At 35.5% G+C, this 288,358-nt stretch overlaps 11 protein-coding genes across 22 annotated transcripts; 7 read left to right on the top strand and 4 right to left on the bottom strand.

The window, feature by feature from the left end:
• The first annotated feature begins 29,136 nt into the window (after nt 1-29,136).
• On the top strand, nt 29,137-32,132 carry LOC128230707 (uncharacterized). The gene is made up of 2 exons (XM_052943152.1): nt 29,137-29,698; nt 29,800-32,132. The coding sequence occupies exons 1-2, from the start codon at nt 29,137-29,139 to the stop codon at nt 32,130-32,132; spliced, it is 2,895 nt and encodes a 964-aa protein (XP_052799112.1).
• An 11,163-nt stretch (nt 32,133-43,295) lies between these two features.
• LOC128230517 (uncharacterized) lies at nt 43,296-46,932 on the bottom strand. 2 transcript variants are annotated; one of them, XM_052942844.1, is made up of 5 exons: nt 46,809-46,932; nt 45,759-45,815; nt 45,343-45,555; nt 44,820-45,047; nt 43,296-43,433 (listed from the first exon to the last, which is right to left on the bottom strand). In XM_052942844.1, exons 1-5 carry the CDS (start codon nt 46,812-46,814, stop codon nt 43,323-43,325), a joined length of 615 nt encoding a protein of 204 aa, XP_052798804.1. In that variant the 5' UTR covers nt 46,815-46,932; the 3' UTR covers nt 43,296-43,322. The 2 variants fall into 2 exon arrangements, with proteins under 2 accessions (XP_052798804.1, XP_052798805.1); XM_052942845.1 differs by lacking the exon at nt 46,809-46,932 and adding an exon at nt 46,342-46,399.
• Nucleotides 46,933-55,023: 8,091 nt separating this feature from the next.
• Nucleotides 55,024-98,480, bottom strand: LOC128230575 (uncharacterized). Of its 3 annotated transcripts, none has more exons than XM_052942982.1 (14): nt 98,358-98,480; nt 93,758-94,728; nt 92,822-93,020; nt 91,916-92,122; nt 88,199-88,365; nt 86,585-86,666; nt 82,764-82,910; nt 79,139-79,372; nt 78,581-78,680; nt 77,645-77,768; nt 73,792-73,918; nt 68,788-68,970; nt 66,704-66,870; nt 55,024-62,773 (listed from the first exon to the last, which is right to left on the bottom strand). In XM_052942982.1, exons 2-14 carry the CDS (start codon nt 94,643-94,645, stop codon nt 62,609-62,611), a joined length of 2,790 nt encoding a protein of 929 aa, XP_052798942.1. In that variant the 5' UTR covers nt 94,646-94,728; nt 98,358-98,480; the 3' UTR covers nt 55,024-62,608. The 3 variants fall into 3 exon arrangements, with proteins under 3 accessions (XP_052798942.1, XP_052798941.1, XP_052798943.1); XM_052942981.1 differs by having other exon boundaries at nt 98,362-98,480; XM_052942983.1 differs by lacking the exon at nt 82,764-82,910 and having other exon boundaries at nt 98,362-98,480.
• A 3,732-nt stretch (nt 98,481-102,212) lies between these two features.
• On the top strand, nt 102,213-120,866 carry LOC128232002 (uncharacterized). Its single transcript, XM_052945326.1, has 15 exons — nt 102,213-102,303; nt 104,545-104,599; nt 104,884-105,000; nt 105,963-106,060; nt 106,702-106,903; nt 107,905-108,057; nt 108,896-109,038; nt 109,667-109,892; nt 112,885-113,022; nt 113,717-113,869; nt 115,177-115,283; nt 115,658-115,850; nt 116,671-116,790; nt 117,174-117,389; nt 118,267-120,866. Exons 1-15 carry the CDS (start codon nt 102,238-102,240, stop codon nt 118,539-118,541), a joined length of 2,262 nt encoding a protein of 753 aa, XP_052801286.1. The 5' UTR covers nt 102,213-102,237; the 3' UTR covers nt 118,542-120,866.
• A 4,414-nt stretch (nt 120,867-125,280) lies between these two features.
• LOC128232747 (GTPase IMAP family member 9-like) lies at nt 125,281-129,866 on the top strand. Its single transcript, XM_052946468.1, has 3 exons — nt 125,281-125,416; nt 126,132-126,277; nt 128,532-129,866. The coding sequence occupies exons 1-3, from the start codon at nt 125,386-125,388 to the stop codon at nt 129,426-129,428; spliced, it is 1,074 nt and encodes a 357-aa protein (XP_052802428.1). The 5' UTR covers nt 125,281-125,385; the 3' UTR covers nt 129,429-129,866.
• An 8,857-nt stretch (nt 129,867-138,723) lies between these two features.
• Nucleotides 138,724-143,289, top strand: LOC128230459 (GTPase IMAP family member 9-like). Its single transcript, XM_052942732.1, has 3 exons — nt 138,724-138,838; nt 139,683-139,828; nt 140,892-143,289. Exons 1-3 carry the CDS (start codon nt 138,808-138,810, stop codon nt 141,807-141,809), a joined length of 1,095 nt encoding a protein of 364 aa, XP_052798692.1. The 5' UTR covers nt 138,724-138,807; the 3' UTR covers nt 141,810-143,289.
• Nucleotides 143,290-150,829: 7,540 nt separating this feature from the next.
• Nucleotides 150,830-197,384, top strand: LOC128232978 (uncharacterized). Its single transcript, XM_052946805.1, has 4 exons — nt 150,830-151,283; nt 195,605-196,115; nt 196,273-196,568; nt 196,725-197,384. Coding segments are annotated over exons 2-4 (399 nt in total). The 5' UTR covers nt 150,830-151,283; nt 195,605-196,013; the 3' UTR covers nt 196,726-197,384.
• Nucleotides 183,927-194,430, top strand: LOC128230706 (uncharacterized). Its single transcript, XM_052943150.1, has 7 exons — nt 183,927-183,998; nt 185,251-185,396; nt 189,069-189,948; nt 190,141-190,160; nt 191,859-192,447; nt 192,580-192,722; nt 192,911-194,430. The coding sequence occupies exons 1-7, from the start codon at nt 183,968-183,970 to the stop codon at nt 193,823-193,825; spliced, it is 2,724 nt and encodes a 907-aa protein (XP_052799110.1). The 5' UTR covers nt 183,927-183,967; the 3' UTR covers nt 193,826-194,430.
• A 284-nt stretch (nt 197,385-197,668) lies between the features above and the next one.
• Nucleotides 197,669-219,466, bottom strand: LOC128232950 (uncharacterized). Of its 2 annotated transcripts, XM_052946760.1 has the most exons (15): nt 219,326-219,466; nt 217,834-218,003; nt 217,525-217,581; nt 216,504-216,586; nt 215,809-215,960; nt 213,711-213,833; nt 213,097-213,256; nt 211,632-211,816; nt 210,957-211,272; nt 209,252-209,358; nt 207,179-207,297; nt 205,966-206,039; nt 204,721-204,882; nt 204,159-204,354; nt 197,669-198,027 (listed from the first exon to the last, which is right to left on the bottom strand). In XM_052946760.1, exons 2-14 carry the CDS (start codon nt 217,999-218,001, stop codon nt 204,177-204,179), a joined length of 1,884 nt encoding a protein of 627 aa, XP_052802720.1. In that variant the 5' UTR covers nt 218,002-218,003; nt 219,326-219,466; the 3' UTR covers nt 197,669-198,027; nt 204,159-204,176. The 2 variants fall into 2 exon arrangements, with proteins under 2 accessions (XP_052802720.1, XP_052802719.1); XM_052946759.1 differs by lacking the exon at nt 197,669-198,027 and having other exon boundaries at nt 200,231-204,354.
• Nucleotides 219,467-219,504: 38 nt separating this feature from the next.
• On the top strand, nt 219,505-248,062 carry LOC128232045 (zinc finger CCCH domain-containing protein 13-like). The gene is made up of 21 exons (XM_052945385.1): nt 219,505-219,599; nt 222,600-224,213; nt 224,535-224,613; nt 225,207-225,296; nt 226,054-226,297; nt 226,635-226,846; nt 227,609-227,691; nt 228,040-228,408; nt 229,489-229,631; nt 230,422-230,624; nt 230,941-231,174; nt 232,061-232,109; nt 233,589-233,804; nt 234,864-234,976; nt 235,356-235,439; nt 237,417-237,821; nt 238,364-238,650; nt 239,203-239,742; nt 240,482-240,621; nt 241,082-241,228; nt 241,972-248,062. Exons 2-21 carry the CDS (start codon nt 222,602-222,604, stop codon nt 242,065-242,067), a joined length of 5,346 nt encoding a protein of 1,781 aa, XP_052801345.1. The 5' UTR covers nt 219,505-219,599; nt 222,600-222,601; the 3' UTR covers nt 242,068-248,062.
• An 830-nt stretch (nt 248,063-248,892) lies between these two features.
• LOC128230205 (uncharacterized) lies at nt 248,893-286,297 on the bottom strand. Of its 8 annotated transcripts, none has more exons than XM_052942276.1 (5): nt 286,279-286,297; nt 256,424-256,491; nt 253,359-253,590; nt 252,524-252,688; nt 248,893-250,466 (listed from the first exon to the last, which is right to left on the bottom strand). In XM_052942276.1, the coding sequence occupies exons 2-5, from the start codon at nt 256,453-256,455 to the stop codon at nt 249,210-249,212; spliced, it is 1,686 nt and encodes a 561-aa protein (XP_052798236.1). In that variant the 5' UTR covers nt 256,456-256,491; nt 286,279-286,297; the 3' UTR covers nt 248,893-249,209. The 8 variants fall into 8 exon arrangements, with proteins under 8 accessions (XP_052798236.1, XP_052798239.1, XP_052798235.1 ...); XM_052942279.1 differs by lacking the exon at nt 286,279-286,297 and adding an exon at nt 285,704-285,722; XM_052942275.1 differs by lacking the exon at nt 286,279-286,297 and adding an exon at nt 271,591-271,714.
• Nucleotides 286,298-288,358: the final 2,061 nt, after the last annotated feature.

The following is a 288,358-nucleotide window of genomic DNA, read 5'->3' as shown; positions in this document are numbered from 1 at the left end:
ACATGAATGTCAGTGGTTTCTTAAACTTTGTAGGCAGGTTGGTCAGGACCTGCAGATGATGCATTTTGATTTTGAGAACAGCTGGTCAAAGGTCAATGTCCTTGCAACCTTAAGATAACCTTCAGCAGAAAATCGGTTTCAAATCAATACATGAAGAATTTTTTAACCTAATTGATCTTAGACTTTCAGGGTGGGAAGGTTATGACCATATTATGACCTCTATTGATTTTAAGGTCAGTGGGTCAAAGATCAAGGTCGTCGCTACCTTTCGTTACAAATCAGATTATATTCTATAACTGAAGCACGCTTTGACTTAGTGATCTCAATCTTGGTAGTATGATTGGTTATGACCAACAAATGAACCATATACAAATGACGTAAATGGATTAAAGGTCAAGGTGGTGGTGACCTTAGGCTAAAATTAGGTTTCCGATCACTATAAGAAAAAATACTATAGCCCAAGGACCTCAAACTTTGTAGGAAAGATTGGCCATGACTAGCAGATGAACCCTATTGCTTCTGAGGTCAGTGAGTCATAGGTCAATGTGCGACCGTAAGCTGAAAATAGGCATTTCCGTATCAATACTTGAAAAATACTCTATCCAGTTTCTGAGAAGCTGGTGAGCTGTATCTGCTTGTACCATTTTACACCATATTTATTTATATTTCACTTAAAAATACGATTATAAGTATAAATTGAAAACAAAATGTAAAAATCGGTTGTTATTTTGTATAATCCGATAATATTATTCGATAATATCCGGTATTAAGTAATCTCCATTTTGTCATGTGGTTAATCCTTTATAGTTTGGAAACGTCCGTATTTTTCGGAATGTTAACTAAATATTGTGAACATATATTAAAATTCAATAAACACATTCAGCGTTGCATCAACTTTCACAGGCGTAATTCAATAATCTATTTTACAAATCACGATTTTGAAGGTTATAAATACATAGTTTCAAGTCGGCAAACTCGCCGGACAATATACGGGCCTTTAAGATGCTGGAAAAAGTTGCTGTTTATCAGTACGCTTATTTATACAATATGTGATATTTTCATTAAAAAAGATATTTCATTAGATACTAAGATTTAATTGTATTCGATTTAAATTTTATCAAACAGAAAATGCGATGACTAATTACAGTGATGAAGAAAGTATGCTCTTTTAGTACTTTATGTATAAGTATTTGGCATATAGCGTATATATGTGATCTTAGCGGCTCATGCAGAAAGGCACCTGAGTGCTTACTATGGGAGGTGATTATTGAAAATAAAACAGAATCGCCTTATGATAACGTTCCTTTCTGTTAGCACCATCTTTCCCGATACTACGTCATTCATTGTCACCAACGGCAATATACGAATGTTTTACATACTGCGTTCTCATTTTGTGACTGAACCGTACTGGTTAATGCTTCTTTAATGATTTTGTAATTCATAAACGTTTTCGTTTTGATTGTCTCGGATGGGATTTATAAAGGAATTCGAGGACTGATATTTTGGTATGTTAAAAATAAGCGGTACAAACATGGTTGACTATTATTTTTACTTTTATTACTTATATTATCAATATTGTCTATAATATATATATTATCCGCATTATTACAAGAATATTGTTTTATCATAGGTTAGTTAATTGTTAATTATTTATCAATTTCAACGTGGTCAAGCCCAGCGCAGCACATTTACAAACATTTTACTGCTTAGTATTCAAAATTAGGTTTTGTCTTTAAGCATTCATCGGTTTGAATCAGCCAATCCAGCCCAACAGTAGCGGCTGGTAGCTAATTCACGGCCTCTAAACGCCAGCTCCACCACTTTACGGTGGTGCAAAGAAAAAGAGCTGTGGTGGAGCTGTGCCCTATGTTTATATGAACAAACATGAGTATGGTTTATATTTTATTTGATAATTTCATTTAACGGACATATATCAAAAATCGGAGAATGTGGTATCATAAGCACGTATCTGAAGTCATCAATTGACTACTGCAAGCGAGTGTCCGTTTGGATTTTGTAAAGAGTGCCATCCTACTTTTGTCTTGACCATGCTTATTATTTTTATGTTTTCTCTCTTATACCTACTGAACAGGAATGATCGTTTTGCGTCATCCAATGTTTGTCAAAACATGTATTCTTCCAAATTAATTAATGAATTTTAAATGTCGGCCACCTGACATCGGTTATCAGCTTGAGTGTTGGCTTAATTTCAAACTTAGTGGAGGGCTTGTTGTTGTTGTTTTACAGACGTTTTGTCGTCAGCTTATGCACTCATTAAGGTTAACGGAGTAATGGAAACAATTGACATGAAACTAATCCGCTTTTCCTGATAAAGCAAATCATTTGCCATCAAGCAACACAATTAATGTCAAAGATTGAAAAAACAAGATAAATCAAATGGAAATCCCTCAAGTAACTTTGCAAAGCTATAAATGATTCATTTGATCATTAGTAGGGATTTACTATGTTCGGTGCTTTTTCCCGATAATTTCTGTCATACCGATGTCACTTGAACCTGCTGTATATCAATGCCGATTCAAACTGATTTCTTTTTTCAGGGGATGCTGTTTGTGATGAAAGTTAAGTGCGCGGCACCATAGTATTTTATAGTACGCCCAACAAAAGGCTTCGAAGAAGAACTGCCAAATGAAAGCACTTTTTGATAACGCGTCTTACGCTCTGGCATTAGATGCACCAAATGAGACAGTCGAAGAGAACGACATTGATGCATTGCATGGGACAATAGATCAAATAGAAACAATTGTGTGTCCAATATTGTTTCTCGTCGGCGTTTCGGGAAACATCTGCATTCTGGCAACTGTGCTACGGGTGCGTTTCCGCAAAATGACCTCAAGATATATTCTATGTGCGCTTGCCATATCGGATACCATGCTTTTGACGACGAATCCATTCAATCAAAATTTCATGGTTTCATTTTGGGGACGCGATTTAAGAGCGCTGAGCAGAATTACATGTAAATTGTTTTTCATCGTGTATCGTGTTGGGAAAATATCGGCGTCATGGTTTATAGTGATGGTCGCCATTGAACGATTTATTGCGGTAATGTATCCATTAAAAGTGAGGTCAATTCTACGAAAACGAAACATCTACATCATCATTGCAATTATTTACGTGATAGTAATTATCTTTACCGGATTATGGTCATTCTCAACAGACATCTCACCCGAAGAAATATGTCGACCAGATTTTGTTACAACGGATACAAAGCGTGCTCACAAAGTCTTTGTTATCATGGGGGCTTGCCTTTTTTCGCTGATTCCATTTACAGTTCTTCTTTTTCTTACTCCACCCACAGTTATCGTAATAATCTACAAGCATCGCATCAGAAAGCGTATTCAACAATTACATTCAAGTCAAAAAAAGTGTACGGGAGTGACATCCAGAATTTCGTTGATGCTCATTGGTGTTGTGATTTCATACGTCATTCTTGTGACACCTATAACTCTTGTCCTCGTAATTACGGTTTGGACAGGTCAGCCGATATTTGGGTCAATGGACAGTAGAATGGTTATATTACAGGCAGTAGGACTTTCACTGGAACAACTGAACAACGCGTGTAATTTCATCATCTACAATCTTTGTTCAACTCAATTTAGGCAGCAGTTTTTTCAGACAATGCGCTGTAAAAAGAGCAGCAGTCAATATGTCGTACAGTTCAGAAATATCCCATCTTCAGATTTGAACGCACCTAGTGCAGTACAAGTATCATCGACTCTGTTGTGATTCCTCGAAGACATTCCTTACATTCATACGTCTTTGCCGTAGCAGCTTCCGACACTTGACGTTAAAAGAGATTCGCCAATCAACACCATAACAGTCCATGTAACTTCTCAAGGATGTGAACGCAGCTAGGAAAATATTAACAAACCCTGCTTTAAATATTTGTATAACACAACAGCGTGTTTTAACAAAAGACGATGGACTGTATTTGGGTCAGAAAAACACCCTCTCAGTTGCAATTAAACCAGTATATCGTACTTCAAATACTCATTTTGCCAAAACAATCGTGTTTGATCTAGTATTCGTGCAAAACGACAGACCATTTAAAAGATATTCTTTTCCTTACACTGGATAAGTTTAATTTATTCAAGTAGCTCCCAAAAGTTACATTATTTTGTTAAAGGGACTGGCTTATGTTTTAAATTAATTAAATTAAGTTTTCCCGGTAATGTATCTGAATTTATTATTTTACGCTTTGATATCGAAATATCAGAAAAAGATAAAAGTGTGGTACTGAAAGTTATTTTAGTAGTAGAGTGGTAAGAACACATCGGTAAAGTTAAGAAAAAAACGTCGACTTCAATACTAGGCCACCAGGACTTAAGCAAAAGTGATATTTATTTAGACCTATTGACAACACATTGATAACACCACTTGATAATGTCAATCAACCAGTCTTGCAACAGCTTAAAATATTTGCGGTCTTTAAAGATGATATTTGAGCAAATATCAACATTTGCTGAAAGGTTCAAGCTGTTGGTATCTTAGTTTTAAGACTACTTATGATTTGCCACAGTTTTGTTATGTTCGTACAAAGGTGTAATTTACAAAAACATATGCTAGTCCCTTTGAGACATCTGCTGCACGTATATTTGTCCCATAAGCGTTATACTGTCTTTAATATCTTAAGATGCCTGGTGAACTTTGAAATCATTTGAAAGCGTATAGATTGCTGATTACGTATATGTTAAAAAATGAATGGAAAAAAATAAATATCGTTATACATATTGGCATTGCAGTTTTTTTTTTCTTCTTTATTCCAACTGAAACTAGACGTGAACCTATTTTCAATCTTACGAAGTCACAGCGGTATACCTTTTAAACATGCTTTCACCAGGCATCGGATATTAATATTAGTGTATAGCATACTTTTAAATATTTAGGTCTCACTAAATTGGCCTTGAACTGACTGTTCATTGTCCTCATGTGTTAAATCTTTCTTTTGTGGTGTGTATTTTCGTATAAGTTTATATGGTTGAAAATGAGTTTTTTGTCGTAATTATATATTCTATTTTTACTATCTTTCATCTTGCGAATGTATTGTGTCTTATATATTTTTGTATAAACGCTCTCATTTTAAAAAGAAAATTATATCAAGTAAATATATGTGTAGGCGTAAACATGTATTTAAATGTTTGTTAGATGATATACACATTCATGAAATCATGGTCTACAAAATCCCGGGGGGGGGGGTGCAAAACCCTTTTCCTCTCATACTCTAAAATACATTTTTAAACGAATCATTGTTATTCTAGAATGTTGGAATGTTGGACGGTCGGATGGTCTGGTGGGTAACCAGGCAGTCGGTTTGATTGCTGGTGGAGCGAACTACTTTCATATCAATATAACCGTAGTTCTAGAGGAATGGTTCTGACACTTGGAACACATCATTAGTACCAAAATGAGTAAAGTGTTTTATAACACACCTAAGTTAGCAATGGCCAACGTGTTACAGATTGACTAGCCCTTGAATTGTTATTCAAAATATATTTGAATTAATGGCTTTTAATTTAATTGTGTAAGACAAATACTTCTTGATGTTCTGATACATATCACACACTTTCACTACAAAAACACCGTAATAATTTCTGATATCATTTTTGAATCACAAATAAATCGTTTCGTGAATACTTGCTTTAAAATATTTTTTACATTATTAGAATCTGTGCTAAGGACTTCGTTAACAGTCGGATGAACATCGAAAAATCTTATCGACACACATGCCCTTTTGCGCGACGTACATTTTTAGCCACGCCTACCTCCTTCCCTAATTATTATCTTTTAAAAATCATTATTGATATAATTCATATTAAATGACAATAATGTGTATCAAATCTGCATGCTCGATTTTTTATTACTGCGTTTTACTTATTTAAATTTTATATACATGCATTAATTTAATAAAATCAGCACTCATTCGTTATCGATTTTAACCAGATGAAGCTCTAGATATAAACAGTTGCTGCCCAGTTAGCGGGAAGCTTACACAAACCTACAAAAAATAACGCAAGTATTCAATACAGTTGATTAATTTGCCTTAATCAAGTTGATTTTTATACATACATACTGATGAAACAAGAAGCTATCATTATACAATACAAAGAGATGTCCGATCTTTATCAATAACACATGAGCCTTTTTAATGGCTTACGAACGCGATACAAGGTTCGGCGTTTCCTTCCCTTTGTCATACAGTAATCACTGGCACTACGTATTCCATGTGACGATGATAAAAAAAACTCATTCGATCAAAAGATCCTAAAATGTGTTTGTATATTTCTTTCTTTCTTTCTTTCTTTCTTTCTTTCTTTCTTTCTTTCTTTCTTTCTTTCTTTCTTTCTTTCTTTGTATAGATGAAATAGAGCTATTTTAAAACGCAGTGGCAGAGATCTTTTCTGAAAGATCATTAATTATACAATCGGCAGACACACCCTTAATAAATATATGAAAAGATCATATTCAACATTATAACAAAATATTTATTTTAACGGAATAACTCGGTGGCGCACCAGGCGTCAAAACTTGGGTCCGCACCTCAACTCAGAATTGCTGTTACGGCTTCGATATTTCTGAAATAAGGTGTAAAAGAGGAGTATTGTTCCATATTTCCACTACACCATATGAAAAAGATTCAGTACCATACTTAATAAGTTATTGTCCTCACATTAGAAATATCCATATGGGTGATGAAGCGCAATGTATATGAATCGGTGTTTGCCAAGTGTAAACCATTTCGTGAGTTAGTTGGCGTGTGCTCCTTTTCATCACAGCGTTTTTTTGCAGAAAAGCTATTTTGGAAATTCTAGACTTACTGCATTGATTCCATATTGTACAACAGTAATGTATTGCTGTTTATATAATTTATATGATTTCAAATATATTTGTTATAATGAGATTATTGTTGACATGATTAAGTTGGTAATGGTGATTAAATTGTGATCAATGCGATTGCCTAGGACTTGCAAACTTCGACTTGACCAACGTGTGTAGTGAATATTATTTTAAGTCCAGTTTATTTCAGTTCTTTACTTTATTTGAAGAGCCGATTAACATGTATTTTGACATTGTTTGGTGATGGAGCAGGTTGTTTGCCTCACATCATTCAACCATGGTGTCAACAAAGTTTTGTAATTTTGATTGTAGACATCTTATGCTGCTACCTGCTTCATACAAAGTCAATTTACAATTCAATAGAAGTATAATGAAGACAAGAACCTATTCGTTTTTGTATATAAGAACACCAAAACAGACAAAATATGGAACCCTGTGGAGCACTTAAGTTAACATATTGGAACAAGGACTAGCTATTTCCCTATTTTACTCATTGACTCCTCTTTGATACGTAAGATTTCATACATATACATCCGCAGTCTGATCGATAGCAAATGTGAAAGAAGAAGATAATCGTGATCAACAAACCATAGGCCTCTCTACGATCTGAAAATACAGAGGCAATAATTACCCCCAGATTTAATGTCTTTTGACCAAGAATTCATCAACCTTAGCAGCACAGTGAGACATGAATAATGGTGCAGAAATCAAGATTAATGAGCTTGAAGATGTTTCTGCTCTAAACATTCCCTTAAACATTAGCAACATGTCTATCAAAATCTTAGTTACGGTCCAAAAAAGACATGTACGAGTCATCTCTATCAGAGTCTTTATAGACTTTTAGGGAATTTTCTTCTTCATATGCTATTATTTATTAGTGAAGAACGACATAAGCTATAATTGTATGTTCCACACAGAGCTTAAGTACTTTTGACAATGGTGTGTTGCAATCACCCTTGCTGACAATGGAGTGTTGCAATCACCCTTGCTGACAATGGAGTGTTGCAATCACCCTGGCTGACAATGGAGTGTTGCAATCACCCTTGCTGACAATGGAGTGTTGCAATCACCCTTGCTGAAAATGGATTGTTGCAATCACCCTGGCTGACAATGGAGTGTTGCAATCACCCTGGCTGACAATGGAGTGTTGCAATCACCCTTGCTGACAATGGAGTGTGGCACTTACCCTGGCTGACAATGGAGTGTTGCACTTACCCTGGCTGACAATGGAGTGTTGCAATCACCCTTGCTGACAATGGAGTGTGGCACTTACCCTGGCTGACAATGGAGTGTTGCAATCACCCTGGCTGACAATGGAGTGTTGCAATCACCCTTGCTGACAATGGAGTGTGGCACTTACCCTTGCTGACAATAGAGTGTTGCAATCACTCTGGCTGACAATGGAGTGTTGCAATCACCCTGGCTAACAATGGAGTTTGGCACTTACCGTGGCTAACAATGGAGTGTGGCACTTACCCTGGCTGACAATGGAGTGTTGCAATCACCCTTGCTGACAATGGAGTGTTGCAATCACCCTGACTGACAATGGAGTGTGGCACTTACTCAGGCTTACAATGGAGTGTGGCACTTACCCTGGCTTACAATGGAGTGTGGCACTTACCGTGGCTAACAATGGAGTGTGGCACTTACCGTGGCTAACAATGGAGTGTTGCAATCACTTTGGCTTACAAAGGATTGTTTGCAATGCAGTAAGCCACAAATCCTTTGGGCATCAGTCTAAAATGAGTAGAATCCTGTCTGTGTTCTTAATAAACTTCTTATAGATCAGATAAATGTGTTGACCGTCTAGATTGCGGTGGATACTGCTTGAATTTACCCTTTTTTGTTATTCACAATATCATGCATTTGGAGTTTTGGAATTAAACTAATTGATCTTTGCATATCATTATCATTACTTTTGGCAAGCAAATGTTAGATCTGGTAATGACTTTGGTTTAGGGGTATTATACATATTGGCGTCAATGGTTCGACCTTTATTGGCAATTTATTGTAAATTTACCAGTTTTTTTATATTGCACATAATTGCACTGTTTTTCAATCTAATGAATGGTCTGACCATGCACCTATTGTGTTCGGCATTTCCATGCGAATACTTATTCATGATGTTAATACTGAATATGTTGAAAGAATGAAAAAGGTAATTGATTAATGTCAAACATTTCACAATAAATATCCATCAGTGGTCTATATATTTTATTTATATAGATATTCAGAACTCATAACTTGGATAAGTATCAAACATTTATATTTCTTGAATTGTTATTTGACATTATTATATAAAATATCGTATCTATTTAAGAAATATTATACACCACTAGGGGTCATATGACATTATTAGGACCGGCCAGTCTGCCACCGAAGGTGTATATGGACCGAGGTCCATTCACCTTCGGGGGCTGACTGAACGGTCCTTATGCCCCGAAGTGGTGTATAAATATTTCTTATATTATACCGAACATTTTATATTACTATTCAATATGTTTTAGGCGCTTTAGATGTGTCTTATTGAACAAAGCTAATAATGTTTACTTGCGACTATTTTTCGCCGTTGTGAAAATAGCAAGCCGCACTTACCAGAAGTATGACGTCACCGGTCCATATTACATTTGTGGCCAGGTCCGGACCGGCCAAAAATATGATATGGACCGCTGACGTCATAAAACTGGATTTTTATTTGAATACAGTGTTATACGGACCGAGCGACTTTATATATACAAAGAAGGGACACATTTATGTAAGGTATAATATTTAGAACAATACGACTCAATTTAGCGGATTTGACATTTAAAAACAATTTTCACTTTTTAAGGTCAAACAATTGAACAGCATGCTTAAATGAAAAACGTCTTTTAAATTTCAGATACATATAAATAATATTCGTCTCCGATTTACCCGGATTGGCACACTTTTCAACGTCTTTCATGTCCGTCTACAAGGTAAAGTTATTGCGAAACCGTGTGAACATGTAAGAAAATGTGATGGTTTATCCACACTTAAATACGTTTTATATTTAAATAACGTTTTTCGCTTTACTTAATGAAATCGCGCCAAGGTTTCATACATAACGTCTGCATAACGCAATGCTTATAAGGATGATAGCTGATATTTAAAGATGACGTGTCGTCAGTTTAGTGCTACCAACTTGCAAGATACATTTTGTTATCAACTGTGAACGAGGTGTTTTTCGTATGTATCTTGCTACGCCGAGCTATTATTTATTAATTGAGAATCATTGACATTAGTTAAAATGGCATTTCATTACATTGAATACTGAATGCCTTTGATAACTATCCTCAGTCTTGTTTATTTTATACATTTCTGCGTATTCAAGCTACTTATTAGGGGCGTCTCCAGGAAGTGACGTTGAAGGGGTGTTGATTAGGACAAAAGCTTTTGACGTGCGAATCCGCTAGCTCTTATGAGTGTGAACAACGATCTATAAATTTTAATTCCGAGTTTCCATTTTTTTTTATATAATGGTTTAAAACTTTTCCTAAAACAATATTGGGTGACCTAATAGTGACTCTTTTAATTGGAACTATTGATTTCGAGATGTATATTATGGTGGCATATAACTTCCGTAAGATAACCTGTTAACGTTCGCGAATAGTTTCGTGTTAACCGCTTAATTTGCGCGATAAATATCTACCTATCTATTTAATATTCGCGAAACTTTTTCAGTAAGATAATTATCATAAGACTAAAAACTGGCTTAATAGTGCCCAGAACTGCCACCTGTTACTTTTTTAGCTGTACAACAAGTAAAATACTAACTGGTTAACTTGGTACGATTCATTTTACCACTTACTAAGTGAAATTCGCAAATCATAAATAGACAACCAGTTATATAAAAGTATTTCAAGATAAGTGGAAACACGAATCTTATCAAGTTAACCAGTCAGTTATTATGGTACTTATAACGTATTGTAAATGTGTTCTTCGCCAGGGCATTTCATTTGATTGATCTTTGGAACTCTGCATTAACCTTATTAGCGAGCGACAACATAAAAACACATGTAATTGCGTCCCATCTACTTCGATGTAAACATTACGGTTGTAAAGTTGGGTGAAAATCGAACAGAGAACTTATTGTTATCAGATGAATCATATAAAACTTAGAAAACAATGGCATGAACAAAACCCAAACTTAAGAGAAACTAACAATAATCTACAACTGAAAAAAGCATTTAAATATAAATGCAAGCTCAATTAATATATACCACTACAACTGATATTAAGTTGGGTGTGGCACTAACAACCACTTGACCTGTACTTTGTCAATTGTTAATTGTTAAGATATGTTTATCTAGTCCATTGGCGGTCTGGCTACAATTATGTCATTATTCGTGGAAACCGAAAACCGCTTTAGCTGGTCCCAGTGAGTGCTCGAAATATTTGTTTATCTTATCATTACTGAAAATGAACGATTATAAACAGAGTTTACTATATTATCATACTTGGAGTGTGTTTCATCGAAAAAATTCGAAAGTCTATTTATCAGGGGAAAATGTTATATACTATGAAAACCACATCTCTGATTTCCCCCGGTAAGAAATTCAAATAATAAATACATTGATGTGTTTTCGTGATAATCAAGATTACGAGAGAAAAACAAAACGGGGGTCTATTTACTTTTTTTATCTTTTTATACAATTAATGTTCTTTTCATGTACGGTTTTATAAAATACCTAAACTGTTAGGACCTAAATAAGTCTAAGTTATTATTGAAAGCATTTCGTTGAAGTCAAGCAGAAGCAATTATTTCTCCAACAGACAGACAGACAGACAGACACTCACCCGTGCGTCCCTCCCTTAGAACCGCAAAGTATATAACATTCAATGTTAGCATTGGGGTTTTGGGTTAATCCCCCAAATTGAGCATATTTTTCTCTCTGTTATTGACATTAAATATACACTTGAACGATTTTCTTCTCTTTTTATGAGGAGGGGGAAGAGGGGGCTTATAAGTGTGAACAACGATTTAGGAATATCAATTTTAAAATTGCTTTATATAATGTTTTAAGACTTTACTTAATACAATATTGGATGAGCTAAAAGTGCCTCTACTTACTGGAACAAAAAAAAATCCAGATGTTAACGACCTTGAATGTTTTATGATTTAACAATATTTGATCCCAGAGTCGCCATTAAATCAATAAAAAGACATGGGTGATCCGGTCGGATAGCTTAATTTTCATTTGTATTATTTTTATGAATGCCATAATCAGATGAGCAACTCATGTTTCCGGCAACAGCAACGAATGTCAAATTCTTATAAACGTTTTGGTAGTACAAAAAACGTACTGTTAATGTGTGCTTCGTCAGAGCATTTCATTCGATTAAGCAAACTATCTTAATATCTTGAAAAAAATTCTCCGCGGCTCATACTAAGACACATTATGATACAATAACCTTATTAGCGAGCGAGAACATAAAAGTACATGTAATTGCGTCCCATCTACTACGATGTAAACATAACGGTTGTAAACCTTTGGGGGTGAAATGGAACAGAGAACTAATTGCTATCAGATGAATCGCATAAAAGACAGAAAACAATGGCAAGAACAAAAGCCACACTTAAAAGAAACTGACAAGCCGAATATTACCCAGTAAAACATTAGTGCAAACTCAATTAATATACAATGTACACCACTACAACTGATATTAAGTGATTTGTGGCTTTACCAAACACATGACTTGTACTTTGCCAACTGTAAATTGACGAGATATCTGTTAATTGTTTAGATATATTTGTCGAGTCCATTGGCGGTCTGGCTACAATTATGTCATTATTTATGGAAACCAATGACCGCTTTAGCTGGTGCCAGTGATTGCTCGAAATATTTGTTTCTCTAATCATTTCTGTAAATGAACGGTTATAAACAGAGTTTACTATATTGTCATACTTGGAAATGTTTCATCGAAAATCTTCGAAAGTCTATTTATCAGGCACAATAATGTTATTTACTATGAAACCGACGTCTCTGATTTCTCCGGTAAAAAAAAATCAAACAATAAATATATTGATGTGTTTTTGTGATAATAAAGATTACGGTTTGGGTTAAATCCCCCAAATTGCGCATATTTATTTCTCTCCGATATTGACATGAAATATAAACTTGGACGACTCTTTTTTGCGGGGAGGGAGTGGGGGGTGGGGTGCTGATTGCTTATGAGTGTGAACAGCGATTTATGAATATCAATACCGAATTTCATAGTTGTTTTTCTAATGATTTAAGATTATTTTTTTCTAAATACAATATTGGATGAGCTAATAGTGACTCTTCTTACTGGAATAAATTATTTCCAGATGTGTACGACCTTGAATGTTTTATGTATTACAATATTTGATTCCAAAGTCGCCATTAAATCAATAAAAAGACATGGGTGATCCGGTCGAATAGCTAAATTTCCATTTGCATTATTTTAATGAACAAAATAATCAAAGTGCAACCAATGTTTCGGGCAACAGCAACAAATGTCAAGTTCTTATTGACGTTTTGGTAGTAGTACAAAAAACGTACTGTAAATGTGTGTTTCGTCTGAGCATTTCATTCGATTAAGCAACCTTTCTTAATATCATGGAAAGCCTTACCCCGCGGCTTATACTAAGACACATTATGATACAAAAACCTTATTAGCGAGCGAGAGCATAAAAGCACATGTAATTGGGTCTCATCTACTACGATGTAAACATTACGGTTGTAAACATTTTGGGATAAAATGGAACAGAGAACTAATTGTTATCAGATGAATCGCATAAAAGACAGAAAACAATGGCAAGAACAAAACCCACACCAAAATGAAACTGACAAAAAAAAACAAGCCGAATATTACCCAGTAAAACATTAGTGCAAACTCAATTAATATACAATATATACCACTACAACTGATATAAAGTGATGACTTGTACTTTGCCAACTGTAAATTGATGAGATATCTGTTAATTGTTTAGATATATTTGTCGAGTCCATTGGCGGTCTGGCTACAATTATGTCATTATTTATGGAAACCGAAAACCGCTTTAACTGGTGCCAGTGAGTGCTCGAAATATTTGTTTCTCTTATCATTACTGAAAATGAACGATTATAAACAGAGTTTACTATACTGTCATACTTGGAGTGTGTTTCATCGAAAAAATTCGAAAGTCTATTTATCAGGGGAAAATGTTTTATACTATGAAAACCACATCTCTGATTTCCCCCGGTAAGAAATTCAAATAATAAATACATTGATGTGTTTTCGTGATAATCAAGATTACGAGAGAAAAACAAAACGGGGGTCTATTTACTTTTTTTTCTTTTTATACAATTAATGATATTTTCATGTACGGTTTTATAAAATACCTAAACGGTTAGGACCTCAATAAGTCTAAGTTATTATTAAAAGCATTTCGTTGAAGTCAAGCAGAAGCAATTATTTCTCCAACAGACAGACAGACAGACAGACAGACACTCACCCGTGCGTCCCTCCCTTAGAACCGCAAAGTATATAACATTCAATGTTAGCATTGGGGTTTTGGGTTAATCCCCCAAATTGAGCATATTTTTCTCTCTGTTATTGACATCAAATATACACTTGAACGATTTTCTTCTCTTTTTATGAGGAGGGGGAAGAGGGGGCTTATAAGTGTGAACAACGATTTAGGAATATCAATTTTAAAATTGCTTTATATAATGTTTTAAGACTTTACTTAATACAATATTGGATGAGCTAAAAGTGCCTCTACTTACTGGAACAAAAAAAATCCAGATGTTAACGACCTTGAATGTTTTATTATTTAACAATATTTGATCCCAGAGTCGCCATTAAATCAATAAAAAGACATGGGTGATCCGGTCGGATAGCTTAATTTTCATTTGTATTATTTTTATGAATGCCATAATCAGATGAGCAACTCATGTTTCGGGCAACAGCAACGAATGTCAAGTTCTTATAAACGTTTTGGTAGTACAAAAAACGTACTGTTAATGTGTGCTTCGTCAGAGCATTTCATTCGATTAAGCAAACTATCTTAATATCATGGAAAAAAATTCTCCGCGGCTCATACTAAGACACATTATGATACAATAACCTTATTAGCGAGCGAGAACATAAAAGTACATGTAATTGCGTCCCATCTACTACGATGTAAACATAACGGTTGTAAACCTTTGGGGATGAAATGGAACAGAGAACTAATTGCTATCAGATGAATCGCATAAAAGACAGAAAACAATGGCAAGAACAAAAGCCACACTTAAAAGAAACTGACAAGCCGAATATTACCCAGTAAAACATTAGTGCAAACTCAATTAATATACAATGTATACCACTACAACTGATATTAAGTTATTTGTGGCTTTACCAAACACATGACTTGTACTTTGCCAACTGTAAATTGACGAGATATCTGTTAATTGTTTAGATATATTTGTCGAGTCCATTGGCGGTCTGGCTACAATTATGTCATTATTTATGGAAACCAATGACCGCTTTAGCTGGTGCCAGTGATTGCTCGAAATATTTGTTTCTCTAATAATTTCTGTAAATGAACGGTTATAAACAGAGTTTACTATATTGTCATACTTGGAAATGTTTCATCGAAAATCTTCGAAAGTCTATTTATCAGGCACAATAATGTTATTTACTATGAAACCGACGTCTCTGATTTCTCCGGTAAAAAAAAAATCAAACAATAAATATATTGATGTGTTTTTGTGATAATAAAGATTACGTGAAAAATAAAGCGGGGATCTATTTAACTTTTTTTCTTTTTATACAATTAATGTTATTTTCATGTACGGTTTTATAAAATACCTAAACGGTAAGGACCTCAATTAGATTAAGTTATTGTTAAAAGCATTTCTCTGAAATCAAGCAGCAACAATTATTTCTCCAACAGACATACAGACAGATAGACAGACAGACAGACAGACAGACAGACAGCCAGCCAACCATTTGACCTGGACGTGCGTCTCTCCATTAGAACCGTAAAGTATATAACATAAAATGTTTGCATTGCGGTTTGGGTTAATCCCCAAATTGCACATATTTATTTCTCTCCGATATTGACATCAAATATAAACTTGGACGACTCTTTTTTGCGGGGAGGGAGTGGGGGGGGGTGCTGATTGCTTATGAGTGTGAACAGCGATTTATGAATATCAATACCGAATTTCATAGTTGTTTTTCTAATGATTTAAGATTTTTTTTTCTAAATACAATATTGGATGAGCTAATAGTGACTCTTCTTACTGGAATAAATTATTTCCAGATGTGTACGACCTTGAATGTTTTATGTATAACAATATTTGATTCCAAAGTCGCCATTAAATCAATAAAAAGACATGGGTGATCCGGTCGAATAGCTAAATTTCCATTTGCATTATTTTAATGAACAACATAATCAAATGTGCAACCAATGTTTCGGGCAACAGCAACAAATGTCAAGTTCTTATTGACGTTTTGGTAGTACAAAAAACGTACTGTAAATGTGTGCTTCGTCTGAGCATTTCATTCGATTAAGCAACCTTTCTTAATATCATGGAAAGCCTTACCCCGCGGCTTATACTAAGACACATTATGATACAAAAACCTTATTAGCGAGCGAGAGCATAAAAGCACGTAATTGGGTCTCATCTACTACGATGTAAACATTACGGTTGTAAACATTTTGGGATAAAATGGAACAGAGAACTAATTGTTATCAGATGAATCGCATAAAAGACAGAAAACAATGGCAAGAGCAAAACCCACACCAAAATGAAACTGACAAAAAAACAAGCCGAATATTACCCAGTAAAACATTAGTGCAAACTCAATTAATATACAATATATACCACTACAACTGATATAAAGTGATGACTTGTACTTTGCCAACTGTAAATTGATGAGATATCTGTTAATTGTTTAGATATATTTGTCGAGTCCATTGGCGGTCTGGCTACAATTATGTCATTATTTATGGAAACCGAAAACCGCTTTAGCTGGTCCCAGTGAGTGCTCGAAATATTTGTTTCTCTTATCATTTCTGTAAATGAACGATTATAAACAGAGTTTACTATATTGTCATACTTGGAGTGTGTTTCATCGAAAAAATTCGAAAGTCTATTTATCAGGCACAATAATGTTATTTACTATGAAACCGACGTCTCTGATTTCTACGGTAAAAAAAATCAAACAATAAATATATTGATGTGTTTTTGTGATAATAAAGATGACGTGAAAAATAAAGCGGGGATCTATTTAACTTTTTTTTCTTTTTATACAATTAATGTTATTTTCATGTACGGTTTTATAAAATACCTAAACGGTAAGGACCTCAATTAGATTAAGTTATTGTTAAAAGCATTTCTATGAAATCAAGCAGCAACAATTATTTCTCCAACAGACATACAGACAGATAGACAGACAGACAGACAGACAGACAGACAGACAGACAGACAGCCAACCATTTGACCTGGACGTGCGTCTCTCCATTAGAACCGTAAAGTATATAGCATAAAATGTTTGCATTGCGGTTTGGGGTTAATCCCCAAATTGCACATATTTATTTCTCTCCGATATTGACATGAAATATAAACTTGGACGACTCTTTTTTGCGGGGAGGGAGTGGGGGGTGGGGTGCTGATTGCTTATGAGTGTGAACAGCGATTTATGAATATCAATACCGAATTTCATAGTTGTTTTTCTAATGATTTAAGTTTTTTTTTTCTAAATACAATATTGGATGAGCTAATAGTGACTCTTCTTACTGGAATAAATTATTTCCAGATGTGTACGACCTTGAATGTTTTATGTATTACAATATTTGATTCCAAAGTCGCCATTAAATCAATAAAAAGACATGGGTGATCCGGTCGAATAGCTAAATTTCCATTTGCATTATTTTAATGAACAAAATAATCAAATGTGCAACCAATGTTTCGGGCAACAGCAACAAATGTCAAGTTCTTATTGACGTTTTGGTAGTAGTACAAAAAACGTACTGTAAATGTGTGCTTCGTCTGAGCATTTCATTCGATTAAGCAACCTTTCTTAATATCATGGAAAGCCTTACCCCGCGGCTTATACTAAGACACATTATGATACAAAAACCTTATTAGCGAGCGAGAGCATAAAAGCACGTCATTGGGTCTCATCTACTACGATGTAAACATTACGGTTGTAAACATTTTGGGATAAAATGGAACAGAGAACTAATTGTTATCAGATGAATCGCATAAAAGACAGAAAACAATGGCAAGAACAAAACCCACACCAAAATGAAACTGACAAAAAAAAAACAAGCCGAATATTACCCAGTAAAACATTAGTGCAAACTCAATTAATATACAATATATACCACTACAACTGATATAAAGTGATGACTTGTACTTTGCCAACTGTAAATTGATGAGATATCTGTTAATTGTTTAGATATATTTGTCTAGTCCATTGGCGGTCTGGCTACAATTATGTCATTATTTATGGAAACCGAAAACCGCTTTAGCTGGTCCCAGTGAGTGCTCGAAATATTTGTTTCTCTTATCATTACTGAAAATGAACGATTATAAACAGAGTTTACTATATTGTCGTACTTGGAGTGTGTTTCATCGAAAATCTTCGAAAATCTATTTATCAGGCAAAAAAATGTTTTTCACTATGAAATCGACGTCTCTGATTTCTAAGGTAACAATAAATATATTGATGTGTTTTTGTGATAATAAAGATTACGTGAAAAATAAAGCGGGGATCTATTTACCTTTTTTCTTTTTATACAATTAATGTTATTTTCGTGTACGGTTTTATAAAATACCTAATCTGTAAGGACCTCAATTAGTTTAAGTTAGTGTTAAAATCATTTCGTTGAAGTCAAGCAGAAACAACTATTTCTCCAACAGACAGACAGACAGACAAACAGACAGCTACCCATTTGACCTGACCGTGCGTCCCTCCCTTAGAACCGAAAAGTATATAACATAAAATGTTTGCATTGCGGTTTGGGGTTAATCCCCCTAATTGAGCATATTTATTTCTCTCCGATATTGACATCAGATATAAACTAGGACGACTGTTTTTTGCGGGGAGGGAGTGTGGGGGGGGGGGGGGTGCTGAGTGCTTATGAGTGTGAACAACGATTTATGAAAATCAATACTGAATTTCAAAGTTGCTTTTTCTAATGATTTAAGATTTTTTTAAATACAATATTGGATGAGCTAATACTTCTTCCTGGAATAAATAATTTCCAGATGTTAACGACCTTGAATGTTTTATGAATTATATTATTTGATTCCAAAGTCGCCATTAAGTCAATTAAAAGACATGGTTGATTCGGTCGGATAGCTTAATTTCCATTTGCATTATTCTTATGAACAACATTATCAAATGTGCAACCAATGTTTCGGGCAACACCAACAAATGTCAAGTTCTTATCATTTTTTTACATTTTAGTACCACAAAACAAGTACTGTAAATGTGTGCTTTGCCCGAGCTTTTCATTCGATTAAGCAAACTATCTTAATATCATGGAAAGCCTTACCCCGCGGCTTATACTAAGACACATTATGATACAATGACCTTATTAGCGAGCGAGAGCATAAAAGCACATGTTATTGCGTCCCATCTACTACAATGTAAACATTACGGTTGTAAACATTTTGTGGGGAATGGAACAGAGAATTTATTGTTAGCAGATGAATCGCATAAAAAGACAGAAAACAATGGCAATAGAAAAAGCCACACTTAAAAGAAACTAACAGAAGAACACAGCTGAATATTTTTCTGTAAAACATTAATGCAAACTCAATTAATATACAATGTTTACCACTACAACTGATATAAAGTGATGACTTGTACTTTGCCAACTGTAAATTGATGAGATATCTGTTAATTGTTCAGATATATTTATCGAGTCCATTGGCGGTCCTGCTACAATTATATCATCGTCCATGGAAACAGAAACCCGCCTTATCTGATGCCAATGAGTGCTTGAAATATTTGTTTCTCTATCATATCTGTCAATAAGCGGTCATAATCTGAATCTTCTTTATTGTCATACTTGGAATGTGTTTCATCAATAGTCTTACAAAGTCTATTTATCAGGAAAAGAAATGTAATACATTATGAATACCACTTCTCTGATTTCTCCGGGAGGAAATTCAAACATAACATATGTTTATGTGTTTTGTTACAATCAAGATTATGTGAAAAACATAACGGGGATTTATTCACTTTCTCTTTTTTATACATTTAATGTCCTTTCCAAATACGGTTTCAGAAAAACAAAAACCGCCTAAACTAGTACTGGTAGGACCTCAATTAGTTTAAGTTATTATAAAAAGCAGTGCGTTGTAGTCAAGCAGAAACAATTATTTCTTAAACATGGATAAAACAGACAGACATACAGAGCATTTAATATCAATGTTATTTATTCTCATTTGAACAATCATCACATTTGTTTACAATATATTACGCCGACATGTATACGCACAGTAACAAACAAAAACATCCAAACGAGTATATATACAAAAAATACACTTCCATGCTATTCATCAAAGTTGATATAATTACTTTTAAAACCTATGTTTACATCAATGCATGAACAAAATAAACAACATGACATTCAGGCATCAATAATGAAAAATTCTTTAAGAAATTCCCAAACAGGCACGTAAAACAATTTCTTTATATATTTCTTTCTTAAATTGTGAAAAGAAGGACAAACACAAACATAGTGAAATTTAGCTTCCACATAAATAGTTTTTTAACAAAGACAATAACTTTCGTTCCTAGCAATATTCTACCAGTATGAATACAAAGTGGGTATACATAAAGTCGTAATCCACAAAAGTAAAATCTTATTTATTTTACAAGATATATAAATAGGTTTCTTATTCTACATTGGTGCTCAAATTTAAACATACATCTAACACTGTGTTATTTCCTAAGGTGTCATTCCTGTTATTGTCTGAAAGAATCATGGTTTCTTCATTTGAATATTTCTATGAATGTCTGAACATCAGTATTGGCAACCTTATCGAAGACATAACTAAAACCGAAATCGTCTAAAATTCTTTTAACATTATACACCCAATTACGCCAACCTTTATAACAGTCATACGCAGTGTGTATACATATTGTTTTGATAATAACATGGTCAGAGGTGAACCACCTTGGATCATCTTTTTATAATAATCCCGTAGCTATGTATAAATACAATGTGTATCTGCCTCTCTTTTTTATATACTCAGGCACTACAAGTTCACTCTTTTACAAACAAATTAATTAATTCGTGCTTACTCTTGTGTGTTGATATACCATCAAACCCCTGCTACATAGTACAAAGCAGAGCTAAGGATGTCATTAAATAACTGACACATACTTTTGGGTTAAAGTCAATATTCTGGCATTTAAAAAACAACAACATTCATTTCCTTAAGAGCGTTACCTATCAAGTGTTCCTGGTTTAGGCTTAACTTACCAGTATAATTAAATAAAACAACCAAATAGTTAAACTCATTTACAACTTGTGTGTCATAGCCATTATAAGAAATAACAAAACATCCAGGATTGCAATGTAATGAATGGTACATGTTGTTATGAACTAAATTGTTTTAAATGAAAAATGCTTTATAGCGCTGTTGCTTTGGAAGAAAGATGTAAAACCAAAAACTTCAATAAAGGGACTCTTTCACAGATCTTATTTAGGCAACGAACAAATACCTAACAGTAATGGGCAGAAATACATTTGATTATTCATTTTTCAATACTCCCTTAAGCTATTTGTTAGTGCAACTGATATCGGATTTCACTGACTGACATCCAAGAACCGGATGTTGTCAAGAAGTTATGTTTATATAATCCTCGAAAGGCAAGAAAAACATCGATTTGTTTATACTTGACATTTGAAAGATATGGTAACCTTAAATAAGTAGGCCGAAGATTTCACATTTGTTTAGTAAATGATGTCAACTTATAATACTTATGTCATCGAATCGCAACAGTAACTATTTACTTCATGCACAATTTATTGAGATGTATACAGATTACATTATGTTATCTTGTTTGTAATTTGTTTGTTTGTAGCAGGTTTTGATCATTGAACCACTCAGGCAAAAGAGTTTCAAGCTGCAAAATATTATTATTATTTTTTTTCATAAAGAAAACAAAACTTATAGAAGGTACCTGAGCAAATTTATATAAAAAACAACAACTGCTGTACCTTTTGTTGTTATAATACTTCAAAAATAAATAATAATAATAATAATAATAATAATAATAATAATAATAATAATAATAATAATAATTGAAGTTTGTTACTCTAGTAGCAGTGTTGTTCCTCTATATAACGTCATAGGCTTTCCACTTCAGTTTCTATTATCTACTTAATGGAGATCAAATTATGTTGGTGTCAACCTCTCACCCAAGAGGTTGTGGGTTCGATTCACTCCATTGCCTCTTAAAATGGACTACAGTACAGGTGAATGAACGGACTTATATATATTTTAAAAGCAACAAATTTTCGTCGCAATCGCGCTCAAAGAAATAAGTATACAATAAATATCGACTACTGAAATTATAATTGTATGTATAACATGGAAATTTACTTACATAGTTTTTAAATAAACATTGTTTGTTTTGTTTTTCAACCTATATCAAAACAGGTGTTTAATATATATTTCACTGTTCTTCAAACAGAGCGTTGTACATCTGCTATTTCCATATTTGTCTAACGGCTACATGACATTATGCAATTAAACTAGGCATATGCATGATATTTCTTCCAGGCTTTCACACCAGAACTTTGCTCGCAGGAATTTTCAATTAGATAGGTTGCTGGCGACGCTTGAATCTGCCTATTTAATTATTACAAGCGTTTGTAAGATAACTTGTTTTAATCATCAATGATCCCTTGATTTGTTTCAAGATACTTCGCTATCTGGTTGCATTAGTCGGGACATTTTCTAATGTTAATGATACTACTTTACAGCTTCGTGTAGTAATGAGTGAACAGTGATTTCATTCTACAGTACAACATCCTTGAGGCTGTTAACTCCCACATCCCAACCCCCGTAAAACCATCACACACAAGCCAGTCCCTGTTTGTGGCATGTCGGGCTTGTTAATCCTTAGCTGACCAGCCCCTGTTAATGGAATGTTTGGAATGTCAATCCCTAGCTGGCCAGCCCCTGTTAATGGACTAATGGAATTTCTGGCATGTCGATCCCTAGCTGGCCAGCCCCTGTTAATGGAATGTTTGGAATGTCAATCCCTAGCTGGCCAGCCCCTGTTAATGGAATTTCTGGCATGTCGATCCCTAGCTGGCCAGCCCCTGTTAATGGAATGTTTGGAATGTCAATCCCTAGCTGGCCAGCCCCTGTTAATGGAATTTCTGGCATGTCGATCCCTAGCTGGCCAGCCCCTGTAAATGGAATGTCTGGCACGTCAATCCCTAGCTGGCCAGCCCCTGTAAATGGAAGGGCTGGCATGTCGATCCCTAGCTGGCCAGCCCCTGTAAATGGAATGTCTGGCATGTCAATCCCGAGCTGGCCAGCCCCTGCTTGTGGAATGTCTGCCAGCCAGCCCCTGCTTGTGAAATGTCTGGCATAATAACTTATAGCTGGCCAGCCCCTGCTTGTGGAATGTCTGGCATGTTAACTTCCAGCTTGCCAGCCCCTGTTTATGGAATGTCTGGCATTTTAATCCCTAGCTAGCCAGCCCATGCTTGTGGAATGTCTGGCATGTACATCCCTAGCTAGCCAGCCCCTGCTTGTGGAATGTCTAGCATGTACATCCCTAGCTAGCCAGCCCCTGCTTGTGGAATGTCTAGCATGTACATCCCTAGCTAGCCAGCCCCTGCTTGTGGACTGTCTTGCATGTACATATCTAGCTAGCCAGCCCCTGCTTGTTGAATGTCTAGCATGTACATCCCTAGCTAGCCAGCCCTTGCTTGTGGAATGTCTAGCATGTACATCCCTAGCTAGCCAGCCACTGCTTGTTGAATGTCTAGCATGTACATCCCTAGCTAGCCAGCCCCTGCTTGTTGAATGTCTAGCATGTACATCCCTAGCTAGCCAGCCCTTGCTTGTGGAATGTCTAGCATGTACATCCCTAGCTAGCCAGCCATTGCTTGTGGAATGTCTAGCATGTACATCCCTAGCTAGTCAGCCCCTGCTTGTGGAATGTCTAGCATGTACATCCCTAGCTAGCCAGCCCCTGCTTGTGGAATGTCCTGCATGTACATCCCTAGCTAGCCAGCCCCTGCTTGTGGACTGTCTAGCATGTACATCCCTAGCTAGCCAGCTCCTGCTTGTGGAATGTCTAGCATGTACATCCCTAGCTAGCCAGCCCTTGCTTGTGGAATGTCTTGCATGTACATCCCTAGCTAGCCAGCCCTTGCTTGTGGAATGTCTAGCATGTACATCCCTAGCTAGCCAGCCCTTGCTTGTGGAATGTCTAGCATGTACATCCCTAGCTAGCCAGCCCCTGCTTGTGGACTGTCTAGCATGTACATGCCTAGCTAGCCAGCCCCTGCTTGTTGAATGTCTAGCATGTACATCCCTAGCTAGCCAGCCCCTGCTTGTGGAATGTCTAGCATGTACATCCCTAGCTAGCCAGCCCCTGCTTGTGGAATGTCTAGCATGTACATCCCTAGCTAGCCAGCCCCTGCTTGTGGAATGTCTAGCATGTACATCCCTAGCTGGCCAGCCATTGCTTGTGGAATGTCTAGCATGTACATCCCTAGCTGGCCAGCCCCTGCTTGTGGAGTGTCTAGCATGTACATATCTAGCTAGCCAGCCCCTGGTTGTGGAGTGTCTAGCATGTACATATCTAGCAAGCCAGTCCCTGCTTGTGGAATGTCTAGCATGTACATCCCTAGCTAGCCAGCCCCTGCTTGTGGAGTGTCTAGCATGTACATATCTAGCTAGCCAGCCCCTGCTTGTGGAGTGTCTAGCATGTACATCCCTAGCTGGCCAGCCCCTGCTTGTGGAGTGTCTAGCATGTACATATCTAGCTGGCCAGCCCCTGCTTGAGAAGTGTCTGACATGTACATCCCTAGCTGGCCAGCCCCTGCTTGTGGAATGTCTGGCATGTTAACTTCCAGCTTGCCAGCCCCTGTTTATGGAATGTCTGGCATTTTAATCCCTAGCTAGCCAGCCCATGCTTGTGGAATGTCTAGCATGTACATATCTAGCTAGCCAGCCCCTGCTTGTGGAATGTCTAGCATGTACATCCCTAGCTAACCAGCCCCTGCTTGTGGAATGTCTAGCATGTACATCCCTAGCTAGACAGCCCCTGCTTGTGGAATGTCTAGCAAGTACATCCCTAGCTAGCCAGCCCCTGCTTGTGGAATGTCTAGCATGTACATCCCTAGCTAGCCAGCCCCTGCTTGTGGAATGTCTAGCATGTACATCCCTAGCTAGCCAGCCCCTGCTTGTGGAATGTCTAGCATGTACATCCCTAGCAAGCCAGCCCCTGCTTGTGGAATGTCTAGCATGTACATCCCTAGCTAACCAGCCCCTGCTTGTGGAATGTCTAGCATGTACATCCCTAGCTAGCCAGCCCCTGCTTGTGGAATGTCTAGCATGTACATCCCTAGCTAACCAGCCCCTGCTTGTGGAATGTGTAGCATGTACATCCCTAGCTAACCAGCCCCTGCTTGTGGAATGTCTAGCATGTACATCCCTAGCTAACCAGCCCCTGCTTGTGGAATGTCTAGCATGTACATCCCCAGCAAGCCAGCCCCTGCTTGTGGAATGTCTGGCATTTTAATCCCTAGCTAACCAGCCCCTGCTTGTGGAATGTGTAGCATGTACATCCCTAGCTAACCAGCCCCTGCTTGTGGAATGTCTAGCATGTACATCCCTAGCTAACCAGCCCCTGCTTGTGGAATGTCTAGCATGTACATCCCCAGCAAGCCAGCCCCTGCTTGTGGAATGTCTAGCACGTACATCCCCAGCTAGCCAGCCCCTGCTTGTGGAATGTCTAGCACGTACATCCCTAGCTAGCCAGCCCCTGGTTGTGGAGTGTCTAGCAAGTACATCCCCAGCAAGCCAGCCCCTGCTTGTGGAGTGTCTAGCATGTACGTCCCTAGCTAGCCAGCCCCTGCTTGTGGAATGTCTTGCATGTACATCCCTAGCTAGCCAGCCCCTGCTTGTTGAGTGTCTAGCATGTACATCCCTAGCTAGCCAGCCCCTGATTGTGGAGTGTCTAGCATGTACGTCCCTAGCTAGCCAGCCCCTGCTTGTGGAATGTCTTGCATGTACATATCTAGCTAGCCAGCCCCTGCTTGTGGAGTGTCTAGCATGTACATCCCTAGCTAGCCAGCCCCTGCTTGTGGAATGTCTAGCATGTACATCCCTAGCTAGCCAGCCCCTGCTTGTGGAATGTCTAGCATGTACGTCCCTAGCTAGCCAGCCCCTGCTTGTGGAATGTCTTGCATGTACATATCTAGCTAGCCAGCCCCTGCTTGTGGAATGTCTAGCATGTACATCCCTAGCTAGCCAGCCCCTGCTTGTGGAATGTCTAGCATGTACATCCCTAGCTAGCCAGCCCCTGCTTGTGGAATGTCTAGCATGTACATCCCTAGCTAGCCGGCTCCTGCTTGTGGAATGTCTAGCATGTACATCCCTAGCTAGCCGGCTCCTGCTTGTGGAGTGTCTAGCATGTACATCCCTAGCTAGCCAGCCCCTGCTTGTGGAGTGTCTAGCATGTACATCCCTAGCTAGCCAGCCCCTGCTTGTGGAGTGTCTAGCATGTACATCCCTAGCTAGCTAGCCCCTGCTTGTGGAATGTCTAGCACGTACATCCCTAGCTAGCCAGCCCCTGCTTGTGGAATGTCTAGCATGTACATCCCTAGCTAGCCAGCCCCTGCTTGTGGAATGTCTAGCATGTACATCCCTAGCTAGCCAGCCCCTGCTTGTGGAATGTCTAGCATGTACATCCCTAGCTAGCCAGCCCCTGCTTGTGGAATGTCTAGCATGTACATCCCTAGCTAGCCAGCCCCTGCTTGTGGAATGTCTAGCATGTACATCCCTAGCTAACCAGCCCCTGCTTGTGGAATGTCTAGCATGTACATCCCTAGCTAGCCAGCCCCTGCTTGTGGAATGTCTAGCATGTAAATCCCTAGCTAGCCAGCCCTTGCTTGTGGAATGTCTAGCATGTACATCCCTAGCTAGCCAGTCCCTGCTTGTTGAATGTCTAGCAAGTACATCCCCAGCAAGCCAGCCCCTGCTTGTGGAGTGTCTAGCATGAACATCCCTAGCTAGCCAGCCCTTGCTTGTGGAATGTCTAGCATGTACATCCCTAGCTAGCCAGTCCCTGCTTGTTGAATGTCTAGCAAGTACATCCCCAGCAAGCCAGCCCCTGCTTGTGGAGTGTCTAGCATGTACATCCCTAGCTAGCCAGCCCCTGCTTGTGGAATGTCTAGCATGTACATCCCTAGCTAGCCAGCCCTTGCTTGTGGAGTGTCTAGCATGTACATCCCTAGCTAGCCAGCCCCTGCTTGTGGAATGTCTAGCATGTACATCCCTAGCTAGCCAGCCCCTGCTTGTGGAATGTCTAGCATGTACATCCCTAGCTAGCCAGCCCCTGCTTGTGGAATGTCTAGCATGTACATCCCTAGCTGGCCAGCCCCTGCTTGTGGAATGTCTAGCATGTACATCCCTAGCTAGCTAGCCCCTGCTTGTGGACTGTCTAGCATGTACATCCCTAGCTGGCCAGCCCCTGCTTGTTGAATGTCTAGCATGTACATCCCTAGCTAGCCAGCCCCTGCTTGTTGAATGTCTAGCATGTACATCCCTAGCTAGCCAGCTCCTGCTTGTGGACTGTCTAGCATGTACATCCCTAGCTGGCCAGCCCCTGCTTGTTGAATGTCTTGCATGTACATCCCTAGCTAGCCAGCCCCTGCTTGTTGAATGTCTAGCATGTACATCCCTAGCTAGCCAGCCCTTGCTTGTGGAATGTCTAGCATGTACATCCCTAGCTAGCCAGCCCCTGCTTGTGGAATGTCTAGCATGTACATCCCTAGCTAGCCAGCCCCTGCTTGTGGAATGTCTAGCATGTACATCCCTAGCTAGCCAGCCCCTGCTTGTGGAATGTCTAGCATGTACATCCCTAGCTGGCCAGCCCCTGCTTGTGGAATGTCTAGCATGTACATCCCTAGCTAGCCAGCCCCTGCTTGTGGAATGTCTAGCATGTACATCCCTAGCTAGCCAGCCCCTGCTTGTGGAATGTCTAGCATGTACATCCCTAGCTAGCCAGCCCCTGCTTGTGGAATGTCTAGCATGTACATCCCTAGCTAGCCAGCCCCTGCTTGTGGAGTGTCTAGCATGTACATCCCTAGCTAGCCAGCCCCTGCTTGTGGAATGTCTAGCATGTACATCCCTAGCTAGCCAGCCCCTGCTTGTGGAATGTCTAGCATGTACATCCCTAGCTAGCCAGCCCCTGCTTGTGGAATGTCTAGCATGTACATCCCTAGCTGGCCAGCCCCTGCTTGTGGAATGTCTAGCATGTACATCCCTAGCTAGCCAGCCCTTGCTTGTGGAATGTCTAGCATGTACATCCCTAGCTAGCCAGCCCTTGCTTGTGGAATGTCTAGCATGTACATCCCTAGCTAGCCAGCCCTTGCTTGTGGAATGTCTAGCAAGTACATCCCCAGCAAGCCAGCCCCTGCTTGTGGAGTGTCTAGCATGTACATCCCTAGCTAGCCAGCCATTGCTTGTGGAATGTCTTGCATGTACATCCCTAGCTAGCCAGCCCCTGCTTGTTGAATGTCTTGCATGTACATCCCTAGCTAGCCAGCCCCTGCTTGTTGAATGTCTTGCATGTACATCCCTAGCTAGCCAGCCCCTGCTTGTTGAATGTCTTGCATGTACATCCCTAGCTAGCCAGCCCCTGCTTGTGGAATGTCTAGCATGTACATCCCTAGCTAGCCAGCCCCTGCTTGTGGAGTGTCTTGCATGTACATCCCTAGCTAGCCAGCCCCTGCTTGTTGAATGTCTAGCATGTACATCCCTAGCTAGCCAGCCCTTGCTTGTGGAATGTCTAGCATGTACATCCCTAGCTAGCCAGCCCCTGCTTGTGGAATGTCTAGCATGTACATCCCTAGCTAGCCAGCCCCTGCTTGTGGAATGTCTAGCATGTACATCCCTAGCTAGCCAGCCCCTGCTTGAGAAGTGTCTGACATGTACATCCCCAGCTGGCCAGCCCCTGCTTGAGGAATGTCTGGCATGTTAACTTCCAGCTTGCCAGCCCCTGTTTATGGAATGTCTGGCATTTTAATCCCTAGCTAGCCAGCCCATGCTTGTGGAATGTCTAGCATGTACATCCCCAGCTAGCCAGCCCCTGCTTGTGGAATGTCTAGCAAGTACATCCCCAGCAAGCCAGCCCCTGCTTGTGGAATGTCTAGCATGTACATCCCTAGCTAGCCAGCCCCTGCTTGTGGAGTGTCTAGCACGTACATCCCTAGCTAGCCAGCCCCTGCTTGTGGACTGTCTAGCATGTACATCCCTAGCTAGCCAGCCCCTGCTTGTGGAATGTCTAGCATGTACATCCCTAGCTAGCCAGCCCCTGCTTGTGGAATGTCTAGCATGTACATCCCTAGCTAGCCAGCCCCTGCTTGTGGAATGTCTAGCATGTACATCCCTAGCTAGCCAGCCCCTGCTTGTGGAATGTCTTGCATGTACATCCCTAGCTAGCCAGCCCCTGCTTGTGGAATGTCTAGCATGTACATCCCTAGCTAGCCAGCCCCTGCTTGTGGAATGTCTAGCATGTACATCCCTAGCTTTCCAGCACCTGCTTGTGGAGTGTCTAGCATGTACATCCCTAGCTTTCCAGCACCTGCTTGTGGAGTGTCTAGCATGTACATCCCTAGCTAGCCAGCCCCTGCTTGTGGAATGTCTAGCATGTACATCCCTAGCTAGCCAGCTCCTGCTTGTGGACTTCTAGCATGTACATCCCTAGCTAGCCAGCTCCTGCTTGTGGAGTGTCTAGCATGTACATCCCTAGCTAGCCAGCCCCTGCTTGTGGAATGTCTAGCATGTACATCCCTAGCTAGCCAGCCCCTGCTTGTGGACTGTCTAGCATGTACATCCCTAGCTAGCCAGCCCCTGCTTGTGGAGTGTCTAGCATGTACATCCCTAGCTAGCCAGCCCCTGCTTGTGGAGTGTCTAGCATGTACATCCCTAGCTAGCCAGCCCCTGCTTGTTGAATGTCTAGCATGTACATCCCTAGCTAGCCAGCCATTACTTGTGGAATGTCTAGCATGTACATCCCTAGCTGGCCAGCCCCTGCTTGTGGAATGTCTAGCATGTACATCCCTAGCTAGCCAGCCCCTGCTTGTGGAATGTCTAGCATGTACATCCCTAGCTAGCCAGCCCCTGCTTGTGGAATGTCTAGCATGTACATCCCTAGCTAGCCAGCCCCTGCTTGTGGAATGTCTAGCATGTACATCCCTAGCTAGCCAGCCCCTGCTTGTGGAATGTCTAGCATGTACATCCCTAGCTAGCCGGCTCCTACTTGTGGAGTGTCTAGCATGTACATCCCTAGCTAGCCAGCCCCTGCTTGTGGAATGTCTAGCATGTACATCCCTAGCTAGCCAGCCCCTGCTTGTGGAATGTCTAGCATGTACATCCCTAGCTAGCCAGCCCCTGCTTGTGGAATGTCTAGCATGTACATCCCTAGCTAGCCAGCCCCTGCTTGTGGAATGTCTAGCATGTACATCCCCAGCTAGCCAGCCCCTGGTTGTGGAATGTCTAGCATGTACATCCCTAGCTAGCCAGCCCCTGGTTGTGGACTGTCTAGCATGTACATCCCTAGCTAGCCAGCCCCTGCTTGTGGAATGTCTAGCATGTACATCCCTAGCTAGCCAGCCCCTGCTTGTGGAATGTCTAGCATGTACATCCCTAGCTAGCCAGCCATTGCTTGTGGAATGTCTAGCATGTACATCCCTAGCTAGCCAGCCCCTGCTTGTGGAATGTCTAGCATGTACATCCCTAGCTAGCCAGCCATTGCTTGTGGAATGTCTAGCATGTACATCCCTAGCTAGCCGGCTCCTACTTGTGGAGTGTCTAGCATGTACATCCCTAGCTAGCCAGCCCCTGCTTGTGGAATGTCTAGCATGTACATCCCTAGCTAGCCGGCTCCTACTTGTGGAGTGTCTAGCATGTACATCCCTAGCTAGCCAGCCCCTGCTTGTGGAGTGTCTAGCATGTACATCCCTAGCTAGCCAGCCCCTGGTTGTGGAGTGTCTAGCATGTACGTCCCTAGCTAGCCAGCCCTTGGTTGTGGAATGTCTAGCATGTACATCCCTAGCTAGCCGGCTCCTACTTGTAGAGTGTCTAGCATGTACGTCCCTAGCTAGCCAGCCCCTGGTTGTGGAATGTCTAGCATGTACATCCCTAGCTAGCCGGCTCCTACTTGTGGAGTGTCTAGCATGTACATCCCTAGCTAGCCAGCCCCTGCTTGTGGAGTGTCTGACATGTACATCCCCAGCTGGCCAGCCCCTGCTTGTGGAGTGTCTAGCATGTACATCCCCAGCAAGCCAGCCCCTGCTTGTGGAATGTCTAGCATGTACATCCCTAGCTAGCCAGCCCCTGGTTGTGGAATGTCTAGCATGTACGTCCCTAGCTAGCCAGCCCCTGGTTGTGGAATGTCTAGCATGTACATCCCTAGCTTTCCAGCCCCTGGTTGTGGAATGTCTAGCATGTACATCCCTAGCTAGCCAGCCCCTGGTTGTGGAGTGTCTAGCATGTACATCCCCAGCAAGCCAGCCCCTGCTTGTGGAATGTCTAGCATGTACATCCCTAGCTAGCCAGCCCCTGCTTGTGGAATGTCTAGCATGTACATCCCTAGCTAGCCAGCCCCTGCTTGTGGAATGTCTAGCATGTACATCCCTAGCTAGCCAGCCCCTGGTTGTGGAATGTCTAGCATGTACATCCCTAGCTAGCCAGCCCCTGGTTGTGGAATGTCTAGCATGTACATCCCTAGCTAGCCAGCCCCTGCTTGTGGAATGTCTAGCATGTACATCCCTAGCTAGCCAGCCCCTGCTTGTGGAATGTCTAGCATGTACATCCCTAGCTAGCCAGCCCCTGCTTGTGGAATGTCTAGCATGTACATCCCTAGCTAGCCAGCCCCTGCTTGTGGAATGTCTAGCATGTACGTCCCTAGCTGGCCAGCCCCTGCTTGTGGAATGTCTAGCATGTACGTCCCTAGCTGGCCAGCCCCTGTTTGAGGAGTGTCTAGCATGTACGTCCCTAGCTGGCCAGCCCCTGTTTGAGGAGTGTCTGACATTGTAATATTAGTTTTATTGTCCTTTGTGAGGGCAGTACGCGTTAGGTCGAAACTAAATTTTGGCAATATCCGGTTCAATGGTCCTTTAACAAATATACATATAATTTGAAACGTTGATTCCGGTGGAACATGAAGTTTTGGCTACCTAAGAGAAAATGGGTTACACCCTCAGCCTTACGATGATTTAATTGTGACGTCCAAATGCTTGGAATTAAAGGTTTTAAAACGTAGTTTACAATTTGCATTTTTTTTTTCATATTAATAGATGTTGATAGATGTATTTATTTTTCTCGAGAAATTTTCCATATATGATTAATTTCTAATTGGAACGTGATATTCAAAGATAAAAAATTCCGAGAAGCGTCACTAGTGCTATCAGAAAGTTATACTTTTACTCGCACTTCTCATTGATTGTTATCACCTTAGTCGTAAAAACTATCAACTCTTTGTCATTATTATAGAAACAAAACAACAGTACAGCCGGGTTTTTTTTGTTTCACTACATCGATTTGAACTTAGTTTGACTTTGGAATTCCCGTATGAGACTACTTTAAAATACCATTTAAAAGGTCTCGAATACGTTTATATGGGTCCAACATCTTAACAATTAAGGATTATTATGATGATAAAACTTATGTTCTATTTTAGTGTTTCAGTATTTAAAACATGTCAGAAAATGTTCTACCTTGCCGCAAATCGTTAGTAACGCTGTTTCAATTGAATAATTTCTGGCAGTTACTGTTTGGCATTTATTCATCAAAGTAAGGTGTTTTGTTTTTTATTCATATGAAATCAACAGCCATTTTAATAAAAACATGGTACATCATACATAGAGGAAAAACTTTAATATATTTTCAAATATAATAATTAATAATATAAGCCTCTTTCAAAAACTACGTGATGTCCGTACTCAAACATTCCAAAACTAAACGTGATCTCCTAACAAATTCCAGATCTGAAATAGTTGCCATTTCTTACATTACACTTCACATTAATGACTCTAATAGTAGGTTTGAGTTGCTATCAATTCTAATCATACCAGTAGTATTGTTTTCTGGATTTTTCCATAAGGACAAGGCGTCACGCTAGCAAATTAGTTTTAAAAATGCATCCATAGCATAGTATGAGCAATACTAGTAGAAGGTCGATTGAGACATTAACAGGAGAAGATATAAGCACAAAAAGGTCCACGTCCCTGACATAGACACTGTGACATTAATTTCAGCGTCTTTTGAATCCTAATTATGTTATTGATTATACTTCTAAGACATATCAAACTCCTTTTTTAGGATCATTATGTGAAATTGTATTCGAAGCGAAAATATTAAGCATATATGATTGCATCTTTGTTATACAATACGCCTGTGAAGTTCTGGAAAATAAAATGTACTGTACGCTTATTCCGTAAGTTAAAACTACACTATAAGTGTCAAAAGAGGCTCTTCTTTATTTGTATATAGAAACAAAGACATGTTCAAAACAAATGTTTAGATTTAATGTTTGAAAGTGATAACTAAAGTAAATATTTGCTGAACAATATTCATGACTTTTTTTTTAAATTGAAAGTTGAATATTCAATTTATTTCAAAGTTAAATATAACAGTTTACAGCTTATACCTATTTTAAATCATATGGGTTGACATTTTACAATAATCAAGATCAATAATCCTTACATACTTACCAGCGGCTTAAACGAAAGGGCTTCAGGCACGATCATGATTATATACAGAAACACATTTTAGACACTGACAATATGTCATTAAGCGAGTTCTGTGACATTCTTTTATTTGATTCAGACTTTTCGTTGTGCAACCCCTATCAAACAAGTGATGTAAGGAGGGTTTTTCAAGAACCATTATGGCACAATAATTTTATTTGAATGATCATAAAAAAGACTGACTCATTTTTCCTGGACAAATGTTTCCTGTCATTTGATCAGTGCTTAAAAACACATGAAAACGTCCCAATGAACTGAAGGTATTTAAATGCAATTTTAATGTTATTTAAAGCCATAATCAACTAAATTATTATTCGAACAAAATTGAAGATACAGAAATATCCTTACTAATTTGCAAGTATATGACGTCAAGTATGGTTTCCAATTAATGTGCATCTTGACAACAACGACGCGCGAATGTTAAGGTGAACAGGGTCTAAACACAAACTTAACAAGATTTAAAAGTAAAAAGCGTTCATTTTCTCATCTGTAACTGAAACACATGCAAGATGCTGATAATGCATAATGCACTTGAGTACACGCAATAAATAAATAAATATGCAAATTTCAATATGAGAGTACAGTTGTTGGTTTTTAAGGATTTTTTATCCAGAGCAGTATAGTTAAAATTATATGTTATCTGATAAAAGCATATATTTTTAGTCATACCAATTCGGTGATTCTTTGCTTAAAATATAAACCATTAAAAACGGTTCATTCGCTGTGAAATGAAACACATCACTTCATAAACAACTTTTGATTAGTCAAATATCTAGGTCAAAATCAATCGTATATAGCAATGTCGGGATATACAAAGAGTCGTACATTTCTAGTTCTACGAAACGAGTTTGTAATGACTAAAGCATGTTTTATTAGATACATTTTCGATGACCTTATGGTGACTCCTCTACTAGAAACAAAACTGGACAAGATCATAATCGCGATCTTTAATGTGATATTATCTAGGGTACTTGGTCCCGAGGGGACCGTTAGACATGAAAAAGCACCTTGGTGTCATGCTTAAAGTCCAACGGGAACAGACATACGAGCCTAATCATTTTTAGTTTTCAAAATAATGGAAGAAGGATGCGAGAGAATGGTATTTTATTGTGCTTAACATCTTCTGAAAACGAGTTAATGTTACATTTATTTCTTTAGAATATAATTTATGTCTCCATTAAAATATGCCATATGAACATGTATTATATATTGTCAATAATCAGGGGATATTTTGACTTATTTCCTTGTTTATAGTAATGTTGAATGTTTGCACTGAAATAATTCATGTTCTGTTCCACTTTATTTCGTGTCATTAGAGCTTAACAAGTTTTTTACAAGTTTTTATTGGCAAATCGGCATCTTGCCCTTGGCCATTTACACATTTCATAAATATCGATATGGCCAAGACACAAACGTACATGAACAAGAAGCAGCCAGAATTTTTCCTCCCGAAATTTCATTGTATTGGAAATAAATCTAGCAACATTGTAAATAACCTTAACATTTTGACAGGATAATGAATTCTTAAATTTAAGTAAGCTAGGCCAGTGTGATTTTATTCCATGATTTCTTCGTATATCACTTTAAGCGGAACAACATAGTAGAAAGTGAAATTCTGACTCAACAGTATTCTGTGCACATAGTTTACATTTACGTTCTGCCCTAATAACATTATTAAATCTACCTCTTTCAATTTCCAAATTATGTGGAGATAATCGAAATTGTGACAACTTTTGTCTAAGTGTAGTATTGTAAACACAATCTTAGTATTTTTCGTATTTTAATTCGCATTTAAATGTTTTATAGTATTCGATTTTGGGTTGATTAGACAATATATCACTCCATTGTTGTACGTATTGATCTCTCAGTCCTTGCACCAAATTTGGTATATAATTGATATCAGCATTAAATTCAAAGAAAATATTACCATGACCGAGATTATCTAACACCAGTTTGACTGATAAACGCCATAGGTTTATAATTAAGTTATTAGCGATACTTCTATTAAAACCATTATATAAATTACATTGTTCAGTAAAAACGTTAAACATAAGTGAATCTGGTTTATTCATAACCTTAGCCCAGTCAGTAGCTTAAAGCTCTTGTTTGCATATGACAGACAATGAGTAACAAAGGTACTGTTCGGAGGTAGGCCTGGCATAAAAGTTCTAAGTATATAAGGAGCGTGACTGATTAGTGATATTTGAGATTAAATTAATCATAGGTGAAACGTCCCTGTACTCAGTTTACAAGGCTGCAAACGATCGGTTACATTTTACAGGTATTCCGTGCCAATATTTGCAAAGCCAGCAGCTAAAAATAGTAAAATAAATATATATCAGCATTAAACATTTCAAATACCTTCCATTATTAAAACATGTTTTCTCTTCTTACTGCTTGGGCTATATTTTGGCATTTTTCTTACTCGAGTTGTAAAACATATGTTGGTGTCACGATTCGATTGTCTTATTTACATTTGCATTATTTCTAGAACTGACATAATCAAATGAGCCGAATATCCTCTGGGAAACGGTAACAAAAGTAAGGCAAATCTTAAACACCTCATTGTTAAGGTGTACTTTGTCAAGAAACAACCGAGTTTAATATACAGACGTCCAAGTCACAATACAATAAAAATAATATTGAACTTCTTCGGAGCGAGAAAACATTAAACGACAAGTTATTGCTTCCAGCGAACTGGAATAAAGACATAACGGATGTTAACATCCGGGAAAATGAAAGCCGAAGCGGAAATAAATCATAGGAAAAACACTCACAGAAAAAACACACACTATAAAACCTTTCACTACAGTTGACGTTGAGTGTTATATGACTTCTTAATTTATATCGTTATAGTTTTTAAGAATAAATTACTTAACAAAGTGATTCCTGAAAATAGAATACCACTTACACCTCTGTTTGTAGGTGTTCATGGCGTTAATTTTTTCCACTTGTGGTTTGACTTTATATGCTACAACAGCATACTCTGCTTAATTTACACACCGGCCTGACTTGTGTTATGTAAAACGTTTACTCGACAACGTGCGCCAAATGCTCGGCATGTATCAAGCGATATAACGGTATTCAACCAGATTCACTCTTTTGCAGGAATCCAACATGTTTGACCGACTTACGCCGGTGTACGCTTTATGTATAAAAAAACAAATTATGTCAATAAAGTCATTATCAAACAAAAACTGCTATTTTATGTGTGTACTTTTTCGTGCCTCTCTATTTTTCGCGATTTTTTAGCTCTAACATTAGTTATTGACAAAGAAGAAAAAAGATTCTCAGACAAGATAATCAGATAAAAAAATCAAATTCATCATTGTGTTTGACTATTTATTTTCATACCTGAAGTTATATTGCAAAATCAATTACTGGCATTCCGAACAAAGTTATAACGTGATGGGTACATATCAACACATTTACACAAAAACAAACACCACAGACAGATGACACACGCATCAAAATAGTTTTAACGTAATACGTGTTGTTGTTTTTTTTTTTAATTTACCATAAGTATTTGTTTCTCGGAAAGAAGGAACACACTGACCATTTCATTTGTACTTTTATAGATAGCTGGGAAGTGGGTCAAACAATTTCACAGTTATCCAGGTATTGCTCTCATCTTCCAACGTACCTTTTATATATAATGAACGAGGTGTGTTTTATTGGTAATACTTTTTACACGGCTAGGCATATGTATTGTAATTGACGTAAGGATCTTTAAAAAAAACTATTCTATAATTCCATTATATTAGATAATAACTTACAATATATGTCTGATAATTATTTTGTCTTCGATCTTCGATCAAGTTTACTTATTTACCAATAAAATAGCAGGTAGTTAGTACAAAGCATTGGACATGTCTAAGATTTATGAACTTTCGGTGAACTTAGCTTGCTGTATACACTTTCGACGACCAAATGGTGACTATTTTAATGAGATCAAATAGCACACATGAGGTTAACGCCCTCAAAACATAAAAAACCATCTTACTGTCATGCTAAGACATTTTAAGGAACATATTAACAGCCTAATCGTATTAGGATTTCAGGGTGACGATGCTAGGACTCAAGAAGAGGTAGAAGTTTGTTCTATATAGTGGTATTTTTAGGAAACAAGTTCTGACATTAGAAAACTTATGACTGAAAAACTTTTAAAACAAGGTTTCAGATATTATAAATTAAGGAAAACTTTCTCAAAATGTGTTAATGGTCATTATAATCTTATATCAAAGTAAAATAGTAGTCTTAAATCGCTGATTGCTAATAGTATTGCTCATCCCAATTTTTAAGGTGATGTTTTATAGAAAATTCGTAAAATTAAAATGTTTCCATCAGCTAGTTGGGCAGATAGACTCAATGAAATACTTTGATTTTATTTAAACCGTGGATATAAAGGCGATACTTTGAAGAGTACTTGCCTTCTAGTTTTAGAAGATGATTTCCTGAAACAAAATACAGGGTTGAATATAGCATCTTTACATAACTAAGCTTTCAGTTCTTTCATTTTATGAACATTTTGCAAATTCATGTTATCTTTAAAACCTTGTTTGGCTGACTCGGAGTGTTTTGGTTGGCATGTGACGTCATTTTCTTCAAATATTTTACATAGGTAATCATTTGGAAGAAAAGATTAGCTAATATATGTCGCTTTTATTTTTAATAATGTTTTCTTTATTTGTTCCCAGTTTAAGTACAATGATGCTTTTTATTATGAAACTCTACGATCACACAGTTTTAAACCTTTTATTTTATAAGGCAGACTGTGTGTGATGCTCATAGTTTCAAACAATGACTGCATCGTATCTTTGAAAAGTTTTTGCATTAGGTGCTCTGAATTGATTTCCTCCGTCTGCAGATGGAGCTGGGATCTCTAATCATAGAAGTACTTGGAGTTTACCTATAAGTTTATTATTATTTGTTTTATTATTAAGTTTCCTCAAGTTAATGCATACTTTGATAAGATTTACGTTTTTTCCTTTATTTAGGATTGTTGGGATAAGAGTGAGGTTTGTGCACTTAAACTGGTTTAAACCCCCAGTAAATCTACATTTTACTGACCGTTCCAAGGCGGTACCTAACAATCCTTAATAAACATACCTAGTTTATATATATATATATATATATATATATATATATATATATATATAGAATGTATGCACTGTGCTGTTTGTGGATTTTTGTGCTGTTCTTCCATGTTTCTTGTTTGTGATTTTGTTTTGTTTTTGTGTTCTATGTCTTTGGCGTTTACCCAGTGCCATTAAACCGGGTTTATGTTTAAACTTTTTGCTACTGAGCTTGTTTCTTAAGTTTTTCACATAAGTATTGTTCTATAATAGACCAGTATTCAGTTTTTGTTTCACGTATCTTTACACTTTCTGAAGCTTACGAGGCAAACTGGTTATCTGATGAAAACATTTATGTGATATAACATGCGTTTGTCAATTCCAAATACCCTGACAACTACAATGGTATGCTATGTAGCATATAGCTTTATTATCTGTGTTCATTAGAAACGACACATCAAATAGATTAAATGGTTTCCACGTTTCGTCGAAGAGGTTATGAGCTCGAAACCCACTTTGACCTGTTCTCATGTCATCTTAAAATGTGGCTTCGACCCATATTACGCTGAGGGTTTTTATAAAGCCATTATCGATAGCCATAGTCGATTTGAATTTGTTTTGGTTTGTCTGTGTGCCTCTTCCTGCAATGAATCCATACTCGACTAACAGGTCGGAATAGAATACTTCAATACATAAGTTGACTGTGGACTTGGCAGATCAAAGACACCGTTCATATCGCTAACTTTGCTTTGCTGCATATAAACTTAAGTGTGTAAACTATTAAATTTTGTTCATAAATTGTTTTTTTAGAATTGGAAAATTGTTTATACTTAGAACTTGAGTTCCGATTCTGTCTTTCGCATATATAATTTTACCCATTTCTTTGGTATTAACATGTATGATAAAGAAAGAAGCTGAAGTTGCTATTGTTTTGAATATGACACAATATCATATATTTCAGAACATACTGTTCTTATTTGGCGCATAAACAGCTTTCGACAAGTCGATCTACACATAGGAAATTTGTACAAATGATCCCGGTACAAGCTGTATTTATCACTTATTAAAAAAAGCATTAGCATTATTTATTAAGTGACATTAAAAAATAAACAACGACTCTTCTGGAATGCAACACAAATAGCCAAGTATGATACGAATCCATTAAGTCGTGGATTGAACCCCCTTCAGTTCCTTGTTATCATGGCTCTCTAAAAGCATAACGGCACTGGTGCATTCTTGTGCGAGGTTCATATCCGCTCTCACTGTCGAGCTTGGAAAATCAGTATAAAACAAACCTAACTGTTTCACTCTTAAAACGCGGAATATTCCTATGACTTTTCGGCGAAATTCTTTTCTCAGAACTTATTCTTGTAATCTTACTTGACATGAAAATGTCATTTCCTTCACATTGACCATTTCAAGAACGAAATATCTGGTTATGAGAATGCCAAAAATGTGTCATTATTTATTAAATGTAATCCGCAAAAAATAGGGGAAGAAGGTTAATTTTTGCTTGCACATTTTCAGAAAAAAAATGTTTAAACAGAAACAGTGTTTAAATACGCTTTAAAAAAGAGATAATGTTTGTCATCATAATCAGTTTTAGAGCAATTCAATACCTTACTAATAAAAAATATGTTTTGCCAACACAAAGAAATTAGAACTGAAAATGTGCTCCTGTACCTTTGAATTAAAAAGAACCTGGCGCGTAAAAAAGTATTGCAAAGTGACATTAATCTTAAAATGTCAAGGTAATCCATTGGCAAAGCTCCAAAGTGACATTAATCTTAAAATGTCAAGGTAATCCATTGGCAAAGCTCCAAAAATGAAATTTTAAATGCTAGTACATTAAAATATGGCTGTTAGATAATTCATGTAAACTATGTGATTTTGTCTAGATATATTATATTTAAGGGAAGGCAGGAAAACTCCTTAAGCATTCAAATGTAGACATTAGTTCAATGTAACAACATATTTTTATTTATTTAAGAGGTAAGTTAGGATGATTTTAATCAGTTTGTTTTTATTTCTTCCACTATGGGGCAAAGGACATGTCACTATATTTATTGAAGTAATAAACTGAAAGGTATCTGGTCTGGGTCTCTTGTTTGGCGTTGTAGGTTTTTGTTTAGATATAAACAGGCGTCTAGGAAAATTCCTACCAGGGAATACTCACTTTCTAGTCTGACCTTAGGTTATTATCTGTAAGTGGAAATTAAAAATAATTTGAATTTATAAGAAAAAAATTCTTATTTCACGACTTAAATGAAATAAATCATTTTGTGAATCTTTGGTATCTTATCAAAATCCCATAAAGCCATATGATTTACAGATATAAAGCCCGCTTGGAATTCGTTACTATCTTTTATGCCCATCATAATATTGTCCTACAATAAGCTTATAGCCAATTGTGTGACTATTTAACGAAGATTATTTCGATCTTTATGTATAACCGATGTGGTACAGAACAAGAGTCAAGTCTTTTGAAAAGTCATGTTTAACTTCTGCATATAAAGCTCATCGTTATGAACACTTAACACTAATGTTACATGCAAGAAAGAAAAATGTTTATTTTCGCAACATGTTATTTACAAACATGGTATACAATAAAAGGAAAACTAAAGAGTAAATGTAGAAGCAGTTCCTTTTATAACCCACAGTTTTCTCACCGTGCTCTCGTGTCCCAATTTATATTAACAACGTTTTATCTGTGGTTCTTGATCAAACCGACTTATCTAGGCGTCTTGTTCAATGTTTGTTTTGCATTCGAACTAGGTCTAGGCTGCTGGGCTTGTCCTTGTTTTTTTATTGCTTTATTGATATTATTTGATTGGATCTTTCACAATACACTGTTTTTTACTTCAGCCTATTTTAATGACATAGCGTTAAAGTGTGTCTTAGAAAAAAACACCTTTTTGAAATTCGATGTATGATTTAATTAGAGGCATAGCTTCGTTATCACCATGTATTTTCCGAGGCTGCTAGAACAAATTCTTTCTTTACAATCTGGGGAAAATATCAACTTGATCCCTCAGGGCGATTCAGATAAAGAGTTAAATAGTTTGTCTGTTTGAATGTTACGTTATTGGATTGTGAGAATAATTCACATATCGGTAATTTTTAGTCAAAACCAAGGTCACACATAATTTAAATTTTTGTTTGTTGGCTTTCCGACTTTTTCAGCGAATGTAAAAAGGTAACTGTTTGGTTTATATACACCCGTTTCATAAAAATGGGCGTAGTATGGTTTCTATTGCAGTGGCGGACAGGCGGATGGCCGGTGTATACTTAATTGTCCATTCTCAAACTCGAAAAGCTTTTGTCCGATCATCCCCAAACTTTGAAAATATGCGTTTTGGAAAAATATCTCCAACAAGTTTGACGACCAGCCATATTGCCATATTTCCCTAAAAGCGTGGCCCTTGAAACACTCAAATAACGCAGACTATGTTACCCACACTGTAACTCGAGGAGCTTTTGTCCGATCATTACCGAATTTAGACAAAATGTATATTTTGGCCAAGTTCGGTAAGCAGATATGTCAACCCGGTTACTTTAGAGTTATGGATAGCCCTTTGATTAATTTAATTGCATAAACTATATCTGTTCTATTCTCGAGGAACGTCTGTCCGATCATCACCAAACGTGGACAATATGTGAATAAAAAGATTATAGCTACCAAGTTCAAAAACCAGCCATGTATCCCTTGTCAGTTCAAAGTTATTGCATTTTTGTTTTATTTATCAGCGAAAGTTTCGAAAACAAAATTTCAGTCTGCAAATCACTAAACCCGTGACAAAAACGTGTTCTTGTAAAGAAATTTGCATTAAATAACAAATATCTGTCTACTTCAGGATGACAGCAGTTTGGCTTGCGTTTGTCACGTTTTAACCTTAATGAATAAAGAAACAAATCGGCCAAAATCCATCGAACGAAAACAATTCATTGGTGTAATATGTATTCCTTTTATATATTTGGCTGAGAATACGAATATACATCATCAACCACGGGAACGTTTTGACACACCTTGAGAGGATGAAATACGTGTTCCGATGCACGTTCCATGATATCCCAAGCCTAAAACACGTTTCTATATCAATTGTAGTGTGAAAAAGAGAATTTGCTTCAAAGACTTTTTGCAATTTTGATACAATATTATCGACTATTGATAAAAAAAACACAAAGATGTTTCACATTTGGCTGTATTTATTTTAAAGAAGAAGAAGAAGAAGAAGAAGAAGAAGAAGAAGAAGAAGAAGAAGAAGAAGAAGAAGAAGAAAAAGAAGAAGAAGAAGAAGAAGAAGAAGAAGAAAAACATGCTTAGAGAGAAATATATAATTTTTATTAAAAGAGTTCATCGGTTAAAAAACAACACAGCAAACAAAAATGTCTCTGACGCTCCCCTACAGATCCGCAGTGGCGTTGTCGTCTGCGTCTTCATGGAAAAGCTGATCGGCTTTCTCACAAGCCTCGTCTATCTGATCTACGATTTCCACAAACTCCACTGACCGACCCTATTGTAGCAAAGGAGCAATCAAATTTATTATCGACAGGGCACAATTATATCTAAATAAAAAACAGTATTTGATCTTCATGCATTGTAATAGATGAAAAATAGATTATGGAGGGGTTTTATAAGTTATCTTCGTCATGCCAAATTCTATATTTTGTATTGATGTATTGTGTATACTTCTTTTACTTTGAATGTTCATTCTGAAATCAAATCCACGTTTAAACCGAACAAACTGGATAACAAAATAATGCAATTGATTCAAACGCTTGCAAAATCCACAAAAGATGTAAAATGTTCATTTATTCACCATAAAATGCATATTTTATGCTCTAATAAAATAACATGCAAGGATTACTTTATATTTATCACAGTAACAATAATATTACGATAACGCTTTCGAGAATTTCGTTGCTCGACAATTTTGACGTCCGCAATGAAATATCTATCTAAGTCAGAATGAAGTACCATGTCTGAGTTTTGCTAACCCTTAGAATCTTACCTTTGTAATACCTTTGTAATAGAGTACAAGGAATATGTCGACCAATATTGCTAACTAACACGAGATTTTAAATGTCAAAAGCAGCCCAATCGACCAATTCCAAAGATAAAAGTGCTTATACCATTTAATTGCAACACTGTGTCTCTTAAGGCTTTTTAACCTTATGCGACACAGTGTTCCCAAGTTACACAAAATCTCTTTTAACATCGTAAAGATTTAAATATTTGTTTGTGATAAGCACTTACAAATGTGTGTTAAAGAACTGAAATCAATGAAAATGGTTGAACAAATCTATAGAACATCATTTGGAAAAGCGAGGACATAGCGCTGATTATGTTTTTCAATGGCATATTATACAATATTTTGAAACCCTGAGAGATTTTCTTATAATTATGTTTGAGTCATACTAATATGCTCCACATTAAAAGAACTATTCTGCTTTATTTCTTTCATTCCATAAACTCGATATGTAATAGATTGTCAGACAACTATAACACATATTTCAATTCAGTATAAATATCTTCAAAATTGACCCGATTTCTTCAACAATCATAAAGGGACTACATAGCAGATGGTCCAAAAATCAGCAAATACAGTATTTCCTCAAATCAAGCATAAAATTGTCAATGCGAGCTAGAAGGCCGATAACTACATAATTTTATATTTATGCATATTTTCACCACTAGGGTCTGTCCCTGTAGTTTTTATCGTAGCATGTATATTTATGTTTTCATAGTTTCAGCTTTATATTTATGAAAAAAGAAATTTTGTTAAATAACTAATGTTTGAAAACATAAAAAAATGAAATCGAAAAACAATGTGGTTCCCGTTTTCCTTTGTCTAGATGCGTATGTCTCTTTAAGTAATTAACAACTTGTAAATGCAAACCTCAAGCGCAGGGTTCAAGTGGTCGCAAATGAACAGCAGTTGTTCGATCGCCGATTTAGCCATGGGAAGGCCAATGGGCCGCCTGCCCTGAACCCTGAAGCCGTCGCGCCAAGCAAACGGGCGCCTGTTCGACCGCCTCTTCCTGTCTCTCTCACCATGCACTGGTTTTGGTTGGTCAATTGGCTCATCGTCATCAAAGGTTTCTGGCTGAACTTGCGGTCCGTCTCCCTAGGGATATTGTATGCGACAATGCAATTATTTAAACAGTTGCAATTATTCATAAATTAACTGTTATAATTATTCTACATTTCAGTTTCGTAGAGGAAAATTTAGAAACAATTGAGGGATAATACATTGTTCTTAAAAGAAACATACATTACTCCAATAATGTTATTAATAGTCATTTATTATTGTTATTATTTATAGTTATTAATATTGCTTATAACTATTAAACTAACATTTAACAGTAGTATCGTTTCATATATTTGTTTGAATATTTCTATCAGATATAATTATCTGGTACCGCTTGTGCCATGCCTTGTCTGTTTGCATAAACTTTCGTCCAGAATTCCTGTAGTTTCTCACATGATGACGTTATTTCCACGAAAACGTCGTTGTATTTGTCGTCATCGTTTTTAACCGTTTTGCTGATGATCGCCTTACAGAATCCGTCCAACAACACTATTCCATTATGATGGTTTGGCTGCGCTGCGTCCATCATTGGCCTGGCCTTTTGCTGATAAATGGTTGGATTTTATGGTGTCATATTGTTAAAAAAAAGGTGACCAGAGAGTTTTGGTTAGTTCTGCAAACGATATTGCTATAATATTATATATAATATCACTTAAAATCTTTTAAGGAAAGTAGGTCCTACTCGTCAATCGGCATTGCACAATAAAGTCGTTTAGGTGATGTATTGCCTTAATAATATATACTTACCATGACAGCTCCGTCAGCCAGAGCACAGCAGAGAGCGAGTATCGAGCACACCAGCAACTGCGTAGAAGGTACATTCATGTGAACAGAAATAGAGGATAGCAGTTAACAAGACAACATAAGTCTGCGCTATTTTCGTTTTTCATTAACAAACATACTAATTAGTATCAGTATGTGTATACCACGTGATAAATTACGTAATAAATGCTACATCGGAAGGCAACATTTTGCTTAAAATGAAGACTTAAAAGAAAGATAACTTTTTCTTTACTACACCATTTTAAATGAAACAAAGGGTGGTCTCTGCCGCTTAAGGAGCCCCGCCTTCATTTCATTAACGGAGTTTGATAATATGATTAGTTTCATCAAACACTTCGACAAAACTGTTTCAAAATAATGTTTTGACAGAGCTCCGTCAGACGGCCGGTTTGTGAACAGGTTTGTCGAAGTGTTTTCAAAAACTAAACTCTCAATCAAACTCTGGTAAAAGTCCGAAGGCGGGGCTCTGAAAGCGACATAGACTGCGCTATGTTTCATTTAAAATGGTGAAGAAATAATGAAGTTATCTTTGTTTAAAGTCTTTTACCTGGTAAACGAACACTGAGTATTCATACGCAGTATATCTAACTCACTTTAGGATTGAGCTGAAAAACCGCAGTTAACTACAGAACATTGAATGATTGATGATTCACGAGGGGGATATAGCGAATTTTGTAAATTAATTACTTTAAAATTGTCTACAGTACATTATCTGTGAAAATCTTCGTGCGTATATTTTTTTTCTTCTCAGGGTTTAATAGTTTAAGGAAGATTATGAGTTGATGTAATTGTTTCAGTACTAGATCTAAATATCATGTCATACAGTATTAGCAAAGCTGAGATACTTGCCTTGGCATCACATCAAAATGAGAAAAGAAACGTTATAAAAGAGAAGGTAAGATAGTTCTTTAGAAAGAGTCCAGTCGGATTATGTATTAAAATAAAAAAGCAAATTAGTTCTTATGATGCATAAGATATGTCTATATAACAGTGCTAAGTAACGCAAGGTCTTACCTTCATTATCCTGATCTCGAAGTGCTTTGAACAGAACCTTATAATATAGGGCTAATACGATCATCCAGTTAAATACTTAATTACATGTCCTTTCACAGAATCGATTGAAACGAATAACTCGAAGTTTCTATTTAATTAATAAACTTGAAAACTGTAAAACCGTATATTGTAAACAAGCCAAGAACTCGTTTAATTAAAACCGATATTAGTATCATTCATATCCATTTTGGATTAAAATTTGAATTGAAAATCTTATTTGCATTATGTTATGGAACTGTAGGAAACCATTGATTGTCCAAGTTCGTTTTAATACCATTATTGGCAAGACATAAATTATGTAAAAGTTTTCTTCTTGGTTCTTTAAATATAATAATAAAAAGAAAATTGTTAATATTGTATACAAATTGTCATTCGATTAATTTCGTTTTGTATTCATGTCAAGATGTCTTCAATGGAAGTATTTAGATCTTTTAGTGTAAAAAAATGAGCTTCACGATATGACATGAACTGACCAAAATATTTTGATAAGCAAGGACACCGCAATATAACATTGCCCCCGTTTAAATTCACTCAACTTGTCACAACACAAATCAATGCACGTTTATTTGTATTATGATTCTATCGCCGGTGATTAAAGATCTGACGACGATCCGGTGGCCTTTTGGCCCTTGAATACAACGTCCGTGTTTGAAGGACGGGTCTGACGGCGATTATGTGCTCCTCGAATGCAACGCCCGTGTTTGATGGACGGGTCTGACGGCGATCATGTGCTCCTCGAATGCAACGCCCGTGTTTGAAGGACGGATCTGACGGCGATCATGTGCTCCTCGAATGCAACGCCCGTGTTTGAAGGACGGATCTGACGGCGGTCCTGTGCTCCTCGAATGCAACGCCCGTGTTTGAAGGACGGATCTGACGGCGATCATGTGCTCCTCGAATGCAACGCCCGTGTTTGAAGGACGGATCTGACGGCGATCACGTGCTCCTCGAATGCAACGCCCGTGTTTGAAGGACGGATCTGACGGCGGTTCTTTGGCCCTTGAATACAACGTCCGTGTTTGAAGGACGGGTCTGACGGCGATCCGGTGGTCCTTGAATACAACGCCGGTGTTTGAAGGACGGGTCTGACGACGATCCGGTGGTCCTTGAATACAACGCCCATGTTTGGTGGACAGATCTGACGGCGGTCCTTTGGCACTTGAATACAACGCCGGTGTTTGAAGTACGGATCGGACGACGATTCGGTGGTCCTTGAATACAACGCCGGTGTTTGAAGGACGGGTCTGACGACGATCCGGTGGTCCTTGAATACAACGCCCATGTTTGGTGGACAGATCTGACGGCGGTCCTTTGGCACTTGAATACAACGCCGGTGTTTGAAGTACGGATCGGACGACGATTCGGTGGTCCTTGAATACAATATCGGTGTTTGGTGGACAGATCTGACGGCGGTCCTTTGGCCCTTGAATACAACACCGGTGTTTGGTGGACAGGTCTGACAACGATTCGGTGGTCCTTGAATACAACACCGGTGTTTGGTGTACAGGTCTGACAGCGGTCCTTTGGCCCTTGAATACAACACCGGTGTTTGGTGTACGAGTCTGACGGCGGTCCTTTGGCCCTTGAATACAACACCGGTGTTTGGTGTACGAGTCTGACGGCGGTCCTTTGGCCCTTGAATACAACACCGGTGTTTGGTGGACGAGTCTGACGGCGGTCCTTTGGCCCTTGAATACAACACCGGTGTTTGGTGGACGATCCGGTGGTCCTTGAATACAACACCGGTGTTTGAAGGACGGGTCTGGCGACGATGTGGTGTGTTTTTTTCTAGAATTTTCAGAAAGTATTGATTTGTTTACTTGATCAAGAGATTCGTCCACAAAACTTTCTGACCGGTTACAGGTAACACAGAAGAATAAACAGGTTGAAGTTTCAAATTAATTTTTAAATTTAAAGTTCTTGCTCGGATAAGACTAAGATGCATTGCTTTATTTGCTTGGTTTAAAACATGTTGCCGGGCATGTGCGTAGCCACCGTTGCTGGAGACAAAATTTAAATGAAAAAGTGTCTATCTTTCTTGCTCCATGCACTGTTAGTTTGGGTTTGGGTTACTTTTCGCTACTTTAAAGTTTTCAATTTTTACAATACCCTTCAATATCCTTCAAGTTTCTTGAAAAGTGTTGGCATCATTTGAAAATTATTGCGCGTCAGCTTGCGGTAAGTGTTATAGGTTTGTAAATTGTCCATTAATGAGGTCTTTAATACCGTTCAAGTCGTTAAGATATATAATGAACAGCAGAGGGCTTAGTCACCTTTGTCTTACTCCAAACTCACTTAAAAGGGGGACTAAATATGGATAATTTTTGATAATTAAGTGCACAGAACGAACCTTTTTCTTTTATTTGGTGTTTTAGTTATTAAAGCTTTAAGTTTTTTGTACCAAATGGAAAGCTGACGAAAAATCTAGAAAGGCTAAAAATATCAATCTTTCATAGTTAAATGTGTGCACAAAGAAAGTTTAAAACGTACTTATGGTCGATGGAGTATTTAGCTCTAAATTCAGCGTGATTTTATCACTTATTTTAATAGTTCAACTATTTAGTAAGTCTTTCATTTAATACTAATGAAAAGAGTTTGCCTAAATACTCTTATATGCATATTGGTCTATAATTAGCGGGTTCATCATTTAAATCTTTATTTTTGTTAACATGTTTGATAAACCTTTCTTGACACGATCTTGGAATCACTCGATATGCAAAAACACAACCTAAAAGACGTAAATACAAGAGAAGTGTTATTCTTTTTACTTTTATTGTATTCATTTTGAAAATTAACTTCTGTATATGCTTTACCAATTCTGCAGGTCGCAATTCCTGCCTCTTTTCCATCCTTTTCAATGTCATGTTATGGTTTAAAATAGGGTCAAGGGGCGGGAGGTTAAATGATTGTGTTGAAATGTTAAATTTTATAGAAATAGCTTTAAATTATTGATATGTTTTCGATCTTGAATTTTGGATCCAGGTGTTTAATAATTTGTTTTCCTGTAATCTTTCGGATTCCTCGGTTTTTAATTCCCTGAACATTTGTTCACTTTAATGTTTCAGTTTCAATATAAATCTATTCAAAACATCTTTGTAGTTTTTGCTAATTTTTTTAAACATTTAATTTTTGTTTTCTCGTTTTCTGTACTCTATACTGCCTCTTAGCATTATGATATATTATTTAATATGAAAATATTGTTTTATAGTTAAGTTATATCGAAGTGACTTACAATAGGTAACATGTGAAATATTGATATAAACTAATCAATTACTGACGTGTCTCGGAAGGTGATTTTACCTATATATCGATCCTTTCCGAGACGCACAATACAAAATGGTTGCTTTTACAAAAATAGAAGATTTTTTGACAGCTCAGCATCATAAGAGTAACATATTTAGGAAGTATTGCTGATATAAGCAAACTTTTGTGAAAAGACATCTATACAATCCATACACATCATCAGGGCTGGTATTCAATATTGGTCTAAATTGGATCTAAGAACGATGTAGCTAATCGGATTGCTTGTTATCAATAACTGACCAATATAGTTAATGAAGTCATTGATGCATGGCCATAAGATTAACTTAAGATGCAAATTGAATACCACCCCTGGCTTCAACATCAGATAACTATCAAATGAAATGTTGAATTTAATACAAATGGGGTATCTTCGACAGCACGTGTATTGGTCGACCAATATGTCTTGGGTTACGAAATATCACAAGCAATGGCTTGATGGTAATCTGGTAGATGATATTAGGGTCCAACGTAAATTATTTTTACGGAATTTTATGAGAGAGAAATGTCTAGTGCGAAAAAAAGGCGGGTTTTGGGGTATTCTTTGTATTTTCAAACAATATTTTGACCTAGAAAGTAGGTTCACATCAATGTTATCGTATAATAAACACGCCTTCCCGGTGGCCAGACGTTTTAGTTCCTCTCGCTGTTTTAACCTATGTTTACAGAGGCCTTAAAAAGCGTTTGAGTGTATAAGCTGAAATAAAAAGATACTAGGTGAAATAGAAAATTCGTGACTTAAAACTATGTTTTAGTCAAAATATACCGTTCTTGTACATATTTTAGCTAAATTATTATATAGTTGTTGCATATATTTCTTTACGACGGCACGTGCAATAAAAATGGGTAATAAATTGTTTATTTTGAAACAGCCTTAATGTTTGCCGTGGAGATTTTAAGCTTTTTTGTCATCATTTATGGCTAAGACATCGTTATCGTGGCAGATTCGGCGCAAGATAATTTGATCAAATTTAAAATAGGGAAACATTGTATGTAACGTTAAAGCAAAATTCACACGTGAATGTAATATAAATAACAGAAAAATAGTGTAAATGTTTGGATCAGTGATTTAAACAACAAAATAGACAAGCACAACCATACCAGTAGTTTTCAGTAAACAGGAATGTGTGTATCACTGGGCTACAGTTTCGCAATCTACTATCTAGAATGCACGCAAAGACAATACTAACAAACTGTAATTAAGGTATGCCTGTTGAATTAAGGAATTATATACATATTCTCAATAAATGTAGCAGAATTACTTGAACATAAGCAGTCAGTCAACGCTAAAACGGACTTAGGTAACCAATGCCGTTTTGGCGAATGCAAATTTTATAATTTCGAGCATACATCGCTTCATCTCTCTCTCTCTCTCTCTCTCTCCTTCAAAATGGTAATTAATATTTGTTTCGTTCGCTCAAACCAAATGATCCGCCTACGTGTGTTTCTACATTGCCAAATATAATATGCCAAAACTCATCCTTAAGTCGACGGGAGCTCTTAGATGTACACTACAGTGTCCCATTATTTTCCACATGTTTTTTCAAAGCTGCATCGGCTATGGAAAGCACATCATTACAGAGAAAGGAAATCTCGATTCAGAGACTACATTGTGGCGAGACAATAAAAGGAGAAACAGATGAAATAACAGTCACCGTAGTATACATTTCCTCGCGGAAAAATACTTCACCTTTAATTGTCTTAGAAACATTTACATGTATTCAGTGCGATCATATTTCGATCATATGAAATTAAGTCTTCGGGGAAGACAAAACTATGAAATCAGGTACAGTTCTTGGAAAATGTTGAAGACATAATATTTTTTAACATTTATGAGGTGCATCGACATATAATATTCGTCTCGTTTTTGTTTAATATAGTTTCGAATATTGTTTTGTTGTGATAGTACACTTGTAAATTGCAGTTTTTCAGGGAAAAAAATCAATTTTCCAAATCGAGAACGTCAAACCATTGACGTGTTAAAACTCATTGGCTGCTTGTTTAAATATTGCCTTAAAAGTCACCGCGTATATTCCGCAGGAAAGCAGAAGTTTATGGAAATGTATGAAATGCGCAAATTAGAATTATTTTTTCTTTACATTTCTCATAGAAGACCTGCATTTCAATATACATTTCCCCATATTTCTGCAATAAAAAGCTTGATTGGGTAAAATGAAATGAATGGTAAACCAACTAAATTATTTAAACGTTTCAATTGAATTATCCGCTGTGTTATATAAAAACTCATAAATGTATGGAAGGTACTAAATCTATGTATAAAAGCCAGACAACTTTATAAGTATCAGTGTGGAGTTTTGTGCTGTTATTCCATGTTTCTGGTTTGTGATTGTTTGTTTTTGTGTTCCATGTCTTTGGCGTTTACCCTGTGCCGTTAAACGGGGTTTATGTTTAAACTTTCGACTACTGGTCCCATTTTCTCGAAACTTCTTAAGCTTAACAGGTTTAAGTAGGTTATTTCAATAAGCCAAAATATAATACTCATATTGGAGTATGATTGATAAAAATGGTTGATTGGAATTATCATAAAGATAATTCCTTGCTAAAGTGAAAAAAAAAATCTTAAAAAAGTAAATATTACGCAAATTATCTTAGGACAAAAATAGTGAGCTTAGCTTTATCCTGTTATAAAGGACTTAAGAAGTTTCGAGAAAATGGGAACTGCACTTGTTTCTGTTGTTGTTCATCTAAATATCATGATTATTATAATTATTTGAATTAAATTCCACTTAATACAATATTTATGGACAAAGTCCACGATCGTCTCAAACAGTCGTATATAACGACGTTTATTTACAACGCCATTCAGGTGAAGGAAACTGGTAATGGCTTCAACTACATGTTATAATATATTCTAATGAATAGTGTATAACAGAAACGGAGACAGAATGGTAGCAATTATGGAAGAATATCTGAATATATCTTGATAACAATGGACGAGGAAAGATAACGAGACGCTGTCTGTAATGACGGTGGCTTTCTTTGATTTCCTCAACCCATCAATTTGTCTGATTCGAGTTTCTTTGACAATGTATGGCTGATGCAGATAAAATATACTGCAAACAATTATTTTACTTTCACAATTGTCATAATGATATTGTAAGGTATGTCTCAAATGTTGTAGACGCATAAAACATTATTTTTTTGCGAATATTGTACTACACACAGGTGATAGTTTTTCACCTAAGTATTGCCAGTTAGAGGTCGTAAACACATGCTAAGAAGAACTCCAATAGACTTTAAGCACATGCCAGTAAATCTGCGACTTTCAAGTAATAACACGAAATAAAAAGGAATTCGTACCATTACTTTCCTCAAAACATGGACACACAAACACTGTCGCATAAAAGTGTTTACACAAATTGAACTGTTTACGATAAATTCAGCTTTGCACATGTTTATCATTTTTCATTTATATGTTAAAAGCGGCTCATCTGAGGAATAAAACCATAGTAAACTGCATTAAACAGCATCAAACACATATAAGTTACCCTCTTACCTATGACACCATAGCAAAATCCATTATGTAACATCAGACACATGTAAGTCACCAACTTACCTATGACACCATAGTAAACTGCATTATATAGCATCAGACACATATAAGTCACCAACTTACCTATGACACCATAGTAAACTGCATTATATAGCATCAGACACATATAAGTCACCAACTTACCTATGACACCATAGTAAACTGCATTATATAGCATCAGACACATATTAGTCACCAACTTACCTATGACACCATAGTAAAATGCTTTATCTATAGCATCAGACACATATTAGTCACCAACTTACCTATGACACCATAGTAAAATGCTTTATCTATAGCATCAGACACATATAAGTCACCAAAGAAATGTGTTTGCAATATTTGTACTAGGTCGGTATATGATACATACTAGCGCGCAAAGAGCATCTTTGGTGTGCCATTGCAGAAATGGACGTAAAAAATACAGTGTGAACATAATGTGTTGCAGTATTACAATGATAATTAAACTGAGTTGTTGTTTGTATGTGTAAAAACATGCAAAATTGTTTAGTCATTAAATGTAAACCATAACTTAAGTTATTCATTTTTTTTTATATTAAGTAACAGTCACCTTGACCTTGACCCCATGACCCTATGCATACTCCCATGAAAGTTCTCCATAACTCTTCCTTAATAACAAGTTTAGTCAAGATATGTCAATCCTAACTAAAGATTTTCGGTTTCAATCGTTTTCCAATTTAAAGTAACAGTGACATTGACCGTGAACTAAGGGCCCCAATCTCATGAACAGTTTCCATATTTTTCATTAATACCAAGTCTAATAGAGATATATCAATCATTACTCAAGATATTAAGTTTCCACGATTTGTCTTTTTTTAGTAACAATGACCTTTACCTTTGCCCTAGGGGCACCAAACGCTAACAAATGAAAGATAGTCATTAGGTCTTCCTATATATGAAGTTTGGTCAAAATACGTCAACTCTAACTATATTAATTCAGTTTCAGTTTCATATGTCAGCCCTAACTTTAACCATTCAATTTCAACCGTTTTCTATTTTAAGTAACAGTGACAATGACCTTGACCCTAGGGGCCCCTAACGCAATACCATGAAAGGTGTTTTATCTCTTCCTAGATTTGGTCAAGGTATGTCAACCCCAACTTAAGTTATTCATTTCGGAGGTGAGTTTGACGCTGCAAGCCTGACCGCCCAGGGTTATGGCATTCTTATTACCAGGTTCACTAGGTGAAAACCTGGTTAATAAACAGGGGTAGGTCATTATTCTCCCAGGTTTAATAAAACAAAGATTATCTAACAGACACACACAGAAACCACTCAAACAAGACAAAACTAATATTCTTTCTAAATATTTATTTTTTAAGATTTTTAATACAGCAAAGTTAAAACCCCCTCTGACAACCTAATTTATTAGTTTATATATCTATATATATATATGCAACAAAAAAGACTTACAAAAACACAAACATCTGGAATAATTACATAGGTCACTAAGGTGATTGAAATCTCACCACCTTTCTATTTAAATAAGAATCGCACAGAAACAAAGTTAATAAATGTACCAGATTATACAATGTCAAAATAGCAAAATAAATATCAATTTAACAATTCGCTTTGGAAAAAAGCACATATGATTTTGAGTCATTATAACCAGCCAAAACAAAACAGGACAACAAATATAACATACTTAAATATAGAAAGAGAAAATACTTTGTCACCAATATTTCTTAGTAAATTTCAAAATTGAAATTCTGCAACCTCAATTTGATCTTAATTTGATTTAGCTTATTAGTGACAAAGACTGTAGTTTATATTATCACCTAAATTCATTTGAGAAGTAGATACCATTACTGGATTCCGTTTTGAGAGGCCATGAGAATGTGCCATGGTTAAGCTCACACCGACAACCACTCTATCCCTCATGATTCACAAGAGGTCTGGTAATTGTCAATAGGACATTGGTAAAGTTAACAACATCTTTAACTACACTATTGTTAACTTTAAAAATAAATTTACTCTTAATTTCTCATGGAACAATTTATTCTGCAGTATTCTAACAAGGTTCCATATGTCTGTTTCAGCTGTGTTTGATTGAAAAACATATGAGCAGATCACAAATAGTTCACCTTTTAATGTTAACAATGAAGCTATTGACAATGTTGTTAACTTTACTGAAGCTCTGAACAATCAGTTCATTGAATTTCAAATCTCTCAAATTGTTTATCTTTAATATCAGACAATAGGCTGATTCTTCAGAACTTGTTAAAGCCAATGACGTGATTGACGACATCAATGTTAACTTTATAACATGAACTATTTGATGATGTGCAAATACATTTAAATTTAAACATACATTGTTCTAAATGCAGCGGATTACACGTGTATCCATTAAACTTCGAGAGCATTAAAGATATGAAAGTTAACAATGATGATGTCAACATTGTTATTAATTTTGGATTATTTTTTTAACAATACGCCCTTTTTTCTCTCAAGTAAAGGAACTCTCTTCTCTTTTAACATTTGTTTTAGTAATGCATTATTAAATATGCAAGCAAACAGCTATCATACTTTTCATCTATAACTCAGATAACGCTGGAAATTCTAGAATCTTGAGCATTATTACTAAATGTATTATGCAGCATACATTTAAAGTAGTCAAGAGATTATTATGCACATTAAAAATTCAATAGGAGAATATTTAATTGCATAAAATGAATTACCATTGCCGCCATTAGTAAATATAATTATAATTATTTATAAAGTATTTGGTATTGACAAATATCCCATAGCAAATATATTTCCTTAAGAAATAATATTGACATTTTAATTCAGACATCTATTTCTTTCAAGGTTGATACAAACAATCCATAACAAGCAGTAATAGATCTTGTTCGCAAACAATACAATATCATAGTTTTTTGCTACTAATACTACAACTGCGGCACCCAGTTTGTGATGGGTATGAAAGGTCATGGTTACTTTTTTAAAGCTATTTTACATTATTTTTTTAAACATATTTATCATACCTTAATGAAAGTACCCTTGACCTCTAAAATACCCATCACCAACTGGAAAACACAATTCTGTTCAAGGAGTAAGAACATACCACCTCACAATGTCATTTTTATTTTAAGACACCTTTTTGCTTGACACAACAATATCACCATTTACAACATATTTGATAAGGTCACATTGATTTTAACTCACAGCTTGGACAGAAATAGTTGTTTTCAGAGAGAAAAAAACTTTCCAAAAGGTGTTTTTTTAAATGTTTGAATCAAAAGTTATTTTATGGATTGGTTGGGTCAAGCCATTAATTCAATCATTGTTAGCGAGTTACAAGCATTTATATTACCAGTAATAATTAAACTCTTTGAAATCTGATATGGCATTTATGGAATGTAGATAGAACGTAGACAGTGGCAGTAACACAGTTTATGAGCATTTTCATATTACTATAAGAATATTATCATTAAAAACATGAGGAACAATGTTTCATTCTAGTACACTTTTGATTATATATGAAATAAATAAGCCACTGTGATAATTATAAGAAGACATCTTAATGAACAGGCTGTATATAATGGATCAACATACATCCAAGGTTGTTCTCGATGGAAAATTAGCCGAGGAATCAACTGCACATTTATATCTTGTGGAAAAGGATAAAAGTCTGCACTCAGTCAAAAACTGTATGTAATTATACAAATGTCAGATAAACTATGGAAACAAAATCTGAAAATGGAATATTATTGCTTGTATAAATGATGGGCTTAACTTTCATTTAGAAGTCTGTGAAATTAATTCTGCCTCATTAGATAGCCTAAGATCACAGGGCTTTTTGCTAATGTGAAAATTGCTTTTAATTCCTAACTAAAAGGTTGTAATTGACAAAGGATTTAAATTAATGAAAGATGACTTAATCTCCTTTATATTGCGTGATCCTCCAGCATTAAGGACATACGGACAACAACCCTATCAGCAAGAATAAATAGTAAACCACAGAATTTCTGTAATTATTGCAATGCCTAGAAAGGATGAAATCCATTCTCTTTTAAGCTATATGTACATTTATCCTTTTCTCATGATGTTAAAGACATAACTCAATAATTATTGAAGCCTGGGTAATGACCCTTCATACACATGTGCCAAGTAAAAAAGGGCATAACTCAATAATTATTGAAGCCTGGGTAATGACCCTTCATACACATGTGCCAAGTAAAAAATGGGCATAACTCAATAATTATTGAAGCCTGGGTAATGACCCTTCATACACATGTGCCAAGTAAAAAATGGGCATAACTCAATAATTATTGAAGCCTGGGTAATGACCCATCATACACATGTGCCAAGTAAAAAATGGGCATAACTCAATAATTATTGAAGCCTGGGTAATGACCCTTCATACACATGTGCCAAGTAAAAAATGGGCATAACTCAATAATTATTGAAGCCTGGGTAATGACCCTTCATACACATGTGCCAAGTAAAAAAGGGCATAACTCAATAATTATTGAAGCCCCAGTTATGGGACTTCATGCATAAAAAAGCAAAATAACTCAACATTTTTTGAAGCCAGAGTTACAACCATTCCTTCAAAAAAAGGGCATAACCAAACAATTATTGAAGCCAGAGTTATGGCCTTCCTACATATGTACTCAGTTAAAAAAGGGGCATAACCCAACAAATATTGAAGCCAGAGTTATGGCCTTCCTACATATGTACTCAGTCAAAAAGGGGCATAACCCAACAAATATTGAAGCCAGAGTTATGGCCTTCCTACATATGTACTCAGTCAAAAAATGGGCATAACCCAACAAATATTGAAGCCAGAGTTATGGCCTTCCTACATATGTACTCAGTCAAAAAGGGGCATAACCCAACAAATATTGAAGCCAGAGTTATGGCCTTCCTACATATGTACTCAGTCAAAAAGGGGCATAACCCAACAAATATTGAAGCCAGAGTTATGGCCTTCCTACATATGTACTCAGTCAAAAAGGGGCATACTCAATAAATTCTAAAGCGTTCCTTTTAAACACAAAACAGTCTATGTTTTACTTGTAGCCTTATAGAGAGAATATGTGATTACAGAAGGAAACTCGAGAATACCTTTAAATAGACAGTTATGATTTACAGCATTATAATTCCATGAATGTGGTTCTACATGTACAGAAGAATAGCATCAATAAAACAAAACAAGTGAAGCATTAACATAGATTTAACAATAACAATATCATCACAACAAAGAACTGTCAGTAACAACATACATGTACACTTATGGACCATACGTATTTCCACAAACACAAACTTCCCATAGCCTTGCATGTATTTTTAGTTTACACAATTTACCATAGACTTGCACATATTTTAAGTTTTACCGAATTAACCATTAGACTGCATGCATTTTTAGGTTTTACCAAATTTCTGATAAGACTTGCATGTAATTTTAGTTTTACCAAATTTCTGATAGACTTGCATGAATTTAAGTTTGAACAAATTTCAATTAAAAGTGCATTCTATATTTAATTTACAGAATTTACCTTAGACTTGCATGTATTTTTATTTTTTTCCAAATTTCCATTACATTTCCATCTATTTTAATTTTACTAAATTTCACTTATAATTGGCAAACTTATAAAGAGTATTGTGTGTTTATGAAACTTAATTCATTTAGAAACAGTAGCAGATCCTCAAAATGTTGAAATACATTAGAAGCAATGGGAAAATTCATTTTGTGGATATAAACATATGGTGCACAGTGGTACTTGTGCCTCCAAGTATAATGGTTATACATACAAAAATATGCTTAATTTATGAGTACATGTTCATAATATAGATCACATAGTGATCAAAAGAGATATGAAACACAGAAAGTGTCAAGTTGGAGTGAGATCATATAATACATCACATATGAGTTATACACAGATTTAACATCGGCAGCAACCACAGTTCTTAATTCCGTTTAACTTCATTAGTACCGTTGGACAAATGACTGAAAAAATCTCTTTTTAATGAACATGCATGAGGCAGGGTAGACAACTCTCCTTCCAGTGAACTTGCATGTTACAGCTCAATATTCTTCAATAACCTTGAAATGTCATTAGCCTCCAAGGCCAAGTAGTCTGGCTGCTAAAGAAATTCATTGTCTAAAAAAAGAGGCAATTCCAATTTTCCCTAGAATATTTTTCTATGGGAAAACATCTGTTATCTTGCAGAACCACTGAAACTGCTTAATATATTATTTCATTTATTATTCATGCTTACGAGATTTTCCTTGACAAATTGCCCAAGATACATAACGAAGCAAAGCATAGTAGTGTATCGTTGGTATCCGACAATGCAGATTTACATGAAGCACATTTTTAGGAAATAGAGCCAGAATAAAAGACAAATAAATCTATTAATCAGGGGCTGTATTTATAAAATTTCTTCCTGAAAATTTTCAACTTAACAACAAATATTTTAAGGTCCTTCTACTTTTTATCAAATTTATTTGTATGCCTTACCTATTTGGATATTTTCCTAAATTATTTTCATAATTTGGTGTTAGAACATTGTTAGTTTTCATTAAATTCAACTTTTTTCATTATGTCAAAATATTTCACTAAGAAGCTAAAAATATGCATACAACCTGAATGTTCTACATTGCATTAATTTTAGAAAATAAAAATCATAATCTATTTTAACTGATGCACTATTTTTCGTAGACATGGCTAAATTGCTTTTCGGAACTGTTAATATGTGAGCCAATTATAGTTTGAAAAAATATAAAAATAATAAAATAAAATTGGCAGGTTAGTAAAATATAATATATTTGTTAATACAGTCCAATATTTTAATCATTATGCACCAATAATATTCAATAACTTTGTCCATTAAATTAAATTTTATAAAAATATAGATTTGTTCGAAAACAAAACAAATTATAACATCTTTTACACTTTTACACATTTTGTTAGAATATTAAAAATATCACACAAAGCACAAAATACTACAATGAAATACAAAAAACAAAATCAAACAAAAGTAGAATGCGTCAGATTTAAATGCAGTAACATACAAAGTCAACCCATTATCATACAAGTAATCAATAAAATAATAAAACACAGTATTGGTTATCTCACTAATTTTGCTACTATTAAATGAAATAAGTCATACCTCAAAACTGTATGATACCATTTCTTAAGATTTGCACAACTTTCGAATTTGTTCTCAATTAGTGAATATGTAGAATGACAACGTATATAAAAAGCATGTACACTGTTTGCAGGTAAGTGCAGCTACATTCTTTTTTGTTTCAATTGATCTACAATAAGATAAATTATTTAAACAGTAAAAATCAGTATCTTTAAACCTTTGAACAAATTTATCTAAGGCTCAGTTCAATTGCCCACAAAGCCATAAAACATGAAAAATATGCATAATTAAATTCCAGTTATATCCATAACAAATTCATGAAATGGAAATACGCAAATACAAACGCATGTACATGTACCCTCAAGTATCCCCCTAAATCTGCCATATCTATATAATCAGGGATGTGAATGCTTGGTGACAAAATCTGCTGAAAACGGTGTCACCCATTTAAAAAAACAAAAGTTAATCAATTTTGAACATTTCAGACCAGCTCCAAGACGTTTTGAAATCATTTTTTGCACAAACAGCTGAAATGAGCTGATCCACTGAAGATTCTTATGCCTGTATAATATAGCAGTTCCAACTGATTTGTACTCAGAGCTAGTACTGTTAAGAATATATTACGATTTTCTACCTCATAACCATTCTTTGACTGATGAGACATGAAATACTTATATTAAATCACTTGAACTGTTTATAACTTTTTAAAAACCATGTTCATATGTAGAGCATACAATAAAACCCCATTGGCTCAAACTCTTTGAAAATACTTTGAGCCTTAGAAAATTTGAGCCAAGAGGGAATGCTTACATTCAGTTTAACAAAAATCGTTCCTTTATATCCAGTTTGAGCCAACAAGAACTTCAACAACAACACCAGGACTATCTCAATACATCAAATTTTCATCTTCAAATAGAGATAGGCTAAAAATTCCATGTTATCCCCAGAATTCCAGTGTACATGTACATATATGCAAAGCTCATAACCTGTCAATTTCAAAGAATGACACTGAATAGAGATTCTTAACCATGCATTTAAAATTATTAAATCTTCTGTTCAACAGAAGTATAGCAATGGAAGTGGTCAACCTATGAATGATAGCACCTCCATACAAACAGATTTGTTTTGTTAGATCATTTTTCCTGAAGCTCACCAAATTTTCTAAAAAGTACTTAAGCTTAACAGGCTTAAGTAGCGTATTTCAATAAGCCAAATTAAGAACTTAAATTTGATTTTGATAAATGCAAAACAGTTCATTATGATGATCATAAAGAGCATTCATAATTAAACCTAAAACTTCTTAAAGAAGTAAATATTATGCAAATCATAGAAAAACATAAAAGATATTGAGCCTGGCTTACCGGTAATCCTGTTATACTTTAAGGGACTAAGATATTACCAGAAATTGGGGCCAAATTCTGATTAAACAATGGCCTTATAATTCCCACAAACAATGGCGAATAAACAATATCAAATGCCTCAGATTCTAGAACAATTCAATTGTAGTGTTATGTATACAATCTTGCTCAAGCATGTGGCTTATCAGCAGAAAATACAATTTTGCTTATTCTAAGCAATTGATATTAGGCTAAATCAGATTACGACTGCCGTCAATAATCATCTACTTTGTTGACAAATATATAATTTAATCCATTCACATGTGTGGTTTGTCCAGGGTTATCATGAAACAATCGAATATCTCCAATTGTTTAACAGATTTATATCTGGGCAGTTCGGCGTTGTGAATTATTTTTCGTTGAAACTTACAACATCTAAGTACCATGACCATTCAGTATATGACTTCTTCGCGTGAGAAAGACCTTATGCAATGTTCAACAACATGAAGCACAGAAGATGCAGAGTTATCTATCATATTGGCAAGGTCACGTGCACTAAGGCTGCCGACCATGACCTCTGAGTCAGTGAAGCCAGCGTTCTTTATTCTTTGTACGACCTGCAATAGTGCAAATGTTTTGAATAATCAATTTAGTACTTCTCCGAAAAGATGTCAAAATTTGTACATAAAAACTTAAACCATCAAACTCATACATTGCATAGATTTCATTACAACAGCAACTTAAAGTAAAGTAAACAACCACCATTTATAACTATAATTAAGTAAGCCTAAAAAAAGGGCTTGTTTCTGGTTACATGCCCAAAAAGATAAGATAGGTAAGTTTTTTTATAAAAAAAATTTAATATTAAAGGCAAGTTAGAATACTGGCAAAAGGGCATTTTTCATTGATTATATGGAACAAAACACGGATGCCCCCACTTCGGTTTTTTGTCACAGAAAATAAGCCATAATGATTTTTGAAGTATTTTTGGCAAAAAAGGGCCGTAACTCCTAAATGACTAAAACGATTTCCATGACTATCGAACTTGATCAAGATATTATGGTCACAAACATGTGTTTAAAGTTTGGTGAGGATTGGACAAACAGTTTTCAAGAATTAGATCGGAAACAATCTTCGGGACGTATTTTTCAAGTCTTTTTTTGCAAATAAAGGGCCGTAACTCCTAAATGACAAAAGCGATTTCCATGGCTAAGGAACTTGATCAAGATATTATGGTCACAAACATGTGTTTAAAGTTTGGTGAGGATTGGACAAACGGTTTTCAAGAATTAGATCGGAAACAATCTTCGGGACGTACGTACGTACAGACAGACAGACGTACGTACGGACAAGGGCAACCCTATATGCCGCCACTTTGTGGGGGCATAAAAAGAAATGCACCATTTGGTGCTGACTTTTTTTTATCAGATTAGCAAATCATGATAAACATGAGATGTTTGTCAAACATTATGCCCCCCCTGAGCGCCATGTTGTCAGGATTACTGTGAAATCATTAATGTTCGTGGGGCATTAATGTTCGTGGTTTTCGTGGGTTGGGTGATCCACGAATTCAAGATCCCACGAAATATAAACCCTTTATTCACTTTTTCAATTGCCTTGTTACGTACATACTCTAGTATATTTTTTACAGAGGTCGCAGTATACAGTGTTAAAACCTGTCTCACTGTATAACTTACGATCATTATTCTGTTAATATATTATAACTGCCTTTAACAAATAATGAACCAAATCAATTAAATGTGTTTTATGCAGCAAATGACAGTTAAAAGTACGTGGTTAAACGTGTGCTGTTAATGAAAATCTCCAAGTTTACAAGATGTGCGTGATGAGTGTCCATACTCGATTTTTTTATTTAATGAAATAATTAATCGATTACTAGTACATTGAAGGTTACTAAGCACCGAACGTGACAATATACGCACCTTTTCGGTGTTTTCACAGTTTGCAAAATTCTTAATTGGCATTCAATGGCTTCCCCTATCTGTATTTATGATCAGGGTACATCTTCTTTTATTACCTTTATTCCCAATTAAATCGATAAGTGACATGGGTATATGCACAAATTGGCATGTCGTACCACATTAGCGAGTGTCATAAACCGAGTGACGTAGAAGACGGAAATCACGGGCCAGCGCGTGGATATTATGCAGACGATCTAGGACGATCGCATCTTCGATTTTTTTTTTTCAAAATGAAAATCCACGAATTCAAGTACCCACGAAATTGTTTTTTTTTGGCAAACCACGAAATTTCATGCCCACAAACAATAATGATTTCACAGTATATGGACAATTGAATGAAATAGGCATAGATCAAAATGACAGCTGATATGTCGCTGACATTGGATGCCGTTAAGGCAGTTTGAAGATTATGCCCATTCAAAGTGTGAAAATAGAGTGTGTTATGACCATGACCTTTAACCTCAAAATCCAGGAGTCATCAGCTGGTCACCAAAAATCTAAATGTCAAGTTTGAGGGCCATGGGTGCAGGCATCACACAGACAAGCTTTTTTCATTCAAAGTCACTGTGACCTTGACCTTTGACCCGATGACCCCTAAAATCATAAGGGGTCATCTACAGGTCAGACGCAACTCCAAGTTTGAGAGCCATGGGTGCAGGCATTGTCGAGTTATCACTCGAAATATTTTCGCACTCAAGGTCACTGTGAACTTGACCTTTGACCCGATGACTCCTAAAATCAATAAGGGTCATCTTCTGGTCAGGCCCAGCCTTCATGTCAAGTTTGATGACCATAAGTCCAGGAATTGTAAAGTTTGCTTTGTGACCTTGACCTTTGACCCATAAAATCAATAAGGGTCATCTACTGGTCAGGCCCGACCTCCAAGTCAAGTTTGAGGGCCATGGGTGTAGGCATTGTTGAGTTATCACTCGGATAACCTTTAATCATTCAAGGTCACTGTGACCTTGACCTTTGGCCAAATGACCCCTAAAACCTCCAAGTTAAGTTTGAGGGCCATGGGTGCAGGCATTGTAGAGTTATCACTGGGACACCCTTTTACCATTCAAGGTCATTGTGACCTTGACCTTTGGCCCGATGACCCCCCCAAAAACTATAGGGGTCATCTAATGGTCAGGCCCAACCTCCAAGTCAAGTCAGGGATTGTTGAGTTATCACTCGGACAAGCTTTGCCTGTGCAAAGCAATATACCCCTCGTCTTCGAAGGGGGCATAAAAAATGTATGCAATATTTTCGGATGGAAAATTTTTGATACATTTTTTAAATTTAAAGTTTAAATATTTATTATTTTATTTTTGGCAATATTTTTTTGAGTTGTTGGCAAATCAAACAAGAGCTGTCGTAAGACAGCGCGCTCGACTAAGCCGCTTTGACTTAGAAGTGAATACAATAATGATGTAATATTACCAAGTTTGGTCTCTTTATGTCAAACTTAACTTAAATTATTTGATACATAAGGTCACTTTGATGCTGCCCTCCCACCAGCCCACCCAAACAATGACGCAAGTCATTCTAATAACTTGTTTTCCCTTGGTAAAAAACTGGTTAAGAATATAAAAATGTGCCTGTCAAAAGAAATTAAAAAATAAAAAAAAAATATATATATATATTCAAGGGACATAATTTGTATTTAGAATTAAAATGGAGTAATGTTTCTTGTTGTAAGATGGTCTTAAATAATTTTGAATTTTATTAAGTGCATTGAATGAAAGGTATAGAAGTTTTTTTATTAAAATCCCAACTTGCCCTGAACTTTTACTTGCCTAAAACTGTAACCTAATTTAATCAGGGGCCATAACCTGTATTAAGGATATAGAGGTATGTAACCTCATTGGGTGATGGTCCTGAACAATTGTGTGAAGTATTAAGTCATTTGAATGAAGGGTATAGAAGTTATTAATAAATATCCCAACCTGCCCTAAAACTTTAACCTAAGTTCCATAGTCAATCAGGGGCCATAATTTGTATAAAAGATAATCTGGCGTTATCTAACCTCATTATGTGATGGCTCTAAACAACTGTGTGAAGTATTTAGTCAATTGAATGAATGGTATTGGAGTTTTAAGTGAAAATCCCAACTTGCCCTAAAACTTTAACCTGCCCTAAAATTTTAACCTAAGTCAATCAGGGGCCATAACTTGTGTATAGAATAATATGGAGTTATCTAACCTCATCATGTGATGGCCCTGAACAACTGTGTGAAGTATTGAGTCAATTGAATGAAGGGTATTGGACTTATAAGTGAAAATCCCAACTTGCCCTAAAACTTTAACCGGACGCCGACGCTGGGGCGAGTAGTATAGCCTACCTATTCTTCGAATAGTCGAGCTAAAAAGGGTCGGTCAGGTAACCCGAAAACATTTTATCTTTTTCTTTTTTCTCATTAGTTAGGCCACAAAAATTGTCATAATTTCTTTGTGCATTTCATCATGGATCAAGTTTTAAGTTCAAGGGGTAAGGGATCAAAAACACACACTTACCCACCCACACCTACCGTAAAACAGTGGTAGAGAAACAAACAAACTATTTTTAAAATAACGGCCTAACCTCTGCTCCAAGACCACAGATCTTGGCCATTTTCTTGTCCTCAGAGCATCTGTAGCAGTTTAGGGTCTTGTAAACAGTGTTTGGAAATTGACAGTTGTAGAAATAGTCCATGGGCAGCTTCTTACTGTTTGTGAAGGCCAGGTCAGCTTCAAAATGGATCAAATGGCCTGAAAAATGCCGAACAAATTGAGTGAAGATAGAACAAGAAGAGTAAGGCAAACAGAAGCTCATGCTCATATGTTTTTGTGATTTGATCAACTGTCTAAATTGAAAGAGTAATGGACATGCTTTACATGAACTTGTCATTACTGTAAAATTGTACATCAAGTTAACTGTAAGTGTTTTTTTTCAAGATATGGGCACATTAATATTAACATGGCGCAATGGCTAATGCAGTGGTCTTGGCTGATAATGTGTAAATACACATAGAAAAATTACCATTTATGCATTCTTTTTAGTTTCAGATAGCATCAAAACTTTTCAATAAAAAATCATTACTTCTCCTTCATAATGTCTATACATATCCTGACTTTTCATAATAATTAAGGATAAATACTTGATAAATACCAGATAATACTGTTCACAGGATTTGACTATACAAGATGACATTTAATGATTATACAAGATGACATTTAATGATTATACAAGATGACATTTAATTATGTCTTTATTTTGCAATTTTCTTACATTATAGAAACTAAGTTGACAGGCAGAAAAAAAAGTCACTTAGTAGCTTATATTCTGTTAGTCATCTTAAAGGATAATAGGGGTCGTATTACTTCTGTACGGTATGAACTTTAATATACATTTTCAGCATAACGATGAACATCCTCAACCACCCTGGCTAATGTATGTTTAATTATATTGTTGCAACCTCACCTTCCACCGAAGTCAAAATATGAAGTTTTATGGACAGATTTGAAAAAAAAAGACATTTCATGAGACTAGACATTATTAAGGTAAAAAGAATTCTTGCTGGCTCCAGCTTTATGTAAAAAGCTATGGCTTCATAAAGTTTTCAGGATGCTACAGGCGTTACCCAGTGTGTTGTATAACAGAACATGAAATCAGATACATGTATGATGAAATCCGAGATTTTTTCAACGTTTTGTTTGTCACGAATCCCCTTTGGAATCAATGATAATAATGAAATAATTATAAAGAATAAGATATGAAACTTTTTTTGAAACAGAAGTTTTCAATTCTTATCTGATGGTAATTATACTCTGCAGTCGCTTTGATTTGTTTTTCGAATAGTTGGACTAAAAATGGTTTTGTCATCATGTTTGTTTAGTAGAATTGGAATCAGAATTTGATTTATACTCTTTCATGCAGAATTTCATTTTAAAGTATAACAGTTATTTTACAAATTCATTAAACCCTTTAGTTCTCCTTGAGAAATTTGCAAAGACACACTTATATAAAAGCATTTATACTGCATGAAGGAGTAAAATACGAATCAATCCTTATAATTATTTACATTTTTCTCTGCTTGTTTTCATTATTTAAATTAAATATAAGATATAAAATATGTCAGATAAATGTAAGAGAAATATCTGTTTCTAGTGATGTTTGATATTTATGAAACGGAATTGTGGATATATGAAGCCTTGTTTACTATTGGTCAAATGGTATTGTGCTAATGCCCAATCAGAGTGCAGTCTGAAATATTAACGACCTCAAAACACCAACCATTTTAATAATTCTCTATAAATGACAAGGCAAAAGTAATTATCATTTATATGTCATAATATATAGCAATATACATAAATATTAGCTTTGTACTTTCTTACATTGGCATTCAAAGTCTGTCATTAGGCTATACCAGTAGTAGACATTGCAGTAACTAAATACATGAATATATATCAAAATTACTGAACACATCTGTGTAATAAGTTTCTCTTTTAGTTGTATATATTCATTTTTGCCATATTTTTATGATTTATTTTGAAATAAAATAATAATAATAATATGTACAGATAGTTAGTTGGTGCAGCCATCTTGGATGTGGTTACTCAAGCTGTTTCATAATCATTTCAAATCCAAAAATACTTTATTCAAATATTTTTAGAACAGATCCCTACCTTTATAGCCATAATAGCCCTTTGTTGGTTGACCCATCTTGGACATGGTGGCCAATAGTAGATACTCGAGCTGAAGTTTCTGTGTACGAGAAAATTCGGGAATATCACTGGGTAATGTCTCGAGACGGGGAACGGTTAACTTCTCCAACTTCATTACGGGAGGAATGGCAGCAGTCAACACTCCTGAAATAAAATTTAAAAAAACCCACTAAAACAATTTTGTTTCTGTATACTGGAAAATTCAGAAACAGCACTCAAGCACGGCACGGAGACATATGGAACAGTTAACCCTACAACCTTCATAGCGGGAGGAATGGCAGCAGTCAACACTACTGAAATAAAACAAAAAAAAACACACACTTAAATAATGGCCAATAGAAAAAAATGAAGTTTCTGTGTACTGGAAAAGTCAGGACCAACACTCAAGCAGGACCTGAAAACACATTAAACAGTTAACTCTTCAACCTTCATAATAGGAGGAATGGCAGCAATCAACACGACTGAAATAAAATAATTTCACAATAAAACACTGGCCAATATAAAATACTGAAGTTCCTGTTCTGGAAAAGTCAGAAACAGCACTTGGCAGGGCCCATGAGAGAGAGAACGGTTAACCCTTCAACCTTCATAATGGGAGGACCATCCAGCAGACAACACTCATGGATTACAGAAACTTTTATCAAACAACAACAAAACCTGCTTTTATATCACAATGACTTATATGAAGTATAATAAACAGATAATATAAAATTAATTAACCATCAGCAATTACTGATTAGAAAACAACCTATATATTCAGCCAAGGCAATAGCAGAAAGGCAGTCATTAAGTTCTAGGCTTAATAATTAAGAATTTCACATTTCCCGGATGTTTGAAGGTCCCCCTACTGCCACTCATCCTATACACACTATACCTGTATCAGAGTTTGTGTTGACAATGTGTATGACAATGAGGTTATATTCCAAGCCAATTATATGACCTGACGTAATTTTTTAATGATTAAGAAGGGCTTGTTTGCTACACTCACTCCGCTCATTCTTATTCATTAAAATATTACTTCATGTCATCTACTTATTACTTAAATTAGTTAGGAAAGTCTGAGAACCAGCTCGATGTAAAATTAAATGGATAAAATGAACAAGCACTTATTCTTTGAAATATGTATGTAATTTCCAAATATAAATGTATTAATTTTGAAATAAAGAAATACATTTCTTTTGATCAAAAATAGTGCAAAGAAGGCAAATAATGAATTTACAGTTTATATGGCAATATTGTCATATTGCGTTAAGAACTTAAGCAGACTTAAATTAAACAAAATCTACATCACACTTCCAGCTGTTAATCATATCAATATGGTTTTATACAGTTCATGGCAATTACAAAGGGCACCAAACGGTCAGTCACAAGTTTTAATTGAAAAGTTGCTGACACTGGTGTATAACAATAACCTTAAGAAAAAAAATGTACTTCAGCAAAAAAAAAAAAAAAACACACCTTAAAAATGAAGAAATAAATGTTTCGTTCAGGTTTGTAAGATTTCTATGGATAAAGAAAACACAAAATAATTGCACGGTATCAAAGCTCCTTAAAAATGAACTTTTATTTTCAAACCATTATTTTTATTTATGTATCAAACAGTTCTAGTAAAAGCTTTAATAATTCCTATCCTGTCCTTATTACTTTTAATGTAATCTTTTGAAAATAATGGCATTGAGTTTCTAAAATAAAATATTTTATTTTGCAGAATTGCTGGCCATTTTGAACATTTGCAGTGGTCGCCAAAAAAACAGGCCTGCAAGCTCTCCATGCTGACTACCATGACATTGACCTATATATAACAGAAGTTACTTATGCTCTCCATGCTGACTACCTTGACATTGACCTATATATAACAGAAGTTTCTTATACCTTGACATTGACCTATATATAACAGAAGATACTTACGCTATCCATGCTGACTACCTTGACATTGATCTATATAACAGAAGTTACTTATGCTCTCCATGCTGACTACCTTGACATTGACCTATATATAACAGAAAATACTTATGCTCTCCATGCTGACTACCTTGACATTGACCTATATATAACAGAAGTTACTTATGCTCTCCATGCTGACTACCTTGACATTGACCTATATATAACAGAAGTTACTTATGCTCTCCATGCTGACTACCTTGACATTGATCTATATAACAGAAAATACTCATAGTGTCCATGCTGACTACCTTGACATTGTCCTATAAATAACAGAAAATACTTATGCTCTCCATGCTGACTACCTTGACATTGTCCTATAAATAACAGAAAATACTTATGCTGTCCATTCTGACTACCTTGACATTGACCTATATATAATAGAAGTTACTTATGCTCTTCATGCTGGCTACCTTGACATTGACATATATATAACTGAAAATACTTATGCAGTCCATGCTGACTACCTTGACATTGACCTATATATAACAGAAGTTACTTATGGTCCCCATGCTGACTACCTTGACATTGACCTATATACATGGGTGAAAGTTGCAAATTTTCAAAATACTGAAAAATTAAGCTGGGGGCCAGGGGGCCGCAGGGCAAATCCCTGGCCAGGGGTCCAGGGGGCCGGAGGCCCCCGGAAGCTCCAGAAATTTAGCATTTTAAAACACATTTCAAAGCCTTTCCTGTCTTTTAATCAATCAAATCTATGTTGTATATTTATAATATTTCTGGCAGCTTTTGTCAACATACATGTACATAAGGCCCCTGACAGAAATATCCCTCAATACTTCAATTCTTGCTAATTAATCAAGAATTCATTTAACTCTGTAACTCATTCAATAAAAGTTAAAAAATGAAAAGCAGAATACATTTAAAGATTTATATTGAATGGTAAAACACCAATCGGACCATTTCACCCCCTTCGAATCGACTTTTGACAGCCATTGCCACATCCATTTGTTTTTCGCAGGCTGTTTAAGCTCTTTAGTATTATACCCTGGGGGTACAAACTTCATTGTTCGATTTTGACAGCAGTATTTCGATTTATTTAATTGTTTATTTTTGCCTCCAATTTGCGGTGAGTCGTAAAAGTCGTAAAGGATACTGACCATAAATATTCGGCGAAAACCGGCTTTTTCCGCCATCCAAGTTTTTGTTGGCGCGGAAACTGCCGAGGTTATTCGGAGAACATTGGAATGACTATGCTTTTTTACAAAAAGAAACGACTATTTTCGGAAACGTTCGGCTGATATCGCCGACAGTATTTTACCACTTATGACAACGCTATTTATAGACCAAAATTGGGAAGCCAGAAAATTTAACTTTGTTTTATCTTCGATTTTGAGTAGATCGCCATGATTATGATGGGGTTTGGGGTACCCCCTCCACCCCCCTGAAAAACTCCACGGATTTACACGATTTAGAAAAATGACCCCTGAGAAGACCGAAAATACGCAATTCCGTATTAATACGGAAAACTTTCACCCATGTATATATAACAGAAGTTACTTATGCTCTCCATGCTGACTACCTTGACATTGACCTATATATAACAGAAGTTACTTATGCTCTCCATGCTGACTACCTTGACACTGGCCTATATATAACAGACATTATTTATATTATACCAGATCCATCTACCTTCCTCCCACCTAACATTTGCTAGTTTTTCCATGTAGTCCCTATCCCCTGTGATGTCTGATGTCTGATAACTCTGACCTTGCCCATACCTAAGAAGTAACTCATCATACCAGAACAAACCCTGTTGCCATCTTTCTTCCTTAAAACTAACACCAGCCAGTTTCTTCATAAACATCTACCTTCCTTTGAGCTAATATTTGTTAGTTTTTTCCCATGTGGTCCATGTGTCCAGTGATGTCTATAAACTCTGACCTTGACCTCTATACCACAGAAGTAACTCATATTATACCAAAACAAACAATTAGCAATGTAACCATCTGCCTTCCTTTGGGCTATCAATTGCTAGTTTTCCCTGTGGTCCCTGTGTCCAATTATGTCTGTATTATCTGACACTGAACTATAAAAGTAACTTATTACTTAATATCAAAACACAACATGTAGCAGTCTTCACTCCTTGAAACTTACATTAGCCAGTTTTTCCATGTGATTTCTATGTACAGTGATGTTTGTGTACTCTGACCTTGACCTTCATACAACAGAAGTAACTTATAAAATTATCATACCAGAACAAACCATGTAGCCATATTCCTTCCTTAAAGCTAGCATCAGCCAGTATTACAATGTGATCTCTATGTCCTGTGATGTCTGCTTACTCTGATCTTGACCTTTATACCACATAAGTAACTTATACCAGAACAAACCCAGTAACCATCTACCTTCCTTTGGGCTTACATTTGCTTGTTTTTCATGTGGTCCCTATGTCCAGTGATGTTAAATTATACCTTGACCTTGACCTGTATATCATAAAAGTTACTTAAAGCATATCAAAACATACTCTTTAACAATATCTGCCTTTCCTTCAGCTAACATTTGCTAGTTTTTTCATGCGGTCCCTATTTTCAGTGATGTCTGTATACTCTGACCTTGGCCTCGACCTATATACCACAAAATTAACCTAATTTGAAACATACTCTGTAACCATCTACCTTTCTTTGTGCTTAAATCAGCTAGTTTTTCCATGTGTTCCCTGTGTTCAGTACTGTCTGTGTACTCTGACATTGACCTTGACCTATATACCACAAAATTAACCTAATTTGAAACATACTCTGTAACCATCTACCTTTCTTTGTGCTTAAATCAGCTAGTTTTTCCATGTGTTCCCTGTGTTCAGTACTGTCTGTGTACTCTGACATTGACCTTGACCTATATACCACAAAAGTAACCTAAATTAAAACATGCACTGTAACCATATACTTTTCTTTGTTCTAAAATTAGCTAGTTTTTCCATATCGTCCCTGCCTTCAATGACGTCTGTATACTCTGACCTTGACCATGACCTATAAACCACAAAAAGTAACTTAAATCAAAACATACCCTGTAACCATCTGCCTTCCTTTGTGCTAAAATTGGCTAGTTTTTCCATGTGGTCCCGGTGTCCAGTAATGTCTGTATACTCTGCCTTTGACATGGCCCTTGCTATTGCTGGTGGAACATGATACAGCTGAAATAGAAGAAAAATATGTTGAACTTGATGTGTCATAGGGAGAAGGTCTAGTGGTTTTTGTGTGCACCTCCCAAGTTGTTGGGGGCTCAAGTGAACATCAGACATCTGGAAAACTCGTGTCTCTTCTGCCTTGACCAGGAATTTTTTCGAGGGAAAATTAGTGTAAAGAATGTTTTTAATAAAAAAATTAACATACTCAATGGATAATATCATGTTAATGGACACAATCAGTTCACAACTTTAAATCAATTTCATTTTTTTACTTATTATAAGTGTCAGTGTGTTAACTGTCTTGTACTTGAAATGCTTTGGATTTAAGTATATTCAAAAATGATAATAGTTGTGACATTACTCTATCAAATAATAACTCCCATCCTATTCCCACCAAATCAGTTCACTCTTTTTTCAACCTTAATCTTACCAATACAACCAATGCAATCACTATCAAATACACATACTCTAAGTATCATGTCCAGCTGGTAGACAGCCATGGGCCTTAGTCTTAATCCTTACACTGCTAAAGAGTGCTCGGGGTCAAAATAAAGTTACGAGCAGAATTTATGAGATAAATGTCCTTACAATATTTTTATTAGAACGCAGTACAAGTAAAAAACAGGGTTACATTTATGATTTTAAAGCCTTACACCCTTTTTTGAAACAGGACCCAGGTTACTGATGTGGTATCATGTTGTGGTGTCCACCATATAACAGTCTTAACTCTCTTCCCTTCCGCCTCCCACTGCCCCAAAAACATTTATTTTTCAACAATAATCCAACCAATACTCTTACATACATTCCCTTAACACTCAAAACATAGTTAAACCAACACATTCCCTAAGTATCCTGTCCTGGAGGCACAGTGCCAGGCAGCTGGCGTGGTAGTGGTGATGAAAAAAACAACAAGAGCTGTCACAGTATGTGACGAATGCCCCTGAATGTGACATTGACCTACGAACAAGGTCAGTACATGAAAAGTTGATCTTTCCTTTACGTGTCAAATACATATGGCAAGTTATTTTAAATTGCCTCTGAACATAAAAAATACCACCCATATTTGACAACCTACACCGTTATGTCCTTATATTCAGAATTCCCTTGTGAATAAACACTTAGTGTATCTTTCACCTTGGAGGTAGGGACATGGGTCTTGCACACGACACGTCGTCTTCGTATGTGGAACACATGTAGCAAGTGATTTTAAAATCTGTCCATACAAGGGAAAGTAACAGCCCGGACACGACAACCTATACTCTATGTCCTTATATGCAGCACTCCATTGTGAATAAACACTAAGTGTGGCCTTGACCTTTGAGATAGGGACACAGGTCTTGCACGCGACACGTCGTCTTGGTATGTGGAACACATGTGACAAGTTATTTTAAAATCTGTCCATACAAGGGAAAGTTACAGCCCGGACACGACAACCTACACTCTATGTCCTTATATGCAGCACTCCATTGTGAATAAACACTATGTGTGACCTTGACCTTTGAGGCAGGGACACGGGTCTTGCAGGCGACACCTCGTCTTGTTATGTGGAACACGTGTGGCAAGTTATTTTAAAATCTGTCCATACAAGAGAAAGTTACAGCCCGGACACGACAACCTATACTCTATGTCCTTATATGCAGCACTCCATTGTGAATAAACACTAACTGTGGCCTTGACCTTTGAGGTGGGGACACGGGTCTTGCACGCGACACGTCGTCTTGGTATGTGGAACACATGTGACAAGTTATTTTAAAATCTGTCCATACAAGGGAAAGTTACAGCCCGGACACGACAACCTACACTCTATGTCCTTATATGCAGCACTCCATTGTGAATAAACACTATGTGTGACCTTGACCTTTGAGGCAGGGACACGGGTCTTGCACGTGACACGTCGTCTTGATATGTGGAACACGTGTGGCAAGTTATTTTAAAATCTGTCCATACAAGAGAAAGTTACAGCCCGGACACGACAACCTATACTCTATGTCCTTATATGCAGCACTCCATTGTGAATAAACACTAAGTGTGACCTTGACCTTTGAGGTAGGGACACGGGTCTTGCACGCGAAATGTCGTCTTGGTATGTGGAACACATGTGGCAAGTTATTTTAAAATCTGTCCATACAAGGGAAAGTTACAGCCCGGACACGACAACCTATACTCTATATCCTTATATGCAGCACTCCATTGTGAATAAACACTAAGTGTGACCTTGACCTTTGAGGTAGGGACACGGGTCTTGCACGCGACACGTCGTCTTCGTATGTGGAACACATGTGGCAAGTTATTTTAAAATCTGTCCATACAAGGGAAAGTTACAGCCCGGACACGACAACCTATACTCTATGTCCTTATATGCAGCACTCCATTGTGAATAAACACTAAGTGTGACCTTGACCTTTGAGGTAGGGACACGGGTTTTGCACGTGACACGTCATCTTGGTATGTGGAACACATTTGGCAAGTTATTTCAAAATCTGTCCATACAAGGGAAAGTTACCGCCCAGACACGACAACCTATACTCTATGTCATTATATGCAGCACTCCATTGTGAATAAACACTAAGTGTGACCTTGACCTTTGAGGTAGGGACACAGGTCTTGCAGGCGACACGTCGTCTTGGTATGTGGAACACATGTGGCAAGTTATTTTAAAATCTGTCCATACAAGAGAAAGTTACAGCCCGGACACGACAACCTATACTCTATGTCCTTATATGCAGCACTCCATTGTGAATAAACACTAAGTGTGACCTTGACCTTTGAGGTAGGGACACAGGTCTTGCACGCGACACGTCGTCTTGGTATGTGGAACACATGTGGCAAGTTATTTTAAAATCTGTCTATACAAGGGAAAGTTACAGCCCGGACACGACAACCTATACTCTATGTCCTTATATGCAGCACTCCATTGTGAATAAACACTAAGTGTGACCTTGACTTTAGTGGTAGGGACACGGGTCTTGCAGGCGACACGTCGTCTTGGTATGTGGAACACATGTGGCAAGTTATTTTAAAATCTGTCCATACAAGGGAAAGTTACAGCCCGGACACGACAACCTTTACTCTATGTCCTTATATGCAGCACTCCATTGTGAATAAACACTAAGTGTGACTTTGACCTTTGAGGTAGGGACACGGGTCTTGCACGCGACACGTCGTCTTGGTATGTGGAACACATGTGGCAAGTTATTTTAAAATCTGTCCATACAAGGGAAAGTTACAGCCCGGACACGACAACCTATACTCTATGTCCTTATATGCAGCACTCCATTGTGAATAAACACTAAATGTGATCTTGACCTTTGAGGTAGGGACACGGGTCTTCCACGCGACACGTCGCCTTGGTATGTGGTACACATGTGGCAAGTTATTTTAAAATCTGTCCATACAAGGGAAAGTTACAGCATGGACACGACAACCTATACTCTATGTCCTTATATGCAGCACTCCATTGTGAATAAACACTAAGTGTGACCTTGACCTTTGAGGTAGGGACACGAGTCTTGCACGCCACACGTCGTCTTGGTATGTGGAAAACATGTGGCAAGTTATTTTAAAATCTGTCCATACAAGGGAAAGTAACAGAGCCGGATGGACGGACGGACGGACAGACGGTGCGATTTTAATATGCCCACCTTCGGGGGCATAAAAAGAAGAACAACAACTGTATTTTCCAACAATAATCCAACCAATACACATTTCCTTATCACTAAAACCAACACATACCCCGAGTATCCTGTCAAGGTGGTACAGAGCCAGGTAGGCAACATGGTAGTGGTGGCGACCATATTCTAGCATGTATTCACCACGCTTTAACCCAACAGCATTTTCATCAAACTGAAGCTTTAGTCTGTAAACAAGGCAGAGTTGCAGTGTAGGTAAAATGAACATGCCGTTTTGATTAAAAAACATTAGCCCGACAAGCGTACAATAAAACATGCCTGTTGTTTTTTCAGTCAATAGAGGGGCATAATAACTATTAAGACCAGAGTTATTGGCCTTGCAATACATGTGCAATTTGTCTCTGGCAATATTTGTACCAAGTTTCATAGCATTTTGAACAGATTTTAAGCTTAGATTGAAGTTTTTGTTTTACGACCATGATTAGGCTATCCCATTTGCCCCCCCCCCCCCCCCCCCCCACCCTCCCTCCCAATTAAAAACCCAAACTAAAAGGGAAAGGCCCCGCCCATACCTGATCTTTAAATGAAGTGAGTAAAGGTGTTCAAAGCCATAGCAAATATATAATTTGAAGTGGCCATGTGCCAGAGGCCTTGCTAGAACATTTTATGAAACAAATGAACATTTTTACCACAGATGTTTTTGCTTAAATATTGCCATCCTTCAGAATTTGGCACAAGGTAACTAAGTGTGCTTCTTCAACTATTTTACATTAACTGGGTGGCATGCTAGGAAAAAACATGTGCCATGTGGAGCAGACACCAGTGTTATCTGTATTTTTTATGTGAACAAGGGGCATAACTCAACAATCATTAAAAGGTTATGGACCTTGCTATACATTTGTGCACTTGTTTGGCAACATGTGTACCAAGTTCCGTTCAAACATCAAATATGCACGGCAAACCAACAATAACAAAACAACTGAAGATGACAATGACACCAAAGCTATGAAAATATCTAAAAATCCCTTACAACACATACCTGCCACCACGCGTAGAATTAATTGAGAGCTGAGACGGGCCTAGGTTGTGGGAAAACATTAGTGTATATGCGAACTGCAGCCAGGTCTTCTCAGGAATGTCTGGAGAGACAGACATTCAATGTTATAAAGCTGTGCCAGCAGATGTCACAACAACTGACTGTTTTTTTATCAGTTGGTCAAAGAGTAGCTGTGCCTTGCTATAGAACATATATATAATGTATGATAGCATTGGTAAGATGAAGGGCAAGTTTCATAAAATTATAAAAATTCTTGAAAGATATTTCAGTTATTTGAAATATATGTTTGAACATGTGAATTGACATAACAATATTGCCAGGGCTATAACAATACCTGAACAGTTTGTTCAGGAGAAGAAAAATAAATAAATAAACAACCAAAAAAGAAATAACATTTTTAAAAAACTAAACTTGTATCATACTTGGTAAATATCAATCAAATTTATTAGGAATTTTAATATAAAGGTTCTCAAAGCACTTATATATTAAACATCCATCAGGCTAATGACACAGTAAAAATTTGATTATACGCTTTTTAACCTTTCATTCCAAGATGCGTATACAATCGTTTCTCTCGTCGAGCCCGCCCACTCTCCATATGATCAAGAACTCTTGCAATACAAGACTCCCTGGTATTGTTGCCACCATCGGCGTTATTTTCCTTTGGCTTAGAAGTTACTTTGGACTTCTTCGGACGTTTCCGAAACATTGTCGCCCCATAATTCTCATCCGGAGCACTGTCAACAGAGTTCTTCATCACTGCTGTCATCATAGCTGTGAAAATATATTTGTTCATAATGATGAAACTTCCACAATATATATGCACAATATATATGCACAAGCCCAAAAGCCAAAACCTAAACAAGGGGGTTGACACCAGATGGTGCAAAATTCGTCAAAAATTAATTCAGTTTTTCCCCAAAATAAGATCTGTCAATGCGAGCTAGTAGGAGGCCGATAATACATCTCTTTACATGGTTAAAATAATAAACGCAACATGATTGTTGCTGTTTCATCTGTGTTTCCCCGTTTCAAATAGCGCATTATGGTTTCCCAGTTAAAATCATATCCGTTTATGATTACAGATAAATATACCAACACTATTTTTAAATTTCCTAAGAATTACCTGGTACACAACGCTAGTAAATTTCACATTGGAAAAAGTGCATAAGCATGTGATACATCAGTAAGTGATATTCAATGCATTGTACACAATGATATCATTTTTATGTAAGTTTTAGACAATTTTCTTTTTTTCTTGCAATTGTATCATCTGGTGTCTAGTCCCTTTAACACCAACTGGACATTGTAAAAAAAATATATCACACATCAAACCTGATTTTGTTTTATATAGGCATAAGGTATGGAATAATGAAACTAAAATTATTATGAAACAACTTCATTTTCATACCATTCCTACTAACATGCGTAAACAGTTTAAGTGTTGAATAACTTGTTTTAATAAATTGTTATGAAAATAAACCATTTTGAGCTACATAAAAAAATAAATGAATAATGCTTTCAATTTTACAGGTCATATTCTCTATAGAAAATAAATTAAATCTGGAATACTAAGAGACATTTTATACATTTGTATAAATCTATTCTTGACTAATTTATGTTGCTATAAAAGACTGCCTTTAATGCCTATAATAAACAAAATTACACCAACTATACATCATAGCTTCTAATCTTAAAAATAATGTGACTTCCTTGTCCATATATATGTGTAGCACATGATAGTATTAATTATATGAGGGTAATATAATTCCAGATATGCTTTGTTTAATTCTATACAAATAAGATCATTATAAGAAAAAAGAAATCTCGGTTAATAAAAAAAAATCATTAAAAATACTTTTAATTAATATGTTTCAGCATTAATTCTCATTTTTACAGAAATTTAATTATGAGATATGATTTATGGTGAACAAGAAGACAGAATTGATTGTATGTTCAAACAAAGGCAAATAGTACATATGGATTCATTAAACACTAAAAAGGAATTATTTTTCTGGAATAACTTGTTTTTATATCTTCTTACGACAGAAATAGTCTTACAGGTTATGTTCAATAACAAAATGTGTAAGAGTTAGCGATTGGCTTTATTGTTAATATGTTTTATGTGTAGTGTGCTTTTTTACAACAATTAGAATAGCTAGTGTTATATTCAAATACATGTATTTGTTTTATGAACAATACACAAGTTACCCATTTACATAATCATTATTTGTTTTATGAACAATGTATACAAAAGTTACCCATTTAAAGAAACATGTATGTTTAGTCTAATCTACAAGTTTAGCAGAACAGGAAAAATACTAGGAGTGCAGATATTACAACATTGTGTATCTAGCTATAAAAAAGAATGCCATCTTAATGTGGTGGTCTGTGGTCTGATGGTAAGACACTTGACTACCAACCTTGAAGGTCGCAGATTACATCCCGTGTCTCAACACTAAAACTACGAACAGTCTTCTGGGAGGCCCGTTAAATGATGATCCTGAGTGTCAAGAGTGCTAAGCACTGGTGCGCACAGTTACAAGGAATAAGGACAATGATTTTAAAACAAGTTAGTTAACAAATAGGTATTATCAGGGCTCTTATAGTGTGTGCAAGTATGTGCGTCTACCATTGAACATTTAAAATACTGTTTTCATTAAAGAGACTCGCTCCTTTTTTTTGGACTTATTTGAGCTTTACCAAATTGCATCTGTTAACACTTGTTTTATAATTATTTTACTCTTTGATACCAAAATTGCAAAAAAAAAAAAAATTAAAGTATAAAAAAAATAATTCTGGTTTAAGTGAGGAGTGAACCTGCGTCGGTACAGTCAAGAAAAAATAGAAAACCGAGGCCTTAACCACTCAGTCACAAGAACTTTACCATAGCTGACAGATATTTTAACCTTTATCAAATACATTAGTAGAATCACCTGATATTGTCTATTACCGTATTATACTATGCATAGGACGCACTTTTTTACCCCAGATTATCGTCTCAAAAATTGCCTGCGTCCTTTCTATGCTATTAGGATTTTATCAGTTTTTCACAAGTCCATTTCAGGCCGATAATGTCGGACCGGAGACGAACGTGGTAATGGTAAGTACCGATACTGTGTCCACCGAAGAGAACAACTGAGGTAGGTAAAATCACGCAAGTTAACACATGCAGAAATATATTGAATATTTACGATAAAATGATTTATTGAGAAATAAATTGAAAACAAACATGAGTGTTTACTTTCTTACAAAAGGGACGCTACTCACAAAAAGAACTTTACCATAGCTGACAAATATTTTAACCTTTATCAAATACATTAGTAGAATCACGTGATGTTGTCTATTACCCGGTAACCAATCACACTACGACCTTTTGCTGACTCCTGTTACAAAGACAATATTTGAGCACATATTATCATTTGTTGAAGGGTTCCCCCTGTCAATATCAAAGTTTTAACACTCATAATGATTTGCCACACTTTATTTTGAATTCTTTTTTTTTTCCTTGTAAAAAAAGCATTTTTCAAACCATGAAATAGTCCTTTTTAATATCATAAAAATCTCCTATCTAGTACTTTTATTTACTTCATATCTCAGCACATTGTAACATTATGTCAGGTCGTATTGTAAGTATTGTTAAATATTTATACTGGTTTTGTAAGGGTGCATGATAAATATTTTCAGTAAAAAAGTGTCGGAAAAAGTATTCATACCGCTATCAATTGTGCAACAACTCAAAATTTGTTTTTCAAACAAAATTATAGAACGTGAAACTTGTGGATAATATCTTTGTGACTATTAACATAATTACACACAAAAATTATGACAGTAAATACATGTACTTAATTAAAAAAAGAATTATTTAATATAATAATTCACTAAAATTACTTAAATAGTTAACAGTATTTTAAAAATTATTTCAAATAGTGGTGCCAGATTTCAAAAGAAGACACCATAGGTTTTTTCTACTCTAAAAAAGCCCAAATCCATAACGAAATTAAAGAAGTGTAACTGAAAGAAAATGACAAGGTACAACTATATAAGAAAGCAAAGCACAATATAACAGGTGTTTCTGAAGATAAAACTGAAGTTCTAACGAAACTATCATACAGAATAGCCATGCATGAATGTACATTAGCATGTGCTGATCTGTTAATTTTACCATCATTTTCTGGATTCTGTGAAAAGACGACAAATGCCTGGCACATCGGATCTAGCAGGCAAGTTTGTTTAGCGTCGTCTAAGCTCGCCACAGTGAGAACACAGCCCCATGTTACGCGAGACCGCGCACATCGGTAGTCAAAGCGACCTAAGATTAGCATGTGGATAGCAAGCAGACATTTAGCATGTGTAATAAATACCGTAACTGTCCCATTAGATGCGCCAAGTATGCGTCTTTTTTGAGAACTCTGCCCGCTAAATAAGAACCTTTTTTTTCCCATTCAGTATTTTTTCAAAATCTTCTTAGTTAGAAAATCAGTCATGTATGAAGTCATAAATATCAAATACTGGCTACGCTTGTCAAAATTACTTATCACCTAAATGGTAGGCAGAGTCGAAAGCCTGCAACTGACCAATCAGCAATCAGTGTATCCTACATTGTAGCTGTATACCACCAGGTGTGTAAATCAAAAATGAGATCTACAGAACTTCCAACACTTCCTGTTCAATGTATGTAAAAATTATAAAAAAGAATACAATAGGGTATGAGTATATATGCATGACGTCAGACTGAGCAGGTGCATTTGGTGCCAATGTTACTATTTTTAAAATTTTGTCAAAAAGACATCATTCACATCTATTAGGGCATGTGCCTCTAATAGGACTTTTAAGGTATATTGGGTATAACATTTTCCACTGTTGCCGAACCCACATTTTGATTACCCACAAGTCCCACTGACATATCACTGTGCTTGTGAATTGATGCATCTATATCAATGTTTGCCACACATGAGAGCAGCCGGCACACCAAGGAAAGTTAGACAAACTGCCATTTTTTTGGCTAAATTCCACTTCTATGGAAAGAGAAATTTGTCAAAGTCTCTGGCCATGGAGGTGTTCTAGGAATCAGAAAGCCTTTGGAAAAAAGTAAGGCAAAGTCCAAATCCCTAGCGGCAGACCAACAGGGCCTTTTAGGAATCACCTGTTTAAAGTCTCCTTCATGCCAGCCGCTCCCTTTTTGAGGCAAGACATTGATAGATGCATGAAGGAACAAAAGCATAGCTCTTTTATCTGATCTTTTCTTTATGACATTAATTGCTAACTCCTCTCCGAAACCAAATTTCCAAAGCTCTATATTTTTATCAGATACATGTGTAATCACCTACATATGTTATATGTGTTTGAACATACCATACATATAATCCTTTTCCCTGACAAACACCCTTGACCCATTAAATTGTGAGTCTGACCTCTGCTTTCAATAACTAAAATGCAATTTAAGTAAAAATGCTTAGGTAAGAGTAATGTTTATTACAATGTCTTGATAATTTCTTATTATGCAATAAAAGCATTAACACAATTTTTCTTTCAATTTTTTCCTTATACTTATTTCTTTGTTCATTGTAAATAGTTTTAGTTAATAAACATAAAACCTTAGAAAAGAAATATGGGCAACAAAACAAAGAGCAATATTATTTAAATATTGAAGCCTTATATTGTGGAAAGTTACCCATCAAAAGCACATAAGAAGTCTCAGTTTACTAACAAAAGTAGTCTCAGTTTACTAACAATAGAAGTCTCAGTTTATTTACAAAAACAGTCTCAGTTTAATAACAAAAGCATTCTTAGCTAAATTACAAAACAAGTCTCAGTTTACTTACAAAAGCATGCTCAGTTTCCTTACAAAAGCATTAGTATTAGTTTACTTAACCCTTTAGCACATAACCAAGTGGCCAGATTACACCTCCCAGTCAATAGCCAACTTACTGATAAGCAGTCCTTATGTGTATGGGCATTTTAGGAGATTTGAAATGAGCAAATGAATACAGCAGTATGACCTTAAAATCGATATTACTCCAAATAATTGTGGCCAAATCTTTTTTATGTGAATACATTTTTATAGATAATTAAATTATCTAAGAAATGGTGTCAATGATGAAATATTAAATTATTTTATTTAATCTGTGAATGCATTTCCAAGATGGAATTGTAACATTTCTTTGAAATGTCATAATTGCATTAAATCAGAAGGTAAAAAAATGCTGGGATCGATCTAAATTTTATTACCCCATCATAAAAAAGACCCATCTGGATAAAAAGCCGACAATTCATGTTCTTGTGTATAATACACAGACATATGGCAGGAATATCCGGTGTCATCCAGCTGAGAGATCCAGTCCAGGGTGTCTGATTAACTTTATTACCCCCTCATAAAATTGTTTACAAAAAGAAAGCCAATAAAAGTTTTTCCAGTATGAATAAAAAGATTTAGATGATCAAAACGCTTGCACAAATGTGTTTACCTGACCTATTTTACGGCCGAAACCATGCTGGACATCTACTAGCTCCACACAAATTTTACTCATCATTTTCTCAGCTACTTATTGTTTCTATTGTTTGTTAACAAAATATTTATATCTTTAAATAATTATAATCTTTATTGATTTTAATGGTAAATTGAACTGACGTAATATATCTAATAATTAACGCATCAATGAATTTGGGGGATTTTCCATACAGTACTTGGCTCGTGGTCTTATTACGTCACAATGGGATATAACACCTGCGATTGGGAGTATAAATACCTTCTAATTTTAGCAGACGATATTTTCTAGGGAAAATCAATACACAAAAGGTTAAACTTTACTTTTATAAACATCCGGGATATTGTTTACAAAAAGAAAGATGGAAAATTGAAATATTGAAATGACCCTCTTGAAATATGCGGGCGATGCGTTTACATCCAGTAATGGATATAGTCGGCCAGATGCGTATACATCTGCTAATGAGCTATGTCGGCCTATCTCGTATACATGCTAAAGGGTTAAAGAAGTAGTCTCAGTTTTATTATAAAAGCAGTCTCAGTTTACATGCAAATGAAGTCTCAGTTTATAACAGCTTTAAATCGGAGCACTCTGTTTTACAAAATATCATTTATTAGATCAAAAGGAACCACCTATAGGAGAAATCAGAGGTCAAACTATTAACACAAATACAGCAATGACATTGAAACAAGCACAGTATACATTATAAGTAAGTGGTTCACATTCAATATAATTATTATCAATATTATTCAGCCACATTGTTAATTCATATCGGTTTCCACATTTACATTCAGCAAGCATGTTAAATGTAAAAATTAAAGTTCTGGTTATAAATCACTCAAGTTTGAGTTTTAACTAGCATGAACAAGTTAACAAAAAAAAGAATATTTAATATGAAAAAAAGCTTCCTAGCTTGGATTCTAAAAGGGATAAAATATTGGAGAAATTGAATACAATTATAAAACATTTGGAACCAGCAGTGCTTCTTCATAGGAGCCAGGACACATGATTTTGGGCCTTATTTAAATCTTGAATAAGACAGCCGCCAGTCAAATGCCATCACTCGTCTGTTGCATTTCCGTCATGTCTTTGGCAACATATGTACCAAGTTTCAATTGAATATCTCAAATGCTTTTAGAGTTATAATGGCCCAGATTAAAGGTTTTGCATGCCATCGGCAATGATGCTAAGGCTATGAAAATACCTGTGGCTGTATTCATTAAGCTTCTTAGCAAATATTTTCTTCTTAGAGAAAATTTCATAATTTCGTAATTTTCTCGCATATTTTCATATTTTTGTTGTACAAACTTTGTTAGTTTTCTTAAAATTCATTTTACAAAAGGCAATTTTGCCCTAAGTTGAAAATTTTCAGGAAGATGCTATATGAATACACCGGTGGACTTTTTATTCAAAACAAAAATTGAAAATGTAGACATTAGAGATCCAAAATCGTGCGTGAAGGCTCTGAATGGGTTATCATGTGGGTGAGAAAAAATACCTGGGAAATTAGCATTTGGCAACCTGTCAAACTTTGCTCCATCATTCGCGTCAGGTAGGTTATTGTTCTGTAAGGGTTCAAACTGAAAGCAATGTCAGGGTAAGATTTAAAGGTAAAAAGAGTGGATGGATGCACAAAAGAAACATCAATTTTAATGCATTATTTTGATAAACTTTTTGGCTTTAATGATCAAAACAAAAACAAAAAAACATATGATTTGAGTACACAGGGTTCTCAATAAGTTTCCGTTGAACTGTCTCTAGTAGTAAAGTAACTGACTAGCGACTTTTTATTCTACTTAAAATTCCCTCCTTTTTCCAAATTTTAACCGGCCCAATTTAAATTTTAACCATTCATTTTGGCCAGCAGCTGGTTCTTATTGAGAACACTGTGTGAACAGATAAAAAAAATTAGAGCCTTTATAATTGAGGTTTTCAATTAATAGCTACATGGCCATATATCGCTAATATTTTTTCATCTCCTTTGTGATCGTGCACTTGCATTTTTTTCTGAGTCCCTTGGCCTTTTTCACTTACTTGCAAAATGACAAAGCACACTCTGAAAATCTATATAAGCATCTTCAAACCAAAAACATTTAGCTTAACATCAATGGTTTCTATACTCACGAGTTTGTCCAGCATTTAAGAAGACAGCAAAAATCATACATCAATCATTATTCTCTGTAAATTGAGTTAACAAATAGCCTAGTATGACTATCGACTGTTCTTCGTTGAATTTGATGATATTCCACTTGCCAAGTTTTGCGAGCTTGGGATAAAGTCAGTTGCAATATATATATTAAAATTTCCATCACAGTTAGAGACTACACGAGTCTAACTTTAAGTAAACTGTGTACAATCAGTAAATCAATCCAGTCAAATGATGATGATCTAAAGACACATATTAGTCTCTGACTTTCTGAAAGTATTTTAAATAAGTATTGCAACTAATTATATTCTTTCTGGTGGTTTATAGAGATTTATTGGTGAAATAAAAATAATATTTCACTGAATTGACATTTCAATATTTTTCACTGATTTTAAATTTTAGTCCACTCTAAATTCAAAACCAGACTTCAGCGCACACAGGACTGGGACACAAATTCAACAAATTTGTTTCTGAATTGACGTAACAATGCCACACAATTTGAGCCTAGAGTTAAATATAGCTTTTGGTGCTCACTTGGTGAAATATATTACAATCTTACACTGAAACAAACAATTATCCTCTATATTTACACTGAATGACAACAGCATTTGCTCAAACATAGTAAAATGATAAAAAGAACAACAAAAGAAGTCAGGAAATTTTAGATTAATAGATTATTCATCATACAAAATTTGATTTTCTTAGTAAGATTTTTCAGTACTGAAAATATATATTGATTTATTATAACACCTGGTGCAAAACCTATTCATGTACAGTAGATAGTTTAAATTTTGTGTGTGTTTAATTTTCAAGCCACAGTTTTTAAAACTAGCAAAATAATTTACTATTGCTTTTGGCAGTATTAAACAATGGCATCTTGATATTTAACCTCACCCAAAAAATCTTGAAAATTATAAGGACCCCTTGAAATTAAAAGTAATCTTTTTATAATCAATCTGCCCTTACTTTGAGTGGATCATCCCCGGGCTGTTTCCCCCAGCCCACAGTTTTCCCTGGCCCTTGTCCAACGGAATCCCCTTGGTGGGCCCTCTTGTCGTGGTTGTCTGAATTCTGACCTTGACCGTCCCAGGATCCTCCCATAAGATCTGCACCCAGATTCAGGTCTTGCTCAGCTGTGGATATACATGAACAAGAAAGTGATGTTAGGTACTGAGAATAAATCATTTTCACATAAAATTGTATTCAATTACAAGTTCAATGGTTTACTTGGGCAGATATATCATATCTGAAAATGATAAATACAATGAAAATTGAAATAAGTTGGCCTTTATTAACTTTAATTTCTCTTTGTACTGATCTCATCCAGCCTAGTGTTTTAGTATAAGCTGCACTCTTACAAAATGACAGTTTTGGCATTTCATTTAATTTTTTGCCTCAGATATAGCTAATTTTTGCATCAATGCCTTCAATCCAGTCATATAAGTTAACTCGCAAAAAAATAATAATTCTCAATTGTCTTGAAAACTTCCGAAAATTACATTTTTTTAAAGAGTTACCACTAGGGATGCAAACGAATATTCGAATATTCGATCAAACGTTTAGTATTCGAATGTTAAAATCGGTAAACGGACATTTGCCCCCCCGGACATTTGCCCCCCCGGATGTTTGCCCCCCTTTTGGACCATGGCGGACATTTGCCCCCCCGCCGTTTTCGAGGGGGCGGACATTTGCCCCCCCTCCATTTGAATGTGCTATTTTGATCTTGATTAGTGAATTACTTATCATACCATTCAGAGAACAGAAACGTATTTTTTGCTGTATATACTTGTATATATGAGTGCTATAAATGTGCTATATGACTTCTGATTTGAAATAAAAATATTATAAAAGGATTTACATTGTTGTCTTACCTAAGCCTACATCGTCACATGTGTGACCTGAACGGTGTAATCTGTATTTATATGTAATTAGTGACAAACATACAAACTGGTGTAAATCGGTTGGCAGTTTGCACGTAAATTGAACAAATAGTTAAAGAAAAAAATGTTCATTTTTTTTATATATTAATATATTTTTAATATCTTGGTATAAACTTATAAAACCGGGGGGGGGGGGGGGGGGGGGGGGGGCAAATGTCCGCCCCCTCGAAAACGGCGGGGGGGCAAATGTCCGCCCCCTCGAAAACGGCGGGGGGGCAAATGTCCGCGATGGTCCAAAAGGGGGGCAAACATCCGGGGGGGCAAACATCCGGGGGGGCAAATGTCCTAGAATCGTTAAAATCGGTATTCGAATATTCGATTATTTTTTTCAAAAAATAATGATATAAACCTTGAGTCTTTAGGGCAGTTGTTGTGTTTAAAATTATATTGTCTTGTTTTTACAACAATACGCATCTTGTGCCTGAGGCGTTAACGAGATGACAATCGAGTGTGCGTCATGTGTCAATTAGGGATCGATCGTAGGGTACTATAAACAGTGTCCATAATTGTAAAATAACTGGCTATTAGGAAGTGACATCAAACAAGTTTAATTGATTTTCAGTTCTTTTAAATGACCATGCCAATTAAGAATTTAAGGAAGCGGCCTTCACACCCTCTTGTCAGTTTACCTGCCAATTAAGCTGAGCAATATTGCTCAAATCGGTGATTGATATTATACGCTGAAAGTAGATACCACTTCATTCCTTCAGAATATATGTTCGCAAAACATTATAAGTTAAACTTATTATTATTATATATTAGATTTGTATTTCTTAACAACGTAAAAGATGCCAGCCACATCTGAAGTATGGACTTTTTTCACCCGCTCTGTTGACAAGAAATCTGTCACGTGCAAACTATGCAGTGTGAGGTTGTCGTACATGGGCACGACGACTAATCTCTGGAATCACGTGAAGGCTAAGCATCCGAGTTCTCAAAGTGAAAGCAGAAAACAGCAATCAATGAAAAAGTTTACCGTTTCTGGTCTTAAACATGATTTGTGTTCTGGGTGCTTTGGGCAAACACTGCAGCTGGCCATCAAGCCGGCATTTGCTCTCCCGGATGTCAACAGGGTCGTCTCCAGATGTCGTAAGCTGGTCGGGCACACCAAACACTCGACTACATTGACGGCCGAAATGCGCAAGCGCCAAGCTACTCTAAAGGTGCCTAAACACGAGCTGGTGCAGGATGTTACAACCCGATGGAACATCACGCATGCTATACTGGCCCGGCTGAACGAGCAACGCCGCGTCCTGTCCGACCTCATGCTGGACACTCGGGTTACCCGGAAGGCCGACCAGCACCTGTCGTTGAAGGACGGCGAGTGGACCGTCCGTGCATGCGAAGCTGATTCCCATGTCGTCAAGGAAGTGAAGGGTGTTATTGCTGCTGAGCTTCGTCGCCGCTTCCGACCTTCGAACGATGCCACCGCCACATCCACCCTAGTCCTTGCCGCTCTATTGGACCCCCGCTACAAAGACCTGGACTTCCTGTCAACGGAACAGCGGCGCTACACGGAAGACGCGCTCGAGAGTAGATTGGACGATGTTCCATTTCGGTTGCCAACCCCGACGAGAGTGCGTCAACACCCTCCAAACGACCCCGTCTTAGCTTCATGGTTCCAAAGACGACCAAGACGGCTAACGACGAGCTGCGTCGGTACCGGCACGAACCTTCCGACGAGGAGGCCACTCCACTTGCATGATGGAAAAAGAACGAGGGACGCTTTCCTCGCGTTGCACATGTTGCTCGCCAACTGCTTGGGATACCTGCGACGTCTGTGCCATCAGAAAGAATTTTCTCCTGCGCCGGACTCATTGTTAACAAACTTAGAAACAGACTGTCATGTGATCTTGTTGATAAGATAATATTTCTGAATAAGAACAAGGCCATCATATGTGATGATTTTATTGATGAGTGATTTCATTGAATTGTATGTGCTTGTTATGTGCTTGTTATGTGCTAGATATGTATTTCATATGTCGATGTAATAATATTCGACACGCTGCTATGTATTGTATTGTATTACGATAACACTGGAAACATTCGACAGATAAAGAAAAGGGTATCGTGGTTTATAACTAAAATTAATAGATAACTATAACTTTTCAAAGATTCAATTTTTATCGAATATTCGAATATTCGATCGAAAGAATTACCGAATGTTCGAATATCGATTTTGCCATTCGTTTGCATCCCTAGTTACCACAGTAATACTTTTAGCCATAAAACATAAATTTTCAAACATTAAATTATGAAAAACTGTGATCTGATTTTTTGTAAGCAGTCTTATAGCACTGTTTTTCAGGCATTTCCACAAAAGTTAATTCCAAGACAAAAAAGGATCTTCAAATTGTCAATCTGTGAGAATGCAGCTTTAAACAGTTATGGGAAGATGCAACCTTCTGCCCTGATAAAGACCAGCATAAACAACCTTCTGCCTTCATAGAATTTATTGCTTAAGACTTTCAAATAATTATTTTGTTTTAATTAAAACTAATAATATTATTATAAATAAAAACAAACATTATATATTTAGCGGTTGAAACCAAAGATTACTCCAAAACACATTTGTAACAATTTCTGTTATATTAAAAGTCCTTTACAGCCCGATACAATGTGTCCTTTTTTCCCTAATTAGCACCCTGTCCCTCTCCTACAACACCCTGTCCATTTTAAAACCTGGCTCAAACTCTACATCCCCAGCGTTCCGAAACCCAAAGTGGTGCATTACCCTACCAACCTTTCTTAATCTGGTCCATCACCCATTTCCGTGCATCCACAGAGGTCACCTTGAAATTGTTGACCTTGTCAAGAAACTGGTCCACCTCTTTCTGTGACCCGCTGGGGGCGTGTTGTAGTAGAGGCAAGATAATCGCTGTTATCACAAGCTTCAAGTTCTTCTGGGAGTTAAAGCCCTTACAGATATTGTTCACACAACGAATACCAGCTGCAATAGCATCAAATTATGCATTGACATAATAATGACTTGTTATTTTTTGAAGTGACACTCTTATTCAAAATCAATACATACACACATAATTTATAACAAACATAAATTTTGACTGATAAACCTTTAACTTCTTACTAAATAATGCATTTCTGGAAAATTTTATTACTGATAACAAGGTTGTAACAATGTATTTAATAGCTGAAAACGCAGACATATTTAAGGATTGGTAAGTGCTAAAACATTTACTGCGATTTACTATCGTCTCATAAGGTAGAAATCCTTGTTCTTTGCACCTTTCTTTCAAATTAAACTCAGTATCCTTCATAAGAACCATTGTTTTCGACACTTATTCCTCCTTTTTGATATATTAACAATTGTTTGAATTGTTGTAAATCTTATTGGGAGTAAGAGTGCATCTTAAAATGTACATTTCATAAAGGAACATGAATAGCCCTTTGTTTACAATCAGAATTTATATACCATTGGCCCCTAATGCAACCATATACTTTAATTTATTTATATAGTCCACTTAAAGTTTTGATTGACAGCTCGGGACTGATCAATTGCCCTACTCTCTCAAACGTAAACTCGCCATAAATACAATCCAAATCCAGCCTTTCAATATATATATATATTTTATTTTTTTTGAAGGGTGGTCCTGTGGGTGGGGTGGGGGGGGGGAATTAATAAACATACTATCCCATCCTTTAGAGACTCGACATTCACTGTCAGTTGTGCAGGATGGCTCCCCAATGTTGAGATTATCCAGGTCAATAAGGCGCAGATTGGATGAGCCGACTATGAGGAAATCATGCGTCTGCAGTTGGTCAAAACCCAGCGATCCTAAGGGGCTCCCTTCAAGGTATTGAAGCAGGTTAAGGACCTGTCTTGCCATCTGAAAATGAATATTACAATTTAAATGACACGTTTAAATTGATTCAAGTGATTATTTCGTACGTGAAATGAAATCTCAAGGAATCTTAGAACAGTAAAGTATACCAAAATTTATGTATTACATCGGATATATATATATATATATATATATATATATATATATATATATATATATATATATATATATATATATATTACGTCTCGTTGTGTGTGTTTTTTGGCCCTTTAAGAGTCAAGATTAACCAAATTCCGCTCCTGAAAAAGAATATATTTTTCCCCTACCCAGGTTAAAAAATATAAAATAATTTTTATTTTTTTTGAGGAGCATTGACCTCTTAACATTTACAATTGTAGCAATATAGTGCCACTCATGAATATTACCATATAGGTTTGTTGAATAAAAGGTTTAAAAACAAGTTGAACATTATATGAATCATGTTAGTATTTTCCCCCTTTTTGCCTAAAAGACGCTATTAAAGGGACCCACCAACAGTGGAAAAAACAATGTAACTAGGATACAAAAGCCAGGATATTTTTTTTGTTGATTGGGCTAATATAAGGCCCCTTTCCCTCAACAAATAAATTGATAAACATATTTAGCTGAAAATTCAAACAACTTGGCAATCTGAATTTACCCATTTATTTTGGAAAAATAAAAATGTTGGACACAGATTTGATACCTTTCTTATGTTTAATGACTTAACTTATTCAAATAAATCATCTATCCTGATTCCTTACCTGAAGTTTAGCAGGCCAAGGCATTGAGCTGAGTGTGCCCTGTTCAATCACCCTGCCAATCTCCGTCACCACAACCACGCCCTTCTTGTTCACCTTCATATCGATAGTATCCCCTCTCAAGCAGAATCCCAGAACTTTAATAAGGGCTGGGTGCTCCAAGACATTTAGGAGGACCAATTCCTTTACGAGTTTGTAATTTCCCATAGATTGGCATCGATCAATATTATAGTCCTGTTTCATACATGAGATTTTAAACTGCTGATCATTTCCTACACTCTTAAGCGCCATTTCTGTTTCTGAAGTTCTACTCAGTTTCATGTAATCTATGAATTTCTTTCCATAATGTCCCATCTGTCTGTTATTTGAAACCAACATGTCAATTTCTCTACAACTAAGCTGACTGCTAATATCAAGGTCCATGAATTCAGACTTAGTCAGCAAAATCATCTCATCGGGATCAGGCGCCGATTTCCAATCAGCCGGACTCAACTGCAAAACCAATAATTTCAACCGTGCAAGCTTTTCCTCATTTGAAATATAATCATCATCATTTACTAACACCCTTCCAGCTGGTATTGCTTCAGGAGCTTCTGGTTTCCGATCAGCTTTCCTACCATTAACAAGTCTATCCTCTGGCTTTATAACCTTTGATTCAGCACTTGGGTCTATAACAATTTTGCCAAGCTTAAGGTCTTTCTTAACTTGATTTTTCAGCTCAGCTTGGATTTGTTCGAAGTTGGCATCCTTGCGAGGTCTTTGAGGATTTTTAGGGCCAAATTTGGAGACAGCCATGCGTCGATATGTGAGGTAAACACCTAGCAAGCAAAACAAAACCAGGAAAATGACCCATTGATGCCTCGCTTTTCGGGGCAAACAAGCAATCCGCATCTTTGGCTAGGAAGTGGAAAGTATTCTCAAAATGGTAGAAATGCTGTATTCAACCAGAAGATTTTCTTATCCACCACTTCATTCTGAAAAAATACATATACATGTATTAAACAGTTGTCCAAATTAGACTTTGAACTAGCTCATATTCTTATATTAGTCCTTGGCATCAAAAACGTAAACCAGCCCCGACATAAAAATCCAAAAAATAAACAACCCTGGAGAGCATTTTACTAGTACAGTCCATGTGTTTATTTTGACAATTGATTTAAGACTATTAATAATTAAGTGCTGTGCATTGTGGACTTGGATGTAAGTGAGAAAAATTATGCCCATTCTAAGAATGTGCTTGATATTTCAAAAATTGTAGTAACAGAATTAAAAAAAATAAAATTGAACATGACAATAGGTTTAAGATATAATAAAAGCTGTAGCATGAGATTCAGTTAATAAATTAATCCTTTATGAGAAAAGTGAATTAATTTGAGCCTAAAAATGCCACACAAACAAAAGGATTTCATAGTAATAAAATATTGAATAAAATGACCTCCTCAAGCATTACTTTTTTTCACCCAATAAAACGTGATAAGCACTTTTCACTGGAATCGTCATACATGTATATTGCTTGTAAAAACAAGGCAGGTAAAAAGTACAGGAAGTGTGCTGCACCATGTCCTTTTTTGGTGGCGGCTCCTTCTGCCCTCATGGAGACAGACCTGCATATATTTACCATCCTCCTTCATAAAATTAAATGCTTAAGGTAATTAAAACTTAAAATATTATTATAAATCCATACAAACTTTACATATATGGCAGTTAACACCTATCAATACTTCAATTAAGCACAGTTCCAACTATGTTTTTTTTAAATTAATAATGTTCAAATTCTTCACTGCCATTCACAATGTGCCCTTTTCTCGCTTAGCACCCTGTCTTTTTCTGTACCACCCTGTCCTTTTCAAAACCTGGCTAAAACCCTAGCCACTGTATGATTTCTAATCCCCCAACTGGTTCAGTACTTAAGGTTTAAAACAAGAGATATATTAATCAGTTAATTGCCATTTATTCGATCTTTACAGGGGAGAAAATTAGGCTCTGAATTATGTTATTTTTTGTCCAAATAATGGACCATTTCTATGTCCAGCATTCCAACTGGAATGTCCAACCTTGTTCCTATAATCCACATTGATTTTTTTACACTCAATTAGGGAAAAGATTTGGTGAATGCAACTAAATAAATATACAATTATCTAAGGCTGAAATAAAGGAGAGTTAGTTTCCTAATTTCTAAAATGCCATAACCTCACGAAAGCAAAGCACATGCCTAATGATATAGAAGCTGAGTGGGTTCATTGGGTGACATAATTAAAAGCAGTCAAAAAGAGACGAGGAAGTAAATTCTTTGCTTTTTCATGAGCATGGTGGAAAAGTTTATTTGCATATTAACAGTGAGGTGATAGAAGGTTCATAATTGTTGTACCACCATGAAGATAAATCATTTCAAGATCAGTAGAGACCGGTAGGTTCTTTGCACTCAAGTTTCTAGTGCAAAATTAAGCGATCACACAACTTGCTTTTTATGGGTCTAGGAATGGCTTGTTTCAACACTGGGTTAGCAACACATATACTTACTGCATAATTAATGATAAATTTGCAGATAAAGAATGATTAACAATGACCTGGATCATGGTTACAACACATTGATTATCAATAATAACTTTTTATTTCTAAAAGTCAAGCAACTGCGAATAATACTACAGCCACCTAAAATTTGAACAATAATTGCCAGTTTACCGTATGGTTAGTCCAAATAATTGTACGTTGACGGATTTTTCTTACGATTTTTGATATGGCAAATTCTTCACGTACAAATTGTTTTGTACGAAAAGGGGGTAGTTATTCCGATCGGGATTCCGGGTTCAAGCAAATTGCGTCTATAAAATATCACACAAAACAAGAAATATTACCAGATAACGTTATTTTATATTTAGTTCCGTACACAAAAAATAAATATCCAACGAATAATTATTTATTAGTTTGACAGGTTTTTTCTTCATTTCATTATGTCAAAACAAAACCGTATATACATGAAGGGCACCTGCAAGGCTGCAGTTCACAATTTAACATCAATCGGAACATTTCGGCCATGGCTGAGTTGTTACGATCGTATTTAAAAGGTCTATCTCGAAGCTTGTCGGAGGAGGTCGAGTTATTACGATTGGGTTGAGTTGTTCGGCTCGGCATAATTGTTGACTGTGTCAGTCAACTATCGTTTTATTCGAAAGGTAAATAATGTGTTTTAATGCATTACATGCTTGTTTTGTGCAAAAAAGCTTTGCACTTCCATGGTAAAATATGAATATAAACCTTTATTATCCATTTTAACCATAAAATACTTCACTTAATACAATTTTTCATTTTAACACCCCCGGTTTTTGCACAAACCCGTTTAGACGTTAGGGATTGGAAAAATCTCGTATAACATGTCTATTATTTTAGACTACGGTATGGTGGGCTTTAATTAAAAAAAGTATCAATAATGTAATACGCTAGTAAAAATGTCATCATTTTATTTGTGTTTACGGTTAAATACAGTACACTCAACGAGTTAGACCCAATTTCCGTTTCCCTCCGCAGATTTTCGCTATCGCGGCCAACACAATGAACTTATCGACTGTCCGCGTTCCTCTGAGTTTGAATTTCAGGCCCTCGCTTGATAAGAATCTACCCACAAGTTATTTTATTAAAATTTTCATCCGATTTCGACAGCTCCAGTAAATTGCTATTATTCTTTTTCCTCTGCCCGTTTTGCATGAAGTTAGCTTACCACAATCATGCAATCGTATTTCACTAGTTGCACATGCATCTTATAAACATGTGTTTGCTAATGACAGAATACACTGATAAACACATTTCAGCAGAGAAACGCTAGGTTACACATTTTCGGAAAATCAGGGGGTCAAACACGCGTTCAAAGTTCACAGCGCATGGTTTTGAAGGCCTTCTTGCCTCGTTTTCTGTGGAAAATTCCATTGAACGTCATAGCTATTTTTAACCACCAATAACAAATAGTATATTCTACATTGTATTGATCACGCGCTTGACGTCAGAGGTCATGGTTCAGAATCGTGTAAATAGTCGGCTGCTTTATGATGCAATAAAATTAGTGGCAATACTTTAATGATTCAATGTTTATTTTTCAAGACAATTTTCAATTGGCGTTTACAAACATAAAAACAAATTAAACGTTGGTACATGTAAGAATCTTTTACACTTAACAATGTGTATCGCGGGATCATAAAATCGGACGATTCTCAACACTATCGTTCGTAAGCCAGCCACTCGGAGGAACTCGAAGGGGTTTTAGCGAGGGCAACAGTTTTACCCTCGGAGGAACTCCGCGATCATCGACTTCATCCCTAGGAGTGAGTGAGGAAAGTGGGTCTAACTCGTTGAGTGTACTGTACAAGTTGGCAAACAAAAGCTAACATGCAGTATTTTGCACTCGCAATTTAATGCAAGGATCTTAAAATCAACTCACACTTAGCGAGTGCTAAATTCGATTAATGGCTATGACAACAATCATCAACTAATGAAATATTCATGAATTCATCAAATCATGACCAGATCAGGCAGATGACACTGACAGATCAATCATTCAATCTGCTCAACAGTCCTTACAACTTTCATATAAAATGTACAAACGACTCTTTACCTACATAAATGCAATTCTGCATAACAAACACTATTATGGGACTGTCATTGAAATAATCATCAAAACAGTTTGTGAGGTAAAATCTTCCGAAATATTTTTCTGAAATATCAAAGCTGTAAAAATTGCAATCGAATCGCCGGTTGCTACTAGCCGGATTCTTTGACAGATTTCGGCTAAATACCGGTAGGAGGCGCAGGTCGCTCTTGATTTGTAAGTTATATATGACGTATTTCTTGCGATTATTTGACTGCCAGACGTTTAAAATATCGGAATAAAACATAAATAACTTCAAAGTACTACATTTTCAGAACTTATCAAGACGAAATAAAATATCTGAATCATTAAAATGCACAACACATTTATTAAGAATAATATCATTTTATAAGTCAAGCAACTGTGAAAAATACAACAGCCACCTTATATTTGAAACATTAGGTGTATGGTGTTCTCGTTGTCTCAAGTACATGAACATGACATTCCGCGTGGAACATGGCAAGTACGTTGTACAGCAAGAAAGGGTGATAACAATAATGTGTGATCGGCTCCAACTAGTAATAAAAGACAGAATAACTCATCTCATTCAAATCAGTTTAAATGAGGTCAACAGAATACCCTATGAAAAAGACCTGGGACCAATAATTAAAACATTCTTCCAGCACAGGCATACAACATCCACGAGCAGCAGCTGATGTTGTTGAAAGATGGTAGTCACAAGTTAATCATAACAATAGGGATCAGGGAACAACGGAAGGAAGGTTTGACCACTGTTCAGTTGCTTGAAAACAGCAATCATACAATAAAATGAAATACAAGAGGCACAATGAACCGCTATAGAAAAGCCTTTAAAATAAGCTTCAGACTGAATAATACAAAAAGACTTATATGGGAAAATGAAATGTGTAAACCAGAGGCCACAACCCTGTTTAGAGGCACAACATTTGAGGCCTAATCAGGGAGAAGATTTGTTATTGGTACCAGGTCGTATTATCCAGAGACACAATACATCACAAGAGAGCAAGGGCAGAGCGATGACATAAATATTAAAATATATATAAAACAAATGATGATGCCGAGACCTTTGCTAGATATATAACAATTTTAACAATGCAGGCGGTTTTGAACATTTCGTATATGTATATGCTGAATATGCTTATTATATGCTCAAATTACATTAAATGAAAGATGTAAATAAGTAGTTTTCGTTGTTAGAAATATACTGTGATAAGTGGAGTCTTGATGTCAATGAAGTGGAGTCTTGATGTAAAACAAAGGCTATGGTATTATTTCGCAAACGAGATGGTCTATTAAAAAAGGAAACATTTTCATACAAAAATAATAACTTATAATAATAAATTATTTGGGTAGTGTTGTTTTTAATTACACGGGTAAATTCGCACTGTACAACTCGTCGAGAAAGCTCTTAATGTGTTATTACATATGTATCTAATTGTAATTAAAACAATATAATGCCCAGAATTGTATGTCAATTATTTCTATTTATTATTTTTTATTTTACTATTTTTAGTTGTGCGTGCGTGCGTGAGTGCGTGCGTGCGTGTATTAACCTTTATTACCCCCCGTGCATGCGATATGCGTGGTTCGGGGCACACCACAGGGTCATACCTTACAAACTGTTTTATAAGATATTATCTTATGACTATAATAACTTTAAATTAACCCTACTACTGCATATATTATTTGTAAATATATATACTATTTTATTGGACCAATTATAAGTTATGGATCTGAAATTTGGGAAATCGGAAAATCTAAAGAAATTGAAAGAATTCATTCCAAGTCTTGTACAAAAAATCCTAATGTACGTATAAGTTCATGTAACTGTGCAGTATATAGATAATCAGGACGTTATCAATTGTTTGTATAACGTTAAATTAGAATAATTAAATATTGGTATAAAGTTGCTGATACTGACAATGTTATGGTATATAATAAGTATGTTAATGCTATTGGGGTGTCGATGTTAAAGATATGATAGTAAACATGGTTATGACACAGACCTACATAGGTCCGTGGTTATGACAATGGTTTCAATAATCCATCGTTGTATGATGTTAACAAATGGAAGCTGTTTAATATTAATTTATGCTTTTAAGTAAACATGTTGTAAGACAAAGCAACATGCGGTGTATTAAGAGTGTATGATAAGATACATTCGACTGAGACCAATACTTGAATGCTCTGCTACATGATTTACGAGTTTATGTTTGTAGACTGTCAGTTTCGGCGCATCCATTAAGATTTCCTACTGATAGAGATGCAACTAACGATTTGTCCGTGTTGTAAAAAATAGTATTTCGTTAGGCCAAGCATGTATACGTTAATAAAATTGTTAAAATCTGAAAATAATAATACCATATTTAAAGAATCTGGGCCGGTATTCATAAAAAACATAAACATTTCTTGTTATTTGACTTTTAAAAATTTAGGAAATTGACTAAAGTTAAGAAAAGACTTAAGCAGTTTTATGAATACCACCCCAGGAAAACAGATTTTCTCTTTCTTAATGTTCATCACGGTTAAGAAATATTACACACCACTGAGGGTCATATATGACATTATAAGGACAGGCCAGTCAGCCACCGAAAATGTATATTGACCGAGGCGTTAGCCAAGGTCCATTTACCTTCGGGGACTGACTGGCCGGTCCTTATATAATGCCATATGACACGAAGTGGTGTGTTAATATTTCTTATATTATACCGAACATTTTATAGTACCATTAATTATTTTTGATGCACTTAAGATGTGTTTTATTGAACAAAGCTAATAATGTTTACTTGTGACAAATCTACGTCGTTGTGAAAAAGCAAGCCGCACCTACCAGTTGCATGACGTCATCGGTCCATATTACATTTTTGGCGAGGTCCGGACCGGCCAAAATTATGATATGGACCGGTGACGTCATAAAACTGGAATTTTATTAATATACTTAAGAAATATAACACACTACTGAGGGTCATATGACATTTTAAGGACCGACCAGTCAGCCCCAAAGGTGTATATATGGTCCGAGGCGTTAGCAACTAAAGCATCTAAAACATATTGAATAGTAATATAAAATGTTCGGTATAATAAAAGAAATATTTACAAACCAATTCGGGCCATATGACATTATAAGGACCGGTCAGTCAGCCTCCGAAGGTGAATGGACCTCGGCTAGTGTTGCATTTATATGCGTTTTCTCACGACAACTTATTTTTCTCTCTTTGTATTCAGCTAACATGATGAGTCATCTGTTCTGTATCATGTGAATTGTTGAATTCATATTTGTAAATATGTTTGATATTGTTTGACCATGCACTTTGATGGTAGATTCTATACGTCAAGTCAAGGCAAGTTAAGTATTATTTATTTATAAAGTCGGGTTTACAACATATAGAACACAAGCTCTGAAGAGCTTTTAAAGCCGACTTGATACATGTATATCATCTAATATCATTTCGCTTTGTTCTGTTCTATGTATTGATTAATGGTGGATCAGCGTTGATATTTGAACGACTATTTTTTAATAAAGAAACCAGCCGGCATTTTCCAGTAACAATGATTCTTCGAACAATTAAAATCATTATAACTTTGTAGTGAGGTAACAATTAAACCAACCGTGGCAAAAAACGAAGTGACAACAACATCTAATAAAGGTTTCTGATGAAAAACGATGGAAAACTTGTCCGGCCGATATTAACTGCAACCTTGTTAATATTTTTAACTGCACGACTGGTTTACCGGGCTGTCATGTCAACGTAACCACCGCATGTGTAGTTATAATATAGATGTTATTTATCCGTGCATTATGTAGCTACCGCTGTACTGTATTCCGAGATTTAAACTTTACCTTTTCCGCTAGTCACATGATTTCAAAATGGTGGACGGCGCAAAATTGCAAATTTTGTTGTTTTCAGTTTGCTGTTTAAGTGTGTTTGTAAAGGTTTGTTATTGACAAGACAAATGCAGTTATAAATTCAACTTCCATATATTTATTTATGAATAATACAGTTATTTGCACTGTAATACTTTAAAATTTGCACTTTAATCCAGAAATAGCTAGTCGATTTTTATTTACGTAGTTTATAACACGATAGCGAAAGCTAAATTTACGGCCTGAAGATTACAGGTACAGATTACAGGTACAGGTACAGGTATAAACAGGCCCAGGAAGTGCTAGTTTTACTGACTTATTTATCATTCTCTCTAAAATCATCACACATGATATTCAAAGCTTTTTAATGTTTGCATGTTGGACAAAACTTTAATATACTGGCTAATGTCACAATTCCAAACACTTTTGGAGGTTTTTTACAATTATCTTGGAGAGTTTTTGTTGTAGCAAGTTACCAACCGAGTTACCATATTGTATGAAACATCTTTGATCAATGTGACAACATCTGTTAATTTACAGATTCACGATCTCATTAATTTTATGTTGTAAATCTTTCATTTTATGGACAGAAAAGAAGGCACAAATACCGAACACTTTAAAAGCGAAAATACATGGTCATACAATTATACTTAATGTAGTACGCTATATATATATATATATATATATATATATATATATATATATATATATATATATATATATATATAATATTAAATAAACACTTAGCTGCAAAGTTATTTATTGTTTCCAATGTTTTTCAAAACATGTTATTCAAATGTAAAGCATGATTTCTATTTATAAGTATCTTGAATGTAGGTCAACATAACTGCAATGCCTCAAACATGGCATTTTTAGGAAAATTACTCAACACATCAAAATGAAACTTCGCAAGTGTGACCAAGGCAAGCCTCTGTATTGATCTAGATCATCAATAATCAATCACATTAATTAAATAAACGCATGTTTTAGCAGGTGCTCGGTATTTGTGCCCTGTTCGGAAATGTACCATCAACCAGTATACTGTGTATTCTTAAAATTTTACAGAAGTTTACAAAATAGTGCCAGTCTTGGTATGAATCCTCAGATATGTCATATGATTGTAAAAATATTTGACTTTTTTATTAGTAAGAAATTAGCTGATAGGTTGGGCAAAAATGGTTTGGTTAGGGTCACATCCTTTTCAAAAACAGGTTGGGTAGGTAGGCTTTTTTATAAGGCTTTGTGTAAGAACATTATTTTCATCATTGGGGATTGGTGTTAAAGTAATTTTCTTTTTTAAAGCTTTACAGGTTTTAAACCACATATTAATTTATTAAAACATACACTTAAATGTTACCAACAGTCTACACTAATGTCTATACTAATGGAAGGGTCAGCCCCTATTTTATAGGTGGAGTCAGGAAAACCTGAACCAAAAGTAGGTCTTGATCAGTAAAATTTGTAATCAGTAAATCTAGCACATTTGTAGGCCTGATAAAGACTCTTAGACATTTCTATTGGCATGTATTCATATGTTAAATAGAAAAGGCCAAAAAACAAAGATGTAATCTTTTTTAATTAGGCTTTATGTAATAAGGTTATTGTTTTCAATGAGGAGTCAGGCTTAGTAAAGTAATATGTGGTAAAAAAAAGAAAAGTGTTTAAACAACATATTATAAGACACACTAACAAAGAAATAAAAATACAGACAAACTTGAAAAATAACGTAGGTGCCTATTGCATAGGTAGGGTTGGTTAACCAGAACTTTTTTAGGCCCAATCAGTAGGCAATTGGCCAGTTACTTTCTTCATTGTGCAAACAAATGATCAATCACTGATTGTTTATTATTACATACAATAAGAAATTCATCTATACACATACATTGTACATGTATGTTTAAGATTTTTATGTGTAACAGTGTCTATTGAAAAAAACTTTTTTTGTAGAATGAAATGAAATTCATATTGGCTTAATAATGTGTGTACAATTTGCAATTTGCAACTGATCTTTTAAATACTTGGTCATGTACATGTAGGTGTTAAATGCACTGGAGGTTGCTCACAATCATGCACTTTATTGTTATTCTTAAATCAATGAGTTACATACGTGTTTGATTTTTATGATATATAAATATAAATATACATAAATTTAAAACTAAGAGAAATATTCATTTATGTGTGTCTGTGATTAAATAATAGTGTTCTAAAATGTGTAAGCCATACCTTAGCCAAAATGCCAAAGATTTTTTAAGACCCCAAAATATTGAAACGGTCTACATTTAATACATATTTTTATTTCATTATTTTCAGGGTACTAAAGATGACCCCATCAAGGATGTTCATATTATTTACATGAACCATTTAGGTATGTCAAGATTTTCCTTTTTTGTTTTTATTTTATTTTTAACAAAATTGTATTCAAACATTCACTCTTTGAATAGACCAAGAGCTGATAACTTTACAAGATCTGTATAACTTTTAAGTGTATAAAATTTAACATATCATATGTTATGAGTTTACATTGATAGTGATATTGACAGTTTGTGCCTTTAAATGAAAAACAGTTAAATGAATATGCATGACTATCTATTGCCTAAAATGTTTGGTACTCCATAATGTTTATTTCAAATTGCACATCTTATTATTCAGATGTAGGTTACAATGGCATTAGCCCGAAAATTGGCTTCATCAACAATGTGATCAATGCTTACTTCACTGAACACTTTCCAAGGGCTCTCAACCTCTCAGATGAATTGAAACAAGGAGGTATTCAATATGCTTATATGTGTGTATTACACCACAATTGATAAATAGTTTGTTTGGCCTTAATCTACCGACTCACAAAAATTCCTGCGACTTAAAAGTTTCTTAGCCTCCCTGGTGGTTAATACCCTGTTATATTTGTCCTATTTTTATGCTCTCTGAAGAGAGGAGTACATAGTGTCCGTCCATCTTCTATCTGTCCTTCACACCCTTGTCTGGATAATTACTTCAAAACTACTGAAGGGATTGAAATAAAACTTGGTAAATAGATAGATGGCCATGAGAGAAAGTGTTGTGCATGAAAAACCATAATCCTATCGTTCATATTTATTAAGACACTCCTCTTAACCATTACTCTATAATTGTAGCTTGTCCAGGCCATATCTTAAAAAATACTGAAGGGATTTCATTGAAACTTGACATATAGATAGATGGCAACGAGAGAAAGTGCAGTGCACATCAACAATAATCCTTCAACCATTCACCTTCTACAAGCAAATTATATTACAATTTTTGCCCTTTCATTGTAAATGGGCATTTTGGGGGCATCCACCGCTTCCAGCGAAATTCATGCTTTCATTACAGAATTCAGGGGAAAGGAAGTAAAGAAAAAATCAGTACTAACTAAAATGTGAGTTTGGTTAGGCCAAACAAAGATTTTTAATTGTAGTCTAAGCATTATGTGTTGTTTTTCTGGTTGTTCAACTTCTGAATCTAGAAATGAAAGCATTGATGATTGCAATAATAATAATCATAAAAAAATTATAATAATAATGATAATAATAATAATGTTAAATGGAATAATAATGATAACTAGAGTAAAAATAATAATAAAAAAATAAAATAACCAAAAAATAATATAAGTAATGAAAGTAATAATAATGTAACATAATGATTCATCATATTGATTGTTTTAACTAAATTCTTTGTTGCCATTATTTGTGCCAATGTTTCATGGTTTGCAGGCTATGTTGAGACATTCATCTACACGACCCACCCCTGGCTGTTAAGCTTGTACATCAACTGTCCTTACAACTCATCTCTCAATGGCATCATGCTTAAGGTATATATATGTATACAGATTTTCGGAAAAAAAACAAGTGTAGAATTTGAAATTAAGATCACAATAAATGTCTTTAAAAAATCCTTAATCTATTCTGCTTATATGAGAAATAGACGTGAAAAAGCACATGGGAATTTAACACCTTATTCATTCACTTCAACAAGAAGCAGACAGCAAAGCTAACGTAAAACACTCGAAAACATTGGATTGTATTGCTGTATTGATTTGGTACGAGGTACCAAAATTGTATTCGGATACCCTTCAGAATGTATCCAGCCCGCTGATACCCCTCAACGCCCTTGTACCAAGTTTAGGGTTTAAGCATAATCAATTTAATTTGTACACACTGAAAGTGTATAAGAGTTATACAGGAGGTGCATAAAGTGTGTAAAATATAATTTAATACATTCAATAATAATTTTACTCAGAAACATCATAAAAGATTTTGTCTGTCTTTGCAAAACCGGTGGGGGGATTTTGCCCTACCTTCTGAAAACACAGCCATTAGTCAAAACTTTATTCAGACACTAAAATTTGCACATCTTAGGATTCCCAAGTTGGGAATCGTTTAATTGCTTTGAAAAAAAAAACTATATGCTCCATACTTTACTTTGGAAGTCAATTATGAAGATATATTTCAGTGTCCATCAAATGATGACAAGCTGCGTATGCTGAAAGCCATCAAACTTGGTGATGTTTCTTACCATGCTGGCCCCATGAACATGCAGCCAGAAAACATGAACCAGCTATTGTTTGAACTGAGCCTGAACATCAGCACAAGTATCGATAACTACATGGGGTTACAGCGAGAGTATAGGACCCTCAGTCAGCGAGATGTGCCAGGTAAGATTTTAACAGGTTTGAATGAATTTCTTTTTTTTTATTGTTCACACTGGCATATTTTACAATTGGAACCTATGATGTGTAATTGTAAATTTGAGAAATTTATTTGAGCTTGACTCTTTTTGGTTGAAAAAAAGTATTGTATTATCAAAGTTTTATTGTCGTTGGTGGCAGCAGTGTCTTTGTGCAAAAAATTGACCTAGGTCATGCGATGTAAACATATTCAAGATATTCAAATAAAACTTGGTATACATGTTTGCAGAAACAGTTTGCACATGTATAGCAAGCCCTGTTACTATAGTATAAAATGATTGTTGAGTTTTGTCCCTTGTCTGACTGAAAATAACAGATGAGCAGATGGCGTTTCCTTTGTGACACTCTTGTTTATTTTTTTAATTTGTTTGTTGAATTTCTTTCAAATTGATATATTAATAGTGTCTGCTTGTGGCCTTTAAATAAGCAATTTTATCATGTATGATAAAAAAGAAAAGAAAAGGGTGGTCAAAATAATAAAAAGTCAATAAAATTACTTCAGGTTGTGCAAAACTTATAGATGGTACTTCACTTTTTCTCAATTATCCTTTTGTATCATTCACAGTTGATGTGATAATCTGCATACTTTGTTTCATAGCCTTTTAGCTAAAGGGTGCTACACCCTGTCCTTTTTGGTAGGACCCTTCTGCCCTCATGGAGACCAACATGTGGAGCCTTCTGCCTTCATAAAATGAAATGATTAAGACTGTTAAATATTTCTTTTGTTTTGATTAAGACTTAATATATGATATGATTATAAATAGATAATGTTTTTACATATCTGGAAGATTAAGAGCAATTCTTCGCATTTTCTTTCAAATTTTCCAGTTGTATGCAGCCAGATACAATGTGCCCTTAGCACCCTGTCCCTTTTTAAAATCTGGCCTACATCGTATTATACATATTAGCTACTTGCACATATTCATTGTGAATCAGATTTCAAACCATTATTTACCTGTACATACCAGGTATGACAATAGCGGTGATCCCGACGCTCGTGAAAAAGAACATCAAGGCTGTGTCTGTGGGTGTAAATGATGGCACTAGTCCTCCGGCTGTGCCTAAGATATTCACATGGAAGTTTGATGATGAAAACAGTGTAATTGCCATGTGGCATAAAGGTATGTATAAAATTTGTTTACAGCTTAATTTGATTGTTATATTATAACAATTAATGTTGTGATCTAGTGATGTTAGGCCATCTTCTTAAACATCCTAGAGAAAATATAAAAAAAAAACTAAAAATAATTGTACACCAAAATTATAAAATAAAGCAAGTAAAAGGTCCAAATAATGAAATCATTTTCAATAAATTAGATGAAAAATATAGGATATTTAAAATATTTCTTGTTTAAAGATGCACTCTTACTCCCAAGTAAGATTAACCAGTAACCACAATTAATACAATTGTTTTAATATACTAAAAAGGATGAAAAAATGTTGAAAACAACAGTTCTTATGAAGATCATACCAAGTTTAATTTGAAAGAAATGTTCAGAAAACATGGTATTTCTACCTTATAAGACTATAGTAGATCACAGTAAATCATTTAATATGTTTGTGTTTTCAGCTATTAAATACACGGTTACAATCTTGTTATCAGTAATTAATATTTTCATATGCATTTTCGAGTAAGTAGTTAAAAGTGTATCACTCAAAATTTATGTATGTTATACATGTGTATGTATTGATTTTGAACAATTTAAAAGCTTCATGAATATATGGCCCTTGGACTTAACTTTGCTACTTTTTTAAGTCAAAACAAAAAGTTTATGGGGGAATGCATTTAACCCATTAATTCACCATCACATTTGTTGTTTATTATTAAAAATCAATAAAGTCATGTTCAAAATAATCTTAAAAGAAGTCTGCCGTACATCAGTATTTTTTCATGCTGCTAAACAATAATGATATACAATAGTGAAATATTTGCTCAACCTGAATATTTCTTGAAATCAGGTGGATATCCAGACAACCCAGGCCCGTCCCCTAGCAACCCTGGGGGTCTATCCAGGGATGGCTGTGTCACATTTGAGGGATTTGACACTGCCCTATGCTTCGCCTTCAGGACAGATAACTCCGGACCGCCAGAAAGTGTCGAGGTAATTTAAAAAATAAACTAAAAATAAAAACAGCCTTGATCAAATTCCCAGATCTGAAAAATGTATTACAAAAGAGTGTTTGTCTCAATATGTTCCCATGTTGGCTATAATTAGGACACTGTAAGGTTTTTCATGAAACTTGATACTTATGCTAATACTGATCCCATCTCTCTTATAAAACATCAGTTGGTTTATTTCCCTTGATCAGCTAAGAAACACAGAATCTGATGCTTTTGCTAGCAGTGCACTTGTTAAATAATTATTGTTAAAAACCTGGGCACTTGCAGCGCTCTTGTTCAATAAATGGATTTTAAACTTGCACTTGTAATGCAGGGTCCGTATTCAATAAAATCTTGAGTCTGAGACACTAAAAACTGAAACCTTAATTTTGTTGTAAAGATGCAAGCGGAGCAAAGATGCTATAAACTATTTCACTTGTTACAAATTATCTGTTTTACAATCAAACAGACATCATTTGTTATAAAAAATTATATTATATTATAGATATTTTGAAACAATAAGGAGCTCGTTTTTCTGAGCCTTAGTCTCAAACCCAGACTCAAGAAGATAGTGAATTTGGACCCAGGTCAACTTTTTAATCTTAATATGAACATTATCTATCCATCAGGAGATTCTTGGCTACTATGAAATTTTGAGAGCAGAGTTCCCAGGAGCAAATCTCCATGCCTCTACATTCGAAAAATTCGTAGAGGCCGTTTGGCCAATGAGAGATCAGCTTCCTGTGGTAACCAATGAGATTGGAGATACTTGGATACAGGGAATTTCTTCAGACCCAAGAAAACTGGCAGAATATCGGGTGGTAATGAACGCTCTTACAAACTGCATAAAAGAAGGTACATGTAACAGTGTTTTTTCTACAGATCTATGAAAATGCTTGTACAAAGCTTAACTGTGAGTTTTGATCACAAGAAAATGAAGGTCTTAGATGTATTTTGCTATTTTATTATACCCCCACAAACGAAGTTTGAGGGGGTATATAGGAGTGAGCTTGTCGGTCGGTCAGTCGGTCTGTCTGTCTGTCGGTCGGTCTGTCTGTCGGTCGGTCGGTCGGTCGGTCGGTCTGTCGGTTTTCATGGTTTCCGGACGATAACTCATGAAAGGCTTGACAGATTTGAAAAAAAATTGTACACAGGTGTAACATCAGAAGATACAGGTCAAGTTCGATATTGGGGCTGGTGGGGCCAAGGTCAAGGTCACTGTTACTAAAAATAGAAAAACGGTTTCCGGACGATTACTCATGAAAGGCTTGACAGATTTGAAAAAATTTTGGTACACAGGTTTAACATCAGAAGATACAGGTTAAGTTCGATATTGAGGCTGGTGGGGCCAAGGTCAAGGTCACTGTTACTAAAAATAGAAAAACGGTTTCCGGACGATAACTCATGAAAGGCTTGACAGATTTCAAAAAATTTTGGTACACAGGTGTAACATCAGAAGATACAGGTCAAGTTCGATATTGGGGCTGGTGGGGCCAAGGTCAAGGTCACTGTTACTAAAAATAAAAAAAATGGTTTCCGGACGATAACTCATGAAAGGCTTGACAGATTTGAAAAAATTTTGGTACACAGGTGTAACATCAGAAGATACAGGTCAAGTTCGATATTGGGGCTGGTTGGGCCAAGGTCAAGGTCACTGTTACTAAAAATAGAAAAACGGTTTCTGGACGATAACTCATGAAAGGCTTGACAGATTTGAAAAGTTTTTGGTACACAGGTGTAACATCAAAAGATACAGGTCAAGTTCGATATTGGGGCTGGTGGGGCCAAGGTCAAGGTCACTGTTACTAAAAATAGAAAAACGGTTTCCGGACGATAACACATGAAAGACTTGACAGATTTGAAAAAATTTTGGTACACAGGTGTAACATCAAAAGATACAGGTCAAGTTCGATATTGGGGCTGGTGGGGCCAAGGTCAAGGTCACTGTTACTAAAAAAGAAAAACGGTTTCTGGACGATAACTCATGAAAGGCTAAACGGATTTGAACAATTTTTGGTACACAGGTGTAACATCAGAAGATACAGATCAAGTTCGATATTGGGGCTGGTGGGGTCAAGGTCACTGTTACTAAAAATAGAAAAATGGTTTCCGGACGATAACTCATGAAAGGCTAAACAGATTTGAACAATTTTTGGTACACAGGTGTAACATCAGAAGATACAGATCAAGTTCGATATTGGGGCTGGTGGGGTCAAGGTCACTGTTACTAAAAATAGAAGAATGGTTTCCGGACGATAACTCATGAAAGGCTTGACAGATTTGAACATTTTTTGGTACACAACAGGTGTAACATCAGAAGATACAGGTCAAGTTCGATATTGGGGCTGGTGGGGCCAAGGTCAAGGTCACTGTTACTAAAAAAGAAAAACGGTTTCTGGACGATAACTCATGAAAGGCTAAACGGATTTGAACAATTTTTGGTACACAGGTGTAACATCAGAAGATACAGATCAAGTTCGATATTGGGGCTGGTGGGGTCAAGGTCACTGTTACTAAAAATAAAAAAATGGTTTCCGGACGATAACTCATGAAAGGCTTGACAGATTTGAACATTTTTTGGTACACAGGTGTAACATCAGAAGATACAGGTCAAGTTCGATATTGGGGCTGGTGGGGCTAAGGTCAAGGTCACTGTTACTAAAAATAGAAAAATGGTTTCTGTTTCATAACTTTAATTGGGAATGAGATATTGTGATGAAACTTGCTGTATAGGCAGCCTTTGTGAAGACAATGCTTGTGATTGAAAATGGGGCCAGTGGAGTAAAGGTTTTTGTGCACTGTTACGAAAATAGAAAAACGGTTCCGGACAAACAATACATGCATGATAAAAGAAGATGCAATGTGCAGTAACCTTGGAGTTATGGCCTCTTTTCATAGGAATGGTTTGCCATTCCTGTGTCCAGGAGGCATTTGGGGGTATTCGCCACTCCTGTGACAGCTCTAGTTGATTTTGAATACAGTGGACTTGATAGTTCTATATCAGAGCATGGTATTGTTCTATTTATAGGGGCTGGACACCAGATGGTTGTAAAATTGGCAAATACCTTATTTCCACAAAACATTCCTAGAATTGTCAATACAAGCCAGTATGAGGCCGATAATGGACCATTTTACATGATAAAAAGAATTTTTCATCACTGTCTCAGCTAAGTTTAACCTATTAAAAATAGTGCATATTATGGTTTCAAAGTTTATATTGTGTATATTTAGCATGTGAAAGTCATGTGATTTGTACAGAAACATATACTGACGCTATTTTTTAATTAACTTGGATTAACATGATAGACAAACTCAGTAAATTTTGAATTGAATAAATATGCAAAAAAAGAGGCAATTTTATGTCTTCATCAATGTGATAATCAGTAAGATTCAATGCATTGTACACAACGATATCAATTTTATGTTTTTGATAAAAAAAACATTCCTTGCAATTGTATCATCCAGTGTTTAGTCCCTTTAAATGTCAATAAAATGCTTACATTCACTTAGTGCCGTCTTACAGCAGCCAGTTGTATAAAAGTGGTTAATTCTTAGGTCTAGCTATAGTTCGATGAACTGTTTATTGATTGGTCAATATTTATCCAATTATGACTGTTGACCAATTAAATTGCTTGCATGGGCAAACTAACCAAAAGATAACAGTTCTATTTAGCCCCTGAAGGATTGATGAAAACAGATTTGTGATAAATATTAATGGATAGTATTTTTTTAAATAAAAAAGATACCTACACATGTGCTAATGGTAAGATACTTTCTCTTAGAAATGCAGTATTACCTTGCCTAAGTTTAAAAAGTCATTGAATAATTTATTTTTTTCCCTCCACAGGTAAATGTGATGTGAACGATCCCCAAGTGACAGAATCAATTTTCAACCTCGTGAAACTGGGAGAGCACACATGGGGCCTTCCCGGTGTATACGATACTGTGAACTGGACAAACCATGACTTCTACAGGGCGAGATCTGGTACACCACTGTCTCTTGTTGAAATAAATCAAACTTTAAGTTTTTAACCTTGTAAACATGTAGCTGGGAAAGCACACATTGGGATTTTTTTATTTAAGCTTATATGTAAAAAATTATGCAGATATGCATGATTTTACACTTAATATTTAAACCTCTGATATCAAACATTCAATATCTAAATTTTTGAGACAAAATAATACAGTAAAATTAAAGAAGTAGCACAATCTCTGCTCATCAAGGGAGATCACTGCATAGGAAATTGGATAACTAAAACATGAACTGTATACAAGCTTGGTTGGAGCAGCAATTGTACCACAAAACGCTGTACAGAGTGTAGTAAACCATCCTGATGTGATCAAGATTAGGGAAAGGGTGACCAATGGGCCCGTATTCAATATTGATCTTTTCCTTAGATGTATGTCTCAGTGATTCCATTCAGCTAGTCAGCTAAATATACAGACCAATCAAAATACCTTGTTTCTAATCTTAAATTTAAGTCGCTTATTGAATATGTCCCCAGGGGCTATATTCAATACACCATAATTTTTATCCTTATCCTGAGATATGCCTCAGTGATTCATTGGCCAGTTATTTTTACAGTCCAATCAAAATGCTTGGATATTAATTTTAGAACTAAGGTGGTTATTGCATACATCCCCTGGTTATTCAAGACGTTTGAATTCTTTCCACACAGGTGATAACTACAAGAACTGCACACAAGCTTGGGTGGAGCAGCGAGTTTACACACAAAGAGCTGTCGAGAGTCTCAGGAGCCTGCCTGTGGTGGCCGAAATTAAAAAAGAACTGAAAGAAATCAAGCAGAATGCCATGAGACCAAATCTTGAAGGTATAGGAAAATATGTTAAGCAATACCATGTTGATAATATTCAGTTCTCTGACTGATCAATGACTTTGGATAAGAAATCATGGTCCCTACGGTAAGTATCATACATTGTATGAATGGTTTTATATGATTGAAGTTTTATAAGGCTCTGTGATAAAAGTTTTGTTGGCATAACTTTGAGGTCTGAAAGTTAAGACAGCTAAAACCACATGTTTGGATCGAATGCAAGCCGCCGCCAAATAGAAGATATCGAGTATTCATTATTGCTTAACTAAGCAGCTGGTAGCGTTAATCTGATGGTTATCTTGACCCTTTTATTGGGTAGTGGGGGGATTTGTGAATGACAAACCAGGGTTGTGTATTACAAGTTTAACTGACTTAGCCATTTAGGAGCAAAAATGTAAACAAATGAACAAATTTCAACCTGATTTTTAGATCTATTTTTCAAAGAATAAGGAGAGCTATACTACTCTACTCACCCTAGCGTCAACATCACCCCTTGGTTAAGGTTTTACATATAAGCACCTTTAAGCCATTATCTCAGTAAATCCATCATTTATTGCATTGAAACTTGATATGCATTCCCAACTACCTAACCTACTTAATTAATGAAATTAGATAACAGTTATTTGAATATAATGCAAATAATGGGCCTTAGTTATTTGACTTAGAAATTCTGGTTAAGGGTTTGCATGTAAGCACACATAGATTAATATCTCAGCAACTACTTGATGTATTGCATTGAGACTTTATACAATGGTACTCAACCATCCAACCTATTTCATTAACCAAGTAAGATAACTCTTGTTTGCATTAAATTCAAATAATGGCCCTTTTTATTCTACATAGAAATTCTGCTCCACTGTACTTGAGTATAATATGGTTACTCTTGCATTATTGTAAACAACCTATAATCCTTTAATGTATTGCATGCTAATTCCATCAAATCTGTATTTCATTTAAGGCTGAATGTTTTTGAATTTTAAACACATTTTTACAGGCATCAATCTAATCTAATTTTACAGTGATCCATGCATGTTTCACCAAAACTTTTCAATCCTTACACTGAAAAGCTGTGGAATAGTCGAGCATACTGTCTCAGTGACAGCTCTTGTTTAATCATTTTCTGTTACTGAAATCAATCTTGTGTGGTCAAAATCAGTCCAGACAGGCAAATTGTCAGGTTTTAAAAGGCCGGTTAAAAGTATATATAACCTTTACCTTTATTTAGAGGAATTGGCTTCAGGCATTTTCTACATACAACTGTGTGGTACATTGTGGTAGTGATCATTTCAGTTCCTAAATTCCAGGATTTGATGCAGTTGAGCCAACCTCCATGTACAAAGCCCAAGATGGAATGGAGATTGTATTTGGGGAAACAGGGGCCATAATTCACTTATATGACCCATATAACAAGGTAAGAGTTATTACTACTGTTGAGCTCTTCAGATGTGAAACATGGGATCCCAATATTTGTCATCATTTCTGTTTAAATTTTCAATGCTTAAGAAGCATACCGGTGGAGTTAACTTAGTTTTTGAAATTGTATTTATAATGCCCTTACATTTTCTTTATAGGCCACATCAGAGTATTTTGTAATTTCATTTGCAATTTATTAAGTTTTATTTTTAGCATTTTTCTATTGCAGGTAACATGTTTTTTTGGGTTTGTTTTTTTGGACTTTGGATTTTTCCCATTTGTTATGAATAATATCATTGAAAATGCGATAAAACTATTCTGTAATTTTCATACTTACTGATCATTAATACTGATTTCAATATCTGTTCATAGGAAAACTGGGCCAAATCAATGAGTTTCGGTAGATTTTTATACCACACATATGATGAGAGTGATTTTAATCGATCCCACTCAATGTATCCGTACAAATGGCCAACTTTCTACCAGAAACCTAACCTCACACGTAATGGAGACGCAGTATCGAAACTCTGGGATACCCAATTGATGGAGCTCTTCAAATGGAGGGGTAAATGTATTGTTGACAATGCTGTTAAAACATTTTGTTGAAACATTTAAATAATGTGTAATTTTTTGTTATTGAAGATATGTTTCAAAATGGGTGAAAGTGGTGTTGTGGTATAGATGTCCACTTCATTGTTGTTGAAGTTATGTTTCAAAACGGTGAGAATAGAGTTATGGTGAAGATGTCCACTTCATGAATGTTAACATCTTAGCAATTAGAGTTTAGTGTAACCATATTTTATTATATAATACCTTACATAAATGTGTCCGTTATATGTACATATAAAGTCCTCACAAAAAATAATATGAACTGCTGACGTCATAAAAATTATGGGTATGACTTGCGATTTTCACAACAGAGAACAATTGCCGCAAGAAAACATTAATTGCTTTGTTCAGTGAAAAACATCGAAGGGGCCTTCAAAATATTGAATGGTATTGTAAAATGTTCCGTATAATATAAGGAATATAACACACGACTTTGGGTCATAGGGCATTATAAGGAAGGCTGACTGGCCAATCCTTATAATGTCATATGACCCTCAGTGGTGTGTTATATTTCTAAAATATTATAGCTTACATAAATGTGTCCCTTTGTGTATATAAAGTTGATCGGTCTGTATATCAATGTTTTTTAATAAAAATCCAGTTTTTATGGCTTCAGCGGTCCATATCATGTTTTTAGCCAGTCCTGACCTCGCCAAAAATATGATATGGAATGCTGACGTCATATAATAATTTCACAAGCATGTTAAAATTTGCTATAAAGGAAATTTAATAGTATTTCCGGGGTTGTGTATGATAACAAATGTGATAAATTTCAGGTAACGACTTTGTGCTCATAGCGAAGATTGTGGTGTCTGACGATGCGCCTCATTTGGAGTTTGGGGCGCCGAGTGAGGTCTGGATAACGTACGCATACAACCCAACAGTGGATACACCAGGTTAAGACTCAAATAATTTGTAAAATAGGACTATTGTAGATTATTTTCATAAACATATCAGTGAACAGTTCTTCATAAGCAGTACTTTTTTTTCTTTTTAGTCATCTTTAAATCACATTTATCACACATTTGGACATAATTGGTTTACAAATTCCTTTTTCAATTTCATATATATATGCGTTCGATAATGGACAAAGATAAAAACTACCAGATATGTCTCATAATTTTAGTTTAGTTTAAATTACTAATTTCTTCACAACGATTGTGAAATATGTTTTTACAACATTCTATTAATCACTCTCGTTTGGCACGATGTTATGTGAGGATGTTGTTTTGTGTTGTGGGGAAAGCTTATTACTGATAAATTATTTCTATTTTTACAGGATTTGACATCACTATGCAATGGTACGAAAAAACATCCACACGGAACCCTGAGTCTCTCATGTACTATTTCTCGCCCCTCCCACCTCCACCTGTCTCAGAAGCCCTCAAGTTCCAGCCAAGATTGGCCACTCCAGTCTACAAATGGAAACTAAGGAAGCTGGGACAGATTGTCTACCCTGACAATGTGGTCTTGAATGGAAGTCAATACTTGCATGGTAATTATCCTATTTTGCTTTTTATTGATGTCTAAAGGCCTTTTTCAAAATGCTAACAAAGAAGCTTTACATTTTGAGACTTAAGATGGCAAAAGGTGTCTGTAGAATGACATTATACAGGAAATGACACATGATGTTATGTATCAAATCAGCAGAGGCAGATTATGTGTATTTAGAGAGTACTACTTATTCAATTAGTACATACTGGAAACTTAATATGATGTATATGCATCACACTGTGACACAAATTAATTAAAATAGTAATGCATTACTTTAAATTGTATAGCAAATTTTGCTTATCAGCTAAAGCGGAACCTCAATAAAAAGTTGATTAAGATTTGTACAGTTATTTCCCCAGGGTAATGATAACAGTGATATTTTATTGTAGTTTTGTGAATGTCTTTGTATATCTACAGTTGAAACTCTCTTTGTCAAACTCTTTCACGGTGTTCTGGTTATGTCAAACTCGGTTAAGTTAAAAAGTTTTTGTATTTGGGTTATATCAAATGTTTGTTGTCTTGAAGTATTTCTTGAGGTCTTAACGACTTTGACATAGCAAGTTTTGACTGTATATATGCTTGTTACATTGTTTTTAGGGAATTACTTATAGCCTAAGGCCTTTTGAAACATCTAACCTTGTCCCCTTGTATTCCACCAACAATATATAATGATCTATTTAAAGGAACAATTCAAGACGTGGTGTTTTAATCAAAATTTGAAGATGTATTCAATTATATCTTTGACATTTGATTTTATTCATAAAATCATTGCACACACAATTTGAAAAGCATTTATCAATAATTACAATTCATGATGAAATTTCTCATTATTTTATTATATATTACTATTATATATGTTGAATAACTTTTTGTTTCAGCGGTAGATTCTGATGTCCTCTACACCACTGACAGTGGGGCGGGGCTACAGGTTGCTGCTAGAGATACGCCCCTTGTTAGCTTGGGAACCGTCTCAAACATCCCATCCCCCTTTCCCATCCCCCTAGCCCCCATTCAGCAAGGGGAGATAACCGGGTTTGCCTTTAATTTGTATAATAACATGTGGGATACGAATTATATTCTCTGGTATCCTTACATACAGGAAGATGAGAACTTTAAGGCAAGATTTCAAGTGAATTTTCTGACCGATAAATAGAGGAAAGATGTTGTATTTGGGTAAAATGAGGCAAAATAAATGTTTACACTTCATAGATGAATAAAAGAAACGTATCAGTATCGATGCATTATTATATTTAACTTATATGACTTGAATGATCATTACAAAACAAAAACATGATTTGTGTACAAAAAAAGGTGATATTTTGGCACCTTTTTTTAACTGGGGAATGACGCATTTATTGAAAACTCCATTAATAAAGCCTTATATATTTTTATCTGTACTTAAATCATATACTTTTTATTGATATTTTGGCACTTTTTCACTGAGGAATTAGTTGCCACATTTATTGAAAACTCCATTTATAAAGGCTAATATTTATTTATCTGTACCTAAATCATATACTTTTTATTGTTTTGAACGTGAAAGTCAATGGGTTCAACATAATAATGCATTTAAATAAATATGTTTCCGTTGTGTATCTATCAAGTGTAAATATATGTTCTACTCCTTTAAGACAGACATTATATTTCACTGAATGATCGGAGAAAGTAATATTTTCATGAGGAAATATAATGTTCTGTTATCACTAATGAAATAAATTGTGCACTTACAATGACATTCAAAGAGTTTTCTGTTTCTCTTTTGCTAAGATTTAAGAAAAGTTTAGTTTAAGTGACATTCATTGAAAACCAATTAGAAAAAAAAAATGAATTGATTTAATAATCATTTTGATGACAGTATTTAAAAGAAATCCAATGCTACACAGTTTACCATGTTATTATTAAGCAATATGGGAACCAAAATCTATAATGTGTGTGAATATATTATTATATTATATGCTTTCCGGTGACTTATAGAGATTAAATTTAATGCATTGAATTTAGTGAAAATAGCATGATTTTTTCCCAAAACATAATATAGAATTAGATATTGATTTCTGAAGGCTGTTTTAGATTGGCAAGACGTTTTCTCATGATTTTGTCGTGTTGACCTTTTTGTAAGGTTATAGTATTTGTGATGATGATGTAAAGAAAACTATTGATGTGAACGGCTTCAAAAGATATACTTAAGTTTTTTTAAATATATGATAAGGTTAGGTTGAATTTGTGGCATGTTCTTGCGAATATATCTTGCAAAATAAAGCAATCTGCAGCATGGAAGAGATGAAACCGATGTGTTAATTTGATTTAGTGCTTGTAAAAGATGCAATGTATTCATGATATAGGGTTTTATAGCTAAAGAGTTTTGGAAGGTTCCTGCATCCTGTCCTTTTTGGTAGCATCCTTCTGCTCTATTGGAGACCAGCATGGGCTCCTTTCTCCCTTCGTAGAATGAAATGCTCATTGACTGTCCAAAAGTTCTTCTCTTTTGATATAAACTTATAATATGATTATAAATACATACAAACTTTACATGTGTGGCAGTTAAAACCAAATCTGACTTCAATTAAAATCAATTCCTAACATGTTCTGTTTAATTCATAATTTCAAGTTTTTCACAGCTCTCTCTATACAATGTGTCATTTTCTCTTGGTGCACCCTCTTCTGCAACACTGTGTCTTTTTTAAAAACCTGTCCCCCTTCTGCAACACTGTGTCCTTTTTAAAATGCTGTCCCTCTTCTGCAACACTGTTCCCTTTTTAAAAACCTTTTCCTCTTCTGCACTTCTGTGTCATATTTAAAAACCTGGCTTAAACCCTATGATAGATTGCACAGAATACATTTCAATATATATTAGCAATTATATTTGTGCTTATTGAGATGTGTTTCATAACTTACTGTCATGATAAACGTTGGTATATTTGGTGCTTGTAATAGGTGCAATATTTACATGAGAGCCTTCATATAATACATTCCAATAAGGTTTTGCTTTTTTACATAGCCTGATAGTATTTTTGTCATATTATGTACATTAAGTGCTTGTTAGAGATGCAAAATTTACATGAAAGCTATATTAAAATACATTCCAAACAGTTATAGTACCTTCTGCATACTGTGATACATTAATAAAATGTTTTTGTTATATCTTTTCCATATCAATTTTACAAATGTACACTTTTTTCTTACTGCATAATCCTTAAATTGTGTAAAAGATATTTTTTTACAATATCATAGACATGCATATTTGATAATACATTTTTGGAACATTGTATCAGGATATAAATGAATGTACTAGTAGTTCGTATATGTTGTAATATAATGAAAATTTTGTATGCAACATTTAAGAACTTAGTCCCTGTTAAAAATGTTAAATTTTGACACCATTAAAGCTTCTCATTACAACAAATATACGTAAATGTATTGTTTTGATATAAATTGCCTGTTTATGTAAAATATACAATAAATTGCTTGTTCTATTATAGATTGTCTTCTTTATGTTGGTATCTGGCAAACATACAGTTACTTTAGTTATGGTTGACATAGCGAACCAGACTAAGTATATAGGAAGAGTTTATGGAGACCTTTCATTGGATTGTATTTTGGGCCCTTGAGGTCAAGGTCAAGGTCACTTTTACTTAAAATATATAAAACAGTTGGTACTGAATAACTTTAGTTTGGGTTGACATAATGCGACGAAACTTGGTTTAAAGTAAACAATAATGGAGACCATTCATTTGATGTGTTTGGGGTACCTAGTGTCAAGATCACTTACTAAATCAAAGCGCTGATAGCGCTGTATGAACAGGGTTTTATACGGGTTTTCACCATTATGATTTACGATCATGTGTGTATTAATAAGGTGCTGACATGTTGCACAGTTAATCCGCGTGTTAGTCCGCGTGTAAAACAACCATAGGGGCCGCCCCAGGTTTATTGAAGCATGATGGTAAATGAAAAATTAATATTTTATTGACAATAAAATTAATGTCGCTGTGTAAGAAGGCAAACAATGATGGAGAACGTAACCAATTCGAGCAGAACTCCATCATATGCTGTTACATATGAGTATATATATATATATACTAATCAAACTTTACTCATTAGAAAGAGTTTGCCTATGTTTGCCTTGTTATTCACAAAACAACTTCGAAAATAAAACAGATTAAAGAGAAATGGTTTCTTAATTAAAATGATGAAAAATTAAATAATTTCAAACAATTGTAGATATATATATACATCATATAAAGTTAGCATAAAATCTTTAATTTCAAAACTTTCCTTCATTGTCTATATGGTCAGCAACTCTCTTCTATTTCTATATCGTCAGGTAACTGGTCAGCACTATAGCACGTTTGTTATTCCCACGTGGGCTATCACGTGATGTTTTAAGCAGGGAAACTGTGTGATAATTGAGATCAATGAGACCATTGTTGCTTTCTAGGTCATTCCAGGTTTTAAGATGAGAATACATTTGTAATTCCTAAGCGAGGGTGGGTCTATATGTCCAGGTTACCATATGTAGCAGTTAAAATCCAAACAACAAACACAGTGTTCTTCAATATCTCTATATTCAACATTATCGAATGTAGATATAATATCGGAGCGTAATGAAAATATAAATATAAACAACCATAATATAATGAATAATAACATGTTTACAAGTTAACATCGTAAACAGTCTTATATCTTATACCAGGTATGATTTAATCGTGTGCAGTGGCAGATTAAATTAAATGGCTAAAGCATATAAAACACACATATAATACAAGCGATTACAACAACAACAACAACAACAACAACACAGTACATCATAAAACAAATCATTGACATGGAACTTACTGATTTATGGAATCAAACACTCCTACTCCCCCGTACTCCCATGGTGACTTCTGTTATCTATGCAGGTTATCATCAGTAACCAAACCCACATATATTAGTATATGGAAAGAGGCTAAAAGAATATCACGGAACTGCCATTCTCGGTTTAAATACAAAATCTGCTGATGTCGTAAAAATACATGACAAAACTAAATAAATGCAGCTGAATGAAATAATGATCATTCCAATCCATTGCTTACCCAAGACAAACACAAAAGACTACAAATGCAAATCAATACTAACCATCAGAACATCAGATTCCAAGTAAAACAATCAAGTTTTCTAAAACAAAGTAAAACAAACATCTCTGTAGACTTCAAATGTGCACGACAATCAATCAAGCTTGGATTTCCCGCTTCCTCTTTACAAATGCAAGGCAGAGAAATCTGATTAACTTACTGCATTATCTCATTACAGGATTATCTCTCTTCGACTGTAAATTCACTTGGCTTCATCATTGTGTCACGTGATTGAATGATGCGCTTAGAGTGGATAGTAATTCTTTGTTTACGTTTCGATGTTCATTCATCTTTTGATGCAGGGATACTACATTAATGTTATCTTTATCTAAGTTCAACAGATTAAATTATTTAAATAGATATTGCGTTATGATTGCTTCTTGCTTTGTCAAATCTACCTCGGTTATTTGAAACATAGCTTGCAATTAATATTGTCTGCACTTTCTCAAACTATATTTTTGGTGGTAAATCGGCTGGCGACATTTGTTACTATTAATAGGAATTTTCTGTTGTGAGTGTCGAGTTTGTGGCTACACTGAACAGGGTTGAAACAACCCTGTTCAAAAATGAAAAAAAATGTTGGTTCTGAATATCTTCAGTTAGGGTTGACATATTACGACCATACTTGGTATTAAGGAAGAGTTTATGGAGTCCTTTCATGGGATTTTGTCTTGGGCCCTCTAGGGTAAAGGTCAAGGTCACTGTTATTAACAAAGGGAAGACACTGCAAACTTTTCAGGTAGCTAGGCTTGACATTGTTACTTAACTTGGTATATAGGAAGAGTATATAAAGGACCTTCATTGGATTGCATTTGGGGCGCCTAGAATCATGGTCACTGTTACTTGATAATGGTGGAGCAGATTACTTAAACAGTTGGGCAAATAAGAGTCACCATACTGTACTTTAGGACGTTCTGTTGGTCGGGCGGTGGAGCGGATTTCTTCCTCTATAGGGATATTGCGGTCACCATACAGAACGTTTGTCCAGTCAGTTGTTGACAGTAGGTTTTGCCATTCGGTTGGTCGGGCATTGGAGGAAATTACTTCTATCTTTAGGTATATTGGAGTCACCATACAGTACGTTTGGCCATTCGTTTAATTAGTTGGGGGAGCGAACTTTTTCAACACTAAGGTATACATGTATTGTAGTTATCTTCCTGTATGTTTGGCCATTGGGTTAGTTGGACGTTGGAGCAAATTGCTTCCAAACTTAGGAATATTGGAGTCACCATAGGTTTGTTGTACAGTTAAGCTAATTTATACTGTAGGCAATTACTGAAAATGAGAATTTCATTGTCCTTTCAAAAACATTTTCAGTAATTCCCTGAAGTATAAATCATTGCAATAACTACAAGACAAGCTCTCCCAAGAGGATGTTGTGGTTATTATCCACACTGGAATGATTTATTTGGACAAGACCCCTCAGTTTCTAAATCACTCAAGCATGGTCCATCTGCAATTGGCGCTTCACAGTGTCGATTCTCTAGCCCTTGTGTGTGTTCTGCTTCTGCAAATACCCAGACAACCTCCAGGTTGATTACTTTCATCTAATCAAGACAACACTATTCTCGTAGACCAGAGTAAAAAAACATAGTTAAAATTTAACTCCATGCATTGAAATAAGTAATCAATGATTGAAGATCCGTTATAGGAATGAAACGTTTGAATACAGCTGTCACCTATTCTACCATTTATAATACAATTACAAAATATCAAAGGTTTACACACAGCCTTTGTACTAATAATGGTTTTCCTTCCGTAAAGGTAGGTATTCTTTAAGAATGAAATTTGAATTTTCTGAAAATCTTTGAAGTGGAAAACGTTTACAAAATGCAATTTACAAGAGGGGTCGAGGCAAATCTATCACGCTAGACTTCCGTGTAGACTTAATCTATCGTTATCTTTTTCTGAAAATCTTTATCGGTGAAATTCTGATGACAAGCAATTACAGGAGTTGTCGAGGCAAACGTATGAAATACTAGTTTCTAGTACGTTTTTTCTTGATTCAAAATCACGCTCAAACAAAATCTTTTTGCAAACAAATGAAATAACTTTCTCAAAAACAAATTTATAAACATGACTAAAAGCACGAGTTTGATGATTTCATAGTACCTTGTATGTATCAATGATTTTGAGACTATCCACCCGTTCAAAGAAACAATGAATGTTTATGAAAATATTTCCACTTCTTACAGATAAAAGGCCCACATACTATCTATGGCAAACACAGTTTCAGGAATAAGCCGATGAAGTATTTCACGTTCACATTGCTTTTTGAATAGTAATATACATGTAAATATGAAAAACGTTCATGACTATGTTCAATTTGTGTATTATAATTTATACCCAATACGATTTATAACAAGAAATGCCCCGGGGTTTATAGTCATATTTTTTCCTGTTCCGTGCAGTTGTCAGGTCGAAGGCGCTTCTGTATAATGAAACGTCACACACGCATTCACACACGCACACACACACACCCGCGCACGCACACACACACGCACGCACGCATCCTCAAATGCAAGAACGCACCCACCCATGCCCACACGCACGCACGCACCAACGCACGCAACCCCCACACACACACGCACCCACTCCCGCACGCGCGCACACTGTCCCACATGGAATTCATTTTTTAGTTCCATTCTGTATTCAATCCATAAACTGTTAAAGCATATACTATCATACTGCAGTGATACCCTAACGTAGGAATTGTTTGGCTGTTTAAAAGTTGTCAAATGCGACCAGATTATTGACTACGCCTTTAGGATATAGCATTTCCGTTACTAAAACACGACCACCCTTGCCGACAGGCGATAGCAGATCATTGTAAAGTATATATTGGATATAAGAGTATACTCGGCCCCGAAGGCAAACTGAAGAATGGCAGAGGCGATGGTCCAAGATGAAAACAGTAAGTGTTAAAATAATATAAATGATTTTATTAGTTATTATGCACCAGTCAGTTGTAACCACGAGGTCCGGAGAATAGCGGGGACTTTGACTTTCGGTTCAGCCAAGCCCGATAAAATCCCCGCCCTGCGGAGACGAACTGGAAGTAAAATCCCCGCCAAATGCCCCCGCACCCCAGAGACCCTAGGTAAGGCTCATTTCCCGCTATATTTATTGCGAAGACAAAACCACCGCATTCACCCGGCACTGCGGAGCCACCGGAAAGGTAAAAGCACGGCCCATTTCCCCGGCTATCCTCGCTATACCCCGGACCTGTACTTCATATACAAGTAGAAATAATTACTTCTGTCTTTTTGTCAGTATAAATACATTAGAAGTTCACACTATGTGTAGTATGCATAAGTATAAGTGCCTTTACCAATGTTTAAAGAAAGCCACTGTGGTCAAAGCTGGCTACACCCCAGGGACACCAGGTTTTCTATATACTTGAAACAGTAAAATCTTGAAAAATTATCTTTTCTGAAACACAGTTTTTTATCTTGACTATAGCATCTGGTCAGACTTTTTTTTTTTTAAATAATTTGCAAACGGATTTGCCAAATAAATAGAAAAAAAAAACAGGAAAATTATAGCTACGAAAATAACTACGCAAGTCTGTCCTATTGACTTTGACTTCCATTTATATAGGACGAACTGTGAGCTTTGTACAATTTCAGACACCCTCCGCATTCTCATTGTTGGGCATACGGGCCATGGAAAGAGTTCCACCGCCAATTCCCTGCTCGGATACAAAAAGAAAGACAAGAGAGGATTCGTTTCAAAGCAGTCTTCCAAATCTATCACAACAAAGGCGGAATCAAAGGTGTTTTGCGCTTGATTATTTTTTTATAAAAGCGGTCCCCGAACTACTTCCACCGATTCCTTTAATTGTTGCCCATTAAAAGTATTGTGTTTTTAGTCCGTTATATATATGGATGTCCACGGGTATGGAACGTTATTTTCGATCACTCCAGGTGCCGTTAACGATCGAGTTTGAGCTGTACTACCCAAGCATACATAAGCGATTTACCTTACATACCATTCCAAAGTCTGGTCCTTTGTGAACAGTTGTCAAAATAAAATAAAAAAATATAAATATTCCACTCTATTGTAGACAAGAGGTGCAGTGACCCTTTTATTGTTTTGCCACCTCGGACACCAAAAGCACCAATCGAATATTTGTTCCATTTTCGGCGATTAAGGCACCCCCCCCACCCCCCACCCACTCCTTTGTTACTAATATAGTATAATATACAGTACAAAGTGCATATTTAAAAAAAAAATATTTTTCAATATTTTTTCACATATTCGGTATTATAATTTCTAGTGAGGAATTATAAGATTTATTTTGATTTTTTTTAAAAAATGTTTGAGTTTGAAAATCCGGTGCCAGTGTGCCGGGGTGACAAATAAGACATATAGTGGTCTAAAATAATGCGAATTAAAATACCACTATATCTAAATAAGTCCATAAGATTGCAAAGTTACTGTGAATTAGAAAGCATGCAGAATAATCTTGGTTGGGAACCGAGAACGAATATAAAATTATAGAAAATGAAAATGTGTCGACTATAAGACCATATCAATATCGGGTTTCATTTAATTAACGTTACACTAGCAATAAACTTGAGAGATGAAAGCAATGTTAATATATCCTACTGTATATAGGATTATCAGTTACTGTCATGAAACAAGTTTATTGCATTAAACATCCATTCATTTACCTTACCTATTCTTAGGCACTTACCTGTTACAGTTTGGGACCACTCAAACTATTTTTTTGGATTCGATTTTATTGCCTGTGAACAGAATTGTAAACCAAGTAAAATTAGGCTTGTCACGCCTACAGTTTAAAACATTTTTAGCGCTTTCATTTCGTTTAGGAGTTAAAGTAAACGTATATAGATTGCATAAATATCCACAATTGTCGTGCGTATCAAATATCCCTCATTTCTACCCGAAATCCTGCAAAAACAAATATTATTTTGCGAGTGTTATCAAAACCTTCCGATCGCTTCACGCGGAAGATATTTTTAAGGATATTACATTTCCTTATCGCCAAACAAGAAAGGCTTTATATCTGACAATGCGCTTTGGTAAACGATTACCGATTACAAGAGAGCATTTACGAGTTCATATTGCATACTGTAATACGTTCGAAGCCCATCCTGTTCAAAGATCTCCATAAACATATTAAACGATGTGTTGTGCGGCAGTCCACAAATAAAAGCTCGGACTTGTAGCTTGCGCACCGAAGACATCATTCTGCTTGTCCGTGCACAGCTTCAATGCAGTACGTGAAAGTTTTAAAGTGATCTAAATAGGATCTGGTTAAATCCTCAGATATCAGACCTAGATAAAAAGACTCGACCATTTTGTTTTAGGAAACAATTTCATAACAAATAAAAATATAAGCAAATGTTGTTTTGCAAGCTCATATTTTGTTATATATGTAAGATGTATGTAATGCTTTTGCTTGTGTAAATAATACTGATAATTGAAACGCATGCATTGCGATAGCTGATGTTCATTTGGTATTTTCATACAGTCGTCGTAAATGTCAATAATCTTGTGTTTGACTTAAAGTCATTGCATACGTGTATGTAATAGTCTCATGCTGTTTCATGCATAGAAAAAAATATTTCTACTGTTCGAATCGTAGCTTTTGGAGTCCGTGGCTTTTAAGTAGCATACAATTTATGTTAAAAAATGTAAACAAATAAACAAAAAAACAAATACATAAAAAAGATCTCTTAAACGATAACATTAGAAAAAAAACTAAAAGGGTATAAATTAACCATAACTTAAGAAAAAAGTAATACAAATGTATTAACAAGCTAAATTATGGAAAAAAAACTAAGATATTATTAGTTAATATAAAGATATGTTATTAATGACGAGATTCGACACTCTTTTCAAAAGGAGTGTTCTCATCCTCATGTAATAAAAACTAATAGTATTATTTGTACACGAATATCCCGATAAATACGAAGTAACAGACATATTTGGTAAAAAAAAAGTCAAATTGCTTGGGCCTCGAGACATCAAATCGTAAAATACATCTATTTATTGACCAGGTTGAAATGCGGTTTGGACATAGGCTTGAGGTGGTTGATTGTCCAGGATTTGCTGACACTTCAGGCTCTGATGATTTTATTAAAAGAGAGATTGGAAGGGCGCTTTTCTACACCCTTCCCGGTTTCCATTGCGTTGTATTTATTTTGAGACCAGACCGCATAACAGAAAGTATCACACACACAATTGAATCATTTTTTGACTTCTTTGGAAAAGACGTCGGTGCCTATGCATGTCTTGTCCTAACCCATATTCAGGATGATGCCGAGATGACTGAATATATAGAGTCATTTGAACCAGTAAAACCTGAAGAGTCTGGAAATGATTTTTTGAAAAATCTCATTAAATTGTGTGAAGGAAAGGTTTTGCCAATTGATAACAGTAACGATATTGAAGATCGGGAGAAACAAGTCGAAACGATAATACATAGAATAGATCGAATGAAAACAGGGAATAAACAATCATACTTTTCCAATGAAATGTTTGCAGCTGCAATGGAAGCCATTGACGAACGTGAAAAGAAAATGACACAAATACTAGACGATAAGAAAAGAGAGCAAGAGCAAGAGAAGCAGAGACGTGAGGAGGAACTGAAAAAATTACAAGAAGAAAAAGAGCAAATTAAAAAAGAAGCAGAGTCCGAAATTGAAAAAGAAAGATTAAGACTCATGGAAGAAATGAATGAGAAACGCATTGATCTTGAGTTGAAGTTGAAAAGCGAAAAGCAAATGCACACTTTTGAATTAGAAAGATTGAAAATGGATAGAGAAAGAGAGTTGCGAATGTTTGAAGAGCGTCGATACAATGAAAGACGTAATGAGCACTTCAATTACCTGTGGCAAATCCAACAAACAAAGCAACAAAGTGATTCGTCTACTGGTTGGTGCAGCTTAAGTTAGTTTTCATTAACTTTAAAATGAAATGCAGGAATGCAAAAGAGCCATGGGTGAATTTCGGTTACAAATATCTCGAATTTTTGATAACCTTTTCTACATTTGACGTGACTCATAAAACACTGAGCATAATAGTCCGAGATAAAATTGGTTAATACGAATTGGTGCTATTAAATAGCTAACTAGCGGGTTTCTTGAAATGGACAATTCACATTGGCTGTTTACAAACCGTCTAACACAAAGTGAGAAATACAAATGGTTTCATGTTTTCATAGTTTTGTGATGTATATGCTTTGAAAGAATATATGCTGTTATTTTAAAGCTAATAAATGAAATATTCATAATGACCGAGTTATTTATCTGCTGTTGGTAGAATATGCCTGAGCCCGAATCGCGAATGTCAATATTTCTGACTTCGGACAAATAACTTGGAAAATCATCATTGAAATCATCACTTAAAAATCATACTTGTCCTTTTTTATTTTTATTTTCCGTTACCGACAGATTGATTTGTTTTGACATGTTTTCCTTAAAGGGACTCGCTCATGTTGTTTTATGACAAAAATAAAGTGTTGCAAAGTCGCTACATCCAGAAACACAGCAAAAGGTAAATTGGCACTTTTATTGGGGATTTGTGAACGACAAACCAGGTTTGTTATATAGCAGTTTTACTGACCCAATCAAATGGGAATTCAATCATAAAACATGCCAAAATATAAAAACATGAACAAATTGTAGACGGATTTTGTAATCGTTTTCTGTTACTGAAATCGGTCAAGCATGGTCAAAATTGGTCCAGACCGGCACATTGCCGGTTTTTAGAAACTTAGTTAAACTAACCTTTATTGAGAGGAGTTGGTTTCAGGCATTTCCTACATACTTCTGTGTACATTGTGGTACTGATCATTTTAGTTCCTGAATTGCAGGTTTTTATACAGCCAACCTCCATGTACAAGGCCAGAGATGGAGTGGAGATTTTGTTTGGGGAAACAGGGGCCATAATAAATTACTTATATAACCCATATATCAAAGAAAGAGTTATTACTACTGTTGACCTTTTTAGATATGAAACGTTGAGTTTCGGTCGATTTTCATACCACACATGACGAGAGTGATTTTAATCGATCCCACTCGATGTATCCGTACAAATGACCAACTTTCTTCCAGAAACCTAATCACATACGTAGTGGTTACGCAGCTTCGAAAATCTGGGATACCCAGTTGATGGAGCGCTTCATAGAGAGGTAAACGTATCGTTTGCAATGCTGTTTTAATTTTTTGGAGAACATATAAATATTTGTTAAAGGGACTAGACACCAGATGATACAATTGCAAAAAAGGAAAATTGTCAAAAAATTTCATAAAATTGACAACGCTGTGCACAAAACATAGAATCCTACTTACTGATGCATCACATCGCTTTGAATAAATACATCTTTCGAAGTTTTCGCGCATTTTTCCAATTCGAAATTTGCTGGGGTTTTCTACCAAGTAAAACAGAGTCCGTATATTTATCTGTACTCATTATATAACTCTGTACTGTTCAAGATTTAAACAGATAAGACGGCAACATGATTGTTGCTTTTATTTTTTTAATGAAACAAAATTATGTACTGTCGGCCTCCTACTCGCTCGCATCGACACTTCTAGACATGTTTTGAGGAAAAACTTTATTTGCCGATTCTTGGACCATCTGGTGTCTAGTCCTAAGTGGTTGTGGAAGATATGTGTTAAAAAGGGTGAGAATGGTCTAGTGGTATAGGTGTCTAATTCATTGTTGTTAAAGGTTTGTTTTAAAAACGTGACACTGGTGTTTTGGTATACATGTCTCAGAACATTGTAATATAGGACTATTGAAGATTATTTTTATGTGCATATCAGTAAAAGGTTATGCATATTGTAGTTGTTGTTTTTCTTTTTGGTCATTTTTAAATCACAGTTACTATACATTTGGACAATATTGTTTCCTTTTCCTCTTTTGTATACTTGCCTTAGATAATGGCAAAACATTAAAAAAAACTACCAGTTTTGTCTTATAACTTAAGTTTAGTTTAAACTTATTTATTTTTACAACGATTGTGTTTTACACCATTATATTAATCACTCTCCTTTGGCACGATGTTACGCTAGGATGTGGTCTTTATAACTAAATAATTATTTCTGATCTCACAGGATTTGACCTCACTTTCCAATGTACGAAAACACATCCACACGAAATCCCGAGTCTCTCATATATTATTCCTCGCCCCTCCCACCCCCAACTGTCTCAGAAGCACTCAAGTTTGATTAAATAGTAATGCATTTCTTAAATTACATAGCGAATTTTGCTGACCAACATTAGCAATTCTTCAATGATGATGCCAATCTCAGTGTTATGGTTATGTCAAACTTTATACGATTTTTTTTCCGGTTTAGTTATAAGTACTTTTTTGTATTTCAGTGATATCACATGTTTGTTATCTTGAAGTATTTTTCAGTTCTCAACGAGTTTGACATAGGCAGAACGAGAGCCTAAGGGCTTTTGAAACATTAAACCTTTTAAGCTCGGAACATTTTATTCCAGCAATAATATAATATAAGATTATGAGATAAATGGAGTAATTTAAGATGTGATTCAATAAAAATTTGAAGGTATATACATTTTGAACAATAAATATCAATAATAACATTTCATAATGAATATATCACATTATTTCATGTTATGTTGAACGTCTTTGTTGTTATCCCCTCCCCTTCCCTGTCCCCTTTGCCCTCATTCAGCAAGGGGAGATTACTGGGTTTGCCTTGTTGGATACGAATTATATTCTCTTGTATCCTTACATACAGGAAAATGAGGACTTTAAGGCAAGATTTCAAGTGAATTTTCTGACAGATAAATAGGGAAAAAGAAGTTTTTATTTTGGTTTAAAGATGCAAAATAAATGTTTACCCTCGATAAATGCACTAAAGGAACATATCAGTATTGTTGCATTATTATATTTAACGTATTTGTCTAATTATCAAAACAAAGCAAAAACATGATTTGTGCACAAAAAGGTGATATTCCGGCACTTTTTTAACTGGGGAATTAGTTGCCACATTTATTTAAAACTCCATTTATAATGGCTAATATGTTTTTAATCTGTACATAAATCATATATGTTCGTATTGATACTTTGCTAACTGGGGAATTAGTTGCAACATTTATAATTGAAAACTAGGCTAATATTTTCTTATATTTACCTAAATCATTAAAGTCAAACGAGTAAAACATAATACTACATCAAAATAAATACGTTTCCTTTGTGCATCCATTAAGTGTAAATCTATATTCAGCCCCTTTAAGACAGATATTATATTTCACTGAATTATCACAGAAACAATATTTATAAAAATAATCGATTTAATAACCATGTTAAATTTACCGTGTTATTATTAAGCAATATGGGAACCAAAAGCTATAATGTGTGTGATATATATTATTATATTGTATGTTTTCCGGTGACTTATAGAGATTAATACAGTGGATTTAGTGAAAATAGCATGATTTTTTTCCAAAACATACTTTAGAAATGAATATTGATTTCTAAAGACTGTTTTATATTGGCAATAATTATTGTCGTTTTGACCTTTTTTGAGAGGTTTATCTATTTGTGAGGATGATGCAAAGCAGACTATTGATGTGAATAGCTTCCATAGATACACTGATTTTTTTTTAAATACATGATGAGTAAAGGTTTGAATAAGTGGCATGTTCTTCTGAATATTAGAAAATATATACCTTGCAAAATAAAGCAATATACAGCATGAAAGCTATAAAACAGATTTGCTTAATTTGATTAAGTGCCTGTAAGAGGTACAATACTTATGTGAAATATGGTTTTAGCTGACTGACTGAAGAGATAATAGAAGGTTGGTGAACCCTGTCGTTTTGGTAGCACCTTTCTGCTCAAATGGAGACCAGCATGGGCTCATTTCTTCCTTCATAGAATTAAATCAAAGACCGTACAATAGTTCTCTATTTATTTAAACTAATAATATTATTATAAATACATACAAACTTGACATGTATGGCAGTGAAAACCTAATCTTACTTCATTAAATACGAAATCTAACATGTTCTGTCAAATTCATAATGTCAAGTTCTTCAATGCCTGATTCAATGTGCCTTTTCCTCTTTATGCACCCTGTTCCTCTTCTGCAACACTGTGCCCTATTTAAAAATCTGTACCTCTTCTGCAACACTGTGCCCTTTTTAAAAACCTGTCTCTCTTCTGCAACGCTGTGGGTTTTTTTTCAAATCCCGTCACTATTCTGCAACACTGTGCCCTATTTAAAAATATGTCCCTCTTCTGCAACACTGTGCCCTTTCTAAAAAATCTGTCCCTCTTTTGCAACACTGTGCCCTTTTTTAATAACCTGTCCCTCTTCTGCAACACTGTGTCCTTTCTTCATAACCTGTCCCTCTTCTGCAACACTGTGTCCTTTTTAATAACCTGTCCCTCTTTTGCAACACTGTGTCCTTTTTAATAACCTGTCCCTCTTCTGCAACACTGTTTCCTTTTTAATAACTTTTCCCTCTTACGCAACACTGTGTCCTTTTTAATAACCTGTTGCTCTTCTGCAACACTGTGTCCTGTTTAAAAACCTGTCACTCTTCTGCAACATTGTGTCTTTTTTGAAAAAAAACCTGTCCCTCTTCTGTAACACTGTGTCCTTTTTATATACCTGTCCCTCTTCTGAAACACTGTGTCCTTTTCAAAAACCTGTCTCTCTTCTGCAACATTGTGCCCCTTTTAAAAATCTGCCCCTCTTCTGCAACTCTGTGTCTTTTTCAAATTCCCGGCCCTCTTCTGCAACACTGTGCTCTATTTAAAAATATGGTCCTCTTCTGCAACACTGTATCCTTTTTAAAAACCTGTCCCTCTTGTGAAACACTGTGCCCTTTTTAATAACCTGTCCCTCTTCTGCAACATAATGTCCTTTTTAAAAACCTGTCCCTCTTCTGCAACATTGTGCCCTTTTTAAAAACCTGTCCCTCTTCTAGAACATTGTGCCTTTTTTAATTACCTGTCCCTCTTCTGCAACTATGTGCCCTTTTTAATAACCTGTCCCTCTTCTGCAACATTGTGTCATTTTTAAAAACCTGTCCCTCTTCTGCAACACTGTGCCCTTTTTAATAACCTGTCCCTCTTCTGTAACACTGTGCCCTTTTTAATAACCTGTCCCTCTTCTGCAACATTGTGCCTTTTTTAAGAACCTGTCCCTCTTCTGCAACACTGCCCTTTTTAAGAAACTGTCACTCTTCTACAACACTGTGCCCTTTTTAAGAACATGTCCCTCTTCTGCAACACTGTGCCCTATTTAAAAACCTGGCTAAAACACTATGATAGATTGCATAGAATACATTTCAGTATATATTAGCAATGATATTTGTGCTTATTGAGATGTGTTTCTCAACTTTCTGTCATAACCTTTACCTCTGTTGCAACACTGTGCCCTTTTTAATGAACTGTCCCTCTTCTGCAACACTGTGCCCTAATTAAAAATCTGGCTAAAACCCTATGATAGATTGCGTAGAATATATTTCAGTATCTATTGGCAATTATGTTTGTGCTTATTGAGATGTGGTTCTCAACTGTCTGTCATAATAAATGTTGGTATATTTGGTGCTTGTAATAGGTGCAATATTAACATGAGAGCTTTCATAAGATACATTTCAATAACCTTTTTTGTCATATTATGTACATCAATTGCTTGTTAGAGATGCAAAATTTACATGAAAGCTATATTAGAATACATGCCAATAAGTTTATGCAATAGTTATAGTACCTTCTGCATACTGTGATATATAAATAAGATGTATTTGTTATATTTTTTCCATATCAATTTTACAAATGTACACTTTTTTCTTATTGCAGAATCATTAAATTGTGTAAAAGTTCAAATCACTCAGGTATGATCCATCTGCAATAGGTGCTACACAGTGTCGATTTTCTGGCCCTTGTATGTGTTCTGTTTCTGCAAATACCCAGACAACTTCCAGGGTGACTACTTTCATCTAACAATTAGATTAACAAATTTTGTACAAAAATATATTTGCAAACGAAGACCTACGACGGCCACTTCATTCGTTTAAAAAAAAACATACAGCAAGGAGCATAGAACACGATAGTTTCTGTCCGCAGAGTTGAAGTCAGCGTTGAAATGGTTACTTCAATTGAAAAGAAACTAATTTAACCATTCAGACACTTGTTATATAAGGTTTGTTTGAACTGTACCGAAATGTGGTCATCTTCCTCAGCCATTTTATCTGGTCTCCTACAACTACAAGAAAACACCTACATTCACGTATAATTTTGCCATTCTCATTTTTTTAACGAGACTTCTTCACGTATGTGTCTGTAATATGAAAACATCAACAAACAATACATACATTTTTCAAGAAAAACTAGAACATTTCAGTATAATTTGATAAATCATCAAACAAGAAGGGTGGGGGAATGTTGACTTAATAAATGAATTTTATCGCTACCAAATAAAAACATCGAGAGGGGAACCGTTTGTTTATTTGAGTTTATCAAGGTCTGCCCGCGTCCATTGGCTGCATTATGGCTTGACCCCGCCGTGACGCCATCACGACTTAAATCGTGTTTAAATGCCATGAGTGACATGAGATAGAAGTGACAGCAATTCGCAGTCAAATCCAGACATTGGAAGACTTATAGAAACGGAGTGAGATACAAAAGATCCAGGTGTGATACCCTAGCTCTTTGCGAAGAGACCTCTTGGTTCTTTAACGTGCTCGGTGTAACGCACCGATACACGGGATACAACTTCTCCGGGTTGAACCAGTAATGAGTACACTACTTTCCCAAGCACTACCCTTTAAATGCCGAGCGCCAGGCAAGGGAGCTACTTGTACCAGCTTTTAACGTCTTTCAGTATGACGCGGCCCGGGATCGAACCCACGACATCCCGCTCCGTAGGCGTACGCCTTAACCACAATTCCACGGAGACAGTTCGAGTGGGGAACTACGCCTGAAACCTTCTTATATACCACAGTACGAAAACCTCGTGAGTTCTCACCAATATCCTTCCGCCAACCGTCTCACCACTCAAGCAGACGACAAATAGTCTTTTTTAAAACATAATTGTATTTAACATCGGTGTCATAATTTGGTGAGAAATTATTTAAGGAATAAATTGCGGGGTTGGTGTCATTATAGGGGTATGATCGCAGCTGGGCTGGTTATTGTATTGTAAGTGTATTGAGTCCGAAGGTAAAGACCACTTAAAATCACCTTTAAAAGTAAAATTGAAACATTAATGACAGCAATAGATTCAACTTCATAATTATACACTTTCTAAAATGTTGATTTAAGTTTTTCAGGGCCTGCTGTTGCGTTCATATGAAAATATTCGCATTTGCCAAAACTGAGTTCATTTAAGGAATGGAAGTGGAGGTCTAAATATTACAATTTAAGGTAGCATACCCCTAATGGGCACCATTTCAAACTATGATCAGCTTGATAATTTCGTAATATGTATAATTTCCTGGATTCAAAAACATAATTGTAAAGAAATTTACTGTCAAATAACAATTTTATTTAAATTTGAATTACCCTACCCCCATTTCAGAATTGTCGAAAAAAAAACTACATCACCCAAGAGACACGAATAATCCTTTATTTCATTTATTTTTCAACATTTTGGTAATAATTTGGTATCAGAGTAAAAAGAAATATATTTGCTTTCAGAAATAATACATTATTTATCACATCACCAACAAATATAATCAAAATGTACTGTAATAGCCATATGGTATTTCAATTTTAAAGCTGCACTCTCACAGATTGAACCTTTTGACAATCTTTTTTGTCTTGGAACGAGCCAATGTTTGCGAAAATCCATGGAAACCAGTTTCATAAGACTGCTGACAAAAATTAGATCGCAGATTTTTATAATTAAGTTCAAAAATAATGTTTTAGGCATTTTTCTTAAACCGTTAGTAGCGGTTTAAACCATAAAACTAAATCAAATTTCGAACGGAAATATGATAATCTACGATCTGATTTTTGTCAGCAGTCTTATATCATTGGTATGCAGATGTTTATGCAAAAATTATATCAAATTGAAGAGTTTCAAGTGGAGGTTTTCATTAGGGGTGTGCTACCTTAATGTTAAATACACTCCATGCATTGAAATCAATAAGTAATCAATGATTGAAGATCCGTTATGGGAATAAAACGTTTGAATACAGCTGTCACCTTTTCTACCATTTATAATACATACAAAATATCAATGTATGAAATTTGAATTTTCTGAAAATCTTATAAGTGGAAAACGTTTACAAAATGCAGTTTACAAGAGATAACCTCCTGTATCTTAATATAGATCGATATCATTTTCTGAAAATCTTTATCGGTGAATTCTGATGACAAGCATTTTACAGGAGTTGTCGAGGCAAACGCATAAAATACTAGTTTATAGAACGTTTTTTTTTCTTGATTCAAAATCACGCTCAAACAAAATCTTTTTGCAAACAAATGATATAACATACTCAAAAACAAATTTATAAACATGACTAAAAGCACGAGTTTGATTATTTCAGAGTACTGTGTATCAATGCTTTTTAGATTATCCACCAGTTCAAAGAAACAATGAATATTTATGAAAATATTTCCACTTCTTACAGATAAAAGGCACATATACTATCTACGGCAAACGGATGTTTAAGGAATTAGGCGGTGAAGTATTCCACGTTCACATTGCTTTTTGAACAGTAATATAAATATGAAAAAAGTTCAAAAATATGTTAAATTCGTGTATTATAATATATACCCAATTAGAATTATAACATGAAATGCCCCGGGGTTTATAGTCATATTTTTTCCTGTTCCTTGCAGTTGTCAAGTCAAAGGCGCTTCTGTATAATGAAACGTCACACGCACGCATTCACGCACGCACACACGCACGCAAACACACTGAATACCAGCGCACGCACGCACGCACGCATCCACGCACACAAGCACGCATGCTCCTATGCCCACACGCACGCACCCACGCACGCACACAATCCCCACACACGCACCCACTCCCGCACGCACGCACACTGACCCACATGGAGTTTAACCTCAATACATTTAATTTTTATTTTAGTTCCATTTTGTTTTGCATCCATCTTTTGATAAAGCATAAACTATCATACTGCAGTGAATCTCTAACATAGGAATTGTTTGGCTGTTTGAAAGTTGTCAAATGCGACCAAATTATTGACTACGCCTTTAGGATAGAGCATTTACGTAACCAAAACAAGACCCTTACCTACAGGTCATGTGCAGCAGATTATTGTAAAGATTATACTGGATATAAGAGTATTTTCGGCCCGAAGGCAAACTGAAGAATGGCAGAGGCGCTAGTCCAAGATGAAAACAGTAAGTGTTCAAATAATATAAATGATTTTATTAGTTATTATTTTCCGTCAGTTTATTCATAAATAATAATAATTACTTTTAAAGATATAAGTTTTGATAAACATACCTATTTTATATATATAGTATGTATGCACGGTGCTGTTTGTGGAGTTTTGTGCTGTTCTTCTATGTTTCTCGTTTGTGATTTTGTGATCCTATGTTTTTGGCGTTTGCCCAGTGCCACTAAACCGGGTCTATGTTTAAACTTTTTGCTACTGGGCTTGTTCCTGTAGCTTTTTGCATAAATATTGTTATAACTTTCTATTATAATCATGGCTATTCACTACGTAAAGGTTTTCTATACTTATCTAATCTACCAAGTCAAGTCAAGTCAACAGTTTATTGAGTACAAAGTGGTGTTGTATATTTCATGAAATTGGTATTTTCTATGTTTATTGTGTATTGGCGATGTACTTACTATATACAAGTAGAAATAATTACTTCTGTCTTTTGTCAGTATAAATTCATTAGAAGTTCACACTATGTGTAGTATACATAAGTATAAGTGCCTTTACCAATACTGTTAAAAGAAAGCCACTGTGGTCAAAGCTGACTACACCCCAGGGATACCAGGTTTTCTATAAACTTTAAAAAGTAAAAACTTTGAAAATCATATTTTCTGAAACACAGTGTTTTTATCTTGATTATAGCATCTGGCCAGACTTTTTTTTATGCAAACGGTTTTGCCAAATAAATAAAAAAAAACAACAGAAAATTATACCTTACGAAATAACTACACAAGTCTGTCCTATTGGCTTTGACTTCCATTTATATAGGACGAACTGTGAGCTTTGTACAATTTCAGACACCCTCCGCATTCTCATTGTTGGGCATACGGGCCATGGAAAGAGTTCCACCGCCAATTCCCTGCTCGGATACAAGAAGAAAGACAAGAGAGGATTCGTTTCAAAGCAGTCTTCCAAATCTATCACAACAAAGGCAGAATCAAAGGTGTTTTGCGCTTGATTTTATTTTTATTAAAGTGGCCCCCAAGCTACTTCCACCAATTTCTTCAATTATTCCCTATTAAAAGTATTGTGTTTTAATGGAGGATACATTGAAAAAAAGAAACTATTTGAGTCCTGGGTACTTCTAAAGCGCCAATGAATAACACATAATAACAAAAAAACGGGCTTATCGTTCTGTATTGTTGTTATTGTTTCTTAAATTTATCTTTGTAATAGTGGATTTTATTTGACCTGTCCCTTTAGTTAAGTTCGTTTCCTTCTATCTTTGACAAATAATAAAATATAGAGATTGAGAAACATGTCTCACAACTTTTTTGATTCGCATCCATGAAAAAATCAAACCAAAAACGACCTTTTCTGATCGGTTTATGATATACTTAAAAGGGGTGAATACGCTTTTATTTTGTTCCGAGCAGAGAAAACTTTTATACACAATATAGGCTTGTAGAGTTAAAATCACTTGAAAGCAAATGAGCTGCTTTTTGTAGCAAAATGCTAAGGTTCTGAAAATTTCGAAAAACATTTTAAAGTGATAAGTTGATACATAAACTTGGTTCTATAAATATAGAACCAAAAATAAAAATGACGGATTAAAAATAAATTTAGGAATCGTTTCAAGGTACTTTGGGACTGCTTCCCATATCCATTACACCATATCACACTGTTACTCTGAACGGGTTTTTAAGTATGTTAAAAATGAAAAAAACTGTTTTCTAAAACGATTATACTGGTGGAAACAAAAACTAGATTTTTTTTACAATAACTCATGCAAAAAGTAAGATTAAAAAATATATATATATATTAAAAAGAAACTGAACTAAACGAAATGCTTCAGTTAATATAAAGATATGTTATTCATGACGAGATACATGTTTTTGAAAAGGAGTGTTCCCATCCTAGTGTAATAAAAAGTAATATTATTAGTTTTACACGAATATCCCGATATATACAAAATAACAGACATTTTTGGTAAAACGAAAAGTCTAAATGCTTGGGCGTCGAGGTATTATACATCAAATCGTAAAATACATTTATTTATTTACCAGGTTGAAACGCGGTTTGGACATATGCTTGAGGTGGTTGATTGTCCAGGATTTGCAGACACTTCAGGCTCTGATGATTTCATAAAAAGAGAGATTGGAAGGGCGCTTTTCTACACCCTTCCCGGTTTCCACTGCGTTGTATTTGTATTGAGACCAGACCGCATAACAGAAAGTATCACACACACAATTGAATCTTTTTTCGACTTCTTTGGAAAAGACGTCGGTGCATATGCATGTCTTGTCCTAACCCATCTTCAGGATGATGCCGAGATGACTGAATATATAGAGTCATTTGAACCAGTAAAACCTGAAGAGTCTGGAAATGATTTTTTGAAAAATCTCATTAAATTGTGTGAAGGAAAGGTTTTGCCAATTGATAACAGTAACGATGTTGAAGATCGGGAGAAACAAGTCGAAACGATACTACATAGAATAGATCGAATGAAAAAAGAGAATAAACAATCATATTTTTCCAATGAAATGTTTGCAGCTGCAATGGAAGCCATTGATGAACGTGAAAAGAAAAGGATACAAATACTAGACGATAAGAAACGAGAGCAAGAGCAAGAGGAACAGAGACGTGAGGAGGAACTGAGAAGGTTAAAAGAAGAAAAAGAGCAAATTAAAAAAGAAGCAGAGTCCAAAATTGAAAAAGAAAGATTAAGACTCATGGAAGAAATGAATCAGAAACGCATTGATCTTGAGTTGAAGTTGAAAAGAGAAAAACAAAAGCACACTTTTAAATTAGAAAAACTAAGATTGGAAATGAATAGAGAAAGAGAGTCGCGAATGTTTGAAGAGAGTCGAAACAACGAGCGTCGCGACAATGAAAGACGTGATGAGCACTTCAATCAACTGTGGCAAACCCAACAAACAAAGAAACAAAGTGATTCGTCTTCTAATAAATGCAGCTTAAGTTAGTTTTCAGTAACTTTACAATGAAATGTAGGAATGCAAAAGAGCCATTGGTGAATTTCGGTTACAAATAATTCGAATTTTGGATTACCTATTTTATATTTAACTTGACTCTAAAAACAATGAGCAAAATAATCCGAGCAAAAATTGGCTAACTAGCGGGTTTCTTGAAATGAACAATTCACATTGGTTGTTTATTAAGCGTCTAACACAAAGTGAGATATACAAATGGTTTCATTTTTTCATAGTCTTGTGATGTAAACGTTTTGAAAGAATATATGCTGTTATTTAAATGCTAATAAATGAAATATTCATAATGACCGAGTTATTAATCTACTGTCGGCAGAATATGCCTGAGCCGGAAAAGCGAATGTCAATATTCCTGACTTCGGACAAATAACTTGGAAAATCATCATTGAAATAACCACTTAAAAATCATACTAGTCCTATTTTAAATTTTATTTACCGTTACCGACATATTGATCTGTTTTAATATGTTTTCCTTAAAGGGACTCGCTCATGTTGTTTAATGACAAAAACAAAGTCGCTATCAACTTAAACCTGTTTTTTTATACTTTAACTATGCAATTTTGGTATGAAAGAGAAATTACTAATAAATTTGGTGTTTTCAGATGCATTAACGTAAAAATCAAATTTTGGTCCAATAACATGAGCGAGTCCCTTAAAAGCTGTTTGGAGGCGAAGTCGTGTATGGCTGAAAGTTTATGTTGTATTAATTGTTATTTGCTTTAAATAAAACTTGTATTATATTTTGGCTCTCTTTATGCCGAAACCGCTAAATCATGCTCGTTGGCACATTTTGAAAGGCTTGATATCAAAATAATATCGGAGGATTAATTAAGTGTTGATCTTTTTTCGTTTGTTTGTTTTTTTGTTTTTGATATTTTAAAAATCATGTTATACATTTTAGTATGTTTTGTTTATGATATTTTAAAATCATGTTATACTTTTTATTAAGTTCAAGTTTTTTGCTTTATGCGATCTTAAAGAAATGTGTAAGATTCAATTCCAATTATAAGTTCCGGAAAGTGAAATAATTTAGTCCGATCGAAATTTTCTGTTGGAATATTATTTACATATAGCATTATAAATATCTAGCTTATTAATTTATCTGAACTTAACCTACAAGAACATTTATAGGATTTGAGTGAAATTTATTCACAATTCACCTTTACAATATTATATCACTGGACTGTCTGACCACTTAATGTTCGGAAGTAATATATACTGGGTATATGTTAGAATTCATTTTGGCGATCACAATGAATTCTTACTTATTTGGAGTTAGCACTTAATTGACCCACTAGCTCACCCTTTGTGTAGTCACGTGGTGTTTTGCGCGATATTTAAACCTCCCAAGGCGTTAATATAATTAAATGAGTTTTGGGAGATGGTTAACTGTCGCGGCTTTGTGATCACATGTATATTATGTTATATAAGCAAATAAAAATAATTGATGTTCTGGGCCAGTAGTCAATATTGATCTTATCCTTAGACATGCCTCAGTGATTCCATTCGGCCTATTGGTCAGCTAAAAATACGGACCAATCAAAACACTTACTTTTTAAATCTTGAATTTAAGTTCAATCGAAGTTGCTTATTGAATACACCCCCTGTACAGAACATGGATAAGCACCGAAACATGAACGTTAAACATGTTCTTTATGGTACTTTTAGTTTGAAGCTGCACTCTTACAGATTGACCTTTTTTCCAACTTTTTTATTTTTGTCTTGGAATGAGCAAATTGTTGCGTAAATATCTGCAAACCAGTGATGAAAGACTGTTGACAAAAGACGAGGTCGCAGATTTTCATATTTTCATTCCAAATTTAATGTTTTATGGCTTAAACCGATACTAACGGTTTAAGAAAAATGCAATAAACATCAATTTTGCATAGGATTACCAAAACTGCGATCTGAGACTTATGTCATCAGTCTTTTATCACTGGTTTTCATATATTTACGTAAAAAAAATGCTCGTTCCAAGACAAAAAAATACAAAAACATGTCAAAACGTTTAATCTGTGAGACAGTAATTATGATATGAAAGCTGTTAACTCATCCTTCTTTAAAGTCCTGGTTATAACGCAGGCTTAAACAACCGCCAGACTACCGCTTCTTTAACTGTAAATCATAAGTATTTACTTTGCGCATGCGCAGAGGGCAAAGCGATCTATGAAAAACGGACGACTGTACCAAGATGAAAGAAGACAGACAAAATATGCTCTATGAAAATAATGTTGTATTTATCGTCACATCTGCTCCACGTGATATTTATCCTCGATTGGCATTGGCCCACAAATACGTGCGAACACCAATAAAAGTGACACTCTTATTCAAAATCAATACAAACACATGTATAACAAACATAAATTTTGAGTTATAAGCCTTTAAGTTCTTACTAAATAATGCATTTATGGAAAATATTATTTACTGATAACATGATTGTAACCGTGTATTTAATACCTGAAAACGCAAAAATATTAAATGATCGGTGAATGCTAAAATATTTACAGTGATCTTCTATCGTGTCATAAGGTAGAAATACCGTGTTTTCTGCATCTTTCTTTCACATTAAACTCGGTATCCTTCATAAGAACCATCGTTTTCGACATTTATTCACCCTTCTTGGCAAATTAAAACAATTGTTTTAAAAGTGGTAAATCTTATTTGGGAGAAAGAGTGCATCTCTAAACATTTAACACATACTTATATTCAAGAAGCATTAGGTTCAACCAGTATCTTATCTTTTATTTCAGTTTTTTCAAGATTTGTATTCGGTTATATTTGTATAATTATACAAATTACATTATATATTTGTATAATTATGGAGTTTAAAGTCAAGAAGTTTTACTCAGGACAAAAATTAAGCATAAAATTTAACAAACGGCAATAAGTGAAAAAGAAATTGCACTAAAAGTTATGGTTTTTGTGCAGTGCACCAAAACTTTACTTGAGATCGATCTCCGAACAAGATTGTCCACATACTAACGCACGCACACACGCACACGCACGGACGCACGCACGCACGCACGGACGCACAAACGCACTCGCGCATGCGCGCACGCGCGCACACACACACGCACACACGCACACACACACACAGGGGTGTACCTAAAGCCTTTCGAATTGTATGCCCGTTTGTTTGAGGCATGTGAAGGTTCTGCAGCAGTTGGTACTCAATATGTCATATGGGGTGGGGTGCCTCATACAGTATGAACATTTTGAAGAATACACTAATGATAAAAAACCCACATTTTTCGAGCATTGTCTGGATCCAAAACGCCAACATTCAGTGATATTACATCAAATATTAACCAGATACCCTTAGAATTCGATTGGGTTTTTGAACTTGCTATTTTGGCACTTGAACTAATATTTCCAGACCATTCTTGTTTAAATGTTTCTATTATTCTGCATTAAAATTCATTTTGAAATGCATTGACATGTACAGCATTTGTCTAATCAAATACATATGCAAAACTGAATCAGTGAACATTTTTACATTAGAAACCCAGATTTGATTTTATTTCTTACAATCATCAAAAGCCTGCTTATACAAATACTTCAGTATACTGTTATTAATATTGTGAATTTAAAACCCAATATTTTTCAATTCTAACATACCTGTTACCTAATTGACATATAAAGGATATCTTCCCAGTTCTTTGTATTCTGCAGCGTCCCAGCAAGAAGACATGTGCAAGACGTTGAGTAGAATACACTTTACTCGACCTGGTGGCATAATCGTAAAAGTAACTTGCGCAACGTGCATTAATCATACAAGGTAATACATTATACAGCTATACTGCATCTATCTAAACGACCAGGACACCGTTGTCACAACGTTTAAGGAAACCGCGAAAAAAATCAAAACGCCCTTCATGTGACGGTGGTGGCTTTGCGCGGCCGACCCTCATGTCATCGAACGGGGTTATTCATTAGTCGACCGATAGAATGTACGTGCTCATGCAGAAGTAAACAATCCAATTAATTATGCCTTTTCTGATTTAAGTGACAGGACTTGGCACTCGCAGACTTTCAAGACCGATGTCAACAATGTAATTTTTCTAATTATCGCAAATCGAAATTGATCATTTAAGGTATTGTTCCATTTATATTTAACAGTGTCATAACTGGATGAGAAATTAATTAAAATCGCTGATCAGAAACTCGATATAGATTTGCATTCATGACTGAATAAGTAATCAATGACGGAAGATCATAAATTCTACCATTTAAAATAGGCATGCATGAGATTTACAAAGATCAAGCAATTCTATCCCATGGCTATTATGTATCATATAACAAAAGACCCAATAGACAATCAATGCAAAATGTCTTATTTGCTATTTGTTCTCCGAAATGGTATTGTATTATAATAAAAAGGCTGAGATGCAATAAAAGGTAGGGGTCGAGGTAAATTTCTTTGTGGCGTTTAATATTATTATCATTTTCTGAAAAGCTTTATTGTAGAAAAACGCTGACGAGCAATTTATAGGAGGGGTCGAGGCAAACTTACGAAATACTACTTTCTAGTACGAGTTTTTTGGATGCAAAATCTCTCACAAATGAAAACCTTTCGCCAAAATAATATTACATTCTCAACAAAAAATGATAAATGCTACTGAAAACACATTTTCCTGTGTGTTTTTATTGCGCCTTGCATGTGTCAAGGATTTTGAGATTATCCACTCGTTAAGCGAAACCATTGAAGGACTCTCAATGTTTTTTGATAGATTTCCGCTTCTAGAAGATGAAAGGCACACATGCGATTTATGGTATAAAATTGTTTCAAGCATAAGCCGATTGCACGTTTACAATTTTTACCTTTTATTCAGTAATGTATTGATATGAGAAATACAAAACTATGATAGTATATTTATCACATGTTTTTGTTTTACACTATAACTTGAAATGAAGTCTTTTCGCCCTATTAATTTAGTGTGAAACGACGAATTAATAAAATCTTTTAAAAACAAGAGTGACACTCACAAAATACGCCCATCAATAATTTCTTGGATTCTAAGACAACTTACTGTCACATTGGCCCTTTGAGAAGCAAGCTTTTCAAGAAGCAAATGATTTGGCACAATATGGCATTAACAGTAGAATTTTTTTATTTTAATTCGAGGGTTTCGAGTCAAAAGGTGCTAAATGTCTATAATTTTCATAGGCACTTAGAACCTTTGGGGACCAAGCCCTTGATATATACTGTGGCACATTCTTCAGTTATCTATAGCAATTGTTCTGTCAAACTATGGTGTATACTTCAGCAAATATTCAGTCACACTGTGGTCTCAGGAAATATTCTTCATACCACTGCATCAAGTTTGGTGAAGATCAGATGATAACTGTTCAAATTAGACAGTGGACAAAGCAAAAATGGCAAATTTTGACCAATTCAAGGGCCATAATCCTGAAGAGCCTGGCTGGTAATAGAACTTTGCCAAGAATATATACCAACAAACATTTATAGTAGCAAGTTTGGTGAAATTAGGATAAAACTGTTCAAGTTTGAGAGTAGACAAAGCTAAAATGGCCAATTTTGATAAATTCAGGGGGCCATAACTCTGGAGTGCCTAGAGCGATTAGGCTGGTTATCGAACTTGACCTAGATATTTCACCAACAAACACTTTCATGAAGTTTGGTGGAAATTGGATGAGAAATGTTCAAGTTAGAGAGCGGACAAAGCTAAAATGGACAATTTTGACAAATTCAGGCGGCCATAACTCTGGAGTGCCTAAAGCGATTTGGCTGGTTATTGAACTTGACCGAGATATTTCACCAACAAACACTTTCATGACGTTTGGTGGAAATTGGATGAGAAATGATCAAGTTAGAGAGAGGACAAAGCTAAAATGGCCAATTTTGACAAAATCAGGGGGCCATACCTCTGGAGTGCCTAAAGCGATTTAGCTGGTTATCAAAGTTGACCTAGATATTTCACCAACAAACACTTTCATGAAGTTTGGTGGAAATTGGATGAGAAATGTTCAAGTTAGAGAGCGGACAACATTGTGGAGCCGCCCGCCCGCCCGCCGCCCGCCGCCCGCCCGCCATGGGTGTTCCCATAATACGGCCATCGTAAGATGGGCGTATAAAAAAAGCGCCAAATGTGTCAGGTGATAAAACGAAACTTAAGTTCTTAACCATTTTATACAAAGTATTATGAAACTCGTTATGAGATGTTAAAACTTTTCTAAGCTCGTTTCATACGTTTTGTATTAATTTGCAACTCATGATAGATCCTCTTTGTATGATATACCATATTATGAAATCAGAAAAACTCCCAGGCGTCACTTTTTAAATAAATGGGGACTGCTTCTTTTATTTTTCGGTGTGATGAACGTCAACTTGGTTTAGCAATGGCGAATGCGGGTGTGAACCGATGTATCAAATAATGACTGCCCTATGAATTATTTGGATGAATGAACCCTTTCATTTTGTATTGCTTGCTTACAACTGATATTGCATATAATATCATACTGCAGTAAAACATAGAAATTATTTGACTGTTTAAAAGCTGTCGAATGCGCCCACTGCATTGATTACGCTTTTAGAAAACAAAACTGTTTGCTTTAAATGTACGGCTCCTGCCGACAGCAGATCACTGTAAAGTATAACTTGGATATAAGTGTGTATTTGGTTACGAGGGAAAAAAGGAGAATGGCAGAGGCGCTGGTCCACGATGAAAACAGTAAGTGTACATAGAATATTAATGACTAAATCAATCATTATTATCCGTAATAGTTATCGTAAATTAGACAACCCTAATCAGAAGGATGTTTTAGATATATTTTCTTTATTTTTTTTAGATTACAGAAACGAGAAGTTCACAAAAATATGTATGAAGTATGTATTATTATAAATCCCATTGTTGCGGTCGTTATCGATCGTCACGGGACTTCTATATTATTAAATTCAAATTCATCCAATTGGACGGTCCAAATACACCCAATTGGCGCAAAATCTTATATAAATCTAGATAAAATCTAACCAAAATAAGTATGCAAGTCTGTTATTCCAGAAACTTCCATTTTTATTCCAAATTTCAAACACCCTACGCATTCTCATTCTTGGACATACGGGCCATGGAAAGACTTTCACCGCTTATTCCTTGCTAGGATACAAGAAGAGAGACAAGAGAGGACTCGTTTCAAAGCAGTCTTCCAAATCTATCACAACAAAGGCGGAAACACGGGTAATTTGAGTTTAATTATATGTTTTTCCCCGTAATTGTTGCACATAAAAAATTTTTTGCATTTGTTATCAATCCGTTTAAGGGATGTATAGATTAACAAAACTGGGTGTTATCGTGAATATAACGTACGTTCATAGTACTCTTCGTGCAGTTAACGACCGGCTTTGAGCTCTACAAGTTGATCTTAAAACAATCGTAGCATACATAAACAATTAACCTTACCCACCATTCAAATTCCTGATCCTTTTTGTACAGTCTTAAAATAATAAATATAAAACTATATTCAACACAAATACGATTATAGTTATTTATCACTTGAGATGATTGATGAATAGTAATGTCTCCCCCTCCCCTGTATACTGAATGCTCTTTCATTTTCTCTCAGAAGTTTGTGTGCCGGATAATGCCAAATTTCAAGTTTTTACTTTATTCTCTCTTGGGTCCTGAGTCCTCCTTAAAAAGCCTGTAAATAACGCGTATCAAACGTGAGATCAGCCTCAAAATTGACATTTAATGACATAAATCAGTGCTCGGGGACCGTATCAATTACACCTCGGGGCACAGTTACTTTTAGAGGATTTTATGTAATATATAAACACAATTTAAAAGTTGTCAACGTTGAAACGAAAGTCAAAATTGAAATGTTTATTGTTATTGTTTTGAAAACTGTTGTGGGTTGGAAAATACTTAAAAACAAAAACTATCATTTTTTGGCACGTTTTTGCTATAACACATTTCTGTATTGAAAAGCATGCTAAATGCCTGATTCAACCCGGCATTTGTTTTTATGCTATTTCTAAATGAAAACAAATGATCACTCCAAAACAGGGAATGATCCTTAAAAAGACAATGGTGGATTATGTGACACATAGATAGGGCAAGACAATGATAAACTTGAATATCATATTATATTGCGTTCGTTCCGCCGCGCTCATGTTTCCATTCTATGCACGTACATGCTCGATACAAATACGATCATATACAACTCACATAAAAATTGTCCAATTTTGGTTTACCATTGAACACAGCTTAGCACAAAGTGCTCAGCGTGAGCTTTTGTGGTAGGGTAATTGCCCGTCGGTCGTCTGTTGCCCGTGCGTCGTCAGTCGTCCGTCGTCAACATTTTCCTTCAAACAACTTTTCCTCCTAAACAACTGAGACAATTTCAACCAAACTTCACAAGAATGTCACTTTCTGATTCCTTCAGTAAAAGAGGTTCCATGCAGGACTCTTGTTGACAGGGCAGCCGAAAGGGAAAACTTTGGAAATTTTCTTCTTCGAAACCGCTGGCCTGATTCCAACATCATTTAATGGAATTTCCCCTTGGTGTCCTTTTTTTAAAAATGTTCACCCCATGTTGATTCGTTAAAACAATGTACTCACTATATATGTCTAAATGGAAAACTATTAAAATCTTCTCATCAGAATCAACTGGCCCGACTTAAAAATAATTTAACTGAAATGATTCTTAGATTACCCTCTATCGAATTTCTTCACACCCCATTTTGAATCGTTAAAAAACGTGGCTACCAGGGACGGGGCTACCTCTTTATGTCTAAATGGAAAACTATGAAAGTCTTCTTAGAATCCACTGGCCCGATTTTAAAACAAAATAACAGAAATGATCCTTTGTTCACCACATTTTGATTCGTAAAAACATGGCCGCCAGTGGTCGGGGCTACTTTTCACAATATGTATATATATATATATATATATATATATATATATATATATATATATATATATATATATATGTATATAACTTTGAAAATCTTCTCTTCAGAAACTACCGGCCTGATTTCAAAATAATTTCACAGATACGTTCCTTAGGTGACCCTCTGTCAAATTCACCCCATTGTGATTTATTAAAATCATGACCGCCAGGGGCGGTGTTAGTTTTCACTATATAGAAACTTCCCTTCAGAAACCATTGGCCCGATTTAAAAACGTTTTCATAGAAATGTTCCTTATGTGACACTTTATCAAAATTATTAATTGTATTTTTTGTATAACTTCAAACTTCATGGACTTATTAACAGTAACATTGTGCTCTCCTGTACCAAGTTATATTACTCCGACTTAAATATTGTAAAAGTAATGGCACTTTGTAACATTTTGAACAAATACCCATTTTTCATGTTTTTATAATCCCGTTTAAAACATGGAACGTATTATAGTTTCACCTGCGGCGTACGGACGGGCGGCATCCAGTATGTTGTCATATCAATAACTTTAGAACCCTCTGTCCTAGCAGGTAAGCGATAAAGGGTCATCTTGGCCGTCTTGTATATTCTATTGTCAAAATATGAACTACTTCCTGGTATACAATCACTAACTTCGGGCTAAATGCAAATTCACCTTGAAACTTATTTGCATTTTGTCTCTGGCAACATCTGAACAAACTTTCATATGAATATCTTGAACGGTTTCTCAGTTTGTCCAAGGTTAAAGTGTTTGCACGGCGATAACGCCGACGATGACACTAAGAGGTTAAAGTGTTTGCACGGCGATAACGCCGACGATGACACTAAGAGGTTAAAGTGTTTGCACGGCGATAACGCCGACGATGACACTAAGAGGTTAAAGTGTTTGCACGGCGATAACGCCGACGATGACACTAAGAGGTTAAAGTGTTTGCACGGCGATAACGCCGACGATGACACTAAGAATATCACAACAACCCCATTTTTTTCCAGAAGGTACCAATTGACATTAAAATATAGAAGGTTTTGGTCTATTTTGGCAATAACCCAACGAATTCGTTGCTATGTGGACATATACGAGGATCAAATTGTAAACAACTCTAATATTTGCTGACCGTGATGTTAATCTCTTGAAGGGTAGGGCCGAAAACTCTAGTGTCCTTACGCTTTTGTATATATTATTATATTCATAAGATATTTTATTCTTATCTTTTGATCGTATTTATCTCATCTATGAATACTTAAATATGAGCAGTTGTTGGCCGACGCACGTAAGAAATCAATAGGTTCAGTGAAAACTGAATTGTGGTTGTACTCGTTTAACATACATGACTATAACATAAGCAAACTAAAACAGAGTAAAAAACATATGAGGAAAATAAATCAAACTAACCTAATTTAATTTCTGTCAGCGAAAGTAAATTTAAATGACCTTAGCTGTTTAACAGTTTTTTGTTTGGAAAAATAGTGTTCTCATCATCATGTAATTAAAACTAATAGTATTATTTGTACACGAAAATCCCGATTCCCCTAGAATCAATCCTTACTCACTCTATCTTACTAATTCGATCTTGTACTAAGACGAAAAACAACATGTAGAGTATAGAAATGTTTAATTTGTTGTAAGCGTCATGGCCAATCAACTGTACATACACAAACATTTTCACATATTTCAACATATACTAACATAAACAACACATTTTCATTGAAATTATTCAAAAAGCATTGATATATCTATGTAACAACACAACTTTTGTTAAACATAAAGACAAAATTTTGTATATCATAATGTATACTGATTTCAAGAATATAATGATGAGTTCCGATGTTTGCTATGAATGAACCCGTTAAGTTTTTTGAAATAAAAAAAAAACGTCGGACATGCTTGTACACAGCTTGGTGACCATGCGCTGAATGAATCACTCAATATTGCACGGTAAACACGTGCTCGATAGAGCGCGAAATCATAGCGCCCCCAGGCGTATCGTTTCGGAACGATACAAGGGGAAACAATTTTCTCCTAATTCTTTTCAATCAAACGTAGAAAATTATATTCCCCTAGAATCAATCCTTACTCACTCTATCTTACTAATTCGATCTTGTACTAAGACGAAAAACAACATGTAGAGTATACAAATGTTTAATTTGTTGTAAGCGTCATGGCCAATCAACTGAATTATAAAGAACGGGAAAGCGACTTTATAAAAAAAACAAAACTAATTCGGAACTCATCATTTATAAACCCAAGCACTGTGAAACAACCAAACGTTGTTCTAAACTATCTTTTACGTAACCGTCTTTCGCTTTTTCACTCGCCCAACGTCCATGTCTCTTAAACATTCGGTCTTTTACACCTTTGTTCGCGGCAGCCGTAGCCCCGCCAGAACGAAGTGAATGAAAGCCATATTTACGAACGTCTGTAACTAAAGGTTTGAAAGTTTTTATGAACAAATCTCTAAGAGTTGAATAAGACATAGGCTTGTTAACACTTCTGACTTTAAATCCTGTTTTAGTAGCACTCAAGTTACAAAATATGTAAGATTCATCAGAAAATCCAGCCCATTGAATATACTTTTCCAAATTCTTAACAGGGCACAACAAAGTTCCAGTTCGCGCTATAACTATCCATGCGCCGTCTCTATATTGATCAGTTTTACTAGATTCTATAAATATTTCCATATATGCTGTACTTATAATAATATCAATTCTCTTTATCTTTAACAGTTCAGCACTTCTTAAAAACCCAGAAAAGGCTATTAAACATGCACAAATCATTCTCTGTGACATTAGGTTACATTTACCATAAAGACTATCATACATTTTTTGTAGGATACTAACAGTTATAGGTTCCTTCTTAATCGTAGACCTAGAATGTATACGTTTTGCTGATTCTAACACATTAATAACAAGTTTTGAATCAGTAGGGGAAACAAAACCATTAATTTCGTGCATCCATTTTAAACTATAGAAAGCTGATATAATAGGTTTTGCTGTAGAAACAGTCTGTATTAACGAAGTTAGATAGATAGCCACCGGAAACGCCCTAGCGGGCAAAATGTCCCTAATCCCGAAACCGTTTGAAAGAGCCCAAACTTTCCACCTTTGAAACGACTGATTATAGTTCTTGCACGTGCTGTCGGCTCTTGACTTTTGCAGTATCTGAGGGAGAAGGGCCACCTTGTCCGCCAAGACCTCCGGCAGCTCGTCTATCTCGTGTTTGTGAATCTGGAAAAATAGATGTAAAAATCTTTTTAAATTAAATGTATCTTTTATTTGCAAAATGAACATATAAACATGTTAACTTTATAATGATACTATTAAATCTATTAAACAACAAAACTTATATCTTGTGAATATAACTAGTTATTAAAGCTATTTGAACGCTTTCAACCTTTGTTGCATAATCATAATACATGAACGTAGTACATAAGTACAACACATGGAGTTTTTTATAAATTCTAAGACTATTCTCAAGGCTGCCTGGCCTGCATATGTATGTGAGTACATAACTTGTACTGGCTATTCTAATGGCCGCCGGGCCTGCATATTTATATGAACACATAACTGGCTATTTTAATGGCCGCCGGGCCTGCATATTTATATGAGCACATAACTAAAACTGGCTATTCTAATGGCCGCCGGGCCTTCGTATATGTATGCGTACATCACTTTAACTGGCTATTCTAATGGCCGCCGAGCCTGTATATATAAATGCGTGCGTTTCTTTCGCTGACTATTCTAATGGCTGTCAAGCCTACATATATGAAAATGCATTACTTCTTTGCAATAATTATGTCTACAAGACCCTTATCTGAAATTTATGTACTTTAGGTACTATTGTGAGAACTAAATTTTCTATAACTGTGCATATGTCTCACAGACTATTGTAAAAAGCGCTCGACCTATAACGCACGTAAAACATAAATTTGCGTTACGTTTGCCAAAATTCACGTGTAAATTTTACAATATTTGCTTCTAAACCTTCAACAGAGTAATTTCTGGCTACTGAAAACATTTAGAGTGAATAAATGTACTATCAAGCATTTTATATTTGTCATTGATCAGCGTACAAACGTACAAATATGCCCTAAGGCGATATATCATATGCTGTAGGAATTAAAAACTCGTGATTATCATATATTGCAAAACAAAATTGACTGGTTAAAAATGAAAATGCCACAATTTGAGAGCATGTTGTAACGCAATTAACGTAATTATGTTTCACGTGCAGCTGTGTGGAGCAAAGGGAGATAATAAAGCACTGTAATTGCTCTAAATTAGTACATGATTTAACTCCCTTCTATCAAAATTTAAACAATAGTGCCAACATTTGGAAATCTAAATCCTTATTTCCAAACAACCCTTTTCCGTTTTTGCAAATTGTGTAAAAACTCTTTGATGTTGGTAAATACATCCAGTCTAACACTGCATGTGTAAAAGTCCCAAGTGGACATAATAAAGGCCAAAAGCTTGAAGACGGCCAGTACGGAACTATCAAAACTCCAAACACATGGTCAGTAATCATTTTCCTGATAACTCTCGGAAGGATACAAATTGGTGGCACGAACAGTCCAAATTTACCAGACCAATTCTCAGTAAATGCATCTATGCCACTGGAACCTTTGTTCCAAAATCTTGTATAGAAGCAAGGCAATTTTGCATTGAAATCAGACGCAAACCAATCTACTTCAAGATTCCCCCATTTATTCTGAACCATATCTACTATTGCTTGCGAAACACCCCAATCGTCGTAATCTACGATTTTACGATTTTTGACAAATAATCAACTTTGTCGTTTTCGGACCTTGGAATCCATTCCATTTCTACGATAATAGAATTTGACGCGCAATATCTATAAATATCTAAAGCGGTTTCTTGTAATTCAGGTACCATTGAACCATTAGCTACAATTTTTTTTAAACGGATTGGTTGTCCGTAAACCATTTTACCCTCTGAAACCTCAAATTTTGAACCAATGACAACAGGACTCTATACACAGCCATTAACTCCCTCCACGTGGAGGACTTCAACATTTCGTCAGGTGACCAAACACCGTGTGCTACTCCGTTAACTGTACTAACCTCGTAACCAACGTACGCGTACGACGAAGCATCAGTGTAAACTATCTTTGAGCAAGAATGGCTTTCAAAGAGTCTTCTACAATTTAACGAAGGCAACTCATTTTCCCAGAAACGAAGTTGGTCCTTACTTTGTGTGCTTAAATACACATAGAAATCCCAGTGAGGGGCCTGAATAATGTCCATACTTAAATAACGTGTCATAATCTGAGCAACGTTACCTATGACAATTGACATGGACATAATTTGACCTGTAAAACTTGCTAGCTTTCTAACGTTCACCCTACTGTGACTTCGTACACTGTTAACAAGACCTTGAAGAGTGTCCTTACATTTTTCAAGCCGAGCATGAGGTATAGACAAAGATCCTGTTTTTGAATCTATATCATTTCCAAGAAATTGCATGTTTTGAACTGGTACCCAAATGCATTTTTCAGCTTTTGGAACGAACCCCGAGGAGATCAAATCTTGCTTTACTACAGCGCTTAGATCTACAGTACTATCGTAAGTCCTGCTTGAACCTAAACCATCGTCTAGAAACATCATGACTCTAAAGCCTTCACCCCTCCATTTAGCTACCAAGGGCCTAGTAACTTTACTAATAATAAAAGCACTGCTGCTTAAACCGAATGGCAAGACTAAAAATTTATAAAAAACAGTTTCACCGAGGCTGTTTACCCAAGAGAATCCTAGAAACTCAGTATGAAGCGAGTAGATTTCTATAAAATGATATGCTGAATGTATGTCAAATTTTATCATCCAACAATCTTGTTCAAAAAAGCCTAATGCAGTTTTGATGTCATCATACTTAAAATATTGTTTCCATAAATGTCGATTAACGACTCTTAAATCCAAAATTAAACGTTTCTTTTGATTGCTCCTGACACTGACAGTGAGTGGACTAACTACATGAGGCCTAGACTCACAAACTTGAATTAAATTTCTTATTAACAAATCATTTATGGCTTCAGAAACAAATTCAGAATTATCTAAAGCAGACTTATTATTCCTTAAACAACAAGATGCTGGTAAAAAATAAAAAGGGATTTTATAACCGTTTTCTATTGTGTCTATTATGAAATCATTTGTACAAATTCGTTTCCAAAAATCTAAATGTTCTCTAAGCCTACCACGAACTATAATGTCTTTTTGCCCGGATTCATACTCAAAATAATCAGTAGTCAAATTGTGTGAATGTTCCTGTTCTTTACAATGTTCTGACAGATATGAAAAATACTCATCTTCCACGGTGCTGGTGCCCTGTGCCACGTCATTTCTTGGTGGCTGAGGCGTCGGCCTTGAAGACGGCGGCACCGGTGGTGTACGGACATTGTCGCCGGAAGTGGTCGTATTCCCCACAGGAGTAACAGGAACCGAACGGGAGACTGGGTCTGGGAGCGTTGCCGTAGAAGCCACGAAAAGACCCCCTGCCTCTTGGAGCCTGCTGCCTGTATGCGTCTGGTTGAAAACCACGAAAAGCAGGATACCCATACAAAGCGCCGGAAGTAACGGTTGCAGAAGGCGTCTTGCGAACTGACTGAAGACGCTTGACGCTCTTGTTTTTTCGCTTCTTGAGAGCTTGCGTTTCGGCCTTACGTAACTTAGTTTCATCATCAGAATCACTGGCTAGTGGATTGGATTCGTAACAATTCACGGTGTCCCATCCACCCTCAGAGCTATCAGCAATACGAATTAACTTTTGCCTGTGTTTCAGTTTATCTATTCCTTCAGAGAGAACATCTTTACAGTAGGATACTTTGTCGTTTTCCAAAGCCCAACAAGCTTGACTCATAAAGTCGATAATCTCCGCGTTGAATGTGTATTGAACTTTGTTACCTTGCCTCTTCCACTGCACGTCTATGTCCGTTTTCAATTTCTTAACTTCCTTTCCGATAGAAACACTGTTTCCCCTAAATTCCTCACGCAAAGCAGATAATTCGTCACTTTGTTGCGAAAGTTTATTTGAAATATCACGCAACTGCCTGGCAATTTAATTGTCGGAGTGAGAATTATCGTCGGACATGCTTGTACACAGCTTGGTGACCATGCGCTGAATGAATCCCTCAATATTGCACGGTAAACACGTGCTCGATAGAGCGCGAAATCATAGCGCCCCCAGGCGTATCGTTTCGGAACGATACAAGGGGAAACAATTTTCTCCTAATTCTTTTCAATCAAACGTAGAAAATTATATTTCTACTAAGTAACAAACATATTTGGTAAACGAGAAAGCCTGTAAGCCTGTCTGTTTGAGCATCTAGATAAAGCATATCAAACCGTGAAAAACATTTATGTTTTATCAGGTTGAAACCCGGTTCGGATATAGGCTTGAGGTGGGTGTCTGTCCAGGATTTGCATACACTTCAGGCTCTGATGATTTCATTAAAAGGGAGATTGGGAAAGCGCTTCTCTGGACACTTCCCGGTTTTCATTGCATTGCATTTGTATTGAGGCCAGACCGCATATCAGAAAGTATCACAGAAACAATTGAATCCTTTTTTGACTTCTTTGGAAAAGACGTCGTCGCATATGCATGCCTCATTCTTACGTGTCTCGAGGACGACAACGAGTTGACTGAATATTTAGATAACATTGAACTAGACAACCCAAAAGAGTCTAAAAATAAATATTTTAAAACAATATTTGACTTATGTCAAGGAAAGGTTCTGCCCATTGATAACAGCAACGACTTTGAAGATCGAGAGAAACAAGTCGAAAATATACTAAACAGAATTGATCGAATGAAAACAGAGAATGAGAAACCATATTTTACCAACGATATGTTTGTGTCTTCAATGGAAGCCATTGATTAACGTGGGAATACAAGGAAACAAATGCTAGAGAATCAAAAACGAAAGCAAGAGCGAGAGGAACAGAGACGCAAGGATGAACTGATGTTACAAGCCGAAGAAATGAATGACAGGCGCATGGATCTTGAATTTAAGTTCGAAAGAGAAACGAAAATGCACAATTTCGAACTGCTAAAACTGAAACTTGAAATGGATAGTGAAAGAGCGAAGCGAATGCAAGAAATGCGTCGCGACAATAACAGATATAAACAGCGTTTCGATCAAGTGAATCAAAATCAAAACAAACAAAGTGATTCAATTGGATGCATCTTAAGTTTAGTTAAGTCCAACAATCAGTAAAATAACAATGAAATAAAAAAAATCATTCGAGTTATAAAATCACAAAACCCATATTTGTATATTCAGTGTTTGACTGAAGGGTGGATACTTTGTAGTATAGATATGCATCCATTCAGCTTTAAAGTATCTGGAATTTTTAGTAAACCGTTTCACATATGACGTGATACTTAAAGAGTACAGAGAGTAAATACAACATGATTATAAAAATGCAAATACAAGTTTACATTATAAGGGTGAGGAATCCCGTGACTTCAACGGAGTTCTTACATGTGTCACCACGGTTCAAAACCAATATAAACAAGCAAGAAAGTGACAGTAATTCCTAAATAAAAAAATTTGAGGAGAGAAAAGATAAGAAATAAGTTCTTAGTCTATTAAATACTTTGTTATTTTCTGCTTCTACAAGTGTGAAATATTTTGGATTTGCTTGAATTATAACGATGGAATAATTGGCTAAAATTTCAACTCGACGGAATTTTGTAGAACGATGCAACGCCGTGTGCGCCATGAGTCTTTGTTTTGTATACATTTCTTAGTAAATGTTGACAAAAGATGGAAAATTTAAATTGATGCAGTGATGAATACATTCAAATGGAAGCCAAGATATCCTCCAGCCAACTTCGTTCCATGTACATCCCCCGGTAAAAGAAAGTAAACAGTCAAGAAATGATTGAACTACGTGTTTATGTACAACAAATCATTAAACTATTGAATCGATTGAATAAATGATTGCATTTGTTGCTTATTGGGTCCATTTTATTTGTATGTGACGTCATTATAAACTACTTATTTCTTTTTTATGAAATATAACAAACCTTATGAGTGAAATGATTCAAAACGTCGCGCTCATAATGTAAACTTTATGGATGTAGTGGATGCATTAACAATTTCTTTGATGTATTATATGAATGCATATTACATAAGTTAAGTCATGCTGTTGTTTATATAAATATGATCATATTCCATTGTGGTTTGGCATGGCATTTGTACAGCATTAGATACATTATACATCGGAAATGTATACATAAATGACAAAACTATCTGAGCTTTTAAAAGCTTTAGTTTTTTTTCAAAAAGAAAACGTATTTAGGGCAGTCTATTTCATCAGAATCTGAAAGTGAGTTACGAAATGATATGTTGTTGTTAAAAGATAACTTTTATAAATAGAAAGCTTTTCACATAAGTATTAGTGTAAATGCAAATAAAATAAAGGTATTTTTTTTAAAAGGCTGAACCACTAGGCGAAATTTAATATTTTTGTATATAGAGCTTGAGCTTAATTCAGACCTAGTAAAATTTCCTGGTATAGCAACATGCCATTATTCATCTTTGCTTGATAAATATGTATATATTTTGTTTTAAACTATGGTAGTGAAGTTTTGGGTCTGCAAGATAGTACATGTATTAAGTTAGAAAGAGTTTATTTCAAGTTGTGTAAAGAAATACTAGGTTTTAGAACCCAAACTCAGAACAATTTTGTGTATGGAGAACTTGATAGAATACCATCACTGATTATAGGAATTGTAAATGGGATTTATTATTTGTTAAATATTTTACAATGTGATGATATTAAATATGTTAAAGCTGTTTAAAGAAAATCATGTCAAGTTTGCCATAGACTAGTATATGAATTTCATTTCTTGTTTGAATGTTTATTTAGTTATTTAAGAAGACAATACATACATAAATTTTATTTAAATAGACCAAATATAATCAAATTGTTGAGCCTTTACAAATACAAATGAGACTATGCAAAGGAAATTAGCAATGTTTATCCACAAGGCTTTTGAATTCAGAGTCCCTGTTATATTTATAATGATGTAAAATAACCCATTTAAATGATATTTTTAACCACTGTCTTCTAACTATTGTTATTTTGTACTATATTTGTACTGTATATGTTCAATGCGTGTTCTTAGTAAAAAAAAGTATATGTGTAATGATATAGATGGATAGTTTATTTTGAATACATGTTTTATAAGCCACATGGCCCGTGAGAAAAACAAAATACACGATTTAACATTTACAAATGACATAGCAAGTGGAGCACGTAAGGATTGTTTAAATTTTACGAGAGATTTTTCAGGTAACGAAGGACATGATTAGAGACCACGTAATGCTTAAAGGTGCAAGTCGACAACATATACGGAGAAGGTGTTCATATACCTATAATTACATACAGTGCCAACATAGTGCAACATAGAAATCTAAGAAAAGTGAGCTTTCCACACAATTACACATTTTAAAGACACAAATATCGATCTTCAATAAATACAAATCAAAGAATAAATTTACCAATACATAAAAAGAACCTAAGGCAACATATTATAACAAAAAACATGAAAAATAAAGGTTGTATATCTTTTTAAACCTTTTTCTAAATTTAAAAGCCTCTACGTATGTGCATAACTTTCTGAGTTTAAAAAATATTAGTACTTTCGTAGAGTTGTTTCAGTTTATACATACTGGGATTGGACAAATGATATTTTGGAATGTATCTTTTACGGAGTTCAGTATATAAAATTACATTCTATCTCAAAGTGATATTCGTCTTCCAATTTATTGCATGTTAAACACTTTCTGTCTTGACATGGGATACAGTTTGGACGATGCCATCGACCTGTTTCAATGGACAGATTATGAGTTGAAAGAAGTAACCATTGTAAGACATTGCTATAGTTAAATTATTACAAACGTTACATTTTAAATAATACTGAAAGCCAAAGGAAGCACTGGATTTAAAGAAAGTGCTGTGAGGTGAGTTTTCAATTCTCGCGTTCCAGTTTTGTACATTTGTATCACAAAAACGTTGTTTAAAAATACTTACAAAAACATTTGCATTACCAACACCCTGAGCTAGCCAAACTACATCAAATCCTAATAAATGTTGAAGTAATGTTTCCCACGATACCTTATTTGGAAGCAAATCAGCATCAGTTTTTAAAACTTTGTAGACGATTTTACAATACTTCAAGTCGTCAATTGTAGGAATCTTTAGCCAGTACTTTACAATTCTAATATATCTGTTGTAGGCTTAATCAAATCTACCGAGTACACCATAAACAAAATCTTTTTGTGAACAGCGTTTTACCTGCAGAATGCGTTAACAATACTGTGTATGAAAACGTTCGGTAGTATTTGCCTTTTAAAAACACCAAACTTCACTAGAGTAATTCAAGATAGGTAAAATCAGCTTGTCAAAAAAAGTCGAGCCAGTGTTAAACGCTAACGTTCGGAAAATTGTGTAAATATCTATTGAGTTTAAAAATAGCTTTTTGTGCTTTCCCAGCTAGAGTTACTTCTGTTTTACTAAAATAACTTGCAGAGGAAAAGACCACACCTAAATAAAACAGAGATCTGACTATTTCAAGAATTTCCCCATTGAAGGAAAACTGTAGATTCCTTGGCAAAATGCCACCCTTTCTGAAAACAATTATTTTGGTTTTCTGGACATTTATTTTGAGTTTCCATCTACGACAATACTTATATAAATTATCTTAACCGTTTTGCAAGCCTTCCGGCGAACCAGAAAACAACAACAATGTCGTCAGCGTATAATAAGATAAACGTTTTTGTCATGTACATCGCGATACCATAAACCATTTAGTACTAGATGCTCTTCAATATCATTGAGAAACATTGAAAACAAGAAAGGAGACAACGATTCACCTTGACGAACGCCTTAAAAGAAAACTCTGCTCTTAACTTGTTGTTGAACCTAACACGAGATTTAACACTTGAGTACATACTTCTAAGAATTATCACCATTTTACCGCGAATACCAAGTTTTATCAGTTTAGACCAAAGACTAGTGCTTCAACATAATCAAAAGCTTTGCTAAAATCTATGAAACTACAATACAATTTTTTACCCTGATTAATCATATGTGTAATTATACCATGAAGGGCGAACATATTATCAGTAGTGCCCATTCCACTACGAAAACCGGCCTGAACCTCGATGTAAACCTTGTAATTTTCAGCCCATAATGTCAATCCGTTATTAAGAATGCGGGTAAAAAGTTTCCACAATACACTCAATAAAGTAATGCCCCTGTAGTTCTCCGGGTTATGAAAGGTTATATATTGTTACCTACGATCTATTGATTGAAGTGCTTTCTTGCTTGTTTACATCGGTTTTGTACCGTGTTGACAAATGTGAGAACCCCGTTGAAGTCCTGACCTTGAATATATTAAAGCTTGCCTAATACGATGTAAACATAGCTACCTTTCTAGCTCGCCAAACTCCCTTTTTATTGAATTGGACACTTTCCATTGTCTATGCATACGGTCGTACGAATACGAAAATGAGAAAACAATCAGTTGCCTTTTTATTTTTTGTCTTTTGTTTTGAGCTATTCTGATCGTTCTCTGTCCGTCGTTGCTAATTGTTTTAAACAACATCTCCTGAACCGCTTGGACAATTTTGATGAAACTTCACAGGGTATTTTGGGTGTTGTGCCCATTGCAAAATGTTCAAAGAAATTAATTCCATACGGAACTTTGGTTCCAATGGCAACCATAAGGAAAGCTCCACTAGTTTTACTTATAAATATATAAAGGGAAATCTTTGAAAATCTTCTTGTACGAAACAGCTGTGCCAAAACCTATGCCATTTGATGTGAAGCATTATACAGAAGTACTGTACAAAGATCGTTCCCTGGAGTCAAAATTCGCCACGCCCCGGGGGTCACATATTTTCTGTAGACTTTTACAGAAAAATCTTTAAAATCTTTTGTCTGAAATTGCTAGACCCAGACCTTGAATTTGTGTATGTTGCATCAAATAGTTAGCTCAAATTCTTCGTTTGGGGTCAAAACTTGCCTAGTCCAAATAATTGTACGTTGACGGATTTTTCTTTACGATTTTTGATATGGCATATCCTTCACGTACAAATTGTTTTGTACCAAAAGTGGGTAGTTATTCCGATCAGGATTCTCGGTAAAGGCATATTGCGTCCATAAAATATCATAAAAAAGAATATTACAAGATAATGTTATTTTTTATTAGTTACGTACACGAAAAAAAAAATATCCAACGAATAATTATGAGTTTTAAGCAGATCTTCATTTCATTCTGTCAAAACATAACTATATATCAATGAAGGGCACCTGCAAGGCTGTAGTTCACAGTTTATCAACAATCGGAGCACTACGGGTATGGCCGAGTTGTTACGATTGTATTTACGAGGTCTATCTCGAGGCTTGTCGGTGCCGAGTTATTACGATTGGTTCGAGTTGTTACGCTTGGCATAATTGTTGTCTGTGTCAGTCAAGTTTCGTTTTATTGGAAATGTAAATCATGTGTTTACTGCATTAAATGCTTGTTTTGTGCAAAATAACTTTGCACTTACATGTTAAAATATTAATATAAACCTTAATTATCCATTTCAAAAATAAAATACTGCACTACTTGCCCTGCCCCGGAGATCACAAGTGTCTTATATACTTATATAGGTAGATCTAAAATCTTGCAATTCTTCTTGTTTGAAACTGCTAGGCCCAAACCAATGATATTTTTTTGTAAGAAGCATCATAAATCTTCATTTATACTTACATCGGGAAATATTTGATTTTTTTTCTAGTCTGGAACCACGAGGCCTAGACCCGTGATAGTTTGTATGTAGAATCATATAGATGCTTTCTATCAAGTTCGTTTAAATCGTCTCCCTTGGACCTGCTGGCCCCGCCCCGGGGTCACAACTTTCATAAAGACTTAAATAAGAACAACTTTGAAAGTATTTTTGTCACAAACCACAAGTCCCAGACTTTTGATATTGTGTATATGCAATCATATGATGACCCTCTATCAAAGTATGCCCCTGGATTAAAGGGTGGCCCCTTCCCGGAAATCACAATTTTCCAATATACTTATATTTGGTTATCTTTGAAAACCTTCGTCTAGGCCCAGACCCTCCTAGAGGGAGATATTAAAAGTCTTATCGTCTGAATCTACTAAGACAAGACACTTGATATTTTGTACGTAGCTTTATATAGTTTCCAAGTTAGTTCAAATTATGCCCCTGGGATGAAAACTTGTCATTCTCCGTCACAAGTTTCCAATAAACTTATATAATAACTAATTTGGAAATATTATAGTCTCATACCGCAAGGCCAAGACCTTCGATATTTGTTTTGCAAAATCGTATGATGTCCTGCGACCAATTTTGTTCAAATAATGCCCCTTGTGTCAAAGCTACTCCTTTGGATCTTCTTTCTTATTCTAGGAGATACAATGGTAAAATTTGGATCATGTGTACAGTTTTGAAAAGAAATATCAATGGTGTCTTCGGGTGACGATTACTGTTTGACTTACTTTTTATTTTTGAAGGATAGCAATGTAATATGGACTGTGTACAGTTTTGAAAAAACTTATTTTTGAAGCTATAGCAATGCAATTTGGACCATATGTACAGTTTTGAAAGCAAAAATCAAAGTTGTCCTTTGATGACCTTAAATGAGACCCTTTGACCTACTTTCTTATATTTGAAGCTACAGCTATGCAATTTGGACAATGTGCACAGTTTTGAAATCAAATCAATGCTGTTCTTGGATGACCGTATCCACTACGACATTGACAATATTGTATCATAGTTTAATCCCTAGTTCCATTGCCATAAACCAACAAACTCATTCATTTTCATAAAAAACAAGGTTTTAAAACTTTCACTCAGATGAACAATTTGAGGCCATGATTGCTATCTTGTCTTTGTATATCAAAACATTGAAGTTACTATGAAACAAACGTATGATGTAACTAATTGAATAGCATACTCTTTAATAAGATTTCTTCATATTGACCGAGTAGATTGTCTTCTGTATGAAGTAGTTCACTGATACTGCTGACTTCGGACAAATAACTTATGAATAGTACTACCAGTTCTAGTTTTCTCTTCTTTATATACATTTAATTGCTTTAATCATGTTTCCATATATCCCTTCATGTACTTTAGATGCGAATACTTATATAGTAAAGAAAATCTGAATATTTACTCTTTCTTGTTATATGTTTAAAATAAAAACCTGTATTGGTTTTTTATGCCAAAACAAATGAATCGTGTTCGTTGAAATATTTTGATATGTATGATGTCAAAATAATATCCATGGATCCATGTTGTTGATTTTTTTTTATCAAGTTTAACATGTTAACTATTTTGTTTAGGTTATGATTATAATTTGATTCTTTTAATTGATGATCTCTTAAAGAAATATATACATGTAGGATTCAATGCCAATCATTTACTTCTGTAAGTAAATAATATTTTCTGTCGTAATTCGTTTTACTTACAACCGACATAAATGTAGAGTAATAGAATTTGAGTGAAATAATTCACAATTCATCCTTACAATATTTCAGAAACATTCATAGCTTTGCTAACTCGAAGCTACTGAGTGAAGTAATCTTGCGCGGTTTGGTATCTTTAAATAGCATTATAGTACTACTATTAATGAGCAACAAGTTTAGTGAGCAACTTAAAAATTGTAGAATGTTGGTACCAGCATTTATCAAAATCTATCACAGGCCTTACAGGCTATGGTACCACATAGTTAACTTCCCTCACTCCCGACCCCGTGAGGGATTTTCGTTAAACCTAAATATTATGTCTACTGAGCCTTTTGTCATTTTCTGCCGCTTGGACGTTGGGACTTTAAGGATATAAAGCATACAATATACGTTACCTCTGGATTTCAAAATTAAAGGAAAATAGAAGTATTTGTTAAACAGAAGTGTTTTATCTGTTTTTATGATATCCACCATCTCTTAAACGTTTTGCAGGAAAAGCAAAAACAATGCCTTACTTGTTGTGGGGAACAGGCCTGTATTGTATTGTCTGAACTGTATGTTGCCATTAAATAAAAGGTAACACTTTTTATCAATACAACTCGAAAGTATGATTATTAGAATGTTCTTGGTGTGCTTAAAGTACTTAAATATTGTCAGTAGTTTCTTTCGTGTGTTACAGCATGTATACTAATATGTAATACATTATCTCTATAAGACATGAATATCTGCGATTTGATCTTTTGTCAGCAGTCTTACATCACTGGTTGTCATGCATTTACGCATAAAATGGCTCGTTCAAAGACAAAAAAACCATAAAACCCCCATTTAATCTGTGAGAGTGAAGCTTTAAAGATTATCAGTTGAGTTTTGATCCACTGTTGTAGCATTAAGCAAAGAAATCATAAAACTGTTACACTTTTTTGTCGTCTAACGCTTTCCGCCGTCCACAATTAATTACGATCGCACCGTCCCTTGTAAGAAACGCTGCAGAATGGATGGAATTAACTCAAATAAAATCAGAACAAACACAGTGGTAGTAGCCATAGTAGTGAAGCTATAAATAACAAGAACAAATAAGTTTAAGTATGGTTATATAGAAGCTCCTGCTAACTCATCACAACTGAATTTGTGTCCATCTACTAGTAATTAAGTACTAATTAATCCGAGCGTCGTAGCACCAGAGCCAAGAAATGGTGCAATTAGCTTCGGTAAATTAATCCCATTTAGCGTCCATTTTATCACAAAGGGCTTTTCTAAGGCAGATACGGTCATTATGTCAATATAAAGCCTATTTGATAACAAATACGCATGTACACCACAAGAGGGTTCTATTCGCACCACACCATAGTCAATAACTGTTTTGCATTATGTTATCAAGGACAACGTTCAATAATTGCGTGCGTAAAAGTAAATAGCTTTGCATGTCTAAGCACCTTTAAGCCCCACTTACTTTTTCGCTATGGGAGTTTGGTATTGGCAGAAATACTCTCCTACTTGGTACGCGTTTAAATAAAATGAGATTGAGATGAACATTTTACTTAAATATTTTCGTGATATTTTGGACAGGGGTCAGAGCGATTGTTAAAATGCAAGGTATGTCAAGCTACGCAGGGTTTTCATCATGGGCATGTCTTTTTCAAGACTCACTGCTATCATGTTAAGTGACACAGAGATCAAATGCAATGTCAAACAGTAATCACAAAGTGATCCAAATGACGATAAGCTCAATCCACATAAAAAATAGACAATTAGTGATGGGGCTACTGCCTGAAAATAGCAGAGCTCACTGCAGCTGTGTGATTAAACTGAGCATGCATATGTAAGCATTTTGTTTTGAAACGTTACGTTTTATGTCATTTACTTCATGATCATTCTGTTAATTAATGTTCTACATCGAGGTATATCTCTTGTTGTAATGCATTACTTTATTTTATTATTATCGAATATGAGCAGGAACACTTATATCACAAAATACAGTGCACTACGGTGATTGAATTTAATAGAATTAGTGCCTTATCATCACAAATGAGCTAATATTTTAACTTAGGTTTATTACAGTTGGCAAGTTATACTAAGATTAATAGTATAACTATTTGATAAATTGTGATCAATGTTAAAACAAGAAAGTCTAAGGAAAGATTTCGAAGAAAACCAAAATATTTCGGAGAAGGGGTAGATGGCTGTGGAAGGGTAATAAACGATAACAGATTGGTTGGTCTAGCAAAATATGTTGATCAACAAAGTTGTTTGGTTTGTGTTTGTGTTGACATTTTGCCAAGGTCATGTCATCTTGCAACGTTTTATACAGAATTTAATGTTGGTTCGTTAGGGTATAATTTTTAATTCTAAAATGCTGACAACTGTTTTTCTCTGTCAAATTCGCTTGTATAATTATAAATAAAACAAACTTCTTTTACAGATGGAATACAGTTTCCAAACAGACATGCAGGTTGTTATAATGCGCAGCTCATTTCAATCATCGGAAACCTCTAACAACGTCTTTCAAAACCAACTCAAGCTTGCATTTAAAGAGACGAATGAAAACGGCTTTGATTGTTTAGGAGTTGTTTTGAATCTAAATATCATTTCTAAAGATATTATCCCAACTTTAGAAACAATTTATAAAGTATTTGCGGAAGGACTTCAAACACATGGTGTCGTACTCCTTACCAGTTGTGATTCAGACAAAGAAAGAGAAGTAAATCTGACATATCTGAAAACTTCAGATGCCAATCTTGCAAGGGATGTGAATGATCTCTTTAAACATGTCAAAGAAAAGGTAGTAATTATCGACAACTCAAATGATCAAGATCAGAAGTAAGACCAAGTTCAGAATATTATTCAACTTTTGAAAGCTATGCAAAAGAAAAATAACCGATGCCGCCTAACTGTTGATCAAATAAAAAGTCCACTCGACCCACCATCAGTAATGGCTAAAAGATACGATATGAATCGTGGTTTGATATCGGAGTCACTTCGTAGTTCAAATGCAATATTGAAGAAAACAGGTAACACATATAATCTTTTACCTGTTTGCCTATAATGAGTTCAACAAGAATTTCTTCTTCTTTTGAAATTGCTGGAATATAATTTTATTGTTTACTACATGTTTAGCTAAAAAATACATATTTATATTAAATCTTCGCATACTGCTGATTGGACCAAGCGGGCATGGAAAAAGTGCAACTTCAAATTCATTATTAGGCCTCGCAAAAGGCAACGAAAAGGCATTTTTGTCAAAAATGTCAGCCAAGACAACTGTTCAACTTCAAAAACAGGTAATCTTGCAAACTGAACTCAATCAAACTTAATAATTTTAACAAATAAAAACGATAAGTAAGGCGTCAATAAGGCCATAACGTTATTATTGTTACGTTCACACGAAGGAACAGGCTTTTGTAGACAAGTTCTCCGTATATTTTCGCATTGGATGCAACTTGATTTATGTGTGAACATTATCTTACAGACAGCCCAAATGAATGGCCGAGTCGTTGAAGTATACGAAAGTCCGGCGTTTTCACGAGACGATGCAATGAGCACATTTACTGAAAGTCTTCATGAGGCAATTGCGTACTCTGATGTTGGATTTAATTGCATTGCATTTGTAAATCGGCCTGCGCGTATTTGTCCAGACATAATACGCACTATTGCCACGTTCGTCACATTTTTAGGAAGCTATTCTGATGTTTTTGCTTTTTTTCATATTCACATTCAAAAAAGATGAAGGCGAAAGGGACTTGCGTCTTGCTGAAATGAAACATATTTTATCAAATCAGGAATACGAAAACTGTGATTTCATGAAAGAACTGTTTGTCAGATGTAATAAAAATGTCATGATAATCGAGAACCAATCCAAAGATCCGCAAACGAAGATGAACTATGTCGAACGCATTTGGTGCAGAGTAGGTGAAAATTTCGATAAACGCTTTCAGTTGGAAAACTTTTTCGAAGTCCTTGGTAATGCAAAGAAAAAGGCAAACCTTCCGGAACAAAATAATGCTGAAAACAACAGTATAGAAGACCAAATCACGCCCAAATGTGAATGAAGAAAAATTGCAACAAGCTAAAGGGGAAGCGGAAATGTTTGAGATTGAAAAAAGAAAGAAAAAAAAACAAGAAATCAAAAGTCAAACACGAGATAAGGAATCAAAAACTGAGACGAATTATGAGTCTACCCGAAAGCATAACTGTGAAGAATTGCGATTACTTCGAGAGAGAAATGAACTTGAATTGAAGAAAATGCAGCTCGATTACGTTCGAGTCAAACACTAGAACCGGGAAAAGGAACTGTCAACGAAAGAAGAAAATTTAAAAACAGAACGACGGAATCTTGAAAAAGAAAAACGTTCTTTTGGCAAAAGACAATAATGTATCTCATCATAACGTTTTGAACTCATATCATGGACACATATATTAATTTAGTGTATTTTATTAAATCTGTCCCCATAACAAAGGCTTTTATGAAGACTTTGTGTGAACTTGACTCACAAACTGTTTACTTCAGCCGGTTGGCTCTTGATAATTGTTAATTATTGTACTTTAAATGATATGTTAAAAGAATTATGGGATTCATAGAGAAAAACTGTTTATTTGTTGTTTAGTTTAAATATATATAGTTTGGGTAAATTCGCTTATGAACGATAGTGAATAAGGGATAAGAAACAAGTTAAACTTAAGCAAACTTATGTAAATTCTTCTCCCTGAGGTGGAAATGCAAACGTTACAGTAATCATTGCAAAATTGAGTATGCTACAAGACAAAGGTCTTAAAAGAATAATCTAACTGTTTTAAACTGGTAGAATGTATCAAATGTAATTACTGAGGTAGCATGAACTATATGTATATAAATTTGTATGTAGTATACGACATTAACCCACTAAACTAGCTGTAGTAATCGGAAACAAAACTATTTAAAAGTAAGAAGTATGTTTGTTTTGAGTGATCCTTAAGCACAGTCAAATGATTGTGTGCACATAATATTAACAAAATAACTAACAAAAAATAAAAAACTGATATTCATCTTTCCTCAGACTGGTACACCTGTTCAAAGCAACTGGCTTTCTTAAACATTCTCATAACCTTTTCAAATATACTTGAAGTAAACAGTTGTTGCAATGTTCACTTCTATAAATCTGTAAAGTGTTTTTAAAATAAAAAATAAAAATATTTATTGTTTTTTTATTGACCGATAATGTTTGTCAGTCAAATAGTTGGATCGTACGATGTTGTTTCGTTGAAGACCCATTACACACTTTTCGTAGCAAGATCTTTCAACATGCCCCAAATCTATTGCGCCTGGTAACAAGATAAACAACACATTAAAGTTGGTTTAGAACAAAATGTCGTAGTTATATCAAGGGTGAGTTCCATGTCAGTCCTGTGGCAATCGTGGGACCATCGTGAGTTGCTTGGTATTGTCGGGGTTGCTGTTGTTGTGGAAACAACAAAGTTCATTCCGAATTTTGACATTTGTCACATTCTTTTATTCAACACTTTGCAAATTTAATCAAGGTCTGTTCCCAAAGTTAAAAACCAAAAAGAGAAGGTGGTAACAGACCCTGATGTGCACCAAACAGAGAATACTCGGTATACTCGGTATCTGCCGGTGGCCCTGCTGATGTCGTAACTGAGAGTGCCGAGACGGAGGTTGAGGAGGAATCTGCAGGCACATGCGATTTATCTGTCACCAAAAGAGCGAAGAAAGCAGTGAGCGGCAATTAAAAGGCAAAGAGCAAGAGCAAGAACCTGGACGAAGACGACGGAAGAACAGTCATCAACATCGCAAGTCCGGAAGGCATCTCCGATAAGTAGGGGTTGAAAGATAATGAGATAATCTGCAACCAGGCAACCAAATATTTAAAACCAAGGCTAAACAGAATAGGGTCTTGGCGGAATATTCGGCGACCATTGGTTTAAGAGGTGAGTGTATATTTGATATCGTTTTAGAATACTCACTTTACCCAGTTATTTTATTCACCATTTTTACCATTATATGGATAAAATGTGGCATAGTCTAGTGTGTAAAATGGGTTTTCTTTGTTTATTTTGTCACAGGGATAAGGAAAGACAGTTGGTAAAAAAGTGTGTGCTCCTTTTACGGGCGTATCAACAGAGTTTCAGAAGAGCGACACTTTCTCTCCAGTTTTGAAGTTTGGTTATGTCAAGGGTGAGAGTCAAGAATCTGGAAACACCTCGCCTTCATGGATTCCTGTGTTACGAACGAGACCCCATGGGCAGGGTAAGCATTTGCTAGGATGAGCAGCTGGAAATTGTGTGTGGATAGAATACTATAAGGTTAACTCCAACTTGAGTGCTGTTTTTTACACTTGATAAGTCCATACTATCCATTAGTATATTCCTTTTCCTCAACATAAGCTCTGGAGTTTTTTCAGTTGGGACATATTCCGTTAGATGAAACAGAATAAAAGAAACATATTGCATGTACATTTCCATGCTCAATTCCATTTATTTGTCACTGCTGGTACCTGGTTCCATGACAAACTGGCCGGCTGTAGGGCGCCTAAGTCAACGCTGGATGCTGCGCTATCAGATTACCTCAAGAAAACAACACCATATGCCGCAATCATGCATAAAAATAGTGTAAGCAAACTATATAAATACGATTAATGTTATTGTGTTGAATGATACAGTCAATACGAGAATTAATTAATTTGAACATTTTTTTTTGCTTTTTTATGTATTCTTATAACTTACATGCAGAGTTTTAGTGGTAATTTTTATGGACTCTTAATAATGTAATTATATTGTATTTAGTATTCAATTTCAACTCTCCGTTTTACAGATCCAATACTGCCCTGACACAACAAAGGGATCAGGCAGCCATCTGGGGCAGTCTCGCGCCATCAGTGCCCGGAGACAACCGTTCAACCATTTCAAGCGATTCCAGATGATTTTGCTAGCACTCGTGAACAGTCATTTGGGGATGGCAGAAAGGGGGAGGACCCCGATCAGGCCCAGCTGCAGCCACAGTCGTTAATGCAGCAGTTGCAGATGACACGCCCTCAGCGCGAGTACAAACATCAGTACCAGCAGATCAACACCAGCCGTCATCCCCTCCGTTGCTGCAGTCCCCAGTAGTAAGCTTCATTTTTAAATGAGTACCATAATTTTATAATTACTACCATACTTCAAGGATTCATTTAAATATAAGTGTACAAACCCATAATCACAACCGCAGATTAAAGCATTCATAATGTATATAATTATTCAATTTATGCTATCAATAACTAATAAACCATGTATTTTTATTTTAGGTGAGCCTCGGAGCATCGCGTTTCGCATACACCTCGCAGTAAGACACAAACATGCCTAGCGTGTTCAAGAATCTGATGCCGCAAGACCAGGCTGCGCGGAGGTAGCAGCAGCAGTACGTCAACCTCATGCTGAATTTCTGGCGCAAACCCCGGCAGCGCAGCCGCATAAGACTCTTTGCTCAAAATCACCTCCCTACCTAATATCATGGTCGCCTCCCCATACACATATGAAAACACGCTGAATAAGAAGGGGGCATAGCGAAGTAGACAGTGTCCCAGTGCATACACAGACAGTAGGAGAACGGTACCTCAGTGCAGAGACAGGCAGTATTGGAACGTATTGGAACGGTATCTCAGTGCATACACAGACAGTATTGGACCGGTATCTCAGTGCATACACAGACAGCATTGGAACGATATCTCAGTGCATAAACAGACAGTATTGGAACGGTATCTCAGTGCATACACAGACAGTATTGGACCGGTATCTCAGTGCATAAACAGACAGTATTGGAACGGTATCTCAGTGCATACACAGAGAGTATTGGACCGGTATCTCAGTGCATACACAGACAGCATTGGAACGGTATCTCAGTGCATACACAGACAGTATTGGACCGGTATCTCAGTGCATACACAGACAGTATTGGACCGGTATCTCAGTGCATACACAGACAGTATTGGACCGGTATCTCAGTGCATACACAGACAGTATTGGAACGGTATCTCAGTGCATACACAGACAGTATTGGACCGGTATCTCAGTGCATAAACAGACAGTATTGGACCGGTATCTCAGTGTATACACAGACAGCATTGGAACGATATCTCAGTGCATACACAGACAGTATTGGACCGGTATCTCAGTGCATACACAGACAGTATTGGACCGGTATCTCAGTGCATACACAGACAGTATTGGACCGGTATCTCAGTGCATACACAGACAGTATTGGAACGGTATCTCAGTGCATACACAGACAGTATTGGAACGGTATCTCAGTGCATACACAGACAGTATTGAAACGGTTTCTTAGTGCATACACAGACAGTATTGGACCGGTATCTCTGTGCATACGCAGACAATATGTTGTGTACTTCCATGACTCTCAATTTGGTTCTATATTTGCATGTGTGTCTTTATGTGTGAAAATATCTTAAATCAAGTATGATTTTCCTTTTATCACTTGTATGTCTAATTGTTATAATAATGTTAAATTGTTTTAATAACAAAAGGGTCTCTACAAAAAATATGAAAAAAAATTGAACTTTTTTTGAAAATAAAAAAAAAACCTCCAGCAAATAAGAATGAAATTCATAGCCTTTATAATTTTTCGCCTCCCAATATTAACTAGATTAGATCTTCCAAATAACCTGCTGTTATGAAACTGAATTATTTAAGAGATATGTATATTATTTAATTTTAGAAGAATTATTTCTTGCCCTTTGGATGACGAGTATTATAGGCACCGTATTTTAAAGAAATCATGATCAAAGGGCATTTCCAAAAATTCAACATTTAATTGAATACGTGCCATATGCTGCAGTCAAATATGTAAAGTCTAGAGTTCACAAATGCACATTTTATTAGCTTTCGTATGATAGCATCCTGCAATGGGAGCTTTCCTTGCCCAATATTTTAAACGTTTTTCGGATAAAAGCGAATCTGTGTCACCTCGTTTGGCATCTTCCATGGCGATTTGCCGCAGAGCTCACGGAATATCCGTGCGCATCTTCTTGGTCAAGGTCGGCAGCGTGTAAGGCGAGATAACGATCACGCATCAGGATGTGTAGGCATCCAGAAGTGATGTTATGTGCACATTTTTGCATCAGTTAGATTGCGGCGAGGAGGGTGTGCCAGCAGTGAGCCAGGATTTCAAATGTGTTCTCAACGGAGACGCGGTGTTCCCCTCGAGGTTCGGTAGTTGAATATGAGCTAATCACGGTCGAGCATCCATACCCAATACAGCTTCACCCTTCATGGGCTCAGCGGAAACAGAGTGTCCCCCAATATAATCGGTGCAACTTTTGGCGCCATCCATCAGGTGTGCTTGGGGTCTCCATCGTCTCGTCAACGTTCCCATCAACAAAAGCCTTGGCAACCTCCGGCACAAACCCTGATATGGTGTTTTGGGGGACAAGGAAGGAGTATGCTAGGCTGCGATAATGATCTGTGTGGGCATAAAGCCCAGGGTGATAACCAGGCTCAAGAGGGGGACAGCAGTCTCACAGTCGGCCCTTGGTGATGAGAGGGGCGACTCTCAATTACAGCTCCTGAAACATGCCAGGCTCCATCCGCATGAACTCTACGTAGTCACCGACAGACTACCGCTCCAACTGGCATCATAGTAATATACTGCTGAACATCAGGCGCTGCTGGATCCACGGTCAAACCAACCAACGTCGGAGTTTTGCCGCTTCCTGTGCTGCTCCTGGTCTCGGATCAATGCAAACAGCACTAGTAAATGCTCTTGCTGGAGTTTTGTCATACGCCTACATCAGCAGGGTCGTGCATAGTCGCTCAGGTGGAATACCCATCCTCTCTCAGCGCCGATAGACAATTTTTATTTCCAATTGTTTATTCTTTTAATGTAAATACACTTAAAACAACAACGAGAAAATGTTAAAAGAATAACACAAGACTAATGCACGACGGAATTGTAACATTGTGCAGGTCTTTTGCGAAATAAAATATTAGTAAGTGTCCTGCTAAATATTTTCTGAACAGAAAACATTTTCTCTGATACCCATGGCCAGATGTTTATCGCAAGAGACACACAGTCTTTTGTCAGCAATCTTTTATCCTTGGTTTGCTGATATTTATGCGATAATTTGCTCTTTCCAAGACAAAAAAATAAAAAAAAGTTGTAAAAAACTGTATATCTGTGAGAGTCCAGCTTTAATCTTTAATTAATGCAGTATTTCAGTTTAGTAGAATGATTTGTTCTAATTCTCAGATCTTTTAACATTTTCAAATGATTAATTAACACTATACTCTTATAATATCTGATGTCCGCGTGTCACCTGCTGAACCGTGGGTACCATGTGATTGTTGACAGCTTTATCGGTTGTATTGAGCTAGCTTTACACCTCATTCAGCAGGGTACTTTTCCTTGAAACATTAAACTCCATCTGCATGCCAACCAGATAATAATAATAATAATAATAATAATAATAATAATAATAATAATAATAATAATACAATCTTTATTATAAGAAGGTAACACATTATGACATAATTACAGAGTCAACTATAAAACATCATATTTTCAATATGGCCTTCTAAAACAAAACATAATGACATTTTTTATACATTTCACCCATGTATACCTACTTTATTCAACTATCATCAATTACGATAAACAACAAGTCATATAAAGCATTAATGCATAATTAAACATGTTAATTGTGGTAAACACATGTATACAATTCACACATGTATACTATCATTCAAATAGCAAAACGGATAAAAATAAATCATCACATGAAGCAGTAATGAATAATAAACCATGGTAAAAACATGTATCATTTCAGCGAATTTCAAGCACTTGCCCATAAACACCCAATTTATTTTACAATAAGTGAGACATATAATAATAAATATAACGTTTAAACAAATTGTTTAAATACATTCAGTCGGATATTAAGTCTTTACTAGAATGTTTAAATGTTTATTCAAAAGGAAAGTATTACACTTAAATTTCAACGTTGCCAATTTATGGACTATTCTTACTGCTATAGGTATTTCATTCCATACGTGCATACTGTTATATGAAAAGGAATCAGTCCATAAATTGGCACACGCATCGCACGAACACACACGCACGTACGCACACACGCACGCACGCACACACACACACACACACACACACTATATATATACCCTTTGCCTCTCGGTGGCGGATAAAAAAATAAATTACAACTTGTTAATGCATGTTAACGCAATCAATTCAGTATCAAATACAGACATGCATGTTCACTGATTATCTCAAGTGTTATAAAGTGTATTTGATGTGTCATTCTTGTGGATACTTTTAAACATGTTTAAGGAGTGTTTTTAATTTATCTTGTTCTTAAAGTAGGGTAGCATAAATGTCAGATTTGGGGCACATACGATTGTTGATAGCTGTTAAAAACCTAATTACTGTACATTGCATATTCTTTTTTTATTCTGATGAATGATCGGAAATTATGAGATTTGTGATGACCAAATGCTATATTACGAGGTGAAGAATATTGCGATCATACACTAAAACAAACATTGCCTAAAATGATTTCAGATGTCATTTAATTGTAGTTTTAATCTGAAAAGCGCACCAAAGAGTATGCGGAAAAAAGAACTTCGTATAAATTATAAACATGCCCTGTGCGCGCCTGCGTTTGGCATTTTAAAATTCCATAACGGTGAAAAATACTATACTATCTATATTTACTGCGTACATGTCAAGGATGATTGATAACAAGAGTGTTGCGCTAACTTTCACAAAAATGCCCATTCAAGCTTTGCGATTGACCATTGATTTCAAATTTAGAGAGTGGAACTGTGAATATATTTTTTGTCAATTCAAGGGACAAGACTTATCATTTACGTTTTTACTTTATCCAGGATTATTGGGATACGGGCTCACAAACTAGTTTAATTCCAAGGAGATTAACATTTTACTATCATGGGACTAATCCAAGGCGGTACCTAACAATCCTTGATAAACACTCCTAGTTCTTTTAAGTATATATGTAGTGTGTTGTTTGTAGAGTTTTGTGTTGTTGTTCCGTGTTTGTTTGTTTTCTGTTCTTTGTCATAGGCGTTGACTCATTACCATTAAACGGTGTTTATGGTTAAATTTTTGACTACTGGACTTATTTCTGTAGTTTTTCATAACTCAAGATTTACTGTGGTAACGTGGCTGGTTATTGAACCTGAACGAAATATTGTACTCATACATATTGTCCAAGTTTGGCAATAATTGGACTAAACCTTCTTAAATTCAACATGAAGTTTGTGTAATTTAGGCAATTACCATAACTCTTACGTGACATGCTTGGTTATCAAACTTAACGGAGATAGTATAGTATACGCATACACATACTGTGCAAGTTTGGTGATGATCAGACAAAATCTCATCAAGTTACAGCGCGGATGACTTAGTAGATGCCACCCGTCGGTCCCCGCAGGGATCTCCATGATACTTCCCATTTTGTAAAATAAAATATAATTGAAAAAAAACCCACAACTGAACCATCCTTTTTACAGCATAATAAGTTTTTTTTAATATTATCCATAGAGAACACTAGCACATGTTGTACATAATATAGCACCATTTATTATAAAATGTTGCGTTTATTTACAGAAAAGGTACCTCAAAGTCAAGTAACGGCATTAACCATCAAAATATAATAAATCTAAAGCAAACATATTATTTCTAAGGCATTGTACAAAACAGCAACATCTGACGATTGTAAGTATCAGAATGTAACATTTTAAAACTTAACAAGGTGTATATGCATAACATGAAAGCATTTTCAGACATATTTAGGTATTTATCCCTGAATTTTTTATTGTTTTAATTCAATATAATATATGGTACCAACAAATTATGCCGAACCATTTTCTTACCTTGCATCGTTGTTGTTGATGTGTTGTTTGTTGTGTTCTTTTTCTTTTTTCTTTTTTTTTTTTTTTGGGGGGGGGGGGTAGGGGTTGGGGGGATGACTTACCGGTTTTATTCATTTTTTCTGAGCATGCCGAAAATGTTAAAGGGTCAAAGTTGAAAATTAATTATAAAAGGTTAATGGACATATCCAGCGCTGATGTTCAAATAATTTAAACATTATTTGCCCTGTTAATTGTATGAATTAATGCACAATATCATGGACTCATCAAAATGTTTGCAATTTAAAATAATACCACCATACACATGTTATATCGACACTCAATTTCTTTGATACTAGAACAGATTTTACTGCCGCTTACAACTGTCCAATTGCCTACAAGCATTTGTTTTAAGTAAACATATTTAACATATTTATGAAAATTCGCATTAAACAATAGCTACGTCTTATTGTGAATCCGTGAGAAATATGTCTACATATGAATCTATTGAAATAACTTCATATTTATCTCAATGAGAAGATACTAGACCAGTTGAGGGCGTCCATGCTTAATATTTCGTAGCGTAAGAACGTTAACGTATGCACATTGCTGAAAAATAACCACTAAATCTGCCGATTGATCCCATAAACTGGTGATCTGCACTCGGAAAAAAATACCAGTCCTTGACCGTAACAAGGGACCGTATGAGGTTTGCACGAAAGAAAACGAATAAAATGCATTGAGTGACTCGGTAAGCTAAGTAACAACATGCAATGTTTACACGATATATTTTAATACAAACATTTTTTTATATCAAAAACAGGCGTCATCGTAAACAAGCAATTGCCCTTCATTCGGTGCAAAAGCTAATTTTATTCATGTAACACATATACTAGACAACAATGCAAAACAAATGTCAAAGCATGATAATTACCAGCTAGTTCACGCTTTGCATCAATGTTTTTATGTCGTATAAATAGGGGATAGCTAACAAAACAAAACATAACGTAATATAAAATAATATAATATAATATATATTGTAGTACAAGGCCTCTGCCCATAAAACAAATATCAGAGAATGACACAATAGTGGTGACAAAGTTATGCATATATAAGTAGTTTTAAATTTAATTTGTAGAACACAAAATATATCTGAAAAATATAACAATTATAAAAAATCTCGAACGCGAATGAATTCCTCTCGAATATGTAACAATGAAAACGCCGATATCACTTGGATATCTTTTGTTGTACCGCTGCAAGTAAAGTTTGAAGGAGGTAAATTGGAGTCACCATACAGCACGTTTTGCTGTCCCGTCTGTCTGTTGCTCGAGCGAATTACTTCCACCGTTACGAACATTGGGGTCACCATACAGCGCGTTTTGCCAGTTGTTTGGTCGGTCGGTGGAGTGAATTACTTCCACAGTTAGGTATATTGGAGTCACCATTCAGCACGTTTGGACGGTCAGTTGTAGGTCGGTAAAGCGAATTACTTCAACAGTTATAGACGATTATTTGTGAAACTTGGAACACATTATCATCATGAGCACAATGAAGTGTGCTAGTGCCTATCACATTTTGATATCAGTTGTGGGCAAATCGTCGTAAACGAAAGACAATGTATTATTATTAGTGTTATTGCGGATTAATTTGCATTGCCTTAAATATATAACCAAAGTATATGAATAGGGTACGTGACAGTTTTTCTGACGGTTGTAATTTCCCTAAAACATAAAATCGGTTTGAATGTAATTTACAAAAAAAATGCTGCTGAAATGAATTTATAGCTAAAAAAGGTTGCCCCATCTTGAACATGTATGTATAACGATAAACTCATGCACGTATCTCGATTTTTGTTCGTCTCTGTGTCAGCCATATATTTTTTTGTATATTTTAATGTTCATAGATTTATAGATGTGCGTGACTTTACTAAATAACATAACATCCGATAAACATACGTTTTATTCGGAAACTAAAGACATCTGTGAAAGTCAACCACAACCCACGAGCTCAGTGAGTGAATAACGGCTATTTATATATAAATCATTATGCACAAGGGTATACGGAATATTAAGTAGTTCCAATTGCAAGGGCATAAAAATTCCCAGGTTACAAACTAGCACGTCCAGCGCTTAAATGTTAACATTAACGTTAACAGGAGTTAATGAAATTTAATGCATTGGAAACTGTGATCGGCAAGCTTTAGTCAAGATGTAAAGATATCGCTCAGATTTATAATCTGTATTAAAAACAATTGGCTTCAGTAATGTAATACAAATGAAAATATAAATGATGTTTTAACTGTGTCTGCCATCAGAAGTTTCCTCAAATGTTAAAGGTATCATGATATGGGCTTATCATCTAGTACATGTAGTTTAGTAAGGAAGTGTCTGTGTTGTTTGCAATTGAAGTAAAAATATAAATGTTGGTCAGTTATTTATAATTCAACAGTTCTGTAAAATAGTTTATACGGCTGCTCAATAACTGGATCAGTAAATGTATGTGTATAGGGCTGTCGATATATTAAGATCGTTAATAATTGCCAACAATTTTCCAACTTCCTAAGTTTATTACATATAGAAGTAGGTCAATTAGAAGCTTTAGCATAACAGTTCATGATCTTATGTGGATATGCTTGTGAATAAAGTGTAGTATGATTAGACATTGGATTTGATTGCGTTTTATAAAGGTTTAAGTTATTTTACTTTACTTGGATGGAAGCAGCGAGAAATAAAATGCCACTATTTTTTTCTGCCTTATTGACCCATGAAGAAACACCAAACTTGGAATGTACATGAAAGTAGGAACAATAAAAGAGAGTTACTAGAACTATATGTTAAGGATAGTCGTTTGTAATATATGGTATTTCTTTTACAGTTTTCACCTGTGTTCTATAAATAAGAGGCATTTGGAAAAGCTGGATTTATTTTTAATTTTAGGTATAATTATGACTTACAATGCACTTATATAATGCAATAATAAGAATAAGATAATATTGCCCTCTCTTTGTTTTGACTGTCATTAAGCCACTACTGCAAACAAATTTAAAATACAACTTCCATAAATGAACACTTACCATAACATACTTTGGCATCTTGTTGGGTACGAATGGCAAATCTTTTACGCTTTACTTTACACGCAAATTTCTTATTACACTTTTTGCATAGCCTCGCTGTTTTTATTATCTTCTGAAAATCGTTATCGGTGAACAACGTTGACACACATTTTACAAGATGGGTTGAGGAGTCTCATTTTATCCTTAACATATTTTGAAAACCTTTATCGGTGAAAAACGCTGACCAGAGGAGTCGCTGCAAACGACCTCCTTCACATTCTTTATGAATATGAAATATAAACTTTAACAATGTTACGCTTGAATTACATGTAATAAATAAGCCAAGTATTATTCAAGCGATTTAATACTTAAAGGTCTAAAAATATGGAATACGATTCATACGTTTACATCTTAAATATACGTTTCAGAATATGTTTTATATGAGTTTGCTCTTTATTTAAATAAAAGTTGTGCCTCCTCCCCCATTTTGCATCAAGAAAGGCTTGCGCATTTGGGAGTTTTACATAAAAACACACAATTTGTTGGAATATTTTGTTGATGCAAGGGGAGAGGGGTTCTTCAAAATATGTTGATGTATATCTCGACTCAGTGACACAAACCAAATAATTGAGTAAATGATCAACCAAATTAAGTACAATTATTTCAAACAGAGGGAATCCATGCATGCTCTTTAAGCTCCATAGTATACATGACTGACCTCTGTTATACATAAAGAATGGTTAGTTTTACGATATTTTGTTGCCATTAAAAGATATAAAAAATTAATTTATGCAGATTTGTGTTTTATTTCATAAACTTAAGTATTGCTAAGTAAGGTTCAATAAATCAAAAGCATTTAAAACCGGCCCTTTTAAGATACATAAAATATGCAACAGTGTGATAATATTAAATAACAAAAAATGTTGTTCTTGAAAGAAAATAACTCTAAAATGCACATATGTCTATCCTCAATATTATGCACTAAAAATAAGCAGATTTAAATAGATTGTGACTTCAGACAGATTGTGACCGAGTTCTTTTATCACTTAAGCTGTATGCATAGTCACATTGTATTCTTACCATGTTCTAAAAATCGTTATCGGTTAAAACGCTCACATGCAATTTACATAAGGAGTCGAGGCAAACGTATAAAGTACTACTTTCTATTACGTGTTTTCTGGATGCAATACACTCAATAACACAACTCTTTGTGTCAAAATAATGTAACGTTCTCAAAACCAAATTGATAAATGTTACTAAAGACACGTTTTCGATGTTTTTATTGTACCTTTAATGTATCAACTATTTTGAGACTATCCATTTCTCAGGCGAAACAAAACCCCTAGATTTTAGAAGAAAAAAGGCACACATGATATGAATTGCATAAAATTGTTTCAAGCAATATTCGATGAAGTTTTTCACGTAAATATTTCTTTTTGTACAGGAAGAAGAAATATTTTGACACTTTGAATTCAGAGCATATTATTTTAGCAAGTGTTATCGTATATATAAAACTACTGTGTAGATATTATACAGTCATATTCATCCTGCTGTTTTTCCTTTGCGTTTCATTGTATTTTGGTTCCATGCAACTCAAGTAGCATATACTATAATATTGCAATGAAACACTAGTAAAGCAAATTGTTTGGCTGTTTGAAAGTTGTCAAATGCGTCCGCAGTATTGACTACGCCTTTAGATTACAACACTTGAGGTTACTATAAAAGCACGGCTCTTGCCGACTGCAGATCACTGTAAAGTATAACTTGGAAATAAGAGTATCTTCGATCCCGAGGGCCAAAGGGACAATGGCTGAGGCGCTGGTCAACGATACAACTAGTAAGTTTACAAAGAATATTAATGACAATACAAATTATTCTTATCTGTAATTCTGTAATTATTATCATTGAATTAGAACCATTATTATAGAGATTATTTAATGGTTAATTTCTATACTATATCTTGTGATTTACAAGACGTAAACGTTTTCTATACATCAATGTGCATAGTATTGTAATATGTTGTATGAAATTTGAATTTACCATGAACTATGTTTATTGTGTATTGGCGGTGTACTATGTACAAGTCGGAAAATATTTATGCCTGTCTGTCAGTTTACAGGAACTAGAAGTTCACATAAAATATGCATTATGTACTATAAATCCTTATAAATGCCGATTTTGCGGGCGTTATCGAACGCCAGAGGAATTCTAAATTATTAAATCAGAATCCATCCCATTGGCGCAAACACAAATATTAATTTAGATCTGATATGTCATGCACAATTATGTTTTGCAATTAAAGGGGCTGTACTCCGTATGATAAAATAGCGAAAAAAAGAAAAAATAGTCAAAAACTGACATAAACTTGGTATCAATGTGTACAATGCATTAAAACTTAGTAACTGAAGTACCACATAGTTTACAATTAATTTATTTTTAGCAGTTATTTCGTATTTTCCCCCAAAAAAGATTACTAGGTATGTGTACCTAGTATAATTCATTCCTTAGGCGTGTTTGGCTAGTCGATGTTATCACGTGATATTAACAAGTTAGGTATATAGCTTAAATATTCCACTCGGTTAGGTTAAGCCTTCGTAGCACCGTGGATACATCACTGGTCTACAATTTTGGCGACACGGGTTCGAACCCGGTCTCCGACTCAATTGTTTTGACATTTTGGTATTTTTGTTTACAATTATGATATCAAAGAGTAAAACATTTTATTAACTAATTGTCCTGAGATTCGTTAAAGAAAAAAAACTTGTTTGGTGCCAATGTGGTGTACAGTCCCTTTAATGACAAATGTAAACTGCCTAGACGATTTGGCGTTTAAACCATTTTAAACATTCCGAAACGTATGAATAGTTGTGATGTGTTTTTATTTCTTGCCCTCCCAAGAATGCATGGTTCATTTTGACTATTTAAAAGCAAAGTCAGAGCTTTTGCAAAAATAATTACAAGTTTAGTAGAAGATATGTAGAGAACAGAACATAAATTATTCAGATTTAAACAGATACACTTAGGGACTTTGTGCAAGTCTGTCCTATTAGCTTTCACATCCATTTCTAGTGAGTTTTGTTAAATTTTAGACACCCTACGCATTCTCCTTGTTGGACATACCGGGCATGGAAAGAGTTCCACTGCCAATTCTCTGCTTGGATACAACAAAAAGGACAAGAGGGGATTTGCTTCAAAGAAGTCTGCCAAATCTGTAACAACCAAGGCGGAATCAAGGGTAAGTTGCGTTTGGTTATATTGTTTTTAAAAGTTTACCTCCGAACTCCTTCGGCATATGCCCGCATTGTTGCATACTGAAACCATTTTTGAATCCGATAGGATAGGAAAGGGATATAATAGTACACAAAAACGGGCGTTATTGGGATTAATATGTACCTTATCAGTCACTCCTTCTGTCGTCAACGACCGGCTTTGAACTGTACATATTTTTCTGTATACAAGCCTAGCATACATTAGCAATTTACCGTACCCCCATGCCAACTCCAAATCCTTTTTGAACAGTCTTCAAAAAATACAAATAAATCAGTATTCAACACAAATACAAAAATACTTTTATTTCATTTGTGACCATAAATGTATAGTAATTCCTCCCCTTCCCATGCATACCCAATACTCATTTTAGCTCAGAATTTGCATGTCTTCGTGCCGGATAATGCCAATTTTCGAGTTTTTGCGTTCCAGCTACCACTGTTCTGAGTGCTGAACGCACATTAAAAAAAACCTTATCAACGCGTACAAAATGTGGGTTCGGCCCCAAAACTAACATTTAACAACATAAATGGTCAGTCTGTACGTTAAAGAATCAGTAGGCGTGACATATGTCATTCTGAGTAAAATACACAATTGCTTGTGTGAAGATCTGATAGACGACCCATTTAAATATAAGTTAAGGATAATCTCGATTGCAGTAGTAAAATGGGGGAGGGGGCGCATCGGATCTCCCGATGATATGCCCTTTCCTAACGATTTCCTTAGGGCTGGGGGCATACATCGGAACTCCCGATGATTTGGCTCTCGTCTCTATGATTTGCTTTTGGGCTGGAAGTGGGTCTTCATCTGGAACTCGATGCGGAAATGTTCAATAAAGTTTCAATGTAAAGTAATAAGACCTCCTAAGAAATTTATTCAAAACTTGATCAATTATATTTCTTTCATCACATTAAGTTCGAAAGTTCATGCACTTACCTTTTCTATCAGTTTACAAAGCCGAACAATTTGAAGGAGGTTGACCCAAGATACCGCTTTGTAAAATCGTTCCTGAGTTTAACTATTACTAGGTGGGTAAATTAAACTTTCGGGATGTCTTGCTGAAATGAATCCACTGAATACTCGCCTATAATATCTGATTATCCGCTCCATCACTGTGCTAGTTTAACCACGCTGGCAACCAGACTATTTTCTTTCGTTTGCAAAGACGCTGACCGTAAGTTCATTTAAAAACTCTTTCCACTTTGAAGTCGTTTCAATTCCCTGGGGTGTGTTTGGGTTCTAAACCAAGAGGGAACACTACTAGATCAGTAAATGGTATAGCACTGAAAGGGCCTGCGTCTATTTCTGATTGATTTTTAGAGTCTTAGAGTCTTCCCTTGGTCCAGTTTACTGAAGAGAAAGACAAAAAACATAATCCAGAAATCAAGTATTGAGCCTCTGTGGTGTCATATGTTTGACAAATTTGATTCGATGTGTCGATGTTTACGGGAGAATGTGCCAATGTATGTATAGAATTGTTACTCCCAACTTATGCTTACTTACGGTTTTGGAACATGTGGAAAGAAACCCTACCACGTCCACGAAATGGTCGGTTGGCTTGGTTTAAGCGAGTAGATGGCGGTTGAGTTGTATACGGTATACGCGTTGTTGTTTTATTGCTTCAAAATTCGTCTTGTTATAATATTGTAATGGCTGATACTTCTTGTAGATAATATATAGAAAAAGAATGTGTAACTACGATCTATATCGTTACATATAAATAAAAATTATGTTTATGGTATGCTGCTATATTTTCTTGAAATATGGAAACTACATATTCATTAACTAACTGTTTGTTTTGAGTATAATTCACATGTGCCTATTATTATGCAGTATTTCACTGTGCAAAAATATACATATTTATCTACATATTTTATTAATGTTTTATCAATTCAATGTTGACATATGGGATACATTCAACCGATCAGACACATGTTATCCCAGTTGCAAAAAAAGGGAAGCAACCTAGATATAATGTTTAAGTTTTGTTATTATTTTTATTATATTTATTATGAGTCAAGGCTCATGTTGAGCACATGACAAAACAATTTCATAAACAAAATGAACATTTTAATAAAGAGGGAAAATACAAAAGGAAGCAAATATTCGTTGTTATTTGTATTTACCGGTATTATCCGGTATTTTATCCGGTATAATCCGGTATTAAGATTAACCTCATGTTGCAAATCCTAGATAGTTCAGATAGTTCCGTGTTTATTCGGAATGTTTACAAAATAATGAAAATATATATTAATATTCAATAAACAGCCTTTCATCAACATTCGTACGCGTAACTCAGTAATCTATTTTTAGAAATCCAGCTTACTGTGCAAATCATTTTCATTCATCAAAGGATAGCATCATTGCTTTGGTGTACGAGAGTGGATGTAAAGATTCTCTCTATTCGCTCACGATTTCAAAGGTATCAATGTTTGAAAACGGTTATGTGTTGTTGAAGGAATACGTTAAAATAAAGTAATCATTTATGTCGGCATGTTTTTGCTTTTTGTGTAATGCGAAGCATGCAAGAGACCTGATTCAATGCGGTATTTTGAAAAAATAAATCCTAAATAAAAACAAATGAACTCACCAAATCAAAGCTAAAAATGTAAACCTTTAAGTTTAACCTTAAAGAATATAGCAATAAATCAAAAGTAGGCATACACTGAACATATCAATGTCAGTGGTATCTGATCGTATATGTATCGAACATGTTCGCGCATCAAAATGAAACAAGATCGCTTTTGAACGAATGCAAGCAATGTCTGTTCTTGGTGGTGGTGTGGGCGGGGTTGGGCTCCAGTGACACAAGGGGTATAACGTAAAATCCGATAAACGCCACTGGTTACTATAATTTAATAAAGAAGTTAAATCTGATAATATTGGAAAATAGATTATAATTCAAAATAAAATTATATTAATTCCAAGCGACTTATATCTGATATTGCTTCAATTTGCTCATCCCTTTGGTGTAATCATGTGTAGCCTTGTATGGTATGTAGGCCCGTGCAATTCTGACTAAAGTATAAAATACTCATCAAAATGCAATTAAACTTAATTGAGTGTGATATGCAGAAATGTTTGGTTACAAACTGCGTTCGCACTCCATTTTTATTCATTTTTATTTAACCCTCAGATTTGAAAAAAAAACAGGTGTAAAGCGTTTTGGAGCTATCTATCTCATTTGTCAACATTTTAATTTAAGCAGGGCTAGTTGGCTGACGCACGTCATTAGGTATTTAGGTTTGATTTCAAATTACAAACAAGAGTGTTTTTTAACGCTATTATTGAAAAAGCAAAAGTTAAAAAAGTAAAATTGAAGGTTACGTCGGATGAAAAGTGTATCACCTACATGACCATATCATAAGAAAACTTAATTCGATTAAAAAAACTAAAACTTAACTTTCAGTGTTTTATAGGTTTGTCGAAATTGTACATCATATATGATATTTATGACGAAAATCTACATTAAAAAAAGAGTGTTATCATCATCATGCTATAAAAACTTCTAGTATTATTTGTGCACGAAGATCACGATAGCTACAATGTAACAAACACGTTTTGTAAGAAGAAAATGCTAATTATTTGGACATCGAGGTATTGCACATCAAACCGTGAAAAACATTTATCTATTTACCAGGTTGAAGTGCGGTTTGGATATAGGCTTGAGGTGGTTGACTGTCCTGGATTTGCTGACACTTCAGGCTCTGATGATTTCATTCAAAGAGAGATTGGGAGAGCGCTATTCTGGACCCTTCCGGGTTTTCACTGCATTGTATTTGTATTGAGACCAGACCGGATAACAGAAAGTCTCACAAACACAATTGAATCTTTTTTTGACTTCTTTGGAAAAGACGTCGGTGCATATGCATGTCTTGTCCTAACCCATATTGAGGATGATGATGAGATGACTGAATATTTAGATTCAGTTGAACCAACCAACCCCAACGAGACTAGAAACGAACATTTAAAAAAACTCATCGACTTATGTCAAGGAAAGGTTTTGCCCGTTGATAATACAAACGATGTTGAAGATCGAGAACATCAAGTCGAAAAAATACTACACAGAATAGATCGAATGAAAACAGGGAATAAACATCCATATTTTACCAATGAAATGTTTGAGGTTGCAATGGAAGCCATTGATGAACGTGAAAAGAAAAGAAAACAAATGTTAGCGGATAAGAAACGAGAGGTCGAGCGGGAGGAACAAAGGCGCCAGGATGAACTGAGAAAGTTGCAAGAAGAAAAAGAACGAATAAAAAAAGAAGCAGAGTTCGAAAAGAAAAATCAACTACTTGATTTAGAAAAAATAAGACTCATCGAAGAAATGAATAGCAGACGCCATGATCTTGAATTGAAGTTCATAAAAGAAAGGGAAATGCACAATTTTGAACTGAAAAAACTGAAATTGGAAATGGATAGGGAAAGAGAGGAGCAAATGAATGTTATGCGTCGCGACATAAACGGACATCACGTTCGTTTCAATGAAGTGTACGATCCAACCAAACAACAGAAATGTTTATTAAGTTAACATTAAATGACATCACAATTGAATACCGAATTCCTTTCAATTCAAGAGTTTGACGGTTGAAATGCAAAAGCCATGCATGAATTTCACTTACAAGTGTCTCGATTTTATAAATAACTATTTAATATTAAACGTGATACTATAAAACAGTGCGCTCATACCACATGATTATATACTACAGCTCGCCTCATGAGAGGTAAAGTTGGTTGATAAGAATTGCTAGCAGAGTTCTCGAAATGGACCAATTACATTAACTGTGTATATACGACCTTAAACGAGAATGAGAGAAAAAGATTTTATTTTTTTGTAATTAGGATGTGAATGCATTGAAAAAAAAATATGTTATGAAAAAGTTAATTAAGAAAATATTCATAATGACCGAGTTATTTGTCCTCTGTCTGCAGAATTTGCCTGAGCCCAAAGGTTAAAACTGCTGACCTCGGACAAAAACTCGGAAAATATGAAATCAACGGCATATTTACCGGCAACTGAATTGTTTTAATATTATTTGTTAAGATGTATTAAAGTAGTTCGGTGGCGAAGACATGTACGCCTGCAAGTATATGTTGTATTAATTTGATTTGAGATCAATCGTCATCGTTGGAACATTTTGATAGGTTTGATGTCAGAATGAAATTTATGGAAAACAATAATGTTGTATAATTTTCTAAAATACTTTTGACGTCTTTATCATGCAATGTCATAGATTTGTTCAAGTTCATGATCAAATTAGGTAAATTGGATTTTTGTGATCTTAATAAAATATAAATGATTCAAATCCAATCAAAATATTACGAAAATTGCTTTTAGTATTTGTTTAATTCCACAAATATGCCATACCCGGTAATGTTTTCATACAGATAAATATATTTCCTTTTGTCAACAAGCTGCAGTAAGGAGAATAGGTTTCTACAACATACACACATAATATAGTCGTTTTGTTCTTCATTTTATGAGCGTTAAAAATTGCACCTAGCTTTTCATAGGCCAAATAATGGCAATACATTGTCCACGTCAAAGAGTTATAAAGGAACTCGTTGACAAATGTTATGTTGGCAACGATATTTTTAAATTTCGTTAAATTTGATTTAGTTTTCTAACCTACTTACTATGAACAAACACCAGAAACTGACAGATACTCATTTGAACAGAATTCTGAACTAAAATTACTGTTCAATTGCGTTACTAACGATTTTTGGTCGAAAAGGCGCCTCTTGTGTCTTAGCTTTAAATAATTATTAACAATAGAGGGTTAATTGAACTTTTGATGATGATATACCAATAAAAGAAGAATTTTAGAAATAAAATTGTAAACACATACGTTGTGTACATGAAAGTAGATCTATTAGAAACCTGGCGATTCGTGTCAATCTCTTCACGACCATTATATTATTTGATTGGCAGATCTCCGGTTATAATAATTTAATTTATTATAACTTGGACATTTCGCACAAGAAACAGATTTAACAAAACTAGCAAAAATTGGTCTACTGGACATCATAGAGTAGTGTAACTTATGCTTATTGTATTTGACAAGGAATAAAAAGTTCAGTTTTTGAACAATTTGATAAACCTGTTCTCAAAGAAAGAAAGAAAGGTTTTGAAAAAAAACAGATATTCTGAAGGGAAAGGGGAAAATGACTGAGGAAAGGCAATTAGCGAACACAATTTGGTTTGTCTAGCAAATATGCAAATCAACATTATTGTTTGGTATCTGTTTGGGTTATCATTTTGCCATGGGCACGTGCTCTTGCTTTTCATGTTGGCTTACTGTTTCTGCTACTTTGCAAGCTCCTTAGTTTTAATTTTAATAGCATGTTAAAACCTAGGATGATGGCAATAGTTTTACACTGTCAAATGCGCTTGTACATTTATTTAGAAAAGTAGACTCATTTTCAGATCGAAACGAGATTCCGAAGAGATATCCAGGTTGTTATAATGCGCGGATCAGTTCAATCATCGGAAACCTCTAACAACGTCTTTCAAGACCAACTCAAGCTGGCATTTGAAGCGACGAATGAAAGCGGCTTTGATTGTGTAGGAGTTGTTTTGAATCCAAACATCATTTCGACAGATATTATGCCAACTTTCGAAACAATTTATAAAGTATTTGCAAAAGGTCTTAAAACGCATGGTGTTGTACTCCTTACCAGTTGTGCTTCGGACGAAGAAAAAGAAGAACATCTGAAGTATCTGAAAACTTCAGATGCCAGTCTTGCAATGGGTGTGAATGATCTCTTTAAACATGTCAAAGAAAACGTAGTAGTTATCGACAATGCAAATGATCCCGATGAAAAGTTAGACCAAGTTCAGAATGTTATTCAACTTTTGGAAGACATGCAAAAGAAAAATAACCGACGCCGCCTAACAGTTGATCAAATACAAGTGCATCTCGACCCACCATCAATGATGGCTAAACAATACGATATGAATCGTGGTTTGAGATCGGAGTCATCTCGTAGTTCAAACGAAATATTGAAGAAAACAGGTAACCCATGTAATCTTTTCCCTGTTTGCCTATAATAAATTCAACAAGAATTGCTTCTATTTTTTGCAATTGCTGTAATGTAAGTTTATGGTTGATTACATGATTAAGCTAAAAAGTACATATTTATATTAGATCTTCGCATACTGCTGATTGGACCAAGCGGGCATGGAAAAAGTGCAACTGCAAATTCATTATTAGGCCTCGCAAAAGGCGATGAAAAGGCATTTTTGTCAAAAATGTCAGCCAAGACAGTAACCATCCAACTACAAAAACAGGTAATCTAGCAAACTTTTCACAATCAAACGTATGAAGTTTAACAAATAAAAACGATAAGTAATGCGCCAATAAGGCCATAACGTTATTATGTTTACGTTGACACGAAGGAACATTCTTTTGTAGAAGAGTTCTCCGTATATTTTCGCAAAGGATGCATTTTGATTTATGTTTAAATATTTTCTTACAGACAGCCCAAATTAATGGCCGAGTCGTTGAAGTTTTTGAAAGTCCAGCATTTTCACGAGACGATGCAATGAGTACATTTACTGAAAGTCTTCATGAGGCAATTGCGTACTCTGATGTTGGATTTAATTGCATTGCATTTGTACTGCGGCCGGCGCGTATGTGTCCAGACATAATACGCACTATTGCCACGTTCGTCACATTTCTAGGAAGATATTCTGATGTTTTTGCACTGTTCATATTAACATGCACAAAAGATCATTCAGAAAGGGACTTGCGTCTTGCTGAAATGCAAGATATCTTATCAAATCAGGAATTAGAAAACTCTGATTTCATGAAAGAATTGTTTGTCAGATGCAGTAAAAATGTCATGATAATCGAAAACCAATCCAAAGATCCGCAAACGAAGATGGACTATGTCGAACGCATTTGGTGCAGAGTAGGTGAAAATTTCGATAAACGCTTTCAATTGGAAAACTTTTTCGAAGTCCTTGGCAATGCAAAGAAAAGGGAAAACATTCCAGAACAAAAAAATGCTGAAAACAACAGTTTAGAACCCCAAAACACACCCAATGTGAATGAAGAAGAATTGCAAAAAGCTAAAGAGGAAGCAGAAATGTTTGAGATAGAAAAAAGAAAGAAAAGAAAACAAGAATTCAAAAGTCAAACACGAGATATGGAATCAAAAACTGAGACGAATAATGAGGCTACCCGAAAGCATCACTATGAAGAAATGCGATTACTTCGAGAGAGAAATGAACTTCAATTAAAAAAAATGCAGCTCGATAACATTCGAGTCAAACAGCAGAGTCGGGAAAAGGAACTGTTAACGAAAGAAGACAATTTAGAAAGAGAACGACGGGATTTTGAAACAGAAAAACGTTATTTTGGCAAAACACAAGAATGTATCTTATTATAACGCTGTGAAGTAATATCATGGACACAGATATAAATTAAATGTCTCTATAACAAAGGCTTTTATGAAGGCTTTTTGTGAACTTGACTCACAAACTGTTTGTTTCAGCCGTTTGTCGTTTGACTAATAATAACTGATAATTGTCAATCGTTGTACTTTAAATGTTATGATAAAAAATATGGGATTCGTAGAGAAAAACAAAACAAAACAGATATAAAGATTTCATATGATATTGGTCACTGACCGTGTCATTTTGAGATTTGTCTTAACAAACTGTTTATTTGTTGTTTAGTTAAACATATATAGTTTGGGTAAATTCGCATAAATGAACAAAAGTGAATATGGGATAAGAAAACATGTTAAGCAAACTTCTGTAAATTTTTCTCCCTGAGGTGGAAATGCAGAAGTAACAGTTATCATTGCAAAATTATGTATGCTTCAAGACAAAAGTCTTAAAAGAATAGCTTACTGTTTTAAACTGGTGGAATGTCTCTTCTGTCGAAATACTGAGGTAGTATGAACTTTATATGTAGTATACACCATTAACCCACTAAACTAGTGTTAGTTGTTGGAAATAAAAATTATTCAAAGGTAAGAAGTATGTTTGTTTTGAGGGACTTTAAGCAAAATAAAATGATTGTGTGCACTTAATATTCACAAAATAACAAACAAAAAATAACAAACTGATATTCATCTTTCCTCAGACTGCTTCACCTGTTCAAAGCAAATGGCTTCCCTGAAGTTTCTCCTAACCTTTTCAAATATATTTAAAATAAATAGTTGTTGCAATGTTCACTTGTATAAATCTGTAAAGTGTTATTAAAAGTGAAAAATACAAATATTGATTGTTCTGTTATTGACCGATAATGTTTGTCAGTCAAATAGTTGGATCGTACGAAGTATTTTGTTTTAGACCCATTACATACTTGTCGTAGCAAGATCTTTCAACATGCCCAAAATCCTTTGTGGCTGGTAACAAGATAAACGAAACATTAAAGATGGTTTAGAAATGGGGACGAGACAGAAGAAACGTCGTGTAATTCCTGCGGCAATCGTGGGACCATCGTGAGTTGCTTGGTATTGTCGGGAATTGCTGTTGTCGTGGAAACAACAAAGTTCTGTCCGAATTGTGACATTTGTCACATTTATTTATTCAACATTTTGCAAATATAATCAAAGTTTGTATCCAGGATGTTCCCAAAGTTAAGAACCAACAAGAGAAAGGTGGTAACAGTCGCTGATGTGCACCAAACAGAGAAGCCCCTACCCCAAGATACTGATGGCGAAGAGGCGATGACACGGATGAAGAATCGGTATCTGCTGGCGACCCTGCTGATGTCGTAACTGAGAGTAAAGCTGCCGAGACAGAGGGTGAGGAGTAAACTGCAGGCACAGGCGGTTGCTCTGTCACCAGAAGAGCGAAGAAAGCTCTGAGCGGCAATCCAAAGGCGACGAGCAAGAGCAAGAAGCCGGACGAAGACGACGGTGCCACGGTCATCAACATCGCCGGCCCGGAAGGCATCTCCGATAAGTAGGAGTTGAAAGATAATGATATAATCTACAACCAGGCAACCAAATATTTAAAACCAACAAGGCTTAAAAGAATAGGATGTTGGTGGAATATTCGGCGACACGTGGTGTAAGTGGTGAGTATATATTTCATATCTCTTTTGGAAAACTCACTTTTCCCAGTTAATTTCTTCACTATATTATGGATAAAATGTGTTATACATGTATTTCAGTGTGAAAAAAAATGTGTTTTCTATGTTTGTTTTATCACAGGGATAAGGAATGACAGGTGGTAAAATAGTATGTGGTCCTCTTACGGGCGTATCAAAAACGAGTTTCAGAAGAGCGTCAATTTCTCTGCAGTATTGAAGCTTGTAACTCGAAACACCTCGCCTTCATGAAGCCCTGTGTGACGAACAAGACCCCATAAGCAGGGTAAGCATTTGCTAGGACAGCTGGAAATTGTGTGTGGATAAAATACTACAAGGTGAACTTAAACTTAAGTGTTATATTTTACACTCAACTAGTCCATATTATCCATTTGTACATTCTTTTTCCTCAACATAAGCTCTCGAGATTTTTCAGTTGGGACACATTTCGTTAAATGAAACATGATAAAATAAAGATATTTCATGTGCATTTCCATGCTCAGTTCCATTTCTTTGTCCTGGTTCCATGACGAATGTTCGGGCCGGCAGCAGGGCGCCTAAATCGACGCCTGGATGCTGCGCTGTCAGAGTACCTCAAGAAAACAACGCCAGATGCCGACATTATGCATAAAAGGGTAGTGTAAACAAAATATATGAATACGATTAATGTTATTTTATGCTTTTTATGCTTTCTAATTACTTACATGCAGAGTTGTAGTGTTAATATGTGTATGGACTATAATTTGTAATTATGTTGTATTTAGTATTCAATTTCCACTCTCCGTTTTACAGCTGCAAGACTGCCCTGACACAACAAAGGGATTATGCAGCCATCTGGGGCAGTCTCACGCCATCAGTGCCCGGAGACAACCGTTCAACTATTTCCAGCAATTCCAGATGATATTGCTAGCATTCGCGAACAGTCTTTTGGGGATGTCAGTAAGGGGGAGGGGGCTCCGATCAGGCCAAGCTGCAGCCACAGTCGTTCATGCAGCAACAGCAGATGACACGTCCTCGGCGCGAGTACAAACACAAGTACCAGCAGATCGACACCAGGCGTCATCCCCTCCGGTGCTGCAGCCCCAGTAGTAAGCTTCATTTTTAAATGACTACCATAATTTTAATTGCATTTAAATATAGGTTCACAACCCCATTATCATAAGCGCAGCTTAAAGCATACATACTGTATATAATTGTTAAATTCATGCCATCAATAACTAATGAACCATGTATTTTTATTTCAGGTGTGCCTCGGCGCACCGCGTTTCGCATACACCTCGCAGTAAGCATCAAACATGCCAAGCGTTTTTGAGCATCTGATGCTGCAAGACCAGGCAGCACGGAGGTAGCAGCAGCAGCAGCAGAACTTCAACCTCATGCTGAATTTCTGGCGAAAACCCCGGCAACGCAGCCGCATAAGACTTCTTGCTCAAAATCAGCTCCCTACCTAACACCATGGTCGCGTCCCCATACACACAGGGAAACACGCTGGATAAGAAGGGGGACATAGAGAAGTACACAGTGTCCCAGTGCATATATACAGACAGAAGAGGAACGGTATCTCAGTGCAAACGCAGACAGTAGTGGAATGGTATATCAATTTATACACAGACGGTATTGGAACGGTATATCAGTGCAAACGCAAACAGTAAAGGAACGGTATCTCAGTGCATACACAGACAATATGTTGTGTATTTTCATGACTCTCACTTTGCTTCTATATTTGCATGTGTTTTTATGAAAGAAAAAATCTTAATTCAACTATGATTTTTCCTGTAATAACTTGTATGTCTAATTGTAATCATAATATTCAATGGTTTAATAATAAAAGTTACACAACAAAATATATGAAAAGAAAACTTACACTTTAATATTTTTTTGAAAATAAGAAAAACCACTTAAAATAAAACCTCCAGCAAATACGAATAGATTTCATTCCTTTATAATTATTCGCCTCCCAATATTGACTAGATCAGATCTTCCAAATTACCTATTGTTGTTATGAAACTGAATTAATTCAGTGTAATATATATCATTTGATTTTGATAGAGTTATTTCTGGTTCCTTTGCGTGACAAGTGTTAAAGGCACCATAGTTTATAGAAATCATGATCAAAGGGCATTTCCAAACATTCAACATTTTATTGAATACGTGTTATACTTGTATGCTATAGTCAAATATGTAAAGTCTAGAGTTCACAAGTGCACATTTAATAACCTTTCATATGATAGCAGCCTGCAATGGGAGCTTTCCTTGCCCAATAAAAACGTTTTTTGGATTAGACTGTTTGTGTCACCTGGTTGACCTCGTCCATGGCGTTTTGCCGCAAAGCTCACGGAATATCACCTGTCGGCAGTCACATAAGCACCCTGCTAAATGAGCTGTAAAGCTAGTTCAATGCTACCGAACAAGTTGTCGACGATCACATACCGTCGGTGCAGCAGGTGACATGTTGACATCAGATAATTTTCAACGTGGGTGCCTTGTAGACCGGCGTCAGGGGGATCAAAATCTTTCCGAGATAAGTCATCATGCGAAGTATGTATGCTGCAAGATTGTCATCATAAATTGAAAACTGATTCAAACACTATTTAAGCGTACTAGTGGACATCAATTTGATTAACTGCATGAATGAATGGTTAAATTCCCTTATGTAGACCTATTTTCGTTTTACAAACGTATTTCAAGTGTATGTGTATTACATGTACATGTACTCATCACCACTGTGATGCAATAGACCCATGACAGTCTTGGTAAAGAATATGACAACGGCTCTATGCCAGGTAGGGCCCCGTACTCGTGGCCACCTTCCGAGACCATGGAAGACTGAAGCTGGTTTGGTCCGCCATTACAATGCATACATGGGCGGCGTTGGTCATAGTGACGGTTTTAAACAAAAGTGTGAAATTAACACTCATAACTTATAAAAAGATAAACAAGAGCTGTCCTAAGACAGCGCGCTCGACTTCGCCGCTTTGACTTAGAAGTGAATACAATAGCAATGTAATATTACCAAGTTTGGTTTATTTATGTCAAACCTTACTAAAATTATTCAATACATAAGGTGACTTTGATGCTGCCCTCCCATCACCCAAAAAATGATGCAAGTCATTCAAATAACTTGATTTCCCATTATGAAAATGTGGTAAAGAATATACAAATATGCCTTTCAAAAGAAATTAAAATGAAATTAAAAAAAAAAAAATAACAAAAGTTCACTGGCCATATAGTATAGCCCTCCTTATTTTCCCTTGGTAAAAAACTGGTTAAGAATGTAAAAATGTGCCTGTCAAAAGAAATTAAAATATATATATATATATATATTCAAGGGACATAATTTGTATTTAGGGTTAAAATGGAGTTATGTTTCTTGTTGTAAGATGGTCGTAAATAATTTTGAATTTTATTAAGTGCATTGAATGAAAGGTATAGAAGTTTTTTTTATTAAAATCCCAAATTGCCCTTAAGTTTTACTTGCCTAAAACTTTAACCTAAGTCAATCAGGGGCCATAACTTGTATTAAGGATATGGAGTTACGTAACCTCATTGGGTGATGGTCCTGAACAATTGTGTGAAGTATTAAGTCAACTAAATGAATGGTATAGAAGTTATCAATAAATATCCCAACCTGCCCTTAAACTTTACCTAAGTTCCATAGTCAATCAGGGGTCATAAATGTGTATAAAAGATAATATGGAGTTATTTAACCTCATTATGTGATGGCTCTAAACAACTGTGTGAAGTATTAAGCCAATTGAATGAATGGTATTGGAGTTTTGAGTGAAAATCCCAACTTGCCCTAAAACTTTAACCTGCCCTAACACTTTAACCTAAGTCAATCAGGGGCAATAACTTGTATTGAGGATAATATGGAGTTATGTAACCTCATTGTGTGATGGTCCTGAACAACTGTGTGAAGTATTAAGTCAATTGAACAAAGGGTATAGAAGTTATTTATAAATATCCCAACCTGCCCTAAAACTTTAACCTAAGTTTCATAGTCAATCAGGGGCTATAATCTGTGTAAAGAATAATATGGAGTTATCTAACCTCATCATGTGATGGCCCTGAACAACTGTGTGAAGTATTAACTCAATTGAATGAAAGGTATTGGATTTATAAGTGAAAATCCCAACCTGCCCTAAAACTTTAACCAGACGCCGACGCTGGGGTGAGTAGTATAGCCCACCTATTCTTCGAATAGTCGCGCTAAAAAGGACACTGTCGAAAACAATATAGATTATTTCTTGGAGTTCAGGTGTTGAGGGGAACTGACATAGGATGTAAATGTCCAGCGCGGACATCAATGTGGGGGCCAGGCAAAACAGAGCACTCACTGGACTAAATGGTCATTCCGGGAGGGCAATCAAGCACGATTTATAATTACATATATGCATATACGTTATGAATGGACAGAAAAACCAGTGCAAGAAACTAAAAATTGTTGACCGCAAATTATGGGATTGGTGAGAACCAAAAGCTATATAACGCGTTGAAAAATATCATACATTGAAACAAGCAATCCTATTTTTTATTATTGGTATAAAAACTAATATAAAATGACATTTAATTGTTGTTGTTTTCTGGAAAGCACCCTAAATGGTATGCGAAAATTACGTCATTAAAATTACATCCAAGGCTTGTGCGCATCTACATGAACACTTGGCGGCTAAAACTTGAAAATGGTGACAAACATCAAATATATATAAACCACCGGAAATAATAGTAGTTTCGTATTATATCATTTATTTTCATCAATATATAATTCATTGATATCCAACAGATATACCCACAACATAAAAAATACAATGCGATGTATAATTATCACTACCTAATACACGTATCTGACAGCATCACAAATATATAACAATGGTTATTAAAGTTCGCTCTCTTGTTATGATAGACAAACAACATTGGAACACTTACAATTTATATAACGCATAACACCAGTTGTAAAATCATTATCAATTTGTCATTGATAACATGGATGCAGACTGTAACAAAAAATGCCCATTCAAGTTTCAAAGATAATTGGAGTCAAATTTACAGAGTGGGACTGTGGATACTTTTTTGTACATTCAAGGATCATAACTCGATTGATACTGGTAACATGCCTGGTTATGATATAGGAATATCGGACCTTGCCTAGATCTTTTTCCCAAACACATACACAAATTTGGTGATGATCTGACAAAAGCTTCTTGAGTTCAAAATAAAGTTTGTGTAGTTGAGGCAATTCAAGGGCTTCAACTCTTAAGTGACCCGGGCATATGTCTAGTTATCAAACTTGCTAGATATTCTGCCCATAGACATCATGTGCAAGCTTGGTGATGATATGACAAACTCTTCTCAAGTTACGGTGTGGATGAATTGGTAGATGTCGGTGTCCCCTACCCGCTGCCACAGAAAAATCCATTTGCAGCGCGGATGACTTGGTAGATGGCGCCTACCCACCGCCACAAGAGAATACATAATACGTCACATTTAATAAAATTCATAGTAATAAAAAGTGTTTAAAAACAACAACTGCTGATAAACCATCCATTTTATAGCACGATAAGTAATACTTAGTTCTTTAAACATGATCTTTTGACTATAATTACACTTTTTGGACATATAGCATCATTTTTACAAAAGTGTATATTTACTGAAAAAGTACCTTAAACCATTAGTTACCATTACAAATCCATATGTTATGAATTTAAAGCAAAAATATTATTCCTAAGGCACTATTTAAATTAACAACAACATCTGACAAACATGGATACATTACATTACATTACATTCATAGTATCAGTCTGTAACATTTTAAAACATGGTCAATAAGTATAACAAGAAAGTATCTAAAACAAGACCAATTTATATATGCATATCATGAAAGCATTTAAAAACATAAAATGTTATATATGCATAACATAAAAGCCTTTTAAAACAAGATCAATTTATACATGCATAACAGGAAAGCATTTCAAAAAATTAATATATTTACATGAATATGTGCAGAACATAAAAGCATTTTGAGACATGTATAGCTATCCCTGGCATTCTAATGCTCACAGAGGTGCATACTTAATGACAAATGTTCTGCAAGGTTTGTTTTAATTCAATATATTTAATGGTACCAACAAATTATGCTGATTAAAAAATAATACAGCTTCTTTGTAATAATTAAACACAATTACCTTTACCTTGCATATTTTATTGAGGGATATACTGGTTTAATTGATTTTTACCTGACCTTGCTGAAATGTTAAAACGGCCATAGTTGAAAAAACCCATAATGATTCGTATTTCATAACATATGCACATTTCCAACAAATTGACCGCGTTTAAAAGAATTTTTAGCTCAAATTTAAGTAAAATTTCATATTCCAATGTCCCTTGATACCAATAATTTCAATATTACAAACCCGTGCCAAACTTTAGTGTTTAAGTATTCATAGCATTATAGCATATTTGTTCGATGTTAAGAGTGTGTTTTCTTTCCTTTATCTACACACTAACGCTAATTTTAATGTAGTAAAAAGAAGGCAGAAATCTAACGTGCATTAACATGTTACGCCTTAGATACACCATGTACATTGAATCACATGAGAACATGGATGAGTGACATTATTTTACATATATACACATCATCGAGACATTTATTTTAAGGATTTTATGACAATGATGTATATGCAGTTGTAACATTCTAGAACATAAATACATCCCATCACATAGATTTGTGACATTATTTAACATAGATGTACATTACTGAGACATTTAATTATTTTATGACAATAATAAAAACATGCGGTACGTAGATACGTTCATTCACACGTACACATGACTGGTTGACCTTATTTATTATGGGTTCAAATTACTGAGACATCAAATAATTCTATGCAAATAATTATATGCAGTTGTGGCATTCTAGTACATAGGCATATTCTATTGCATGTGTACATGGAATGATGACCTTATTCAACATAGGAACACATTGATTTAATGACAATGATAAATATGAAACTTGTGTCATTCCTAAAGCATGTATACAAATTACTGAAATATTCATGAATCAACATAAATGTCACTATGGCATTCACAAACATAGGACTTTTCACTCTGTAAACCTTAACATTAAGATCAAAAACATAATACATGTAAACCCATTTCAGTTCTTGCATGGATTGACTCAAATGATACCCGGTTAGTCATTTCGTATTATGTCTAATGCTGATACAGCAAAGTCATGGATTGACTCAAATGATACCCAGTTAGTCATTTCGTATTATGTCTAATGCTGATACAGCAAAGTCATGGATTGACTCAAATGATACCCGGTTAGTCATTTCGTATTATGTCTAATGCTGATACAGCAAAGTCATGGATTGACTCAAATGATACCCGGTTAGTCATTTCGTATTATGTCTAATGATGATACAGCAAAGTCATGGATTGACTAGAAATATAAATACCTGTCCTAAAAATAAACAAGATAAACAAGGTTAGATTTAATATGAAAAGTCATTATGTACAAGTAATCTGCTTACTCATCTGAAAAGATTAAATGTATAAATCATTATAGAAACAATAACAACCTATTTATATTGTAAATTTAAGTTGGACATGTATTGAATTATCTATTTGAAATAAATCCTGATTATATTTATTATGCACATACATCAGATCGTTAAACAAAAAACACAATTTTAAAAAATAAAATAGCAGGAAACAGCTGTCATAAATTTGCAAACTATAAATATTATTATGTTTAAAACGATATTGTTTTTTGTATGTAAATCAAAATGATAAAATATGACTTAACAACCATTAATTGTATTTTAGCTAACTTAAGTCATGGCACAAATTTATCAAACAACAATACAAGAACAATTAACAACATAAAGATATTTAAAGTGATAGCTGTTAAAAATACAAAACAAATTTGTCAATAAAAATGTAACTGATATGATAATTTTGTTTAAAAAATGGACTAGATGTTCCCTTCTTCATGTATGAAAAGAAAAATAATTTCATACATAACCCCTGGTTTATATTTGAATTCCATGATTCAGCATTGATGCCCTTTATGAGTGCACTAAGAAAAAGACAGGTATGGTCCACATTGTTGAGTAGGGGAGGTAAAAGTGTGGGATATGTTCAAAAGAAAAACTCAACAAGAAACATTCATCAATACATACAACAAGTGTAATGTCCACACCAACTTATAATAATAAAAGAAAAAATCAAAGGCTCCGCAAAAGAAGATCATAACTCTCCTTATTCTATATGAAGTGTCTATATGGCGCTGACCTCTCAATATCAAGATTTGTAGAATTTGACATACAAAAACATTTTTCCGCTAACACTCGTTTGTAATTGTGTAGAGTTTGTGGACATAATTCAACAAAACTTAAGACGGCAGTTATGGGCCTTGTTTCGCATCATGCCATGTGCACAATGTATTTTGCAATACGTGAACAAAGTTACATGTAAAAATCTTAAATGGGATTTGAGTCATTGTCCAGACTGAGGATTCTGCATGATGGAGATGATGACAACAACTCAGAGGATGACACCTATTCTATGACGATTCCTTGTTTTTTTCTGAGAAAAACAGACAAGCTAAAAAAGGTTACCCTATTGTATACTCTTCAGATATACACTTCAGATACATATGGTGAGTTGTTTCTTACCACATCACACATAGTTTCCTACTTCTTCTGTTCGTTGAGACTGTTAGGGATTGTAACTCCAACCAGGCACACAATAAAGTAGATGAGACCAAACAAGAAGAATACAAAACTGATGTCAAATGGTGGTCCGATGTTTTGAGACGCGTATGACACTATCCAAGTGTATACAGATCCTCCAAATAAAGGCGCTATTGACCTGAAAAGTGAAAGAAATATGGTTCAAGTATTGCCTTTGTTTTTGTTTGGCTTCGAGATTGTTTAGTTATCCACTAGAAGCTTATTAAATTAACAGGTGTTCGCCTCTCATCTAAAAGGTTGTAAAAGGTTGTGGGCTTGATACTTACTAGAAATACTTTCTCATGGCCTCTTAAAATGGACACCAGTACTAGTTTCTACTCAGGAAACAGCTGGGCTGTACAGAGGTGTTAATAACCAGGCCAGCATATGAGAAAACACAAATGATCTTAAGACTCAGCCTGTCATGTCAATTTGTTTATAGGGCGTGTCTAATTAGGCTGTACGGAGTTGTTAATAAGTAGGCCAGCAAATGAAAAACACATACCTTGTCATGGCAGTAACGGTCATTGCCAATCCGTTTACAGTGCCTGCTAGGTGGGGCTGGACGGAGTTATTTATCAACAAACCAGTACATGAGAACACACAGCTGACCATTAACTTTTGTACGCAGCTCAACAAGATTAGAAGCGTCCACAAACTCACAGGACTGAAGAAATAAAAAACATGTAGTGGTAAAATATTTTACATGTTTTCATGTATCTGTTTATCAATTAATGGAAAATCACGCAGTAAAGCATAGTCACATAAATCGTAGGAATTTTATTGTCGTACAATTATAGCAGGATTATGACAGGGGGACTGATTAAGGCTAGTACTGATGGATTTGAAAGTTGCGTATTAGCTTAAAAATATCAAATATATCTGTTGTACGATTGTATTTAAAAATAGGTCAAAGCTGGCAAAGTCAAATCCTTAGCCTAGATATAATTATAATCTTAGTATGACGATCACTGAACATAGGTATGATAGTGGAACATGTAAGAGGGCATTTAAAGTTCAGTTATATGTTAAAAGTGTGACAATCCTAGCACTATCGTAGGACGTTCCGACTATTCTGAGTGCCTCAGTTGACCCAAAAAGGGTACACAATTGAAGGTCTATCAAAACAAAGTCATTGGACATATAATGCATCACACGACAAACCACAGAATGAACCCGATGTTAAAATATAACTACGAGGCTTTTTGTTTTAAACATGTACAAACCTCCAAAAAAATAACAAGTTCAAATTAAAAATGAGGGATCAAAATATAACGCAAATAATGTGTTCATTAGTTATAAGATTTAATAATGTGGACATTAACCGGGACAAAAGAAGAAATTTTTGTCAACTAACTTGGACAGTACTATTCATTGAGGGTATCTAATTGTTCTCAATACATATTTGAAATTACTTAATAAACTGTCATTGAATAATGTTTGATATTGTTTAAAGTTTATTTCTGGTTTCTCTTTCCATGTTGCGCATCGTGGATCAATTTTCTCCAATTTTCTGCAATAGACCTGCAGTATACCTGTTGTATGACGTATGTGACAGGGGCTTAATACAGACCAGACAGATGAGAATGGAGCTTTGAGAATATTTCATAATATATAGATTGACTTGCACTTTCGTTTATTTCTTTATTGAAAAACAGCAGCTAGTCTTAAAACCGATTTTCAAAACATTGTAGGTGATATATAATAACCCATTGAACATAAAAGTTGAATAATTATCCCGGGCACTAACTTGCTGGAGAGAAGGTGAAGACAAGGCATGGCTTGGGTGACTGCTAGCAGTATCAATGTGCACACAAGAAGTGTCTGAAAAATGAGAAACAAAGTTCATTTAATACCTTAACAATATGAGATACAAAGAACATTGGATACCAGTAGAATCTGAATCAGGAATAAGGGGCGTATTCTTAAAGCCGGAACATTTTGAATCTAGTGTGTGCTTTTTAAATTCTTACTACAATTAGTTTGAATGTGCTCTAATTTTAATAAAATTTATTCACTCGCATTTATTACTTAAAACATTTTCTTACACTAATATGTTTTGTGTACAACATTGTTAGTTTTCTTTAAACTCAACTTAAATGATTGATTTTTGTATCTAAGTTGCTTTGTGAATTTAGTCCAGTGTCTTGATATAAGACACCACTCATTAAGTGTCTGTCGTAGCGCAGCTCTATCGACTCTACGCCGCTTTGTCTTATTAATACATAAATGATGTTTTATGTGCCTGTCCAAAACAATCAAGAAAAAAGCAAAAGCAAGAGATATTTTGTATTTCTGTAAACATGGAGGCCCTGAAACTTTAACCAAATCTAGGTTGATCAAGGGCCATATTGTGTATTTAGGATAATATGTTATGTTACCTAATTGTATGATGACCGTCAACAAGTGTGTGAAATATGAAGTCCATTGGATGAAGGGTATATGAGTATTAAAGTGAATATTCCAATTTGCGTTAAATATTTAACCAATCTTTCTTAGTCCATCAAGAGCCATATTCGTATTTAGAAGATAAAATGAAGTAATGATACCCATTTGTGTGATGTCATTGAGAAGAATAAGTCCATTGAATAATATGCATTGGAGTAATTATTGAAAATAAAAATTTATCTAAAATTTTAACCAAACATTCTAAATCAATCAAGGGCCATAATTTGTATTTATGATAACATTATAGTATGATGGTTGTCAACAACAGTGTGAAGTACAACATGAATTGAATGCAAGGTTAAGGAAATATTTATATATAAGTAAACATCCCAAATTGCCTTAAAACTTTAAGAAGAAATGTCTAGAAAAGATATGTAGTTTCTGGAAAACCTGTTAAAAATAAGGTTCCTAATAAAAGGATCAAGCTAAGCACACTTTTTGTGTGTTTTTTAAAGTTCTGAGACTGTTAAAGGAAATTACTTTATGGTTAGCATGGTTTTTCAAACACCACCCACCTTTTTAATACCCAATCTGCGACAAAGGTTAGGAAAAACAAACAACTGCAGAAACAACAGGGGAAATGAGGATGCACCAAGAGCTGCGCCAATCTCATTGGGCTCGAACCCCAGACCGTCTGAAATAAGGTGTAGAAAGCACACATGAAAATTTAATCAGACAACAACTAATATCTAAAAATTTACAGGAAAGTAAACAAATATTATATGTTCTATTTCCCTTTAAGAGGTAGATAATTTGAAACAAGAACGCAACATGCTTTTAGACATCTACACTCATCTATTCTTCTTAAATAACAAGAGCTGTCACAGTATGTGACGAATGCCCCCGAATGTGACATTGACCTACGAACAAGGTCAGTACATGAAAAGTTGATCTTGCCTTTACGTGTCAAATACATATGGCAAGTTATTTTAAATTGCCTCTGAACATAAAAAATACCACCCATACTTGACAACCTACACTGTGATGTCCTTATATTCAGAATTCCCTGGTGAATAAACCCTTAGTGTATCTTTCACCTTAGAGGTAGGGACATGGGTCTTGCACACGACACTTCGTCTTTGTATGTGGAACACATGTAGCAAGTGATTTTAAAATCTGTCCATACAAGGGAAAGTAACAGCCCGGACACGACAACCTATACTCTATGTCCTTATATGCAGCAATCCATTGTGAATAAACACTAAGTGTGACCTTGACCTTTGAGGTAGGAACACGGGTCTTGCACGCGACACTTCGTCTTGTTATGTCGAACACATGTGGCAAGTTATTTTAAAATCTGTCCGTACAAAGAAAAGTTACAGCCCGGACACGACAACCTATACTCTATGTCCTTATATGCAGCAATCCATTGTGAATAAACACTAAGTGTGACCTTGACCTTTGAGGTAGGGACACGGGTCTTGCACACGACACGTCGTCTTTGTATGTGGAACACATGTAGCAAGTGATTTTAAAATCTGTCCATACAAGGGAAAGTTACAGCCCGGACACGACAACGTATACTCTATGTCCTTATATGCAGCAATCCATTGTGAATAAACACTAAGTGTGACCTTGACCTTAGAGGTAGGGACACGGGTCTTGCACGCGACACTTCGTCTTGTTATGCCGAACACATGTGGCAAGTTATTTTAAAATCTGTCCATACAAAGAAAAGTTACAGCCCGGACACGACAACCTATACTCTATGTCCTTATATGCAGCAATCCATTGTGAATAAACACTAAGTGTGACCTTGACCTTTGAGGTAGGGACACGGGTCTTGCACGCGGCACTTCGTCTTGTTATGCCGAACACATGTGGCAAGTTATTTTAAAATCTGTCCATACAAAGAAAAGTTACAGCCCGGACACGATAACCTATACTCTATGTCCTTATATGCAGCACTCCATTGTGAATAAACACTAAGTGTGACCTTGACCTTTGAGGTAGGGACACGGGTCTTGCAGGCGACACGTCGTCTTGGTATGTGCTACACATGTGGCAAGTTATTTTAAAATCTGTCCTTACAAGAGAAAGTTACAGCCCGGACACGACAACCTATACTCTATGTCCTTATATGCAGCACTCCATTGTGAATAAACACTAAGTTTGACCTTGACCTTTGAGGTAGGGACACGAGTCTTGCACGCCACACATCGTCTTGGTATGTGGAACACATGTGGCAAGTTATTTTAAAATCTGTCCATACAAGGGAAAGGACGGACGGTGCGATTTTAATATGCCCACCTTCGGGGGCATAAAAATGAGTGCACAACTTATGAAAATATGTTGATCAGAAAAGGTACTCGCTTCATGAATGGCCATATTTTAATTTTTTGTAGAAAGCTCTTTGTTAATTCTTCATTTATCATTCAGTCATGACAAGCATTCAAGTTTAAATAGATTGATAACATTGCCATTAACGATGGCACTACAGCTTTTTTAAAATCTTAACTTTACTTTTGAAGAAACAGCCAAATTTACAAAAGAACTGTTTACACAGGTTATGCAGTGAAACATTTACCTGCCGAGATGTTAGAAAAACACAATATATCATAACGTGAAATCTCTTGACCAAGACCTACCCAGGAGAACATCTGTGGCAGCCCATACAGTGAAGATTTCCTCCACACCTATCACACTAAATGAGAACAAGCTGTACAATGATACAGCAACTATCACTTCAAACTGCCTGAAATAATAAACAGTGGTTTGACTTTACTCTGTAAAATGTATTTAATATTTAATTCATTCAACAACTACTTATATATATAATGAAAAGGAAAGATTAAACACTTGATTGTTTCAAATTCTGATTAATATTTAAATAAAATTGTGACCAATATTCTATAGCCAATATATTTGCAAGATATCTTAATATTACTATGCGTTAACAAATTAGCCCATTTTGTTTCAGTTATTACTCAAATATGTATTTTGATATAGAATTACTTTTCTTATGAATATAAATAATTTTCAAAGTTAAATAAATATAATGTAATGTATATAATGCTAAAAGAAATCAACCCATGATTTTCTTTGGATATAAATAACAAGAGCACCGCGAAACGGAGCATTATACGCCCGAAGAAGATTCGGCTTGAGGTCTTTAATAAACATTTAGGTTATGCTAGTATACTGCTTACTAGGTGTGAAGTGTTTACAACAAAGGCTTAAACTTCCAATATTGAAACTTTAATGATACTTAAGTTAGCAGTGCTAATAAAAACCTTTGTTCAACAGTATTTTTTTACAACATAGAATAATTGGAAATTGCGTGCGACACATCCTTTTAATGTAATGATGCTTTGTATAAAGTTATTTGAAAATGACTTTATTAGTGACCAAGTTGTGGCCCGGACACGGATTTGCTAATGCACCCCCATGGTGATTCTAGTCTTTGAGGTATGGACCTGGAAATTGCACGCGACACATCCTTTTAATGTAGTGATGATTTGTATAAAGTTATTTGAAAATCACTTTTTTGTTACCAAGTTATGGCCTGGACACGGAATTGCTAACGCCCCCCAGTGAAATTAGCCTTTGAGGTACGGACCTGGAAAGCATGCTTGACAAATCCTTTTAATGTCGAGATGATTTGTATAAAGTTATTTGAAAATTGCTTTAGTAGTAACCCAGTTATGGCCTGGACATGGAATTGCTAACGTCCCCCCCCATGGTGATCCTAGTGTTTGAGGTATGGACCTGGAAATTGTGCGCGACACATCCTTTTAATGTAGTGATGATTTGTATAAAGTTATTTGAAAATCGCTTTATTAGTTACCAAGTTATGGCCCGGACACGGAATTGCTAACGGACGGACAGACGGACAAACAGACGATGGAGGCCATAACATAATACGACCATTCGGGCGTATAAAAATGAGTTGAGATTGGGATTGAACAAAAAACAAAAATGCTGCTTTCTGTCAAAGATATAGGCATAACTCGGCAATTATTAAAGTCAGAATATGTGCATATTGTCTTTTGCAACCTTTGTAGCAAGTATCATTCTAGCTTTGAGTTATGGCCAAGGATAAAAGTTCTTGAAAGTTTTTTTGGTTAAAAAAAGGGCATTATAATAATTGATTATTATTAAAACCAGAATTTAAGGCTCTAGATGTGCCTATTTCCAAAACGCCGCCGCTGACTAAATAGATTATACCAAAGCTTTGATGTAAATACCTCAATTTTTTTCTTTTAAAACCAACAAGTATTTTTTATATTGGGACTTTGAAAGTCTAAAAATATCTGGTAGCCAAACACACTTTCAAGTACAAAATTTTCTCACCTCATCATCTGTATAACTGGATAATTCAAGAACTTCTTAAAGCATGTTTGGTCCACTTTCCGTACATCAACATTACCATTATCTGTCTGTACAGCACCATTTGAATCTTCTAAAACTATTGCTGGTGCACTTTGTACTGATATTTGTCTGTCTAGGTCTTTAGGTAACATTTTCTGCATTTCAGTATCATCAATATCACTAATGTAGAAGTCTTTATTGTCATGGTGGTGTTTGACATGGCTTTCAGGATGTTTGTCATCTCTAACATCTGTTATTGAGAGTCCATGTCGGGTTATGTGTAGTTCTTTTCTTGAACCTGAAATAGGGAATGGTACACTTGTTCCCATTTTGAGGCAGGGAGTTGGTGGGTCAAAAGAGATGTGATAATGGGAATGTTAGGATGCCGCAGGAGAGGGAAGAGGCCTGGGGTAGGGTAGATGGAGGGGTTTGAATCCTGAGAAGGAGAAAAAAGAGATGCAATTGAGGATTGAGGATCTGTGGAGTGAAACGAGGAGAGGCAGCGAAAGGGGGAAGGCGGGTATGCTAGGGCAAAAAGATGAGGGAGGGTAAAAATCGAAGGGGCAAAAATGGAATGATATGTGGTCATGCAGGGGGAATGTGCTTAAATGGGGATGGAGAGAAGAAGCAAGAGCAATACCAAGAAAAGCAACTTACCAGCTAAAAATGTTGCACCTTCACTCTCTACATGTAGATTTTCCACAGAGCATGTCATTCTGGGTGTGTCCCCCCTCAATATACGTGGTACAGGGGAGAGGCAGGGGGAATGATGTGGTAAGGAATGTAAACTTGTCTTGTCATGTACATCCTCTGGGTCACTTTCTATCTCTATTTCCTGTTTTCTGTTGGGAATAAATTGATTACGTTTGCTGAATGAATTAGCACCCAATATCCACTATCTGAATATTTTGTAATGTATTTGTGTTTTATTCAAAAATAAATCATGCAAGAACAAAATAAACAGGCTGTATCTCCTGAGGTTATCTACGTTTTGTAAGCGGCAAATAAACCAGAGCAGTGGAGATGTTATATTAGTCTGTTGGATCAATCTTAAAATGTTTGGTTCACTTGAAATTCTTTTCAACACATATCAAAGGCAACAAGCATAACTCTTAAACAAAGTCTTAGTAAGGACTAAAAAAATCATGCAAAACTAATACATATGCCATTGAATGATGGAGGAAACTGAATTACAGGAATAAGGAGGCATCTCTTCACCATGTTCATTGATTTACGCCCAAAGGGCATTACTTACAATTACTTCAGCAAGAGTAATATTTTTATGTCACTTGCTTAACAAATGTGAACTGTCATTGTGTATAGTTGTACCAAGTTTCATATAAATATACTAAATGTAGTCATGTCGATCTTAAATGAAGTCCAAGCTAGGGCCATCTTGAATATAAAGTACAATGTTTGTCCATCTTGAATGTTGACCAAGTTATGGCCATCTTAAACATAATCCAAGTGATGTCCATCTTGTGTAGTTTTAGTTGTGGCTATCTCTAATGTAGACAAAGGTATGGCAAGTCCAAGTCATACTGAAGGTAGTCAAAATAATGGCAATCTTGGATATTTTGCAAGTAGTCCAAGCTATGGCCACATTGAATGTAGTCCAAGCAAAGGCCATCCTGAATGTCCCAGTTATGGTCAAAGTACTTATATTGCTGTCTTGAATGTGGTACAAGATATAACCATCTTGAATGTGTTCTAATTATGGCCATCTTAATTGTAGGCCAAGTGATGTTGAATACAGCTAGAGAGAGCCATCTTGAATGTAAACCAAGTTTTGACTATCTTATCTTAATATATAGACCAAGTTACGTCCAACTTGAATGTGGACCAAGTAATTTTGAATGTAGTCTTTATTATGACATTTTTAATTGAGTCGAAGTTATTGCTATTCTAAATGTAGTCCAAAAATAATGGCCATCTTTATAGTTGTCCCATTTATGGTAATATGTGAATGTTTTTGTATGACAATTACAATGACGCTAATGGCAACAACACCATGGCCATGACCTTCACTTTTTTATTAGAAAGATAGAAACTTCATGAATAAAACTTTAAAACTAACATTATTTTAACTAAGAACAATGTAAAACGTCTAAATGATTCTTACTTCAGGTTTAAAGTCTCAGGCAGCAGGAATACATCTAGCAGGAAGGGAATGAGGCAGATTATGAATGCTGCAAAACCGGGAATGAAATATGGGAACTTGTAGAAGAAACCTTCAGATGGGAACACGTCTGGATAGCTCTTGCATGGGTTCGCCAGGTATCCTGTGGAACAGGCATTCAGAAAAATGATGTATTGGTTAAGATGTTATTTGTATGAAAGTCACAAATCCTTGTGTTTTTACTTTTAAAAACAGAAGGTGACTACAAAGCAATAAAAGTTTAATGGGGGGAGTAGTCAATATGGCTATCTCTGTGACAAGTCTTGTTATATTCATCTTTTATTCAGAGCATACTAAGTGATTAATAAAATTTTGACAATCTTATTATTTAAGATATGTATAACTTCATGTATCATATTATATCAAGATTAGTAAAATTTGTAATAAACTGTACAATATCATTAAAACTAGCTGATCGAATAATTGTTAGTGCACTCATCAACAGCCAAGTTTGTGTGGTCCAATATCCCTGAATTCCCAGGCCATAGATATGATTGACATGCAAACAGCTTGGTTCATATCTCATACTTTTTAATCTTTCGTTTTATGATACAAACCTCCGACGGCAGGACCAACTATAATTCCCGACCCCCAAGCCACTGATATGATGGACATGCCCACAGCCTGGTTTGTGTTGTCTGATATCTCATATAAAATTGTCTTCGCTGTTCCAACAGTACCTTTTAAAACAAAACATTCATTTTTATTGACAAGGACTGTTGGAAACAATTCATGCTCCCAGACGTCATACAAATTAATAATTGAGAGTACAAATTTGAATATTTAATAATGACAGGACTTGATACAGTTGCATGCACACAGACATGATTTGATACAGCTGCCTGCACACTGACAGGACATGATAAAGTGCCTGCACATGGACAGGACTTGATAAAGTGCCTGCACACAGACAGGACTTGATAAAGTGATAAAGTGCCTGCACACTGACAGGACTTGATAAAGTGCCTGCACACAGACATGATTTGATAAAGTTCATGCACACTGACAGGACTTGATAAAGTGCCTGCACACTGACAGGACTTTATAGAGTGCATGCACACAGACAGGATTTGATAAAGTGCCTGCACACTGACAGGACTTTATAGAGTGCATGCACACAGACAGGACTTGATAAAGTGCCTTCACACTGACAGGACTTTATAGAGTGCATGCACACAGACATGACTTGATAAAGTGCCTGCACACAGACAGGACTTGATAAAGTGATAAAGTGCCTGCACACTGACAGGACTTGATAAAGTGCCTGCACACAGACATGATTTGATGAAGTTCATGCACACTGACAGGACTTGATAAAGTGCCTGCACACTGACAGGACTTTATAGAGTGCATGCACACAGACAGGATTTGATAAAGTGCCTGCACACTGACAGGACTTTATAGAGTGCATGCACACAGACAGGACTTGATAAAGTGCCTTCACACTGACAGGACTTTATAGAGTGCATGCACACAGACATGACTTGATAAAGTGCCTGCACACTGACAGGATTCGACAAAGTGCCTGCACACCCTGACAGGATTCGATAAAGCGCCTGCACACAGACAGGACTTGATAAAGTGCCTGCACACAGACAGGACTTGATAAAGTGCCTGCACACTGACAGGACTTGATAAAGTGCCTGCACACAGACAGGATTTGATAAAGTTCATGCACACTGACAGGATTTGATAAAGTGCCTGCACACAGACAGGACTTGATAAAGTGCCTGCACAGAGACAGGATTTGATAAAGTTCATGCACACTGACAGGACTTGATAAAGTGCCTGCACACTGACAGAACTTGATAGAGTGCCTGCACACAGACAGGACTTGATAAAGTGCCTGCACACTGACAGAACTTGATAGAGTGCCTGCACACAGACAGGACTTGATGAAGTGCCTGCACACAGACAGGATTTAATAAAGTTCATGCACACTGACAGGACTTGATAAAGTGCCTGCACACTGACAGAACTTGATAGAGTGCCTGCACACAGACAGGATTCGATAAAGTGTCTGCACACCCTGACAGGACTTCATAAAGTGCCTGCACACTGACAGAACTTGATAGAGTGCCTGCACACAGACAGGACTTGATAAAGTGCCTGCACACTGACAGAACTTGATAGAGTGCCTGCACACAGACAGGACTTGATAAAGTGCCTGCACACTGACAGGACTTGATAAAGTGCCTGCACACAGACAGGACTTGATAAAGTGCCTGCACACAGACAGGATTTGATAAAGTGCCTGCACACTGCACACAGACAGGATTTGATAAAGTGCCTGCACACAGACAGGATTTGATAAAGTGCCTGCACACAGACAGGACATTGCATAAACAAACCATATTCAGTAGGGTTCATTGAGAGCATGTTTTGCCTAGTTGTTGGTGGACATAAAAATGATGATATGTTGTTCTTCAGTAAGAGAGGTAAAAATGATGATATGTTGTTCTTCAGTAAGAGAGGTAAAAATGTGATATAACACAGAAGCAAACAATGTTTCTTTTATTTAATCTAAAAAAATGACAAAAAATCTTGGTTTGAATCTTGCTCTGGGTTTTGGGATACCTCCCCCTAAAACATTTTTCTTGCATTTTATTTAACCTACCCTAGCTTACCTACGGTACCAAATATCTAAGTACATACCATTAACAAGTCCTGAGATAAATCTGGTCACAAAAGCAAACCACAAAGTGGTCGTGAAGCCAAACGCCAATGAGGAAACCCCATTCAGAATCACAGTGATCAGAATGATTGGCTTGCGTCCCTTCTTATCTGACAACCAGCCCCAAAAATAACTGAAAATTAATAATAATACTTTTAAAGCCATGAAGATATATTTCATCAGAGTAAACAAAGCACAAGAACAATGCCAGTTGACAATAGAGTTTTAGGTGCAGGGTTATGGAAGGGTGCAGCACCCTGTCCTTTTAAATAGCAGCCTTCTGCCCTCATGGTGATCACCATGCGTTTTCTGCCAAATTCATAAAGTTCAAGTTCTTCATAACCCGATTCAATGTGCCCTTTTTACCCTTAGCATCCTGTCCCTTTTCTGCAGCACCATGTCCTTTTTAAATCCTGGCTAAAACCCTACAACATTATCTATGAGGCATTAATGGAAAAAATATTTTGTCTAAAATGATTAGTCTTTGAAAGCAAATGTGTATCTCAATACCTCCAATAGAAACCATTGAAAACAGATAAGGTTAACAATATAATTTGATATACCAGTTTAAGGCTGTCTTTTTGATAAGAAACATTAAGGTGTTGATTTATAGATAGTGAATAGTTGTTGTCATACTGATAACTTAGAGCTACATAAATTTGAAACCAGTGCTTACCAGCCCACAAATCTTCCTAGAAACAAAGCAGAGGCAACAATTCCAGCATAGTAGCCCTTCTCTTCTTCCTTGAAACCAAACATCTGAAAACCAATGAGCATAAAGATATCAACAGCATGCCGAGGAATCTGCCACATCACACAAAGTCATGTTTACGCATCTTATTTCAATCAGCTAAATTACTTATGTTACTTAAATGTGATTTTACAAAACAAAAAAGTACCTTATCATAATTATTTCACTAATCATTCCCTATAACCTATACCATTTTAAAAAGGAGAATATTTCACAATTAAACTCCAAAATTCCAAATCAAAAATTATGTAAGTTAGTACTAAGCATGCTTCTGTATAAAGCACTTAAGATTGTTGGAGAAACTGGGGCCTCAAGTTGTTTATAAAACTACATTAAGCAACTATTTTAGTTTGGTATAATTTCTCCAATTTTCTCCTTATAAAGATTTTTGAGGCTATTACAGAAAGTAATTTTACAGATAATCATGACTAACTACTTTTTGTTACATGTAGAATGAAGTAGAAGCAAGTCAATTGTCTAACTGATATAAGGGACTTAAACTTGGCTTGTCATATGTTTCCAGAAACAAGGGCCATGGACCATAATAACGGCCAGTCTCATGTCTGTCCTTACTAAATTAGTCAAAAACAGTTTTTTCTACTTTCAAAAGCAATCCCAAGCTAGCTGTTTACATAATCCACCTACATGCCAAGTTTAATCAGTACCCATCTATGTAAAGTAAGTCATCGGCCTTAAACCAATGTTTGATGTCTTCCCTTCCACCCAGTGACATCCTTATTCTTATAACCTGGTTTTTATTGAAAACCTGGTTAAAAACAATGGTCATTTACTTCTCATTGTTTTACATTTGCAAGAAACACCAACGATACCAGTACTTAGTGAACGCTTATGTTCAACACAAAATAGTTTGTATATATTCAGATCTATTCTGTTTTAAACATTGTCCTCCAACAATTAATCAAATTAAAACATAAATTTCTCATACCAAAATCATTTCTGGAAGGAATGGGAACAGGAATGTGATGTTAAATGAACTGGAAAACTGAAAAATAATAATGCGGTATATGTTACAGTTATTAAACTATTAATACTCTGACATGAGAATATGTTCAGAAAAAATAACGAACGTCATACACTTAAAGTTGGCAAAGACATAATTCACTGGACATCATTTAATATTTAAAGCTATATACAAAACATCAACGTTGCGACATGAGTATCTTGAGTACAAACTTGAGACCTTTATCTTATAATTAACATTGATAAAGTGAACATCTCTATAATACTCCCTTACGAGAGAAATGAAGACCAAAAAGACACATTTCCAGTTGACCGGTGTAGCTCCCTTGTTTGTAAGACTGAGAGTCGTCTTTACTTTCTTCATAGCCACCCACGCTGCTGACTGTTTCCGCGGAAATGACACATTTTCAGCTATATCTGATTTGTCCTTTTCTTCTGCCATTTCTGATGATTAAATAAGAGATCTGTATAATAACATGTGCATTGATACAATGTTAGGGAAAAATGCTACTTTATATATGGGTTGTCTTAAAAAAAATTAAAGCAATTCATACTTATGCGACCCCCCCACCCCCCGCGTGCACACACTCTTACGTTAAATCCTGGATCCGACAAGCCAGACAATACTCTGTGTTTCTTTTAAGCAAAGGGGAAGCTGGTCTTATAGTAATAGAACTCACAGGAGCTGCATTTAACTCCTGCTGGCAAGCACATAGATGATAACTATAATATTATGCACCAGTCAATTGTAACCACAGTCCCCCCAGGTCTGGGGGTATATCGGGGATAGCGGGAAAAAAGGTATGTGTTTTTTACCGGGGATAGCGGGGGAAAAAGGTATGTGTTTTTACAGACCAGGTGGCCCTGCAGTGCCGAGTGAATGCGGTGGTTTTGTATTCGCTCTGGAAATAGCGGGTAATGGGCCTTACCTAGGTATCCTAGGCATTAAGCAGGGATTTTACCAGCCGATTGTCCCCACAGGACAGATATTTTACCCGGGATATTGGATAGACTGAAAATCAAAGTCCCCGCTATTCCCGGGACCTGGGGGGGGGGTGTGGTTACAGTTTACTGATGCATTAGTAAACCTGGATGGAAAGGTGAGACTGGTGCATGACTCAAACCCACGACCACCAGAACACTAGCAACACACTCCAACTACCTGAGAAAACCAGGCAGCTGGTTCTTACCCACACACACTAAATAATTACAGTACAGTATTGTTGTTTCTTTCACAGTGACTTGGAGGGAATGTGTTGAATTTTGACCTCTACAAAATTTAGTGCCATTTTACCTAAAATACCAACTATCTAGCACAAATAACTATGAATTACGGCACTTTTACAAAGTCAGAAAATCTAGATTTGTCTAAATAGAGTACTCTATTTAATTCATAGTGCCGTAATTCATAGTTATTTATGCTAGATGGTTGGTATGAGTGACCCCTTTGGTGAAGCTGAAGAAAAAAATATATTTTAGGTTATTTTAGGTAAAATGGCACTAAATTTTGTAGAGGTCAAAATTCAGCGCATTCCCTCCAAGTCACTGTGGTTTCTTTTGTGTTTCCCTTATTTTTCATCAACATTATACATATTTTATTGTTAATTGATGTTATGTGAAACTAACTCAAAAAACATTTCCTTGTTTAAAAAATAATTTTCATATGGAAGGTTAAAATTGTTAACAGATTTAATCCTTTTCAATCAGCTGATCTGGCCTGACACTGTCGCGAAAACATGTGACTCCCTAAAAAAGTGGAATCTTACCACTTTGGTTCAGTGTCAATTCTCAAATGCACGGTCTCCCTTAAGTTTTTTAACGGAAGTTTAGTTCCACGATTTATTTTGAAATAAAATCCAATGAAATTTTCGTTATCATTTCATAATGTTTACATCAGCTGGGTAAAAACTGGAACAGGAACCAGTGATCACAAGGGAGGCTACTACTACAATCCGTTGAGTAGGGAGCTTGTCAAAACTAGTCTGAGTCTAATATGTTTTATTTAAATTTGCATTTATCAATTTAGGAATCAAGTAAAAGGTAATTGCATTAGATAGCCACAAGTGTTGGGCTTCCTCCTAATGATATGTTTGATCAATTCCAGCTGTGTTTCATACGAAACGTCGTATGCGTTGATGATTTGTTTTTACCCCACCCATCTTTCTCCCATCATTTATTTAACTGATTTAAAATTTAAACTTCATGGCTATGATAAAATCATTAATGGCTTAAAGATTTTCATGGATTCATTAACATGATATAAATCAGGAAAAAAATCATCAAAAGTATGAGAAAGAGTTTGTGGCCTGACTGGAGTTTGAACTAAGATCTAGGATCTATGTACTGTAGTCCAAATAATTGTACGTTGACAGATTTTTTTTTAGATTTTTGATATGGCAAATCCTTCACGTACAAATTGTTTAGTATCAAAAGTGGGTAGTTGTTCCGATCAGGATTCCGGGTTAAAGCATATATAGCGTCTATAAAATATCATAAAAACAAGAAATATTACCAGAAAATGTTATTTTATATTAGTTCTGTACACAAAAAATAAATATCCAACATCTGATTATGAGTTTGACGGCTTTTCTTCATTTCATTCTGTCAAAACATATACATGAAGGGCACCTGCAAGTCTTTAGGGCACAGTTTTAAATCGCTCGGAAAATTTCGGCCTTGGCCGAGTTGTTACGATTGTATAAAGAGGTCTATCTCGAAGCTTTGTCGGAGGAGGCCGAGTTATTACCATTGTATCGAGTTGTTCCCCTTCGCATACATGTAATTGTTGTTTGTGTCAGTCAACTTTCGTTTTATTGGAAAGGTAAACAACTTGTTTTTATGCATTAAATGCTTGTTTAGTGCAAAATAACATTTCACTTACATGGTAAAATATGAATATTACTCTTTATGATCAATTTCAACAATAAAATACTTCACTTAAAACAATTTCAATATTTTCAAAACACCCCCGTTTTTTGCACATTCCCGTTTAGACGTTAGGGATTGGAAGAATCCCGTATAACACGTCTATTATTTTAGACTAGGATCTATGCAGGTTGAAACCAAAAGCAAGGCAGATACAATACTTGTTTGTTTTGTACTAAGTTACAGGTCCCATTGACTGTCAAAATATCTGCAGGCATTACTAGTGTTTAGCTCGACTATTTGAAGAATAAGGCTGAGAGCTTAGCCACAATAATACACGTTTAGGGAACTTTTTTAACATTTGGATATTCATTTTGTTCCCTAAAACGCCACAAGTCGACTGATTCATACCAATGTCAAATATATTTTTCAATTGTAACTCCACAATATTTAACATTATTAAATAAAAACACAGAAGTTACAAATGAATTATTTTGAGCCAATACCTTTCTCTTAATACACTTAGTGTTTCATGAAACAAAAATTCAGATTGATCTGTCAACAAAGCATTGCCATTTTTGATCTACCTAGCAGGTGCCCGTTATCTTCGGCACAATATACTTAGTGCAGGGATCTGTCTTTCTTGGCTAGGAAAACAACAAGTGGGATATGGATGCGCAGAGTCGCCTAAACAAAAATTGTCAATGACTCTGAAGCGGCTTTTTATATGGACTAAAGGAGATCTATACTACCCATCCTGGCATCGGCGTCACTCTTTGATCTATGTTTTGCATGTTAGCACCCTTGAAGATATTTTTTAATCAAATTCATCATATTGTATTAAAACTTAAAATATTTGATCCTTACTTTCAAACTTACTCAAATTATGAAGTTAGATAATATATATTATTTTGAATGTAATGCAAATTATTGCCCTTAATTATTTGACTTTCAAAATTCTAGTTCAGGTTTTGTATGTAGATTGATATCTCATTAACTACTTGATGTTTAATGTATTGAGACCTTATACAACGGAACTCAACAATCCAAAGTACTTCACATCAAGTAAGATAACTGTATTTTGCATATTATGCAAATTTTGCCCCTTTATTATTTGATTTAGAAGTTCTTGTTTTGCATTATGTACCCACATTTCAGCAACTACTTCATTTATTGCATTGAAATTTTAAACAAGGATTCTCAACCATCCATCATACTTTAAAATAAATAGTAGCTTTATTTGTGCAATGTCAATATTTCAAGTTAGATTACTCTATTTTGCATATATGATGCAAAATATGGCCATTTATTATTCAGTTTAAAATTATGGTTAAGATTTGCAATTAATCTTATTATACAGTTTCACCAGAACATTGCTATACTTAAAATTAAAAACAGCGAAATAGTCGAGTGCACATAAAATTAAAAACAGCGAAATAGTCGAGTGCACTGTTTATATGTAACAGCTCTTGTTATACTTGTGACATTGGAGAGAGAGAGTGACAGGGTTTATCTCCTTAATTGACCCCTAGTTCTGCAAGCGGACACCACAACTGTGTTGTTAATTACATGTAGAATTCCCATGGAAGGAACTGTGCCTTATATAATTACCGGTATAAGTGTTCACCTGGCACAACAGTCAGATTAAATGTCAGTGAGTGGCTTGGTCATGTTATTTCTGACACAATCTTTGTTGTTAAAGCTTGCAATCAGAAATGCTGACTGTACTGTAAGATATATTATTATAAATTGTTCTGGTTTCAGAAAGGCAACATTTCATAAGCAACTTGAATGATAGATCTCTTTTACTGATATAAATAAATGCACAACTTGTGTCCAATATCTCTTGCTAGGTTTTATGTTTAAGTATTGTCTATAAATCATAATATGTACCGTAAATGACTGGTTATAAGACGATAGGGGTTATAAGATGCAGGCAAAAAAATCTGTGAAAAACTCAAGAACAAAACTTTTAATCTATGTTTTGGGTTTTAGGATGCATAGAAAAAATGTTAAAATCGTCTGCCAATATCGGCCACCATGTTTGTTGACAGTGACGAAATTTTTGTTATACGTGAAAATGGCGATGGTTATTTTAGACCATACAATACTAATACAAAGCAAAATATTCTCTCTCTGACTGTGTATCTTGAACAACCAATGGATCTGTTGCAGGAATGAGTACTGCTTCAGCTGAGGTAGCTGGGACCCAAGAGGAGGAAGGCACTGTTGTTGAACATGGGGAAAGGGACATTACTCCAGGGGAATCTTCAGATGGTGGGGCATCAGGTCAGGTGTCAGAAAGTGAGAGATCATCAGAGGTCAGCAAAACAGCTGGCCAAGAGAAGGGATTGGGAGATGGAGCAGCTGATCTGGACAAAGATATTGATGCCATGATTGATATCAATGTTCAGAATGGTCAAGTAGATCCTGATGATTGGAATATTGAGAATATCAATGTAGACCTATCAGCCAGTTCAACTATAAATGTTCTTGTTCCCGAAAACGCTTCAGCTGATACTGGAATTGAACGAGACAGTGGTGGTGAAGTTGGTGCTGATAATGCAGCTGCTGGAAGAGATGTAACTGATGCAGCATCTGAAATATCTGTGACTAGTGATGCCACAGATAGTAGCTTATTAGCTGAAGCAGTTGTAAAAAAGGTCATAGATTCTGCTGTTAGCCTTATCAAAGCAGATCAGGTTGAAGAGGATGACACTACTGACAATACAGACGGAAATACTGCAATAAATGTTGCAAAGGTTGGGTTGTTTCAGTATGGGGCTGATTCTGACAAAGAAGAATCAGAAGAGACTGATGATGAGATTAGTGATGTTAGTGGTGGAGAAAATGGCAGTAAAGATGGTAAAGAAAAGTATGATCATTCTGGAGATACTGCTGTAGGTTTGTTCCAGTATGCTGATATGGAAGAAACTGATAGATCAAAAAGTCCTGAAGTTAGTGAATTGGATGAAAATGAAGATGAAGTTGTTGATTCAATGAATGATGAAGAAAAGGCTAACATAATGAAACTGTATGGTTTAGAAGATGTGGAAGAAGTTTCCCCAGCTTCGCCTAAATCAGCTTCATCGTCTGAAAATGGTGATGGCCAAAGTGCTTTTGAGAACAAGAAGGAAGAAACTGTCTTCGATGTTCAAAGACAAGTGTATGAACCACAAGCGAGATCCTTTTCTGTGAACAGAGATCCCAGTACAACTGATTCTTCTCCTAGACTGGATAGTCAGGAAGGGTTTGGTAAACCAGAGGGGAGAGAAAAGTCAGAAATAGATATTGAGCTAGAATTCAATGAGAAACACTTTGGTGACGAGCAAGAATTTGAACAAAGTATTGAAACTGAAAATGCAAAAAAGGCTTCTATGTCACCTCCGCTAGTTCAGTATGAATCTGTCACAGAAAATGGTAAATTCAGGATTATCAAAACTGCAAAAGATAGTGCAGGAATCAGAGTCGGAGCGGACTTGCTTTCACCAAAAGTGTCTCCAAAAACATCACCAAGAGACTCTGAACAAAGTGATGAAAAAAATGAAGTCAAATTGAACAAAAGAAGTGAATCTCATGACACTGTTGAGAGAAAGAAAGAGAAGGTTGCAGAAGTTGTTGAAGATGTTCTAGGAGCTGATAGAATCAATGTTGAATCTTGGAAAGTTGATGATAGAGGGAGGAGTGATTCCCACCAGCTGGAAACTGAATCGTCTTTGGACATGGAGAAAATCAGAGCTCTGCTTGCTAAAGAAAACCATCTAGATGAAGTTGGAAGGCCAGGCATAAGTAATAATCACACATTTTCTTTTTCTGTTTATTAGTCCTATGAGAAAATTTCTTTTTTCAATTTGTGTAACAAATTCCACAAATGCTGAGTTTATGTCCGGTTTGTTGTTTTCTGTTGATAAAATGGAAAAAAAATGTTTGCTTAAGTTAATATGGTTAATCTCCATATTATATAACTTAGGAGTAAAATGGTGAATCTATGTGGCTACGGATAGAGGAGTAAAAAGGAGTATTTATAAAGGAAAGGTTTAAAGCTAAGACATCTCTTTAATTATCTTTATATAAATAATCAGACACTTCATTTTTTAGTTTAATCTGCAGGTACAAGAGAAGATGGCAGTGGCCAGCGGGATTCTGGGAAGAGTCCACTGTCCCACGGGGAACATGCCAGGAAGGACAGGTATGTTGAATTTAGCCCACTTATAAAGACAGACCTGGTATTGGTGCCATGTCTATCACCATTAGCATTATGATTAATGGAAACTGTGTGCAAAAGCAGAAATTGAACACTAATAAAACAAAGAGGACTTGAGCTAGGTTTTAGAAAGGACAGGGAGAAAAGGACAAATTGTGTCAGGCTTTGAAGAATTTGAACTTTAAGAAATTTTTATTTATATATACATGTATATCTGTCAAGTTTGTGTGAATTTATAATCAGATTTTAAGTTTTAATCATTATAGCAAAAGAAATACTTGATTATCTGAAGCATTTCACTCTATTAAGGCTAAAGGGTGCTCATGCTGGTCTTCATGGGAGCAGATGGGTGCTACCAAAAAGGAACAGGGTGCAGCAACCTTCCATAACTCTTTGTTAAAGCTCTAACATTTGTAGCATATTACTCTAGGGGATGTACTTTATGTATCTCATGGTCAATGTAGGAACTCATATTTCCAAGACACATCTATGAATTGTGAAAATATCATAACTAATAATCGTATTCAATGTTATTTATGTGGTACACCTACATGCTAATTATAAATGTTACTCTCTAGGTCTTATGAGAAGGATGAAAGTGACCGACTGGCATCAGACAGCCGATATCTGGAGGTCACTGATAGTCAGTACTTACAGGACACTGACAGGTAACAAATTGCCTACTGTTCGATATACACGCATCTATTAATCAAATCATTTTGTAAATTATCCATTTTCAATATAGATATTTAAAAATTGAATACATTGACATTGCAAGGTACTGTTCAAAGGCAAATAAGAAATTAAAGGTATTTTTCATTAGATTGAATAAGACTTATTTGATGAAATATCAGCCATCTGTTTTTATGCCCCAGAAAGTTGAAATATAGGATCCCCAATGTCCATCCGTCTGGTACAAAACATAATTCTATCAATAATTTCAATGACACATTTCTTTTGAAAACTTTGTCTTCACAATAACAGTTTGACCAAGGACCATTAAACTTAAGTGATAGGTTGTCATTGACTTGAAGATGCCAAATTGATTATTGTGTCAGTAGGTCAAAGGTCAATGATTATTGCATTTTGTAATTGTTTACATCAGTCTCTGAATCTCAGTGATAAAATGGCTATGACTGAGAACTGTAAATGAGTGCCTTTTGATTTATGCATTGCATAAACTAATTCATTGATTTTCGGCTGTGTTGTCTTATTTTTGCTATTTCTTCATTATTCTTATACGTCAAATGGCAATCAATCTGACAATGCCAATTAGATTGATTTTTCACGTTCCTGTGACAGTTCTTGGTGTCTATAAATGATGTTAAAAATTAGTGTAGGAAGTTAGAGCACTTAGGGATTGCAAACAAAATCAGTTTTTTGGTTGTAATTGGTTCATAAATCTGTGTACATGTATGTTTCTAGATACGCATCCTATGACAGTACTAGAGATTCTAGCCGGTTCCAATCCACTTATGAGGAGGAGCTGTTAAGACGAGCATATGACCGGGTACCAGATACTACAGGAAGTCGAGACATCACAGGAAGTAGGGATGTCACAGGAAGTAGAGACATTACAGGAAGTAGGGACACCAGTAAAAACTCTGCCCACTCTAGGTCACATGACTCAGGGGTCATACCAGGTTTCAAGACACTGCAGCAGCAACAGGTAAACCTGGCTTATTTGTAAGTTTAGTTCTTTTTAAAAAGAGCTCTCTTTCCCATTTCCCCTTATATTAGAATATAAAGTGTAATTTTCGAACACATCCTTTTCCAGAAGATGATTGAAGTTGACTGTTTACTGAAGACTAGATAATTACATTTTTTAGGTCAATTATTTTTAATCTTAATAATTATATTTTTAATTTTAATAATTATTGTCATTGTCTTTCATGCTATAGTATTCTTATTGAAAACATCTTGATGTTGTCGTGCAGTGTAGATATGTGTAACATGTATTAATGGGAATTACTGAAAAAAATATCTTGTCATATTCTTGTTTGCAGGCCAAGTGGACAGACATGTTTGAGACTCTGGAAAACGATCATCGTCGAGACTTGAGATCACAGTATGATCGACACCAGTATAACATTCAACGTCTACAACAGCAGATGGAACATGAGCTCCAGAAACAACACTCTGCCATTCGGAAGAAACTTGATATACACAAGGAAGCACTGGCTGGCATGTCGCCTGATGAGCAACTTGAAACGAGGAGGTATGTTCATACATATATCGATGGCCTAAAGTCTAAATACCAAAGCTGCATTTTTTCCAGTTTCAGAATTTTTACATCACTAAAATTTAAAAGGCGAGCTGCATCTAATTGCAAAATACCGAAGAATTAGTCCAATGAGAAAATGGTATCATGTGATCAAAATGTCCAAAAGGAGCAGAAATGCTGAACCTTCAGATATTGTAACTTCAAAAATTGTAACTTGGGCATTTTGTAAACAAATATTATGTGATCAATTTACCAATACAATTCCAAACATGTTGCTAATGAAAATTTGTGATTTTGTTGCTTCTGCTTTTTGAAGTGAGGCCATGCATTTAAAAAAGGACAATTACAAAAGATTTTAGGTTTTTGTTAATATTTTCTAAAATGAAACAATTGCGTCAACAGCACATGTCATACTCGGTTATTGCTTGTAACCTTTGTACCCCATTATGAAAACTCATCCTGAAGAGAATGTGTTTAAGTGCAAGGTTTGAATAATTAAGTTGAAGGACATGAAAGATTTACTGAGTAATTTATTACTAAGTGGCTAAGTTTGCATGTACATGTTGGAACCGATTGAGTTTAGAAAACAACATCACTGTAATTCTAGATCTCGTTCATTGATGCTGATGTTATTTCTATATGCAGTTATTGAATCATTGAACTAGGGTGACTAATTTTATGAATAAAATGTTGAATTATTTGTCATCTTTGGTGATAATGGCAAATGGAGGTGTAGAAAATGATACTATCTTGTAGATATCACAGTCATGAAGGTGGGGTCCCCTCAGATGTTAGAACAAGGTCACCTGATATGTCAAGGTCATCCGGCGAAAAATCAGGTAAAGATTTATAAGGGCATATTTTATTTATGCAAAGTTAGAAGACAATTTAAGATTCAATAATTTAATTAAGATTTAATTTAAGATTAAATGTTAAGTTTAAGTTTCACATCTTTGTTCAAAGGAACCATTTACTTAAAATTAAAAAAAACAACACTCACACTCTGAATTCAGAATACCCGTTTACTATTTATTGAATGTTGTACAAAAACTACTTCACGTTAAGTTGGTAATACAAGATACAACCATCTTTATGTAATGTCAGGTATATATATTAACAAAAAAGTTTTTTTTAATGATATAACTATTAAGATTTAATATTTACCAAATAATTGTTTATTCTTACAGGTAGAGATAATGTAACAGCCCTTAGAAATTCATTTGAGTCCAAATCCTGGCGTGAAATTTACCAGGAGATGAGAGATGAAGTTGATAGAACCCCTTCCCCACGATCTGCCAGGCGTTCACCTGACAATGACCTTGAAAGTAGCCTAGGAAGGCCACAACAATCAGGACGAAGGTCACCTCCCAGAGGTCGCATTGAAAGGTCACGGTCACCCAGTGGGGAAGGGTCGAGCAGAGAGAGGTCGTATGATAGAGAGACAATAGGTGTGAGTGCTAAATATTTCAAAGGTGAAAGGGAAAGGTCGTTGGAGCCTGAAAGAAGTAGGGAAAGGTCACCGGAAGGGCAAAGGTCAAGGTCAGAGAAAAGCAGAGGTAATACTTTTGAGTTGCTTTATCTACCTTACAGTTGTTTAAAACTCATAAATTTATTACGGAAAACACTGCAATATAATTTCAATCTGAATTCCAAATACTAATAAATACATTTTTAAGAATAGAAATGATGGCAGATCCCTTATAACTTGGGATGCAAACGAATGGCAAAACTGATATTCGAATATTCGATAATTCTTTCGATCGAATATTCGAATATTCGCTTACCAAAATACATATTTTAAAAGATGTAGTTAACTACTATAATAATTTGCTAAAGTAATAGCCGGGGCATTTTTGCCCTACTTTGTCATTGCCAGTACGCGCGGCGGATTACAATTTACCCAAATGAGCCTTTGATTTATTTTTCATTTTTAGGACGAAAAAAGCAATACATTATGAACAAGCAAAAAAGAAAATCAAATTATTTCAATTCCGTAGCCTTCACATTTCTAAACAATGTGAAATTAGATGGATTCCAAGTCAAATAGCGTTTTGCACCAATGGAAACTAAAAACAAATGTGGATTTGATCATCTATGGTACAACAATAGCGGAAATGTATCCTAAAACGCTATATTATACATTTACATTTCAATGCACGAACATTGTAACAAAACATGGAAGACCGTTTTAAGCACATACATATAACAACATTATTGTAGCACATGGCATTAATATCATCACGGCCATTTGAGCTATGTTGCACAACTTAATTTGCAGCCAAGACAACACATTGGTGTTAAAGCCGATTCCTAGCCAGTATTGTAACATTGGGGTGACTCTTTATAGTACCCGACGATATGTCCCTAAATGACATATGACATGTGTTTTGTATTCTCATCACATTCACACCTCTGGCATTAGGGGCCAGTTGTTGTAAAAACGGTGCCAGTCGTTGTAAAAACAAGACAAACTAACTTTATAAACAAAAACAGTGTTGTAGGCAAAAGATTTTTTATTCTTTTTTTTTTGCACTAATTTTTCGAATATTCGAATACCGTTTTTGACATTCGAATACCAAACGTTTGATCGAATATTTGCATCCCTGCTTATAACCCATGCAATTTCTTTTGGACAGATTCAGTGTCTCCCCATGTCAAAGACCTGTTGGACACTCTCAATGATAGTCGGTCCAGCCTGAGGGGCCTCCAAGAGGGGGATCTTGCCACAGAGAGGCCCAGAGCAGGGGTCTACAGCAGTCCTATGCCCCTTATGGGCAGGGTAAGTCTTAGCAATAGTCAATCAAGCTTGCTGAGCCTCCCATAGTGGGAGAGAGGCCATGAGCAGGGGTATTTAGCAGGCACATCTTTGCAGTGCCTCCAAAAGGTGGATCTTTACACAGGGTGACCCAGTGCAGTGGTTTATAGCAGGCACTTTGCAATTAGGAACAGGGGAAGTAAATGCTTAATGATAGTCGTTAAAGCTTCCTAAGCCTCCAAGAGACAGATAGAGATCCAGAGCAGTGGTCTTTAGCAGTCGCTGGTCAATAAGGAAATGGTAAGTACACTCTTTTGATAATCAAGTGGGAGAGAGGCCCAGGCAGGCACATGCCAATTATGAACAGCAGAAGTACACTCTCAGTGATAGTCAGTCAAGCTTGAGGGGCCTGCCAGAGGGAGACAGAGACCGAGAGTAGTGTTCTTTAACAGGCACTTGCCAATTATGAACAGGGTTTGTACACTCCGAGTGATAGTTTATAAAGCTTGTGAGGCCTCCCAGACGGAGAGTGAGGCACAAAGAGGCTCAGAGTAGGGGTGCACTCCAATACCCCCTTTGTACAAGATGCGTACACTTGCAGTAACAGAATAGTTAAGAATCTAAGGTGATGTAGGTGTCCACCTCACACCAATATGGTTGTTGGTTTGAGGGGCGGATTTTATGGCCTCACAATGCACACCTGTACTGATTTATACACAAGTGTAAAACTGTTTAGAATAGAAATAGCTTGTTTCCCGTCATGTTTAATGAAAATGTGAAGAAAATTATTTTCAATATCCATGTTACCCATCAGATGACCCAAAGTGTCAGAGCCGAGCCAGTCTCCAGCAGTAGAGATACGACCCGAGATTCCACCCGCCTGACCCGGTCCCTGCATGAACCCGCGCACATCCCAGGATTCTCCATGGACAGGGCAGAGTTGTACGGAGGAGAAGATAGACGCAGGCAGGAACTGAACGACTCTGTCCGAAGTGATGACTCCCAGCTCTCGTATAAGTAAGGAATTCGCTAATTTTTCAAGATTTTGTACATGTATGAATATTAATAACTTTAGGATTCACAGTGTGAACAAATGAAAGCTGATGGTAAGGTTACTAAGGAAACATTTATGATTTCTTTACAGAGAAATTGTTGTTTGGTGCTTATGTAGATACTTCAAAAGTGAATTCTTAAATCTAATATTTGAAGAAATTCACAAGTCACTATTCAAGGTTCAGCATTTTTTTAAATTACAAAAATATTTATGCTTTGCTAACAGATAAAATCTCATCATACACCAAAGATAATTTTGTTCTCAACACTTCTATTTTAGCACACGCATTAACTTAAGAGAAAAACATGCCAAGCATCTTAACGACCTACGCGCCTACTATGAAGATGAGCTACGTGAGCTGAGACGAGCCCTCTCGGATGCGCTTGAAGGAACTACTGTGAGTGCTGACGTTTCAGTACATTCAACCGCACACTCACAGTTACTAGAGGCGGAAAACAAGCACCTGACGTCGCGTATACATGGCCTTGGGGAGGAGCTGGATAAATTGCATGAGTAAGAAACAGTATCTCTCACATAATGACCAAACAAAAATAATGTTGTGGCTCCTGTTAGATGTTGAAAAAACAGGCTAGGAAAGTTTGGGAAAATGTTTTATTTTTGAACAACTTATTGTGTACAAAGTATGTATATCATCATAATGTTTACATACATACACATTCTGACTTTATTCATTAATATTTAATATTACCACAAACAAAATACAATACAATACCAATTGTACCATCTTTTACAAATTTTAAAGAACAACAATAAGGGCGGGACTTAATTAAAAATGGAGTTTGTCCAGTAACCAGAACTACAACATTAGTTTCGTCTGGCCTAGTTTTATGCTAGAATAGCTTGTAGTTTGTGCATTATTTATAAAAATAAATAAATAATGATCGTGTTAGGTGTAAATAAATGATATGTTTGTTTCAAGTTTCAATTTTACTTTGTAAATTATAGCTAAATCGTTAAAAAATTCTTGTCCGACCATTCATGAATTTTATTCAAAATGTTTAGCGTATGTGGCGCACATATTCTATTTAAAAAAGTAATGAACTCCAAATGAATACAGAGTCTGAGTTGTTCATAACTTCTTCATCAGCTGAGTTATAAATAGCAATTTTGAAATCCAGATATTTCCGAACATTGATATCAAGATGTGACCATCAGATCTTATTTAAGTAAGACACTTTATTAGGAGTGTGTATTCACTATCTTAATATGGACGCAGAGCCTACAGATTCAAAACAAAAAGTAGAGTAAATGATCGTTTGTCCTTTTGATACCAGCCAATGTCAATTTATGTTTACTTATTTCAGTGGAAAATTGAAATATATTTAATTTATTTAAATAAAAGAGGCTTCATTTATTTCACTCTCCTGTGTATTTACAGGAAGCTAAGGACCATGGAACAGAAGAACGCTGGCCTTGAAAAGAGAGCAGTAAGTATTTAAATAAAGCTTTTGAAAGTTAGCTGGCTAGGAGAGATACATACGCAGGGGAAAAATGGTGAGAAAAATTCAGGTGAAATCTGATTTCATTTTCAAGATATAAATTCAACATCTTTCTGATTTCAGCCTGTAATGGACTTTGAAGTTATTGTAAAAATCTTAATATGTTCTATAGTATGGGGCAATAATTTTAATCGTATTCTCAGGAGAATAACCGAGTTCTTTATTCTATAAATTTCGGTAATAATTAGAGTAGAAATGTGAAGAATGCTCACTTTAATGTTGACAAGCCATTGCAAATGACCTCATTAAATATGCTTGACTTAATCTGATTTTAATGAATAGATAACCTTCACTTAGGTTTAAATACTCCTGGAAGGTTAAAATACTCCCGCATGTTTAAATACTACCGGTAGGTTTAAATACTCCTGGCAGGTTAAAATACTACCAGCACTAGACATGATCATATCTCACACAGTTTCGATTCACATTGTCATTCACATAAGCCATATGATTTACTTTTGAATGTGATCCAGTTAACCACTAATCCCCGTATACATATAAATGCTGGGGAAAAGTGCCCTGTTCATTGTTGTTTATTGTTCCCAAAGGCATTTTTAAAATCAACAATTCTTCAAATTATTATGTTCACTTAATACATATGTTACTATATATAGTAACACATTTGGGATTTCATGATTATTTGCATGACTTAGCGATTATCAGTTTTGCAGCCCGGGCTGATTTTCGATTATTATTTTGCGGCCCGTAGAACTTTTTCACGTGAATTCAATGTTTGCCTTAAAATCAATTTAGGCGACTGCAAAATAATGTCCTGACTAAATATATCAAATTTTATTGATCTGCTGGAACATATTTATTATTTAAATCCTAAAGGAGGCAAACGTGAACGCAGGTTAGGAAAACATGCTAGTGTTTGATAACCTGTGTGGACTGTTGGGGCGGCGTTTGTTATTCTGCGTTGACATTCAAAACACAAAACTAAATGAGAATGCACAACTGGACGTGCAGGTAAACTTTAAAAGCAAACTTTAAAGTTGCAAAATAAGAAAAACAAACATATGTATTAAAGAGGTTAATACACGGTGTAGCCGGGCCGTTGCGTGAAAATTGGCCCTCATGCTCATAATATGCCTTGACTACGTCTCGGGCCATTATGAGTCACTCAGGCCAATTATCACTCAACGGCCCGGCTACGCCGTGTATTAACCTCTAAATTATTTTCCTCAAACATTTTGTCAATGGCCTGTTGTTATTCCTTCTTGTATAATTATTTTAGGATAGAAATCACCAGAAGCATTGTTAAAAGCCATTTCAAGCAGTTTTCATTTATCATTGATTTAAAAATCTGGATTTTTTCACAATTTAGTGTTACAAAAATGGGCCTTTGCCCAATTGACAAAAAATGGATAAAGAAAACACTTCACGTTTATTACATTGTACCTTCAGAGTGAATATGCAGCAGCCTACACTGACTCGAAGACAATGGGCATTCAACATCGAGCTCACATCGAGGAGTTACAGCGATATTGTCGGGAACGGGATGAGTTGATTAACGAGCTGGAATCCCGCGTGACATCTGCAGAGGATGGTGCGAAGCTGTATAAGAAGAATCTTGAGGAAGAGATGGAGCTTAGGAGACAGGATAAGATCTCTCTGCAAAGGGTAAGTATTTTACTATGCTGTATGGGTAAAACACATAGGAATGTTGATAGCCCAAGAATCCTTAATTTGAGCATGGAGCTTTGTCAGACTCTTAGTTTATGCAATGAAAGACAGTAATAATAAATGTGATTTAGGATCTCTTAATTATCCTGTTTCTGGAGTTTTCATTCAAACTTAAAACTTGATAATTAAAATCAAAAATTAATTATCTTTTTTTTGCCATTGAACTCTTATCTTATACACTGAATTTGTTCATTTTGACACGCACTTTTGAAATTGGGTAGGCTGACATATTCCCTTGCTAAAACTGTTGGTGTCTAACTCTTGCTGTAGCATGGTTCTGTTTCAAATGCCTCTTGAACTTGCCTTTTTAAATGTGGCAGAGTAGTTTTCAGGTCTCTTTTCATGAAATCTTAAATAATTTTGTTTAATTGGAAAAAAATGAAGTTTTTAGAAACAATAAGTGTAAAAATGTGAGTCTTCCTTAATTCCAAATAAATACAGTACCCTGTTCAGTATTTATGTTCAATATTTAGTCATTACAAAAGTCATTACTTCTGTTGTAAATTGGGAAAATTATGTAAGCCTTTAAATATGTGGGGTTGTTTTACTTTGATTTGCTTGCACGAGACTGCAGGACAAGTTTAGTATATCATGATGCAAGCAAAGAGAGGTGATACAAGCACCACATATCGACTGACTAACATATAGTATTACTAGTATATCTTTCATTTCGTACCTTAAATGTATTTGTTTTTAAATAGATAAAAACAATTATATCTCTTTTTATAAGCATTTAAATACATTTTATTGTTGTAATGTGCAAGTAGACTTGTCCATGTGCACTAGGATAACGTGTGATACTGAATCAGAAAACGACAGTGTATTACAAAATTTCTGTCTGGATGTCCGCATTTTATATCTAAATCATGCACTTTGTAAGACAGAAATTTATCAGGTATGAAATAAATGGACATACAAATGTAGATTTCAATGAAAATTTGACAAACTATAAAATAATATGATCCTATACTGGCATGCTTGTTGTTTTTACTCCAGATGGTTAATCGTTACGAGTCACTAGAGCAGGAGTTCAAACTTCTCCAGGAGACAATGTCGGCCACGGAGAACAAGCTATATGAGACGCGTACGGACGTTGTGGAGCTGAATAGGTGTGTAGTGTGTGATAATTACGTAGAAACATTCTGTGTGGACTTTGATTATTATTTAGAATCTTCTGTTAGAAATATTTTTGAAATGTCTGCATGGGGACATCTGAAAAAGTCTCTTACAGAGAAAGTAGAGCTTAATAGGTGTTTATTTATATAGTCTTTAATTTCCCAGTACATGTACATGCAGATAGGCATAGTAGTGCGCTCTTCAACTTAGTAATGCTGAATAGCTTTTGGCATGTTGGTCAAGCAGAAAAACAATACTATTTTCTTTGGCACATTGTAGGTGATCAAATGAAGTATGTATTAAAGTCTGATCTAAGTTCCACTAAATTTATGTAGTCAAATCGAAATAGGATTTTTTTGCGCTATATTTCAGAACCATATCAAAACTGGAACTTGAAAACAAGAGGCTGGGACGTGAAAATGACAACCTTCGACACAAAGTTACACAGTCACTCAAGTAAGTCCAACATATTATATGTGGTTAAAAATACATACCCAGCTTAAATGTGATTATTTGGCATATTGTTTTAGTTAAGTTGATACATGTTTTTCAAATTAATCTGTGTAGTTTATGTGTTGATGAACAGGATTAAAGATCAGGTTAATATGCAAGTAGAATCATAGAAAACGCAATTGTTTTAGAAATCAGCGAGTAACAAAGTACATAGGAAAAAGAAGAATATGCAAATAAATTAAAATGGACATGTAATAAATTGAAAATTTAAAATGGAAACTTAATTCCTCCAATTTGATGAACTTGATTTGGTAAATCTCAGTTGAAAATAGTTCCTAGTTTCTGTGATTGGCTGATCATGATGAAGGAACAAACGGAGATTATATGAGATACCCAATTTATTACAAAAGTGTGGATTAATACTCAATTAAATTAGACGTCTTAACTGTAACTTGTAATGTGTGAACAGTTTAAGTTTTTTTTTCACATCTTTTAAAGGCAATGATGAATTTTTTTTTATATATCTTCCGTGCAATTACAAATATCATCACAAAAACTTGTAAGATGGCTGAAACGTTGGTTTCATAAATTTGTGTTCAAGTTTGAGTCCTTCTTTGTATCTTTAGATGTAATTCATTGTAAGTTCTGCTTTACTAATGGACAGGGAGCATGTCGTTGTCAGGGACCCATGACCAATCCATTCTGTTGACACTTAATGTTGAACACCATTTCTGGGGAGTGAACTTAATGTTCACAGTATAGTCACACATGGGTGGCCAATGATGGATGTTTCAATGTACACTTCATTTAATTAAACTAATAAAAGTGCCATTTCTTTTTTCCTTTCCATCAAACAGAGTGTAAGTACAAGTCTGTACATGTATTTGTGAGCAGGGTTACACAGATATTGACAGAGTGGTAGATAGCCTGGGTTTGTGTAATGATATGAATAACATTTGTTGTATACTCAAATAGATATTCTGTTCTGATATGCTTTGTGCGTTAACATAATTAGTATAACATGTTTGGTACCATATCTATTTACATGTATGCAAACAATGGCCTGATTTTTCAGAAACTTTTTAAAGTTACCAGCGTGATTTACGACGTCGTTGTAGTTTTAAAGGTGAAATATTTAACGATGTGCTCATATATATAAATAAAACAAGAACAGTTGGAGCAGTTGTCTTTAATCTTGTTTGTAATACTGTGTGTATGTGCATCCTTGAAACCTCTAGAGCAATACAGATTTGAAAGCAAACTTGGAATTTATGTATTGTGTTCTGATCAAACTTGGAACATATGTATTGTGTTCTGATCTAACTTGGAACTTATGTACTGTGTTCTGATCAAACTTGGAACTTATATACTGTGTTCTGATCAAACTTGGAACTTATATACTGTGTTTTGATCAAACTCGAAAGAAATGTATGGTGTTCTGATCAAACTTGGACCCGTATACACTGACATACGCATATGTGTAGCGAATTCAACTGCTTTGGCCTCAGCTTTTCTTAATACTGCACCTGGTCAGTAGAGAAAAACAAAAGAGCATTGTCATTGCATGGGAGGCTTCTGTATCAATGTAGGTTTGGGGCACTTGGTATGTGTTTTAGATTGGCTTGGGTCAGGATATGCCTAAATACAAATGAAAGGATTTGGCTGCCTGAACTTGATCAAAATATTCGTCACTAAACTGACTAATTTTAATAGTCTCAAGTAATATATTCATATTATTTTCTGTATCAATGAATGATCAAATTTTGTCTCTATCAATGGTTTTATAAGCTTGTCCCTGCATTTTTCATTGTATTATTAATGTGTCCTTTATTAGGAGTTCTGAGTTTTCTGTTTCAAATGGATCATTTTTAAATAAAATATTGTTTTAACGGAATAGTTCAAGCCTTTTCTTCAATTTTATTGATATTTTGAACTATTAAATCCAGTGAAGAAATTATATCAAATGTGTTATCATTTCAGTCTGTCTACCCTCCATGACTCCTTTGGTGGCCCTGCCTCCCCAAGGGATGCCCATCCTGCAAGGAGATCAAAATCCCCACCCCCAACCAACATCAACCAATCACATTCCAGCAAAACCCCGCCAGAACCCACAACTGACCATCGGGTCCCAATGTTTGCCACAAGCATGAATGATTGGACTCCAATCATACAGAAGTCTAAAGGCAAAACTCCAACTTCTGCTGTAGACCGGTCTAGACTGGATAAATCTGGTTCTTCTAGCTTAACTGATCTAACTAGAGAACAGAGGAGTTCCAAATCAAAGAAGGTCGAAGAGTCACCATCATTGAAAGGGAGACAACCTTCAAAGTCAGCCAGATCAGCAAGGGAAGAAACTGTTTCATCAAGGGAGGATGTCTCTCACAGGTTAGTATGGATAGTTAATGTGAAATCAAGCAAAGACCCAGATTGGTGTTCCGTCGTTTTCATGGTACTTGTGTTTAAGTTATTTATAAATATAACTCTCAACGTTTATTTTCCTGGGGCGGTATTCATAAAACTTCTTAAGTCAACCTCCTAATTTCAGTATCTTTTCAGTCATATGAACTGAAAAATAAAGAATTTTCAGTACATTATTCTCATTGACCTTAATATTGAAATAAACAAACATACATTAATGTTATAAGCACTTATACATTTCTTTTCATTTGACTATGAAAATGTTAGGAAATTGACTTAAAGGAAATAACTTAAGATGTTTTATGAATACGACCCCTTAATGCTAAATAATAAATATGCATCGCTTTCAGTGCCATTTCCCAAAATTAAAATGACATCACAACTGGTCAAGATTTAGTGTAATAAACATGATTATCAGCAATCTTTATAACATAAGCTGAGTCTGTCATTGCTATACCTGTATAGTTTTAATATATGTTTATATGTGTAAGCAAATCTTTTATTAATAGATCACAGACAAGACCAAAAACCGCCCCTGAAGAGCCGACAAGAGACAGACCTCGACTAAGGGAGATAACTCCTCCAAGAGCCATGTCCCCGGCCAGTCAGGCCGACTCTGAGGTGTCTGATTACTCGCCCCTGCTCAAGGCTGAACGGGATCTTTATAAGCTACGAGATATGATGAGACAGGCTGTAGCAGTTAAACCATCATTTTCACCACCACCTTTGAAGCTGCAGAAGAAATTTTACGGCAGTGAACGGCCTAGCCAGAAGGATGAATATACACCTGAACTAGGTATGACTAGTGGTATTATTTGTTTGGAAAATTTACATCATTTACAGCTTTATTAGCTTTTTTTGTGTTATACTTTGAAGATATGAAGGTAATGTAATTTTTGGTGTTCGTCTTCTTCAGTGTTTTTGGCCCTGTCATGGAAACACTTTAATAATTGGCATTCATGTATTTGTATGAATGGCAATAACTCTTGTAATGTTAATTGCTGAGCATTACCCTTGATCTACTTGATAAAACGCAGAAAAGTGGCAGAATCCATTTGCTCTGCTTTTGATAATTTGAAGGTATCTAGTATTGGATATTATAGAATTTACTGCTTTGCAGTATTCTTAATAAGAATCGGCTGTCAGCCAAAATAGATGGAAATTTGGAAATATATGTGAAGTAGAGTAAGTAGTTGCCAGTCGGTCACATAAGTATTTGAGACGGTGCAACCAAAACTTTTTGAGAACCTTGGCTATGGGGAGGGATAATGCAGTTGACTTTATTGTAAAGGAATCAAGTCATTTAGATTGGACAAAGTGTTTTGGATACCTCTTTTTATTGTTACAGGTGTTGCAAGGGGAAGAAAGGAAAGCCCAGCCCTGTCAGGCCACGGCAAGTCCAAATCCAGCCAGACCCCGTCTAGAGCTGATAAGCCTAGTGGAGAAAAATCATCAAGCAGAAAATCTGGGTCCAGCAAGGGAGAAAAAGGGTCAGAGAAAGGATCCAAGTCTAGGGATCGGGGTGAAAGGGACAGGAAAAGGGATGATGAGAGGAAAAGGGATTATGAAAAGAATAGGGATTCAGAAGAAGGCAAAGTAAAGGCCAGGGAGAGGCAGAAGGATGAAGATAGCAGGGAAAGGAGTAAGGATGGCGAACCTACTAAATCTAAGGATAGAGATAGGAGAAGAGATCGAGGGGACAGTCCTGTGAGAAATGGTGATATTAATAGCTCTACGAGGTTTAATATCGACTTCAACGAGGATATGAAGACCGTGACGGTGACTCCAAGAAAGAGGGACAGCCAGTCCAATAAACAAAAGAATCTCAGTGAGGCCGGGGTCCAGACTAGAGACGGGGAACCAGGCAGGACAAATGGGGAAAGACAAGGTAAATGTAGTGACAGTTGTTATTTGGGACTCAGTTTTCATATTGTTTTTTCATGGATCCAAAAGCATTCTGTGTGTTGAATTGTTACGTAATGCCTGAAATTTAGTATTTAGTTTATATTAAGGAATATGATGGATATTAATTAATTAATGTTCTTAATCTAGTAGATTTCTAATGTAGCTTTTTAGCTAGGTTTTATAAAGGACAGGGTGCTGCAGCAAAAGGACAGGATACATAATTTCGTTTATGAATTTGTCAGAATAATTTTATAATTGTGTTTAATTGAAGTAATATTAGGTATCAATTGCCGAATATGTTGAGTCAGTTATGTAATTATAATCATGTAAGTTTAATAAAAACAAGTTATATATTTCATTATCTTAAGCATTTAATTCTAAGAAGGCAGAAGGGTGCCCATGCTGGTCTCCATGTTGACCGAAGGGTGCTACCAAAAAGGGACATGGTGCAGCACCCTGCCATAACTCTTAGCTGAAACCCTTTAATATCAAACATATTATTAATAACACACTAGAAATTGCTATTAGTAGGATTATTTTCTTTATTAAATCTGACAACAGTTATGACAATCAAAATGGTGCTATACAGTATAATTATATACAATGCATGCCTCTAAAATGGATTGTTGTTAAATTTTTGGCTACTGAGCTTGTCCTTGTAGTTTCCATTGTGTTAACAATATAATACACATAGTTGAAAAACATATCTTTCCCCATATAAGCAAATGATGGGGATTCCCAGGTGGCCAATACCTTGGATCTTATGAGGAACGGTCAACTGACCACTCGGCCAGGCTGGGAAAATGTCTACACTTCCATGGCTATACCTGCCCCCAGCCAGCAGCCCACAGCAAAAACCATGGTCAGTATGCATATCATGTATTATTATTAAGTATTGTTTCATAGACATAAGCTTGTACTCTGTGACCTTTGATTTATGAGAAATGATCAGTTAACCACTGTTGGCTTGATTTTCTCTTTGGCTCGAACTGGACCAATTTTGTTTTACTCTATGTAAGCCCCGCTTAGCTCGATTAGATTTTTCCGAGGCTGAAAGTATTTAAGTCAGTCCCTGGGATATCGAGCCAATGGGTTTCCACAGTATATAATTTTCTGCTTGTAGTCAAGAAAAACAAAAGGACACAGAGCAGGAAACATATTACTGAAACAATTCATGTATCTAAAGTAATAATAATTGTACTAGTTGATATAACGATGAACTGTATATGTTCAAGTTAACAATAAATGTTCTGTTCTGTTCTGTTCTGATATAAGTGTAATATCATCTGTACATGTATATTCACTAAACAAACTATCTCCAGGAGCAGAGAGTGACTGAACGTCTGCGTTCCATCGCTGAGATGGAAACTCGCTATGACGGTCTACAGGTGGAGAAAGTTCAGCTGGAGTCATCAATCAACAAGATCCCCATGCACGGACGCGTTGACAGACAAAATAGGAAGCATAAGGTAGGTTAGTTAAGGAAGTCCAGATATTGAACTGCAATAGCAGGTAAAGAAGAGAATAGTTGTTTGCTTCAGTGTAAGAACAAAATAATTTTACGAAGTGAGCACCAAAATCTATATTCCAGGAGAAGCGCAGGTGAAATATTTTGCACTGAAACCAACAATTTTTCTTTTTTACTATGAACCTATTAAGGATATAAAATGACATTTAATTGTAGGTTTCCAGAATAGCACACCAAATTGTATGCGAACGTAATGTCATTTTAGAAATGACTTCTTTGAAACAGTGAAATATATCAAAATACATGTCTTTTTTATTTTACTGATAAATATCTATAAATCACTTGAAAGCATCAAATATCAGGAGGATGAGAGTTGTCGAATGATAAAGGTGTCCACCTGTAATCCAGGAGATTGTGAGCACTCACCCAGGGTACATTCTCATGTACTCTCAAAAAGAACATCAGTACAGGTTTCTATCTAGATCCAGACTCGAGCTTGATGCTATAAGCTATCAGCTTTTGTCATTGTCCGGCTAGAAAATATTACTTTGAACAAAACTAGAAAGTAAATGTCTATTGTGTAATTTGAAATACTTTTCTGTACATCATTGACTGTTGCAAGCTACTGTTCTAGTCAGCTTATGCCTTTTAAAGGAAAACCTAAAGATGGTCCATTAAACTACTTAGTACTTACTTAAAATAAATATCTACAATGAATTATGAGATATTAAATCATTTTTTCAGGAAGAACTTGAGGAAAGACTCGATGATGTTGTGAAAGAGTTAGGCTCCCTCAGGATGTCCCTAAAACGCTACAACGTTCTCAAGACCGCCGGCTAGCTGCAACATTTTTGTAGCTTACATTTATAGAGATAGAAAAGGTTCTTGATGTTTCAAAGGCCAGTTGATTGACCATTTTTGCTAGACCAGACAAAAGAATTTTTAGGTTCTCATTAATTTTTGACCTATTTTAATCAAAAATGCTTGTAGCCGTTTTTGGTTCTGTTTCCCGGATTTTTTACCACAACTAAAGAAAAACACATTTTAGGCGGGGTCAGGTCGAGTGATGAGGGGGTGGGGTCTGACAAGATACTGGTGGCAGTGAGAATCTAAAGAAATATTTGTTTTGGCCTAAGTGAAAATGCGTCGATCTCCTGGTCGTTTGGCTAGATGGAATCTTTGCTAGCAAACTATGTATTGGCATTTTTCATGCAACCAGATAGGGCTTTTTTTTACGTTTGAATCTTAAAACCATCGGATCTGATTTAGTCGATGATCAAACCTTTCTGATTGGTCGATGATCAAACCTTTCTGATTGGTCGATGATCAAACCTTTCTGATTGGTCAATGATCAAACCTTTCTGATTGGTCGATGATCAAATCTGTACATGCAACTTTAGAATAATTCATTTACATTCCAATGTCAGTGTATCATAAATGTGCACAGCATTTTACAATCTGTTCTGTGTTAATTGTTTATTTCATCAGCATTTTATTTGTCTTGCCATTGAGAACAAATGTATATTACATTTTTTGCTTAAGTATGTCATTTATCATTAGGCTAAAGTTTAAAAAAATGAATGAGTTTTTACATTTTGAAAATCGAAAAGATTCAAAACAGTTTGCAGTTATACACAGAACTATAGGAGATCAAACTGCATAACTGCACAGTGTTGTATTGTTTTCAGATTGTTTACCCTGTTGATATTACATATACTCAGAGTACTGTTTTGTTTACAAGCAAATACAGTAGCATTGAAGATACGATTGTTCTTGTAAAGATATAATTATCATTTTGAAGAATGGAATTTTTCATTTGAATACATGATTGTTGATTTGAAGACATATTTGTTCTTTGAAGACATAGTTTTTCTTTGAAGACATGATTGCCTTTGAATACATTATTGTTATTATGAAGACACAATTGCTATTTTGAAGATACATTGGTTGTGTTTTAGACGAAAATGATGTTTGTAACTTCTGAACGGTTATGGGCACAATTTATCGAACAAAATCTGTGATATTTTAATGTTGTCAAATATTTTTTGACAGTATTGTGCTATTTGTTCATATTAAGAAATGGTGTATTTTGCCACTACTAATGTTTAGAATTCTTATACATGTAAAAACCATTGTACAGTTCACTAGTGACATAATGTTGTCTGAATAGTCTATTGAAACAAACCATCATTAAAGGTAAGAATAGACTAATATTCAAGCCTGCCAACTCCTCAGACTCAAATTTAAGTTAACTCCTCAGACTGAAATTCAAGCCAATTCATTAGACTAATATTCAAGCCATAACTGTTATAACTATTTACGGCACTTGTAATCATATTTTTACATTAGCAGTGCCTAATTGTAGATGGTTACGTTGTTTTCATTAATGTTGGGTTTTTTCAATTTATTTATTTATTTCTTGTCTATATTTGAATGATCTATTGTTGTTTTACTGACATGTATATGTTCTTGGACAGATTTTTGAGACATTGATTTTTTTTCCCTATATACATGTATTAGGGGCCTCGTGATTGATCTTAGAATGTTTGTTACAAGATATCAACATATAAAATACAATTTGTTATGTAATTTGAAAACTTAACTGTTTTGAACATTTTGTTGAAATTCTTTCTTTTGAATAAAACACAATCTCTTTATTGGCATAAAAGGTATCACATTTATTTTCATTCAATACAGTTTTTAAATAATTTTTCGAAAATAGATAAAAATGTTTATCACCTTGACAAATTTTTATCTGTGAAAGTGAACAAGTTTAGTAAATTTATAACAGCAATAATTTTTTATACCATAAATACAAACCTGATGATTAACAGAGCTAGACATAAAAACATCGCTATATAATAAGCTTATTTTCTATGCTTTTCATTTATGACATCAAGTAAAAAGCAAGTAATGTTTAAAAAATATATATAATTTACTTTATTTCGTAATGACTATAGATGTTATTTATGATATAAAATAAATGGAACTTATGAAGCGAGCTTCTATCAATGTGGTTAGCAGAATGTCCCTAGTATTTTGATTTTTAATTGAGTTTTTTGGTGCTAGTCAGTCATAGATAGTTTGTTTTTTTGAAGTGCATTGTATGATTTGAAGTATTAGCAACAGATGTCTGTATCATAAATGACAGATGTATGATTTGATTTAAAGATTTAAAAGGCTCTTTGTTGCACACATAGTAATTAAAGAAATTGTTAGTTTGCACCATAAATCATCGTTAGCAGCCCTGGTATTTTTTTCAATTTACACCACATAACATGGGAAAATTTCATTATGACATTTGAGAGAAAACTTTTCCTCCAATTAAAATGCATGTTACAATTAAATACTTTTCAAGATTAATCTTGATGTCATACTGTCAGAGGTTTTGTTACTAAATATAGAAAATATCTCATAAAGTTATTTCATTGGCGTAGATCATGAAGAGGTTCCTTTTGGCACCAAAGAAACTGCCTTATTAATTATTCATGATTAAAAGATTTTGCTTGTGAAATGTCCAAGGATACTCGCTAAAGCAGGGCATGACAGTGTACCGGGGAGGTGCGACGAGCTATTAATAGTTTTCAGTTCTACATGTACTTTGCCTAGATTAGAACCAGTGGTCATTTAACCTTACCTCATCCTATCATACAATATGCAGTGTACTATTTTTTTACCTGAGATATTTTATGTACTTGTGACAAAGACTGTCACCATTTTGACAATATTTGGTTTCATTGGCTTGTCTGATTCTCAAATCAAAACATTGAAGTGCTGTGTAATTGTCATAGCCCTTGTGGCATTCTTTGCTTGTCTCATGTTTCGAAGAAAGTATTGTCATTATAAGCCTTGGTGTCATTTTTGGTGTCATCTCAGTGCGAAAACTTTAATATTGGCAATAACTAAAAAAGTTTTCAAGATTTTTAAATGAAACTTGTTAAACATGTTGCCAGAGACTTATGATACGCACATATGTAGCAAGTCCTATAACTCTTGCTAAAACATTTCTCCAGTTATGACCATTGCTCATAGCAGGTCCTATAACTCTTGCTAAAACATTTCTCCAGTTATGACCAATGGTCATAGCAGGTCCTATAACTCTTGCTAAAACATTTCTTGAGTTATGACCATTGGTCATAGCAGTCCTATAACTCTTGCCAAAACATTTCTCGAGTTATGACCATTGGTCATCTGAGAAATAACAGATGAGCATTGTCATTCACCAGCAGTGCTCTTGTTTCAAGAATCTCTTCAGGAAATAAATGAATTCATTATAGAAATTGAATGTACTTTATGCAGTCTTATAAATGCACAAGCTAGCAAGTTTTGGTATCCATGAGAAAATGTGTTAATTTTTTTAATTTATCATAGTTCCACTAAATAATTTGAGGTTTTTAAATTGTTTAACGGTGTGGTTTGAAAAGTTTGGTGTTGGATTTTTTATTTGAAATTCAAGACGTTTTTATTTAAGAATTGAAACATCTTGAAGTTTGATAGTAAGTGTACTAATAAGTTCAGACAAACAGTTTTGTTATGGAAATTAAGAAATAACATTACCTTGATTTTGTGATTGTCAGGACTTTATCGTAAATTTTGTGTTTGTATTTGTAACATTGTTTAAAATAACAGACAAAGTTTATAAGCCAGTAATGGTCAAAGTTTATAAGTATTTACCAAATTAATGGTTTTAGTGCGACTGTTTAATGTAACACATTCATTAAAATTCGGTAAATACATACTAATAACCCTTTAACCAGCTTAGTGTTCAATATTATATTTCCTCTACTGACCCAGCCTCTGTTTAAATTTAGTGGTTCACCTTATTAAAAGCAAGAATGGCTGACTGCTGATTAACAAAATAATTTGTACTGCAGATTTGAAAATTACCAGTACTGTCATTAAAATGAACAAAATGTAATTTGAAACACTAAGTCATTATGAAGAAGTGTGAAAAGTACAGTAAGAATCTCTCAGTATTTAATCAGATTTCCATGCAACTTAAGACATATTATGTAAATAAGAGGCTTATAAGAGATTAGTTTTAATAAGTTTGAAAACAGTTTTTAAACAGTGTTACATCTAGATATTTTGTACTCAGATCGAAGTGTCAAAGGATTTTAAATTACATCCAACAAGTTTGATCATGGTTTATTAATGCTAAAAAATAAGTATTTTTAAGCGAGTTAGTTTGTTTTTTCCACTGACTTGGCACTTTCCAAAGCATGGTATTTGTGTATCATATTCTATTGTAAATGTTGTGTAAGCTTTTACCATAATAATTTATATATACAGTTGGTATTCATAACTCCTAAGATAGAATTCAAGCTGATTCAGAAAGATTGCTTCATGTATGTTCACATGATTATTTATTTCATTGATTGTATAACATATGACATTAAACTTTTAAACCTGCGTCAAAATATTCACATTTAAATTACAAGATTATGGATTACAATGATAATTAAAACATAATTTTGACAATCATCAGTACGGATAAGCTGATTTGCAGATTTATTACTCTCAACTGCTTTTTTTTTAAATCAATAATCAAGCTAGTGCATGTTACTTTACAATTCTGAAATCAGTTAACTTTAAGGAATCAGACCCATGAAGTCTTTAAGAAATTAAGCTATTTCTGTTATAGCTCTGTTTACCATTATAAATGTTGATAGGGCTTGTATTCAGTATTGTTCTTAATTGGATCTGAGAGCGATGTAGCTAATCGGATTACTTGTTATTAATAAATGACCAATAGAGTAAATGAAGTCAATGATGTGTGACCCTAAGATTAACTTAAGTAGCATATGGAATACCACCCTAGATGACCCCACGTAATGTTGAAATCATTTGTAAGGTTATTGCAATTACTAATATCCGAGACCAATAATTCATCATTCTTCCAGCTTATATGGAAACTAAATGACAAAAAAAAACATTAAACATTCATTAAATCTGTTATTGTAATTTGTATACTCATTCTTTATTTCAACAGTAACCTGATGTGAAATTACCTGTTAGCAACTTTATTTATCCACGGCCATAAAGCTTGTTTGTTATTTTGTTTTCTGACAAGTTTTTTCATTTTTGTTTTCTGCACATAAAACTTTCAAATGATACCAAACTTCTACCCGGTATGCAAAATTTACACACTTGAGGGTCTTATACCTTAAAGCTGCACTCTCACAGGTTGACTGTTTTAACATCTTATTTTTGTGAGTTGGAATTTGCGAATTTTTGCGTAAATGTCTGCAAACCAATGATATAAGACTACTGACAAAAAATCAGATCAAAGGTTTTCATATTTGTGTTAAAAATTGGATGTTTAATGCATTTTTCTTAATGTGTTAGTGACGCCTTTAGCTATAAAACATTAAGTTTCGAACGGAAATATGAAACACTGCGATCTGATCTTTTGTCAGCAGTCTTATATCACAGGTCTTCAGATATTTAGAATTGGCTCATTTAGAAAAAATGGCTCATTCCAAGACAAAAAATAAAAAAAGTTGTCAAAACGGTAAATCTGTATAACAGTGCAGCTTTAAAAGCCTGCATTAGTACTGATATGCACTGTTTAATTTTACCATTTATTTTTGAATATCTTTAATCTGCTTGCCATTGTAACAGTTCATGACCCCATTGTAGATTTTTTAAACAGTTATGTTAGATATGCACATGTAATGTAGTGCGATTTACAAACTGTTATCTGCTTCCTTATTCTCACCGATTTGTGACGTCCAGGCAGCTTGTTTTCTATAACCTTGTCTTTGTAACACTGTAGAGATTGGTTGTTTATGACCTAGATAATGATGTTCCGTATTAAAATAAGTAAAACTTGTGTGTATGATTTTCTTCGTGTTTGTTAAATATGAGCATCCATATTTAGTTCAATTATCATGGAATTTGGTATTCTATGTTTGTTTCTAATGAAATATAAGTCAGGTTTAATAGCGAGCCATAAGGTCCAAAAGTAGGTCACTATGTCGCGAAACCATATTAATACCAGAGCAACATTTTCTAAACAATCTTCCGAAACTTGGCCAAGAGTCATTGATATGTTGGTCAAGTTCGATGATGCATCTTGTCTGGTCAAAAGGTGGGTCACTAGGTCAAATTTACTAAACAGTAAAATACCTAACAACACTATTAAAGATGAGGCCACATTTTATACCTAGTGCATCTTCCCAAAACTTGGTCATGGTACATAGGTCCTCTCTGGTTATCAGGACAAACTATGAAACCAGGCCAGATTTAGTGATCTTGGAAATCTAGGTGAAAATCGATTATGGTTTTTTATCTTGTACATCATAATGTCACCACATGCTGGCTTAAATATGATGTTTATGATACTGAGGTTTGATTTTCTTAACATCTCAATCCAGTATCAAATCGAGTCGGTTGTTAAAATGATAGCCCCATGGAACTTGATTACGATGTGACAGAACTTTAAAGAGACTAGTTCACGTTTTTTACATGTAGGTATAGACATTCCATGTTAAATGTGAACATACTGCTTGTTACAACGAAACAACATCTTTTAATAAAAAATCTTTAAATATATGACAGAAAATGCTTTATTTTGCGAAAAAGCATTAGCTAGTAAATGTTATTGAAAATTAAATGGCTACAAAATTATTTTCCAATGAAAATCTTTTAGTTGCTAGTTGGTGTTTGTTTATTCATAAAAAACTTAAAATAACTTGATTTGTACAAATCTAAAATAAACTTGCGAGTCACTTTAAAGGAGATAAAAAAGAAGTATTCTTTTTACAATACTGAAAGCTTTGTTAAAGCCATGGTACACAGGTGAACGATACGGTGCCTTGATGACCAACTTGTGTTTTATTGTTAATGATAAAGGAGTCCTTGACATGTATATTTATTATCTAATATAAAATATGATAACAAATAACATCACATTTGAAAAGTTTGGTCTATGGACGGAACAACACTAATTCATTGGTCGGTGATATCTATACACGTTTTCATATACTTGGTAGAATGTACGTTCTAGATTCAATGTCGGTTGGTAGGGACTTCACTTTGCTGGCGTCCCTATTACACAAATCCCAAATGAGGACCCTACATATCCGTTTAAGGGGCCAGACCTCTTTTACTCGTTCGTCCAATGATTTCACCGCCATGTCGTAATACTTCTTGAGATGTTGGGGCGTGCTTCTTGAATAATCTTTCTTCACTATCTTCAACGTCTCCATCACGCATGCGCGAGTCATGAACAGCGACAATGACAACATGATTTCCACATTGTCGGTGTGGTCAGGCGGGTGCTCTCTGTAAGTCAATTCCTTCAGACTATCAAATAACGTATCGATGAACGTATTGATGACGTATTTTCCGTTCTTTTCACGCGCGTTTGGATCGGCGCCTTGACGTAACAGGTACTTAAAAATGTCAGTATCTACGCCAAGTTTGACGCTAGATTTGGCGAATTGGTGTAGCACTGTACCGTATCGATCGCAATCCCGACCCCCCAATCGCCCCTCCCCATTAAGGCGAGCGTTCGCTTGAATCAGACATTCCGCCATTTGAGTAATGAACCGCACTGCTAATGATTTCGATTCAAGGTACTCGGAAAAGCACTCAATTGTTTCCAATAAGCAATGCATAGCTGAGCTGTACGACATACGACCGTGCTCCGACTTGATTCCTTTCATGTTGAGTTTCTTTTCGTGTTGAGTTTCGTCAAAATTTGGGTCCGCCCCAGCCTCAACGAGCATGCGCAAACAAAAGACGTAATGCCTTGTGTTCACATAGTCATGTATACAAACTGAATTCTTGATCAGACTGTACATTGGATATGTGTTCGGTGGTGACGCACGCTTGACGTCATATTTGTACTTAATCAAAATCCGCGTCACTTCCGGTAACCGCCGATATCCGTCTGTCCCAAACTGCGACATATTGCTAAAACTGTACAACATATGGAAGAAGTTCCGTTTTCCAAACATGTCGTCTGTTTTAACTTTCTGCTGGAGCAGAAGTTCCAAGCACATCGCGCTCGCTTTTTTCAGCGATACTTCAATCGCGAGTTTGATGTCGTCTGCTTTCGGTTTGTCCTTGCGCAAAATTAGGTCAACAGCGATCTGCGACTGTGGTATGCAGGCGAGCGCCACATACGGGTACTTTGCGAACTCTGGATGTTCCTTGATGACGCATTGGTCCAGGACTTGCTTCACGCAACTCAAGTGTCCGGCCTCCGCAGCCACTTCCAGTGGCGTCACCTGAAACCGGAAGAAAGCCGTTAAGGTAAATGTAAATATTATTTAAACTGAAGGGAATTCCTTCGACAAAGCTTGGTGATGACGATGATGATGATGATGATGATGATGATGATGATGTTGATGATGATGAGGAGGAGGAGGAGGAGGACGACGACGACGACGATGATGATGAGGATGAGGAGGAGGAAGACGACGACGACGACGATGATGATGATGATGATGATGATGATGATGATGATGACGTTTACTTATTTTAATGATCAGATCAGTCATGAGTTAAGTACATGTGGTTCGTTTGTATTTTAAAATAGCGTTTTTTCGTTTTCTGTTGTTGTTTTTTCTATTTTAAAATGAAACTCTGATCTCTTTTTCCATTTCGCTTGTTTGTGCTGTAAATAAATATGCTGAATTCGTATCTTTTCTTTTTTTACTTTTTTGCTTTTCATTATCAAAAATAAAAGAGACGGTATATGCCTTCACATAACGACAGCTCTCTCAAAAACGCGGACGTGCATTTTCAAAATTCTACAGTTGCGTCGCTTCAAAAAAAAAATCTTCATTAACATGACAATCTCAAGTTGAATTTGACATCGCATGAATGGGACAAAAAGATATCGATAGAGAGGCGGGGGACGAAATCACTGAAAAGACATTCCTATAGGAAGTTATAATCATTTGTGAAAGACATGAAAGAGATCTTTGACTCAACATAGTTTCTGAATACGGAAGTAAATATGAAATGGTATGTTTTAGAAATTCATCGCGAATATAATCGGTTGGACTGTTTGTGGACTATTTGATTAATATATATCACCAGAAAGTCCCAAGATCAAGTGCGTTTGGAACGATATAACATGAAGAAGGTTTAGTTCACATCCAATAGCCAAAAGCCATAGCGCCCAAGAGGACAAACACAATATTTACAATTACTAACAATGGTACATACACATACATGATAAGGAAAAGTCACACAATAATGAATCAAACAATGCTCTTAAATAATAATACTTATAATAGTAAGTTGTAAAACATTGCATGTAGTGTATACAGTCGAAACCCATTGGCTCGATATCGCTTGGCTCGATCACCTCGTTTGCTCGAACTTGATGTAAAAGGGCAGTCTTCTTTTAGTCTATGTAATAATTTCCGCTTGGCTCGAGATTCGTTGAGTCTTGAAGTATTGTGACTGGTCCCCGGGATATCTAGCCACCGGGTTTGGACTGTACAATTTTATTATAATAGTATACGTCAGACTTGAATTTATGACAAAATAATTTAAAAGGAGATTTCATAATGGAATAAGATATTATCATGATTACGTGCTTAGAATTAGAACAGTTTAATGATTTATGAATAAATAATATATATATATGGAACTTCAGAGGAGGCTTAGAATCGCAAATATAAAACCTTATTTTGCAACTTGCATACAGGTGTTATAGTTGTAAGAAACGATTGGAAAACATTGTATTGCGACAGGCGATCTTGTGAGTAGTTTTCTAAGTAAACAGTACAACCTTACATTTGCAGTTGGTAAATAATGCACGGAGCTTCAAACAAACCCATGTTTACTTTAAACTTATTTAGGGCCATTTCCGCTAAGAGGTTGAAGTTTTATTCAACGTTGATATGAAGACATCCAGTTGTCGTCACGATTTGACCGCTCATAAATTGAAGCAAATTAGACTTTTATTATTTAGGTCCTTACTTTTATTACGATATTATTGATAAACAAACTTGATGATTACTTACGACGAAAAAAACCCAGAAAGATAGCACCAAAGGATTACTGTCAATCTGGTAACAGCGGGTACATGCGTTTCGAAAACGTGAAATGTGTAATGATGTGCTAAAATATTGAAATCAAACAAGGAACACTGTAGATCACAAGTGTTTCCATTAAACATCGAAAGCGGTTAAGAATTGTCCGTTAACAAAGTTGCCGTTAACAACGTTGTTAACTTTTACAACGTTCTGGACAATTTTTATTTCTTTGTTAACGTGCTATAAGAACAGTATGTCAGTGGCTTTCCTCCATAAAATAAAAATAAGCCCACCTCTCGTCGGCGCTCGGTGGCACCATTTCCGTTTTGATTGTATGTGAGTTTCTTTGAGGGACGGTTATCGTCTTTCCGGTACTGCAGGAGGATGTTGAGGCACGTGCGGTGGCCAAGGTAACATGCCAAATGTGCGTACAGGTTCGTCCGAGGTTCGAACGGCGCCTGATGAAGAAAAAATATACATTAAACATTTAATTTTAATTCTATGTTATTTAAAAATAAACAACGACCTGCCCGATCACAGGAATTGCAACATTACAAGGGACTTGGTACTTGCTTTGTTCCCCCATATTTCGCATCTATATGTTATATTTTACAGCAATTATCGGTTTAAGCTGAACATGTTACGTACAATCATCAGTGAAATATACATTATCGTGATTGAAATTCACAGAGTTAATTCAAAATACACGCCTTTATTAAACACTAGCGGATCCAGCGGGAGGCACCCGGCGCCCCTCCCCCCAAATCGTCCAAAATTACTTTTAATTACTATACAGGAGAAAAAGAGTAATAAAATACGCTCTAAATGCATTATTTCGGACTAGAAATTATTATAGTTTTGTAGTGGGAGTACCCTCAAACTCCTCTGCCAACATTTTAAACCAAATAAATTTCGGTTCTGAGATACAAGATTACGCCCCCAAGTTACACCTCCTCTCCTGGACCCGTTTCTGTTAAAATGAGCCAGTATTACTACTTTTTTCAAATTTCTGTAATATAAAATTGCACGAATTTATCGTATGCTTTGCTCACAACTGCCACTTGGACACATGCTTCTCGAACAGTGGGAAAATCACATTATTTATCCTCGCACACGTGGGCTACCTACTTGAAAATATCCATGCTTCAAGAGATACTCCACAGCCTCGCCGATGTTGAGGATTATCACGTGGTGCATCAGGTCAAGGTCATGATCATCCACCCACCTCATGACGTCATCTTTGCTCGTGCGCCCAAGGCACGCGGCTGCGCGCCCAGGGTCCTGCTTCTTCCGGAGGCCGTCTAGAAACTCTTTAGCCACCTTCCCGGCAGTCTCGGAGGCAGTGACCTCCATTGATGCCCTTAATTGGGAAAATATTTTACTTTCAAAGTGTTTTGTGATAACAATTTCATTTGATTTCTTTTGAACTCTTCGTTTTCATTATGAAGTGAAAATTAGTCTCTGATGATTGATATTGTATTGTTTTACGTTTAGAAACTTCGGAGTCAGGGCTTGCCAAATAAGCCCTCGGCGGTTACACTTAAACAGCTTTTTAATAATTTTCTAACACTGTTCTTTCATATCCGTATGATAGTTTCGGTGTTTTTCTCTGATTTTATGTGGCAAAATAAATTTTCTCGTAATGTCCTTTTAAAAATATTCAATAGAAGACCTGCTCGATCAAGCTGATCTAAGATGATGTTATTCAATGCACACTGATAGCATTATATGACATTCAAATACATTTTAAGAGACACGAAAGGTTTTAATGTGGTTGTGATAAATTATTTCCGTTTTTTTTTCCTTTTCAATAGATTTTTATCACAAAAACTTTAGCATCATTTAGCAAGACAATCCTTTAAATATGGCTTAAAATAGCTTGAATCTTATCCAAATCAATTAAGCGACATTGTCACGGCGATTCTTCCTCGTCGTCAACTCCCATTGATCACACGGGAGAATAAATGAAATTTAACACCACGAAAGGAGATACTCAAAATATGTATGGATTAATATAATCCCAAGTGGATTATCCCTCTGCCACAAACGGCATTAATTTTAGCGCCTATTCGATAAAGGCTATGTTATACGAGTGAATACGACTGAATAGTGAATAGTTTAGTTCATATTTCGAACGTATGATTATATATATACAACACCTTTACAATGAGACCTTTGTCTATTTATTTTAAGTTCCTAGAATGAATCAAAAGCATGAACTCATTTAATGGGTCTTTTTTTTAAATAAACCTACATTTTCAGCCAATAAAATTGCAGAAAGGCAACCATTAAGTAGTAGACTTAATAATAAAGATTTTCAACTTCCGCGCATGTTTAAAGGTCCGCCTACTGTCAATCATCCGATACATAGTCAGTTATATGACATGAAGTGAATTTTTAATTATTCAGACTCGTTCGCTACGATCATTCTGCCCATTCTTAATCAGAAAGATTTTATTTCATGTCATCTAACATAGAAGCCGAAAAATAATATTTATCATTGCCAAACCTCTGATGAACGAGAATGGCAGCAAGGGCCCCCGGTAGAGCTCTTACGGGCATTGCACGATGTCCGTGCAGAGATGAAACGCGAGGCTCTTAAGAGCTTACCGGTGCTCGCACGACTATGTAAGGGGAGTCGCACGATGTCCGTGCAGAGATGAAACGCGAGGCCCGTAAGAGCTTGCCGGTGCTAGCACGACTATGTAAGGGGAGTCGCACGATGTCCGTGCAGAGATGAAACGCGAGGCCCGTAAGAGCTTGCCGGTGCTAGCACGACTATGTAAGGGGAGTCGCACGATGTCCGTGCAGAGATGAAACGCGAGGCCCGTAAGAGCTTGCCGGTGCTAGCACGACTATGTAAGGGGAGTCGCACGATGTCCGTGCAGAGATGAAACGCGAGGCCCGCAAAAGCTTGTCGGTGCTAGCACGACTATGTAAGGAGAGTCGCAAGATGTCCGTGCAGAGATGAAATGCGAGGCCCACAAGAGCTTGCCGGTGCTAGCACGACTATCTATTTTGGGTTTGACGATGTGTTGAAATTTTCTTGGGGGAGTGCCACCAACCCCCTCCCAACATGCACAACCAAATAAATTTCGATTCTGAGGTAGGGGCACAAGTCAAAAGGTTACGTTCCACTAAGTTACGCCCCCTCCTACGTCAAATCCTTGTCCACCCCTGGACATGACCGGTTATACACCGTATATACAAACCTGACATAAACATTCAGAAAATGTGTTGTGTTAACTCTTTAAACGCAATCTTACTTTAAATTATTTTTCATTTTGTCGTTGACTATACGTATTATATATATTTGAAAATATTCAATACTAAATTGGATTACATTGTTATAGGGATAAAGATTCCTTCTGTATGCCAGTTTTCAATTAAGCTCAAGCACCATATTTATTTTTAATCCTACCATATTAGTTTTCAATAAAAGAGAACCACATTGCCGATCATTTGTTTTCCTTACAAAGTAAATACTACATTGTTGAATAATATGCCGAAATCGGTTGTTGACTATTTTCAAGAGTACTTACACCTGTCAAATAGCGGGTTTCTATTAATATATTGAGAAAAACAAAATACGTTTATTAAGACTTTTAGAAAGACTTAAAGAGCTATTGTGTTGAATCATATCGCCAGCAAAAACAACTAACTGAAAACCTATATATAACTCTCGTTTTGGCGCCAAGAAAAAAACAGTCTTAAAAAATATTGTTTATTTATACTACATACTTATATTATTATTTTTTTCATTTTATAATCTATTCCATTCTTAAAGGCTCGACTAGGTCATATATTGAAGAAAATAACTTAGTGATTGTAATGTTACTTTACAAGGCTTTCTCTATATTTCTTGAGCATAATATGAACAAAGATATATTTGGATGGTATGCAATATAATTGTATTTGTTTTTACTTTTCGCTGTTACTGTATATGTATCATACCTCAATTTAAAGGACGGGTTAACAAAATGAATGTATAAAAATGTCTTACTTTAAGTAAAACCAGATATTACACAATTCAAATTTTGAATAAGAAATATTTTTTGTATTTACAGCACATGAGTCCTTTCATATATCGTATATAAGCTATTAACAATATTTAAAATAAAAACATAAAATACGGCATTTTGACCGAATACTGCTTGTGATCAAAGTTTAATAATAAAATTATTAACAAATACCTCCGTTGCTGATCCTTAAATCTGCCATACATCCTGACAAGCTTTAAGCCACCCGCCCGATGATCTCACTGTAAAGGCAAGGATACTTAATAACAATCAAGCCCAAAGCCCAAAGCCCAAAGTTATGGACCATCTTGATATTCACTACTTTAAAGGCGCCACACGAACACTAACAACGTATTTCACTGGGTATCTCTATGCTAGTAAATGACTTGGTTTTATTTATTGCCTTTCGTTTAAACTTTGAAAACAGTGGATCTATTAAGTTTACCAAATACTAAAATACTAAATTAGCATTTTATGTTCGATTCATCGAAGACGCATTCATTGACAGAGCCTTTTTCCGATAAGCATTCAAACTATATATTCACTTTCTGTTTATTTTTTCCCCTCATTATAGATTAACAGGCAAAAAATATAACACGTCATCGAGATAACGCCTCTTTGAAACTACTCCCATAAAACAGCTTCGGAAGAAAAACAACTTTGAAGAAACTCCCTCGAAGTTTTTTTGTGTTTTAAATATAGCAACGAGTTGTTGTTTTTTGTTGTTGTTTTTTTTTTCAAATTGAGTTATTAACCTTCTTTCGTGGTCAACATTATATTTTGTTCAATGAGATCGAAGCCAGTATTTCTGAAGCTGTCCAATACATTTATTCCAGATAATCAGCAGTCAGCCGTCGTTAATTTTAATAAGATGAAGCGGTAGATATAACAGTGGTTTTGTTAGTGAAGAGTTTACACAATATATTTTAGAATACTTAAACATTAAACATTGTAAGTATGGTTATGTGACTGCTATTATTTTTGTCAGTTCATAAACGCACTCTTTAAAGTGACACATTTATTCAGAATCAATACAAACACATGCATGACAAACCTATATTTTGAGTGATAAACCTTTAACTACTTACTAAATAATTCATTTATGGAAATATTAATTTCTGATAACAAGATTTACAGTGATTTACTATAGTCGCATAAGGTAGAAATATTGTAGTTTCTGCACCTTTCTTTCGAATTAAACATCGGTATCCTTCATAAGAACCAGTAATTGACATTTATTTATCTTTTTTGTTATATGTAAACAACTGTATTAATTGTGGTAAATCTTATTTGGGAGTAAGAGTGCATCTTTAATCATACCTTAATGAACAACGCCTAATAACAACCGTCAGATATTCCTGTGAACAGGACTATGTAAAACCAAGCCTACCATAAGTCAGTTTCCAATAGCGTTACAAATCTTCGAAAAGATAGAGCATTTTCTTTCGCATTTTCAAATAATTGATGTTGTTGTAAAATTAGAAGAAGCATTTCGTTCACGTTTCACACGAACTTATATGTTCTATGCCTGACTCTAGCCCATGTAGGCCTTACCCACCGTTACCACGAAACGAACAAAATAGTGCAATGTTTGCTCTTGCGTCAGTCACATACCTTTTTTCAATACATACAAATCACAATACCAAACGGTACCCTTCAGTTTTAAAGCGGTCCTTTGACACCTGTCTGGAGAAATAGTTTTAAAGAAGCCCTGAAACTCGCCGAGGCGTCAATGTAAAGTAGTCCTTGCACGTGTCAGAGGCTTCAGTTTAAATTAGTCCTGGCACGTTTCCGAAGCTTCAGTTTAAAGTAGTCCTGGCACGTTTCCGAAGCTTCAGTTTAAAGTAGTCCTTGCACGTGTCCGAAGCTTCATTTTAAAATAGTCATTTCACGTGCTCGATGCTTCAGTTTAAAGTAGTCCTGGCACGTGTCCGAGGTTTCAGTTTAAAGTAGTCCTGGCACGTGTCCGAGGCTTCAGTTTAAAGTAGTCCTGGCACGTGCTCGAGGCTTTAGTTTAAAGTAGTCCTTGCACGTGTCCGAAGCTTCAGTTTAAAGTAGTCCTTGCACGTGTCCGAAGCTTCAGTTTAAAGTAGTCCTTGCTCGTGTCCGAGGCTTCAGTTTAAAGTAGTCCTTGCACGTGTCCGAGGCTTCAGTTTAAAGTAGTCCTTGCACGTGTCCGAAGCTTCAGTTTAAAGTAGTCCTGGTACGTGTCCGAGGCTTCAGTTTAAAGTAGTCCTTGCACGTGTCCGAAGCTTCAGTTTAAAGTAGTCCTTGCACGTGTCCGAAGCTTCAGTTTAAAGTAGTCCTGGCACGTGTCCGAGGCTTCAGTTTAAAGTAGTCCTTGCACGTGTCCGAAGCTTCAGTTTAAAGTAGTCCTTGCACGTGTCCGAGGTTTCAGTTTAAAGTAGTCCTGGCACGTGTCCGAGGCTTCAGTTTAAAGTAGTCCTTGCACGTGTCCGAAGCTTCAGTTTAAAGTAGTCCTGGCACGTGTCCGAAGCTTCAGTCTAAAGTAGTCCTGGCACGTGTCCGAAGCTTCAGTTTAAAGTAGTCCTTGCACGTGTCCGAGGCTTCAGTTTAAAGTAGTCCTGGCACGTGTCCGAAGCTTCAGTTTAAAGTAGTCATGGCATGTGTTCTGAGCATTCAGTTTTTAAAGATGGACGTTTACTCCCAAAGATTTAACGCATTTAATTCAATTGTTTTAGTATATCAAAAAGGATAACCAAATGTCCGAAACAATGACGCTTATGAAGGATACCGAGTTCAATTTAAAAGAATTGTGCAGAAAACATGGTATTGCTACCGTATGAGACCATAGTAGATCGCCGTTAATCTTTTAGCACCAATGTTTTAATATTTTTGCGTTTTCAACAAATAAATACACGGTGATAATATTGTTAATAGTAAAAATATTTTCTATAAATGCACTATTTAGTAAGTAGTTGAGGATTTATCACTCAAACTTTATGTTTGTTTTATTTTACATATGTATGTATTGATTTTGAATAAGACTTCAGCTTGTAAGCAGTCCTGACACGTATCTGAGACTTCAGCTTGTAAGCAGTCCTAACACGTGTCTGAGACTTCAGCTTGTAAGCAGTCCTAACACGTGTCTGAAACTTCAGCTTGTAAGCAGTCCTTACACGTGTCTGAAACTTCAGCTTGTAAGCAGTCCTTACACGTGTCTGAAACTTCAGCTTGTAAGCAGTCCTTACACGTGTCTGAAACTTCAGCTTGTAAGCAGTTCTAACACGTGTCTGAAACTTCAGCTTGTAAGCAGTCCTAACACGTGTCTGAAACTTCAGTTTGTAAGCAGTCCTAACACGTGTCTGAAACTTCAGCTTGTAGGCAGTCCTAACACGTGTCTGAAACTTCAGCTTGTAAGCAGTCCTAACACGTGTCTGAAACTTCAGCTTGTAAGCAGTCCTTACACGTGTCTGAAACTTCAGCTTGTAAGCAGTCCTTACACGTGTCTGAAACTTCAGCTTGTAAGCAGTCCTTACACGTGTCTGAAACTTCAGTTTGTAAGCAGTCCTGTCATATGTTTTAATTTTTAAGCAGTTGTCTGGGAATGACGTATGTCAGTTTATTGGGGGTAATCTTTTCAGAGTTTAGTAAACACTTTATCGCTGCATTGATATTCATTTGGGTTTGTTTATTTACTGGTATTCCAATAAAAATCTAATGATCAATGTCAATATTGATAAAGAATTATGAAAGTTTTGAAACGAACCATTCCAAAACCTTTGAAAAACTGCATTGTGAAATAAAATAAAATTATGTTTTTAATATTTTTCACCATTTAAATTAAAAAATGTGCAAACAGATAATAAAAAGATTTGACAAAAAGTATCATATTGTTTACCTAATCATTTTATAAGTAGTTTGTACTTTGAAGTTAACGAGACATTCATCTAGAGGAAACAAACAATTTCAAAGGCACATGTAGAAATGACACATTCCATTATATTTTATTTAGCAAATATTAATTCCAAACTTAAACACCAGCAAAACCTATATCCACAAGTAAAACGACATGTATTGGCAAATTCGCAAATTATACCGTGTTATTGAAATCCCAAATATTTTTTTTAATTGATACTTTAAAGGGACATGACACCTGCAGCAAACTGTATAAAACTACGATAAGTTATTCACATCTATAGGCTTGTTTGCATATTAAACTGTTTTTATTGGTTAATGTTAATTTTTGGATAAATATTCACCAACCAATGAATATCTTGACCGACTTTAACCAAACCAAAGAATTAACCAGCTTTATACAATTGGCTGCAGATGGTATTGCAAGAAAAAAAAAACGAAACTCTTACATAAAATTGATATCGTTGTGTGCAACGCATTGCATCTTACTTTTTTGGTGTATCACATCGCTTACGACATTCGCATCTTTCGCGTTTTTTGCATACTTTTCAAATTCGAAATTTACTGGGTTTGTCAATCCCGTTAATCACAGTTAGTTTAAAAATAGCGTCGCTGTATCCATCTGTACTAATCACGTGACGTCCACGTAATAAATATACACACTAACAACTGGGAAACCAGTATGCTCTTTTTCTAAACGGGTAAACTCAGCTGAGACAGCGAAAAAAAATCATTTTAATTAGTAAAATGATGTTTTATCGGCCTCATAATAGCTAGTTTTGACTCTTGGCTTGTTTTATGGAAATAATGTACTCGTATTAGCCGATTTTGTGACAATCTGGTGTCTAGTGAAATTATGATAGTATCATATTGTGAAATAGAGATAATAGCTGTGGCGTAATTACATTTATCATGTGAAATGTTAAATGTATGTTGGTTAAAAAGCTTGAATTTTTATGATCAAGTCATTATATTCAAGTGTAGTTGATAGCTAGCTGCTGTATAAATTTGAATACAATCTGGAATTTTCACTTTTGCTAGAATTTTGTGGAAAACCTGGTGAAAACAGTCTGACCATACTGATGTTATAAATTGCCCTCAGCTGCCCTGGTCAGCGTAATGTTATAGCTTTAGACTCCCTAATTTTATAGCTTTATACTCCCGTTATCCTAATGTCCTGTCAATCACAGACCAGTTCTCAAGGACTACCGATCTAGGTCTTTAAAGAGTTCCGCATTTTGGGAATATATATGAGATATAGAAATCAGTCTATCAGATAAAAATCACATCTTAATAGTTTATCTGATCTGTGCCTAAGACAAACATTTGCGATAAGAAGTGTGATAAGCCTTTGTCAATGGCGCACCGAAATAACCATAGCGGAGCCTGTAAATTGTAATAAACGTTTAATAAATGTCCACTGAATATGTTTTTAAATCTTTCCAAATGCACCAAATCCGAAATTTAATACATTTTAGATTTGATATTTGCACCTATTTGTGGGCCAATGACAGTCGAGGATGTACCCCGTTCACTTTAGCTCCATATCATGTAGAGCAGATTTGACGCTGAATATAAATATTTATTTTCATACAGTATATTTGTCGGTCTACGTGACTTGGTACAGCCTTTGTCATTTACAGTTAAGGCTGCGGTTGTCTGCCGGCTGTTTAAGCTTACGTCAAGAGCCAGAATTAAAAAAAAAGATATGTAAACAGCTATCAATTCATATTGGCAACTCTTATAATATACAACCAATCAAGCAAATTCAGTGCCAAAATGTGCAAACCTTTGTTAATGGTTTTGAATAAAAAAACGAGGTCACCCCGTTAAAGTTTTGTACTATGAAAGCAAACCTAAGTAATTCTAATTATTTTACAATTAATTCTCTCATTTTGATAAAATAAATGCAGCAAAATCATACAACTTGATAAAAACATACCATCTAAAGTTTGATATGCAAACTACTTTCACATTCATTCCATTTAAAGAGACTACACACCAGATGATGGACTTGCAAACTGCAAAGCGATTGGTAAGAAACATACATAAAAATGATATCGTTGTTTTCAAACACATTGTATCTTACCTACTGATGTATCCCATCGCAGTTTTTTTCGTATTTTTCCAATTAAAAAAATACTGGGTTTGTCTACCACGTAATATGACAGTAAATTTCAAAATAGATTCGGTATATGTATCAGTACAAATCACGTGACTTTCACATTCTAAATATACACACTATAAACTGGAAAACCATTATGCGCTCTTTTTAAACGGGTAAACTCAGATGAGACAGCGACAAATTATTATTTTAATAATGCAAAGTGGTGTATTATCGGCCACATACTAGCTTATAATGACATAATGCTATACTTGTTCTGAGAAATGACTGCATTTGCCGATTTTGGAACCATCTGGTGTCTAAAACCCCACTGAACAGTCAACAACTAAAAGTGTTTATTTTTCTTATAAACAATTAAACAATAAATGCATTATTATTTTTGACGCAAAATGTCTCTACGCATGCGCGAACCGCGGAAAAATTGAAAATAAATTACACCAGTTAATGACTTAATGGAACCTTGGCGGTCGTTTTCGTCGGAACCGTTCTGAAAGATTAAATTAGATTCCGTCCAGCGACTCCATTTCCGGAGACATTAGCGAACACAATAAAACTCATTATGGATTACCTGAAATTGTGCAAAAAATGCGGAAACTTGTTTTCTGAATAAGGTCTGTTCGGAAAGTTTCTGAAGGAACAAAACGAGAGAGAGAGAGAGAGAGAGAGAGAGAGAGAGAGAGAGAGAGAGAGAGAGAGAGAGAGAATAGGTCGTATAAAAGTGAGTTTATGGAATTACGCAAAAGTTAAGACAAAGAACAGTTGTTTTAATACCTGACAATTAATTCACTTCCTTGATTGAAATTTCGTTATTCGATGGCACAATTATGACGGTAGCTGATAATGTATTATTCCCTCAAAATCTTCACAATGCAGGTGTCATATAGAAGTAGGTATAAATCACATTGAAACAGTTTATCTGATGTATCTTACACATACGGTCGCGATAAGAAATGGAATTGACGCACCCAAATAAACATAGTCCTATGTAAATAGTATCATAAATGTTTAATACATTCCAGCACAAGACACTTTAAAGTTATATGCAAATGTACTAAAACCGAGAATCATTACATCGCAGCTTTTATACTGCTTTTAATAAGCACTCAGTGAATACACCCCCGGTAAAAAATAATAAAATCAAACCTCAAGTACCAGGAAGATCTATATGTTTGACAGACAGCTAACAATGAACTGCCTTTCACTCCTTTTCCATATATCAACTTAACATTCGGTGATTTCTAGATTCAAATCTGATTTCTCTAGGTAGTTTCCGATTCATCAACTTATCTTTGCTTGCGAAACAGATCAAACAGTATGAAGGAGAAGTCCACTCATTCTTCTACTCAAATAACGCATTGGAATTTGAATATAAATCACAGTTTAAACAGTCGTACCGTATCTATGTTTCAGACAAACACGCACGATGAGTAGTTTAATCTTTCTTTGTAAATAAATTACTCAAATACTCATGGTACATCTTACTACATGTACATGTAAAATATATTATGAACGTCAAATTAATCCGCCTTCCACAGTGCAAAAATATTTTACAAGTTCGTATTTTATTAAGTTTTGATGAACAAAAAAACGCATCATTTGATACATTTTTTTATCAAATTTTGGCCAAAAAAAAAAGCATTCGACAAGATTAATATGTTTTGTGTCAAAATGCTCCAGACTATATAATCAACAATGTCTGGCGGCTTCCTGAATATAAGTTTTTAAATAAAAAAGATATTAAAAAAAATAGTGAAAAATAGTTTAATTAAATACGCTCGCTCAGTGCATGGTGAGTGCAGCACCTGTCCATTGACATCAGTGCATTGTGAGTGCAGCACCTGTCCATTGACATCAGTGCTTGGTAACTGCAATACCTGTCCATTGACATCAGTGCATGGTGAGTGCAGCACTTTATTGACATCAGTGCATGGTAACTGCAACACCTGTCCATTGACATCAGTGCATGGTGAGTGCAGCACATGTCCATTGACATCAGTGCATGGTGAGTGCAGCACTTGTTCATTGACATCAGTGCATGGTAACTGCAACACTTCATTGACATCAGTGCATGGTAACTGCAGCACCTGTCCATTGACATTAGTGCATGGTAACTGCAACACCTGTCCATTGACATGAGTGCATGGTGAGTGCAGTACCTGTCCATTGCCATCAGTGCATTGTGACTGCAGCACCTGTCCATTGACATCAGTGCATGGTGAGTGCAGCACCTGTCTATTGACATCAGTGCATGGAAACTGCCACACTTCATTGACATCAGTACATGGAAACTGCAGCACCTGTCCATTGACATCAGTGCATGGTAACTGCAACACCTGTCCATTGACATCAGTGCATGGTGCATGCAGCACCTGTCCATTGACTTCAGTGCATGGTGAGTGCAGCACCTGTCTATTGAAATCAGTGCATGACAACTGCAGCACCTGTCCATTAACACCAGTGCATGGTATCAGCAGCACGTGTCTATTGACAACAGTGCATGGTAACTGCAGCACCTGTCCATTGACATCAGTGCATGGTAACAACACCACGTGTCTATTGACAACAATGCATGGTAACTGCAGCACCTGTCCATTGACATCAGTGCATGGTATCAGCAGCACGTGTCTATTGACAACAGTGCATGGTAACTGCAGCATCTGTCCATTGACATCAGTGCATGGTAACAACACCACGTGTCTATTGACAACAATGCATGGTAACTGCAGCACCTGTCCATTGACATCAGTGCATGGTGAGTGCAGCACCTGTCCATTGACATCAGTGCATGGTAACTGCAACACCTGTCCATTGACATCAGTGCATGGTGAGTGCAACACCTGTCCATTGACATCAGTGCATTGTGAGTGCAGCACCTGTCCATTGACATCAGTGCATGGTGAGTGCAGCACTTCATTGACATCAGTGCATTGCGAGTGCAGCACCTGTCCATTGACATCAGTGCATGGTGAGTGCAGCACCTGTCCATTGACATAAGTGCATGGTGAGTGCAGCACCTGTCCATTGACATCAGTGCATGGTAACTGCAACACCTGTCCATTGACATCAGTGCATAGTGAGTGCAGCACCTGTCCATTGACATTAGTGCATGGTGATTGCAGCACCTGTCCATTGACATAAGTGCATGATAACCACGGTAACTGCAGCACATGTTCATTGAAATAAGTGCATGGTAACTGCAGCACCTGTTCATTGACATCAGTGCATAGTAAGCAGCACCTGTCCATTGATATCAGTGCATGACAACTGCAGCACCTGTTCATTGACATAAGTGCATGATAACCACGTGTCTATTGACAACAATGCATGGTAACTGCAGCACCTGTCCATTGACATCAGTGCATGGTAACTGCAACACCTGTCCATTGACATCAGTGCATGTTGAGTGCAGCACCTGTCCATTGACATCAGTGCATTGTGAGTGCAGCACCTGTCCATTGACATCAGTGCATGGTGAGTGCAGCACCTGTCCATTGACATCAGTGCATGGTAACTGCAACACCTGTCCATTGACATCAGTGCATAGTGAGTGCAGCACCTGTCCATTGACATCAGTGCATGGTAACTGCAACACCTGTCCATTGACATCAGTGCATGGTGAGTGCAACACCTGTCCATTGACATCAGTGCATTGTGAGTGCAGCACCTGTCCATTGACATCAGTGCATGGTGAGTGCAGCACTTCATTGACATCATTGCATTGCGAGTGCAGCACCTGTCCATTGACATCAGTGCATGGTGAGTGCAGCACCTGTCCATTGACATAAGTGCATGGTGAGTGCAGCACCTGTCCATTGACATCAGTGCATGGTAACTGCAACACCTGTCCATTGACATCAGTGCATAGTGAGTGCAGCACCTGTCCATTGACATTAGTGCATGGTGATTGCAGCACCTGTCCATTGACATAAGTGCATGATAACCACGGTAACTGCAGCACCTGTTCATTGAAATAAGTGCATGGTAACTGCAGCACCTGTTCATTGACATCAGTGCATAGTAAGCAGCACCTGTCCATTGATATCAGTGCATGACAACTGCAGCACCTGTTCATTGACATAAGTGCATGATAACCACGTGTCTATTGACAACAATGCATGGTAACTGCAGCACCTGTCCATTTACATCAGTGCATGGTGAGTGCAGCACCTGTCCATTGACATCAGTGCATGGTAACTGCAACACCTGTCCATTGACATCAGTGCATGGTGAGTGCAGCACCTGTCCATTGACATCAGTGCATTGTGAGTGCAGCACCTGTCCATTGACATCAGTGCATGGCGAGTGCAGCACCTGTCCATTGACATTAGTGCATGGTAACTGCAACACTTCATTGACATCAGTGCATTGTGAGTGCAGCACCTGTCCATTGACATCAGTGCATGGTGAGTGCAGCATCTGTCCATTGACATTAGTGCATGGTAACTGCAACACGTCATTGACATCAGTGCATGGTGAGTGCAGCACCTGTCCATTTCTATCAGTGCATGGTAACTGCAACACCTGTCCATTGACATCAGTACATGGTGAGTTCAGCACCTGTCCATTGACATCAGTACATGGTAACTGCAACACTTCATTGACATCAGTGCATGGTGAGTGCAGCACCTGTCCATTTCCATCAGTGCATGGTAACTGCAACACCTGTCCATTGACATCAGTGCATGGTGAGTGCAGCACCTGTCCATTGACATCAGTACATGGTAACTGCAACACTTCATTGGCATCAGTGCATTGTGAGTGCAGTACGTGTCCATTGACATCAGTGCATGGTGAGTGCAGCACCTGTCCATTGACATAAGTGCATGGTGAGTGCAACACCTGTCCATTGACATCAGTGCATGGTGAGTGCAGCACCTGTCCATTGACATCAGTGCATGGTGAGTGCAGCACCTGTCCATTGACATAAGTGCATGATAACCACGGTAACTGCAGCACCTGTTCATTGAAATAAGTGCATGGTAACTGCAGCACCTGTTCATTGACATCAGTGCATAGTAAGCAGCACCTGTCCATTGATATCAGTGCATGACAACTGCAGCACCTGTTCATTGACATAAGTGCATGATAACCACGGTAACTGCAGCACCTGTCCATTGACATAAGTGCATGGTAACTGCAGCACCTGTTCTTTGACATCAATGCATAGTAAGCAGCACCTGTCCATTGATATCAGTGCATGGCAACTGCAGCACGTGTCTATTGACAACAGTGCATGGTAACTGCAGCACCCGTCCATTGACATCAGTGCATGGTAACAGCAGCACGTGTCTATTGACAACAGTGCATGGTAACAGCAGCACGTGTCTATTGACAACAGTGCATGGTAACTGCAACACCTGTTCATTGACATCAGTGCATGGTCACTGCAGCACCTGTCCATTGAAATCAGGGCATGTTATATACAACACCTGTCCATTGACATCAGGGCATTGTTACTGCAGCACCTGTTCATTGACATCAGTGTATGGTTACTGCAGCACCTGTCCTTTGACATCAGTGTATGGTAACTGCAGCACAAGTTCATTAGCATCAGTGTATGGTAACTGCAGCACCTGTCCATTGACATCAGGGTATGGTAACTGCAGCACCTGTCCATTGACATCAGTGCATGGTGACTGCAGCACCTGTCCATTGACATCAGTGCATGGTGACTGCAGCACCTGTCCATTGACATCAGTGTATGGTAACTGCAGCACCTGTCCATTGACATCAGTGCATGGTAACAGCAGCACGTGTCTATTGACAACAGTGCATGGTAACAGCAGCACGCACGTGTCTATTGACAACAGTGCATGGTAACTGCAGCACCTGTTCATTGACATCAGTGCATGGTCACTGCAGCACCTGTCCATTGAAATCAGGGCATGTTACGTACAACACCTGTCCATTGACATCATGGCATTGTTACTGCAGCACCTGTCCATTGACATCAGTGTATGGTAACTGCAGCACCTGTCCATTGACATCAGTGCATGGTGAGTGCAGCACCTGTCCATTGATATCAGTGCATGGTGAGTGCAGCACCTGTCCATTGACATCAGGGCATGGTACATATAGTACCTATCCATTGACATTAGTGCAAGGTGAGTGCATCACCTGTCCATTGACATAAGTGTATGGTTACTTCAGCACCTGTCCATTGACATCAGGGCATGGTAACTGCAGCACCTGTCCATTGACATCATTGTATTGTAACTACAGCACCTGTTCATTGAAATCAGTGTATGGTGACTGCATCCCCTGTTCATTGACATCAGGACAGACTGCAGCACCTGTATCAATTTGGATATGCTTAATGTCAATGTTTTCAATACTTCTCTGTTGTACAAGAACGTTTGTTCACCTGACGTTGTTGTTGCTAACTACATGTCAATACAAAAGCAATTTCAACCATGCGTGTAAATTCTAAATTGGCCTCTTACAGGAGAAACATTTCGAAACAGGAATTCTTCAAAAATACAGCCCCGATAAGGAAAAAACAGGCTTAGTTTGATAGAGTACAGTAGTTGAAGGCCTGAGTCTCCGATAAGCAAATAACATTTTGTTTATTTTTCCTCAATTATGGATTAACAGCCAAAACATTTAACACGTCTTCGAGATAACGCCTCTTTGCAACTGATCCCACTAGAAAACAACGGAAGAATACGGTTCAAAATAATCTCGACCCACCGCTGCTCCGAAACGAACAAGATAGTGCAATGTTTGAGCTTGCGTCAAATACTTCCTTATTTTTTCAAAATAAATCAAAATCATTAACAAAAAGTAATACACTTCAGTTTAAAGGGACAAGCTCACATGGCTCTTGTTTTGTAAAAATGATTTTTTTTTCATGTCGAAATAAAGTGTGGTAAATCATAAGGAGTGTTAGAACTAAGATACTGACAGCTTCAGCAAATGTTGATATTTTCTCAAATATCATCTTGGGATTCAGCGACTCGTTGTAGCGTGATTGGTTGATTGATATTATCATGTGATGTTATAAAAGAATTGTTAAAATGTTAAAATATCCATCGGCTGTTGTATAAGTCCGTGTGGTCCAGTGATTAAAGCGTCGGATACCTTTTTTCTTGACTTTACCGGCGTGGGTTCGCAACCCCACTTAAACCAAAATAAACATTACACATTCATTGATTGTTTTTGCAATTTCGGTATCATAGAGTAAAATAATGATAAAATAAGTGTTTTCAGATGCAGAACCGTGTAAATTATCTTTTTGTCCAAAACATGAGCGTGTCCCTTTAAAGCATTCCTTTGTCATGTGTTCGATGCATGACGCATGTCTTATATCCATGAGTGATTTCTTTGCGGTAATCATTTCATCTTTCTTGTAAACAATCTAATTTTAATATCTTATATGCATTTGGATTGGCAAACAGATTGTTATTTGATTTTAAATCTTATGATCAATTTTAATGTTTTATAAAGATTTATTTACGATATGAAATAAAACATTGAAAAAACAGACTTACTTGAATGACTCAGAAAATCACGTTAGTATATTATATAAAATGCAGTGTCAAAAACACTGCAGTTTAAAATAAAGATGTTTCGCTTTAAAATGTAGTTGATTTTAAAGAAATGCGCAAGTGTGTCTATTTGTTTACAAAATATATTATTATTATTATTATTATTATTATTATTATTATTATTTATTTTTTTATTTCAACCAGATGCTTAAGATCACCAAACAGTGAACAGAAGATGTATGAAAAAGAAGTATTAATAAATAGTGTTTTTTTTATGATATGCTTCCTGGCGGTTTAAAGAGATTTATCAGTGAAATAAAATTTATATTTCACTGTTTCAAATAATAAGTGAACATTACAATTTGATTTTTAACTGGTCTTGAATAAAGCCCGTTCTGCTATTCAAATCAAATATCAGCGCGTATAGAACCGGGGCACACTTTTAACGACGTCATTTCCGAAATAACGCTTAATGCACACTCAGTTCGGCGCGATCCTCTAACAGAATGCAGGCAAATGTCTTTTAAAACTCTTTTTTGGGATATGAGAAAAAAAAATGTTCAGTTTAAGGTCGCAATTTAGTTCACCTAATAAACACCAATAGTGAATATTTGATTCGTGGCTACTCCTCTCGTGAAATATAACTGTTGATGCTCACTTGGTGAAATATATTACGATCATACACTGACCAAAACATCGCACCCTTTTAAACGACTCACCTTCCAGCCAGAGTTAGAAAATATTATGCGATCAAACATGATTAGGCTCCTCACAAAATTATGAGCTTTTTCAGGAAAACAGAATTTACATTTTTGGAAAAAACCCCAGATAATTTCCACCCATTTGCAAATTCTTACCATTTATTCCATTTCCCTAATAAATTTATTACATGTAATTAAATTTAAAATGACTATTGTTCCACATCATTAAAGGTAGATGTTGAGATAGCAGTATCTTGAAATGGTAACAATGCTTGAGTTTAATAGTATAAGATAAAAATACAATTCAACAGTTTGATCTGATCTATGTCTAAGACAAACATGTGCGATAAGACATGCAATTAGCCTTTGTCAATGGTGCACCATAAAAGTCTTAAAATCATAATAAATATTCCATAGATTTCCGTTTAAGATATTTTTAAATGTTAGCAACTGCAACAAGACCTAAAGGATTTCATGGAAGATTTAGAATTTATATTAAATAATCAAACATTTGATATAGAACCCATTGATGATAAAGTGCCAGTATTGATTGATTTAGATTACAGCTAACATTGAAAAAAAAACATAGCTCTTTTTTCATGTTATCATCCTTATTTACAATGCTACTTGAGTCAAATCTGTAGTTGCTTGCTTAGCAGATAATATTATTTCAAGGACTTATATAATTCAATTTTACATCGATGATTAAAAATGAAACTTTCATGTTTCATGATAAGATAGATTATTTTATACAAGTTACCAGTAAACGGTCCAACTTACTGTTGTAACGCCACCCTTCCATACATCCATGTATATAAAATATTTAAAACAATCTAAGGCAGTGGTTAGCGCTCTCTCTTCTCACCAAGGCGACCCGGGTTCGATTCCCGGCCTGGGCGCATGTGAGTTTGGTTAGTGGTTACCAAGCCGGACAAGTGGGTTTTCCCCGGGTACTTTGGTTTCCCCCGCATCACAAGACCACACTCTCGCGCAACATCGTGCCAACGACAGTGACTTAGGATAAGCTATCATAGCTTTCTTCACAATCGTTGTAAAATATATGTTTAAACTAAGCGTTAATTTAAATCAAGACCCGAGCGAGGACCAATACCCAAACAAACACACAACTACAAGACAATCAACACTTACTTGCAGGTCTTTTTTAGTTAAGTCCAATTATAGAAAATTCATATACTCTTCACCAATTCGCAAATACCATTGTGTTTATTTTCCCAATATTATTTAAGTACAGCAATCTGTAGCACAACATTTATGGTAGCTGATGAGTTATCGTGCTCTTGAAATGTTAACCACTCACGCGTTACAAATATCAGATATGAAAATCACATTGAAACAGTTTTATCTGATCTTAAAATATCTAAGACAAACATGTACGATAAGAAATGTAATTAGCCTTTACTACTGTAACATCCACATTTATATGAAATTTCGCGTATGGCATCTTTATAAGTCATAAACAAATGCATTGAGACCGAATGTCATTTCATTACATCACCTCTCTAGAACGTTTTTATACTGAGCAAATTTAATATATCATCGGAATCAAACATTAAGTGCCAGAAATGATCTATTTGTTCTGCAAACAACTAACAGTGAACTGCCTAATGCACATACCGAATGTTTAGTGATTTCACGTTACAAAAGAGATCAAGTAGCATCGATTCCTTCTATTTAAATATTCATTGCGTTTACTCAAAAGCTTTTACATTATTTGCTTAGTTTCACTTATATATTCCCATTTTTGTTCCTTGGTATGATATAACTATTTTGTGCAAATTTTCTATCACATACATGCCGGCATAAAACGGTCAAAGAATCTCAAAAACTGCTGAACAAAATTATGCTCTTGGATGCACATAGAAATAAGTACACTATATTGAATTGCTTGACAAATAACGAACTCAAGACGTGATACAATAACCCTTGTTTGTCAACTATAATGAGTTAAGAAGTTCAGAAAAAATGGCAGCATCAGATTTTGTCTTGTTGAACACAAGTACAAAGAAGGCTGCCTTTAGCTGAGGGCAATCTTCACTGCTTTTCAGGTCCAAGGTGTTGTCTATGCAATGCCCCGGCGACCTTTCAGCTTATGATGGAGACGAGCTTACATGATTGCCTCACATACCTTGACGACAAAGCCATATTTACAGCATCAAACGACTTAACGCTGAGTTTGAACGTTTAGACTACTACAATCTTACGATCAAGCCATCAAGCTGTGATTTTTAAAGGAAAAGACCTCTTACCATGGACATGTGGTATCTGAAAAAGTCATCTACGCAGACCCCGAGAAAACTGGTAAACACCTCAGACGGTAACGCAAGTTTGAAAGTTTCTGGGATTCGCTGGTTACGCGAGACCCTTGAAGTACCCCCTGGTGATCCAACCGACGAAGCCTAGAGACAACCCGAACAAGAAGAGGCAGAAACTTGCCAAGTTCCAATAAACCTCTGACCATAAGGGGCGTTGAAGTATAAGCTGTCAAAACCACCATTATAAGCTTGTGTGGGCTATGGTGTTCCGTTTAAGCTACACCGACGCTTACAGAATTGAACTAACTGAAATCATAAAACGTGTTGATTCCTGGTGATTTGCTGAACATTTTTTCCTCTTCTAAATGTTGGTGTAAGGCTGTGATCCCGTTTGGTGGATATTGTACTGAAAATCAAATTTGGAACGAAGCCGATAAAGTCCTCCTCTTTGGCTTTCTTTCTCAAGAAGCTCATTGTTCGAGATAATGATATTTACCGTCAAAAAACTATTGCCGGACCGGGGCTAACAGACTCCAGTTTGTGATTCTTGAACCCTTGACGAAGGAAGTCTATTTTGCACGTAATGTTGATCAAGGGCACCCGGGTAGTGACAAAACGGTATCACTTGTTCGAGAGCTATAGTGTTGCCTTTGATGGATTCCAGTGTAGCTAATATTCCTTTCGCTGGAACGTTTAAGAGGCGGCTTCCTTGTCATTGCGGTTACCTTTCCACGTTTCCTCAAGCATAGTCTACACATAACTAGACTGCGAAAGACTGGTTCTCTTCGATAACGTTTGTGGTTCATTATGTTTTTTCTTCTTCCCTTTCTTCCTTTTCATTCATTGTTTCTGAATGTATGTATATGCATAGATTTGTTGTATAGGTTGAGAATTTAAAACTGTGTGCTGATATATATCTATATGAAATATAAATGAGATTTTTTTCTTCTCGCTTGCATAGTGACTGACAATGTCAGATTTCTATTTTCAAAGTCATTTATGACTTGTGCAAACTAACCCGTATTGAACGTTCAAGGACTACCCCCAATAACCCAATAAGTCATGGGTTGATTGAGGGGTACAACCAGACTTTACTTAGATTTTTGGTACCTTGAAGGATTATGAAAACTCATTTGTCTGTGCATGTCCATATTTATAATATCATTCACAACGAAAGTACTGGTTTACCATATTTCTTAATATTTGGTCGTCAACTCGGCTTAACAATTGATTTTTTCTTAGTTTACCGCATGACTCTCATTCAGACTTTTTTTGTCGGGATACATCACGAAGCTTCACCAGCGACTGTGAGCTGCATCATACAACTGCGCAACATACAAAAGCCAATACATCTATACGACCAGGGAGCCAAGGCCGCTGTCCAGTACCCTGGTGACCGTAGTTTTTGTGTGGAAACATGCTTTCACATGCATTTTGACCGATGGAGAATAAAGGGATCAAGTTGGAGAAAACCCGAAGCCTTCACTGGACTCACTTGCTTCAGTTCATGGCTGTAGACGGGGAAACCAGTGGAAACGGCACCTCCTGTGACTGACATCAACAATGAAGTTCTTAGATACAGGATCCCAATGCCTCTAAAAATGTTCTCAATGCATTTCTACTCACCTTGTTCAGATGAGGATACTTCTCCAAGGCCAAAGAGCAACATACGAAAACCAAGATGGATGTCGTCTGGAGTGCATGTGTTGTAAAGCAACTGTGGACATTTTGTTATCTCTGTGTTTTATTCTGATTTTTACTAATGTCTGGGTTGATTTTTGTTTGTTTCTGTAGAGAATAGTGCAGAATAGTGCATAATGCATAAGTTTGTGAAGATGTAGTTTTACATTCATATTTGATATCGTATGTGAATGGAACAATGTTTGAACTCAGCCGTACGTGGTTATATGGGTAGATGTAGTTTAACAGTTACATCTCCACGTTTATCCACAGAGCAATATTCGTACACTACGATACGTCTAGTCTACGTGTTATTTTCTCTCTCTTTGTTATCGTCAGAACAGCGATTTAAGGAAACGGGGAAGTCTCTTATAGGATTGAGGTTATGTATTGAACACCAAATTAATATTGAATAAAAATACTGAAATTCACAAGTAACTATTCCATCTGATCATCTCCTTATTGTGGGCACTATTCCTATTTTTGTACTAAACCTGCACATACATTATCGAACCTGCACGTCACAGGCACTGGCTTGATATTGCCATTATGATTATATCATGTATAAATAAATATAGATATTTGACATCAGTCTAAGCACATTATTTCGGGTATATGTATCCTATTTCCATTCAGCGTGATTCAAAAACCCAGGGCCATCGACATTACAAACATTTTTATTTACATTTTGCAATATATAAATCAACAGACTTGATTTTAATTTGATTTCTTTTACTCGTTCAGGTTTTATAGGATCAGACATCAACAAAATATATTCATGTGAAAAGTGCCAATAATAATATTTTAGGTCTAAAAACAGCTCACAATGAACCTCATTATAATTGTTACTCAACGATGGCAACCAAACATATGTAATTTACATCTACAAACAAACAACCATTGCTTCCAAAATATATCAAATCGGATCAATAAGATTTTTGAACTTGATAAACAATTATATCTCTTTATATGCTGATTGGTCGCTTGAACCGTCGGAGCGAGGCTTCCATGAGAAGATGTATGGCAATTCTTCTATGCAAGTAAGTCATAACGCTTACCATTGTGTATATATATATATAGTTTTGGTATGTTAAATGCCAATGTTTTCAATACATATTTTCTTTATCTAATTACAATTTCAATATTACTGCGATTTTTAAAAAAAAAACACATTGTGAACGAATGATTCTTCAAGGTTATAAAATACAGCCCGGATGAATGAATCGTAAACTTAGTTTGATCGAGGCTACTATTCATTTACAGCAATGATAGGCCACGAGTACCCTATTAACAAGGGTTTAAAACCCCACTCAACTATTGTATCGCTTACCGTTCCAATGAGATAACCTCAATATTTAATAATACATTTGTTCTGCTAATGAGAGGCCTGGTCAGCCAGACTTACATAACAGTGTACACCCTTGATGCGAAAATTTGTCTACTGTAAACACATAAATATCGAGGAAACAGTTCGAGGGGTGAATGCGAAAAGGTTCTAAGTGACATTAAATAAAGAAGATGATAGAACCTTTTCGCTTTCACCCCTCGAAACTGTTAGACTTGCAGTAATCCTTACCGTATATCAAAAGTCGTAGCATTCAAATTTTGATCTACCACGTTCATCCTTTTTCCAGTATGCAATTAACAGGAAGCTGGTTGTCATTTAACTATTCAATAGGATAATAACCTGATTATACTTCATCCATAAATAATAGCATATGTCTTAATAACCAAATGGATTACTTTGAACATCTCATTCAAACAACCTTCGACGCGTAATCAGGTGTAGCTAGACCCCAATATTAATTGCATCCCATCCAATCTATATCATTTATATACTTATCATTGGTCCTTCCAAAACATTACTGACTATCGACAAAACAACAGAATACTGTTCGTCAGGTCTTAGTTATAAATCACATTTTACAATGGACACAACATATATCACTGAACTTTCAATACTTCCCCATTTACACCTATTCGTTCATAGAAGTTGCTTTATAATTTACATTTCGTTCAACTATTCAGTATTGTGGCTAGTATACAAAAATAAACGAGCAAATAAATATTTTTTATCAATAGAGGACCAAATTAAATTTGCATTATTCTATTCAAAATATTACTGAACTGAATATGATATATAAAATATGACAAATCTATTTATAGATTCAATTATGATTTTTTAGTATTAAAACAAATATTCCGGTTTTTTACTTAATGTTTAAAAAAGCGTGAGATTGTGAACATTTGAAAGTGGTGCCAAATATTCTATAACAGAGAACATTTTCATTGGGGCTTTAATATGTTTTTGCTTAAATTTGTATTTTATATATGCTTTTGGTCTATTTGAAATGCGAACTTTTGTATTGATGCTTGATGTGAGCATGACTTAAACCAGACGTGGGTTAGTTTTTGCTCACACATACGCCATTCAGATGACTGTGCGCAAATACTCATTGGGGTAAATCTACCATGGGAGGTAAATTTTCCCATATGTCTACGATGTGATATGTATAATAATTTCAAACTTACCTTTAAACCAGTTATGCCTAAATAGAAAAGAGACCTTTGCAATAGAGCTTCTAAAATGTGTTAACATTTGCCTTTAAATAAAACGGTTCAACCAACGAAACACTTTAACCTTTGCCTGTATATTTAACAGTTTAATCAATGAAACACTTTAACCATTGTCATTATTTAAAACAGTTTAATAATAATAATAATAATAATATCTTTATTTTAAGAAGGTGACATATTAAGATCATGTACAAAACTACAGAATCTTATTTTCGATATGGCCCTCTGAAACAGAATGAAAATATGGCAAATAATCATAAGACAAACATGAAGACGATGCTAACAACGATGACGATGATGATGATGATTATAAGTATGCTGTTGATGCTGACGATAATGATGCATATGATGACATGATGATGATGTTGAATCAATATTAGACAGATACTCTCAGTTAAATATAATTATGAATAAAACATCACAATTTGTATAATCACAAGTTTCCTATGAGGTACTGTTTGATCTTTATTTTATACGTATTAAAGTTTTTTGATTCTCGTATTTCCAAAGGTATATTATTCTAAACAATTCTGCTGTAATATGTAAACGATGCTTTCATATAATTAGTACGAGGTCTAGTTTGTAAAACAATATCTTTGTGTGCCATTGATCTTAGCATATATACATTATTGTCTGAAACTGTTACTAATTCTGACATATATGATGGAGCCATGCTATTCAACGTCTTGTAAACTAATACTGCTGCGTGGTATTTACATCTATCCGAGAAGTTTAGCCATTTTAGTTCTTTAAATAGATTTGTTGATGAATATCGTTTAGATTTACCAAGTATGATTTTTGCAATTCGTTTTTGTAAGTTATTTATTTTATTCACATATGAATTGGTTCCCTTGCCCCAGACCAAGCAGCCGTAATCAAAATTTGGCAGAATATATGCATTGTAAAACATTCGTTTTGTATCAGGTGTGAGGAAATATATTATATTTTTTAGAAGTGCAATTTTCTTATTCAGATTTTTACAAACATAATCGATTTGCACATGCCAGTTTAGTGTATTATCTATATACAACCCTAATAACTTTTGCACAACAACATTAACTATTTGAACATCATTAATACAAAGTTCAAGATTCCTTGATAAAATCAACGAATCAACTTGTAATCAACGAATAACTTTAACCTTTGCCTTTATATAAATAACAGTTTAATCAATGAGACACTTTAATCATTGCCTTTATATCTAACAGTTTAATCAACGAAACACATTAACCATTGCCTTAATATATAACAGTTTAATCAATGAAACACTTTTACCTTTGCCTTTATAAAGAACAGTTTAATCAATGAGACACCTTAACCTTTGCCTTTATATAGAACAGTTTAATCAATGAGACACCTTAACCTTTGCCTTTATAAAGAACAGTTTAATCAATGAGACACCTTAACCTTTGCCTTTATAAAGAACAGTTTAATCAATGAGACACCTTAACATTTGCCTTTATATAGAACAATTTAATCAATGAGACACCTTAACATTTGCCTTTATATAGAACAATTTAATCAATGAAACACTTTATTATGCTACGTTTACACTATGCTCCCGGTAGCCACGGCAGCCCCGTTTGCCCGAAACGTATTGCGCCGTGGGATCTTGGCCATTTTTGTCTCCATAAACAAGTTTTGTTAGGTTGTGCTAAGTTTCCTCATGTTTTATCAAGGTAACCATGACAAGCCGTAGGGGCGAAAAAGTGGTTCGTCCAAGGCGCACTAAGGTAGGGGGTTCAGGTGATTTTAACTTAGTGGTTATAGTACACATGACGTTAGGTATTGTTAAACTACCCTCTTTGATAAACTCATAACTTTTTATTTTGTCCAATTCGGTAAACTATATGAAAAGTTATGCCATTTTTTAGCTTCGTTATCGGTGGTAATTATGTAATCAAATGTATCATGATAATATAAAGGGTTTACGGCACCATTTTGATAGGGCTGTTATTCCATTACATTTTAATGCTACATGTAGAATACATGTAGATAAACTTTCGCAACAAACATGTTTAGTAGGTTTTTCCACACTCGTAGTTTTGACTTTATTATGTCTAAAGGTTTCTTACTGTCTCAGTCAAGTTTCCATAGCAACAGGTTCGGAACAAGTAAAATTCAAACTAAGTGAAGACAAAACGAACAACCCAAAACTTTGTTTAAACTACAGTCAGATAAGAGTACCTTGCAAAGTTACACTTTGAAGACTATATGTTAGTATTTATTAATCAACTGGTTTGTTTTTATAAAACCGGTTTCCATAGAAACGATTATTGAGAATCACATAAATTCTAAAATTCTTTATTGAATTTCAAGTGTATGATTACATTTGATATCTTATATTGAACATAAATATTGAATATAACAATGTTCATAAATAGATTCACAGACAAACCATAATGTACATCAAAATATAATCAAACACATACGTTACTATGTGTTGCTATGGCAACCAATTGCATAAATACAGAAACATCAAAAAACATTTTTTGATGTTTTTGTCTTCATATCCTAAACGTTCCAATATTGGATGCTATTTTAATGACTAGAAACTGAAATAATTATATTATAAGGCAAAACATGAAATTAATTCCATAGCAACCACATAATTTCTCCATAGTAACCAATTAATATTTACAAAGTGGGTAAAATTCAAGCCCCTATACAGATGAGACTTGTGCACATTATGTTTGATGTTATTTCAACAAACACATCTTGATTAACTCAATATTTGTTTCAAAATTAAACTTTTAAAAAGATACACATCAAACTATTCAATATGTGACAAGATGAGTGAGTTTCTTTGATTTTTTTCTTGAGCCTTTTTAGACTGACTTTGTTAACTCTTCAAGTTTCATCTTTATAAGGTTCTTGTTTATGTGTAATTCACTGACTATATTTTTCTTTTACTTGAAAATTGGAACACTATTCTAGGGCTTGTACTCTATAAGACATGGTCGTGAAAAATAATTTGATTGATAGGCATCTTCTTGTTGAGATATATGCTACAAAATCTCATCTAATTCACTTTCATTAGTCCATATAGCTCAATATCTCTGATATTTTATAGGGAAGACCAACTTTTGTACTCTGTTTTTTTTTTTTCTTGTTTTGCCTTTCTCGGATCTTTTTTCGCTGCTTGTTTTCATTAGCAATGATGCTCTTTTTGGATTACGTTTGTGTCCACGGTATAAAGAAAATCCCCAAGCAACAGCAATCACTGTATCAAAATATTTCGACAAGTAAACATGAATTCCCAAGATGAAGAAGATTTTGTGTTTTCACCGCAAATGAAACGTAACGAAACGGCTATCGTCTACCCTAGCTTGCCGTGAAAACCGTGACAAAACGAAGCACAACGTGACAAAACTGGAAAGGAACTTCAGATGCCGGGGATTACATATGATTCCCGCCCCCCCCCCCCCCCCCCCCCTACGGACGATTTATAAGTTGTGTAACGGCCTATTACGTACTGTCACGAACTGTCACGTACTGTCACGTGTCATTGCGTTTACCCCGTTTTACTACGACCTACTACGTTTCTCATCCACACCGTGGCTGCCGTGGCAAATTTTTTGACAGTTTAAAATTCTGGCCCGGCATGCACGGCAATAACGGTCTGTCACGTTTGCATATCTCGTTCCCCCGCGCTGTCTCACGTTTATCCCGTTTTCTCCACGGTGGTCTGAAACGGTGCTGCTGTGGCCACCGGGAACATAGTGTAAACGTAGCATAACCTTTGCCTTTATATATAACAGTTTTATCAATGAAACACTTGAACCATTGCCTTTATATAAGGCTGTTCAATCAATGAAACATTTAAACCTTTCCCGTTATATAAGGCGTTTATATCAATGAAATACCTAAGACCGTTCATGTCCAATGTGCTTGATGAAATGATTCACTCCTCTTACATTATCACAATTACCTGTAACTAAACGACACGTGGCACTGCCCCACTGTCTTTAAGTAAAAAAAAACCATCATTATTTGAGCTCATTCAATTGATGTCATTATATGCCTTTCAGTAGCTGAAATGGAGAATGTCTGTTATTTAAATGCGGAGTTCGCATGGTTAAAGTCGATTTAATAGAACGGACAACGTGAGATTTCTATTCCTTTACCAGGAAAACATTTAATAGTAAATATTTGAGTTGTAGTCTATAGATACGCGTTCGTGAAACTTTCAAATAAAGGCAACAGTGTGCATTTGAATATCGGTTTTACGAATTGTCTGCAAAGGCAACAAACGACATTCTATTTGTGTTCTACAAGCACATTAAAGTAACCTGCACAATGCTCATTCACATCTGATAGATCTTGGTTGTCCTATTCACTATTTTATTGTTTCATTGTATCATTGCTTTGTAACGAACTTCTTTCAACAACTAAAACTGTGAATCCCGACTTCTGTCATCAAAACATGTAACGATCACTTTTCTACTTAATAATTTAATGTTAACTAAACTAATAAACCAAAACAAACATTTTGAAAGATTCTTCCGAGCGGTTTTAGTTTTTATATTCGAACTATTTATTGTTTAAGATAGTTTTGGAGCGGTCTTATATCAAACAAACTGCTAACCTCGTATATGTACATTTTCCTCCGGACTTCCTTGTCCTTTATTAATAAAACGGTTTCTCAAATGATCGTTATGGAAACAATAATTAACTTATAAAATGATCAACGTAACTACAAACGATTCTTTCTAACAACTAGTTAATTTCGTGTGAACCATTTCCAAATGATGTTATTCTTTAAATTTTGAATCACTTAACTGATCTGATTTATGAGTTGTTCAACCTTTCACATTACCAATGGCGAGTCTTTCTACATTTCCTCCGGTCAGAAATAAACTACAAGTTCACATACCTTGCAAAACTATACGGGTCCCACTTAACTTAGTCCATTTCAACTCTCTACCGTTATACCAAAAATTGCTGCATTTGAAACTTTTTATGACCCTCATCATTACTGCACCAAACAGAATTACAACAGTTACACAGCACGAAGCATCACCATTCTCTAGTAATGTATTTAAAAGCCTATTGGTTGGTTTGTTAAGCCACAACCACAAGGATTGTGACAACCAGACAATTTACAGATATATTTATAACACGTTACAAAGACCAAAGTATTTGCTTCAGTTTCATCAAAGATCCCCATTCACTATTGGAATGATTGAGTTGAGATCCTTGAACACCGCTAGTTACCTTTGCCGTAACCATGTGGACTCATCAGACTCCTCCTAGCCATAAACACACAACAAACTGACTCGATCCTACTCCATCAGAGTTCCAAATCGGCCTAACTGCGCACATTTGAACACTATCTTAGAGACATGACCTAATAACTTCCAGTTTACAAACTGACAATTTGTCACTATTTTCGATTCCAAATAACCATTAGGCCATAAAATATATCTCACTGACAAAGCTAAATAAACTACCATTCTCAGAACTATAAACACTAAAATTTAATATCCATGGGAAAGTTAAGTTAACCTTTAGAATTGCCTTCCCTATTCATAAATATTAAATTAATTATTTAATAAACGTCTGTATAATATTATGACGAAATCAATCAACGATAAATTTGATTTTACTGAAACGCCGTATAAATGCTATATTTAAGGATGTTAATCGTAGTTCTGTGGCTATCTTATTCTAACCAAAGAGGATTGAAAACATAAATATTATTTCATTCTGAAATATCTCTGTTTATTATCTGCATCAGCTTGACCAAAACAAAGGGGAGCAACGAAAGACGGAGGTTACGTACAACTGATAATTTCGTCACAACTTAAGTCGATCTCTGCCAAATGTTGTGACTGTAATGATTCCCCGTCTTGATATTGACGGTAACTGATATGCGTGCGATACATGCGATACACAGTATCAGATATGAATCACATTTGAACAGTTTAACATGATCTCTGTTTAAGGCGATAGGAACTTACCAATATACTACCAATAGTTTTATAAATTTCCGCTTAAATGTTGTTAGTCATAAACAAATAAAAATGCACCCAAAGCGAAAGTTATTTCTTATTTACTGAATGCATTTAATATACCCTCGTATAAAAAGGTACGGAAATAAAACCTTCAGTGTCATTAAGGTCTTACTCTGGCAAAAGTTAAAACCAAAACCGAAAAAAACATGTTCCAAAAAAATCATTTTAATTTTTAAGAGGCTCAATATATAGCAATTATAACACATACATTCGTCGCATGTGTAGGTTAAATTGAGCAGAACATGTCCCAAAGGATGTATGTTTTACTCCTGAAAAAGATTGTCCCTCACAACTAACATTTTTGAAACGTTTTAAATTTTAGCCTTCCCATATCACTTTTGCACTGTCGAAGGCCCTTAATAATATATTTTAGCTAGTATTGAACGGTCTTATGCGTATTACTCTACTCTATCAATCACGGTCTACATCTCCAACAACCGATCATTGGTTCCAACAAAACATATCAAATATCAAGCATCAAGGAGATGGCTAGACGTGATAATGATGACAATGACATATTTTATATGCGCATTGGTCGCTGGAACTGACGGAGTGGGACTTGGACAAGGAGATGTATAGCTATCCTTCTACTTAATAAATAATTGGGCTTATTCCTATTTGTTGAACATGCATTCAAACACCTGGGATCTAATTTTCATATCATATTAAGTTATTGATTTGACGCATGATTCAATACAAACTCCCTTTACAAATAGATGGTCCAACTTATGCTAAACGTCTGTTACGCCGCTTCCTAGATACAGCTTCAATCATATAAACAAAATAGTCAAAACATCTAAAGAACTAAGCTAGATTGGGGATGATTTTTAAATAACGCTGAATTTAAACTCTTATGTTTGCTTTTAGCATTATCGATTTGAATATTCTATTTGCCAATGTTTTCAACGCTTCTTTTCTGTGCAAGGGCGTTTGTTCACCTTATCTTGTTGGTTTAACTACATTTCACTTCAATAACAATTTCAACCAGGAAAACATTCTGAAAGAGGGATTGTTCAAAAGTCGTAACACAACCAGATAAGAAGGAATCAGACTCAATTTGATTGAGACAATTATTCATTTACTTCCGCGGCTTAACTTACAAGACTACTCTCATGTTTTGCGAAGGTCCCCAATTTGCTACGCAGTGATCTACCCTGGCAAGAAGAATATATATTTGTCACCATGAGCGACTATAGCTGAGATTCAGATACATAATCTTTTAAACCGAGTTGTCTCATGGCATTCATTAAAATCTTCTGTTTACTTTAAGTATTATCATTGTGGAAATGCTTTTAATGCCAATGAATTCCAAATTATTTTGTGCAAGGACGTTTGTTCACCTGTTTGTTGTATTTAAAAAACTGATGTTGCAATTTCAAGCTTAGGTGTAAAGGCCTCTTACTGAAAAATACGCTCTTTTTAAGTTCTTAAAACGTACAAAATACAGCCCAGAAGAGAAAATTTCAGTCAATCGATTCGAGGCCAAAATATATTTACAACAATAGTAGGTCAACAGTTCTAAACAAATTGTTTAAACAACCGGGAACTGCTGTTTTGCCGACCAAGGCGGTAATCCGAACATTTATAAATATTAATATAAAATAAATTACAAATATGTTGTCTACCCTTGGTTTCTTTTGTTTTTGTTGTGGGTTAATTTTGGCCTTCAAACCCTTTCGTAATATTGGGTATTCATATGACGTAATTATTTTCAATAGTTTGTGTGTAATTGGATGTTCACGAAGTGTTCTTGACATCCGTCAAAATTGACGACACCCAGATTCGTTTCTACTGTGGCTTAAACTTAATTGATAGTGTTTTACATATTTTTTCAACATCGTCTGCTTATGGTGTCGGTAAAAACGAATGGTCGAAGATGCAAAGACCCAGAATTTCAAATTTAAAAACAGATAGACAGATCATAACATTGTGATATTTAAAAAAGTGATGTCCTGTACACATCTTGTTTGTAATTAGTTCCAATTTTTGAACAAATAAGGTATTGGTGCTAGACATAAAGCTTGACATTGAAAGATGTCTTGCAACTACACATGTAGATGTTTTCGTCTGTAAATCACATTATAACAAATCACGATTAACATCATCCAGCACAAAGAAAATAGTAGAAATTGGAAAATGTTCTAGTACTAGGCGTAGTTGAAAATAACTAAACGTTGAATTTGAAAACAAGCGTTAAACAGCCGAACATTAAAAAAATCAAAATATAAACACAAGGATAGGGGCAACTGCATTGATGCGGTAAGGCAAAACTACTTCTAAGGCGGTATCATTAACATGTATCAATGAAGGTGATTTAATGCATACGTTACCTGCATTATGACGCGATGTGTTCGTTGTGTAGTATTTTTTAAGCATCGAACATTGTGCGTTTAAAGAGGATATTTGTTAATTGTTTGGCTACTAGGTTTCACCGTGTAGCTTTTGTTGCACTATAGATATACGTTAACAGAAACAATACTATAAATGAAAAGGACATGAAAAGCCCGCAACCCTTGCGCCGAAATTTGGCAATGGCGTTTCGCAGAACAACAGCGGCAAATATTCGATCGTATTGTAATTAAATACTGAGCCCTGCTCAACCAGAAATATACAAATACCGCTTCTGATACAATCAATCTGTATACAAAAAATATTGGGGTTACAAACCAGCCATATTCCGTACCGTATATCAAAAGTAGATAATGTCTGACTTACCTCTTTAAAAGCTCCGTTTGAAACTGCATCAACAACTAATATATTCGTATTATAACAGGGTACATTAATTCACAGAACATTACTGAAGATCGACAAAAAAATGTTTGTCAGCACTTAGTAATAAAACACGGCGCTGAATGGAAACACCTCATATCTCTGCATTTTAATAGACTCTCATTGACACTCGCACTCATCAATTTATTTATTTGCTGAATAAATAGCATTTCGTTCAAGTCAGAATATTGCGGCTATTGTGTCAATAAAACGAGAATTAACGAGTTTTAATATTAAGAAAGTAATGAAGTGTTTTTTGCCCATTACGGATAGGTTATGTTTCCTAAAGAAAAATAATGACTGCAATTTATCAATGCTAAAATATTACTTCTTAAAGTTTACATTTGGTGTAAGCCTATGAAAATCGAGTATTTTTCAAAGTTTCTGATATGATCTATTCTGACTGAGTTTCAAAGCATAGCCATCACAACTTTTATATTTCACATTAAAAAATGACAGGAATCTTATGACAAAAACAATCAAATCAGTAGCGTTATTTCCTAAATAAAAAATAAGCTTACCTTTGTGTAACATAATCAAGAAAAACACACACAAAATTTTATACCAACATTTATAAATGATTTGAGACACATATTTGGTAGCTGACGATAATAAATTGAGAATCCAGTGTTTATGTGTCAGATGTAAATCACGGTGCAATGATGTGTGCCACAAGACGATCATGCACGCAAAGTAACAATGATCGTCTGTCAAATTATCTTTATAAAAACACAGCCTGACATGCGACGCCAGTAATACTGATAATATAAATCAATTATATCGTAATCAATAAAAAGGAAAGTTATAAAAATAAATTGATAAAATAAGATTATTACTGCTGCGTTTTTGACCCGGAAGGATGTGTTCGACTCTAAAGGATTTTTTTTTAGATTTGGATTTCACGAGGCAAATATGACTTCCGGATCAAAACGCAGAAGTAATAACCGTTTTTTTGTATATGGTTACTGGTTTAAATCAGTAAAAAGACACATGATATCATTATAAATGTTTTTTATTACGCACTATTTTGTTTTATGACGTCATTTTAGAAACGCGCAATGATACTTGTTATGACGTGACGTCAGCGGAGTGGAAAACGGTCGTATTACACTGGAGTTAAATACGGACTGCCGTATTTTGCGGTATGTACTGCGTTTTGATTTTGATGGGTGTATAATAAATTATGGTTTAGCTTTTTGCATAAATATTAATGTGCGTTTTAATGATAATTAGAAAAATGATAAACTAACCTGAAAACGTTCTACCGAAGTGGTTCCCATTTTTCATCATATCCACATAAAAATGTTCAATCAATCAACGATTCATATCCACGTTCAAGTAGTTTTCTAAAAAGATATATTGTAAACATATCCCAAATAAATATGCCTTTAACTGAATCATTGGTATCACTGTTATTTAAATGAATGCATGGCTGCAACTATTATTGTGCATTGTTACTGTTTCATTGATGTCTTAATATACTTTCCACTAGATACAATAGATAATTTTGCAAAAGTCGGATGTTTGGACTAGGTGTTCGCATGCTTAACGTCGTTTGTGTATGGCGAAACACACGGCATTTGAATTCATTTATCAGGAAGTTAAAACCACTTAAGTGTGAATATCAGAGCTCAAGTCTGCATGTATGCGGTCGTGACATTTCTGACTGAAAGAATCGTGTGCATTTAATTATCGGCTTTGACAAACTGCTGCAGATACCTCAAACAGCAATATCACCAAGTGCCGAGTAGCATAAGTGGTATCGAAATAACACTACGTAACTTGTACGAATTTGAAAGTTTCCTTGAATGGACACAACGATGCAGTTTATTTATATAGGAAAAATACCAGAAAAATAAACCTACATGTTTAATGAGGCAAACGTAGAAAACATAAAAGACTATTGTGACTATAAATATGTTTTCAGGCTCCTGTCATTGACTGTTATTGAAAGCTTTATTACAACTGCCCAAATCACCATATTCCTACAAAGGCATATCCATGATCATAATACAAAGTCATGAACACGCGTTTGCTTTAATTTAACTGACAGCCCCATAATTTTCCATTGGCAACAAGATCGCGTATGAATGCTTGTTTCACTGCTTTGTTCGGTGAAATTTTAGTGAAAACGTCCACCGGAGTTGCATTTCCAGTGCCTGTGGTTCCTTTGTAATATCAGTAGTGCGAGTTCACTAGCGTGTGTAGGAGTAAATATATGTACGATTAAAACAACGGAATTACTAATGGGTGTCCTGCATTTGGGCTATATATTACTGTACAGTGTAAAAAAACTAACATAATATTTTTCATATTTTCTCCAAACTTCTATAACTCTTTTAATTATCGTCTTCCCTATGTCTGAGTATATGTGTAACTCTCTTGGAATAGGAAGGCCTGGTATACTAGACAATGGTATACAGTTATTAATAAAGTATTTCCTTGAAGTCACAAAACATTCAGGACTTTCTTGTACTGAAAAACATGTATCATGTCTTCATGGCTGAAGTTCGTCATTTGAATCACCATAGTCATCTTCATCCTGCCTGTCTGTGTCAGAATCGATATCTCCATCACTATCATTATCGTCTTTGTTTCCAT

The sequence above is a fragment of the Mya arenaria genome, chromosome 4 (assembly GCF_026914265.1).
Source record: "Mya arenaria isolate MELC-2E11 chromosome 4, ASM2691426v1".
In the NCBI taxonomy this organism is placed as follows: domain Eukaryota; kingdom Metazoa; phylum Mollusca; class Bivalvia; order Myida; family Myidae; genus Mya; species Mya arenaria.
This window is presented reverse-complemented; position numbering and strand designations above follow the sequence as displayed.

Bases quoted from the DNA above. Each gene is read 5' to 3' on its own strand.
- LOC128230707 (XM_052943152.1), top strand. From the start codon at position 29,137: ATGCTTGTGGAATGTCTAGCATGTACATCCCCAGCTAGCCAGCCCCTG. The intron at 29,699-29,799 runs GTACATCCCTAG...GTACATCCCTAG, and splicing joins GCTTGTGGAGTGTCTAGCAT to CTAGCCAGCTCCTGCTTGTG.
- LOC128232747 (XM_052946468.1), top strand. From the start codon at position 125,386: ATGGCAGAGGCGATGGTCCAAGATGAAAACA. The intron at 125,417-126,131 runs GTAAGTGTTAAA...GTACAATTTCAG, and splicing joins GATGGTCCAAGATGAAAACA to ACACCCTCCGCATTCTCATT. The intron at 126,278-128,531 runs GTGTTTTGCGCT...TTTATTGACCAG, and splicing joins CAACAAAGGCGGAATCAAAG to GTTGAAATGCGGTTTGGACA.
- LOC128232045 (XM_052945385.1), top strand. From the start codon at position 222,602: ATGAGTACTGCTTCAGCTGAGGTAGCTGGGACCCAAGAGGAGGAAGGC. The intron at 224,614-225,206 runs GTATGTTGAATT...GTTACTCTCTAG, and splicing joins GAACATGCCAGGAAGGACAG to GTCTTATGAGAAGGATGAAA. The intron at 231,175-232,060 runs GTAAGAAACAGT...GTGTATTTACAG, and splicing joins GAGCTGGATAAATTGCATGA to GAAGCTAAGGACCATGGAAC.
- LOC128232978 (XM_052946805.1), top strand. From the start codon at position 196,014: ATGTTCGGGCCGGCAGCAGGGCGCCTAAATCGACGCCTGGATGCTGCG. The intron at 196,116-196,272 runs GTAGTGTAAACA...TCCGTTTTACAG, and splicing joins CCGACATTATGCATAAAAGG to CTGCAAGACTGCCCTGACAC.
- LOC128230205 (XM_052942276.1), bottom strand. From the start codon at position 256,455: ATGTATGGCAGATTTAAGGATCAGCAACGGAG. The intron at 253,591-256,423 runs GTATTTGTTAAT...TTCCCAATTAAG, and splicing joins TTTAAGGATCAGCAACGGAG to GGCATCAATGGAGGTCACTG. The intron at 250,467-252,523 runs GTGGGCTTATTT...TTCCGGTTTCAG, and splicing joins CCACCGAGCGCCGACGAGAG to GTGACGCCACTGGAAGTGGC.
- LOC128230459 (XM_052942732.1), top strand. From the start codon at position 138,808: ATGGCAGAGGCGCTAGTCCAAGATGAAAACA. The intron at 138,839-139,682 runs GTAAGTGTTCAA...GTACAATTTCAG, and splicing joins GCTAGTCCAAGATGAAAACA to ACACCCTCCGCATTCTCATT. The intron at 139,829-140,891 runs GTGTTTTGCGCT...TTTATTTACCAG, and splicing joins CAACAAAGGCAGAATCAAAG to GTTGAAACGCGGTTTGGACA.
- LOC128232950 (XM_052946760.1), bottom strand. From the start codon at position 218,001: ATGGCAGAAGAAAAGGACAAATCAGATATAGCTGAAAATGTGTCATTT. The intron at 216,587-217,524 runs GTATGAGAAATT...ATTGGTTTTCAG, and splicing joins TCCTTCCAGAAATGATTTTG to ATGTTTGGTTTCAAGGAAGA. The intron at 215,961-216,503 runs GTAAGCACTGGT...ATTAATTTTCAG, and splicing joins CTAGGAAGATTTGTGGGCTG to TTATTTTTGGGGCTGGTTGT.
- LOC128230706 (XM_052943150.1), top strand. From the start codon at position 183,968: ATGGCTGAGGCGCTGGTCAACGATACAACTA. The intron at 189,949-190,140 runs GTTTATTAAGTT...TATATACTACAG, and splicing joins TCCAACCAAACAACAGAAAT to CTCGCCTCATGAGAGGTAAA. The intron at 192,723-192,910 runs GTAATCTAGCAA...ATTTTCTTACAG, and splicing joins CCATCCAACTACAAAAACAG to ACAGCCCAAATTAATGGCCG.
- LOC128232002 (XM_052945326.1), top strand. From the start codon at position 102,238: ATGGTGGACGGCGCAAAATTGCAAATTTTGTTGTTTTCAGTTTGCTGT. The intron at 113,023-113,716 runs GTACACCACTGT...CTTTCCACACAG, and splicing joins CTTCTACAGGGCGAGATCTG to GTGATAACTACAAGAACTGC. The intron at 117,390-118,266 runs GTAATTATCCTA...TTTTTGTTTCAG, and splicing joins TGGAAGTCAATACTTGCATG to CGGTAGATTCTGATGTCCTC.
- LOC128230575 (XM_052942982.1), bottom strand. From the start codon at position 94,645: ATGCGGATTGCTTGTTTGCCCCGAAAAGCGAGGCATCAATGGGTCATT. The intron at 92,123-92,821 runs GTATGTTTATTA...ATGCTATTGCAG, and splicing joins AGTCTCTAAAGGATGGGATA to CTGGTATTCGTTGTGTGAAC. The intron at 86,667-88,198 runs GTAAGGGCAGAT...CATTGCTTTCAG, and splicing joins CCGGGGATGATCCACTCAAA to TTTGAACCCTTACAGAACAA.
- LOC128230517 (XM_052942844.1), bottom strand. The intron at 45,048-45,342 runs GTACCAGATAAT...CAATATCCCTAG, and splicing joins GACAAGGCATGGCACAAGCG to GGAGACGGACCGCAAGTTCA. The intron at 43,434-44,819 runs GTTTGCATTTAC...TTGCTACAATAG, and splicing joins ACTTGAACCCTGCGCTTGAG to GGTCGGTCAGTGGAGTTTGT.